Source organism: Globicephala melas, chromosome 20, assembly GCF_963455315.2.
Source record: "Globicephala melas chromosome 20, mGloMel1.2, whole genome shotgun sequence".
Classification (NCBI taxonomy): Eukaryota; Metazoa; Chordata; class Mammalia; order Artiodactyla; family Delphinidae; genus Globicephala; species Globicephala melas.
The window spans coordinates 33,333,230-33,615,861 of NC_083333.1; the positions used below are offsets into that span (position 1 = coordinate 33,333,230).

General features: G+C 49.3%; 10 protein-coding genes, 1 long non-coding RNA gene, 2 other non-coding genes and 1 pseudogene across 23 annotated transcripts in view; 8 read left to right on the forward strand and 6 right to left on the reverse strand.

Annotated features, from left to right (window-relative positions):
- Positions 1–12,289: 12,289 nt before the first annotated feature.
- TEX19 (testis expressed 19) lies at positions 12,290–12,871 on the forward strand. Its single transcript, XM_030843311.1, has one exon. It carries the CDS (start codon positions 12,290–12,292, stop codon positions 12,869–12,871), a length of 582 nt encoding a protein of 193 aa, XP_030699171.1.
- A 7,255-nt stretch (positions 12,872–20,126) lies between these two features.
- Positions 20,127–21,236, forward strand: UTS2R (urotensin 2 receptor). The gene has a single exon (XM_030843474.2). It carries the CDS (start codon positions 20,142–20,144, stop codon positions 21,234–21,236), a length of 1,095 nt encoding a protein of 364 aa, XP_030699334.2. The 5' UTR covers positions 20,127–20,141.
- Positions 21,237–30,944: 9,708 nt separating this feature from the next.
- On the reverse strand, positions 30,945–50,577 carry OGFOD3 (2-oxoglutarate and iron dependent oxygenase domain containing 3). Of its 2 annotated transcripts, XM_030843391.3 has the most exons (9): positions 50,394–50,577; positions 48,262–48,479; positions 45,401–45,476; positions 44,229–44,271; positions 42,013–42,077; positions 41,401–41,457; positions 40,309–40,462; positions 36,897–37,020; positions 30,945–33,495 (listed from the first exon to the last, which is right to left on the reverse strand). In XM_030843391.3, exons 1-9 carry the CDS (start codon positions 50,465–50,467, stop codon positions 33,359–33,361), a joined length of 948 nt encoding a protein of 315 aa, XP_030699251.1. In that variant the 5' UTR covers positions 50,468–50,577; the 3' UTR covers positions 30,945–33,358. The 2 variants fall into 2 exon arrangements, with proteins under 2 accessions (XP_030699251.1, XP_030699250.1); XM_030843390.2 differs by lacking the exon at positions 30,945–33,495 and having other exon boundaries at positions 33,505–37,020.
- On the forward strand, positions 50,362–68,524 carry HEXD (hexosaminidase D). 3 transcript variants are annotated; one of them, XR_009560495.1, is made up of 15 exons: positions 50,362–51,136; positions 51,435–51,484; positions 53,254–53,394; positions 56,147–56,256; positions 57,960–58,047; positions 62,499–62,663; positions 63,794–63,977; positions 64,816–64,887; positions 65,018–65,213; positions 65,970–66,052; positions 66,990–67,068; positions 67,144–67,245; positions 67,429–67,518; positions 67,894–68,037; positions 68,129–68,267. XR_009560495.1 is itself a non-coding variant. In XM_060291200.1 (14 exons), exons 2-14 carry the CDS (start codon positions 51,470–51,472, stop codon positions 68,313–68,315), a joined length of 1,512 nt encoding a protein of 503 aa, XP_060147183.1. In that variant the 5' UTR covers positions 50,362–51,136; positions 51,435–51,469; the 3' UTR covers positions 68,316–68,524. The 3 variants fall into 3 exon arrangements, 2 of the variants coding, with proteins under 2 accessions (XP_060147183.1, XP_060147184.1); XM_060291200.1 differs by lacking the exon at positions 67,894–68,037 and having other exon boundaries at positions 68,129–68,524; XM_060291201.1 differs by having other exon boundaries at positions 67,894–68,272.
- On the reverse strand, positions 68,473–74,738 carry CYBC1 (cytochrome b-245 chaperone 1). Of its 3 annotated transcripts, XR_009560496.1 has the most exons (8): positions 74,596–74,738; positions 73,435–73,562; positions 72,558–72,599; positions 71,883–71,956; positions 71,210–71,306; positions 70,450–70,594; positions 69,659–70,047; positions 68,473–68,942 (listed from the first exon to the last, which is right to left on the reverse strand). XR_009560496.1 is itself a non-coding variant. In XM_030843393.2 (7 exons), exons 2-7 carry the CDS (start codon positions 73,517–73,519, stop codon positions 69,927–69,929), a joined length of 564 nt encoding a protein of 187 aa, XP_030699253.1. In that variant the 5' UTR covers positions 73,520–73,562; positions 74,596–74,738; the 3' UTR covers positions 68,473–69,926. The 3 variants fall into 3 exon arrangements, 2 of the variants coding, with proteins under 2 accessions (XP_030699253.1, XP_060147185.1); XM_030843393.2 differs by having other exon boundaries at positions 68,473–70,047; XM_060291202.1 differs by lacking the exon at positions 72,558–72,599 and having other exon boundaries at positions 68,473–70,047.
- A 4,382-nt stretch (positions 74,739–79,120) lies between these two features.
- On the forward strand, positions 79,121–100,015 carry NARF (nuclear prelamin A recognition factor). The gene is made up of 11 exons (XM_070044475.1): positions 79,121–79,260; positions 80,198–80,278; positions 83,265–83,408; positions 85,895–86,027; positions 89,028–89,162; positions 93,034–93,152; positions 93,742–93,871; positions 94,890–94,953; positions 95,864–96,001; positions 96,278–96,435; positions 98,353–100,015. Exons 1-11 carry the CDS (start codon positions 79,234–79,236, stop codon positions 98,592–98,594), a joined length of 1,371 nt encoding a protein of 456 aa, XP_069900576.1. The 5' UTR covers positions 79,121–79,233; the 3' UTR covers positions 98,595–100,015.
- A 2,761-nt stretch (positions 100,016–102,776) lies between these two features.
- Positions 102,777–102,848, reverse strand: TRNAM-CAU (transfer RNA methionine (anticodon CAU)). The gene has a single exon. It is a non-coding gene; the product is annotated as a tRNA-Met (tRNA).
- Positions 102,849–105,845: 2,997 nt separating this feature from the next.
- Positions 105,846–112,530, forward strand: LOC132594125 (uncharacterized). Of its 3 annotated transcripts, none has more exons than XR_009560315.1 (3): positions 105,846–106,459; positions 106,628–108,689; positions 112,230–112,530. It is a non-coding gene; the product is annotated as an uncharacterized lncRNA (long non-coding RNA). The 3 variants fall into 3 exon arrangements; XR_009560316.1 differs by lacking the exon at positions 112,230–112,530 and adding an exon at positions 109,305–109,454; XR_009560314.1 differs by lacking the exon at positions 112,230–112,530 and having other exon boundaries at positions 105,846–106,106; positions 106,202–106,459; positions 106,628–109,454.
- Positions 112,531–122,577: 10,047 nt separating this feature from the next.
- On the forward strand, positions 122,578–192,034 carry FOXK2 (forkhead box K2). 2 transcript variants are annotated; one of them, XM_030843296.2, is made up of 9 exons: positions 122,578–122,990; positions 164,403–164,597; positions 167,272–167,419; positions 170,978–171,124; positions 176,202–176,395; positions 177,211–177,386; positions 178,520–178,816; positions 179,041–179,250; positions 190,119–192,034. In XM_030843296.2, the coding sequence occupies exons 1-9, from the start codon at positions 122,578–122,580 to the stop codon at positions 190,313–190,315; spliced, it is 1,977 nt and encodes a 658-aa protein (XP_030699156.2). In that variant the 3' UTR covers positions 190,316–192,034. The 2 variants fall into 2 exon arrangements, with proteins under 2 accessions (XP_030699156.2, XP_060146189.1); XM_060290206.2 differs by having other exon boundaries at positions 122,663–122,990; positions 190,122–192,034.
- On the reverse strand, positions 134,588–134,660 carry TRNAG-ACC (transfer RNA glycine (anticodon ACC)). Its single transcript has one exon. It is a non-coding gene; the product is annotated as a tRNA-Gly (tRNA).
- A 15,408-nt stretch (positions 192,035–207,442) lies between the features above and the next one.
- Positions 207,443–240,960, reverse strand: WDR45B (WD repeat domain 45B). 3 transcript variants are annotated; one of them, XM_070044573.1, is made up of 11 exons: positions 235,980–236,193; positions 231,646–231,720; positions 219,384–219,485; positions 215,683–215,770; positions 214,284–214,378; positions 210,771–210,961; positions 210,098–210,183; positions 208,795–208,896; positions 208,190–208,311; positions 207,676–207,817; positions 207,443–207,573 (listed from the first exon to the last, which is right to left on the reverse strand). In XM_070044573.1, exons 1-10 carry the CDS (start codon positions 236,044–236,046, stop codon positions 207,711–207,713), a joined length of 1,035 nt encoding a protein of 344 aa, XP_069900674.1. In that variant the 5' UTR covers positions 236,047–236,193; the 3' UTR covers positions 207,443–207,573; positions 207,676–207,710. The 3 variants fall into 3 exon arrangements, with proteins under 3 accessions (XP_069900674.1, XP_060147293.1, XP_060147294.1); XM_060291310.2 differs by lacking the exon at positions 235,980–236,193 and adding an exon at positions 240,212–240,960 and having other exon boundaries at positions 207,568–207,817; XM_060291311.2 differs by lacking the exon at positions 219,384–219,485 and having other exon boundaries at positions 207,568–207,817; positions 235,980–236,195.
- On the forward strand, positions 216,247–216,419 carry LOC115845405 (cytochrome c oxidase assembly protein COX14-like; annotated as a pseudogene).
- Positions 240,961–241,076: 116 nt separating the features above from the next.
- RAB40B (RAB40B, member RAS oncogene family) lies at positions 241,077–269,303 on the reverse strand. Its single transcript, XM_030843398.2, has 6 exons — positions 269,051–269,303; positions 246,423–246,483; positions 244,846–244,906; positions 243,931–244,008; positions 243,011–243,233; positions 241,077–242,118 (listed from the first exon to the last, which is right to left on the reverse strand). The coding sequence occupies exons 1-6, from the start codon at positions 269,190–269,192 to the stop codon at positions 241,847–241,849; spliced, it is 837 nt and encodes a 278-aa protein (XP_030699258.1). The 5' UTR covers positions 269,193–269,303; the 3' UTR covers positions 241,077–241,846.
- Positions 269,304–269,610: 307 nt separating this feature from the next.
- FN3KRP (fructosamine 3 kinase related protein) overlaps positions 269,611–282,632 on the forward strand; it is a 26,759-nt gene continuing 13,737 nt past the window's right edge. The window contains exon 1 of the mRNA XM_060290499.2: positions 269,611–269,827. The gene's annotated coding sequence lies outside the window, so the exon portion shown is untranslated. The remainder of the gene's footprint in view (positions 269,828–282,632) is intronic.

Here is a 282,632-nt window from a genome sequence, read left to right on the forward strand (position 1 = left end):
CTCGGCGCCTCCCCACCACCTTCACTATCACTATCACTATGTTCCTGGGGATGAAGGCCTCCCAGGGGCTCTGGCACCACAGGCATGGAGAGTGGTTTTCAAACTGCAGCTCATTAATCAGTCGTGGGTGGTGAATTGCATTTAGTGATTGCTGCTGCAGTTAAACCAGAAAGGAAAGGGAAGCGTGGAAAGCGGCAGTCGAGCACCCCACGCCACCCTTAGGGCAAGTCTCTGGGGGGTTTCATTCTGTTTTACGAGTGTTTGTGAGTGAATGAGCTGAGTGCCTGTGAGTCCACGAGTGTGCGTGTGCGCCCCGGGAGTGCACACAAGTGTGAATGTGTGCACGAAAGTGAGCGTGTGTGCGCGAGTGGGAGAGCCGCCGTGCTGGGCCCGGACGTGAATGTGTTTCGCCACAGACGTGGTCGGGGGCAGGAGGGTCTCTGTCCGGATGGGTGGACGCCTGGGAGCCCGAGATGCCACCTCTCTGCCCCTCCAAGAGCCGAGCCTGGGGACGCCCTGCAGAGACGCAGTTCCCCACCTCGACGCGAAGTCCCTGTCCCCTCCCTCGGCGTGCAACCTGCGCCCCCGGTCGCTGGCTCGCGGACCCCGGCCCGGCGCTCTGGGAGCATCTCTGTGGCAAGAGGCGGCAGGCGTGAGTGAAGGTAGGGAGCTCCGCGCCCCGCCGTCTTCATCCCAGCGCGTGCCTGAGTGCACCAAGCTGTCCGACACCGGAGCCCCGCCCCCGCCCCTCTGGGCCTCCCCTCCCGGCCCGCGAGCCCGTCACCTGAGTCCAGGGTCCTGGTGCGCCCGGCTCCTCCACGCTCGCAGCTGCAGCTCGTCTGCGCGCCGTGGGCCGGATAAAACTGAGCGATCCCGGGGCGGAGCCAGGCTGGGAGGTGGCGGGAAGGAGGATCCAGGATCCGCCTGAGGTTGGGCACCCAGGTCCTATATTCAGGAAGGAAACCCAAGTAATCGGAAGTCACTCGAGTTTCAGGAACTGCCCTGAGTTCACGGGAAAAGTTGACGATTTTCTTGGTAGTGATTTCCTACACTGCACTAGATGATCATTCTAAAGATAACAGCAGGTGGTTGTTTTCCTGGAGAGCCGATCCCTGGAGTTCTCCATCCTCAAGCTTCCTCAGAACAGATGCTTCTTTGGGGAGCTGGGTGGGTTCACTGCCCTTCGTGGATCAGGGGACCTGCCGGTCCCCTCCTGTGTGCACCACCCACACACACAGGCTCGCACCCGAGGGGCAGGGTGCTGCCTATTGAGACTCCTCAGAGCCTGATTCCAACTTGTCAGAAATGCAAGTTGGGTCCACTTGGAAGTAGGACTGGGGGTGCAGACAGGGATAAGGAACCACGATAAACAGGCGCAGTGGTAAAGAGTTAAAAGGTTAGACTGCCCTTTATTAGCCCTTAAGCAGAAGGAGCTCCTCCTCCCAGCTCCCTCCGCACTGAGGGTCATACCCAGGGTGGGTGTGGAGACACATCATGGGCAAACGAAGGTGACCTAGGGGGCGTACCTGTGTGAAATCGTTCCCAGAGGGTGGAGGCCGATAGGTGCTGACCTTGGAGAAACATTGGAAGCTAGGGGTTCATTACAGGGGTTTGTACGTTTCTCATGTACAGATGGTTTTGGTGCTTATTATGAAAATCACTAAGCTAAAAGTTTCTCTTTGAGACTCTGAAAGTGGGGAATAAGGGCAATATATGAGTGTTACATGGGTGGGGAAGGGCGGACGTGTTTGAGTCATTCTTTGTTCACTCTAGGCTCCATTTTTCAAATTGTTGGAGGGAAGTAGGTGTTGTGGACTTGAATCCAGAGTCCTTGGTCCATGGCCAGCTTTGCCCGCTTTCGGGGACTCGTCAGCAAGGCCCAGCTTTACTGCAGACCAGGAGGCAGCTGCTGACCCTTCATCCACTCGTTGTCACTCCCCACTGACCAACCTGCTTAAACTCACCAAGCTTCATCTTCCTTGTGACAGAGGGGCAGGTGTACAGATGCAACTGTAGGCAGTCTGTGTCCTGTGAACTTACACCTGGGGCAGTGGAGTCATGAGTCAGTGGCTATGAGAAATAAGGGGGCGTGTGCAGGGCTGTGTCAGGGGATGGGGGCAGGAGAAGGGGTATGTCTCTATCCAGAGTGGGACATCCCTCATCAGACCTGAGCTTCCAAAAGCCCCCCGGAAGGCAGGGGTGGGGTGGAGGCAGCGAGTCTGGAGGTGCTTGCAGTGGTTCCATGGGGGTGGGGAAGGCTCGGAGGTGTATGCAGAAGGGAGAGCCCACAGATATTGGTGGTTTGGAGGTGGGGTGAGGAAGCCTGGAAGTCCCCAGTGCCAGTTGGGTGGCACGTGGACTGCCCCCTTCCACTAGAACCCAAGGTGACCTGCTGGCAGGGTTGAGTAAGGGGCAAAGACATGTTTCTAGGCCACCAGGGGAGAGGTCCCACAGGCTGTGGACCCATGGGTGGGAAAGTCCTTGTCAGGCAGGCAGTGAGAGGTGCCGGAGTAGGTGATGCCCCACTTTCCTGAAAAGAGAGGAGGATGCAGAGCTGAGTTCTGGGGGACCCTTGAATTTTGTGGGTGGCAGAGGAGGGGCCCAGACTGGACAGGACAGAACATTCCAGCTGTCCCACAGGTGGAGCATCTCGGCCTTCAAGGATGTCAGAGGGCAAAAGGACCACCTCTTCAGCTGGACTTGGGCCTGAAGGTTGACCAACAACCTGACATCTGAGCTAGGCAGAACAGGACTAAGTCCTGGATGTGCCAAAGGAGTAACCTTTGTCTAGTGGGCAGATAAACCTCAAAGCCAGTCATCCTCACGGGAAGGTGGCACCAAGGTCAGTGTGAAATTCAGCCCCCCCACAGAGGGGCACCGAGATTGGGGTCCCCAGCCCCATCCCGAGGGCCAACGAGGCACTAGAGAAAGGCCTCACAAATAACCTGGCCTGGGGACCAAAGTGCCACATGCCATCCCCTTGCCCATCATGCCCACCTGGGCTGGAAGGAGCGTCTGATCCCTAAAGCCACCTCCCAAGTCAGTCCTTCCTTCCCCTCCCATCCAGCCCTGCCTGGTCCCTCAGCTCAACGGGGGGTGTTGGGCAGGGGCTGTTCGAGCGGCGGGGAGAAGGGTCCTACACACTGAGGGGCCTTGAGCATCAGCTGAGGGCTTAGTCTCGTCCCTACGAAATGAGATCCACCGGAGCTTTGATGAACATGGGTGTCCTGATAAAGCATTTACACTTTTGAAATGAAACTAGTTTGTTTGTATTGAAAGTAAACCAGTCATATGTCATAAGAAGATAAGCTAAAACAAACTGTGCTGTATCTCGCTGGGACTCCTGTTTACTTCCCAGAGGTAACACTTGTGTACACTTCCTCATATAACTTTCTAGAAGTTTTCTGTGTCTGTACAAACACACATGCTTGTTGTCCAAAGTGTGCATCTTTCACGTTTTTAGACAATCCTGGGACCCGTCTTTGGAGGGCACTGGGCTCCCTCGTTGTCTTCCCTTCTCTTCTCTCAGAAGTTTCACACTAGAATCTCAGCCTCTGCTTAGAGGTGGAGTTTCATTTTCCCTCAGGTCTAGGAATTTGTAGAGTTCAGTTCTGATTTCCTATCTGACTAAAAAAAAAAACATTCAGCAGCACGTTCTTCATATCCCAGAAATGCTGTGATGTTTATCTTTTTGTTGCCAATTTGTAACTTCGTTCTAACTTCAGTCCTCATTCTCTGGGCTCCCTCACTTTGACACCTTGCCATTTTGTGCCTCAGTTGAGACACACACACACACGCACACACACACTCACGCACGTCAATTGTTATAAATGCCTCGGGGTCCTTGAGACATCCTTGTATCCTCTGTGGTCCCTCCCGTCAAGGTGATCGGTGGGGTAGTACAGGTCTTTTATATACTTGCCGAATTTTATCATCTTGAGCTGATTTGTCAATGATTGGGAGAGGTGGGTTCGAATCGCTCCAGTTTCCCTTAGAGGCACATACTTCTATAGGGACATTAAATTTTGAATGCCATGATAAATCTGAAGAAATAGCAAGAATCTTGGATTTCCATTTTCATATCATTTGCACCTAAGCGTGTGAGAGTCATTTTCATCTGTTTCCCTCTTACCATTAGAATTTTATAGAATCAAAGAGTTCAGCTGCTTCCGTTCTCCTTCTGTCCTGACTGGTCTTTGTCTCACATCCAGTCACAGCCCCATCGTCCTTTCTGCCTCCAGCTGCCACCAATTAGAGGTCTGACCTCAAAGGATACCTTCCCCAACAGGCCTTTTGCCTTTTCCAGTCTCCAGGCAGCACAAGCTTCGGGGGCTTCCTGGGGGGATAACATATTGCAGATTGCGCCTCCTTACGCAGGGCTTGCCACGTGTCACACTGCAGGGACACGCCCTGTGCGTGGCCACACTCTCCACGACATCGCCCCGGACTTCCACCATCTGAAATTAAGGTGTTTCTCTGCTGAGGACATTGTTGTTAGCTCCTCCTCACTAAAATGGAGCCCGCAGAGCAAGAAATGGCACGTTTTTTTTTACCCCCTGAATTCCGCAACCCAGGACAGGCCCTCGGCAGGCATCTGTCCCATGGGTGGGCGGGTGGGCTGTCAGTCCCAGCAGCAGGAGTCCCGTGGGCTCCAGAATCCAGCTGCACTATGTCCCTGCAGCTGGACCTCCATGTAGGGGGAGACACGCCCAGCCCTCCATACCAAGTTGACCTGCCAGACTCAGATTTGGGGCTGAAAGTTCTGTGTTTTACCAGAATGAGGTAAATGATATCGCCAAACGATACTAACAGGCCACGTCTGATAGCAGGAACTTGGGCTGCAGGCTTTCCAGGGAAGGGCCGCCGTGGACACAGTGGGGCCACTGCGGGAGTTGATGCTATGATCCCAGCTAGGAAGAGGGCACGTGCGGGAGGGGAATGCTCGTGGGAGACTCAACATCCCGGGCAGACGCGGGAAATCCGTTTAATTCTTCCTTCTCTCTTCTGCTGCTACTTCTCACAGCAAATGTGCATTTCGAGTCTCTGTGGCACCAACCATCTGTAACTGGATGAATTCATTTTCTTCTCAAGGGTTGTAGGAATGCCCTTTAGAAACATGGATGGTTTGTGCAGAGATTTCATTTTGGGAACATCTGGGCAGCAGAACCCTCTTCATATCTGACACTGAAGGGAGATTTTTTTTTATCATTGTTTAAGCTTGTTCTGTCAGGTATGGGGCATGAAAAAGGCCAGAACAAGAGGGAAAGGAGGTGTGTGCTCCGAGAGCCTGGCTTTTCTCAGCCCCTTGGGAAGATGCTTGTGACAAGTTGTCCCAGAACTCGGAGCAGAGGGTGGCCTTGAGCCTCCACTTCTGACTCATGTGAGCTTCTCGTTCGGCCCCGTACAAGAAGTCAGCTTCTGAGAGCCAGGGCACTTCCCATGTGTCCTGAGAGGAAAGATGTTTCCAGAGTTCCAGAGCTGGACAGGAACAACTGAGAGCACAGGATGGCTGAACAACATCCCCCCAAATGTCCACTAATCCTGGGACCTGTGAGTACGTCACCGCACACAGCAGAGGCTTTGCAGGTATGGTTAAGTTAGGGACCTTGACATGCGGTGGGGGTGGGGATGGCGTGGACGCCAGTGGGACCAATGGCATCACCAGCATCCTTACAAGGGGAGGGGGAGGGGGGCAGAGTCAGAGAGAGAAGGCATGAGGACGGAAGAAGGGGTCACAGATAACGCTGCGCTGCTGACCTGGAGACGGAAGAAGGGGCCGTGAGCCAAGAAGTATGGCTCCTCTAGAAGCTGGGACAGGGGATGGAGGGCTTCTCCCCTGGAGCCTCTAGAAAGAACCAGCCCTGGACCCACTGAAGACATCAGACCTACAGACTCTAAGAAAAGAAATTGTGTGGCTTTAAGCCACTGAGTTGTGGCAGCCACCACAAACTCACAGGATGAACGTGCTTCTGCCTGGGTCGTTCTGGGGGGCTCTGGAGTAGGGGACATTGAGATGTCCCATGTCCAATGCGCTCCCTGAGGTCAAGGCAGCCATGTCGAGGGTGGCATCCAGAGCAGGGATGGGTGCCTCCCAGCAGAGTGTGACCAGAGCTAGGCTGGGCGGCTGGTCACTGCATGTGGGGACACGGGCAACATGTGATGATCACTTGCTGGGGGATGTTCACCCTGAATCTGGCTCTTCTCACGGCTGCTGCAGCTGCTGGAGCCTCCCCTGCCTGGAAGTAACTGTGGCAACGGCACGGCTGATGGATGTGTGTACAGCCGCTCAAGGTCTGAGTGCACGTGGAGGCTGTGGCACGGGGGAGCTACAGACACTCACAAGGGTTGACATGAAAGAACCTGAGGGTGGTTCCAGGGGCTCCGGAGTCATCCCCCCAAGGGCTCTGGGCAGCAGAAGACCCTGGGAAGGAGGTCCAGCCCTGCCATGGTCTCACGGGACAGCACTCACCCCGCCATCCTATCCATTCACCGAGCGCCAGTCCCTGGCTGGAGTCTGGAGGTGTGAGGGTCCACAGTCCATGGCAGCCTAACAGGCAGGTGCTGGAGGGCGGCTGGGGGAGGTGAGCAGTGGAGAGAGCCGTGCTCAGGACTCCAGCCAGGAGGGACTGGTCTAGACCCCACCACCACACACAAAGCACTTCCAAGGGCTTTCAGTGGCTTCCAGAGGTGTGGTCATAGCACATAGTTATTCTAGAAAATTAGGTGAATATGGAAATCTATGAAGAAAATTCAATAACTCACAATACCACCACCCAGAGGTAATCATGCTGATTTCGTGTTTCCATTCTTTATACGCTTGCAGACATGTGATACCCAACATGTGTGCACAGGGCACAGACGTGCCCAGACGCATGGCACTTACGTGTCCACACGGGCAGGAATCCACCTGCACGTATCACACCTGACATTTGCACACGTGGTCGCAGATTTTTTTCTTCTACAAAATCAAGGCAATACTATGTACACACATAGGGACTTCCCTGGCCGTCCAGTGGTTAAGACTTCGCCTTCCAATGCAGGGGGTGTGGGTTCGATCCCTGGTCGGGAAGCTAAGATCCCACATGCCCCTCGGCCAAGAAAACAAAACATAAAAACAGGAGCGATATTGTCACAAGTTCAATAAAGACCTTAAAAATGGCCCACATTTAAAAAATAATATGTATAAACTTACAACCTGCTCTTTTCTTTTCACTGGACAGATGCTGATCACTTCACAGTAGATCTTCTTTGAAGCTTGTTGTCTGTGGCTGTGTGTGTTCCATGGTGTGGCCGTGTGTGTTCCATGGTGTGGCCGTATCCTGTGCATCCCTACCGGTGGACGCTGATATCGTTTCCCAATTTCCACTCCTCATGTCGTTCCAAAATGGACCTCCAGTTTTGCAGTTTTAAACTTATTCCTGTAAATATCAGCATCTTTGCTGACCCCTCGCGGGAAGGGGCTGCAATCTTCCTGTCGTGCAGGATCATTCCCTTCCGTCTCTCTCATGATGTTCATTATTGTCTTCATCCTTGGCCACTGCCTTTGGTTTCTGAAGAGACCTGCGGGGAGAATCCACGGGTCTGAGGCTCCCCAGGCTGTCCTAAGTTCTAGATTGTTCCTTCCATGGACCCACCCGAGCATTCTGAAGGGTGCGTGGATGTTGGGAAGCCTGTGCCCATGTCTCCATGACACGGAGAACAAGTCGCTGTCCCTCCCAGCTCGGGAACCGCTCCAGAAGTCTTGCCGTCCCCCAGTGTGGGAAACCGCTCCCAGCACCTCGCTCATGTCGTCCTGGCACTGTGCCGGCCGATTGTTCGGGCCTGTCTTTGGACAATGGTGCGTCCTGCGAGGACAAGCGCTCAGCACAGGGCAAGGGCAGTTGGAGCCTGTTGAACAGATGTGTGGATGGATCAATGAAAAACCAATGACCAGAATTTTACAGATGTAAAAATAAAAACAAATAATCTAAAAAATGACATTTAAAAAACTAGTCCTCATAAAGAGAGATCTTAATCACGTCTGAATTCACTGAAGAAAAACTGATTGAAATATTGAGGATATTGTTTCTCTTGAGTAACCCTGACTCTGTCATCAGGAATGATAAGATTTTTATAACAAAACATATTTAAATTTTTATTGAATTCACACGGATTAAGAGCAAGTTTAATCATTTTCATCTAAGAAGTGATTATTCTTTGAAGAAGTTATAATATTAAAGCACTGGGTTTAATATATGAACACATGATTAACCTTTTTACAATTTTGGAAAAAAAAAAAATCAAGGACCGGATCCGCAGGAAGCGAGCCTGTCCTCGGATCCTCCGTGCTCATCTGTAGTGGCTCCGGAGGGGATCCCTAATGCCGGGAGGGGGAGGGAGTGGGAGGATGGGGGCTGCCCCCGCCAGGTGTGTAAGTGCCTTCACTCCCCTAGGTCACACACACACACACACACACACACACACACACGGCCAGGAGAGCCAAGGTGGGCAGCCCGTTCCCACCCAGGCTCAGGGTCCACGAGCCAAGACTGTCACCTTGCATGCTGGAGTCCATGACAGCTCACGGCTGAGGGCAGGCCCCTCGATGGTGAGCCCCAGTGTCGGGTGGCAGGAGAAGGTTCGACAGGCCAGGGTTCAGATGCCCACTCTTGGCCTCCTTGCTGTGGGGGCATCGCCCCCCAAGCCTCAGCACTGCTCATCTGCTGGAGGGGACAGCTGGGGTCAGGTAAGGGGTTGGGGGCACAGGCTCTGCCCCAGAGATGTCCTGGGTGGAATCAAAGCCTGACAACCCTGGGCATTGAGAAGGGAATGGGGGAATATCTCTCCAAATGATCACATTTTATGTTCTGAGTTTCCTCTCTGAATACAAATACAGAGACCTGAGTCAAAGTCAGTCCTCTGCTCTGGGTGCTCGGCCCAGAGGTGGTGATAAAGGCACGTAGAGAGGACAGACTAATGCTGGGGAGGCAATGGCTTGCCGGGCTCAGCAGACAAGTGAGAAGTCACCAGGAGGGTCACTGCTATTTGTTAGTGTCCCAGCCCTGGGAGGGGCCAGAGAGGGGGCACCTCGTGTCCCTGCAGGTCACAGAATGTCCCTCCACCTCCAAGTCCACAGCTCTTCCAAACCACCCGAGGCAGCCACCTGTCCCTCACAGTCCCTGCCCGGCAGGCAAGGGCCAGGGGCCCCAGAGCTCCAGCCTCTAGCCAGTCACAGCACAGAGCTTTCCTTCCTTAAGACCATGGGAGAGGAAGTGTGCGTCTGCACATGTACATGTGTATGTGTGTACATGTATATAAAGATATAAATATTTGATAGTGTATGTGTGTATAGAAAATAATGCGTAATATATAATATATGCAATAACGTACATATATATAAAATAATGTAATCAAGAGGGCGACATCCATCACCTTGTCACTTTTGTTGGTTAGAAGCAACTCACATTTTCCCCTCCAATCATGAGGAGGGCATGACTGCCTGGGGGTCATCTCAGGGTGTCTGCCACATGCTGTGCCATGGGATTTTTCGAACTCCTAAGACAATTTTAACATGCAGCAAAACTGGGGAACCCCTGATCCAAGGAACTTTACTGTCATCTAATTCCAGAGTCAGGTGGTCTTCTCCTGCAGACCCAGATGCTGACCAGGAGCCTAGACGCAAACTTGTTCACTTGGGAATACTCGTCAGATGTCCTTGGGGAGATGTGGCAGATGCAGTTGGATGCACTGGTTGGAAATTTGCAAGGAAGGACTGAATGATGTGATTAATTTAGCAAATTATTTAAAAAGCCATCTACAGGTGATCCCCACTATACAAGTAGAGCCTACCTATGAAATCTTTCATAAGCCGAAATGGCATAAAGCAATGAAACAATCACCTTTTTTGTAAAAGCAAAAATCCTCTTGGGATTTCTTTTGGCTAGCGAAAACAGGTATTAATGTAGGTCTTTCATAAAAAAGAAGTGGCGTAAAAAGAACTTTTGAAAAGCGAGGGATACCTGTACCTATTCTCTTGTATTACATTCTTTTTTTTTTTTTTACAAAAGCAACTTACATTTAAATTAAAAATTAAGAAGCAAAAGAAACAAAAAAATGTGAAAGAATTATATGAAGATATAAGAAACTAACATGTGGTCTTGGAGAACTGAAGATGTTCTTTACAAAGACCAAAAAAATATTTTCTCAAAAAAGAGATTGATACATTTAACCATACCTACAGACTCTAAACAGAGTGAAAAGGTGAAACACAAAAGTGTAAAATGTGGTTAAAATGTATTTTCAAAAAAGTGAAAGAGGCTTAAAGGCTCATTTAAAGAGGCTTTATTTTAAAAGTGAGAAGAGGGCTTCCCTGGTGGCGCAGTGGTTGAGAGTCCGCCTGCCAATGCAGGGGACACAGGTTCGTGACCCGGTCTGGGAAGATCCCACATGCCGCGGAGCGGCTGGGCCCGTGAGCCATGGCCGCTGAGCCTGCGCGTCCAGAGCCTGTGCTCCGCAACGGGAGAGGCCACGACACTGAGAGGCCGGCGTACTGCAAAAAAACCAAAACCAAAACAAAACAAAATAAAAGTGAGACGAGCCAAAGAGACAGAAATGTGCTTAAAAGGTAAATAATTGGCAATCGATCAGTTTCTGAAATTCATAAAGAAACTTTAACCAAGAGGTACAAAGGAGGAATCTATTATAATCACAGAAGGCTAGGACCCTTGACCAAGCAGGTCACCCAGGGCACCCAGGGATAGAACAGTGACCATAAGAGAGACGCTTGCCCACAGAATTTCAGAAACCGGCAGATTGAAAGACGGATGGAAACAGTCTTCTCAGCCCTCAGAGGTGCAAATATCACGGGCACAATCACCCTGTGGACAGTGTCGGAGAAACTGCCCTGCCCTCCGTGGGGGCTGCACAGGCTCTCCGGGGCGGGGCAGGGCGGGGTGGGGCGGGGTTGAGGGGGGAGGGGAGGAGAGGAATGACTCAGCAGTTTCATTTCCTGGTGGGCTGAGGCTCATGGGAGATATGCAAATGAGCCCAGAGCACCATGGGAAATGGCCCTTTATATACCCAGGTGGGCTGTGTCCCTTCCTTTCCCCCCAGGTGCCCACAGGAGGGAGGCGCCATGCCAGCAGAGAGCCCCTCAGACTGAGGAGCGGGTCTGGGGCCTGTGGGCTGCTGGAGTGTGGGGCTTGGCGGCTGAAGAGTTCACGTGGTCCAGCGTGGCCTCAAGCCAGACGGGCTAGCTCAGGTAGGGGTGGTTCTGTCAGGCTCCTTCAGGTTCTGTCAGATTCTGTTAGATTTGGTCAGGCTCTGACTGGTTCTCACAGATTCTCTCAGGTTCTGTGAGGATCTCTCAGGTTCTGTCAGGTTCTGACAGCTCTCTCAGGTTCCATAAGGTTCTGACACGTTCCCTCAGTTTCCATCAGTTTCTGACAGGTTCAGTGAGGTTCCGTCAAGTTCTTGCAGGTACACTCAGGTTCTGGCAGATTCTCACAGGTTCCCTCAGGTTCAGTCAGGTTCTGACAGTTTTCCTTAGGTTCTGACAGATTCTCTCAGGTTCTGACAGGTTCCCTCAGTTTCTGGCAGTTTCTCTCAGGTTCTGTCATGTTCTGACAGGTTTCTTCAGGTTCCCAGGTTCAGTCAGGTTCCAACAGCTTCTCTCAGATTCAGTCAGGTTCTGTCAGATTCAGTCAGGTTCTGTCAGATTCGGTCAGATTTGTTCAGGTTCTGACAGGTTCCCTCAGGTTCTGACAGTTTCCCTCAGGTTCAGTCAGGTTCCCTCAGGTTGTGACAGGTTGCCTCAGTTTCCTTCAGTTCCATCAGGCAAGGCGGACTGGGTTTGAGGATCCCTGAGGTGGGAGAGTAGGGAGTCGGATGGGGGAGAGGCTGTGTGGCCCACTGGCCCCAGATCAGCTAAACTGAGCAGAGGCAGAGCGAAAGGGCTGGGTCTGACCCCAAAGGTCCTTGCACCCAGCTCGTCCCTGCGTGACCTGCTCCCACCTGCCTGCTGGGGGGCCCTAACCTCACTGTTTTCCTTTGCAGTTCCCAGAGGACAGAACACTTGCATCAGCTGAAGATAATTCCAGAAGTTTGTCCCTCCCAACCTCTCCAGGTCCCTGTTGGATTAGGACCCAGTTCTTCCCCTGCCCCCAAATCCCCACACAGGAAACACCTTTGTCGTCCTCCTGATCCTCCCTGTTCTCACACCCCTCCTCCCTGCCCCCCAGCACTTCACTGTGCCCCCCACCTGTGGGCCAGACCCCCTAAGATCCCAGCAAGTCCTGTAGGCGGCGTGGCCATGTGCCCCCCGGTCAGCCTGCGGTGTGAGGCGGAGGGGCTGTCCTACCTGTACACGTCCTGGATGTATGAGCTTCAACACGGCAGCCAGCTGAGGGTCTGCTTCGCTTGCTTCAAGGCTGCCTTTCTGGACCTTGGACAGGTGCTGGAGGTGGAAGACTGGGAAGATGAAGATTGGGGCCCTGAGTTGATGGAGCACATTGAGGCAGGGTCTGAGCAGGGGTCATCCCCGGGGATGGGCCCAAGCTGGGGGCTGGCCCAAGGGCACCCTGCACAGGGTGGGTCTGTGGACTGGGGCTGGGGCACCCTGGCGTTAGGCCTCGTGGAGTCAGACGAGGAGGACCTGGACCTGGACGAGCACTTTATGCCCACCGAGCTGGAGCCTCAGGATGCCACACCCCTGGGCCTGGGGGCTGAGGATGCTGACTGGACCCAAAGCCTTCCCTGGAGATTCGGGGGACTCCCTACCTGCTCACACTGGCCAAGCCCTTCTCCATGGCAGGCGTTTTTCAGCGTGGACCTGCCCCCGGCGGGAGCCCATGGCGTTGGAGCTGGGCACCACCCGGGCCACGGGCCCTGTTGAGGCCAAGGCCTCGTTACTGGACCTGCAGGTCATCTTTATGGTGGGCTGCTATGACGCCATCTACCTCCGGAAGATGAAGCCAGGATGGGCCCTGAGGACCCCAGCGCAGTGTTGGAAACTGCTGCTGGAGCCTGATGAGGTGAGAGTGGTGGGACTCCGAGATGCACCCCAGAAGCAGGACCTGCACCGGTGGAGGCTCAGCATTCTGGAATCCTCTCCTCCAGGGCAGAGTGAAGAGCTGGTCCCTGCGGACTCAGCCCTGCTTCAAAGGGGACTCACCATCCTCTCCTATTCACCCTGGACCAAGGGGGAGGCAGAGGAGGGGGACTCGGCCTCTAGGCCACAGTCCTCCACCCAAGGATGGGATCCCAGCACCAGTGGGCCCAGAGGGCCTGGGGAGAGCCTGGCTGTTCTGGGAGCCTCAGCCCTGGGGGAGCTGCCATGTTTCCAGACCCTCAGCCCAGGGCCCCTGAACTGAGGAACTGAGGCCCAAGTGGTCACCATTGTCCTGGCTTCCCCAGGACACCAGAAGCTGGGAGGGACTGACCCCTCCACAACAGCCAGGGTTGTTATTAGCAGTTAGCAAAGGTTGGAGACTTGGGCCTGGGGAAGAAGAATGGTGAGTGGCCCAGAGACTGAGAAATGGGACCCACCGCAGCCTAAGGGGGAAAGCAACACAAATGCCAGTGTTGGGGAGGGAAGTTTTTACCTGTCAGCTGTCATGGAGTTAGGGACATGACACTGACAAGGATGTGCTGGTGTGAACAACTGCTAAAGAGTGTGGCGTGGAGAGCAGGGTGCAGTGCCATGCCCCAGCCCTGCCCTGGACTCGTGGAGAGACGTTATGGGTGAGATACTTCCAGGCACACTCAGGCGTCTGGGGTGACAGGATCACCAGACGGCCTCTGGGGCTCCACAGGACCCTGTCAGCAGCACTGGACACTCTAGTCTGTAGCAGGAGAAGACCTGGTTTCAAATGTTGGCCATTTAATGCGTTTGACAGTTTAGTTCCCGTTTGTTTGTTTTTTTAATTAAACAATGCAATAAAAGTTTTGTATCAAGCCCCTGTGCTGACTATCCTCAACTAGTCCCTGCGGATTGGCCTCAGTGTCTCGGTGGAGTCACTGTTACATGTTTAAATCCCCTGGGAGCAGGGAACGGAGTGGGGAGCAGCACAGGCCAGATGAGGGTTCTGGTCAGTTTTTCGGCTCATGGTGTTCACAGGTATTTATCACATTATAAAGAACAACACATACACACATGCCTAAAATAAGAAAGGGAATGCTTTGAACTACAATGAGAGTGTGTCACCAAATACAGATTTTAATGAATCTAAATCTGTGCCCTTGATACTAAAACAAAAACAACTCGAGGCAGAACCATGTGCAAAGATTGCTAATAACGTTCGTGACACCAGGGGTAGGGGGCAGTATGCGTCAGCCTACCCGTTCTCTGCAGACTCACTGGAGAAGGAAGCTGTGGAGGTCTTATCACCAGGGTGCTGTGGGCTAGGAAAAAGCTCTTAATTGGCAGCTTCTCTTTCTTATAAACGACCCATCTGGAGGTTTCTACAATCCTCCGTTGCGGGTCTCAGCTGGCATAGCCTCCAATGATTCAAGGATGGGCTGTATCCCTTTCAGTGAAAGATGCAGATCTAAGGGTCCACTCTGGGGGTGTGGGGGTGAGGGGGTGCTGCTGTGTTAGGTATTAACAGTAGCAATGAGATCCTTTCATCGAACTTTGGGGGCAGTCTTTTTCTCTCGTATCTTTCAGAAGTAAGTCTCCAGGTCTTAAATCATGAAGACTTCCGATGCTAATTAGATAGAGAGAAGGCATTAATGCAGCAGCCATTCGAAACACTTCATTTCAACACGATCTCATAATTCTGTGGGCATTTATCGACTTGGAATCTGTATTTCAACGTGCACCTGGCTCTTCTTCCAAATAAACTCAGCACGGTCTTGCCTTCGTTCCCTCCTCTCTCTGTCCCTCCAGGTTAAACAGTCCGTTTATTCATCACTCCAACAAACCCTTATTTTGGGCAGACTCTTTTTTTTAATGACCCATCTGCTTTGCAGTATTGTGGGATGCGGAGGTAAGGAGAAGGCAGCCCTGCAGCAGGATCCAAGCAAGAGCCCCAGCTCTTTGCCAAGAGGCTACAGCTGGTTCCTCAGCTCTTCTCCTCTGAAAATGGGGGGGGGGGGGGAACATCAACTCACAAGGTTATGGTGAAGACGAAATAAGATCCAATGTATCCTAAAAAAATTAAACATATAATTACCATACGACCCAGTGATTCTATTCCTAGCTATATACCCAAATAATTTAAAAACATACACACACATGCTCATAGCAGCATTATTCACAATAGCCAAAAGGTGGAAACAACCCAAAAGTCCATCAACTGACGAACGGGTAAACAAACTGTGATCTAGCCATACAAAGGGGTATTATTCAACCATAAAAAGGAGAGAAGTTCTGATGCTGCAAGGTGGATAAATCTTAAAAACAGTGTAAATGAAGCCTGTCACAAAAGACCATACATTGTATGATTTCATTTATATGAAATGTCCGGAATAGGCAAATCCATAGAGACTAGCAGATGAGTGGTTGACAGAGACTGAGGGAAAGGGGGAGGGGGAAATAATTGCTTAATGGATGTAGAGTCTCCTTCTGAGGTAATGAAAATGTTCTGGAACTAGTGCAATAACTTGCACAATTTTATGAATGCACTACATGCCACTGAACAGTTGATTTTATGTTGTGTGAATTTCACCTCAATTTAAAAAAATCAAATGTAAAAGTTGTAGCACATTGGCCCAGAGTAGGGATAACTGTCCGTTCTCTTTCCAGAGGACCTGTGACGAACAGCCTCCAGTGTCCTCCCAGCCCCCACCCCTTGGCAATGCCGTTCCAATAAGAATTAATTCACTCTTTCCATTAAAACAGCTGCAGTGGCTTCCCTGGTGGCACAGTGGTTAAGAATCCACCTGCCAGGGCTTCCCTGGTGGCGCAGTGGTTGAGAGTCCGCCTGCCAATGCAGGGGACACAGGTTCGTGACCCGGTCTGGGAAGATCCCACATGCCGCGGAGCGGCTGGGCCCGTGAGCCATGGCCGCTGAGCCTGCGCATCTGGAGCCTGTGCTCCACAACGGGAGAGGCCACAACAGTGAGAGGCCCGCGTACCGCAAAAAAAAAAAAAAAAAAAAAAAAAAAAGATTAAGGAAGAAATATGATCCATAAAAGGAACAGGAAATTGTGAATCAAAATAGCAGCACTAGTCACCATCACCAAAAGGGGTAAACAACCCAAGAGTCCATCACAGATGAAGGGATAAATAAATGTGGTGTGTAAACGACGGAATAGTATTCAGCCTTGAAAAGGAAGGAAGCTCTGACACTTGCTACAACATGGAGGAACCTCTTAGACATCATAGTAAGTGAAAGAAGCCAGACACTAAACAACAAAAACTGTATGATCCCACTCGCAGGAGGTGGGTTCCTAGAGTAGTCAAGTAAAAAATGGAGACAGAAGGAGAATAGTGGTTGTTAGGGCCTGGGGGGGTGGGATGCAGAGTTGTTTAATGGGGACAGTTTCTGTTTGGGTTGATAAAAGGTTTTGGAAGTAGTGACAAGTGCACATTATGAATGTCATTAATGCCACTGGGTCGCGGCCCCGCCTCGGTGTCTCAGAACCCCCCCCCCACTGTGTCCCCACCAGGTGCACGGGAGGGTCCAGGGCTTCACTGACAACCGCTCAGCGCCTGGGAAACTGAGGGGTGGAGTGCAGAGGGCGAAGGGAAGCAGAGACGCCCCGCACAAGGGCTGCAACCTGCCTGGACTCGGCTTCACCCCACGGCCGAGGAGTGACCTGCCCCCTTCCCTGCGCGCCCCCCCGCCCCCGCGCCGGCTGCCCTCCCCCCCCCCGCGCCTCCCCAGCCGCCCCAGCGCATCCCCGCCCCCCCTCCCGCGGCCCCCCCGGGTTATTAATGCCCAGGCCGGGCGCAGGGCCGCGGCGCATTCCCAGCTGGCGGCCGGGCAGGTGGCGGCGGCGACAGGGGTCTGGGCGCGGAGAGAGGCTCTCCCGGCGGGACAGGCGGGCGGGCTCCCCTCCACCACGCGCCGCTGGGAGCCCGCACGCCCCTCCGCGCTCCCGTCCGGGACGGAACCCTCGGGAAGGTTCCCGGAGACGCGTGGCGGCAAGGAGGACGTCCCGAGCGCGACCCCGGGGCTCGGCGCACAGACCTGATGGCCCAGTGACTGAGGTGGGCATGGGCGCTGAGAGGGTGCGGGGCGGGGGCCGGGACCTGGTGCGCGGGGCGCCCTCCCCGCCGGCCCGCACTGTGCCAGGTAGGATCGCAAGGCCACTGAGCCCTCCTCGCGCCTCGGGGAGGGTGTGCAGCGCTTCGGGTGGCGAGCGATGAGGTGCGCGCCGCGGTCTCGGCGAGGGCTTCGCGTCCCTCCCGGGGGCGCCCTCGGCTCGGTTCGCTGCAGCCCCTGGGGGAGGGCTCCGGAACCCTGACCCCCGGGGGGCGGCCGCCGGGGAGGGAGCCTCCGGCCAGTAGGAAGGCCCCCAGCTGCCCTCGCCAGACTCGAGGCTGGGCCGGGTCCCGCGGAGAGGGGGTCTGGGGCGGCATCTCTGCACCCAGGTTCCCTTCTGCACGGAGGGCTCAGACCACGTCGGGTGGACGCCCCGAGTTTATCTGTGTTAGTGTGAACGCTGGACCTGTAGAGGGGAAAAACCTGGAGCCAGTGTTTTCCCTGGATGTGGGGAGATGGGGCGACAGAGGGGCCTCTCCTCTCAGTTCGAGTATTTCCAGTTTTAGGTCTTTTTTTCTTATGACGGCAATTTTCACACAGCAAGGGTCATAGGCGTGCAACTCCGTTAGTTTTTACACGTGTCTACACCTGTGTAACCACCACCACTTGAGGACACAGCACAAGTCCATCCCTCAGAGTGCTCTCCAGCGCCCCCTACCAGTTGACACCCCGGCAACAGCTATCAGAGATTTTGCCTGCTCCAGAACTTCAGGTAAATGGAATCACAGTGTACTCTTTGTGTCTGTTTTTTTGTTTTGTTTTGTTTTTCTCAACGTAGCATATTTGAGTTTCATCAAGTTGTTGACTGTAGGGTAATTCCATCTTCTTCATCATCTCAGAGCATTTTTATGGAGGGGTCACAGTTTCTTTATCCACACTACTATTCATGGACAATTGGGTGGTTTCCAGCTCCTGCCTGCTGTGAACATTCTCACTCTTGCTTTTTGTGGACATTTGCACTCATTTCTCTTGGACACAAACCTAAGAGTGGAACTGCTGGATGAGAGGACATGCATGTGTCCAACTTTACTTTTTTTTTTTGATGGTGCCAGATTGTTTTCCACAGGGGCTGCACCATTCTATGGCCCCTCCAGCAGTTCGGGAGTCTGGTTCCTCCACATCCTCCCAGCACTTGGGATCTGCCTTTTTGATTCCAGCCATCCTGGTGGGGGTGCAGAGGTTTTTACCCTAATCTCCTGGATGACTAATGATGTTGAGCATCCTTTCATGTGCTTCTTGGCCATTTGGACATCCCCTTTTGAGAATTTCCTATTCAAATCTTGTCTTTTTTTTTTTTTTTCCAAATGAGTCATTAGTCTTTATTGATTTGTAGTTCTTTCATATATTTTGATTACTAGTTCTTTGTATGATATATGTCTTCTTTTTTTTTTTGCGGTACGTGGGCATCTCACTGTTGTGGCCTTTCCCATTGCGGAGCACAGGCTCCGGACAGGCAGGCTCAGTGGCCATGGCTCACGGGCCCAGCCGCTCCGCGGCATGTGGGATCTTCCCGGACCGGGGCACGAACCCGTGTCCCCTGCATCGGCAGGCGGACTCTCAACCACTGCGCCACCAGGGAAGCCCTGATATATGTCTTCTGATAATCTTTTCCTAGTCCATGGTTTACATTTTTTACTCTCTCAGTGAAGTTCTTAATTGTGATGAAATCCACTTGATGGGTCTTTTATTGCAAGTATTTCTTGCTCTTTTTTTTTTTTGAGAAATCTTTGCCTACCCAAGGTCATGCAGATATTCTCCTTTCTTCCAGAACTTGATTAATTAATTGATTTACTCTGTTACATACAGGTGCACAGTCCATCTTGAATTATTTTCACGTGTGGTGGGAGGTAGGCATTAAGGCTCATTTTCCCCACGTAGATAGAGAGAGATTACAAGGGCTTTCCCCTCTTTACCAAACATATTTTCTTATTTGAACTTTAAAGTCAGCAGGTACTACTTTTGCAATCCGGACAAAATTTTTTTTTTAAAACATACAGGAGAAATAAATTGGGAGAAAGGACGCAGGGGTCAGCACGGTCACGCTGCCCTTCACAGATGAGGAAGTGAGGAAGCCTAGGGAGGACTCCTGGTTCCATCCACTGCTGACCCCACCCCTGCAGTCTGCCTGCTGCGCTCTGGTTTTCAGAAAAGTCCAGCCAGCCCAGAGGCCTTTGGACTTGCATTGAGGCCCAGGGTGGGGGTGCTGCTGGGGCACGCACGGGAGCAGCTGGTCTAGGTGGTCCCCCTACATAGCTGGGGAAGCGAGGCAGAGTGTTAGAGTTTTGAATGAAGAGTCCCCAAGGGGGTGTTGCAGTTGGCGAACCCCATCCCTCTGCAGGCCTCCCTAGCCCAGTGGGAACTGTGTCCTCTCACGGCCTCCTGGGAGTGGGAGGGGGTGCCTGACCTGCATCTTTTTTTTTTTTAATTTTATTTATTTATTTATTTATTTTTGTCTGTGTTGGGTCTTCGTTGATGCGCGCGGGCTTTCTCTAGTTGCGGCGAGCGGGGGCTACTCTTTGTTGCGGTGCCTGGGCCTCTCATTGCAGTGGCTTCTCTCATTGTGGAGCACGGGCTCTAGGCGCGTGGGCTTCAGTAGTTGTGGCACACGGGCTCAGTAGTTGTGGCTCACGGGCTCTAGAGCACAGGCTCAGTAGTTGTGGCACACGAGCTTAGTTGCTCCGCGGCATGTGGGATCTTCCCGGACCAGGGATCGAACCCGCGTCCCCTGCACTGGCAGGCGGATTCTCAACCACTTGCGCCACCGGGGAAGCCCTGACCTGCATCTTTAATGGGCATCCTCTCCCGCAGGACGAGCTTGTCATCCACAGATGCCCCTTCTCTGCCTAAAGGAGCAGCAGGCCCCAGCCCCAAGCCCAGTGTGAGGCAGCAGAGACGGTGCTGAGTCCAGAGCCGTTGAGCAGGTTCCCTGTGCTGGCTACGACAGGCAGCACCATGCCCGAGCCGCCTGGCACCCCCAATGCCTCTCTCAACAGCTCGTGGGCCAGCCCAGCGGAGCCCAGCTCCCTGGAGGACCTGGTGGCCACGGGCACCATTGGGGTGGTGCTCTCGGCCATGGGCGTGGTTGGCGTGGTGGGCAACTTGTACACGCTGGCTGTCATGTGCCGCTTCCTGCACACCTCGGCCTCCATGTACGTCTACGTCATCAACCTGGCGCTGGCGGACTTGCTCTACCTGCTCAGCATCCCCTTCATCGTGGCCACCTACGTCACGAAGGCGTGGCACTTCGGTGACATGGGCTGCCGTGTCCTCTTCAGCCTGGACTTCCTGACCATGCACGCCAGCATCTTCACCCTGACCCTCATGAGCAGTGAGCGCTACACTGCCGTGGTGAGGCCACTGGACATGGTGCAGCGTTCCAAGGGCTACCGCAAGGTCCTGGCGCTGGGCACGTGGCTGCTGGCGCTGTTGCTGGCACTGCCCATGATGCTGGCCATCCGGCTGGTCCGCAGGGGCCACAAGAGCCTCTGCCTGCCGGCCTGGGGCCAGCGCGCCCACCGCACCTACCTGACACTGCTTTTCGGGACCAGCATCGTGGGGCCCGGCGTGGTCATCGGGCTGCTCTACGTCCGCCTGGCCCGGGCCTACTGGCAGTCGCAGCGGGCTTCCTTCACACAGACACGGCGGCTACCCAACCCCAGGGTGCTCTACCTCATCCTGGGAATCGTGCTGCTCTTCTGGGCCTGCTTCCTGCCCTTCTGGCTGTGGCAGCTCCTCACCCAGTACCGTGGGACCCCGCCGCTCACGCCCCGCTCCGCCCGCATCGTCAACTACCTGACCACCTGCCTCACCTACAGCAACAGCTGCGTAAACCCCTTCCTCTACACGCTGCTCACTAAGAACTACCGCGACTACCGCCAGCGCTCGCTCCAAGGCAGGGGCGCCCACCGGCCCGGGGGTACCCACAGCTTCCCGCAGGCCCGCACCGGCTGCCAGCGCAGCTCAGGCCACTCACTGTCCTCCAGCAGCCAGCAGGCCAGCGAGACCATCGCGCTGTCCCAGGCCGCCCCTAGGGGGCTCTGCACCTGAGCGTCCCCAGCCTCCACGTGGGCGCTGGAGTGGGGGTGGGGAGTGGCCCCCAGAGCCCAGGTCACTCCTGGACTCCCCCACTGCCTGCCTCCCTTCCTCAGTCCTCTTCCAGAAAGTTCCCTGCTCTCCCTCCCCCATCACTCACTTCAGCTCCATCAGCCCAGCCACCTTCCCGTAATGCCCCCCTGCCCCATCCATCTGTGAGGGTCTGTAGGAGGCTCAGGCCCAGGACCAGCTTCTGAAGACGGTGGTGAGTGGAGTCTTCACTGCCCCCAGCAGACGTGAGCGCCTACATGACGTGTGGCAGGGCACACGCTGGCAGGCGACAGCGTGTAGGCACACAGGCTGACTGCATGGGACCCTCCTCCTGGCTGGTGCATGGCCCTCTCCCCATCCCTCCCGGCTCCCATGTGGCTCCATCCCTCACAGCTTCAGCACCTGGAACAATAAACTCTGAGCTCTTTGAGCCTTGTCCTGCCGCAGCAGTGTGGGTGGGATGTCAACGGAGGCAGGACCCCTAGGACGTCCCCCCGCACTTGGATGAGCCTGTCCACCTGGCTGGGGAAGAGACACGTCCAGCCATTCACCCTTCCTGACACGGTGGGCGGGCGCCATCAGGCCTGAGCCGGGCCCTGGATGTGGGGCCTGACACCCTGGGGTGGGGCAGGGAGCCACCAGCCTCAAGCTGCTCAGGGAGGAGGGGGAGCTGGGGCATCACTCCAGGGCAGGAACTCGGCACCTAAACTGAAACCACGAGCCAGAATTCCTCTCCCTTCAGCAGCTCACCTGCCTCTCCCTCCCCAGACCTGGGGGGGTGGGGGTCAGGTGGGGGGTGGATCATACAACACACGTAGGGGTTTATCTCATGCCTCTTGTGTGCAGCATCCGAGCTGGGCCTCCTGTGGACGTCAAGGCCACTGGACCCCGCCTGCAGAGAGCCCGCCCACAGGGAGAGATGTTGGACCTCTCCCCACCCCTACCCAACCGTCCAGCGGCCTGCACACTCCACACTGTGGCCCCAGCTCACATCCCACAGCTGGGCCTCGGCCTTGGCTACACATCAGACTCACCACCAGCCAGGCCCTCCTGGACCCCTTTCAAGACCCTGACAGGATCCTAACATGTGGGCAGGTGGAGATCTACACCTCCCTCCCCACTGGCCCCTAAGTATGGGGTCCAAGGCCACCAGTGCAACTTGGGACCCCAAATGTTTTTGGAAGTAAACAGCCCAAAGTTTGTACCTTGACCAAGACCCTGGGTCTCTGCTTCCCAAATCCTGATTCCAGGATGTGTTGAGAAGCCCCCAAACTTAGAAAACTGAGACCCCCAGAAATGGCCCTGCGGCCCCCATTCATCTGTATGTGTGAAGGTGCTCTGTGTGCTGTTTCTCGGAGTGATGCTGAAAAAGTTCCATTTTTGGCTCCAAACTTAAGACCTGAGTACCCTGGTTAATGCTCCCAGGTGGGCTGGGCGAGCCTCCACCGCCAGGCCTGGGACAGCGGCCGGGGCTGTCCTCCCATCTTCCGCTTGGAAGTGCCCAGCCTCTGGGGAGCCTCATGATGACACCCTGAGTGTTTCAGAGTGTTTCAAAATGTTAGGCAGGCTCTCACGCCTGTGTACCCCCACACACAGCCACAAGGAGACTCCTGCTGGCCTACTGTGGCTTGGCCGAGCTCCCTGGGTCCACCACCCACAGCCTCTCCCTCTCCCCTCAGCCCGGGCCCCCGGGACCAACCAGTCAGGGACGGGTGATTTATGGAGGCCTAGTCTGGCTCAAGACCTGCAGTTGCCAGCCCATCAGGAATGGTGCCCAGCCCTTGGCAAGCTGGACAGCAGAGGGTCCTGGGGTGAGGGGCCAACCGGGGCATGTCTAGAACCGGCTCTAGCAGGTGAGGGCTCCTGTTCAAATGCTACAGCTCTCCTGGGGACAGTCTCACACCATCAGACTCACCCGCTTAAAGTGCAAGTAATGATTTTCAGTGAAAAGACAGAGTTGTGCAACCATCCTCACAATCCAGTCTCAAGACGTCTGTCAGGCAGGGAGCTCCAGAGAAACTGACCAGTGAGGACAGACATAAATAATGGAAGCTTCTATGAAGGAACTGGTTCAGCGATTAAGGGGCTGGCATGTCTGAGGTCCATCGATGGGATGGTGGGCTGGAAACTCAGGCAGGAGAAGATGCTGCAGCCTTGGGGTAGAATTCTTTCTTTCCCGGAAACCTCCAGTTTTGCTGGAAGGCCTCCCACCGCGTGGAGGAGCCTCACCCACCACATTCCGGGAACAGACGCCCGGCTGCACAGCTTGGGCAGAGCTGAATATGCCCCGTTGGATGAACACGTGTCGGTTTTGGGCATGTGAGCTGCTGCCACATTTTCTCCAAATGAACAGGGCCGCCGTGAACGCCCGTGTGCGCGTCTGTGTGGAGGCGTTGCTGCTCTGGAACCTCTGGACTGTTCCCGGAGGACTGTGCATCTGCCGCTCCTTCCAGCTGCCCTGCGTGAGGGCTCCTGTCCTCATGTCCTCCTGGCCTCTCCGTCCTGCCCACGGTGCCCTCCCTCGGGGCAGGCACTGTTTTATGACGAAAGAGCAGCTGTTCTGGGTAAACTCGGATTAAGAACGGGCAGCTCCGATGGTGACCGTCTCTCAGAGTCACGCGCCTGTGGAGCCAGGGCCATAGGCCTTGCTCAGATGGGCAGGGGCGGGGAGGGCAGTGCTGCCCGCAGGCTGTGGGGGGCAGGGTCACCCCCCTTCCCATCCTCATCACCTTGGCCTCCAACGGGAGTGAGTGCAGGCTTCCTCACCTCCAGTTCTGTCCCAGCCACCTGGGGCTTCCCCACCTGGCAACGTGTACTGAGGGAGGGGCAGCCGGCAGGGCCCCTCGAGACAAAGGGACATCCTCACGGCCATGTTCACTCTGGATCGTCTTGCTTCTATAGGTCATCGGAACCCTTTCGGCCAGCTTCCCCTGTCCCCAGAAAGGCACTGACCAGGTCACCACCACCCCCTGTGACCTGGGGAAGGCACCGACCAGGCCTCCCGTCCCCTGTCTCCAGGAAGGCGCTGACCAGGCGTGTCCACAGGTCTGGCTGCTCTCACATCCTGCTGGGAGGCTGGGGCTGCTCCGCATGCTGACTCTTTTCCAACAGTTCAAAGGCAGGGAGGAGGGCTCAGAACCCGGGGTTCACTCTGCAGATTCCCTCATGGTATCCGACGCTTAAGGCCACAGGGCTTTGCTGGAGATCTGGCAGTGTGGATGCCGTGGGGGGCAGGTCATCGGGAACAGAGCCAGGGAAGCCCCGGGTGGATGTTCACCCCTGGGCGCTGGGGCCCTTTGACCTTAACTCCCACACTCCCCAACACAGTTGGAGCCTGAGATGCTCTTGGGCCTGTGGTGAGGGGCCTGGTCCTGCAGGGCCCCCCTGGGGTGGGCACAGGTGCTGTCGGCACCAGCGTGGGCTGCTCCGCTGCCTGCATCCCGTCCCTTCCCTGCCTGCCCCAGAATCTCAGGCCCCCACAGGTGCCAGCGTGGGCGTGGGCCTCTGCCTGGGCGTCCTTCTCCCATTGTCAGGGCCCCCAGTCCCCCAACAGCCTGAACTGGACACCCTGGATGATAGCATCTGCTCATCCTGAGCAGGGGACCACCAGAGCTGTGCACAGAGCTTCTTTACACATAACCAGGGAGGGAGGGGGACACAGGCCACCACTCGAGAAAATCGTGACAGTGTCCCTGTCCACTCTGCAAGCATCAGCTCCAGACCGAGCTCCTGAAACCTGGAGGCCTCACCTGGGGCTACCGCCTTCCTGGCCTGAGGAGCCAGTCAGGGGAGTGGAGAAGGGAGGAGGAAGGAGAAAAGGGGAGGGATGGGGGGGAGAAAGGAGGGGGAGGGGTGGGAAATGACGGGAGGACCAGGAAGAGCAGCCGGCGCTCCTGCTACAGCCCTGGATGCCAGGAGCTGAGTGCGCCTTCTGTCTGAGTCCAGCCCTGGCCTCCAAGGCAGTGGTGGCCAGTAGTGGGGACGGGAGGGCTGTCGGCTGTCTGACGGATGAGCACTCGGGCTGAGGGTCACTCAGTGTGATGGACGAGGTCTCGACATTTCAATGCCATCCACCCAACACCCAGACTTGCAGGTGAAGAGGCAAAATGCCAAGGCCAGGCTCAGCCCACGGTGCTCCTTACGGCTTTCTTTTGAGGCACTGTTGCCCTCACTTCAGTTCCGACCACTGCCCCAGGGCCACCCCCACACTGCACTGGGGGAACCAATTTCTTTTCATAGACGGCTACTGGGATCCCTTTGTGAGACACTGTGCTCAGATGGAAGGTTTTTGTGAATTTGGACTTGGTTCCGGGGTGGGGGGTCTCCCTTGAAGCTGGGTTAATGGAGTGCGGGCTGGGCAGGGAGGCCTTTGCTGGGGGTGGGGCATGAAGCTCCTCTGGAAGACCTTGGGCACAGAGCCATGGGGACTGGGTGCCCAGCTGCATCGGGAGGGAGCATGTCCCCGGCCCCAACCCCATCCCCTGCACCCTCTTGCCTGAGTTTCTCCAGCCCATTCCCTTCGGTTCCTATAGCAAAAACAAGGAGTGGGGACAGGGGTCATGCAGGCTGTGGGGCCTGTGACCAGGCGGCCAGCACCCAGTGGGGAATGAATGAATGAATGGACAAACTGTCCCTCCACCAGGGACCCGCTGACCCCTCTTATTCTGTCTACCGTCTTCCTGGAGGTGGTGGAGGGGGTTGGTGGAAGGTGGGGAAGGAGCCAGAGGCGGGTGAGTTCACAGCCGAGTTCACAGCCAAGCTCACAGAAGGCGCAGGGATCCAGGAGCCTAGTGGCGGCGGATCGGATGATGGATGATGGACTTACCAGGTGCAGCGCATTCCTGCTTCGCAGGCCACTCAGTTTCCAAGAGGCTCAGGCTTGGCCGGGATTTGGCTGCTGACCTGTGGGTTTTTACAGGCCCAGGAGAGTGGCCTGGCCCAGTCCAGAGACCTGTGCCTTGAGCCCCTCCCTGCCACCTTCTGTGGGTCCCCAGGGGTGGAGGCAGGGAGAGCCCAGTTCCACAAGGAGATGCACCAGCGCACAGAGTGCGTGTCACCAGGCTGCATGCCCAGGGCTGCTGCACTTTGTGTAAATTACTCATCAACAAAGATACACACACAGTCCAAAGTTTCCTCTACTCCTAGTTTTTCCAGGAAGTCATTCTTTGGGAATTGAGTTGCACCTACAACCAGTAGACACATCACTTTTACCTGCCTAGGGAGCTCTCTGCTCTTGTAGACTGTCCTCACCAAATGGAGCTCTGGGGGGCAGTGCCTGGGGCCATGGGTGACACAGTGACAGTGGCCCTGCCTGGTAGGGTGGCCTAGTTCAGGGGTGCAGAGACCTGAACTCTTACCTGGTTCCACACCTGAACACGCCCAGCTGACTGGTCTTCCTGATCCAGGTCACCTGGAGGGCCAGCCTTCTTGCTCTGGAGAAAGCCCTCAGCTCATCGGCACCTTCACTCACACACCCAGCATGCAAGAGAAAAGAGGGGGCTCAGTCAGCAGAAGGTGGGAGCCCCCCATCCCAGGCAGGGGGTGGGGATGACCAGAATCCAGCCTGGGTCCCATACATCTGCAAACCACCAAACTGGGAATCTGAGAGCCACAGGGCCCACTTGCAAGAGCAGGGTTTTTTCCATTGGAATTCCAGACAGATGACGCTCTGAGCAGGAAGCCCGAGAGGCTGCCAATGGCCAGCAGCCAGGTGCTCCAGACTCCTGCCTTTTCCAGGCCGGCCGAGGGCCCAGCCCCACACAGGGGGTGGGGGCCAGTTCTCCTGGGACCCCGTGAGGGCCCAGAGGAGAGCCCCATTCCCTGAGCTGCCCAGAGCCGGCTCCCAGGCTGGATGGCTCTGTCCTGCCACGTTTCCCCTCCTGGAGCTGTGGAGACCAAGGCCTGCAGGCCTGAGTGGTGAGCAGGGTCAGAGCCAGGAGGCAGCTGGGGCGGTAGGCGGACTGGGGACTCCGGGCCAGTGTTCCAGCCCCTCTCTGCCCTTCTTCCATGTGCAAATTCCCTGGCCCTCAGGTGGCCCCCTTGGCGAGCTCACCACTGGGTCATCTTTTATACAAAATTCTCTTATTCCTGTTTCACAGCTGAGGAACCAGGCCACATGGGACCCGGGACCCGCAGGAGCTGGGAGCATCCACCTGCCTTTGCCCTTTGTGGCTCGAGGTATCCCGCAGCGTGATTGAAAGCCCAGAGCCTGGTCTCACCCCAAAACTATGTGTCAGTGTGAAATACCGAGGCTGCCCGGGTTCAGAGTTGGCTGCCCTGCACCAAGATTACTCCCCAGGGCCGGGGCGAGTCAGGGCTGGGACTGGGTTCTGATGGGGCGGGGGGGACCTCCATTTCTGCCCTCAGCCTCCCAGCGCCCCCACCCCTCTCCTCGTCCTGGCCCCTCCCCCCAGCCCACGGTGGCTGGGCAGAGCTAGGATGGACCCTGTGTGCCCCACAGTGCGCCAGGCTGGGCAGCAGGCAGCTGGAAGCCAGGAGCCTTCTCCACCAGAGATGTGGCCGGGAGGTGGTCCTGGTGCACGAGTGATTACAGGGAGGGGGGAGGTGTGCAGGATCAACGTGAGCCCACGTGCCCACCTGTGATGGGTGCAGGAAGGCTGCCTGAGCTAGCAGCGAGGTTGGGGTGCTAGCTGGGGTCTCGTGGGCAGGTCCTGACCTGGCTGAGGGGTCTGGATTCCCCCTCTGAGGGGTGTGTGCCTGATGCCATGCCCCAGGAGGCAAGACCCACCCACCCTGGATGTGAGGCCTCAGCGAGGGCTCCAAGGGGCCAGCGGGGCGTGGAGGGCAGGGGTCCCCAGGGAACAGCAACTCCACCCCCGCCCTGCATTGGCCTCATAGAGACACGGGCACAGGAGAGCACCCACTGCGTGGCGTCCACCTCACCCCACGAGCCCTGCTAAGCCCCTTGCAGCCCCTACAGGTAAGGGCAGGGGGAGGGGGAGATTTGGCTACATGGGGCGGGCAGGGAGAGCTTGTGGGGGGCTGGGGACTCTGGGAGGTATAAGCACGTGGCCCACTTTTTCCTGGGGAGGACGTCTTGGTCCAGGACCCACCCTGGGTGTGCAGAGAACCTGGACGGTGCCCACCCACCTCCCCCCTTCTCTCCCCTCCCTCCTCCTGTCACTGGAATTTTCCGGGAATGGGGCCTTTCCTAAGAGACCCTCCCAAGCTGTCTGTTCTTTAGCAAGGGGCATGGGAGGAGACAGGTGAATGCCCCCAGGCCTGGGAAACCCAGGGACAACTGGTGGCGACAGGGGGCTCAAGCTGGGCACCTGGCCAGGTGTGCGCTGCAGCAAGATTCCAAGCCTCCACCTCGTGTGTTCACTGGGATGGGGGGTGGTAGCCATGACCCACATGCTGCAGGGTGGGAGAGGTGCCCTGCATTGGGGCAGGCAAGGCCCAGCCCTCCCAGAGCCCCCACTGGGCTTCTCGGGAATGGGGGCTCACCTGCACCCCCAGCTCCATTGGGATCTGCTTGGCCTCAAGGGTGCTGAGATGGAAGGAACATAGAGGTGATGCCAAGAATCCTGGCTCTCTGGGCACCGATGCCGAAAAGAAATACGGAGACAGAGTTTTGGAGGAACGGGAAAGATAGCTTTTCTTATTCTTTGCCTGGCAAAGGGGGAACACAGCAGGCTAGCGCCTTGAGAACTGTGCCTCCCTTTTCCTGGGAAGGGAGAGAGTTTTATATTCCAGGGCTCATGGTCTATGGGTAGGTGATAAGTCTCAAAGCAATGAAGGTCTTGTATTTTTTTTTTTTTTCTTCTGCAAATTTTCAGCCAAAAGCTGGCGTCAGGCAGCTCAGCGACCCAGTCTGGTGTCCCTGAAGTTGTCGCTGTGACCTTCCTTTTGAGATGCAGAATCCTACAAGGAAGTGTAGGGGAGAAGGACGCCAGGTGCAGAGTATAATTCCTATGGAATCAGAAAGTAATTAGCTTTGTGAAGGACAAGTCTAGCCACAGTGTTAGTAGTAACAGCTAAAGAATAACTGAGATTGCTTAACTCTTTCAGGCCTGTTTGGCTGGTACGTGCCCAAGGCCGTTTACTCATTTCTATTTTTTTATTTTTTTTAATTTTTTGCTGCAACAAAGGTGGGGCCTCAGATCTGCAGAGGACAGAGCACAGCCATCAGTGCTGGTCCAGAGCCTCCCCTGCCACTCTGCAGGGCATGGTGTGCTGGCCAGCAGGGGAGGTTCAGGCCCCCGAGGGTGAACAGGGGTACAGAGGGGCTACTAGGGGCCGAGTTAGTAGACAGGAGCCTGCAGGGCCCATTCCTGGGGCAGAATGGGGGCGTTAAACTCAAGATCAAGATAAGAAACTGGTATTAATGTGTCAGTACATCCAAGGAGACCCCGAGATGGGTTGGATGTGGACTTAGGATGTTTCCCTCTTCCCTGGGGCCACCGGGAGCCTCAGGCCTGAAGTTCGATTGACATCTGGGTCACTGGTGTTCTCCCGTGCTTGGCCTCAATCTGCTTTGTCATTTTCTCTGTCTTACTGCTTTGTACTTTGTCAACACTTCTCAGATTGTACACACGCTGGGGGATAAACTCTTGCTGCTCCCACCTGCCCCCACCTGCCTTCCCCCGACACACCCCGGCCCCTGCCTTCCAGGCTAAGCACTGCCAGGGCCCTGAGTTTGGTGTGACTGGCTTGGTTTCTGGAATACGCTGCATCATTCAGGACTCACATTGCTGGGGTCTTGGGGCCTTGGCCCCCAGTCTCAGGGATAAGCAGAAGTGTCCCCAAACTCTTCCTCCCTGTGAAAACCTCTAGAAGGTGTGAGAGGCTCTGAGACGCTGTGACTTCAGAAGGCAAATGAGCCAGTACCCGGCGGCCGGGGCAGAGATGCCGCCAATTAGGGGGCTGGTGGCTGGGACCACTTCCCTGGACTGCATGAGAAGTACCTGCGCCCGAGGCCCCACAGCACAAGCCCAAGAGATGCCCGGGAGTCAGTGCTGCCTGGGGGCTGAGGGCTGGTGGGGACCGGGGCAGCTCGGTCCCCAGTTCTCTTGTGAAGACCATGTTGGAGGAGAGAACACGGACGCGAAGTGGCCCCAGGATTAGAAGATCAGGACTGAGAAGCAGCATGGATCCCATTCGAGGTGGCTCCAGTTGTAACTCGAAGGGGAACAAACAGGCTGGTGTTCTGCTCTGGGGCCAGCCCTGAGACAGGCTGGGCAGCTGCGGAGGTTTCTATAAACAGCAACCTCCATGCCGTCCCGCCAGCGGCACCTCTGTGGCCCCTGCGACAACCACCCGAAGCCACGGCGCCCTGCTCTGCGGCCCCTGCCCACCGGCCCCGCCCTAATCACGGGGATGCCACAGCCACATCCTTCCCGCCTGCCCACGCTCACGCCCGGTCCCGCTGTCTGTCGCTGCCGAGCACCTTCCGAGCCTCCCGGAACCCCAAGGCAAGGCGAGAGGTCAGCCACACCTGCCCACCCGGCGAGAAAGCAGAGGCCCTGCACAGCGGAGGTGCCCAGCCTCAAGGTGGACACAGGGACCCCACCCTCCCTGCACTGGCCGAGCCCAACTCCCACACAAATGGTGGGGCCACACCTGCCCTGCATGCCCTCCCTGGACGCCCTCCCTGGCACGTTGTGATCTTCTGCCATTTCCTCCTGCGTGGGGCAGGTGAGGTAACTCGCAGCTGGCTCGGACCCCGTCCCACTGGGTCAGCTCCTGACCTGATGTTTCAGCTTCCACTCTCACGGAGGCTCAGCCGTGCTCAGACCTGGCCCTGGCGGCCAGCTCACCAGGAGAGACAGAGCGGCAACCCCTCCTTTCCAGCAGTGAGACCAATGCTCGTGTTCTTTGATTCAGACTAAACCCTTTTATTAGGAAATAAATCACTCAGCAGAGGATGTGCCAGGAACGTCCTCTTCTCCCTGGAACACACCACATCTGCTCTCAGTCAGGACCGTCCCGTAGGACGGAGATGCCCATGCGGCCCCAGGTGAGCGCGTCTGGAGGTCACCGGCATGGGCTACGCATCTTCTCTTATTTTAAAAGAAGGACATTCTTTTTTTTTTTTTTTTTTTGCCACGCAGAGTGACTTGTGGGATCTTAGTTCCCCGACCAGGGATTGAACCCATGCCCTCAGCAGTGAAAGTGCAGAATCCTAACCACTGGACCGCCAGGGAATTTCTAAAAAGAAGGACATTCTTGCTTTTGCCCAAATATCTTTATTTCTTTGTCCAAGTACCTCTGTGATGATTATGAACAGGAAAAGTAGCAAAGAATGTCAATTAAAACCAATAACTTACTTATTTCCAAAGCACTTTAACCACAACTAAACCATCAGACCGCTCCCTCCTTAAATGTACTGAGTGGCCAAGTGGGCTGTGGAATACCCGAGAACGTCTGCCCATCCTCACGCCGAGGGTAAGGCGTCATTCAGATAACGTGAAGGTTACAGAACCAAGTGAGGCCTGCATGGGGCTCTCCTGTCGGAATTCGCATCCCAACCTGAGACCAGAGCAACAAACCTTTGAAAAGCCAAGACAGGAGAAGCCAGAGGACAACCTGGATGGGAGGGGGTAGCTTTTCCTGCACAGGACTGAGGCCGGCTGGTCCAGCCTAGAGACAGTGTCCCCAAAGCATCGCCAACCCTAAGGTCAGCCCTGCCCGCCACCCAGAGCGTGGGCTTCATCCTTCCCAGATCTGCCCAAAGTCCTTTAAAAACAGGAACCACGATCCAGGCCATCATGTGGGTGGTGGCCCTGCCTTTCTGGAAACTGCAACCATGACCCAAAAGGGAGCAGATCCCAAGCCACTGTCTGCACGTGGAAGCTCGGCCCCTACAGCCCTGAGACACGCATATCATCACCACGGTGCAGAAGGGACACCCGGCAAACCAAGGGGCAGACCCAGGGGTCCTGGCTTCCAGACCCTCATGGAGCCTCCTCAGGTGCCACGCAAATGGCTCATCCCAGGGTCCAGGAATGCTGCCCCTTTCTGTATGAGCCCAAGCAGCTCTGTGACTGCAGAGTGTGGGGAGCATGTGGGGCTGCAGTGGCCGGGTCCACAGGTCCATGCTGGGTGGGCGAAGGGGAAAGTGTTGAGGCTCCTGGGTCAGGGTGGCCGGGAGAGTCCTGCTCCCAGAGCCATTTCTGGGGATCCCTTTGCACTCACAGCGGGTGATCAGCTGTTCTCCCAGAAGATGCCCAAACCCCAGGCCAGTTGCTTTGTGGGGCGGCCCTGGGACCTTGCCCGACCCTGGCAGAAGCCAACTGATGGACATGCTGCCCTTATCTTGGGGCCGCGCTACCCAGGCTTCCCCCATGACCAGTTTATTTACTATTCCTGGCTCCCCTGTTACTTTTATGTAAAACGCATGGACAGCTCCAGGACGAGAAGAGGGTTGCTAAGACCTGAACCTGAGCAGACGGACCCTCAGCTTGGCAGAAGGCCCCAGGCGAGCTGCGGATGGCCACGCTGGGAACACCCTCGGACCTTGTGTCAGGGACCCTGTCTGGTGATGGGGCAGAGCCCAGCCTGGCATGAACATGGTGCCAGGGTGACTCTCAGTGGCCAGCAGTGTTGGGGGCTCTGCCCAGAGTCGCCAGAACATCAGATGTTCGCCTCCACCCAGAATCCAGCAGTATCAGCCCTCCAGCTGCTGCTCCCAGAGCCGCCTGCCCCCAGAACCTTCTCCAAGGTGCCATAATGCTGATTCTGGTTCCCCGAGTGGAGGCTGCTGGCCCCACTCAGCTTCATCCACACTTAAGTCAGTCTCCAGTGGCCGGGTAATGACACTCTGTCTGCTGACAAACGGGGATTCCACCCCGGGCACGGGATCCCTTCCTGAGAAAAGGAGGGCATGTTGGCCCTGCCAGCTCCCGGGCCCCACATCAGCATAGCAAAGCCAACGCTGATGCCTGTGAGGGGAAACTGGTTCCCTCCATTTACTCACAGTTGAAAAATGATCAAATGTTAGCAAATCAAAATTCAGGATGATTCGTAAGGCACCTTGTTCAGTGGAAATGGGCTGAGCGAGAGGGAAGGGGTGTGTGGCCAGCATGGCTGCTTCCCTGCAGGGCTGCTGGACAGGCCTCCCGGGGCTATGTGAATGTTGGGTCCGCGATGCCATGGTCAGGGTCGCAGGTGAAGGCGATGGTGATGGCGTAGCGGGTGCCCCAGTGAACCTTCTCCACCCGGTGCAGGTTCTCAGACCCTGAGGTGAAGAAGGACACCCGACCTGGGAGAGAGGAGAGCAGAGCATGACTTCAAGGCCATATGTGTGGCCGGGCCTCAGAGGACCTGTGTTTAGGCCAATGCAGCAACACGACCAACCGGGCAGGCTGGAGAAACAGCTGATGCAGGAAGGCGGGGGTTGGAGACAAACCAGCAGGAGAGCCCTCGCACAGGACGAAGGGCACCCCAAGCACCCAGCCCAGCCTCCGCGGGCTCTTTGTGGGGCAACCTGGACTTGGGGTGAGGCCCTGCTGCCACCCGCAGGGGCCTCTACAAGCCATGTGACCTCCTCGGGCCCACCTTATGATCTTCTTTCTTTTTTTTTTTTTTATGATCTTATTTCTAATCACACATGAAACAAAACCAAACCCTGCGAGGTGATGACAATGTTTTGGCAACGGATCAGGGAAGGCGTGTCGAGACAGACACCCAGCGCCTGTAGCTCCCTCCAGGGCAGCTAAAGACAGGACTCGGGAGGCGGCTTCCGAGCGTCCTGGAGCAGGGGTCCTCCACCCACCTGTGTTCAGAGAACCCCGTGTTTATGGGCTTCCATATTTAACTGGTCTCATACACCCACCATAGATTTTTTAGGACAAACGAGTTGACCGTTACAGAATCGTGTGGGAGGAGCCCCGGGATCCTGTAGGCGCCGCGTCACCGCCACACGGCCCTGCCCCAAATGTCCCATGACAACTTCATTTCTCTTCAGAAGGTCACTGCCAGGAACTCAACTGCTAAATCTTTGAGAGAGGAGAAAAGTCTACCCCAGAGTCTGCAGCTTTCTGGTTGTAAACAGAGAACCGTGCTCTGCCCGGAAACAAGGGAGCAAAAGAAATCGTGTGACACACGGAAACCTCTGCATGGGGGCCCGGGGACACCAAGAACTCAGACCCTCCTCTGCACCAGCCAGGCCGCCCCTGACCTGAAGGAAACACTCTTTCCCAGAGCAATCTGGAGTCACGCCACTTTCTGAGGCTCACGTTGCTAAAGGACGTTTTGTCCTCAGTCTTTCCACTTTTAGTCACACCTGAGACCTCAGACACGTAGCCAGGCCCGTCTGCCCATCCACGCCATCTGTGCACGCCTCTGTCGCCACCCCACTGCAGACACAGTTATCAAATGTCGCCGACTTACAGCAAGAGTGGGGGTCTCTGGGCGCCCCCCCCACACCCCAGCATTTCTGCACACTTTGCAAACAGAGGCACCAAAGAACAGAGAAGAAAAGGACTGAGGAAAAGTGAAGCTCCTCGTGGCCTGTGCGACAATAGGAAACCGTCCACCATTCATGTTGGAGCCTCGGAGAGAGGAGGGGTTCATACTGGGGCAGGAAAAGGCGATCTGAAGAAATAATGACCAACACTTTCCCTAATGTGACGAAACTGTGACTTTTAATCCAATAAGCTTAGCAGGATAAATACTCCAAGTGGGATAAATACAAACAACTCCACACTGAGGCACATCATAGTCAAACTGATGAAACCAGAGATTAGAGAACATCCTGGAGGTGGCAGAGCAAAGAGGCAGCTACTATGGGGCAGTGACAGCGGTGACAGCAACAGGGGAGCCAGAGGAAAGCGATGATGCTTTTAAAGAAAAAGGAAAAAAACCCACCAATCCAGAATTTCACATCCAGTGAAAATATCTTTTAGAAAAAAGGGTGAAATAAGGACATTTTCAGAAAAACCATCACCAGCAGACCTGCACTCCAAGAAATGCTGAGGCGGAAGGGGAATGTACCTGTTGGAAACCTGGATGCACAGGAGGGGACGGAGGGCTCTGGAAAGTAAGTGGGAAAACTGAAAACATTCAGCATATTTTCCTGTTAATTTCCATAAGAGAGAATGAACTCTTCTAGGGAAAATGATAACCTCTTTGGCACAGCCTGTCAGAGCAGCTGCATCACGCTCCCCGCCAAACGCCAGGCTGCCGGTGACGTCTGTGCAGATGGGACAGAGTTAGTGACTCTCGTCCTGTTGACCCGGAACGGCAATCTGCTGACCCAACCCAACGTCAACGTGATAGCTTGTTGAGGAAAGGCCCACAAGGGCTCACAATCTTGCCTAAGACCTTCTTTCCTTTTTAATGCACCAGTAGTTAAGCCCCACACCTATTCTGACAGCTCCCAAGTCCAGAGTGATCAACACAATGACGGGCACGACACAAACACCAGGAAGAACCCGAGGGCAGGCCGCCAGTCATCAGAACCAGGAGGAAACTGTTGGCATGAAATCACCACCCGCGCAGTGACCAGCAGGCCAGCGCTGGTAACTCACCCTACAAGGCGTAACACTCACACGGAGGCGACGGCCCACCCAACCCCAGAAACGTGAAACTTTCGGCATTCATGAACAGTGCTTTCTGGCTTTTTATTTTCTTCAGTAAACAGCTATTAGATCATCACCCACTTCTTTAAAGCAGGATTTAGCTCGGCAACTTAGTAACCAAAAATACAGGCACCTCCGTTTTTGGAACCCACCTGCATTTCTCCTCTTAGCCCACAAGCATTCCTGGACACCTCCCAGAAGCACGTGACGTGTGACCCCCAGCCTTAGCACCAGCAGCTTCTCTGGCTCTTGGTCCATTAAAGCCTTGGAGCTGCAGGGCGTTCTGAGCCCCTCCTGCCCACTGACCTGCGCCTGGGTCTGCCCCCCTCCAGCACTCACTCCCTGAGGGAAGAGAGCCAGTCCTGAGCTGTTTAACTTCCTTTCTACACCTTCTGATGTCCAAGCCACTTCTGCGTGGATTCAGCGCTACTGCAAGGAGCATTTGGACTCAGTGGCTTGCAGGACCGCCTCATGGCTGACGGGAACATTCTAAACCAACACAGGTGGACAGCCTCATTGGTTTGAGCTGCCTGCTGCCAGGCGGAAGCGGACACAGCTACACACCCAGTAAGCAGGGTGACGCAGTGGGGTCGGGTGAGCCACGGCAGCAGGTGAGTGGTGCTGCACAGTCGAGGTGCCCAGGCCGGAGCCAAATGGCCTGGCTCTGTCTCTGAGTCTCATCTGGGGCTGGGCCGGGGCCTGGGCTGCCCCTCAGGAAGCCCCTGGGGGATCCCCGCCCCTCCCCACCCCAAAACCTGGGGAGGAGAGGGGACGCTTCCTCGCTCCACACATGCTCACTGAGCAGCACTGAGTGTCCGAGCTGGGCTGGGGGCAGCGGGAGCTCTGGGACCACCAGGTCGGGTGTGGTTTACCAACATTAGGTGAGGATCACTGCCTCATCCGTCTGTCTTAAGCTTCTGAGTCACTACAGGGGATGGAGTGGGGGCTGGCTCTGGGAACTCACTCTGCAGTGACTCAGTGACCGTGGCCACGCCCACTTCCTCCTCTGACGAATGTGCTCCATGGACACACTGGACACACCGTAAACGCATCCCGGGAAACGCCCGCCCATGAGTCCTACCTGCTCTCGGCTCCACCGTCTTGTTGGCCCCCTCCTCCATGAACACAAACCGCCCACCACCGAAGTCATCCAGGTAGTCGGAGAGGTACAGCAGCGATGTGTAGTCGAAGGAGCCGTAGGTCACCTGCGGGGCAGAGCGTGAGGGCGTGTCACCGTCTGCTTGTGGGAGGACACGCTCCTCAGGGAGGGACAGACCCAGGCCTCGCTCTGCCTCCCAACTACAGAAAACCCTCTGCTGAGCACAGGCGTGCGGTCCTGCCTGGTTCCCGCACAGTCAGAGGCGCAGCCCACGCCAAGAAGCCCACACGCGTGAGCCCCAGGGCCGCCACGCCACCCACCCACCCACCAATAGGACCCTCCCGCGTCAGCACAGGGAGCAAAGGTGGTGCTTCCGCTCCTTCTCCAGATGTGGGCACCCCAAGCTTTCTTTTAAATTGTGGTAGAATACACAAACCATACAATTGACCACTTTACCCATCGTTGAGTGCACAGCTCAGGGGCACTAAGCACATTCACACTGCTGTGCACCCACCCCCGCCGACCATCGCCAGAACTCTTCAACCTCCCAAACTGAAACTCTGTTCCCATTAAACACTAACTCCCCACCACCACCACCCAGTGCCCACGCTACACTGTCTGTCCTTTCCTGTCTGGTCCTCTTTGCGTGGACATTCTTTTGGAAGATGGCATGGGCGGTGGAAAGCAGGGGATGGGGGGTGGAATCTGTGCTCTGGGCTCATAGGAGCGTGGACCCTCTGGGCCTGGATATAATGTAAACAGGAGGCACTATCATTTGTTTCCCAAGGACCCCTTGAAGTCCGGGACGGGAGGTGGCCGGATAGTTGTCCCATCTGTGGATCTTCAGGACTTACTATAGGTAAGGGGTGCCACATGAAGAGCTTGATTTCAATGTGAGATAGAGGAGTTTGCTGTCTGTAATATGTGAAGCAGGTGTTGTTTCCAAGGACATAAGAACTCATACAAATTAGCACCTACTTATTAGAGGGAATCAGTGAGATAGGCTATTTTTTTTTTCCACGCAAAGATAGTGACTTGCATGTACAAGGAATTTTAATCACATGATAACAGCTCCCAGCCTGAGGAATCATTCAATTAGTAAGACTGGGGTAAGAGATAAGGAAGAATGAAAGAGTCCGAGGACAGCAGCCCAAAGTCATCCTACCAGTGCCCTATCGCACAGCCCAAGGCTCCTGTGTTTAGGAATAGATTCTTAAATGATTTTACTGACGCCTGTAGGCACCATGGGAGCGGTACACAGAAGCCCCAGGTCAATATCCATAACACATTTGATCAAGGCTCAAAAAGTCCAAAAGCCCCGCTCCCCCTGCAACCAGCTAGACCACCATCACCGTGACAGTGGTCATCTCCTGAGAGAGGGTGGGCTGACCAGGAGGGAGAGGCAGCAAGCCTGCCAAGGTGACTGAGTCCCTGTCACCTTCTCATGAACTCAGTACCATGCCATCTGTGGGACTGGACTTTCTACACAGACCTGAGCTCCCTCCACCTCCCCCACCAAGACCCCACTTAGGGGCCCCTTATCCAGCATCAGGGCACCAAACAAACATCAAAGTGACCTAAACCTGAGAACAGCCCAGGGCAGTGCTTCTGAATCGCTTCAGCAGTGAACCTCATGTCCACTACCTGCATAAAACATAAAAGAGACCCGGGGGCGGGGGGTGTCCAGGAGCCTGACCCTCTCCTACCCACCCAGCTCAGATTCTGCAAAGGAACCACCCCAAACCCACATGAACACAGTGACCTGGGAAGGAGGCAGGTAATGGCAGGTGATGGGATGGCAGAGGCCAGCGGGGCCTGAGCTGTCCTGAGCTAGAGGCTGGAGAGCTTCAAGGGAAGGAGCAGATGCATGGGGTCCCCTTGTGCGAGTACGTCTTTTTGCTGTGTCCATGCGTGAGTGACCCCTTGGCTGTTATAGCCACCCTGGTCCTGTAGACCCTGTCCCAAGGTCTCCTGGCTCTGAGATGTCTGAGGCTACCCCACTTGTCACTGTTGACTCGTTTTCTCTGCCTGAAGAATTTCTTCCTTATCTTTCTTCCTTTGAAGCTGGATCACCAAACCAGGCTACGTTCAGTGTTGTCTTTCCTGAACCCACACTTCCCGGTACATGGAGGGCTGCTCTTCCTTCGTTGCAGGGAAATTCTCCGGACTCCGTCCCACGCATGAGGCTCCTTGCTGTGCGAACCTGTCTGTCCTCCACACACGTCGTCTTTGCCCTCAACCCCATAAAACCCTGTTTTTCCCTCTGCAATATCTACGATGATCTTATACTGAAGGTCTCAGTCCTGGTCCCCTAATGAAATAATGCACCTGGGCAATGGTTATCAATGGGTCAATGGCTGCCAGAGCCATGAAGTGAGGGTGGACAGGAGGCTTGATCGTGGATGGATCAGACCGAACCCACTGATCAACCTTAAGCCCATGGGAAGAGAACGAGCAGACACTGTACTCCCCCTTAGGGTGAAGCCCACACTTCCAACCCGAGTTCCATCGAGCCCTCCAAGCTGCACTGGCTCAGACAAGCCACTGGCCACATAAAGCTACTTCAATTTAAGTTAATTTAATTAAATACTGGGTTCCTCAATCTCACTAACCACACTTACGTGCTCCCCTCCTCCACTGAGCTCAGACAGTCGAGATGAAATAAACACATGCGTATCTGACTGAACTTCAGGCAGAAGCCCAACCTGCGAGCTTCTGCCCAAACCCTCTGCTTACTTTTCACTTCGCTTCCTGTGTTCCAGGGTCAAGCGACACAGAGATTATCTGGGTCACCTGAGCACACCCGCGGCTGGGGTGACCGCCAACAGCCCTCAGACGTTTCCGTGGCCAACCGTCCCCTGGCGCCACGCTGCGTGTGCTGGCTGAGTGGGGCGGGGCAGTGGCTGCGATGCAGGCGGGAGAGGGCTTCAGCTGTGGCTGACCAGGACCGCAGACTGATTAGGCGCCACTGTGTCTAGGGAACAGCAGGAGATCAAGAAAGGGGAATCTGCAGAATCTGGAGTGGTCGAGAAATCTTCCCAAGGAAAGGTGAAAAGTGGGAAGAAGGGGGCCTCCTGGGCAGGGTGCGGGACGCAGGCCCGAGGAGAGACCACACGACAGAAAGGCCAGGTCAATCAAGGCCGGGTCAGGTTACATCCGACGAAGCTCAGGTGGAGACAGCTCTGTGTGTGGGAACAAGTAGCAAAGGATGGTCCCCATCAGGCCCTCACTGTTCTGTAACGTGCTTTTCACAGTCTTCTGTCACCTCATCACATGAGAAACAAATCTTATCTCCTCGACCTCATCAGTGAGAGAGGAAACTTCTAAAACCCTGACCACGTGAACAGACAGCACCCAGCTTGGGCCGTGGTGGACAAGCCCCAGGTTCACTCACCTTGTCCACGTGCGCGTGCCAGTACTCGTCATGAGCCGTGCGGGCCGCCGTGCTGTTGATGCGGGAGAAGAAGGTGGGCTTCGTCAGGTGCAACAAGGACGCGCTGATGCCAAATGCCTGGGCGATTGCCAGCTGGACCTTCTGCCGCAGGTCCCTGCCGAGACGACACAGGTGTCAGCCACACAGGAAAGAATTCTCCCCGGGCCCATAGGGCCCGCACCATGTGACACTGAAACGGAGCAGGACCCTCTGGTCCTTGCCCCCAACCCCCATGTTCTCAGCCTGCCTTTTGTCTGTGGAAACACTTTAGCCAAAGAATAAGTTTAATCAGAGAAGTGAGAAAATGCAGAAACAAAGGAAAACAGTCAAATGAGACCAAATAATAATAGTTTAGTCATTAAGCAAAGTCAAGGACCTTTAGTTCCCCCTCAAGGGCTATAGATAATATTCTGAGCCATATCCTGTGAGCTGTTTTGCAGATACTGAAGCCCCCACCAGGTTGAAGGAGGATGACTACATGATGACCAAATTGAAGCCACGACATAAGCTACTCCACTTCACACAATTCCGAGAACTGGCCTCAGAGAAATGGGAACAAACCCTGGAACTAAAGATTAACTGTACTTAACCAAGATGATGCTGGTCAGACCACATTACTGGTTTCAAGCTGACTGTCAGAACTGACTATGCTGTTCTGCTCCCTCTCTCTGCCTATATAACCCTGAAACTCCCCTTTAAAAGCCCCTGTCCCCTGAACAGCAATCAGGAGTTGGTTCTCAGACAGGACTCCACCCTCTCCCCCGGTTGCTGGCCCCTGAAATAAAGCAACCTTTCCTTCCCCACCAACACTTGTCTCTCAAGAATTGGCTTTCGAGCAGCGAGCAGCTGGACCTGGGTTCGGTAACACTACAGAAAGACAAGGGCTGGCAAAGGTGAAAGGTGAACAGATGCACACACAGGTCCGCACACGTGGGACAGGGTATCACGTGCACACCCAGGAACCTGAGGGCCAGTTCTCTGCAGGACTGACCCCAGCACTCCCAGCCCTGCCGCCACCTTCCCCCTTCCTGACCTGGGCATTCCTTCCCTCACCGGTACAACTGGAAGTCCTCTTCTGAGAAGATAGTTTGTATTTTATCCCCAAAGTATCTGTGAAAAAATGAGTATTGACAAATGTGATGTTTTATTAATGTTTCCTTATTTCCTTTAAATTCAGCCTTTCCTTCAGTTAACCAGCAAGTCCCTGAAAACCAGCTGGTCCTTATTATCTTGGAGCTGCTCCTTCTACAGTGATAACTGTGTGATAAAAGGGAGGAGGGTGGGAGGGAGGGACCTGGCAGGTGGGGTGACATTTATCAAGGTTGGGGGAATGTCTTGCTTCTCCTGGCCCTCGGGGAGGATCAAAGCTTCTCAGGAGGCAGCTCTCAGGAGCCTGGCCTGCCGCTCACCTCTCCCACCTCTCCCTCCAACCCCACCCCTTGGTCCCTTCCTAACTAAGCTGTTCCCTGAAGCTAGCTGGCAAGGATCCCGCCCTTCGGAAGAGCTGCACCTTCCAGTCCTCATCTGGCCTCGGCCCGACGGCAAACGTCGCAGTTTACCCAAGACTTGAAGCCGCTCTGATCCATACACGCAAGCCTCACTCAGGTGTCTCCAGCTAAGAAACGAGCAGAGACCCCACCCCACCCCCGACCCCGGGGTTCTCACCTGTACAGGTTCACAAAGTGCTTCCCGACAGACAAGGCCCCCGAGTGCAGGTCCAGGATAGACGCCTGGAAAAGACGTTGGCAGGGCGGCGTGAGGGCTGCCTGGCAGGCGACTGAGCTCTAAAAGCCACCAACGTTAAACACGTGTTCCTGAGACCCATCTTTGCACACCCGGGTCAGGGCGACGATGCACACGGGCTGGGTGTCAAGACGTTTGGACAAAGGTGTGTGACGGCGGATATTTCTCTCCTGCCCTAAGAATGGAGACTCTCTGGTCTAAAATTCTGAAAACAGTCCACAGATACAGTTCCTCCATGGGTCTAAGAACAAGCCCTTCCCCCGGCTTTGCTGTGGTATAACCAACACACAACGACCTGCTCCTCGTTAAAGTGTTCAGTTTGGTAAGTTTTGATGCTGGCATGCACCAGTGAAACCACCATCACTACCAGGATAGGAAACACATCCATCACCTCAAATTTCCTTGCACCCTTTGCAACCCCTCCCTCCTGCCCCTCCCCAGGTGCCTTCTGCCACAGCAGCTGGTTACTTTCTAGAACCTGAGGCCCTGGAGTCACGAAGGTGCACTTCGCTCTTGGCCTGGCTCCTTTCACTCAGCATTGCCTCCCTGTGACTCCCTCACGTCGGTGCAGTACCCGCCGCCCACTGTCTCATGGCCAAGGGGCACCCATCGTTTGGGGAGGAGTCACTTGTTGGTCCATTCACCTGGAGATGGACACGTGGGCTGTTTCCAGCTTAGGGCTGTTGTAAATGAAGTGGCTGTGACACTGGGACAGCATTTCATCGTGGGAGATGCTCTCATTCTCCTGGGTAAATGCCCAGGAGTGGAATCGCTGGGTCATAACCCTTTAATGAACAGCCAGTGTTTTCCACCCCTGCCCACCCTGCCTCCGGGGGGCCTTCCCACGTCTTGAGAGGGGAGTGGGCGCCAGCACAGACCACCTCTACCCTGTCTGGGTGTCTTTTCTCATGGATGCAGCGATCAGCCCAGGGGTTCGTCTGAACACAATTTGGGCTTTAAAAACGTTAACTGCACTTAAAGGTATCAAACCTGGATGATTCATTGCAAGACAACTTCCCGAGTAAATGCTGAGCGCCGGGCAAAAGATGAGTCCACGCACGAATAGGTTTTTAATAAATATTCCCCTGAACTGAACCAAAATAAAAGGAGAAGCTTAATTTTCAGATCTCAAGAGGAAAGAGCCTGCAGAATAAAAGACTCATGAAGATAATCACCAAACTATGCAGAGGAGAGTGGATCTTCCTACGGGCCCACATGCCAGGCGAGGAGATCCCCATTTGGGACCACACGAGAACTCCGGCCAACGTAAGGTGCTCGCAGGGGTGGACTCCTAAGCCTGCCCAGGAAGCGGATGAGAGGCAGAGCTGCATTGGCCTGTCCGAGCTCCCCATGGTTGCCGTAAACAGTAGGCTTAAAACAGCAGGAATTCATCCTCTCAAGCTCTGGAGGCCAGAAGGCCGAGATCAAGGTGTCGACAGGGCCCCGCTCCTTCCAAAGGCGCCAGGGGAGGATCCTTCCTTGAATCTTTGGACTTCTGGTGGTCCCAGGGGTCCCTTGGTTTGTGCCACATCACTCCACCTCTGCCTCCATCTTCACACGGCCTCCTCTTCACTCTCAAATCTCCCTCTGCCTTCCTCTTACAAGGACTCTTGTCATTGGATTTAGGGTCCATCCTGGTAATCCAGGAAGATCTCATCTTGAGACCCGTAACTTAATGACATCTGCAAAGACCCTTTTCCCAGGTAAGGTCCCATTTACAGTTCTGGGTGGATGCATCTTTCAGGGGCCACTGTTAGACCCCCTGCAGTCTCGCCTGGTGGATGACAGTCCCCATGCAGCACCTGTGGGAGCCTCCTCCACCTTGCATGGTCCTCACTGTTTCCCACCAGCTCCTCCTGCGTGTGCTGGCTCTCCCATTCCCAGGGCCGTCACCCTCCTCAGTGGGCCCCTGCTCGTCACCTGCTCTGTTCACTCACTGCCTACGACCTCCCCCCACTGCCCCCAGCCAGGGTGCCTGACACAAAGATGTGATCCGAGGCAGCCCTCCTGTGAAGGGAGGGGGTACTTCATTCCCAGGAGCAGGGCCTGAACACCCGGTGCCCTCGCCTTCCCCTTGGAGGGAGAGCAAAGTTAAAGGGGTAAAAAGAAAACCGAAGCAGGAACGGCACACAACTCACCCCTCCGTCCGATCCTCCCAGGGACAGCCCCTTCTCAGCTATGCTGTGGGGAAGACCGTCTTAAATCAGAATTCAGTTAACAGCATCATCTATGATACATCTAGACACATATCAACCAGCACAACTAGCACAACGTTAACAGACTGCTTAATATTTATGACAAAATCACATTTGGACCAAAGGACTTGACTTTCAAGCTAAGTGAGTAAATGTTAATATTTTGTCACCATCTCCTTAACCACGTATGACATAGCTTGGGGACAAGTGGGCTTAGTTTCCATCTTTAGCTCAGAGACCTGGTGCTGAGTTGAATGGGTTCCTCTGGACTGGAAGGTCCCTCTCCTGTCATCACAGGCTGCGGGGGCAGCCTTTGTAATCACCAGCTCAGGAGGCAGTGGCCACATGGTGGCCTGTGCTGGAGCTCACAGGACCACCCACGTCACCAAAGATGCAGGGGCTTCTGGTGCCTTTGACAGATGCTTCATGGCCGCCCGGGAAACTGACTGGGGGCTGGATCCATCCCTCACACCAGGGACCCTCCCCACCCAACCAGCCTCTACAATGTTATCTAGAAACAGGAGGAACATCTCCCCTCAAGACACAGCTCGGCATGCAGACCAGACGCTGCTCCACTGGGCACATGCTTGGGTCTGAACTCCTTGTTGGAAAATCAGAGCTTCAAGATCTTGTTTTTAAAAGACAATAAGGAAGAATCCAGTGCCAACTACTTCTGAGTAAGACTTCCTGCCCTGTCATGAGTCACGGCTAGGAGGCAGAAGGGCTATCCCAACCAGTTTTGGAGAGGAGACGAAAATAGTCTAGTGACCGCCTGGGGCTGCTGGGTGAACACACTGTCTTTACACAGGCACCTGCTGGGCCCCTCAATGGCTGACGGGACAGCATCCCCCCAACCTCCCCACTGGGCCAGAACTGCTGCCTCTGGAGAGGGCCCAGGCCTCTGGAAGGTTCCGTCAGCAACCACATCACTGATGACAACAGCCTCTCCTCCTGGAAATCAGAAAAGCCCCTCTTTGCCTTGGAAGTGCAAAGGGGAATTGTTAGGGAATTCTAATGAATTTCTTTAAATCATCCTTTTAGTAGTAATTCCCTGTGCTTCACCCACAACCCCACTCTCCTGCTCGTTCAGGACAGAAACTCAGAGACACGTGTACCTGCGAATCCTTCGGGCTTCATCCCTGGTGATGATGGCATCGCTGACGCCCCGGCCACACTTCCTCGGGGAGCAGCCTGGAGAGAGTTGAGCTGGGATGAGACGCCAACCCCGCTGAACCCCGACTAAAGAGCTGCCCGCTGCTGTCAAGGACTCACCTGTGGGCGGCCCTCCCCAGGGACAACGGAATTTTGTGGGATGGGGCCTTGCCTTCCATGGGATTAGGGGGGCAGGTTTGGCAAATAAAATATAGGCCACTCGGTCAGATGTGAATTTCAGAGAAGCAACGGTGACTTTCCAGTACAAGCAGACCCCCTGCAGCGCACACATCTCACTGGAAGGGGGTGGGTCCTGGCAGCGCCACACCAGGTGGGTCACTCCTGAAGCAGCTGACACTCTGCCCACCCTTGAGAAAACAGCCCAGAGGCGGCATCCACGGTACTCTAGAACCATCACTGACCACAGATCCAGACCCGTTGGCTAGTGCCTCCTGGATGACCAAAGCTGTGCTTGCAACTGTAGTCACTGTCCTTCTGCAGGGCCTGGCAAAGCTGCCCCAAGGTGGTCACCACACACTCTACCCTGCTTCCTCCTGCCTCTGCACCCAGGACTGAGCTGCTTAGAGGGAGGAGGATGGGGGAGCTTGGATGGGGCCAGGGTCGGGGTGAAAGTGGCCAGGGTCGGGAGCACAGGGCCAGGGTGGACACGGCCAGGGTCAGGGTGGACAGGACCAGGGTTAAAGTGGCCAGGGTTGCCACTGGGTTAAGGTGGACAAGGCCAGGGTCAGGGTGGAAAGGGCCAGGGTCAGGTAGATGGGGCCAGGATGAGGCAGAGCACCAGAGATGGACAAGCTTAGCAAGCCCCTGGTATCCTGGCGCCAAGGGCAGGCTGGCTGCCTTGCACTGGGTGGGCCCTAGGATATGTCCTGGCCGATGAGACACCCTCATGGCCACCCCCTGGCCTTGGGACACTCTCAGGACACACTGGGCTGGCTGACCTTTAGCTTTCATCCTCCTTTCTCTCTTCCTGCCTGGAACATGCCTGGAGGTGGAGCGATTGTCCTGGGACCATGTGAGCCACATGCTGAGTGGCAGAGCTGGGGCGCTCGGCCTGGGGCGCTTACAGGGAGCCAGGCTGGCCTGGGGTGCCTTTTTCTGGGTCTCATCATGTGGGAAAAATAAACTTCTACGTGGGGGTCATTAGGGGAGGGGTGCCTCAGTTCCACAGAGCTAAATACAATATATTAATATAGGTGTTTTTATTAAGACACAAAAATGCTTTTTATAAAAGTTGAAGGTAAAAGCAAAAACAACGATAACCAAAAGACAGCTTGGGGAGCGACATCATATCAACAAATACATTTTAACACAAAAGAATTGTGAGAGGGGAAAAGATTGATAACAGGAACAGTTTCACCAGGAAGATGCAGGGGCAACAAAAGCACCAAGTGACATCGCCTCAAACACCTCTGGCGGCGAAGCGGCCACCAGACCCAGAGTCTCAGTGGGGACCCTGCCTCGCCGTTCCCAGTAACTGGGGACGGCGAGACAGAAGTTCAAGAAGACAATCCAGCAGCGACACAATAGGCTCAACGTGAATGAGCATCAAAAGCATAATTTGGTGAGAAAGTGAGTTGTGAGTGGCTGACAATGTCAGTGCACATACACGAGTGCACACGCTGCAAACACGCACACACACCACCCAGACACACAGGCCCAGGGCAGGCGGAGCCCCTGTCAGCTACAGGAGGAGAGAGGGGCGAGGGATGGGGAGTCCAGAGGCTTTAATGCACACTCCACCATTTTTTTTTTTTTTTTGGTAAAATATATATAACCCCAAATTTACCATTTTAACCATTTTAAAGTGTACAGTTCAGAGGCGTTAACTATGATCACGTTGTTGTACAACCATCCCCATCATTATCTCCAGAACATTCTCATCTTCCCAACTGAAAACCCATACCCGTCTCCACTAACTCCCCCTCTACCTCATTCCAACTGTTTTTAATGTTGATAAATTATTAAATGGGTAGGAAAAATACGTTCTCAAAAGCTGTGACTTTAGAGTGAAAAAGCTGACCAAGACAGAGAGAGCATGCCCACAACAGAACCTATCCACTTTCCTGACCCCCTGAAGGGAAAGGCAGCCCCCATTCCCTGGGCGCGTCTTTGCCTCCCTTCGTCTAAACCCAGCTTGTGTGCATCACAATGGCGCCCCTTGGTGGAAGGATTTAGCAATATTTTCTTGGTTCAAGTCCAAAGCATTGCTCTGAAGAGAAAAATAAACTGAATTTTGTCTTTAAAACCCAGTCACTCTGGTTAGGTTTTTAAAACTGCTGCCCTCGAGCAGAGGAGTCAGGCGCTGGGATGGGGCACACGACATGGGGGAAGGGCCTCTGGTATCTACGTTCCCTGTTGCAACATCTTCTGCAGTTACAACACCCTAAGACAGAAAATGCCTTTTCTGGGTTCCACTAGCTCATTACTATCATCCCAGTTCTGTTACATCCTTCCAGGCAAACCGCCTCTTCCATCAGATGGCACCCACAGTGTGGGGGACCTCAGTGAAACACTGGCCACGGCCTGGGCAATGAGGCCTGGGCAGTGACCAGTGGGCCTGTCCCTGCACAGGCAGGGCCTGAAACACCCACACTTCCGGGTCCATGTGTGGGCTAACCAACCGGGGGCGGGGGACGGGGGGGCAGCAGCGGGGGGTGAGGAAGGTCACCTGCCCAACGCCACCCCCACACTACTTTCAACCTGATTCCCATCAATTCATTGTAGCAAAAAAAGACGCATTTTGAACACACTGAATTCCATGTTAACATGCTGCTCTTTCCCGGATCACCTCGGCATCACGTACCTTCAAACCTTCGGTGACTGTCATAGTCCTCGGAGCAGGGAACCTCAATGAACCTGCCTGGCAGGACCTCACTTCGATGAGCTAGGACCTCAGTGACGCTGTCATCACCCCCCAGACTGCCCCAGAGCAGGAATGCAACGAACGTGGTGCAGGCCCCCAGGACGGCAACTCTCAGCCACTTCTTCCACACATCCCGAGGCGCCCGGACACTCTTGGTGCTGAGAACAGAAAACAGCTGTGGTCACCCAAATGCACCTGCATGTGCTGAAAATGCAGACCACAATGACCAGAGACCACAATGACCAGAGACCACACCCACCCTTAGTTACAGCCTTAAACTGTTCCCATGCTGGCTGCTGTCAGAGCTACTCTCAATCAATCCAGAGGCACTCGCCAGCATGGGAGGATGTGGTGGGGAACGTGCCCCTCACCCCATATGACCAGACAGGGCTCACTTGCTCCCAAGGGCAACAAGATGAACTGCCTGTTGGTGTTCCTCCCAGCCTGGCCAGGCCCATGGAGAACCTGTCTGCGAGGTCCTGGCAGAGTCTGTGGCACCGATCACGTTGCCTGCATCCAAAAATGACTGCCACAACCCCATGCATATGGTCCCAGTGCACATGCCTCTGCATGCGTGCGTGCACACACACACACAATGTGAAGTAAGTTAAGCATGAGTCAAGCCCACTTCACTAAAACCACCAGCCAGCCACAAAGAGAATACAAGTACAACAGAAATGATTCACCAGTAAGACACTTTCTGTACCACCCGGGTTAACTGTGGGATTCACACTGCCTGTGCAGAAGTTGTAGGCATGTCTGTGTGTGTGTGCACATGTGTGTCTATGTGTGTTTGGGTGGTATATAACCATGCATATGTGTGTCTGTGTACATGCACGTGTGTTTTCACGTGTGTGTAACTGAGTAGCCGTGCACTCTGTTATCTAAGAAAAATGTGAAGGGCTTGAAGCACTGGCAGAAATGAGAAAAGAGATCCAGGCATCCTTTCAGGAGGTGCACCTCATGTCTTCAAGTATATGATTAAAAGCAGATAGCCTGCCTTCTATTTTTCTATGTTTCTCCACACTGCAAATTGCTATATATATAACACACAAATTCCGATTAAATAAATCCCAAGGTGGGCACAGCTCACTCAGACTAGGTTGGGTGAATACATGATCATTTTAAACAGGGAGCATAGGTGCCCAGAACACAAAGACCCCCACCCCCACTCCTAGAACTGCTGTATAGCCTCCAGCCCACCTGGTCTCCTCTAATTAGACCAGGGTGGACACCTCACTCCGGTGGCCCCATCATTTCTCTTCCCCAATTCCGAATGGGGCAGGGAGACTGCCCGCCCATCTCAGCAGCAGGGGCTGGAACCCTAACTGAAGGTGCAAAGCTGTGGGTGACACCTTCGCCTGGAACAGCCCGGCTGCTGAGACAGAAAGGGACAGAGAGGAAGGGACAGAGACAAGAGGGGAAAAAACAGCCTCCTGGGCCAGATTCGGATGCAACACTCCCCTGGAGGTCTCCTCAAAATAAGCACCCCTGTTCAGGGTAAGCTCGCTCAAGCTGCACCCCTAGAATCTTGCCAAAACAGAAGGAGATTTGGAGCAAGGTCCATGGCCCATGGGTCAAGCACAACGACAAGGTAATTTATCCTGGAATGATTAAAATACACCCCTGGCTCTTAAAGCTTCAGGCAGAATCCCCTCGAAGGCTACGTGATGAGATCACTTTTTCATTCATCAGGCCCCCCTGGTACACATGGGTGAGAGAGGTCAGAAAAGATTCCCGACGGTCTGCCCCGTCCTGGGCCGCCCCCCACCCAGCCCCGACCCTCCTGGCGCGGGCCTCGCGGGATTCTTCAGGCCACGCTCTCCAGACAGACCACACCCCTCTAGAGCCCGATTCGCCCAAGCATACACCACGCCCCTCGAGGCCAGGCCACACCCACACTGCAGGCCCGTCCCGGGAAAGGCCCCGCCCACGCTAGGTCCAGCCTTTCCTGGCCGGGCCACGCCCCCAGCCCCGCCATACCACGCCCCCGCCCCTCCAGACCAGGCCCCTCCCCCTCGACCAGGCCCCGCCCACGCCGCCGTCCGCGCGCTCCCGGAGCTGCCCAGTACCTGCTCGGGCGCCGGCGGTCAGCTGCCCGGTTGCCTTCGGGCGCCTTGGGAGCGCCCCTCCTCTGAGGTGCCATTGTCCAGGCCGCCGCGGAGCCGGGTCGAACGCGGGATCCGCCGCGAGCCCGGGACGAGCGCCGCGAGAGTTAGCGCGAGACCAGCGCGGCCGGGGACGCGGAGCGACGCGTTCCGCCGTCGACCTCCGGTCTGGTGGCCAGGCCTGAGCAATCGGAGGCCGAGCGCCGAGCGGGACGGAACGGGGACCTGAGGGCATCCGGGGCGCACCCGCCGTTGCCTGCCCCCTCCTCCTCCCCTGCCCTCCGCGGAATCCGACGAGTCTCCAAGTCTTCGTCTGAAGTGTGTCCTCGCCCAGCCGTGCGTGCTCTCCCGGCGTCTCCAAGCCCACCTCCCGGGGGTATCCAAGTCCTCCTCCCGGGGCTCTCCAAGCCCTTTCCTCTCCCGGGGTCTCCAAGCCCTCCTCCCAGGGACTCCGCACCCTCTTCTGTGGGGTTTCCATGCCCCTCTCCCCCGGCCCATGCCACACTGGAGGGCACTGGGTCCAGTTGGTGCTCAGTACACATGTATCCGTTAGGCCCTACTGCTTTGTTTACAACATTCAATTTCCCTAGAGAACCTTACGTCCAGTGGGCAAGAAGTAAGATCTTAACCAACCCTGTGGAGATACCTGATTCTGAAAGAGTGGAATTAGCAGTGAGGTTCATTCATGAGGATTAAGTCTGAAGAAGGTGAGTAATTTACTGATACAGGGGGAAAAGAAAACCTACTTAGACTCATTGAACAAGAAAAGAGATCTGCCCAACAGTCCCGAAACTGGGGAAATCGGATGCCATTTCCTGGTAACTTACCTGGAAGCCCGAGGAACTGGGACAATTGCAGACCTGCCAGGTTGTCTGGTAACAATGACAGTTGACCCGAGTCTTTGAAATAATCACATTTTTATAGACTTCATGCAGGAGGGAATCAAAGCAAAGAATACAGACTCACAAGATGGATTACTGAATTCTTCCTCTCCTTTTCCTTTAGATTTTGCAGCAACTTACATTGGTAAACAACTCTGAATGTGTCTGATGCAGGTAAGATGTTTGTGTTCATTCCTGCCCTAGGACTACAAGAATAATTGGAGAATTTCTCTCAGAACACGAGGAGGCACACACAGGACCAATGCAGACTTCTCAGCTCAAAATTTTTTCTTTTGGGACTTCCCTGGTGGTCCAGTGGTTAAGACTCTGCACTTCCAATGCATGGGACGCAGGTTCAATCCTTGGTCGGGGAACTAAGGTCCCACATGCCGCACGGCGCAGCCAGGAAAATATTTAAAAATAAAAATTTTTTTTCTTTTAATTCTATTCCCAGGAAAATAGATTTGGGTTTTTTTTGGGGGGGTTTAAATGTAAAACAATTCAACTTTAAAACATTGCAGTTTTTCAGAATGCTTTGTCTTAAACTCATCCACTTATCAGTGGTAATTTACGTAATTGCTTTAAGAACTTTGTCATTGAGACTGTCTTGAATATAGTTTATTCTTAAAAAAATCAAACTGATTGGTTTCTGTGTGCATTATGTTATTTCCTCTGCTATATTATGGATTCCTTAAGGTCAGGGATTTATGAATCCTTGCACAGAATGAGTAGTTTGAATTACTGAGCTGAATATATGACCAATGTACAAAGATTTTCTTTCATTTTCCAATCTAATCCTTTGTGTTTTATGATAGAAGAAATAAGATTTCACTGTTTCCCAGCTGCTTCAGTATCATCCAGATACTTTCTCTAGTTTAACATAAACTAGCCAACACTGATAAACTGTGGCTTACTTGTTTTTTAAATTATCAATGGCCTGTTTTAAATCATAGATAGTTTTCTCTGACCTAGAATAAATTTTTAGAGCTTCTTCCTCTGTACAACCAAGCTGACTCGAACTCTAGAAACATAATTGTTTTTAACGTTATTCAAAGTAGAATAAAATTGAGGATAAATTTTCTACAAAAACATCATATTGTGGGGCCTGAAAAGTGTTTGAGATATTTGCCTGTTTTCACTGGCATAGTATACATAGGATAAGAGGGTCTTTAAAACAAGAAATTATTTTGCAGTCATTTGTGTTATTACAGATTGTAGCTATCTTATAAGGAAACAGTGCTGTTCTATTTTAGGGACAAATCATAACTAAATGGCAAGGGTCCCTATGTTTGAACATGGAGACAGACATCCTTTTTTTTTTGATTTGGCTGCGCTGCGTGGCATGTGGAATCTTAGTTCCCCGGCCAGGGATCAAACCCATGCCCCTTGTAGTGGAAGCATGGAGTCTTTTAATTTATTTATTTAGTTAGTTAGTTAGTTATTTTGGCTGCGTTGGGTCTTCGTTGCCGTCCACGGGCTTTCCTTCTAGTTGTGGCGAGCAGGGGCTACTCTTTGTTGCAGTGCGCGGGGTTCTCATTGTGGTGGCTTCTCTTGTTGTGGAGCACAGGCTCTAGGTGCACGGGCTTCAGTAGTTGTGGCACACAGGCTCAGTAGTTGTGGCTCGTGGGCTCTAGAGCGCAGGCTCAATAGTTGGGACGCACGGGCTTAGTTGCTCCGTGGCATGTGGAATCTTCCCGGACCAGGGCTCGAACCCGTGTCCCCTGCATTGGCAGGTGGATTCTTAACCACTGTGCCACCAGGGAAGTCTGAAGCATGGAGTCTTAACCACTGGACTGCCAGGGAAGTCCCAAGACAGACATCTTGATTCGATTTCATGTCGGTGAAATGAGTTCCCTCCCAGTTCGTGTCAGAATTGAAACAGACATTGGAAGGACCAGGCCAGTTGAGCCTCTGGAGTCTATAACCCTGAATTTCTCCACTAGGAAGAAGTGTCCAGACAAGAGGGTTTTTTGTCACATGATTTCACAAAAAATAGTACGATGTCGGGTTGCTCACCATTTAAGATGCGACTAGTTCATCTGGACCTGAAAGGAGCCCCACCGAGGGTCTGCTACCTCTCGGAGGTGAGAGCTCCCTTTCTCCTCTAGAGAATCACTTTGCCTTGGGTTTGGTTATGAAATTGTGAACAATCGATGTTCTGTAGACGTGTGCTTGGAACACAACTGTGGGTTCTGTGTTGGGGCACGGTGGTGGCAACAGCATAGATTTTGAATTTCCCCCAAATCCCCTCACAAAGCAGACAGCAACCAGGATAGCAAAAGGAAAAACAGAAAGGACAAAAGACACATACAACCTCTTCATTGTGAGCTGAATCGTGTTTCCCAAAAAGATATGTTTAAATCCTAACCCGTCGAACCTTGGAATGTGATTTGATTTAAAGACACGGTCTTTGCAGATGTCGTTGACATAAGATGAAGTCATATGGAGATAGGGTGAGCCCTAATCCAATAAGTGGTGGCTTTATAAGGAGAGGAGAATTTAAACACAGAGACATACACAGAGGGAAGATGATGTGAGGACACAGGGAAGGTACCACATGAGGACAGAGGCAGAGATTAGAATCGATGCGTCCACAAGCCCAGGAGGACCAAGGGTGCTGGAAACTCCCAGAAGCTGGAAGAGGTAGGAAGGATTCCCCTTACAGCCTCAGAGGGGGAGCATGGCCCTGCTGACACCCTAGATTTGGGACTTCTGCCTCCAGAACTGTGAGAGAATAAATTCTGACTGTTTCAAGCCACCCAGTTTGTGGTGACTTCTTATGGCAGCCACAGAAAACGTATGTACTCTAAATCAAAAGTAGGCATCAGGGTATCCCCGTGAATTCCAAAATGCAAGGGGTGGGGCCAAACCACCTGTAGCACAACACCCACGTGGGGTTAGCAGCCAGGCAGGGGGTGGTAGAGGAAAGAGAAAAGAGAATTCAGACGAAGTCAAGACCAGAGGACCCAGAAAAGAGCCCAGCTAGTAAAGGTCTGTCAGAAACTGGGCGAGTTGTCCCTGGCTCCAGGTTGAGGGTGAGTGCCCAAGGCCTCAAAGCACTCCAGAATACCTTCCAGAACCTTCTTCCAGAAGGACAGAGCCCACACTAAGGACACAGTGTTGGGGGAAAAATCCACATTGAGCTGGGCAGGAACATTGAGGGTGAAGTGGAGAGAAGTTTCAAATACTGGGGGGACGGGATCCAGAGGGAGTGGAGACCACGTGCTGTGGCAGTAGCTGCACAAAGTCTATAACCGCTAATCCTTTATGTAACAGCAGCAGAGGGAGCCCTGGCCTGGCCCAGCTCCATCCCAAACAGAAGAACCTGCTCTCAAAAACACAAGAAAACACATCTCATTTAAAAATGAGCAACAGAAAAGGAGTGTAGTTGTGCCACACAAAGACACTAAGAAAAAAGAGGACGATGATCTGAGTAACAGCGAAGGTGCACCAGGAACGTGTGACCACAAAGCAGATGACATAGTTCCGCAGTATTTCAGAAAGAGAGCAGAGATACTAGGAAAGTGATACAGTTATGGAAGAACAGTGTAAGTCAGAAATAGAAAAGTCCAGAAATGTGACAGCCAGACAGAATGAGGTTGTGAAAAGATTGCCTCCAGACTCGGGAATGAATTAGAAAGAAAAAGAAAAAAAAAAGTCAGAAACGGAGACCAAACTAGGAAAAGAACAAAAGTGAATAGATGCCATGGGAAACAGTATCGGGAAATAAATGGCAGGGAAGAAAAAGTCACGTGTAAAGAGATAAAAGCATGGTGACAAATGGATTGATGTGGAAGACAGGCAAAGAAGATCCAGCTTATGTGTAGCTGGAGCCCCCATTTCATTACCTGCTGCTGCTGACAGAGTCAGAGGTTTAGACAACAATTTCTTATTCCTCCTGTTTCCACAAGTTGGCTGGGTGGCACCCTTAGGCTGAGCTTAGCAGCCCCTTAGCCACCAACAGCACCAAGGATCCCTACCACCCCCAATAGAAGTGCCAAAGAGGCCACCCAGTGGTCAGATGGCCAAAAGGCTACAAGGGAAACCAGGAGCAAAAACGCTGACGAAACACGAGAATGCCGTAACCATTATGTTCCATTTGTGTAAGTGACTGACCTGGGTTAGTTTGACTCCTTTCCACAATCTGCCTCTTCTTGTAATTTGCAGTCAATTATTGATTACCCGTTTTACAATTATCCCAGCTAATACTTAGTCCCAAGCTGATTTCCTCTTTCCATCCAGCATGCTTCAGAACATCCCCATATTCTTGGGGAAAGAAAACTTCTGACAGCAACATCAACAAGAATGCTACAAATCACATAAAACTCACAGTGGCCCTTGTCTGGAGGTGGGTTACTATTCTGAGTTTCTGCAGGAGCCCCCTCCCTTAACACCCACCCCTGGCCGTGATGCCAGACTAGAAGAAAATCTCAGTCCTGTGTACAGTAGACACAGTCCTAAAAGTACTGGAGGATAGGGATCCATGTTCTTTGAGATAAAGGTAGAGAAAGAAGTGGGGGAGGGACCCCATGAGCACAGTGGGACAGCCTCTTTCCTCCTTCATCTCCCTCCTCTAGGCTCCTTCCAGGTGCTCCAGTAACCCTCCAGAGCTCTGTAGGCTCCCCTTACCCCAGCACCTCCCAATTCCGCCCCCTTGTATCAAATGAACACATCACTACATTAGAATTTGATTTGGCGTCACACAGAGTACGTGGGAAAAATACAAAGATCAACTACAATCCATGTCCATCAGCTGGAAGAATGAGTCCATGAGCTACACATGTGTCACTTTCTGTTCAAATAGTCATTTCTTCATCATATCCCCCTCTCCCCCAGATTTTCCCCCTGTTCCGTGCCCTGGGTGCCAACGGCCTCCTCATCGAGTATGAAGACATGTTTCCCTATGAGGGCCACCTGAGGCTGCTGAGGGCCAAGCACGCATACAGGTACCTGAGCCGCCAAGCAAGGCGATGCCTCTGCAGAGAAAATGGGGTGTGTGGGGTGGCAACCTGGAAGGGAGTGGAGGGCAGGCGAGAATTGAACGACAGCAGGACAGTCCTCTTCTGTCTTGTTAAATACATGTCTTTAATCATAAAAATAAAGCATGTTCACCAAAGAGAATTTAGAAACGTTTAAAAGAAAATAAGCATCAGCTATGATCCCCCACAAGGAAGCGCTGTGATCTGTTTCAGTCTTGTCTGGGTGTGAAGTGCGTGGAGGACACTTTGACAGGTGTCCATGCAGGGGAGGGAGGGCTGCTCTTTAAGGCGGGATCTTCACCAGGAAAGTGAGGATTAAAGGGGAGAGAATCAGAATCAGTGAAGTCGGATAGTGTGGTCATGGGTGCACCCCACTTGGCTTTAAAATTATGGGTATCCATGTAAATCGGTAATAAATAGCCCAAAAGAAAATGGGCAAAGAACATTCTGATCCCCCAAAAAGAAAGAAAAATAGCCAATAAGTATATGATAGTAATAAAATAACAGTGAAATGCCATTTTGGCTACCAAATTGGTGACGCTTTTAAAAAAATGCTAATGCTCTGTGTCCACGGGGGTGAGCAGGAGCAAGCCTCCCACTGGTGGGCTGTGAAGCAGCCCAGCCGCTCTGGAGGGCAGCTTGGCTCCATGTGGTAGAACTCCCAGCACGTACGTGTGGGCAGGAAACAGGAAAGGCATGAACCAGAGCATTAATGTGGTGAGATGGTGGAGGTATTCGTGTTTATTCCTACAATGAACACGTTTTGTTCCTTTGTTTTTGAAAGTGAAAAAGGTGCCAGGGTTCCAGTGAAGCTTGAAAAAGTATATTTAAAGACAGAACTTTATATAATCAATTCATCTATAGAACTGGTTAACTTTAGAGATGGTTCAAACACATACAGAATTTGAGATAAATTCACAAATGACAACTCATGGTGGAGCAGGCAGTGGGCCCTTCCAGGTTGGCATCCTCAGTGGCCTCAGCGACGAAATGCTGGCCTGAAGGGACACTCCCACCTGAATCTTGAAACTCTTCATTTTTCTTTCCTCTATTAAAGGGATCACCAACCTTTTGTACAAAGGGCCAGACAGTAGATATTTTAGGTTGTGCAGCCCATCTGATCTTTGTTACAACTATTAGTGGGCAAAAGCAGCCACAGGTGATAATAATGAGTGGGCATGGCTGTGTTCCAATAAAACCCTATTTGTGGACACTGAAGGATGAATTCCATACGATTTTCACATGTCACAAAATATTCTTGAGTTTTCTCAACAATTTTAAAACATAGAAACCATTCTTAGGTCACAGGCTGTACAGAAACAGGTGGTGTGTTTGTTCTCAGGCCCGTCTTTCCACCTTTGCTCTAAAATATGATTGCTTGTGTGGCCTAGTTTCTTGTAAAATGGCTTTAGCCTCTTGTCGAGTTTGGGTCAGAATAGCTGGTACTATTCTCACAAGAAGTAAACTGTTACTTGACATAACAGCATCGTTTTCCTAAACTCTAGCGTGGGAGTCTTCTCTGAAAACTTAAGAATATCTGTTGGGCTTTTCAGAGTTAGCAACCCTGCTAGTTTCCGTGGTAGACTCCCCCAGGAACCTGACAAGGGGGGTTGGGGGGAGCCTGAATGGAAGGCTATGTGAACCTCTCTGGGTGGTCTTGGTCTCTCTAGCCCCTCCGAAATCAAAGAGATCCTGCATCTGGCCACACTGAATGAGCTGGAGGTCATTCCCTTGGTGCAGACGTTTGGGCACATGGAGGTAAGTGGGAGGAAGGAAAGTTACCTGGTACCCAGGTGTGGGGTTCAGGGGTGCGCGGATGGGGCCAGACACAGGCAGGGAGCAGCTCAGCACTGTACAGAGAAGCTCTGTGAACGGCTGAGGAGCTCGGAGCTCTAGGTGGGAGCACCCTCTGTCCAAGGAGGGGAGGGGAAGAGCTGGATGGGGGGCCTGATTCCCACAGAGCCCTGCAGACTGGGTTGTTTTCCTTTTTAACGTATATTCATCAAAGTATTATTGTGCAAGGTGAAATACAACATTAAGAAAATGTGCTTTCTAGAACTTCCCTCGTGGTCCAGTGGGTAGGACTCCACACTCCCGATGCAGGGAGGCCTGGTTCGATTGTGCTGCCAATGTGGGGGGCCCAGGGTTTGATCCCTGGTCGGGGAACTAGATCCCTCATGCATGCTGCGCCTAAGAAGTCCGCATGCCACAACTAAAAACAGATCCTGCATGCCATAACTAAAGATCCTGCATGCCGCAGCTAAGGATCCCACGTGCCGCCACTAAGACCTGGCACAGCCAAAATAATAAATATTTTTTAAAAAATACTTTATTAAAAAAAAAGAAAACGTGCTTTCTGTGTTCTCCTTTTTCACTTAATGTTGAAAGTATTCTCCCAAGCTCCTATGTGATCTTCAAAAATACTTTTCACGTCTGCCTCAGATAAGGGGAAGCAAATTAAACATAATACTGATTTAATGGCTCTCAGGCTCCGTTTAGATCTATCAGCAGTCCTTCCCCCACATCTTCACTTTCACTTCCAGTGATTGCCCTTTCCTTCCTGTTCAGGGATTCTCTCCCACCATCTGCCCTCCAGCTCTCCTGGTGGACTCTCCCTGCTGTGCTCTCTGGGCTCCGGTCCTGACACACTCGTTACCCACAACCCCCTCCTCCTAAACCCTATGGCCTCCTGGTCCCCGGCTCTGGCTGTGCCCGACATCTTCTCCGTGTGCTGTCCTGTAGCTGCACTGGACTTGGCTGTCCCCATGGCACCTCTCGAGGGCCCTCTACTCACTTCACACTCCTTCTCTGGATAAAGCCATTTCCCCTCCTGCTTCCCTTTCCTGTCCTCAGTGACTCCCAGGACCCCCGTCTCTCGGGCAGACCCTGGGTTCTAGTCTACAGTTGTCTGCTTGGCGTCTCTGTTGTGAGGCCTCTTCCAGCCTCAGGGAGGGGCTGTACCATCCCCAACCCCCCACTCCAGCTGCATTTCCCGTCTACTGTCAGGTCCTACCCTTTGCTCCTCTGCCTCCTGAGTTAGCATTCCCTCCGTCCCACTGTCACCATCCTTGTCTAAGCTACTGCTGGACCGGCTGTAAAGTCCTCCAGTGGGTCTCCCAGCATCACTCCGCCCATCCCCACCCCGCGCCCTGCTCCCCACCACAGCTGGTCTGAGCGCCTCAAGTACAGCTCCATCGTACCACGCCCTCCTTCTCCTTAAGTGGCCTTGCTCTGCTCTTACGGTGGATTCGTCTCCTGGGGCTACCATAGCAAAGGACCACAAACCAGGCGGCTTAAACTACAGACATTTGTTCTCACTGTCTGGAGGACAGCGGTCCGAAGTCAAGTGTCAGCAGGGTTGGCGAAGACTCTACGTCTGGTCACTTGCATCAGAATACCCTCTTCAGCAGTGAAGCACAGTTCAAGGATTTTGCTCATTTCACTTTCTGAACTGTTGAGTTTTTAAAATTCTTTGTGTATTCTGGACAAAGTCTTTTGTTAGATACGTGATTTACAAACATTTTCTCCCAATCTGCAGTTTGTCCTTTCATTCTCTTAACAATGTATTTCAAAGAGCAAAAGTCTTTAACTTTGGTGAAGTCCAGTTTATCAGTTTTTCTCTTTGATGCATCATGCTTTTGATGTCATTTCTAAGAACTCTGCCAGTCACCAGGTGATGAAGATTTTTCCTGTTTTCCTCTGAAGTCTTACACTTGAACATTTTCCGTTTAGACTTATGATCGATTTGGGGTTAGTTTTTGTGTGAGGTGTGAGGTGGAGATTCATTTTTCTTGCATGTAGTATGGCACTCCTTGACCAATGGTGCCAACACCATTTGTCAAAAAGACTGCTTTCTTTGAAATTTGGTATTGCCTTTGCACCTTCGTCAAAAATCAATTGACCACATTTATGAGAATCTATTTCTAGACCCTATTCTGTTCCATTGATCCATGTGTTATCCCTTTGTCTATACCACATTATCTTGATTGTTATAGCTTTATTGTAAGTCTTAAAATCAGGTAGTGAGATTCCTCCAACTTTATTCTTTTTCAGAATTATTCTGGCTATTCTAGTTCCTTTGCCTCTTCATATGTATTTTAGATTCAGTTTCTCTATGTATCTACTAGAAACCTTGCTGGGATTTTGATTGGGATTGTGTTAAATCTGTAAATCAGTTTTGGCAGAAAATTACCTCTTTACTGTGTTGAGTTTTCCAAACCAGAACGTGGTATATCAGCCATTAATTGTGTTATTCCCCTAAATGTGCCTTTTAGGTTATGATGTGTCCAGGTTTGGGTTTCTTTGCCTTTATCTTCCTTGGAGTTTGATGAGCTTCTTCACTTTTGTGAAGTTTGGGGCCATTTCTTCATGTTTTTTTCTGTCCCCTTCTCTTCTTTTGGGACTCCTTTGCTCATGCGTTGGTAGCTCGATGTTGCCCTATGGTCTCTGAGGCTCTGTTCATTTTCTTGCACCTTTCCGCGGTTACTCAGCTTGAATTTCTGTTGATCTTTTGTTCCAATCACTGACTCTCTCTTCTGACATTTCAAATCTGCTGCTGGGCCCATTGAATGTATTATTTTTTTTTCCACACTGCATGGCTTGCAAGATCTTAGTTCCTTGACCGTATATTCATCAAAGTATTATTGTGCAAGGTGAAATACAACATTAAGAAAATGTGCTTTCTAGCACATTGAACCTGGGCCCTCAGCAGTGAAAGTGCAGAGTCCTAACCCTGGACAACCAGGGAATTCCCCCTGAATGGATTTTTAATTTCCCTTATTGTAAATAGTTTCCTTTAATTCTTTTTTTTTTTAATTTTTAAAAAATTAATTCATTTATTTTGGCGTGTTGGGTCTTTGTTGCTGCACGCAGGCTTTCTCTAGTTGTGGTGAGCGGGGGCTGCTCTTCATTGCGGTGTGGGGGCTTCTCATTGCGGTGCCTTCTCGTTGCAGAGCATGGGCTCTAGAGCACAGGCTCGGTAGTTGTGGTGCATGGGCTTAGTTGCTCTGTGGCATGTGGGATCTTCCCGGACCAGGGATCGAACCTGTGTCCCCTGCATTGGCAGGCGGATTCTTAACCACAGCACTACCAGGGAAGCCCCTCCTTTAATTCTTGGAACATATTCATAATAGTTTCTTTGAAATAATTGTCTGTTAAATCCAACATCTAGGCCCACTCAGCATCAGTTTCCATAGAATTGTTTTTTCTTTGAGTCTGGGTCCCACTTTCCAGTTATTTGCATGTCTCAATTTTTGGTTGAAAACTGGACATTTCAGATCATATGTTGTAGCAAGTCTGACTTTTGCCCCCATGGGTAGTTGTAAGTTGCCTGGATTTAATGTCTCCCCAGCTGTGTGTGGCCACGGATGCCTCTGTTTTTGTATTCTTGTTTTCGGTTTTTGCCCTAGGGGTCACTCTTCGGTCTTCACAGCTGATGATTCCACAGGGCTTGGGTGGTGGTTGTGCCCGAGCCCATAGGCCCCACCTTGTGGCACAGGGGTTGGGAGGCCACACTCAGGGTTCAGGCAGTTCTCAGTCTGCCGCGGCTTCTGCTTTCCACCCAGCCTGCTCGGGCCCCCAGGTGGGTGTGGCCCCAGCCAGCCGGTGCGTACGGAGAACATGTGTCACCTCTGTAGCCCTGTGGGGACCGCAGAATTCAGAACAGTTTGCCACTTTTACTGACAGGTCCCCAAAGGCCAGGTTTACCCACAGCCAGCCATTGTGGGGGGTGGGAGCACCTAGGCAGAAGCTGCAGAATCTGTTTTTACCCAGTTATGGCAACCTTTCATGAACACACATTTCCCAATTTGTTGTTCACCTTTGGTTGGTTTCTGGAGCCCCAAAAGGTCGTTTTGGACAAATCTTTCCTCTTTGTACTTGTTTTGGGGAGAGGATTTGCCAGCCTCTTCACTTGAGCAAGAAGTCCACCCGTGTGTAATTCTGTTGTGAAGGGAAGCTACCTTTTCCATTTTCTCATTCAGCCCAGTTAGAGTTGGAAGGGAGAAGGACTGTTGACCAAGCAGCCAGGTTACTCAGAGACCCGCCCACTTGGCACCCTGGCTCTGGTCTGCAGTGCAGCCCCGCCAGCCCCTTCCGGGGACTCTAATAGACATGAGGCCATCAGGACGCAGAGGCAGGAGCCGGACTTCGGGGAGCTCGGGGACAAGCTCCTCCCCAGGGTCACCAGCTTTCCTGTTGTCTCCCCACAGTTTGTGCTGAAGCACGAGGCTCTCGCTCACCTCCGGGAAGTGGCACTTTTCCCCAACACCCTGAATCCCCACAAGGCGGAGTCCCTGGCACTGGTTGGAGCCATGATTGACCAGGTGATGGCGCTGCACCCGGGCGCCCGGTGGCTCCACATCGGCTGTGACGAGGTGGGTGCCTTGCCTTGCCAGCAGGCGGCTCCCCCAGCTCTGCAGCAGCCCCTTTTCTTCACCTCACGGTCACCTTCTCCCACCTCGTGGGTTCTTCTCTTAAATAGAAAAGTAGTTCCGAGGATAAAGAAGTGCTGGCCGAGGAGATGTCCCCAGTGAGGGCCTTGGTCCCAGCTGATGGGTGATCTCGTGCCGGCAAACCTGCCAAGCCAAGCAGGGTGCAGTGGGGTGCAGGCACCCACGGGACAGCAGCAGAGCAGCCCCTGGTTACGGCACATTCATGTCCTTGGGGTCAGTGTGGCCATGAGTTTGAGCCGGTTACTTTCCTCCAATTGAAGAAGTACAGTTTTGGACTGTGGGAGAAAGGAAATTACCACGTTAGGGCCGTGGAGCACTGGCTGGAAAGGTGGTTCCCGGGGGTGCCCTCCTTGTCCTTGAGAAACACAGTCGCCAGGAAGATACCAAGCCACCGAGCACAGTGACCCAAAGGCCTCTGCTCGTCTGAGCTTAGGCATCTGAGCTGGGACGGTGGTTTGTAGACATTTTACCCCAGAGCTTGATCCTTTTATTCAAAACAAAATCTCTTTTTTGTAGTAAAATACACATAACATAAAATTTACCACTGTAACCACTGTAAAGTGAATGATCCGGTAACTTTTAAGTCATTCTCAGTGTTGTGCAGCCCTCCCCCCGGCTACTGCAGGACCTCTCATCTCCCTGCCCCCCGTCCTCCGCCCCTGCATCCATCAGTCTCCTTTCCATTTCTGCGTTGCCCCCCCAGCACCCCATAAATGGAGTCCTGCCCCGTGCGTGGGCTTTTCTCACTGGGCACCTTCTCCAGCGTGGCTGAGTGATGTTCCAGCATGTGGACGGGCCATGCTCTGTTTATCCATCTTGTGTTATTGGACATCTGGTTATTTCCACCTTCTGGCTGCTGTGGGGCTCCAGACTCAAGACTCCCTTGCCCAGCCTCAAGGGAGTCTTGAGTCGAGGTTCGGGTCTCGGTGCAGAAGGAAAGGGCACCCTTCACTGTCTCCTCCCCGTGGGCAGCTGCCCCAGGAGTCCCCCAGCGTGAACCCGCGGGTGAGGATGGGTGGTCCTGGGGAAAACCCACCTGTGTCTCATCCCAGGTCTACTACCTCGGAGAGGGTGAGGACTCAAGACAGTGGCTGCAGCAGGAGCCCAACACCAGAGCAGAGCTGTGTCTGTCCTACATGGAGGCGGTGGCCAGCCATGTGCAGGCTCGGCACCCGACCACGACGCCCCTGGTGTGGGATGACATGCTGCGGGACATCCCCGAGGACCAGCTCTCAGGTCGGCCAGGCATGGCCCTGGGGGGCCGGCCACGCTCCGCAGGGGGCTTCCTGGTGCCATGAGGGGAGGAAGCCGAGCTACTCTGAGCCCCCGACTGTCAAGGAGAGACCGTGTAGTAGATCCGTACCAAAGCTAACTCTAGACCGTCCTGTTAGGACCGTTTCTCACATGAAAATGCCATTCCCCTAAAAGGCCTCCTGGAGTCTTTCCAGCAGTACTGTTGTGAGAGATCTGACCCAGAGAGCAGCACGAGGCCCCGAGGGGCGCTGGCCATAAAAAGCTGGGGGTGCGGGGGGGCAAGGGCCCCTGGTGGCACTTGAGAGCTTCCAGTGCTTCTAGGGGCCTCAGCCCCACACACCTGCACAGCCAGCCCTGCAGGGGCCTCTACTGAGGTTCACACTGGCTGGTGGAGGGAAGCAGTGGCCCCCCAGCCCTCCGGGGCCCAGCCTGCCTGAGGCTCTGGGGTGAGACAGGGAGGTTGTGGCCCATGCTTCCGCAAGGCCCACCCAGGTGTCCTTGCTGCAGCCTCTACCACATGTGGCCACTTGGGTTTTAATTAATTATAATTAAGTCCACTTAGCGGTATGTCCCTGTTGTACCTGGGCCGGCCCCGCGTGCAGACAGTGTGTCCCCCTTGAGGGAGCTCTGGGACCGCTGGCCTGGGACTCACCCCTGGCAGCTCCAGCAGTGTCCAGTCACTTCCAAAGCCAGCTGGCCTTGTGGCTGCGGCATTTACAGCCCAAATCATAGCATAGTATTGAGTCTGTACTTAAATCCATTTTAACGCAATAAGGGAGAGTTAGAAGGACGCACCCTCACAGCCTCTCTCCACCCCCAGCATCGAGGGTGCCGCAGCTGGTGGAGCCTGTGCTCTGGGACTACGGGGCCGACCTGGACGTCCACAGCAAGGGTCAGTACCAGAGCAGAGCCCGGTGGTCCTGGGCTCCTCCCAGTTTTCCACCTGGACAAGTGTGTGTTTCGGGCTTCCCGGCCGCACCTCCTCAGGGTCTGCCACTCACACCTCTCACTTGCTCACCCAGCGCTCCTCATGGAGAAGTACCGGAAGAGCGGCTTCTCCTGGCTCTGGGCCGCCAGTGCCTTCAAGGGAGCCACGGGGGCAAGCCAGGCCCTGACCCCCATCGAGCACCACCTCAGAAACCACATGCAGTGGCTGCAGGTGGCGGGCAGTGTGCCAGCGGACACGCTGCAGGGCATCGTCCTGACTGGCTGGCAGAGGTGAGGCCATGCAGGCCCCAGGGACGTTCTCGGGGCCGGCCTTTCCCGGGAGGGTTCAAGCGGCTCCCGTCACCTAGGACACACTGCCCTCCTTGGCCCATCCAGGCTGGGCCTCAGTCCTTCCCGCCATTTGGTCAAGGGGAAGCAGCCGGCCCTCTGAGGAGGGTGTGGAAGGACCAGCTGCACAAAACAAGCCACTTGGGGTCAAGCCCCTCGCACCACACTCTGCAGAGGGGACGCTGCTTGGGGTGTTCAGGGCCCTAGGGCACTGTCCGAACCACCCGTCTCTGCCTGTTCACCCCATCCTGCGCCCCACCCGAGGTCATGTTGGGAGAAGCATGAGGTCAGACTTTGGCTTGTTTAGGATTTCATACCATTTGAAAAGTAGAGCTACAGTTAAACCCCTGGTCCCAGGCAAGTCCTGCCCTCAGGTCCCATCCTGAGGGGGAGGCCAGGTGGCCCTGACACCAAGAGCAGGAGGCCCTGAACCCACAGGAGGGAGCAGGAGGCAGGGCTGACCCACTGGACCTCAGCCCTCACTCATAAAGCTCAGTCAAAGGTTAACTTAGGGATTTCAGGGTGGCAACCACAGAGAACTAAGCCCAAGCAGGTCACTCTGGGTGGGGTTCCTGCAAAGCCATGGAACCTTCAGGAAGCAGCAACCGCTCTGCAGAAGCTTCTAGATCCCTGTCCTGTCTCGTGGTGACTCGTGTTTGAGCATCTGCTGTGCTGAGCACCCCTCTCCCGCGGACTTAGGTATGACCACTTCTCTGTGCTGTGCGAGCTGCTGCCCGTGGGAATCCCGTCCCTGGCTGTCTGTCTGCAGGTGCTTCTACATGGTATGGTCCCCTGCTTCTCCCAGGAAGCCTAGTGCCCGGGGCCCCCAACTGCCACCTCCTTGGGGCTGGACTGTGGTCTTCCAACCAGTGCGGGGGAGGGGAACGCACCCATGGCCCCGGCTCAGCCACCCACCCACCCCACTGCAGCCCGGGTCTTCGAGCCTAAACCCAAGACACAGACCAGGAAGTTAGGGGGACATGCCCTGCAGGCACAGTGAACCCACAAGGAAATTCATCATGGATAGGGTGCAGGAGAGAGCCCGCCTTTGCTGCATAAATATCCTGAATGCCCAGTGCTGGTGGGTGTGGCCCCAGAGAGGCAGCTCCCTCACCTCTGGTTCCCAAGGGAGCAGCCAGGTGTGGGCATAGATGCTTAGAGACAGAGGAGACCAGCAGGCAAGGTTGGTGACGAGGCCCTGGTTACATAAACCGCATGTTATACGGGACCAGGTGGGAATTTAAGTAGCAACGTATGTGGTGTTGGCACAGAAAAACATCGAGGTAGTTGAGGAAAGTGAGGACTGAAAAATAAACACACTTGGTATTGTGCTGAGCTACAGGGTGGTTTCCAGAAGGACAGATACTGGGACTCTGGCTTATCCTTTTTTGAAGTGTCAGTTCTGAACTCTTTGGGGAAAGGTACAGACAACAGAGCAGATGCCTGTGCTAATAGGAGCACATTGGCCTTGGCACCCCTTCCCCAGGAGGCAGGCAGCACAGAGCCTCCAGCGTGTTCTCACCTCCCCACCAGGCTGCAGTAGCCTTGGGCTAACCCATCCCTGAGGTCAGCATGTGCCCAGCTGGGCCTGGCCGGCGGTCCTTCTCAGTTGCTTTGCCCACCACCCATGCCTGAGGGCCAGGAGGTCCAGCCAGCACGGAGTCCAGGCCACCTCCTCCTCCAGAGGCCCCTCCAACCTCCGTCTGTGGTTGGTTTTAGGAGGCTTTGCCGAAAACGTTAAAGCAAGAGTGGAGAACTTTCTTGGGACTTCGAGCTTGGAAGCAACGGATTTTAGGAGGTAACACCCTCACCCCCAGCCCTGCCCGTCCCCTCATATTTGGATGCATCCTCAGCACAGTGGCTCCCTGTGCAGTGAGAGGGCCGGCTCCTTCCCTGGCAGCGACATCTTGAACCTCATCACACAAGTCAGCCTCCATCTGTGCAGCTCCGTGGATGCGCTGCTGGAGAGGGACAGGTGAGTGGGCGGGGGAGTGACCCCCCACCCGGCAGGGTGAGGGCCAGCCAATCCTGCAAGAAGACTTTCTGGGCAGAAAACACCTTTTTAAAATTTCCACCAGATTTTCAAAGGTCTTATTTTACAACCACTGAGCCTTACGAGCCACAGTGTACCTACCTGTGTGTGTGGATTTGCCCCCAGGTATGTGACCGGCTGGTTCAGCCCCTACCATCGCAGGCGGAAGTTCATCCACCCCGTCATGATCCAGCACATCCAGCCCCAGGCGCACAGGTAGCCCATGCCCCTCCCAGCTGTGCCCATCCCCGAGGCTGCCCACCCTCTGCTGCATGCTGGCAGCTTTCTGGACAAGCTTTCTAGGTATTGCAGCCGTGGATTCCTAGGTGACGCAACTGCATCAGCTGTGCCTTTAGGCTTTAGAGAAGCTGGGGCGTTCCTGCCTGAGAGGGTGAGGGTCACCAGATGCCCTGAGCAGGGTCCAGGGCTCACCATAGAACCAGACTGCCTAGGGCTGATCCTGGCCCTGCGGCTGCATGTGTCACCATGGGGACAGGGTCCCAGCCAGCCTTCCCCAGTGCTCTCCTGGCTCTGAGAGAGGCCAACACAGACTGTCCCCGCTGAGTATAAGATGCAGTCAACTGTCAACAGGTTCATGCACCAAGAAAAACCCTGCCAGCCAGTTGTGAAGTGCCTTCTAGTTTCAGAGGCCAAACTGTGACAGTCATTCACTTATTCCCAACAACCCTATGAGGCTGGTGCTAACGGCCCTGTTCTATGGATGAGTAAACTGAGGTACGGGATGTACTGACCCGTGGGGTTCTGGAGGCCATGAGGTATGCCCCAGGGCCCTCGCCAGGCAGGCTCACTGCCTCCTGGTCCTCAGTCTCCTGGCCAGGTGGAGCGTTCTCGTGGGGGAGCTGGAGGCTGCCCTGCAGCGTGTCTTCTACCCAGACGCAGTGGAGGAGTGGCTGGAGGAAAACGTGCGCCCCAGCCTGCGGCGGCTGCAGGCTCTGCTGCAGGATCTGGGTGAGGCAGCCGGCCCCAGGCCCGACTCGGGTCAGGACCCCTGAGGGGAGGGGGCCAAGCTCAGGCTGTCGGCCTCCCTGCACTCTCATCCAGCTGCACCCGGCCCCACGTGCGCCTCCTGAGCCCTGGGCAGCCGTGCCAGCAGACAGCGCCCACAGAAACAAGAGTAAACATGGAAGGAAAAGACACTCTGGGCCTATACAATGATCAGCATTAGAACTTTAATTCTTTCAAAATAAAAAGGAGAGTGGAAGCCAGAAATCTCAAAGGCTTAGTTACTGGCCCTCACGATGGTCTGGACACCCTCCTCGCCCCACCCAGCCCTGGGAGAGGGGAGCTGGCCAAACACCCTCCCTCCTCCAGCCCAGCGGTAAACACACAAGAAACCAACCATAGCTGTTTCACACCTTTTAAGAAAAGAGTATTTCAGGTTTAACCATTTAGAAACCTAACTTTGGCATGTTTAAATGACTGTGTGCCCAAATTAAGGGCTGGCTGGCGGCCACCACTGGTAAGGGAGAGGATCTCATTTCTCTGGAGTTTCCTGGAAGTTGCTGTCTCTCACCCAGGCAGCCTCAGAACCCCTGGTCCATGCAGCTGTTCCCAGGTGCACAGCCTCCTTGGTCCCTCACTCAGAGGTGCTCTGGGCACATGCTGTACCTCGGAGGAGCCTAGGTTCAGAGAAAGCAGGAGAAAACTAATAGTGCAGTTGAGGGTCAGTGTGGCTGGCACCCAGACTCCACGAGGGTGGCTGCAGCTAGCTGCTCAGGCGCTGCTGAGGGGCAGCCATGAGCCCAGCGATTCTGGCCCCAAACACACAGGCCCAGCACCAGAGTTCAAGAGAAGCTGGGAATCTGGGTTCTGAGGGATGGGTCCAGGTTTTTAAGTGCTGCACAATGCTAGAAGAGGGAACTTCTGCCTATACTGGGGGCAGGGGCGGGAGGTTATCCTCTCTGAGAGCCCGGCTGCAATCCTGGTTGGACTCGAGATGAGCCACCTGAGTGGACAGCGGTCTGGGGGCTGTGGAAGCCTCAAGAGTGGCTGCAGCACACCAACCAGGCGTGCCCCTTAGCGTCCACCCTGAGCCCCGGCAGCTCCGCAGGCAAGCACCTCACTTCTGACCACTGAGGACATCCGGCTGCGGGGAGGGATGGGCATGGGGAGCAGGGCAGGAGATGGGATTCCTGGGGATGACGTGTGGCGGCAGCATCCTCAGAGCCTCGCCCAGCCGCTGGCCCTGCTGGAGTCTCACCGCAGCCCTCAGGACCTGGTCCTGGAGAACCTCTCGACCCAAAGAACTCAGCCCTGGCCCTGATACCCTGGGACCCTGGGTGTTCTTCCTTCCCATTTCACAGGCCTTGAGCCTCACACAGCTAGCATGTCTGACCTGTCCACACCAGGCCGCTGTCCCAGTGGGCTGTCTGATTCCAGGAAGAGACAGATCTGAGGCCTGTGCCCTCTCTGGACCGCTCGGAGCCTGCAGAGAAGGTCCCACTGTGGTTTTGCTCAGAGGACAGAAGCAAGCAGCAGGAACGGCTGAGGGTCCTGCCCCGGGGCTTCCAGGGACACAGCAGGGAGCTGAGGAGGAGGACTTGTAGGCGGCCCATCAGTCCTGCTGGGGCCCCACCAGAACCAAGGCAGGGGTTCCGTGGAGGTCAGCTCTGGTCCCCAGGGCCATCGACCTCACTGTCACTGCTCTGAGACAGCTCCATGGGACTTTCAAGGCAGTGCAGCTCCAGGAAAGTAGTGATGAGCTTGGCGATGGCTTCCACGTCACTGGTCCAGATGGGCACAGGGAGGAAGGGTGTGTTATCGTGACAGGTACTGGCCACCCCGCAGCAGCCACAAGACCATACCTGTCTCACCCCAGGTATCTGCCTCCGGTAACCCACTAGGACCCAGCACCTTCAGTCCTGATCCCCACCCCCACCGGACCCTAGCCCAGTCCTCTGTGCCCACTGGGGACCCCTGACGTCCCCATCCCCTCTCTGTCCCTGTGGGGACCCCTGACCTCCCCCTAGTGGGTGGTGCCAGGCCTGCTCCCCTGGCCTCACCTCCTCCCCCACGTTCCTGAGGCCTCTCTCTATGCCCTGCCGTGCTGGGCAGTTCCTGGGGAGGACCACCTGACTGGGGGCGAGGGGCAGCCCTGGCCAATCAAGTCACCCATCCTCAGCTTACCTGCGGTGGCCCATGACAGCACTCTGCGTGAGGGGGTGGGAGAAGCCCGTGGCAAACCGAAGCACCACCACATAGCCCTTCCCGAAGTACCGGACCTTCTCCTCCTCCACGTTCACGTCCCGGATGTCACTGAGCAGGACCACCACTGTGGGCAGGGCCCTGTCAGTGGCCGTGTCCCCCACTCACCCTGCCCCTCCCACCTGGGTGCTGGCACAGTTGCTTCGGGGCCACAATGCAGAGGATCACATCACGCTTGTCATGAAGCAGAGAGCACGTGTCACTCCATGTCTGAGGCTGGGCTCATGCCGAGACCCTGACCCTAGATGTCACAGGTCAGTGGCCACAGTGCAGGGTTGTGTGGCTGCTGGTTAACGTCCAGTCTGGGTGAGAAGGAATGTCCAGCAGGCCCACTGTTGTCTTGAAAAGCCTACCCCTTCTCTCAGTCTAACACGTCAGGGGGCGGCTAAGCACAGTGCTGCCCAGCTTTCTGCTTCATTTTCCCCAACCGCGGGAAAATGCCGTCCTGGTTTCTAGTGGCCAGTCACTGAGCTGGGGGCTGCCCAGCAATTTCCTTTGGGCCAGGGCACGTCCGGGGTACACAGCGTCCACGAGGCAGAACACAACCCTGGTCACTGAGCGGCCAGCTTGGACCCAGCCCGTTTCCAGGCCTCAAGCCTGCTCCCTGCCATCACACACAGACGCTCGCCGCCCTCTGTCCATCCCAGAGTAACCCGTGTCCTGTTCACTCCCCACACCTCACCTTGATCATGGCCTGCTCTGCAGAGAGTCAGCAGCTTCCTATACAAGCTGAACGTCTTCAGCACGACCTTCCCGGTGCTCTTATTGAAGGTTGCTTCCTAGAACGCCAGCCACAAGGCAGTCACCTGGCTGCTAGCCTGTGAGCCAGCCCAATACACACAGACTTGCCGACTGCGTCCCCACCCTCACCAGAGCAGACACTCAAGGAGGCGGCCCCTCTTCCTTCCCATCCCAGTCAGAACCCCAAACCCCTGCAGCCTGATCTCTCCAGGGGCTGGGGTGTGAAAAGGAGGAGCCTCTCCGCACTCAAGAGAAGCGAGCACAGCGGACGAGGTCATCAAACAAGGGAATGGAGATCGGCAGTCAGCAATACTGGGGCCAGGCGACCCAAAGGACACGTGAAGAGGGACAAAAGAGAGGTGAGGGAAGTGGCCTTGCCCTTCTGTTCTAGGAGAACTTCTGGGAGAACAACAGCTTTAGAGGATTCCTTCACCTAGGGATGGTCACAGACAGGCAATGTCCAGAGGCCAAGTCCAGCTATCCAGAAACCACTAAGCTCAAGTTTCAGGATGGGGGGGCATTAGGCCCCTGGAGCCTTTCTTCCTGCTTTGATTCGCACTGCAGGGAAGCCCAGGAGCCCAAAAGCCTGGGCACCCTTCCTGTGCTGGCCTCACCTCCCAGTCCTCCAGGTTCTGCACGGCCACGAATAGACAGCCCGTGACATAGAAGAGCTTCCAGCCCAGACTATCTGGGGAGCAAACACAGGAGACAATCAGGCGAGGGAAGGCAGCAGAGGGGTGAAGGCCAACGTGCCCAGAGACGGTGCCCCCTCCCCAGCACAGCTGCTTCCCAAACCGAGGGCAGGAGTGGCACCTGGGGGCCTGGCTTGCTGCCCATGCCTGCAAGGACACCCAACCCTCACCATGGCCACCTAGCACTGCAGGCCCTGTCACTTGGGATAGGACGTGCTCCCCCAGTTCTGCCCTCACTCTCCCCTGGATGTCTACTCGTGATGGCAATCGCGGCACGGTGAGTAAGAGCAGAAAGGTGGGAACGCTTACAGGGAGCTGCTGAAAGAACGGATCATCCCTGCAACAGAACATGAGGCAGACACAGGAGTGCCTTTCTGAAAAATATTTTATGATATATGAAAATGCTGAAGATGTAAATGAAAAACATAAGCTGCGGGGGACACACCAGCACGTGGAAGTGGGCCGCATCCGCAAACAATTTAGAGGCAGAGGCAGTCCCCAAAGCCATGCCCTGGCAGATTACAAGTGATGGGCTTTCCTTTTTTCCCTCTTCCAATCAGCTGAGGAAGTTCCTGGGGGCCAGGTGATGCATCTCACCTTCACTGTAGTAGGCAGCAGCCAGGCCAATCGACAAGATTCCTGCGAGGAGAAAGCAGGTACCTTCCCATTGGGCCACCACCAGCCCAGAGCCCAACTCCTCCCAGGACCCACAGACCCAGGTAAGCAGCCCCTTCCCATTGCCTGGGATGGCTGAGGGCAGGGAGCAGGGGGCAAGAAGACCACCAGGCTCAGAAGTGGGGGAAACAACTGGGAAGTCTGTTGAGAAGAATGTTCTACACCAGTCACAGTATTCACTGGACACATGTCTATGTGAGGTTGCAGAGCTGACGGGGGAACCAGAAAGAGGAACCTGATGTGGGTTTTACCCACTGACAGCACATTGTGTGGAATGAAGACAAGACTGAAGGTAAAGAATCACAACTCGGCACATGAGACAAATCAGGCAGAGTCCTGGGAAAGAAGGCCCAGAGCCAGGCCGCTGAAGGCACAGCAGCTTCTCCCCACACACCTAGGTTCCAATCAGCATGGTGCAGTTGCCCAGGGAGTGCAGGGCCCTCCAATGGGTACTGACAGGGATGGAGGCCAGGGCCCCCGCCGCCTTACTCCTCACTGTCTCCATCACGTGGGCCCTGACATAAATCAGATACCTGGGGCTGGGTGTATGACAACAAGCAAAAGGGGAAGTACGGGGACCTCAGAAGAGCATGCAGAGTATTAACAAAAGGATGTTAAATGGTGAAAAAAGACAAGACAGACACACATCATCTGTAAAAGCACGCGTAGAGGATAAAAGATGGAAAGGCACAATAGTTGCCATATCTTGGGGTAGCAGAACCACGGAAAAATTTAGTGTAATTTTCATCCTTTTTTAAAGTTAGATTTTTAACTTGAGGAGAAATATGAACATCCTTACCAACCAGCAGGGACCAGGACCTGATGCCTGGAGCCCTCTTCAGATGGAGGCAGGAACTGGTGCGTGTCTCCACCTGCATATACATCCCTGGAACGTGCTGCCACAGCTTTCAACAGGAGACTGGGGGGCTGGGGAAGGGCAGACAGACAGCTGGAGCCCTCGAGCCACTGCCAACAGACAAGAACCCAGCTCCTCTCCAGAACAGGAAGCCAGGCTGCCCACTAGCAAGGCCCACACAGGCTCAGGAACCAGTCAGCCCGTGCTGACTGCAGTCTCTGTGGTCAGGCAAATCACTTAATCCCCCTGAGGCCTGTAAGGAAGTTTCTTCTCTGCTCTGTTGTAATGGTTGCACTGGAGCTTTGTCCCCTGCTCCGACTCACAAAGCATCAACAAGCACTTGATCATCACCTGCTCCCTTCCTACCTGGAAACCTCAGTCTCTTGGAAACCGTTAGCCCCCAGCAGGCTTCAAACTTCCGGCACCCTACCGGAACCTACCAGAACACCCTCATTTCCCTGTGCTGGCCTCTGAAAAAGGGAACTGAAAGTCTCATCATGGTTTGAGTCTGTACTGGCACTGACCGAAAAAGCCAGCTCTGCGGTCTCCTACAGCTGCCGAAAAGGACAGTCTGCACCCAGTGGAGGGAGTGGAGGGTCCAGAGCACTGGTTTAATGAACGAGTCAGCAAAGGGGACTGCTCTTCCACACGTGGAGAATTCTGCCCTGCACGCTGCAATACGCTCGAAATGCTGGCTCCAGGGACCCCGTTCTGGGTAGCTTTTCAGATATTCCCTGTGAAGTCAAGTCAAATTTCTGACAACAAATAGTGAATTCAGTTCACACAAACGAAGCCAGGATCCTGGGACATCACCGGCTCCTTCCCCTGACATGCCTCATCTGTCTCCACGCGCGACTCAGCCGCCCGCGGGGCGAGATCACGCCTGTCACCGGCACAAGCCACCCTGGACACGCCCCGCTGATCCCTGCGGCCACACCGGGCGCCCCGCCCGGCTCGCGCGCCGCCAGGCCTCCGGGGCATTGAGCCGGGCCGGGTTCCGAGACCGCGCTCCCAGCAGGACCCCGGCTGCGGGAGCCGCCCCCCAGCCCACCCCGCACCTCCCACCCGCGAGGGCGGCATGGCCCGTCCACCGCGGACACTAACCTGCAGGCGCGGACGCGGGGAAAGACCGGACCGCTAGAGTTCAGGACCCGCCGGCCTCCGACTTCCGGAGCTGGGGGCTAAGCCGGCTGACTTCCGGACCCGCAGGGGCTGATGGGACAGCTGACTTCCGGACTGGCGGTGGAGCGGGCGAGCGTTGACTTCTGAGGCCCCCATTCAGCCCTCGAGGTGGGAGAACGGGCGGGGCTACAACGGGAGGTCGCCTACGTAGCCCCAGAGGCGGCCGCGTGGTGTGGTGTGCGCGCCCGGGCGCTGAGCACAAAGCGTTTGGGGTCACAACCCTTAGAAAGTCCGCAGAGGAAGGTGAGGTGGGTTGTACTACGAAACATCCACTTAGGATGGTGAGAAAACGTGAAGTACGTAGTCAACCTCACAACAGATACGTACGAACATTATGGTAGATTCTGTAAAAACTTTAATAAGAAATATTAAAGTAGAACTAAGATATTTGTTCATGGACTGGAAAATTATTGTAAAAATGTAAATTCTTCCAATGTGATCTGCAGATTCAATTGCGAACCCAGTAAGAATATCAGCAGGTTAAAAAACTAAATCTGAACAATGCTGCAAGGCACAGTGGAGGAGGGTAGGGGAAAACCAGAGATCCTTGACCCCCAAAAAACTCAGTGTAGCTGGGGAAACTGAACGTTCACATGTTCGTGATGGCAGTTTTGCTGCTGCTCAGAAACTTGCCCCAGTGTCTGGGAAGGAGGATTGTAGTAGGAGAGACAGTTTTCCCCAGGAAAATCTTGAATGGCCGCTTCGGTGGCCTCCCTGCTCCACTCTCCACCAAAACACTCAGCACCTGTCCCCACAGCCCCCAGATGAGGCCCCAAGCAGGACCCTGACTTGCCTATTTTCCACCAGATGGAGAAGGACCCTACCTGGAACAGGAGAGCCTCCACAACACGGCCACTGCCTGCTTCAGTGACCTCCAAACTGGGATGGTCAAGACGATCTGTGGAGTGCTAGAAAAACATACTAGAGCTTGTATTCCTACTTATTTTATGTTTTTATATCTATTGTCATGTGTCTTATAATTTACATAAGATTAATACACAGTGCATATTACCTTATAAAGAAATATACATACATGTATATGTATAACCCTAGATGTTTTATCAATATAGGCACAATGTCAAATATTTGGAGATGACTTTTCTATTTTACCAGTCTCCATATACTCTCCGCCTGTGGTTCAGAATCACCTGGCGGGTTTGTTGAAACACAGACTGTTGGACCTGTTCCCAGCAGGATGGGGCCTGAAATGTACACGTGCTGCTGCTCTGGGAACCACACTCAGAGAAATTATGCGCTAAGCTGGAACAGAAGAAGGTTCTGCCTGAATGCAGCAGGTTTCCTCACCTGATGCCTCAGCTCACATTCCATCTTCTTGAAATGCCTTCTCTGGTAAGATCCCACACCATCTTGAAGGTCCATTTGAATTGGTTGGCACCTCCTTTAAGTCCCTCTTGCTTGGTGCAGCTGAAAGTGATCTTAATTGCTTAGGACTTAGGGAGAACTGAGTTGATACCCAGAAAATTCTACTTTGCATTACAGTTATTTGCATAATTTCACCTTTTTTTACTAGAGTACAAGCCATTTAAAAATGAAGCCTAGACTAGCTTTCTACTAATGTTAAATGAGTGAACAAATGATGTCTGATTTGGTTAAAATCCTGCTGAATATTGATAAGAGCAAAAGTCTGGAAATAAATACAAAATCCATAAATAGGGGACTGAGTAAAATCTGCATATTTTGCCAGTTATCAATGCGTTATATCTCTTCCAAATTCAGACTTCATTGCCTGTTCTATGAAAATGCATCTGAGCCCTTATTTTGTTCTGTGCTCTCTGGCATGATATTAAGCTTTGTCAATAGAGGGTGCTGGAGACACTTGGAGGAAGAGTTTCCTTTCCTGGTTCTAGTTCTGTTGTGCTGGATCCACAGGCTTCTGCAGTACACAGGGCTTCTCCAGTGTCCAGCTTTTACAATACACACTGGCCAACTGCACCCAGCATCCACCACCTTCCCCAGCAAGCCCAAAGTGGTTTTGTAGCAGAGTGCCTCCAGTGAGACTGATGTCAGGTCTGAAGTAAGAAATGTACAAGGAAATGTATTAAAAAGCAAAGAGACTGGGCTTCCTTGGTGGCACAGCGCTTAGGAATCTGCCTGCCAATGCAGGGGACACGGGTTCAATCCCTGGTCCTGGAGGATCCCACATGCTGCAGAGCAGCTAAGCCCGTGCGCTTCAACTGCAGAGCCTGCGCTCTACAGCCCGTGCTGTGCAGCAAGAGTAGCCACCGCAAGGAGAAGCCCACGCACCACAATGAAGAGTAGCCCCCACTTGCCGCAACTAGAGAAAGCCCACGCACAGCAACGAAGACCCAACGCAGCCAAAAATAAATAAGTAAAATAAATAAATTTATTTTTTAAAAATGCAAAGAGACTATTAATGTCTTGTCAGAAGAATTCAACAGAATAATAAAATAGTGGATAAGAGGTATTTCTCATTATGGAAGTCCTGCTAATAAGTGAAGAAGAAATGATAGGAGTAAAACATCACCCTGAGGAGGCTTCCCTGATGGCGCAGTGGTTAAGAATACGCCTGCCAATGCAGGGGACACGGGCTCGAGCCCTGGTCCAGGAAGATCCCATATGCTGCGGAGTTAGGCCCATGCGCCACAACTGCTGAGCCTGCGCTCTAGAGCTCATGTGAAACTACTGAAGCCCGCGCACCCTAGAGCCCGTGCTCCACAACGAGAGAAGCCCGCGCAACGCAACAAAGAGGAGCCCCTGCTCACAGCAAGTAGAGAAAGCCCGCACGCAGCAATGAAGACCCAACACAGCCAATAAATAATTTTTAAAACATCACCCTAATGAATCTAGGCAATCTCATCAATGGCTGCTAATTAACATCACAAGAAGGACAGACAATAGAACCCCCTGAAGGGATTTTACAACACTATCTATGTAGTCTTGACAAAAAATTTTTACCTGTGATCAAGGCACTAGAATGTTTTAACTACCCTTTGCTGAAAATTCAGAATAAGGGTATGCTAAAGAACTCCACATGGATGCCGTAAGCGATTGCTGAAAACCCTGCAGTCAACCTGATTTCTTTATGATATGCAAGGAGAGAGGGGGGTATGTGGATGGAACCTACAGATTTAAAAAACAAACCAAAAAAACTCCCAAAACCTTAAGACTGGGAACTCCCTGTACTATATTTGTTAACTTCTAAGTGAGCCTTATTTTTTTTTCTAGAAACAAAGATTTCTAAGAGAGACAAACACACAAACCAATTGAAATATAGACTAATAAAACATTGAACCTTATTTAGATCCTGATTGAAACTAGAAAAATGTGAGACCATTGGGGAAACCTGGACAGAAACCTGAACACTAACTACACATTTGATGAAACTAATTGTAACTTGCTTTTTTCACACATGATGATACTGTTTATGTTTTTAAAACATTAACGAAATATATACAAATAACAACCTAAAATTATTCTTTTCTTTGAGCTGATAATTGAAGATGTTTTCTGAGAGGTGCAGACATAGATTTGAGTAATACAATGGGTTAATCTGGCAGCCAGTTAGGACCTCCTGAATTTAACTGATGGCATTTGTAAAAAAAAAAAAAAAAAGTGGTACGAGCCAAAAACTATTAAAAAAAAGGTTTTAATGGGGAAAATTTTAAGATCCTGGTGACGTTCTGGGACATGGAATATACTTGAATGTTTTGCTGACCTCTGTGACCGCCCCCCCCAAGGTTAGGAGGAAGAAGGGTCCATTCCTGAGATTCCTGTGAACTGCTGGTGTTTGATAGAGACACCCTCATGCTTTTCTTCCAGGTGTATTTCTCATTTCCGATGGTACGATGACCATGCACAGACTTCATAAAATGTTCACAGTGGACAGAGTTCAGCATCTCCACTTAGCCCTGTATCCCCCACCACCACCCCCGGTTTGCTAGAGGCAGCGGAAAGACGCAGGTCCAGCACCACCGCTTCACAGGTGCCTCGCGCTCCCGACGGCGACACGTGCTTCCGACCCGCCGCGCGTGCGCACTGCCACCCCGCCGGGCCTACGTGACGCCTCTCGGGGCGAAAATGGCGGCGGGGCGGCGCCGTCTCGGCTGGCCCGGAGCGGAGCGCGCGTCTGGCGCCAAGCTGACGCGCCCGAGCACTCTAGGAACGATCTCGGGCCGTCCCTTCGGGACGGTGAGCTAGCTCGCCCAGAGCCGCCGTCAGACCCGCACGCCGCGGAAACCCGCCGGGGAACCGGCAGCGGTCTCCGCGGGGGTCCCGCCCGCTCCGCCCCGCGTGCTCCTATTGGCTCCAGGGCCTGACCCGCCCCTTTCCCGTGGTCTCATTGGCCTAGGCAGAGCCCTGAAGCGTGGAGCCGCACCGCCCTCTACGCGTTCCTGTTGGTTCAGGCTTGTGGCTCGCTCGCTCCCGGAGCTTTCATTGGTCGAGCGGAGCGGCGAAGGGTGGGGCCACGTCGGAGCGAAGACAACAAAGGGTGGCGGGCAGCGGGCGGCGGGTGGCGGTGACCGCGTCTCCTGGTGCTCCGCTCAGGCCGCGCACCCGGACCTGCCAGCCCCGCTCCAGATGAAGTGTGAGCACTGCACGCGGAAGGTGGGGTCCGCGCGCTTGGGCCGGGGCGGGGTCCGGGTCAGGGGCCGGGGCGAGCCTACGCTCGCAGAGCCTGGGGCCTCGGGGGCGTCGGGAGCCTGGCAGCTCCGAGCGCCTCTGCCTCCGCGTCGTCGCTGACAGAACCTCCGGGCGCCGGCCCGCAGCTCCCGTTCTCGGGGGTGGAGGCCGCTGAGAGTGGGCCACCCGCGCGTCCGGTTCCCGCTCCCGTCTCCCGGAGGCGGCGTGACGTCGGGGCGCATGTCTATCCTTTCAAAGTATCTTCGAAGCCAAAAACCACCAGAAAAACCGACCAACCTTTGCTACCAGTCAGGGCACTCACAGCAGACACCATCCTTGGTGTGAATTAGCGATACGGTGATCAACAGTGTTTTTAGGGGGCTTTATGCTACCTAAAAACTTTAGTGCTTACAGTAACGAAAACGACACAGAAGTGCAGGAAGGAAACACGGGCTGGGCCTTCTGCTACCTGGGTAACCACGGTAACTGTGATAGCGTTACCCACTTACTTCCAGGCTGTGATGCACAGGGGGGTTTCTGTTTGTTTTTTCAAAATTGGATTGTATCATAAATATTATTCCATCACTTGCTTTTTCTTTCAGTCAACGTTATATAGGAGATACCTTTTCATAGCATTACACACAACCTCTGTTGTATTCCAAGTATACACATGTCCAGGTAGTCTGGCATTAATTTACCTGTCATGAGAGGCCACATTGCTTCTAGTTTTCATTTGCTGCAAACAATGCAGGTATTAAGGTGTGTATGGGTGTGTTTGTATGTCCACAATTATAAGTGCTTCTATTTCTGTAGAAAAGATTTTGAGACATGTGATGAATTCATCAGCAAGTATGTATATTTTTTTAAATTCACAGAGTCAGATTAAAAGTTGTTCTTTCATATGTTCCTTTGCCTTTTCAAGGAATGTAGTAAAAAAACAAAAACCGATGACCAAGAGAATGCATCAGTCGATGTACCAAGTCCAGCCCACGAGAATGGAGAGGCAAGTAGATTTTTCAGTTTTGTATCAGCCTGTAGTAAACAGCTGCTGCTGTTTTTCTCCTCTTTGGGGGCTCACATCACCAGGTACATCATTGCTGTAAGAAAGAAAGAAGCAAGAAATGCAGGGGCTAAAAAGCCCCTGCCAGGGGCCAAACGTGCAAGTCAGTCAGTTGGAGGCACACGATCTTCAAGGTAAGAGCACGAAACAGTGTCTCTTCGCAGAATACACCAAGCCAAGACATACCATGTTAGGGACAAAGAAAAATGTTGTCCTTGGCTGTTTATTAGAAATAGAGCTGTAATGTTTAAACCTTCTTTTCTTTTTAGTGAAAAGTTCTATTCTGTAAGATGGGATTTTAGGTAGGTAATTTATAAAATAATTCAGATTTCCTGATTCTGTAAGTTTATTTTTCTAATGGTTTCTTCTCTCAGTTCTTGAGTTTTTAGGTTTTCCTTAGCCAGTAGTGACAGTTTACAATTACTAGGTGCATACCCTGAGCTGGGTGCTAGAGAAAGTGCTTTATACATGTGATCTCATTTCGTGCTCAGAATGAGCATTTCAAGTAAGCCCTACTGTTGTCCCCATTTTACAGAGAGGAGGATGCGGTACAGGGAGGTTAAGGTTATTTCTTCCCTTAAAAAGTACTGGTACCGGTTTTAGAAATGGAAAATTGGCAACATGGAAGAAGCAAGCAGCAGGTTTCCTCTTTAGTTTAGGAGTCCTAATACAACATTGAGTCAGACAGGCTTTGATCTGGTTCTGTCATGTACCAGTGCTGCTGTGTGCTCTGGTGACTGTAGGCCTTAGTGAGCAGCAGGGGATGAGACAAGCACCCAGGGCACTGAGGCAGAAGAGAGGCAGGGAGCACCTGGGGCCCTCCAGCCCCAGAGCACCTAGCCTGGGGCCTCCCACACCCACCCTCTGGCTACATCACCTTGGACAGACATCTAACCCTGGGAGCCCCAGTTTCCTTATCAGTGACATGGGGAGTTGGGTTACTTCTCTCCCAGGGCTGTGGTAGCCGGGAGATAATGTGTGTACATGGCTTAAGTGGGCGCCCTGCCAGCACAGTGGGCGGACCCCCTGATGGGAAGAGCCAGTCAGGAAAGTGGCTACTGGAGTGGGCCCTGAGGGGTGGTGAGAACTGAGGGTGGGGGATGTAGGGATGGGGTGAAAGCTCATCAGGCACAGGGAAGGTGTTAAGGGCAGGGAGATAGATTGGATGCATGTCTTAAGGCAGGTGGCTTAAGCTGACTAGAGTAGGGGAAGAATAGAAGGAAACTACTTGGGAGGCTGAGGGTGGTGAGGCCTGGGTGGGCCAGCCAGAGTGGCAGAAGCAGGAAAGGGGGTGCGGCACAGGGAGCTGAGTGCAGTTTGAGCTGCACGGACCCTGAGCTTTGCAGGATATCAGTCTGGAGCTTGGGAGGGAGAGAGCTCCCTGGAGGCCGCGATTGGAGAGGTTGAGTAGGGGCCTGATGCTGCTCTGAGAAGTGAGGCTGATTGGAGAGAAGGGCCGATGGATAGGCTTCTGCAGAGAATGCCTGTGTTTAAGAGGCAGCAGGAGAAAGAGGAAGGACCGCAACAGGTGGGAAGGAACCAGGCCTGGCCCTTGAAAGCCTGCAGAGGATGAGGATGACGGGGTGGCATGTGGCTCATAGGCCGGGAGGGAGCCCTGCTGCCCGCGGCGGCTCAGAGTGTGGTCCTGGGCACCTCTGCAGGGGCAGTGGAGACAGAAGTCTCAGTGCCGCTCAACAGTACCTATTAGGCACCAGCTGTGTGCCAAGCCATGTGCTCCAGACCCTTGGAGCAGCAGCTCTGGCCCCACCTCGGGGCTTGTTAGAAGTGCAAACCCTTGGGTCCTGTCCATACCTCCTGAATGAGCATCTGCAACATAACAAGGTCCCGGAGTGAGCGCTGCACAGTGACACCGGGGCACATGGGGAGGACGGAGGTGACAGTGTGCACTCCTGTTCAGAGCTGCTGTGGATGGGAGGACCACACCACCCCCACCGCGAGCCCTCTCTCACCAAATGTTTGAAAGAAGAACCAATGTACAACCATCAGGGGCTGTTGAAATGGCTCTGGTAGGCTTCAGAATATTCATATGTTCATCCACCAAATATTTATTGAGTGCCTTCTGTATACAGGAGATGTCAGAGAACAGAAGGGTATGAGACAAGATTGCTCCCTCAGAGCTTGCATTTCAGGGAAAAGAGGCAACACGTAGATGCCAGGGGGTGCTGTTCCGGCAGGTGTCTGCGAGGGTCCGAGGGGTGAGCCAGGCTCTCAGGGAGCATTTCCCTCAGGGAGACCCAGAGCAGGAAGGGCCAGAGTGGCTAGAGGTGAGAGCTGGGAGGAGTGACGGTGATGAGGGCCTCCATCGGAGGTGTGGCTTGTGTTCTGGTGGACCTCTGCCTAGGGAGGGAGCTGCAGGGAGCAAGTGGGCGCAGGAGCAGCCAGGAGAAGACAAAGCAGCCAAGGGTTATTGTCTTGGTGTCTAAGGGAGCAGAGTCACTGATGTGTGAGTTTGAGCGTCACAGCTCTGTGACGTGAGGGCCCTGTTGCCCACGGGTCAGCAGTGAAATACGTTAGTGCTAAGCCTCTCAGGGAGGCCAGTCTGCGGGCTTCCACAGGAGGCTTCTGTGGGGAGCCGTGGGACTGGGCGAGCTCAACGGGGAGTGCAGAGCAGGCCAAGCCAGGAGCCCCCAGTGGCAGCAGGGAGAGGCGTGGGGGCAGGAGAAGCCCAGAAGTGTAGCTCTCCTCCTGCCACATTTGACGGTGCTGGCCCGCTCCCCGCATATTGCCATCCGTGGGACCCTGGTACCATGGTGGCTGCAGCACCTGAAGCTCCAGGCCTGGCCTGGATGTCTCAGGGGTTTTGCACCAGTTTTCTGTATTATGCTTGCGCTGTTACTTTTTCTAAAAAAGCAAGCATTAAAGAGTTTTTGTTGAAGAATCAGGCCAGAGCATCATCTTTTTTTCGTAGAAAGGAGAATTCCATAAATTGGCTGATGCCAAGATATTCCTGAGTGACTGCCTGGCCTGTGACAGCTGTGTTTCTGCAGAGGAAGGAGTCCAGGTTTCCCAGCAGAACGCCAAGGACTTCTTCCGAGTTCTGAACCTTAACAAGGTATGGCATCCCAGGCGCTTTCTGGCGCCAGAGGTGGGTGGAGGTCAAGGTGAGGCATGAAGCCTCTGCTCGGGCTTGGGGAGTGCATCTTGGCCCTGGCCCTGTGTCCCTTGCTGTAGTTGACCCTCTCCATAGCCCTGTCAGAACAAAACCGCATCCACAGTCACACTCCCTCATTGATGTGGGCAGCAACTATGGCCGGCACCACCGACCAGGCTCCCCTGGCTTGGGGGAGGCCTCTGAGTGCTTGGTCATGGGATGGTGTGGTGGCTCAGCTGCTGCCGCTCTGCCTCTGGGGCATTCTCAGAGGCAGGGCTTCTGTCCTCACAGGCTCTGCGTCCTGGGGCAGGGCTGTGGTCCTTCAGTTCATCCCTGCAGACTCCCTGTACAGACGGAACTACTCAGTGTCACTTGTATTCCAGTAGTGACAGGAAGACAGGTGAAGGGGAAAGACAGGAAAGGCGGAGGCAGATGAGGCTGTAAAGCACATCTCTCTTCGCCCTCACTCTGGCCTGGGGTGTTTCTGTGCTCTCACAGCTGCTTCCCAGGAAGTGTGTGTACCGGCTCTACACACCGTGCTGGGCACTTTGGCCCACGTGAGGCCCAGGTTTTTTTCTAGGTGTACTGACTGCAGGTAACAAATTTTTTCTTTTCCAGTCTTTGTATATCTTATTTCTTCTTCTTATGGTATTGTCTAGGACCTTTAAATCAACCTGAAATAGCAGTAGTGATAAAAATAGTACTAATGTCAGGACTTCCCTGGCGGTCCAGTGGTTGAGGCTCCACTCTCCCAATGCAGGGATCGCAGGTTCGATCCCTGGTCGGGGAACTAAGATCCCACATGCCACGTGTGGCGTGGCCAATTAAAAAAATAATAATAATAAAATTAAATTAAAAAAATAGTACTAATGTCTTGTTTCAGACTTTAGTGGAAATGCTGGTAAAGTTTTACTATTAAATAGATGTTTGCAGAATCTTTTACTATTAAAGAGATGTAGATACTCATACCAATCAGCATTTTGGCTATAGAAAATGGATACCCAAGTCAGACTAGCATAAAAAGGAAATGCTTAGTTATTTCATGAAACTGAAAGCTTAGAAGTGGGAGAGGTTTTGGGTTTGGCTGAGTCAGTCAGTCAGGGCTGTCATCAGGAAAAAGCAGTTTCTATTTCCCTGCTGCCCTCGGCTCTGGGCTCAGGCTGATCCCCTCTTGGTCATAAATCGGCTCCCTCAGAGGAGGTGATATTTGAGTGAGAATGAAGTGAGGAGTGCGTCCTCGCAATTCCCTGGGCAGGGTGTCAGACAGAGGGGCAGGAAGTGCCGAGTCTGGCTCCTGAAGCTGGGGACAGACCGCCCTCTGCTCTTCCTCCTCCAGTAGCATTTGAAACTTGGCACCCCCTTGTTCCTGCTTCCAAATTTATATTAGGATGCTGCTGGTCACAAACCACAGAAACCATGCCTGGCTGGCTCGGGCATCATAGGAGTTGGTGAGGGAGCTGGAGGTCAGTGTGTGCCAGCTTGGTGCCCTGATGGATTTGTTGGGTGTGGGTTTCCCAGGCGTCACATGAAAGTGAAATCCCATCCAGAGGAGACAGGCAGCCTCAGCATTGTCTCGCCTGAGCTTCGAGGCAGGGGCATGGGGACAGGACCAGACTGTCCTGTGACCAGTCCACAGGTAGACTGTGGTGGAAGGTGACCACTGAACACCTCTGTCCAGGTTTCTGCTTTTCCTCATTTGCAGGCAGTGTCTGACCTTAACAGTCTCTGTCATGATAATCCTGCATCTTCTCTCCTCTAATCCCAGGTCAAGGGATCCCACTGCTGACTTTCTAATACCCGACATGCTTGCTCATGCTGCTCCCCTGGGTTACATCCTGCGTGTCCGTGATGAGTCAGCATTCTTCTAAACTCAAATTGTTCATATTTTTCTAGGGATTTCTTGAACTGCCAGCATCTGGTTTTGGATTCAGGGTGTGATAGCCTGGTTTCACGCTTGTTTGTTTGGTATTTATTAAAGACTTCACAGAAAATGAGGATCATCTACTACTTAAAAATTTGCTAAAATTTGCCACTAAGTGACCTGGGCTTGAGGTCTCTTGGGGGCAGACCTCAGGGCCCCATTTTCATGTATTTTCATTGTTATGGGTCATTTCAGTTACTTACAGTCCAATATTGTACATAACTTTTATTTTTCCTTTAAATTTATCCATTTTCTCCAGATGTTTGCATTTATGTATAATATCGATGTATATATTTCTGATTTAATATTGTTCTTAAAATTGATAAAATCTCTTGGAATGTCTCATTCTTTTCATTCTCGTTTTTTTCTCCTTTTTCTTTGTGCTTGCCAGTGTCTTGTATATTTTATTAGTTTTTCCATAGGGCATCTGTTACATTCTGTTTGTTCTAGACTTTTCACGAAGGTGTCTTACTTTCACTCCTTGTGTAATCACCACATGTACAATGTTCTTCTCTATTTCTCCTAGAAATGTGATACCTCAAAGCACAAGGTGCTGGCAGTGTCGGTATGTCCTCAGTCTCTGCCTTATTTTGCTGCTAAATTCAGCCTCAGTGTGACTGATGCATCCAGAAGACTCTGTGGCTTCCTCAAAAGTCTTGGTGAGGTGCCTTTTGATATTATTTATAGCAAATAAATTTGATTTAATTTGAATTTATAACTTGAGTTTTTAACTGCCCTTTTAATCTCTAGAGTTCAATTTTCAAGGGCACAGGATAGGTAAGAACTTCCATGAGAGTTTTGTGGAACATAAGAGGACCGTCTCTCTGACCCATGCATGGTAGGCTGGTGTCACTTACCCTCTTGCCATGCAGATGGGTGTTGTGTTACGGCTGGGCTGGCCCCTCTGGGAACAGCAAATGACCATCTTAGGGCACGTAGCTGGGGACACCTGGGACCCACGCTTGCCCAGCAATGTCGAGTCGCCTGGCTCATAGTGGTTACAGAGGGCGTTTATTCGATAGAGAATCACATCTACGATGATTGGCATCTGGTTTCCCAGGAAGCTCTCTGAAGATCAGAGCAGGAAGGGAATGGGCTATGTCCTTTGTGTGAAGAATGAAAGGTCAGTACGTGAGGACTCAAATGTGAATGAATACTAGAGTAATACTGCCTCAAACAGTGATAAGAGTGCTTCTGTCTTGTCTGTCATGTCAGACTAGAACTTCCCCTCCAACCCAGAGTGTCCTACAGGTGGGCTCAGAAGAGGAGAACTTGAGCCATTTGCCAAATAAGAGTTTTTACTGTTCCTCAATGGATTTTTAAAGATGTAAACGCATTGGGATTACTAATAAAATAAGATGACATGTAGACTAAATGTCCTCGCACTGGTCTGCCTGCCTCACTGCTCCGTGTTGCTTTCCACGTGGAGCTGTTTCTCGGTGCACTGCCTGCCACAATCAAAACTAAGGCTGCAGCTACCAGCGTGGACTCCTTAAGTCATCCTTTATGCTTTTAATCTTAAAAAGCCTAAGGTTAGGGCTTCCCTGGTGGTGCAGTGGTTGAGAGTCCGCCTGCCAGTGCAGGGGACGCGGGTTCGTGCCCCGGTCCGGGAAGATCCCACGTGCCGCGGAGCGGCTGGGCCCGTGAGCCATGGCCGCTGAGCCTGCGAATCCAGAGCCTGGGCTCCACAACGGGAGAGGCCACAACAGTGAGAGGCCCGCGTACCACAAAAAAAAAAAAAAAAAAGCCTAAGGTTAGCTTAGTTTTACCAGAGATCGAAGTTATTAGATGCTCTGTCTTCTCATAGTGAAAGGCCCTATTTTTGGGGGGGGATTTTTAAAAAATAAATAATTGGGCATTATGTGTTAATATTAATAAAGAAAATATATCCACAGTGAAACTGATATTTTTAAGGTAACTCTTTAAGGTGACACAATATTTATAATATTTCTTTATTATTTTTTATAAATTTATTTTTATTTTTGGCTGCATTGGGTCTTTGTTGCTGCGCGTGGTCCTTCTCTGGTTGCGGCAAGTGGGGCTACTCTTCGTTGCAGTGCACGGGCTTCTCATTGCAGTGGCTTCTCTTGTTGCAGAGCACGGGCTCTAGGCACACGGCTTCATTAGTTGTGGCACGTGGGCTCAGTAGTTGTGGCTCGTGGGCTCTAGAGCGCAGGCTCAGTAGTTGTGGCGCACGGGCTTCATTGCTTCTCGGCATGTGGGATCTTCTTGACCAGGGATCGAACCTGTGTCCCCTGCATTGGCAGGCAGATTCTTAACCACTGCTCCACCAGGGAAGTCCCCATAATATGTCTTTTTTGTTGTGGTGGTGGTGGTGGTGGTGGTGGTGGTGGTAGTACGCGGGCCTCTCACTGCCGTGGCCTCTTCCATTGCGGAGCACAGGCTCCGGACATACAGGCTCAGTGGCCATGGCTCACGGGCCCAGCCGCTCCGCGGCATGTGGGATCCTCCCGGACTGGGGCACGAACCCGCGTCCCCTGCATCGCCAGGCGGACTCTCAACCACTGCGCCACCAGGGAAGCCCCATAATATTTCTTTTTAAGAATAACTGGCTGCTTTTAAGGTTCAGACCAGCTGCAGATATTAAAATTATTTGCTTGCTTTATTTTATTGTAATTGAGAGCACATTCTTTTGTCTTAGGTTTATTTTCCAATATTAAGAACTTATTTGCAGTAACATGGATGGACTTGGAGGGTATTATGCTAAGTGAATTAAGTCAGACAGAGAAAGACAAATACTGTGTGATAGTTCTTATACGTGGAATCTAAAAAAATATAATAAGCTAGTGAATATAACAAAACAGAAGCAGGCTCACAGATAGAGAACAAACTAGTGGTTACCAGTGAGGAGAGGAAAGAGGGGGAGGGACACTATAAGGGTGGGGGATAAAGAGGTACAAATTATTAGGTATAAAATAAGCCGCAAGGATATATTGTACAACACAGGGAATATAGCAAAAAAAATTTGGTTTTTGGCCACACCACGCGGCTTGCAGGATCTTAGTTCCCTGACCAGGGTTTGAACCTGGGCCATGGCAGTGAGAGTGCTGAGTCCTAACCACTGGACCGCCAGGGAATTCCCTATAGCAAATATTTTATAATAACTATAAGTGGAGCATAACCTTTAAAATATGTGAACCACTATATCATACACCTGTAACTTATATAATTCTGTATATCAACTATACTTCAGTTTTAAAAAAAGAAAAATATTTATTAAGAAAAGAATAGCTAGTTAAAAATCAACTTAATAAAGGTATGCTCAGCCAGTTTACTCATTTTGTTTATTTTAAAGATATCAAAGAGCATTATTACAGACTGGAATTTAATTTAGCCAGTGAATTGGAAGAGAATACTGCTGGTACCTTGTAATATTCCATTAATTTACATATGGAGTACGGTAAGGTGTTTGTGTACATGTAGAGGGGAAAAGAGGAAGCAGGAGAGAGAATATATATGTTTTATTGTGATAAATGATACGTGCTGTTGTTTGAAAGAGTAAAGGGCACAGTCTCCTACTTCGGCAGCTATCGATGCTTGTGGAGTCTGCCCTTTCAGTTTGTCCCTGACACTCCAGACCCTGAGAATAGATCCCACATCCTGTGATGTGGAGCCAAATGCGCCTCTCTTCCCTGCAGGGGTGCATTATGTCTTCGATACAACAATCGCTGCAGATTTCAGCATCCTGGAGAGTCAAAAAGAATTTGTGCGTCGATTCCGCCAGCACAATGAGGAAGAGCCCACGTTACCCATGCTGACCTCTGCCTGTCCTGGTGAGCACAGGGCCTGCGGCTGGGCCTCTGGGTGCCTGAAGCACCTTTTCACATCAGTCTACGTTTGGGGGCAGGCCTAGGCAGTGGATGAGGTCGGGGGTCAGTGGGTCTTGGGGAGTAGTTTCAGCCTTGAGTAGTTTTACATCGACCAACATATTTATTAAAAGTATGACATATTTCAAATGTCCAAACAATTATAGATAATATGAACACCCATGGATCTTTTGCCAACTTAAATAGAAGTTACATAATAAAAAATATTTCTTTACATTAATACTAGATTCCATCCTGGAGCACTTTTTAAACCAGTCTTTAATTAGTTTTATTATATAGAGCTTGGTGCCTGAGGCAGAGAAATTTTATCACAGGTTTTTTAATTCTGGAAAAATAGAAAGTTTTGGAATAAGAAAATGTTTAAAGATGATGCGTAAGGGAAGGGAGGAAGTGCTGTACTGGTAAGTGACATTTAGTGAAAAAATTATTTCTAAATAAATCAGGTCTGTGAGAGCCCAGTTATGGTCTACATAATCTTAGGTTTTTGTTCACGTTTCTATTTTCAGTTTACCTCTCCTCCCCCACCATGGTTCCAAATTTTTCTAGCATTTTACATGTCGCCCATCAATCATTAGGATTACGATTTAATAAAGTTGAATGTTGACATTATGGTTGCTTAGAATTTGGAAATACTTTCCACCCAGTCGTAAAACCATGGAAAGCAAATTTGCCATCTGTCCAAGAGGCCCATGGGTTGATTCATTAACTGAGCGATGTTGTTCAGCGGCCCACGGGCCGGTGAGAGGTCATCAGCATCAGGTGGGGCTTATTTCCCGTGTGTAGGTTGTCCTCCTGGAAAGATGACCCCCCACGTGGATGCTCCCAGCTCTCCAGGCGTGTCAGGCAGTTTCTGTATCCAGAGTCTATGTATAAACTGACTCTAAATGCACACTTTGCTGGACCGTGGTGTCCACTTCTGCATTTACGTCCTTGTAGGTGTTTTTGCAGCTGCTTAGGAGTAGATATGCACAGCTGAGGTCTCCAAGGGCACTGCAGAGATGCCCCTGCCCCTGGGATCCCAGCACCGGCTCCTTGTGGGGCCCTCACTCGATGCCACACAGCCATTCACTGTGGCTCATTCCCACCCATCCAAGGAAGAGGCAGTATAAAATGACCCGAGCTCGGCCTGTGCCCCCAGGGCGGTGGTTCCAGACTTCCCATTCCACATTCCTGTCGGCAGGATCACAGGAATTCCTGTGCTGTCCTGACACCAAACCTTCAGATAGCGATGGATTCCTTATGTGGGAGGCCCTGTTGGGATGGAGCCTGGGACAGAAGCCTCCACTCCTGGCAGGAACTAGCCCTGCTGACCTGGGTAGTAAGCAGGTGGTTGATTCCTGCAGAAAGCAATGGGCCCTCTGTCCTTGGAGTGAGCGCAGCACTGGTGGAGACCTGGGCTGTCTGCTGTTGCTGCAGACCAGCCACTCCCCCTCCTCCAGCTTGGTGTTTGCTGCATTTGGTGGTCTCCCTGAGCTGCTCAGGGCTGTTTACTCGTGGGTTTGGAGCTTCTCCGAGTTTTCTTCCTAGATAATGATGCATTTTCCTTCGGGAGCTCTTCGTAGCTAAGCCAGTTAAAACTGTATCTGTTGTTCATGTTTATGCCACCCCTCAAATTCGGGGAGATGAGGTGAGATCTGGTTCGGACCGAACCCTTTTCTAGAATTTGGTGCTGACGTTTTGCTTCCCTGTGACAACTTAGGGAAATTAAAACAACACCAAGTCGGACGATTTGACCTGGTGCGCAGAATCAGGCTATAGGTGGTCCTGGACTGACTTGCCAGGCTTCTGCACGCAGGTTCCGTATGTCCCAGTCATGCTTCCTCAGACTGGAGGGCAGCACGTCCAGGCCGGGATAGGGACATCTGGGCAGGCCTCTGCTGCCCACAAGCCAATGGAGCACCACCTTGCCGACGCACCTTTGCCCAGCGGGGGTGGGTGGGAGAGGGGGTATTGAGCTGCTCAGCTCTGGACATGCTCACGGGCCTTGGGCTGTGTGATATCCTGCCAAGAGCACTCATTGAGCTGAAGTGTGGGATATAATCTCTCCAACCCAGCAGAGTGTCTGGAGAGCGGGAACCTTGTGCCAGGCACTTCTCTGAGCAGGTTCCCTTTCTGCCTTTAGAGAGGGTCACTGTGAAGAGGTGGGTAGTCTGACAGGGTGGGATTTGGGTGCCCTACCCACACCCATGCTGCCACCAAGTTGGGGGGCCAGCGGGGCTTACCAAGCCCCACGCCGGTGCTGGTGGCAAGTTCTGATCAGGGGTGCCCGTGAAAAAGTGCTAGCCTGTCTGGTGTCTGTGCCAGGTGCTGTGGACCCTGTGACCCGGTTCCTCCTCCTCATGCCTGTTTGGTCCTCTTTCCCGCCCTGGCCAGGAGGTTCTCCGGGGCCCTGGCTCCTACCGCCTGGTGTTCTGCCTGATCTTGTGTGAGGCCTTCACAGCACATAGCACATTCACCCGCAGCATGGAGCTGGGGTCTGCCTGAGAGCCGAGTCTGCAGTGTGGGCACTGGCGCTGAGACCAGGGTGCACAGGGGCCTTACAAAGCCAGACCTGTGGTGGGAGTGGCCTTGAGCCCGCAAATGCTCAACGACCTTTGATAGTTTTTCTTTTTTCTTTTTACTTATTTATTTATTGGCCGCGCCATGCAGCTTGTGGGATCCTAGTTCCCCAACTAGGGATTGAACCTGGGGCCCTGGCAGTGAAAGCGCTAAGTACTAACCACTGGACCACCAGGGAATTTCCTAGTTTTTCTTTTTTAATGTGAACCATTCTGTGTACATGTGCAGAGGCTGGGAACGAGGGGAGCCATCCTCCAGCAGCATTTCTCTTAGGGGCTTATGCTGGTGACCATGGACATTGCCTGAGTATGCTCAGGCCTGCAAGCAGGTGATGGCTGTGGTTTGAGTTTGTTCAGATGGGATTGGCTGGTGCTTGCTGTTCCTCCTTCCGGGAGTGGGCATGGGGAGGCGGCTGCCCCAGGGTTCTGGTGGGCAGCTTGTCTCCAGGCTTCCTCGCCCCCGCTCCCCCCCCGACACCCCTTTCATGGTGCTGTGGTGTGCACACCAGACACAGCTGTAGGATCAGCAGTGTCACCAGACGCTCTCCTCACCAGGTCGTGCCCAGCGGGAGAAGGGAGCAGGCTGTTGCTCCTGCAGGTTGAGCTGCTGGCTGTTTGGTCCGCTGACCTTTCTGACCTGCAGTCCGCCCCAGAATCTATGGCAGCGGTGGTGCACTCACAAGGCATTGTGGGAGTCAGCGACTCAGGGGAGATGCTAAGGGCCATGCTGGGCATGCCGTGGGCACGCTGCAGGTTGTGCTGCTTATTGTGCATTGCTTGGGGGTGTGGGTTTCTCATATTGCATTGTCCTAACAGTGGGCAATTACTGGGCTGTTAATTTCCAATAGGTGAGTGAAGCTGGGTAGGCCTGGTGGCCATTGGCTCCTGTCTGAACTGTGGCCACCCATCCTGGCTATGAGAACAACTTTGCAGCTGGCAAGGTGGAGCTGGAACCAAGCCGCCCAGGACGCCACCTCGTAGCTGCTCCTTCAAGCTTGTTCTCAATTTGGGGAGACCTGCAACCCCAGCTCTTACCTTCCTCTTGCTCTATTCTGTCTGGTCTGGGGCCGAGGGAGGCGCGCATTCCCGGCACCCTCCAGTCTTGTGGCAGACGCACCTGGGATTCCCGTGGCCGAGCCGCTGAGGAGAGGCGGCCTGGTCAGCGGGAGCTTGTCACGCACTCCTGAAAGAAGACGTGTCCTGCTCTACTCCGGGTGAGGCAGCCACGAGGAGCTGACACGGGGCCCTTTCCTCCTCAGGCTGGGTCCGATATGCTGAGCGGGTGCTAGGTCACCCTGTCACCCCCCACCTCTGCACTGCCAAGTCTCCCCAGCAGATTATGGGATCCCTGGTGAAGGACTACTTTGCCAGACGGCAGGTAAGCCGGCCTGAAGGGCAGCATGCAGGTCAGGCAACGAGCTTCCATGTGAGGACAGGTGCTGATGGGAACTCAGGGCAAGCGAGGGAGGGCAGGGGAGGTTCCACCGGGCGTGCAAGGTGGTCTCAGCCCCAGGCCCTGCTGATTGAGGGGGCATCCAGACACCTGGTCACTCAGCTTTCAGCTTCTGGCATTGCCACCAATTCCTGCTCAGCCAGGGGCACGGAGAGGGGCGGCCTGGTCTCTTGGGAAGCATCTGGAAAGTCTGCAGGGAAAACGGCTGGGCGTTCATTTACAGTCCAGCAGCGGCTTGTTGTCACGATGTTTGGTCACCATGTGCATAGTTCAGGGGAAACAGGCCAGCTTCTGGCTTCTCCCTGTGAGTGTCCAGGCAGCAGGTCTTGAGCGAGGTGGCGCCGTGGGTGGGCTTGGGGGTGCTGCGGCTCAGGAACTTGGTCTGTGGGACCCGGGTCTTGGACCCCGAGAAAGCACCAGGCCTGCTCCCTTGTGGCATGTTCTGGGTCCAGCGCATTAAGCTGCCCCCTCCCTTCTGCATGGCCCCCAACGTGGATTTGCTTTTCCTGCACAGAACCTGTCCCCAGACAAGATTTTCCATGTCATCGTGGCCCCTTGCTATGATAAGAAGCTGGAGGCCCTTCAGGAAGATGTTCTCACGGCTTCGAGGGGTTCCCGGGGCACTGACTGCGTGCTAACCTCAGGTGAGGGTGGGGCCTCGGGAAAGGCAGCAGGGGGAGGCCAGCCCCGCGGCCAGTGCGTGTCCGCGGTGAGGGCCTGACACACAATCACACTGGGGACACTGAAGCTTCCTCCTTCAGAGCAAAGCAGAAAGCACATGTGTGACCGGGGACATTGCTGGGGGACTCCTCGTGGAGGCCCTGCCCCTGGACTTGTGCAGAGAGCCCGCAGCACCTTCTCAGTGTTGGGATGGGAGTGATTCCCTGGAATCCTCAAGACCCATTCGGAATGCTGCCATCAGTTGAGAGGTAGATTAAGTCTTTGCTGAAGCCCAGCTGGGTGTACTTTAAATGGCCTTGAAAACAGGTCCCTACGGCATGGAGGCAGAGTGGCTGGCTCTCTGGCAACCTCCGAGGACAGTGGGTCCCCTGACCAGAAACTCCCCACATGGAAGCCCGTGGAAAGGTCCCCACCGCACAGGCTCCTATGGCGGTGATGGGGGTGAGTGGGGTGGGAGAGCCTCAGCCACAGCCCTCTGCTCACCTTAGATGATGGGTTTTCCTAAGAAGCACACTCGGGCATCTTTTCTTTGAATACAGTAGATTTTTACTCTTTTTCACAGATGTTCAGTCTTCTCACACACACCTGACACCACAGCAGTTGATTCAGGATACACCCTTAGTGCTAAGGGTTTCTTCAGGATCCCTTGTGCAAAGGGAGATACAAAAGTGGTCCTGATTTTCGATCGGTCTTGTTGCAGATAACTGTCATCCTATCCACATGAAAGCTTTCCACTCAGGAAACAAAAACACCGGGAGACGTTTGTAGAAGCCCCCGTTTCAGGGGCAGAAGGAGGAATTAGACTCTTCCCTGGCATTTCATCAGTGTTACTTTGCATCTGTTGCCTGTGACAGGCGTGATGACCAAGGTCATTGTAACCTAGAATGTCCTCCGGGGGAAGGAGGTGACACCGGGAGCAGCTCCTGAGGAAATGTGGGCCGTGTCCTGTCACGGCATCTTATGTCGCTTCTTTGTCTGTAGGTGAAATCACTCAGATGATGGAACAAAGTGACCTCTCGGTGAGAGACGCTGCTCTGGACACTCTGTAAGTGGCTTTGCAGGGAGACGCACCCTTGCACCTTGGGGGCCTCCTGTGTGACCTTGTGACCTCTGCCAGGCGCATGTCCCAAGGCCTCCCTCCTTTACAGTGAGGCCACATGCCACACTGAGGCATGGGTGTGGTGAGGCCCCTGGCCTCGGGGGCCACTCCCTTTGTTGCCCCACTACGTACGACCCTTGGCTCTGCATAGAGCATGCGCAGCACCATGGAGTGGACACCAGCACCCCCCACTCCTGAACTTCACATGTTCCTGACGTTACACCTGGACCTACTGGGGGATGGGGGCCACCTCCAGACACAGAGTGGCTCCCTCAGGTCCCTTTGCCCAAGAGCAGCAGACTGGGTTTCTGCCATCAGTGGTGACCCCAACCACTGACCGTGGTCCTGCTGCATCCTGTTCCCCAGAGTGTACACAGACTGCAAGAGCACACGAGGGCCACAGGGCACACACGGGCTGCGCAGCAGATCCTTCTGGCAGTGACATCAGGCCCACGTGTAGCCCTGGTGTGGAAGGCAGACTGTAAGCATAGGATGTAAGCGACTGGTGTGCCTGTGGCCAGAGCCTGTGCTTGGGCCCAGGCTGACCCAGAGGCCTCATCCTGGCCGGGCACAGATGGTGTGCCCTCTCAAGTGGCCCTCAGATGCCTAGTTCTCATGCCCCGAGTTGTGAGGTTCTAAGGGTCGTACCCTTCACACACGTGCAGCCAGAGGAAAGGAGTCATTGGGGCAGTGGTGGGTGCACCTGCACCTGCAGGCTTCATGTCAGCCAGTGAAACCCAACACAGATGAGGTTTTTGCCCAAAGTCTAAATACTTGTAAAGGTTTTCGCAACCTTGGATCATAAATCTTAGGGAGTTGGATTTAATTCTTGCTGTCACTTTTCCTGCCTGGTGAGGTTTGGAGACATGAAGGAAGAGGAGGTTAGACGCCATGACGGAGCCAGCTCCGACGGATACCTGGCGCACATCTTCAGACATGCGGCCAAGGAGCTGTTCAACGAGGACGTGGGGGAGGTCACCTACCGCACCCTGAGGTGTGTGGGGCTGGGGTGGCCTCTGTCTTCTTGTGTGGGCAGTGCTGCCTGTCAGGTGTAAATTCTATAAATAGGACCCCCACCCTGCAAAGCTAGCTGCAGGTCTGGGAGGGAGGTCCTATTTATAGAATTTATACCAGTCAAGATCGAAAGGCCTTTTATGTGTTATTCACAGACTTTTAAATTTTGCTGACACTCCAAACTTAGACTGGAAATAATCCTCAAACCACAGAGGAAGGACCCTACAGATGAAAGTCTGTGCTGTTGATTTTATAGGAACAAAGACTTCCAGGAGGTCACCCTCGAGAAGAGCGGGGAGGTTCTCTTGCGCTTTGCTGCTGCTTATGGCTTTCGAAACATCCAGAACGTGGTCCTAAAGCTGAAGAAGGGCAAGTTCCCGTACCACTTTGTGGAGGTCCTCGCCTGTGCCGGGGGTAAGACTCAGGGGCCCAGGCTGAGCTGGGCACCTCCGAGCCCTGTAGGAAACGGGCCCTATTGGCCACCCCCAGCCTCACTCAGCTCCAAGGGCTTTGTGGGAGTGTGGATGCTGCCCTGGTGGTTGTGGCATGATGGTCCCTCTCACACCCACATATTGGAAAATGCAGGCTGGGAGATGTCACCTTGGAAAACCTCTTGGGGACATGGTCCCAGAGAAGAGTTGCTTGGGTGACACCAGCTGAGAGCCGGCTCGTGTGGCAGCTGGTGTCGAGAACACTGAGACTGCCTGGTAGCTTGAATGGCCCCTACCTCCTCCAGCCAGGTTTGTCAGTGAGTGATGGGAGAGACCCGTGTGATGGATGGAGGCCGATGAGAGGGGGTAGGGGTCCCGCAAGAGGACCTGCTGGTGGAGTCGGGCAGGAGGGAAGCGTGCGGCCCCCATGGCCCATCAGGCCCCTTGGTGGTGATAGAGCCAACTCAGAGAGGGGGTCAGGGATGTCTGTACCATTCTGGGGTGGGGGGTGCCCACAAGATACACAGGTGGAAATACCTGGGGCGGGGGGGACGCGGATCCAGGTGCGAGACGGGCTCAGGGAGAGGAGGCCCCAGTGCCGGTGGCTGAGGGCAGAGAGGCGAGCGCTGGCCGTGGGGGATGGGCAGCCTTGGGGACCTCGCTCCAGGGACCAGGACACGGAGGGCAGATCCCATGGTCTGAGTGGAGGAGTGGACAGGAGATGAGGACGAGGAGGCAGCGGGGGAGCTGTGGGCTTGAGGGGTCCATGCAGGCCCTCCAGGAGAGGCACCCCATACCTGCATGCCGATCAGGGTAGAGGCTCAGCAGGACTCACTTGTGCCCTGTAGTTAGAGCATCAGCTGGGGGAGCAGGAGCTGGGATCTGAGGAGAGAGAAGCAGCCCCTGGGCAAGTGAGATGTGAGGTCCAGAGGGCAGCTGTTGGGTGCAGCCAAGGGATAAGCGGAGGGAGGTTTGGAAATTTGCTGCAGATTCTTTTATTTTTATTTTCATGTTTTTATTTATTTATTTGGCTGTGCCGGGTCTTAGTTGCGGCACGCAGGATCTTTGTTGCTGCGTGTGGATCTTTTAGTTGCGGCATGCTGGATCTTTAGTTGCAGGCACGTGGGATCTTTAGTTGCGGCATGCAAACTCTTAGTTGTGGCATGTGGGATCTAATTCCCTGACCAGGGATCAAACCCAGGCCCCCTGCATTGGGAGCACAGAGTCTTAACCACTGGACCACCAGGGAAGTCCTGCTGCAAGTTTGCTTAAATGAATTTTTATCTTACAAGTCATGACATCATCTAACATGTTTGAAAATAAGTAGCGCCAATACATAGGAGGCATGTTCCTTATTCAGGCTGAGGTGTTAGGGTGTTGGGCTCATGGGTCTCCATCCACCGTCCCCCTCCCCTGTGCAGCCCAGATGTGGATGCACACATTATGTAGACACCAGTGATTTAGCTGTTCATTAGTAATTTCTATGTTCTCCTGGTTTTGATAAATTTCAAGAGAAACTGGAAATCCAGATTTGCGTACATAGCCACTCACTTCTAAAAGGTTGGCAAGTTATTTCGGCTTTAGATAAAAACATTTCACGGGTAATGTAAATAGGAGGGACTATGAGCCTGTGACCGGGGTCTTGGGGCCCAAGGTCCAGCTCCAGGCTCTGGCCACGAGACACTGCACACTGCTGTCATTCCTCTCTTCCAGAACCATCGTCCCTTTAAGATGAAAGGTGGGGGACTTCCCTGGTGGTCCAACAGTTAAGACTCCGTGCTTCCACTGCTGGGGGCGAGGGTTCGATCCCTGGCCAGGAAACTAAGATCCCACATGCCATGTAGTGCGGCCAAAAAAAAAGGTGAAAGGAGGGAAAGAGTAAGCTCCCTTTGTTTTTCAGGGTGCCTTAACGGCAGAGGCCAAGCCCAGACCGAGGATGGGTGCGTGGACAAGGCCCTGCTGCAGAAGATGAAAGGCATCTACACTGACATCCCCGTGCGGCTCCCGGAGACCAGTTCCCATGTGCAGGAGCTGTACCAGGAGTGGCTGGATGGCACCGACTCCCCCCGAGTCCAGGAAGCCCTGCATACCGCGTACCAGGGCCCAGGGCATCCTGCTAACAGCCGAGACATCAAGTGGTGAAGGTCGAGGAGGCTGGGAGGCAGGCCTGTCTGCTGCCTGAGGATGGAGGAGCTGCCATGTATGGGTATCAGAGACACTGGAAGAAAACAGCTCAGCTTTTCTCTTACTACTTTGGTTTTTCAGAATTCTTTGCTACCCCCATTTGTCAGCAGCCCCCTCCCTCAGTTCGATGAGGTGCTATCTTCGTAATATGTATGTGATTGGAATATTTTAACGTGAGAGAAGGGTGCCCCAATTTGAGTTTCCTTTAAGACTGAAAAATTCCAAAGAACAAGAATGGAGTCAGAGTACTGTCTTCTGGGCTTAGTGAAAATCCAGAAAGTGTCCTGTGAACAGCTAAGACCCCAGAAATTCTGATACACATGCCTCAGACAGATTTGATGTGGAAATGACAGGAAGTGGGCAGGGTGCGGGGGTCTATGGCCTGCCCAGTTGGCTCTTATTTTTATCCACTTATTTTATTCTTAAAAATGTTTTTGCCAGAATGTGAATAAACTGCATCCTTTAGGAATCAGGGGGCTCATAAATATGAATCTGGATTTTCAGCTTTTCTGGAGAAAAAGTTCTGGCAACAGTGGGCCACATTCCTTACTGCTGTGGTGTCCAGAGTGCTGTGTAACAGCCGCCTCCTGGGACCAGACCCTCTAACTGTGGCCCTGCAGGCTCTGCAGCTTATGTCCCAAATTCACGCTTTCACATTCACATTCTTTAAGTGAACTCACCTTGAGGCAGAGGGAGGCCTGCGAAGGGTGATGGGTGTTACAGATGGAAGGATGGAGAGGCAGCTGCCCTGCTCAGGCTAGGCTGTGTGGTCGGCAGTCAGCCTCCTCCATCCTTCCCTGGGTGGGGTCAGGCAGGTGACGGCCCTTCTGACCCTGAACTTGGGTGAGGCAGCTTCCTGATGGTCCAGCCTCTCCTCGTTCTCCTCCCTGGTGTCCTTCCCACACATCGTGGGCCTGGCTCGTCCACAGGGCTCGGTGAAGCCTCCGTGGCTCCTGACGGGACTCCCCCACCTGGCATGTAGTGCTCATGTGAGCTCGCCTTAAAGAAAGGTGGAAGAGAGCAGTTTACCCACAAACAGAAAGGGCTAGCAAAGAATTGGAAATTATGGAATCATGGAACTCCATGTCAGGGCTCATCCTGTGAAACAAAGACTTCTGTGGATAGGCCTCCAGTTGGTTGTTCAAAGCACTTGAATTTTGTTATCATGGGTGGTGACATTCTTCTTGGAGCCCTCAGTGCTGTAAGCCTGAGCTGTTAGATTTCCTTCATCTACTCTATGTTGTATTGTACCTGTATACCTATCTGGGTTGACAACTGGATATAATGTGTGAAATTGTATATTTTTTCCTTTTAACCTATATACAATTGAGTTTCTATCCTCTACAGTAACTGATTATGGAATAAACACTTGAAGAGTGTCTGAGTGTGGAGAGTGCATGAACCAGATGCTGACTCCCCAGCCAGGGGCCTGCGTGTGCCCTCCCTCACCAGCCCCACCCAGGCTATTCCCTCGCGCTTTGGGAGCCAGCACCACCCTGGAGCAGGGGAGCGTCTTTGCCCGAAGCCCTCTGTGGGCCAGGGATGCCAGGAGTCCGGTGGGGCTGCTCTTCTTGCTTCGAAAGCCACCTCTTCCAGCTACAACAAAAACACGCCCCCCCAGGCTGGGGGACGGGGCGTTCGCACATGTGGCATCAGGTCCTACCCACAGCTGACCTTTGGTTACAGCCACATGAGAGGAAAGTGGAATGAGGATTGGTTTTACTTCGTTATAACTCAAGTGATATGAGCAGTCACAGTGAGGGGTGGCACCATGATCGGGCAGGGGGTGTCTGCTAGTGAGCAGTGCTATCCTGGCATGAGGAGGGGAACAGAATAGGTCCAGATTCGTGTCACACCCAGCAGCTGCCCTACAGGAGTGCTGTTGTCTGAGTCCTGGTGCCACTGATACCTCCAGTGGACCGTGATCATGTCCTGTAGGTGTGTGTATGTCGGTCATCCTGGTGAATAGCTGTTCTCTAGTGCCCTTGCTCTGGACCATATCCGAGCCCAGATTTCTCAATTCCATTTCCTCCAGGCCTGTCCGCTTGGTCCAGTTCCAGCCAGTGTAGATACTGGTGCTTCCTCCTCAGCTTTGCTGGAGTAAGGACTGGAGTTCATGCACCGCCCACACATCAGTTTGATGCTGGCCTAGGGTGTGAGACAAGGGCACTGCCTGTTATAGGCTCTTAAGTTCTGCCACTGACTTAAAGGGAAGCCCAAGCCTGGCTTTTTAACTGAGAAAAAGTGTCTTCTTTTCCATGTCCCTGTAAAGTGTTCCACGTTAGTTTTACATGGATGTTTCCAAAAGCTTGATGAAAGAACTCAAGCACAGCGTTCTAAGAGTGAAGGGTAGTTACACTCAGTGAGTCATGCAAGTAGTGAATTTTATGAGACATAAAGCACTAGCATTTCTAAGGCTACATTGAAGCTGCCAAAAGCCTAGATTTCTTGAAGGAAAAACTGTCTTTCTTACCGTCTCCTTGTAAAGACTTCCTTTTAAATTAAATTTATAGGGCTTCCCTGGTGGCGCGGTGGTTGAGAGTCCGCCTGCCGATGCAGGGGACACGGGTTCGTGCCCTGGTCCAGGAAGATCCCACATGCCACAGAGCAGCTGGGCCCGTGAGCCATGGCCGCTGAGCCTGCGCGTCCAGAGCCTGTGCTCCGTAACGGGAGAGGCCACAACGGTGAGAGGCCCACGTACAGCAAAAAAAAAAAAAAATTAAATTTATATAGACTTTTCTTACAAGCTTCATGAAAACTTTTAGGCACAATGTTCTTTGAGTGAAAGGTAATTATTTTCAAGCCGTACGTTTTAAAGACAAGGAGAGCAGGTACGAGAACGGAAGTCTGATTTTTAAATTGAAATCAAATTGCACATACACATACATGCACATGTGCACACATGTATATGTGTACGTGCACGTGTGTGCATATATACACGTGCATAACTATATGTGCACACATACGTGTGCACATACCCGTGCATGCACGCATACACACGAGCATGTGTGTATGCGCATACACGTGCATGTGTGCACATATACGCTGACGTGTGTACGTGTGTGCGCATACATATATACACAGGCATGTGTACGTGCACACGCACATATACATGTGTACACAGACATGCACATATACATATATACACATACACACAAAGCATATACTTGGGCACACGACCTATGAAGTATTGGTATCAATGAGAAGAGCAGGTGCACTTGTGGGCAGTGTCACTCTCAAGAGCCTTTCCTATGACAGTAGCCGCCCAGGGGCCCAATGGGCAGTACCTGAATGGACCCTTTTCTGCATTTGCATGAAGAGTAAACAGTCCACACTGAAGCTCATCAGTGGAGAAGATTAAGTAATTGTCAGTCCTGACATGGGATTCTAGAGGTTAAATGTGCATGATGGGACATCTCAGAACTAGCGTATGAGCCCCTTTGGTCTCCTTTTTAAATTTTATTTTTTATTTTAATTTTTTTGTCTGTGCTGTGCGGCTTGTGGGATCCTAGTTCCCTGACCAAGGAATCAAACCAGGGCTCTCGCCAGTGAAAGCTTGGAGTCCCAACCACTGGACCGCCAGGGAATTCCCCTAGTCTCCTTTTTTTAAAGCCAAACTGGGGGGGCAGGACGGGAGGAAAGACATTAAAAAGAACAAGGAGATCAGGAAATCCCTAACGTGGCTCCCTCTGGGGTGGGAGGGAGGGGAACATTGGTGATAAGGTGGACTGCCAGGGTCTCAGAGTTACCACCTATCCTGTGCCAGACTATGTCCCTGTGTCCCACTGCTCGGGACACAAGAGAGGGAGACAAAATGGTCCCAGGCAAAGCAGGTTCTACCGAGATTTGAACTTGAATCTCTGGATTCAAAGTCCAGAGAGCTAACCGTTACGCCTTAGAACCATATGCCACTGTGTCCCTTTGCTGGCCACCCTTGGTCTAAGTGCCCCTGGGAAGGGACAAAAAGGGTCCACAGGTCCCACTGAGATTTCAACTCAGATCCCTGGACTCAGAGTCCAGAGTGCTAACCGTTACATCATAGAACTAGCTGCCACCCCTAGACACCAGGGTCCACAGGCGGACCTTGCCCCACAGCTGGGGACCCAAAAGCCAGATATAGCAGGCAAAAGTGTAAGCTCATAGCAGAGGATGGTTTCGATCCATCGACCTCTGGGTTATGGGCCCAGCACGCTCCCGCTGCGCCACTCTGCTGTACTGTCCTTCCCTCTGAGCCTGCCTGTAACAAGTCCTACAGCCTCCCTGGGGTACAGCCCAGAAGACAAAAGAAAAGCGGGGGGGAGGGAGTCTCCTGCAAGTGCCCTTTTAAGAATAATGTGGATTTTTGCTCTCCCTCCCTCAACTTCTTACCCAGAGAAATCTCTGAATTCACGTCCTTTTCTGCTGTTTTAAAAAAGTCAAGAAACACAAGCTTCAGCCCAGAGTGTCTTTGGACAATGGTGGCAGGTTCTGTATTGCAGCGATGCTGGTTGGATTTCGGAAAAGAACAAAAGCAACGTTTCTCCCCATCATTTGAAAAAGACTCCTAATTTGTCCCAATTATCAATAAACTATCCTTTTAATTCGGCTTCTTGTCTTGACCTACTTCTTCCCCATGGCCAAGGAAGCTGTTTTTTCCATACAAAACTGCTTAAAATTACAGTGTTATGAAATCTTGCTGTTCAGCTTTATAATTTGAAGAAAAAATTAAAAATAACTTTGCATTTCAAAGAGGTAGAAACTATTCCCCCAAGAACATTCTGGAAATAAATCCTTTGGGGGAAAAAATTCGCTGAATTTCTGCTGAACCTTTTCATGTAAAAAGTGTCCATGGAACTTGCCGTTGCAGATAGTAGGGTGTCTCCTCTCTCAAGCCAACAGAATCATCAGGAAAAAGAAACAAAGAGACTGAAACTGCTGGAGTTCTATGGCCAGACTATGAACACCAGGACATTCAAAGGACATGGAACTATCTCTTTTTTTTTTTAACTTTTTATTTTATATTGGACTATAGTTGATTAACAATGTTGTGATAGTTTCAGGTGTACAGCAAAGTGATTCAGTTATACATATACATGTACCTATAATTTTTTTCAAATTCTTTTCCTATTTAGGTTGTTACATAATATTGAGCAGAGTTCCCTGTGCTATACAGTAGGTCCTTGTTGGTTATCTGTTTTAAACATAGCAGTGTGTACATGTCAGTCCCCAACTCCCTAACTATCCCTCCCCACCACCCTTCCCCCACTGGTAACCATCAGTTCATTCTCTAAGTCTGTTTCTGTTTTATAAATAAGTTCATTTGTATCATTTTTCTTAGCTTCTGCAATATTTGTCTTTATCTGTCTGACTTACTTCACTCAGTATGACAATCTCTAGGGTCCATCCATGTTGCTGCAAATGAGATTATTTCATTCTTTTTAATGGCTGAGCAATATTCCATTGTATATATGTACCACATCTTCTTTACCCACTCATCTGTTGATGGACATTTAGGTTGCTTCCATTTCTTGGCTATTGTAAACAGTGCTGCAATGAACATTGGGGTGCATGGAACTATTTCTACAAGCAGGGTTAAATGAAGCCACAGACACGGTATGCAGTCCAACACTGGCCACAGTGCTGAGCCGTCAGAATCCCAAAGCCTGGAAGCTGGAGTTCCTGGACCCAGTAAGAACAGGAGCTGTGGCCTTCTTCCCTAGCAGGCTGTGGACCTTCAGCTAGGCAGGGAAGAACTGAGGAATACCCAGGCCTTCTCCCCCCTCCCCCAACCTCTAATCTCCTTACCAGTGCCTCTCATTGGCTGCAGCCACTCAGCTCTCTTGCCCTCCAGCTTCCTGTTGGTCTTAGGGAAGAGGAAGGTAGTGGTGGATCTAGAGGGGAAGCAAAAGACACCCAGAACTGCAGAACACAACGAGAATCCAGACGTACAACCACATTGCCAAGGGCTTTGAAGGGAGAGTGAAGATGAGGGAGGAACTTTAGCAAAGGCCTGGGCAAAGCTACCAGGCAGGGACTTCTGCAACTTTAGTGACACATCCAGCACAAGGCGCACAAGGGGCAGCCCCTGGCTCAGAATATCAAAACAGACCGGCAGTTACCTTGGGGGATAAGACTCCCTGGAATGCACCCACAAGGCTGTACCGTGAGCCTGAATCGCCACCACCCGGGTCTAGGATGTTGTCTGAGTCTGATAAATCTAGCCATATAGGTACACTGTGAGGCAAAATGGTGGCCACTGGGAGAAGACAGGGGGAAGCTCTCCAGGCAGCACATCTCATCAATGCCTCAGGCAGGGCCTGAACAAAACCACATTGGAGGGTTGGGGTCAAAGAGCTTTGCCAGTGAGGTGTGGGGATGGACTTTTCTGAACGGGTCCAGAATTTGAGAAATTCATATTCCACACAAAAGCTCTTCCAAAGGTCTCAACTGTGGGAAAGGCTGAACCAGGTGGCCTAGGTAATCTGCAGGTAACTGTCAGACTCTTTCTTCAGCCATCCTAGTGATGCTTGCTTAACCGTCGGGCCGAACTGGCCGTGGGGACAGGGAAGGAGACTCTCCCACTAAGCCTGCCCTGCCTGCCTCCCACGTACAAGTTTTAGTGGCCAACCCTAAATCCCAGTATTGACTGCGGGGCAGAGCGGGCAGCCAGCCACCCGAGGGTGAGGTCACGTCGGAACAGACCCGAATTCCGGACCTGGACTTATTTGCTTTCCATTCGGGAACCCCACTGTCATCGCGCCCTTCACAACACCGCTCCCAGCAAACCACGGGGCTTTACAATGACAGGTCTCTGCTCGTGGGAAAGGATTTCTCTTTCCAGTACCTCATCACCAGAGGCAGTGCCCTGGAAAGGCGCGTCGGCGCCTATTTGTTTCCTCAGCACAGCTGAGAAGGGAAAGCGCAGGACCAAAGCGAAGGAGCGCTCCGTTCCCGCGGACAATTGTGCCTAACTGCTCGGGAGGAGGCCGCCGCGCTTTCCGCCTGAAGCCCCGTCGAACTCGGGGCCCCAGGCCCACCGCCAAGCGTGGCACCCGCTCCACTCGTCGCCGAAGGAGGCGGCCACACTGCCGCAGACTCAGCCCGGACCTCGCCAGGTCTCGGGGGAACTGGGTTCCTCCCTCTGCACGGCGTCGGCGGTCACGTGGGGGAGGTCACGTGGGAGGGCAGTCACGTGCCCTGCAGTAAATCCGCGTCGGGCGGCGGCGCTGCTGCCTACCCGTAGGGGTTGCGTACGTTTCGCATGTAGTGGCGTGGGTCGGGGACCCTGGTGGCCGCGCTGGGGACAGGGCGAACTCCGGGCCTGCCCCCTCCGTGGGGCCGCGCTGATTGATGCCCCTGCCGTGCAGACGCTGCGCGCTCCCGGTCGGGCCCCAGGTGCCCTGCTCCACGCAGGGCACAGGATGGGTGGGGTCTCCAGCTTGTGCAGTTTGGAGCTCCCTTTTTAAGAAGAATGCGGAATTAGATACGAAGGTGAATGTTGATAGGAATAAGTAACCACAACAAACTGCAAATTATACACAGCTGATTAATATCACAAACTTTAAACACTTAAAACGTTTCACTAGGACTACGTTGGTGGCGCAGTGGTTAAGAATCTACCCGCCAAGGCAGGGGACACGTGCTCGAGCCCTGCTTGGGGAAGATCCCACATGCTGCGGAGCAACTAAGCCTGTGCACCACAACTACTGAGCCTGAGCTCTAGAGCCTGTGAGTCACAACTACTGAGCCTGCGGACCACAACTACTGAAGCCTGAACACCTAGAGACCGTGCTCTACAACAAGAGAAGCCACTGCAATGAGAAGCCCGTGCACCGCAACAAAGAGTAGGCTCTGCCCACCGCAACTAGAGAAAGCCCACGCGCAGTGATGAAGACCCAACACAGCCAAAATAAAATTAATTAATTAAAAAAATTTTAAATAAAACATTTCACTAGTTAACTGCCTAACACACCTCATATATTTTTTTCTAATTTTTTTTCTTTTATTTGCAGCATGTGGGATCTAGTTCCTTGACCAGGGTTGGAACCTGAGCCCCCTGCATTGGAAGCGTGGAGTCTTAACCAATGGACCACGAGGGAAGTCTCAATTTTTTCTAAATTTTTGAATGCAGACCTTAATTACTCCTTCATATGGGAATGATTTGGTAATACTGTTTATATATGGTAAATAGATAATTCAGTCTTTTCTTTAGCAGGGTTAATCAAATTTTGCTTTTTATTATTAATAGTTTAGAACAGATTGTCCAGAGTTACGTTCTTTTGATGATGTTACATACTCTTTTAGGGTTGCCATCAGACTTGGCCAAACCTATCCTGTATGTCTGGAGGCAGGGACCCACCTCTAATCCGTGGTGGCCTCACAGTGACTTGTTAGGAGCTTTGTGTCGTGTATTTCATGTCAGACCAGGAAGAAATGGAAAACACTTTCCATGTTTGCTTTCCTCATCTTCACTAATTGGATCCCATACGTTCTGTGTGTTTCCGACCTCCTTACAGAAGGAGCCTACTCTGTTTTTATGTGATTTGTGTGTGGCCCAAGTAAACATGTTCTTGTGCTTTGTGCAGTCTTCATGATTTTTGACAGTTCTAAAGACATCCACTGATGTGAATGTCTGATGTAAGTGATGTCTGTCTTATTGAAAACTACACAAGCAAAACAAATAAAGGCAATGTTAGTCTTGGAATAGGCTAGTCAACATCCTGTAGCAGTTTTCCTGTTAAAAAGTAACTTTCAAATGTTTTAAGAAACATCTTTTTTGTCCGTTGTACCTTGATTCTTTGTAAATGGAATCATAATTTTGAACGAATGAATTTTTCATTAAACAGGGTTGGGGGAATTAGTGTTCATTCTAACAGGTTTAGTGAAGTAATCAATGAAGTAAAAAATCAGTGGGTGGGGCCACCTGGTGTGTCCTGCTGAGTGGACTGGTTGTGGTTTCCCTTTCTGTTACCATCATCTTCCTTCTGCTTTTTATTCCTTCTGTTTTTTGTTTGTTTGTTTGTTTTTTGCTTCCTGTTTAGGAGTGTTCTGACTCTCATAATACCTTTCATCTCTGTGTTGTCATTTTCATTACCCATATTTTCTTAGCTATCATGATTCTTTCCCTTCATGATTTTGACCATTACCGTTTTTAGTTTCCATTGTGTTACATTTGTTTTGATATTTTGAAGTGTCTACCAGACTTTTTCTTTTGTTTTTTTTTCCCCTCCCTTCCAGTAAACTACTTCCCTCTGTTTGAATTTTGATATGATCGGTAATTCTTTAAAAGTATACAAAGTTAATCTGAATTTAGGGCAAGTACAAGTGCAACTCAGATGCATTTTTTATTGCCCCTATGTGTACTGAGCTCCATGACTATGAAATAAAATAACTGTACACCACATACAATGATTTACAGGTGACTGTGTGAAGGAGTTCTATCATAGGAAAACACATTTCTTCAGGCCCTTTTGCTGTGTCATATGAAGGTTGAAATGAGTTCATACTGACGTTTCCAGCTCTAGTCCAGAACCACGTGGTTTCCTCCAGCCTTTCCTTGCTTCTCTGTAACTCACTCTCCAACATGAGAAATCTTCTTTGCCCACTTTTAAAAATTGTGGTACTTGATTTGTTAGAGGCAAGATCCCTGTCTTCTCATCTTTTTATTTCCTAAATGAAGCACAGTGTCTCCTACAGATGTAGCTCTGCACCGATGTTGAATTGACATGTTTAGCTTTGATGTTTACCATCAGAATTCTCTACAAAATAGTTGCCTCAGCTTCCATGCTCATGTTCTGACTGCCTGCTTCCTCTCTATTTCTCATCCCTAATCCAGGGCCAGCAGGATGAGGCAAGGTTTTCATCTTGGTCCTCTGTGCTTCACATAAGCTCAGAGAAGTTTTTTGCATGGGCCAATGGACAGTAACTGATTGGAATAATCATTCACTCATTATGTCACTTTCCCAAACTTACTCTGCATCAGACCAGTGCCAAGCCTAATCCAATTCCAGACTCAGAGTCCTGTTGGGATAACATGTACGCAATGACTGTCCCAGACTGCAAGCTGGGAACCAGGTGGGTACCAAGCGGCTTCGAGGGAGGAGCAGTTCTCACTGCATGGCAGGTGGCAGGGGCGGCTGATGGAGGTGCCATGGGAGCTGGGTCTTGCATTTGGGTGGCTGGGTGAGCATGTGAGGGGAGGGGGACCCGGGGAAGGAGGCTGGCCATGTGTGAGGGAATGTGGGCTGCTGGTCCAGGTGAGGAGTGATGAATCAAGGCTGCCTCCCCTCCCTGTCCCGATGAAGGTAGGGCCCGGCTCCCCTTTGCTCCCCGTGGGCCTGGGCATCCAGCACTGGGCCCAGCATGAAGCTGGAAATAGGAAATGTTTGATGAGTGGACAAGCTACTGAATGAAGGAATGAAAGAGTGAATGCATGAATGGGCGATGAGTAGCCCATGAGTCAAAGTTAGGCTGGAGGTTTAGAGCTCAGGAGATGGGAGGACCAGAGATGCCCAGACAAATTCTGAGAAGCCACAGCCTGGGTTGGGTGGGGCTGGGGCTGGGGGCCCTGAGTTGAGGCGATAGAAGTTCCTCTATTCAGAAATACCCTTTAGCTATTGAATTCTTGTCTGTCCTACTGTCTGTGTTTTGCATGTTTTCCATGTGGGCTTTGGGGGACACTAACCTCAGCACAGAGATCCAGAAAGGTCACCTGGAGGAGACTTGGCTGGATGGCGATGCCAAGGGCAACCGAAGATGGGTCTGCATGTGGCTGACCATGGGACACCAGTCACTACAAGGGGCACACGCCTCACACCTTCATCCCCCACTCCCAGGCCATTCCTGGTGTTCTTCTCAAACTTAGGTAAATGTGGTCTGTGGTCCAGTGGTAAAGAATCTGCCTTCCAATGCAGGGGACGTGGGTTCGATCCTTGGTCAGAGAACTAAGATCCCACATGCCGCAGGGCAACTAAGCCCACGTGCCACAACTACTGAGCTGTCGTTCCTCAACTAGAACCCGTGTGCCACAAGCTACAAAGCCCACATGCCCTGGAGCCTGTGCGCCACAACTAAACTAGAGAAAAACCTGGACACCACAACTAGAGAGAAGCCCGCACACCACAACCAAGAGCCTGCATGCCTAAACGAAGATCCTGAGTGCCACAACTAAGACCCGATGCAGCCAAAAATAAATAAATAAATAATAAATCTTTTAAAAAAATGTGGCCTACAGCACAGAGGCACACAAGACAGCTGGAGCAGGGCCCCCCTGCCCCAGGGCACATTCTGAGGGCTGCCTTTCTGGGAGCATTGCCTTAACTCAGGAGGTAAGTACAGTAAATTCCTTACGTACGAATGAGTTCCATTCCAAGAGCACGTTCGTAAGTCCAGTTTGTTCGTAAGTCCAACAGGTTAGCCTAGGCACCCAACTAACACAATTGGCTATATAGTACTGTACTGTAATAGGTTTATAATACTTTTCACACAAGTAATACATAAAAACAAAAAACAAAAAATAAAACATTTTTAATCTTACAGTAAATAGAACAGCTGGCACACAGCATCTGGCATTGAGTGAACAGGCAAGAAGAGTTACTGACTGGAGGAGGGAGAGGAGGTGGGAGATGGTAGAGCTGAAGGATCGTCAGCAATTGGAGATGGAGAGCAAGCTGCAATTTCACTCACATTGGTGGAATGCACTTCGGAATCTTTGAAAGTTTGCAACTTGAAGGTTCGTATTTAGGGGACTTACTGTACACATAGCCACATATGTAATGGCTTCTGTGACGTGTGAAGAACTATGTAGGGACACACCCAAGGACCCCCTTCCTGCCCCCAGGTGTACAGAGAGTGAGAACACGCCTCCCCCTCTTTCCAAAGCTCCAAAGGGAGGTCTTTGGAGAAGAGGTTTTGGTGGAGGAGGATTAGAAACACACTTTCAGGTCCAGTTAATATCAGCAAATTTAAGGGTATTCTCAGTATTTTCTTTTTAAAATTGGTATTATAAGATTTATCTCTGAAGCTCTCATTTTTTAAAAAAAATTTATTTTATTTGGCTGGGTTGGGTCTTAGTTGTGGCACGTGGGATCTTTGTTGCAGCGTGAAGACTTAGTTGTCCTGTAGCATGTGGGATCTTAGTTCTCTGATCAAGGATCGAACCCACGTCCCCTGCATTGGAAGGCAGATTCTTAACCACTGGATCACCAGGGAAGTCCCTGAAGCTCTCATTTTTTTAGAATGAAATTCAACTAGGAATGTGTGTATTATTCACCTATAAAACTCACTTTTTCCAAAAATTAGACAGGGTTTAAAACATTTCACCAATTTTTAACTTTTAAATGACCTAATTATGTTTTCCAACCTTAATTAAAATGTAATTTTAAATTGCAATGACAAAAGTGAGACATGCTTTTTATTGTTTCTTATTATGGAAAAGGGCAGAATCCTAAGAAGTGGGAGTAGCTCATATGAGCAGCTGGGAGAGTGTTGTTCTGGGCCTTTCCTGGTGAATAGGTGATAGATCAGCCCTGACCATGGGGCACATACCACATCCCCATTACCACACCTGGGCAGATACCCCCTTCATTTCCTTTTTTTAAAAAATATTTATTTATTTATTCATTCATTCATTCATGCATGCTGCACCAGGTCTTAGTTGCAGCATGTGGGGTCTTGTTCCCGGACCAGGGATCGAACCTGGGCCCCCTGTTGGGAGCGCGGAGTCTTACCCACTGGACCACGAGGGAATTCCTTTTAAAATATATATATATATATAACTTATTTATTTGGGCACCCCTTCATTTCTTTCTTTAATTTTAAATTTTATTTATTTATTTTAATTAATTTAATTAATTTATTTTTGCCCGCATTGGGTCTTCGTTGCTATATGCAGGCTTTCTCTAGTTGCGGTGAGTGGGGGCTACTCTTCGTTGTGGCGCACAGGCTCCTCATTGCAGTGGCTTCTCTTGTTGCAGATCCCCAGCTCTAGTCGCGTGGCCTTCAGTAGTCGCAGCTCATGGGCTCAGTAGTTGTGGCTCACAGGCTCTAGAGCACAGGCTCAGTAGTTGTGGCGCACTGGCTTAGCTGCTTCACGACATGTGGGATCTTCCCGGAGCAGGACTCGAACCCGTGTCCCCCACATTGGCAGGCGGATTCTTAACCACTGCGCAACAGGGAAGCCCTCATTTCTTTTTTTTTAAATTAATTTATTATTTATTTATTTATTTGTGGCTGCGTTGGGTCTTCGTTGCTGCACGGGCTTTCTCTAGTTGCATGGAGTAGGGGCTACTCTTCTCTAGTTGCGTAGAGCAGGGGCTACTCTTCAGTGCGGTGCGCGGTCTTCTTATTGTGGTGGCTTCTCTTGTGTGGTTGTGGAGCACGGGCTCTAGGCACGCGGCTTCAGTAGTTGTGGAGCACAGACTTAGTTGCCCCAAGGCATGTGGGATCTTCCTGGGTGTCCCCTGCATTGTCAGGCAGATTCTTAACCACTGCGTCAGCAGGGAGGTCTTGGGACCTCTTCACTTCTTTAATGTGTGGATGTCCTAGTAAATATGCAGCTGGCTGCCACTGATGTACATTACAGTGCTGTGTAGATTTCTGTTTTGAACCCTGCAGGAATCAACCTAGCACAGCTGTGCTGGTAACTTGTAAATTCCTACACCTGGAACCTCCAAGTCTGAAGACACCACACTTCCAGTTTTGCTCTATTCGAATGACCTTTTTGTGAAAACTCAAAACACTTTCTACAAAATGCTTATATGAGGAGGCACCAAAGGGCATGCCCGGGAGAGCCCGCACCAGCTCCCCGGAATCCGGGGAGGCGCCCCTGCCCCGCTGCACCCATCCCGTACATCTGTTTCTCACTTGCCTGCTGAAGACACTCGGTTGTTTCAGCTTTTGGTTATTACGAATAAAGCTGCTATGAACATTCTTGGACAAGCAATTTTGCAGGCATCTGCTTTCTTTTCTCTTGGGTAAGTACCTAGGAGTGCAGTGGTTGCATCTACACATACGTGGTAGGGGTGTGTGTGTGTGTGTGTGTGTGTGTGTGTGTGTGTGTGTGTGTGTGTGTGTGTGTGTGTGTGTGTGTGTGTGTGTGTGTGTGTGTGTGTGTGTTTGTAAGACTTTATGTAAAAAGCTGCCAGGCTTTCTTGCAGAGTGGTGGTACCAACTTTATATTCCCACCGACAGCGTACGAGAGTTCTTGTTGCTTCACATCATTGTCTGCACTTAGAAAGGTCGGTCTTACTAAATTTAGCCATTCTTCCGGTACCTTGTGGTTTTAATATGCGTTTCCCTGATGACTAGTGATGCCAAACATCTCTCCATGTGTATATTGATCATTCACATATCTTCTCTTGTGAAGTAGCTGTTCAAGCCTCCTGCCTATTTATTTTTTCATAACTCTAATTTAAACAATTCTTTTCCTTTTATGGTTTTCATGTTTGGGGTGCTGGGACCCAAAAGACAAGGATAGTTTCCTATGTTTTCTTTTTGGAAGCTTGATAGTTTCAGCTTTTACATACAGCTCTATGATCCATCTCAAATTAATTTTTCTGTATGGTGTAAGATACGGGTCAGAGTTTTCATTTGTGGTTGTTATGATTATTCAGATATCCAGTTATTCCAGCATTGTTTATTGAGTAGACTTCCTAAACCATATAATATGAGGTCTTTTGTGACTGGTGTCTTTTACTTAGCATAATGTTTTCAAAGTTTATCCATGTTGTAGCATGTATTACTGTTTAAATTTTTGGTTTCAAGTAATTCTGCATTGTATCGATACACCACATTTTTTTTTCTTTTTAACAACTTTATTGGAGTATAATTGCTCTACAGTGGTGTGTTAGTTCTGCTTTATAACAAAGTGAATCAGCTATACATATACATATATCCCCATATCTCCTCCCTGTTGCGTAGATACACCACATTAAAAAAATTTTTTTTAATTAAAAAAAAATTTTGGGGGGGCTTTCTCTAGTTGTGGTGAGCAGGGGCTACTCTTCGTTGCGGTGTGCAGGCTTCTCATTGCGATGGCTTCTCTTGTTGCAGAGCACGTGCTCTATGCACGTGGGCTTCAGTAGTTGTGGTGCTCAGGCTCAGTGGTTGTGGTTCTCGGGCTCTGGAGGGCAGGGTCAGTAGCTGTGGCACACCGGCTTAGGTGCTCCGCAGCATGTGGGATCTTCCCGGACCAGGGCTCGAACCTGTGTCACCTGCATTGGCAGGCGGATTCTTATTCACTGCACCACCAGGGAAGTCCCCATATACCACACTTTTTTGTCCATTTTTCAGTTGATGGACATTTTAGTTGTTTTGACTTTTTGGCCATTTTGAATAATTCTGTTATGAACATTCATGTACAGTTTTCTGTATGGGCATACTTTTTCATTTCTCTTAGGTATATGTCTAGAAGTAGAATTGCAGGGTCATGTGGTAGCTCTATGTTTAACCTTTTGAGGAACTGTCAGACCATTTTTCAAAGTGGCTGCATCATTGTATGTTCTTACTGTAAACGATGTATGAGAGTTCCAGAAGGGTCTTAAATGGAGCTTCTGCCTGTGTGGGGTTGAGGTACTACCCTCCTGGCACATGCATGTGTTCACTAACCTGGGAGCTCTCTGAACCCCATAGTTTAGAAACTTTTATGGAAGTTTCATCATATAGTCATGATTAATTATTAACTCAATCTCCAGCCCCTCTCCCAGAGGATGGGGGTGGGGCTAAAACTTCCGCTTCTAACCCTGGCTCGGTCTTTCTGGTGACCAGCCCCCATCCAGGAGCCCACCCAGAGTTGCCTCATTAGAACAAAAGATGCTCCTATCACCCAGGAAATTCCAAGGGATTTAGGAGCTCTGTGTCAGGAGCCAGGGGCACAGGCCAGGTGTATATTTATTATGTCACACTGCCCTTTCCCTACTGAGTAACTTCGGCACCTCTGTTGAAAATCAATTGATTCTCTATGTGGAGGTTTATTTCTGGACTTTTTATTGTGTTCCACTGATTTGTCTACTCTTACACCAGTACCACACAATTTTAATTAGTATAGTTTTATGTTGATTTGATTACTATAGCTATACTGTATTTTATTAGCTTTTTGTTAAAGGCTGAATTAGAGAAGGCATCTTATATTCACTTGGTTATTACAGCTTTATTTTAATTTGTATTAATATAGCTGTAAATCCTTCAAATTTAGTTCTTCTTTTTCAAGATCATTTTGATCCTTTGCACTTCCATATGAATATTAGAATCAGCTTGTAAATTCCTACAAGCAAGCTAGCTGGGGATTTGATTGGGATGATATTGACTCTATAGATCAATTGGGCCATATAACCAACTTAGCAAATCAGTATTCAAGAATACACTACTTTTGTTTAATGATCTATACCAATATAGTTAACTAAACCAATCAGGATGAACTCCACGTTGGCAGGTACTTTTCCACATATATCATGCCAGTGAAAAAACGGTATTTGTAATTATGATCATGGGCACCATGAGATCGTGAAATGCCTCCTGAATTGTCAAGAAAAGTCACGTCAGTAAGGTTTTGATGTCAGGTTGTTGTGACTGTATCACAACTATTTGAAACTTCACAGTCATATGATAAATTTTTTAAAATTTATTTTATTGAAGTATAGTTTACAATGTTGTGTTAATTTCTGATGTACAGTAAAGTGATTCAGTTATACATATATACATTCTTTTTCCTGTTCTTTTCCATTATGGTTTATCACAGGACATTGAATATAGTTCCCCGTGCTATACAGTAGGACCTTGTTGTTTATCCATTATATATATAATAGTTTGCATCTGCTGACCTCAAACTTCCAACCCTTCCTTCCCCACTCCTCCCTCCCCATTGGCAACAAGTCTGTTCTCTACGTCTGTGACTCTGTTTGTTTTGTAGATAAGTTCATTTGTGTCATATTTTAGATTTCGCATATAAGTGATATCATCATATGATAAATTTGGATTTCTTTATCAAGTGGGCCTCAATTCAGCTCCGTGGTTTGACAAATATATGAAATACCTACTACCTGCCAGCTCTGTGATGCTGAGGTAGGAACATAGGAACAGCCATTTTCCTGCCTCAGAGCTGAGGATGTGTGATCAAATGGAACATTTCATTCGTCTCAGAATCCTGGGTAGCAAAAAGTTTATGATACTATGACTTATTTATTCCGTGGTATTTGTGTTTTCTGTAAAGAGAACCAGAAATGTGAAATTAATCTTTTATCCAAGGTAATACCTTTTGAATTTCCAGTACTGACTACCAGCAGGGCCATGTTTTAATGAACATACATTATATTTCCTCTGAAAGCTTGGCCAAAATAAGAATATTTGTCTCCTCTCTGTAGAGTACATTTTTTTCCATGCAATTCGAAGTGCTGCTTCCATCTTGTCAAAATGGTTAGGGTACCCACAGCCAAGGACAGAGCTGAAAGCAGCACCTGGCAGCCCAGTCAGATAGTTAGAGCTGCATGATTTCCTGAGGCAGCTGTGCACTGAATGCCTGTCACTGGGAGTGGCAGCTCAAAGTTTGCAGTAATAGTGTCAGGGAGACAAGACATACACTACACACTAGTGAAAAGTAACAGTATGGAAAGTAAGTAACAATGCAAGGTAGGCAGTATGTTACTGAGTGTCACAGAACACACAAATTAGGAAGTCCGGGGCCCTGGAGAGCCTAGCAGAGTTGCTGCAGCACTGGAATACTTCCTGCAGGGAGAGGGAATTGGATAGGCGGGAGGAGTGCTGAGTGCAGGCAGCTGATGAACAAAGGTGGAATGCAGGAATCAACGGGCAGGTGGTGGTCGGGGTAGAGTTGGGCACAGGTGGAGCTGAAGGGCTGGTGGGCACGGGTCCTCCATGCCACCTGGGTGCAGTGGGAAGAAATGGGGAAAGTTGGGCAGGAGCCGGACAGGGAGGAAACACAGACTGCTGGGTCTGGCTTCCATCTGGTGTCTAACCATGAACTTCTGAAGGTTTTTTTGTTTGTTTGTTTGTTTGCGGTACGCGGGCCTCTCACTGTTGTGGCCTCTCACTGTTGTGGCCTCTCCCATTACGGAGCACAGGCTCTGGACGCACAGGCTCAGCGGCCATGGCTCATGGGCCCAGCCGCTCCGCGGCATGTGGGATCTTCCCGGACCGGGGCACGAACCCGTGTCCCCTGCATCGGCAGGCAGACTCTCAACCACTGCACCACCAGGGAAGCCCCTTCTGAAGGTTTTTTACTAGGAAAAGTTATGAAAACTGGTGTTACATTCTCAAGATCACAGGACTTCTCATCACAAGTTGTTCATATTATTTTGTTAAATGACACCAGTTGCAGTGCTGGAGTTTAATCTGAATTTTTGTTTCTTAGAGTATCAAAATTCATGATTATTATATCATCAATATGCACCCTCTTTATTGTGAGTGGCACACAGGAAGCCTTGTTTTTGCTTCTCCAATGAAGTGATAAAGAACAGATTGGTGTGCTGACATGGGCAAGTTAGTCAAACTCTCTGTGCCTCCGAGGAGTAATATGTGGGCAGTCAGAGCATCTATCAACTAGACGTGTATCATGAGGATGGCCTGAGCCTGTATCTAGAGTCCTTAGAGCAGTACCTGGCGTGCAGAGAACGCTGCACAAGAGTTTGTTAACTGAATCACAGACAATTTTGATAGCAGGTTCCGTCAGGACAGCCCCAACATAAACACTGGAGGTGTCAGGCCTTGTTTGAATCTCGTTTTATTCTAAAAAGAGGGTTTTCAAGTGGGGTAGCATCCTGGGGTAGCCCCTAGAGCTTCCTCAGAATGGAGGGTTACAGCTGGAAGAGGCTTCTGAGAGCAGCCCGTGCTGTGGCTCACCTTGCAGGTGAGGAAACTGAGAATGTGGACAAGACGGTGGGGCCCAGACCACACCACTCATCAGTTAGTGGAAAGACCCAGGTGGAAATCTGAGACTTCTCCCCAGTGCCTTCTTCCTTCTTACTCTGCTGGCACACAATGTGGCTGGACCACTGCAGAGGTTTGATGGTCAGGGTACATAATCATTTTTATGGAGTGTAACTGGCTGAGTTAGTTAATAAGTATTTAAATCTATATCCTGACTGACTTTTATGCCTGCTTGTTCCATTAATTACATAGCAACGTGTTAAAATCTCAAACTCTATTATTAGTGGGTTATTTTTCCTTTTGGTTCTGTCAGTTTTTGCTTTGAACATTAGGCAGTTATATTATTATATCTTCTCAGGATTTTGTAAACTCATTTACATTAGGTGGGTTTTTTTTTTTCCCTTCAGTCTAAAGTCTCAGACTTTTTTCTTTTTTGGCTGCATTGCTCGACTTGCCAGATCTTAGTTCCCCAACCAGGGACTGAACCTGGGGCCACAGCAGTGAAAGCACCGAGTCCTAACCACTGGGCGGCCAGGGAATTCTAAAGTCTCTGACTTCTAATTGTAGTTTTCTGTACGTTTACATTTAATGTAATGATTGACATGGTTGGGTTTAAAGCCACCACCTTGCTGTTGTGTATTTGTTCCATCTGCCCTTTATTCCTTCTCTTTTGCCTTCTACTAAATTATTCATGTACTTTAAAAATTTTGTTTCATCTCCTCTATTGTATTTTTGGCATATATATTATGTATGTTTATATATATATATATTTTTTTTGCGGTACGCGGCCTCTCACTGTTGTGGCCTCTCCCGTTGCGGAGCACAGGCTCCAGACACTTAGGCTCAGCGGCTGTGGCTCACGGGGCCCAGCCGCTCCGCGGCATGTGGGATCCTCCTGGACCGGGGCACGACCCCGTGTCCCCTGCATCAGCAGGCAGCAGGTGGCAGGCGGACTCTCAACCACTGTGCCACCAGGGAAGCCCTAATATATATTTTATATATTATTTTTGCTAACCTTTTTGGATCTGTGGGTTGGTATATTCTCACCAATTTGTAAAATCTGTACACATTCTCTCTTTAAAAATTTCTTCTGGGGGCTTCCCTGGTGGCACAGTGGTTAAGAATCCGCCTGCCAATGCAGGGAACATGGGTTCGAGCCCTGGTCCAGTAAGATCCCACATGCCATGGAGCAACTAAGCCCACGAGCCACAACTACTGAGCCTGCACGCCGAAAGCCCATGCTTTGCAACAAGAGAAGCCACTGCAGGAGGAGCCTGTGCACTGCAATGAAGAGTAGCCCCCACTTGCTGCAACTAGAGAAAGCCTGCGTGCAACAACGAAGACCCAACGCAGCCAAAAATAAATTTATAAAAAAGAATTTTCTTCTGTTCCATTTCTTTTTCCTTCCTTTTAAGAGTCCAATTTCATGTACATTAGACCTTTCTGATCTTGTCATGGGTCTCTAATACTCTTTTCTGTTATCTTTTTTCCTTATTTTCATTTTTTAAATAACTTTATTTATTTTTGGCTGCGTTGGGTCTTTGTTGCTGTGCGTGGGCTTTCTCCAGTTGTGGCGAGCAGGGGCTACTCTTCATTGCGGTGCATGTGCTTCTCATTGTGGTGGCTTCTCTTGTTGCGGAGCACGGGCTCTAGGCACGCGGGCTTCAGTAGTTGTGGCATGTAGGCTCAATAGTTGTGGCACATGGGCTTAGTTGCTCTGTGGCATGTGGGATCTTCCCAGACCAGGGCACAAACCTGTGTCCCCTGCATTGGCAGGCAGATTCTTAACCACTGTGCCACCAGGGAAGTCCCTTTCCCTGTGTTTTGATTCAGATGATTTCTAGTGATGTGACTTTGAGTTTAAACTTCCTCTCTTCAGCTGTATTCAGTTTTCTAGCGTGTGGCCTTTCTGGTGTCCCAGCTGTTTGCTTGGGCTGCACCAAGATCTCTTCTCTTTGCTTCAACATCTCCCAGTCCTGCAGGACCTCTGCAATCTCTGTTCAGCTCTCATGTAGGACCTGCAGACAGAAGAGGTTCAAAGAACAGTTAGGTTGCTTTAATAAAACTTCCCCCAGTTCTGTTTACTTATGTGTATACACTTATGAAAAAAATAGGGATAATACCGATTCTGTACCCTGCCTCATTCTAGTAATTCTCATCACTGGATATATGGACTAATTGTCAGGGAAAAAAAGCCTTAGACATTATGGAGACAAATCTCCAATATAATTCAACTCTTTAGTCTTAATCAAAACTTGAATTTTTATTTTTGATGTGGACCCTTTTTAAAGTCTTTATTGAATTTGTTACAGTATTGCTTCTGTTTTATGTTTTGGTTTTTTGGCTGCGAGGCATGTGGGATCTTAGCTCCCTGACCAGAGATCAAACCCGCACACCCTGCATTGGAAGGCGAAGTCTTAACCACTGCGCCACCAGGGAAGCCCCATGATTTTATTTTAAAAGGCAGTATTTCTAATATTTGGGAAATTGTATCTATTGCAACTATTTAAACATGGTGGAAATTTTTGCTATTATCTTAAATGTGTAAGCTTACAAATTTTCACAAAACTAATAGTTTGTTGGGTGCTTACGCAAAAAGCTTTGAGTATCATGAGTCCAACTACCCTTTTCTGTCGCCTGAATCATTGTGAGACACAAATGGGCCTCCCTGTTTTCAGTTTTGTCCCACACAGCAGAAAGGTTGATCTTTGTAAAAGTTAAATTGGATCATGTTGCTCACTGCTTGAAATGCCCAGTGGTTTCCCATCTCAGGTGCTAAGGGCCCCCATGGAGCAGCAGCCTCTGAATTGCTCCCTGGCTGTCTCTCCCCTCATGCAGGGCCCCCCACCCCGGTCCCTGACACACGGAGCATATAGTACTCCTGCCTCTGGGCCATTGCCCTTGCTCTTTGCCCAGAGGTCACTGTGGCCCTGGCTCATGTCCTTCAGGCCTCAGGTCAGAGGTATCCTCCTCCTCTGGTCCTCCTGCCCACCTCTCAGACCTCTCACTCTGCTCTATGTGCTGCTCCTTGGCTGTGCCTATATGTGTTCACACGTGCACTGTGGGTCCTCCGTAAGCACCACCAGGCAGGTGCCCCACCGGGCAGGTGCCCCATGGTCTCGCTCTCTTCCTGCACCTGTGTCCAGCATGGACACACCCCAGGATGAGAGAACAAAGGTTTGTAAGCCCTTTGGGTGGGGTGTGTCTCCTCCACATCTCCGCTTTCAGCTGCTCCATGTAAAGAGCAGTGATGCTGCTGAACCCCGAGAGCATCTCCTGGTGCTCTTCCTCTGTCTCAATGGATCGTGCATGCTGCTTCCTTTTGGCCCCTTCTTTCACACGTGCTGATGGGACGTGGCTGCCGGGTCTGCTCACTGCTCTCTGTCCAACCCTGGCCTGTGACTGGTATACAACGGGTGCTTACTGAGCACTCGGAATGGATGGAAGGGCTGGTACAAGCCCCCTCTGCTCTGGAGCCTTTTCTGACTATCCCAGTGTCGGTGACCTGTTTCCTTCTCAGAACCGTGTGGTTGTTACCATTTCCACTTGCCTGGCATTGTCCATCTTTTCATCAAGGGGCCTTGTGTCTACATAGGAGGGACATTGTTGAGACACATCAGTTCAATGGGACAGACTCACCCTCTTCATACCTATAGGCCTGGGTTCCCTGCATGCGGTGGACACTGTGTGTTGACGAAAAAATGTGAAAAGCAAGTGAACGTTTCTAGTGAGCAGCCTTACATAAGTTCAACAGCACACAACACATACTCCGAACACAGTCAGTTACTTTATCACACGGAAGCTTCCGAATGCAAGGCAGAGTGGTGGTTGTCCCCCACCAGAGCACCAGGACCTCGGGACAACACACTGGTCACTTTGACAACTGGTTTGAAAACATCAGTTATACTTGATGGGATGCTCTTTCTTTTGATCGACTGTGTTTTGTTTGAAAATGAAAGGTTCCCCACTTATTATGGGTTGGCCAAAAAGTCCGTTCGGGTTTTCCCGTATGGAAAACCTGAACGAACTCATTGGCCAAACCCAATACTTAAATTCTCGTCTCAACACCACCTAAAATCTCTCCCACATATAATAAGTATTTAACGAAACTACTTTTCTTCTGTCTAGGAGATTCTGCCAGGCCTTTGTTTCAAAGCAGTGTTAACCCCTGGGGGTTTGTACTATAACCACAAACACATCTACAGCACATGAGACAAGAAGATGTCGCATTCAGAGGGGCACGTTAATTTCCATTTCTTTAGAATGGGTTTTTACACAGAGACCAAGTGCCGGGCTCTGCCACCACCGGAGCCCGACCTGCCTGCGGCCTTCGAAGCTTCCCGCTCACTCCAGGCCCACGGCGTCGGGACGCTGACCCGCGCTCCTGCGCCCCTCCCCTCGTCCCCTCCCCACGCTCCCCTGGACCCTCCCAGCGGGCCCTCCCCACTCTCCTCCCGGAGGACCCTCCCCCTGCCTCGTGGACCCTCCTCACGGACTCTCCCCACTCTTCTCTCCCTCCTCGCCAGCCCGCAGACACTCGCGGTGGGGTCTCACAGCCATTGCAACCGTGGAAACGCGTGGATTTCGGCTGGTAACACGAGGCAGGCTCCGGCCACGCTTGAGGATGCGCGCGTGACGGCAGCGGCAAACCACGGGGCCGGTGCGGAGTGTGCGGGCCCCCGCCCCCTGCCCCCGCCGACCTTGACCCCGGCCCGGCCCCCGCCCCCGCCCCGTCCTGGTTCCCCGCTCTGCGCGGCTCCGTGCGTCGGCTCGGCGGCTCCAAGGCCGCCCTGCTCCGTACCGCGTTTTCCAGGCCGCCAGAAGCCGCGCCTGCGTCGGGCGCCGCGGCCGACGTGCGGGCGCACGGCCGGCGTGCCTCTCCATTGACCAGCCTCTGGTAGCCCCACTGCCGTGCACCGCCGCTATAGGCGGGTGCCGCCGTCAGTCACGGGCCCGGCGCCGGCCCGCGGCGCGCCGCGCGTGTCCCGCCCCTCGCCGCCGCTCGTCGCTCGCCGGCCGGCGGCCTCGCTCGGCCCTCAGCTCCGTGGCGGCGGCGGAAGGCGGCCCGGGCCCTCGCAGGCCCATGGCGGCGGCCGCGGCGCTCCCGGGCGCGGGCGGGCCTCCCGCGGGCGGCGGCGCCGGGGGCGGCGGGGGCGCGGGCGGCGGATCCCCGCCGGGCGGCTGGGCCGTGGCGCGCCTCGAGGGCCGCGAGTTCGAGTACCTGATGAAGAAGCGCTCGGTGACCATCGGGCGCAACTCGTCGCAGGGCTCGGTGGACGTGAGCATGGGCCACTCGAGCTTCATCTCGCGGCGCCACCTCGAGATCTTCACGCCCCCGGGCGGCGGCGGCCATGGCGGGGCGGCCCCGGAGCCGTCGGCGCAGCCCGGGCCCGACGCGGGCGGCGACTTCTACCTGCGCTGCCTCGGCAAGAATGGCGTGTTCGTGGACGGCGTGTTCCAAAGGCGCGGGGCGCCGCCACTGCAGCTGCCGCGCGTGTGAGTGGGGCCCGGGCCGGGGGGGGCGGGCGGACGGGGGTGCGGCCTGGCCGGCGGGACCGGAACCCAGACCACGACCTCTACCCCGACCCGGACCACCGACTCGCGATCCACGACCCCCCTACCCCCACCCACGACCAGGAGGACCCAGATTTGGGTCCTGACCACCCCCCGGGATCTGCTGCCCCCACCTACAGGACCCAGTCCCCGGCCAGCGATCCCCGCCTGGACCTATACACGAGTAGGACACAGTCAGGACCCAGACTCGGAGCCCCATTCCGACCCCAAGCCCTTGTCCATCTTCCCAACCAGGACCTAGATCCCCGACATCTGGGTTCGTTCTTTCTACGGCCAGAACCAGACTCAGATCCCATCATCCCGACCGGATCCCAGTCCATGACCCCAATGTCCCGACCTCATCCACCGTACCCACGACCGGAACACAGACTACAATTCCTGCTCGGGACCCCCATCCTCACCTATCCAAAGCTGGAGGCTCAGGCAGCTGTCCACGTGGGCTGAGGTTTTCTGGGGTACTCTGTGTGTTCTGGGAGTTCGCATATAATTTTCGTAACTAGCATGTAGGTAGTATGGAATAGAAATGTAAAACTCTGGTTGGTGGAACTGCTCAAAACAAAAATCTGTGTCTTCTTAACTGCCGTTGGGTTATCTGTTACTTTCTTTTTGTTCTACACGTTTTCAGTAGTGTATTATTTCAAGCGTGTGTTTTTTAAGCTGAAAGGACTTCTTTTTCTCATTGTGCTTTTTGTAGCCTAAAAATTGAAAGCTCTTGAAGCATGATGGATTTTTAAATCTGTGCTCTGAACCTTAAAATGTTGGAAAACTAGATACTTTCAACATACTTTTTAAAAAATCAATTATTTAGAAATTTTTATAACGTGTTATAGAGTATAATTAAGTGAGCTTCTTGAGGAACTGTCAATCCTGCTACAAAGCAGTTCAGCTTGGTTCTGTGGTTTTGTGAAGTTATCATTTAGTCTGCTTGAAAAACAAATTTGCTCTCTAGGAAATGCTAGTTATTCCTCAAGGGCTTTCTAGATTATTCCAAGTAGAACCTTTCTCCATAAACTGGAATTTTTGACTGCTTTCAGTTGTTGGAGATGGTGATAAGAGCTCTTGCTTTTCTTTATTTCTTCACTTTTGTATGTGGGTGCTGTGTTACTGTTTAGCCTGGAAAGCTGCACCAGCTAGTTCCTTAAATCTTGATGGGATGGTTATTTTTCAAACTAGAACGCTGTTTGTGTGTATTTGTACTGTAGATTGCATAAAATCGATAGTAGGGACCTGATGGCAGCTTTTTAATTTGATGGTTTGTTGTTTACAAATAACTTGGCATCACAGCAAAGGGCATTATATTTTTACTCTGAGGACTTTGAGGTTTTTAAAGAAAATTCTGTAATTACCATTCAGCCAAAACCATTTGCGTTGACATACCAAACATGGAAATAAATTGATTTTTCTGCGAGGGAGCAGAATTCAGACTTTTGAGGAGTGGAGTGAGGCTTTCAGAGGAGATGAGTAAGAAGGGCGATGGGGGGACTTCCCTGGTAGTCCAGGGGTTAAGACTCCACGCTTCCAATGCAGGGGGTGCGGGTTTCATCCTGGGGAGCTAAGATCCCACGTGCCACGTGGCAGGGACCAAAAAAAGAAAACCAACAACAACAAAAAACAAAACAAAACAAAAAAAGGTGATGGGTAGATGCGGGGTCTCTGGCCTTCATCTCCAGCTAGTGTACAGTGGACCACCAAGCCTACCACCAGCCCTGGACTTCTGGGCCTGGGAACCTCTGCCCATACTGACAGAGGGGAGTGGTTTTTTTCATGGAAGGGGTTTTGGCAGTTTTACAGTGTGAGATGAGTGGATAACTGTTAGGATTTTGCAGCACCTCCCTTTTTGTAAGGCATTGTTTCCAAGTTGGTGTAGGGTGATCATAGATACAGGTTATAGGAAAAAAACTGTGTAAAGACGATTGGTGCTAGCTAAATGCAGAGAAATTGTTTTAAAAATCTTTTATCTTTTTCTTGAAATTAATCTCAGTTTTATGTTCCAAGTTCTTTTTAACATTAAAAAAATTAAATTGTGAAAGTTTAAAAGCAAATGTAACTTAGAGTGATTACGCAGAGGTTGAAATTTTTTTTCTTTTTGGCCACGCCTAATGCATGCGGGATCTTAGTTCCCTGACCAGGGGTTGTACCCACGCCTCCTGCAGTGGAAGTGCAGAGTTTTAACCACTGGACCACCAGGGAAGTGCCCAGAGGTTAATAAGTATTCTTACTGTTTGTTTCATACTTGCTTACTGAATTGAAAAATCACTGAGGAGTTTTAAAAATATGACAGCCTATGGTTGCTCTCTTATTTGAATAAAAATGACTTTATTCCAATTTTAAAATGAACTTAAATTTTGTAGTTAGTATTAAAAGTTTATATACAGAGAACTTGGAAGAGTATATAAACACTTTAGGCTTAAAGTATGGTTCACTATTTTATTAAAATACTAAAGTATTAATTTGGGAGGAATAGAGGAAAATGAGGAGTGTGATCCTGTATGTTGGTGTCGTGAGTATTTTAAATGGTTTGGGTAAGATCTGAGTACAAGCACCTTCTCCACGGTGGTTGGTAAGTTCCATGCCTAGTGAGGACCCGTACGTGAGTGTGTATGTTGCGGGGGCGGGGGTTTGAGCTGAATATGTACAAGAGTGCCATAGTGTGTGGTTTTCCAGAAAACAAGTGATTTCCAAAAATCCTTGGTTTTTGGCCAAGTATGCAGGGCTGTGTGTACAGAGATGCAACTTTTTCCTCCCCAGGAGCGTCTGACTTGTTGGAGGTTCAGGTGTTATTGGGACTCGGGGGGGAGGTGGTCTGTGGAGTGGTCTAGGTGGGGGAGCCCTGGGCCACCTGGGCCGGGCTCCTGAAGTGGGCAGGTAGAGTGACCTTGCAGGTGTGGCTGGGCCAGCATCCTGGCACTGGAGAGATAGAATTCAGGCTGGAAAGGACTTTGGGGACAGGTTTGTGGAGCATGATGTTTGCCTGGGCCTGGTGGGGGAGCATTTTCACAGTGGTCAACGAGAGAATGAAGAATGTTCTCTTTGAGGACAGGGTCCTTGTTTGTCTAAGGACCTGGTCTGGCGCCTGAGTGAGCAGTAAAGTGTTTCAGGAAGATCTGTTGGGCAGGAATGTCTGGTTTTGCTGCTGTTGCTCTTCTTGTGGCCATGGTAGCAAACTAAGCATAATTTATAAATAAAAATAAACAACTCTTTAACAGTTGTTTATACTTTGAAATGTCAAGTGAATTTGATGTATTTTTCGATCAGTAAGATCCTAAATATCTAATAGCCAAGCATAAATAGAACAAGTTGAATTTACTATTGCCCAAAGATATTTAACATGCAGAACTGCAGTTGTGTTTATTTAGAAAGTGACCCTGTTTCTATGCTGAATTAACTGCCTATGGGTTGGTGATACAGCAAACCTCCTCTTTCTTATGTGGCATGTTTTATCTTGCAGATGAAGTTTGGTAATGTCACACTTGAAGACTTCCTCACTAAATCACAGGTAGCATCCTCTAAGGTGAGGACAGGAGAAAGCTGAGCAGACAGTGGCTTCTGGAGCTTCGCAGGTGAAGACTCCAAGAAGAGAACTGAAGGATCTCACAGTGACTCGGTCCTGCTTAGATAAAAGGGATTGGGCAGAACCAAGTTTCCCAGAGAATACCAGTACCAGGAAGAAGGAAATAAGAAGGGGAGTGCCAAGAGAGGAGAGCCTCAGGAAAAGGACAGTGACCTGCAGTGTCACCCTCCATGGGAAGCCATGGGCTTGGTGATTAGGATGTTTTGGAGGATGAGGAAGGAGATGGGGTGTGGGACTCCGGCGTGAAGAGAGAGAGGAGGGAGTGGGTGTGTAAGAAGTGTTTGTGAGGGGGTGTGTGTGGATATTCTAAGGAGGGCAGAGGCGATATTAGGGTTAGAAGGAGTAGAAACCATGTGGATCACCAGGGTGAAGTGGGTGGGGGAACCACTGAGAGATGTAGCTGAGGCCCAAAGAATGGACACAGATGAGGTGTGGAGGTTAGAGTTCCCAGTAGGAGATGATAAAATGAGGGTGTCTTCTTTTTTAAAAATTTTTATTGGAGTATAATTGATTTACAATGTTTTGTTAGTTGCAGTAAAGTGAACCTGTTACACAATTACATATATCCACTCTTTCTTAAATTCTTTTCCTAATATAGGCCATTACAGAGTATTGAGTAAGAGTTTCTTGTGCTATACAGTAGGTCCTTATTAGTTATCTGTTTTATATATAGTAGTGTGTATGTGTCAATCCCAGTCTTCCAATTTATCCCTCCCCTACCTTTACACACCCCCACCATAACCATAAGTTTATTTTCTACATCTGTAACTCTATTTAGGTTTTGTAGATAAGTTCATTTGTAGCCTTTTTTTAAATTCTACATATAAGCAATATCATATGATATTTGTCTTTCTCTGACTTCGCTCAGTATGAGAATCTCTAGGTCCATCCATGTTGCTGCAAATGGCATTATTTTGTTCTTCTTTTATGGCTGAGTAATATTCCATTGTATATATGTACCACATCTTCTTTAACCATTCCTATGTTGACGGACATTTAGGTTGCTTCCATGTCCTGGCTATTGTGAATAGTGCTGCAGTGAACACTGGGGTGCATGTATCTTTTCGAATTATGGTTTTCTCAGGATATATGCCCAGGAGTGGGATTGCTAGCTCATATGGTAGCTCTATTTTCAGTTTTTTAAGGAACCTCCATACTGTGCTCCATAGTGGCTGTACCAGTTTGCATTCCCACCAAAATGAGGGTGTCTTCTTTTATTTATTTAACGCTGCGTTGGGTCTTTGTTGCTGTGCGCGGACTTCCTCTAGTTTTGGAGAGCGGGGGCTACTCTTTGTTGTGGTGTGCGGGCTTCTCATTGTGGTGGCTTCTCTTGTGGAGCACGGGCTCTAGGCTCATGGGCTTCAGTAGTTGTGGCACATGAGCTCAGTAGTTGTGGTGCACGGGCTTAGTTGCTCCATGGCATGTGGGATCTTCCCGGACCAGGGCTTGAACCTGTGTCCCCTACGTTGCCAGGCGGATTCTTAACCACCGTGCCACCAGGGAAGTCCCGAAGTTGTCTTCTGAGAAGACCTAAGCGGAGCCACTAGTGAGGTCTGGCGTGTTTTTTTGTTTCAGGGCTGCAGGGTTGGCTGAAACACCTTCATTTTATGACCTGAGACTGACCAGCTGTAGGCAGAGCTAAGATCTGGGGTCTAGGATGGCTGGAGTCCAGGACCCAGAAGTGGGCGACACGTAATGGCAGATCCATAGCAGAGCAACGGAGGTGCTTTACACTTCGGAAAGTGCTCAGTTTACAAATTAATTGCTTTTAATGACCACTATGTATTTTTTTAAAAAGCTACAATATATATTCATTTGGCAAATTGAAATACATTTTTATTATCACTGATTTGTAGACATTGGGAACACAGTGCAGCTATTTTAGCATAATTGTTACTTGACTAAGTTAAAAATAACCCAGTAACCAGCTTACTTGCACTTTACCTGGTGTTTAGTAGTTCTTCTAGTGGTAAAGCTCAGTCTATTCATTTTAATGTTTACTTAAGGAATAGTTTAAGATGGTTAGATTTTAAATAATTTTAATTTTTAACAGAATTTGAAAACAAGCGTACATGGTGGGACCTGTCACCTGTAGTGGTCATTTGTGTGCCAGCTAACTGTATCAGGAGAAGGCAAGGATGGGCTTTGGGGCTGGACGGACTGGAGTCAAATTCCAGCCCTGCCGCTTAACCTGAGTTTTAGTTCTCTTACTTTTAACAGGGATAATAACTGACATTGTGTGGCACGGTTAGCACCATGCCTGTGCCCTTGCCCTTGTTAGACATCAGGGGCTGCTTGTATTTTATCTATCACAGTGTCCTGGTGTGGAGGGGCCTATGGAGATCTAACGTGACAGAAAATATGACATGGGGGTGAAAACGTCCTCAAGGGGCCAGCACTCTCCAACTTGCTCATAGCTCCACACACATGCACACGTGTGTGCAGTAAATTGATCAAGAGCCTCTGGGAACAGTGAGCAAAGTTTGAAATTTCTTCAGCTGGGAAAAGTTGTCTTTTCGCTGCCAGGACCTGAGGATAAAGCCAGGCCATGGGACGAGGATGGTGTCGTCCAGTACGCCAGGCTACGAGAGGTCTGTCTGGGGGTGCCCTCTCTCCCAGAGCCTCTGTTCTGGTTCTCCTCCACTCCAGTATGTCGGCTTCACCACAAACCTTCCCAGTTTCAGGAGGAAAGGAAAAGTGCCTCTGCCTTGGGGGCAAAGTCAGGAAAAGGAACTGGTTAAAAGTCATGTCCTGTTTGCCGCCTGATTTGAAGGATTCTTGTTCATTAATGCCATTGGCCAAACTCATTTTGTAAATGAAGGATGGCTTCTCTGTCCAGTCGAAGAACTTTGCAATTTACAGTATACTGTTTTTCTTTTTAAAATTGCCTTTTTATTGAAGTGTAATGAACCGCATACACTTTTTTTTTTTTGCGGTATGCGGGCCTCTCACTGCTGTGGCCTTTCCCACTGCGGAGCACAGGCTCCGGACGTGCAGGCTCAGCGGCCATGGCTCACGGGCCCAGCTGCTCCGCGGCATGTGGGATCCTCCCGGACCGGGGCACGAACCCGTGTGCCCCGCATCGGCAGGCGGACTCTCAACCACTGAGCCACCAGGGAAGCCCCCGCATACACTTTTTTAAAGAAATTATTTCTCATTTATTTATTTTGTTGCGCCAGGTGTTAGTTGTGGCAGGTGGGCTCCTTAGTTGCGGCTTGCCGGCTCCTTAGTTGTGGCAGGCGGGCTCCTTAGTTGCAGCATGCAAACTCTTAGTTGTGGCATGCATGTGGGATCTAGTTCCCTGACCAAGGGTCGAACCCGGGCCCCCTGCATTGGGAGAGCAGAGTCTTAATCCACTGCGCCACCAGGGAAGTCCCACAAACCATGTTTACTTTTTAAAATTTTTTTATTTATTTATGTATGTACGTATGTATGTATGTATGTTTGTTGGCGTTGGGTCTTCGTTGCTGTGCGCAAGCTTTCTCTAGTTGCGGCGAGCGGGGGCTACTGTTCGTTGCGGTGCGCGAGCTTCTCATTGCAGTGGCTTCTCTTGTTGCGGGGCATGGGCTCGAGGCGCGTGGGCGTCAGTAGTTGCAACATGTGGGCGCTAGAGCGCAGCCTCAGTAGTTGTGGCACACGGGCTTAGTTGCTCCGTGGCATGTGGGATCTTCCCGGACCAGGACTTGAACCCGTGTCCCCTGCATTGGCAGGTGGATTCTTAACCACTGTGCCACCAGGGAAGTTCCCCCATATACTTTTGAAACTTGGGCCATGGTCTCTTTCTTAGAGGCAGTGAGGACCTGAAGCTGGGCTCCCCTGCAGCCCTCGAATGTCAGCCGTGTGCTTTTCAGACATTCAAAGTGCTGTGGACCCCCTAGGAGGGATAGGTCATGGAGCCCATTCTTGGGACTAGCCTGTCAGCAACACTTTCCGCTGTCAAGCTGGGTGAGGCAGAACGTTCCCTCCTCATCACCTTGTGCTGGAACTTGTCTTCTTGTTTGACTTTCTCCCCTGCTGGTCCTCCAAGGTGGGGACCAGGTCCTACACGTTTTTGTACCCCCTGGTAATGGCACAGATCCATCATCACTTGGTACATATATAATATACATGTGCAGGGACTTCCCTGCAGTCCAGTGGTTTAAGACTTCACCTTCTAACGAGGGGGGTGCAGGTTCAATCCTTGATCAGGGAGCTAAGATCCCACATGCCTCAGGGCCAAAAAACCAAGACATAAAACAGAAGCAATATTGTAACATTCAATATAGACTTTAAAAATGGTCCACGTCAAAAAAAATCTTAAAAAAAAATAACATACATGTGCCTGTTGGCTGCTGATTTAGGACATTACTGTTACTTGAATATTCTCAAATGTTGATCATTTAGTGTCATGATTCTAGTCAGGTGTGGCTCCCCCATTTATGGTACCCTGTTCATCAGCAGGTCTCATCTAGATACACAGTTGCAGAAGCACAGCATAGCTTCATGCATAATTGGTGGAAATATTCCACAAGACGAGGCAGCAGCCTCAGTAACAGTAGCAAGTTTTTCCACTGTGAAAATTCAAGGATTCTTGCTTTGCTGAGGAGAAAGGTTTTTTTGTGTTTTAAATGAAGAAAAGAGGATTTCTAAAATAAGGAAGCTTTTAGCCAAAGCAATTAGCATTTTGGATAGTATTCTTATCTGTTTAACATTTTTGTGTAGCTCATGTTTTCTTTTATGTCTGGGTTTTGGAGAGTTTACAATATCTTAACGATAATACAGTAAGTCAGCTCCCACACTTCTGGTCCTAGTTTTTTTTTAAAAAATAAATTTATTTTTGGCTGCGTTGGGTCTTCGTTGCTGTGCGCAAGCTTTCTCTCGTTGCGGCGAGCGGATGCTACTCTTCGTTGCAGTGCGCGGACTTCTCGTTACAGTGGCTTCTCTTGTTGTGGAGCACCAGCTCTAGGTGTGTGGGCTCAGTAGTTATGGCACACGGGCTCAGTAGTTGTGCCTCACGGGCTCTAGAGCACAGGCTCTGTAGTTGTGGTGCATGGGCTTAGTTGTTCCGCAGCATGTGGGATCTTCCCAGACCAGGGCTCGAAGACCGTGTCCCCTGCATTGGCAGGCGGATTCTTTTTTTTTTTTTGCGATACGCGGGCCTCTCCTCACTGTTGTGGCCTCTCCCGCTGCGGAGCACAGGCTCCGGACGCGCAGGCTCAGCGGCCATGGCCCATGGGCCCAGCCGCTCCGTGGCATGTAGGATCCTCCTGGACTGGGGCACGAACCCGCGTCCCCTGCATCGGCAGGCTGACTCTCAACAACTGCGCCACCAGGGAAGCCCGGCAGGCGGATTCTTAACCACTATGCCACCAGGGAAATCCCTGGTCTTAGCTTATAATGAGGATTTTTTTTTTTTTTTTTTTATAATGAGGATTTTTTGAATTTGCTAATGAAACACAGTACACCAGGGCACGTTGAAGGCGGCACACATTGCCATGTCTTTGATTTGAAGCAGCTTGAGCACCATGACAAAGTGTTACTGCCATCATCCCCGGACGTGGCTGCAGGGAGATTAGAAAGTACCTTGTAGGAAGCTCCCTTTCCTAGCATGCCTCAGTTTCTGGAGTATATGTTTGGTGCCCTGCTGAGAATTCCATAGGGATTTTAGACATTATTTGGCTTTTGCTGCCGTTTGTCATTTGCAGAGTGCTTCTGTATCTTATCTTATCCAGTGAAAGGTATCAGAGTACAACAGTGGTTCTCATTGGGGTACCCTTCCCTTCCCCAGAATATTCGGCAATCTCTGGAGACATGTTAGGTTGGTACGATTGGGAGGGGGTGCAACTGGCCTCTAGTGGGCTGGGGCCAGGGATGCTGCCAAAAATAATGCGATACACAGCAGGATGATCCTGCCCCAAGCATCAGTGGTAGGACGGTGGAGACCCCTGGAGCACAGTGATCTTAGCAGTCAGTAACAGTGGGATGTTATTCTTAACCCCATAGATGGTGAATTTTAATAACTTACAAATGGTACCTATTTAAAACCTTTAAAGTACCAAAGCGTTTGTTTCTAATTCAGTGGCAGGTGCCTTTCTGAAACGAAGCCTGAGGTGGAGAGGCCTGGCATAGAATCTTTCTCTTTGCAGCTTTGCAAGGATGCTCACAGGAAGCAATCCTAAATCTTAACCTGGGTTGTAAGGAGATTGGCCTTAGTACTTTGGGGAGTAGCCTGATGTTCTCCCCCTTGGAATATGTGCGCTCAGGCATATCCAGTGGCTTTAGTTAGGTTGGTCAAATTACTTCACAAGCATTTACGGTTAATGAGAAGAACATTGAGTTGTCTTAGTGGAGTTGTTCCAGTTTTCTGTGGTCTTGGTTCTCCTGGAAAACGAACTGATGGTGTGAGGGAGTGTGAATTAGTGTCACTACAACCACACTGTGAAAGACTGCTGTCAGATGCCATTTTCTCATAGTATTTAGTCACCAGTAATCGGCAGTATGAAACTCATCTTTTGACTCTTGAACAGATGGGATACAGAAAACCCTAAACAAGTAGGTTGGAGACTGTTGTGTTTTTCTGGTCTTTTTCAGACTGTAATAGCATTTTGAGTGCATAAGTGATGTATTAAAAATACTATGTTTTTGCCACTTCTAAACTTTTGGAGGATGTTAGGTTTATGAGCATCAGTTTTACAGCTGTTTGAGCTGGGTGGAGGAAGATGTGGTTTAAATGTAAACTGTCCATTCTGGTTCCTCCTTGAGTCTTGTGTTCCCATTTTGCCTAGTCTCCTTCTGGACTTGCCCACATGTGTTTTAAACACTGCTCATATCCCGTACCTTGGCACTCAAGTGTTCTGTGGGCTGGGCTCATTCATCCTCAGGTTGTACACTTACCGGGACTGTGGCCTGTGACCTTGAGTAGTGCCAGGAACCTGATAAGGACTCAAGTGTCTGTTGGTGAATTTGTTTGTAGGCTGCAAGGTTTGTGTTTGATAGATATTGCACCAAAGGAAACAGTTTAGAACAGTTATAAATAAAATTAAATTCACTCTTTGATTCTACAATTCCCTGCACTTGTCTTCTTGTTTATATTGATGGTGGACCATCCTAAGTGGGCTTTTTGGTTTTGTATATATGTTTTTTAAAGTTAAAGTTGATTGATACATGGAGGGGGTCAGGGGAAGCCTGGATACATGTGGACAGAATTTCCTGTAGTTGAATAAAAATGTCCTTGATGATGTGCATTGATCATATAACGGTTGTCATGCTGCAGGGTAACTTCTGTAGACCTGTTCCAGGAGCAAGTCAGACCATGCAGTTTTCTTTTCTTCAGTGTTGCTCCATGCTAGACAAGGTGGATCTAGTCTTGCCTACATCCCTGCAAATATGTCTTCACTTCTCCCACAGAGCAGGTGCACAGATCCTGGCTCCTATGGCCTCGTGCCTTAGGCTGGAGGAGGGCCAGTCTCCTAGTGGTTCTTCTGGCTTAGGACTTTTGCAGAGGTCTGGGGAGATCCTTCTGGGATTGCCCAGTCCAGAGCGTGTCCTTGTCCTAATGAGGTGGTCCAACTTTAACCCCCACTCCTGCCCCACCTCTGAAAGTTATACTTTATTTTCCATTGATCTTTTATTTTGTTCTCTCTTAAAAGTTGTCTTTCAGAGTGTTCATTTTCTCATTGATGCAAATTTATCTGTTAGTCACAGTTTTGAAAAATATCTAGTTCTTTATAACATCTGTGGGTTCCTAGTAACCAGGCATTCAATGTTTAGGGTTTCTTTTCCTGTGTATCTCTAATGGGAAGAGCTTTACTTTTATAAATAAATTTTTAAAATATTTATTTATTTATTTCTTGGTCTCAGTTGTGGCACGCAGGATCTTTGTTGCCAGGTGCGAGATCTTTGTTGCGGTATGCAGGATCTTTTAGTTGCGGGCACACAGGATCTTTTAGTTGCGGCATGCAGGATCTAGTTCCCTGACCAGGGATGGAACCTGGGCCCCCTGCATTGGTAGAGCAGAGTCTTAACCGCTGGACCACCAGGGAAGTCCGTATAAATAATTTTTAAAGTGATTTTAGTATTTTGGGAATGACGATTATTTGACCGCTTTTATTTGTGACTGGCTTGTATACTTACGCCATTATTTGTTAAAGTAGTGCGCCAAGCCTTGGTTAGAGTTGTTGGAGGACACCTCATGCTGTTGGAACAGCATCCTGGCTTGGCTGCAGATTAACTTTGGGCATCTGACTAAGCCTCTGTGAGTCATTGCATTGTCTGTAGGTTGAGGTGGAGCTCAACTGAGAAGGCTGGTTGAGCATCCCTCACCTCCTGGTGTCCAGTATCCCTAGGTAGCTCTGGATCAGCCTAGGTCTCCTTTCTGTTCTTTGGAGGGCAGCTTTCCAGGGGCTTCACTTAAGAATCACATCCCAGAGGTTGCTTGTTATTCCCCTCTCTGTGTTATTCTCCACAAACCTCTCCACGTAGGAAGGGTTGAGGGTGGGCTGAGAATGACTAAGGCAGGCACTGTATGCTCATCAGGCTACTGAAACACTGTCATAATGTCACTTTGGCCAAGGGAAGGCAAGAGCCCCTCCCCCTGTGGCTGAGCTATTTAATCTCTTAACCTCAGGGTCCTCTTCTGTAAATATGGATATTACTGAATCGACTTCATGGGGTTGTTGTATGGATTGCCTTTGCCTGACTTAGGAGAGTTGATGAATGAATATTAATATTCTCTAAAGAAAACATCTTAAATTTCTTGTCTCAAGTATTTTGATTGGAGAGTTTAATCCATTTACATTTAAAGTAATTACTGATAAGGAAGGACTCTGCTATTTGTTTTATTTTCAACGTCTTAGAGTTTTTTGGTTCCTCATTTCCTCCCTAACTGCCTTCTTTTATGTTCAGTTGATTTTTTTGTAGTCAACTGTTTTATCTTCTCATTTCCTTTTGAGTGTATTTTTAAGATATTTTCTTTATGGTTACCATGTGGGTTACATTTAATATCCTAAATTTAAAACAGTCTATTTTGAATTGATATCAACTTCAAAAACAAAAACTCTACTCCTATACAGTTCCTCTTTCTCCCTTTTATGTTTTGTCACAAATTACATCTTCATACATATGTGCCAAATAACATAGTTTTTTTTTTTGTTGTTGCGTTTTGCATTTTCCAGGATCTTAGTTCCCTGACTGGGCATTGAACCCGGGGCCACAGCAGTGAAAGTGCCGAGTCCTAACCTGGACTGCCAGGGAACTCTCAGATTTATAATTATTTTTATGCATTTGTTTTTCTGGGGTTTTTTTTGCAGTATGCGGGCCTCTCACTGTTGTGGCCTCACCCGTTGCAGAGCACAGGCTCCGGAATTGCAGGCCCAGTGGCCATGGCTCACGGGCCCAGCCGCTCTGCAGCATGTGGGATCCTCCCGGACCAGGGCGCGAACCCGCGTCCCCTGCATTAGCAGGTGGACTTCCAACCACTGCGCCACCAGGGAAGCCCCATTTGTTTTTTGAATCCTGTAGGAAAGTGGAGTTACAAACCATAGTCACAATACTAATTTTTATGTTTTCTTATGTGTTTATCTTCACTAGAAATCTCTTTTTCTTTGTATGACTTTGAGTCATTGTTTACTGGTCTTTCATTTCAACCTGAAGGACACCCTCTAACCTTTCTTGTAGGGCAGGTCTAGTGTTAACAAACTCCCTCAACTTTTGTTTATTGAGGAATGTCTTAATTTCTTCCTTGTTTTTGAAGGACAATTTTGCTGAATATAATTCTTGGTAGGTCGACAGTTTTTTTTGTTGTTTGTTTGTTTTGTTTTTAAGTGTCATTCCACTGTCTTCTGGCCTCTGTGGTCTCTGATAAGAAATCAGCTGTTAACCTTATTGAGAGTGCTTGTATATAACATGTTACTTCTCTCTTGCTACTTTCAAGATTCTTTCTTTGTCTTTTGATGGTTTAATTATAATGTTTCAGTGTGGGACCTCTGAGTTTATCCTACTTGGACTTTGTTGAGTGTTTTGGATTTGTAGGTTCATGCCCTTTCATCAAAATTGGGACATTTTCTGCCATGATTTTTTTTCAAATATTCTTTCTATCTTTTTCCCTCTTCTTTTGGGACTCCCAAAATGTGTATGTTGGTCTGCTCGTTGATGTCCCATGAGTCCTTTGGGCTGTGTTCAGTCTTTTTTCTTTCTGCTCCTCAAACTTGATCATTTCAGTGGTCCTATCTTTTAAGTTTGCTGATTCATTCTTCTGCCTGCTCAAATATACTGTTGGACCCCTGTAGTGAATTTTTTCAGTTACTATACTTTTCAGCTCCAGGCTTTGTTGGGTTCCTTCTTATACTTTGTATTCTTTATTGATATTCCATTTTTGTCAATACGTCGTTTTCCTGATTTCCTTTAGTTCTTTGTGTTTTCCTTTAGTTCTTTGAGCAGCATACTTAACACAGTTGTTTTAAAGTCTTTATCTAGCAAGTCCTGTCTCTCACCTTCTTCAGAGATGATTTCTGTTAATTAATTTTGTTCCTTTGAGTCTTACTTTCCTGTTTCTTTGTGTGCCTTGTAATTTCTTTGTTGTTGAAAACCGGACATTTGACTGTTGTAATAGTTCTGAAAATCAGATTTTCCTCCTTCCCTAGGGGTTGCTGTTTTTCATTTGTTGAAGGCTACAGGACTCCTTTTTGCCTAGTGATTTTCTCAGACTGCTATTGCAAAGACTGTATTCATTGACAAAGTGATCCCTGAAGTCCTATTTCATGGCTTGTGTTCAGTTGGTGGGGGTTTTTGTTGTTGTTGTTTGGTTTTTCTTTTTTTTTTTGGCTGTGGCATGTGGGATTCTAGATCCCCGACCAGGGATCAAACCCATGACCCCTGGAGTGGAAGCATGGAGTCTTAACCACTGGACTGCCAGGGAAGTCCCTCAGCTGGTGTTTTGACAGAGTTTTCCTTGAGCACCAGGAGCTCTCCCATCTCCCAGTCTTTGAAAGTTGTCTCTGTGCCTGGGCCCTCCTTCAACTTTTGGTCAGGTTTGCACTGTGCTTGGGGATCAGCCGAAGGTGAAAGCCCAGGGTCTTCTCAGGTCTTACATGAGCATGCATCTTGCGCTGGGTATCTGTGTGGCTTTCTTAATTTCCCAGCATGCACTGTTACTCCCCCCACCCCATCTGTTTGTATTTAATCAGACAATATGCAAAGTATTTAGTACAATTTGGAGTCCCCCTCTACCCCCTGCACTGTTACTTTTGAATGTCCTAATTTCCCAGGAAAACTCTCCCCAGCTTTTGCCCTTAGGCAGTGTATTGTGTATTTGGACTGTAATCTTTTGCCTTCTGCTCTGGGGCAGATTTGATTTTCAGTGTTTTCAAGCTTTTTCAGCCTGAGTTCTGAAGTAGGCAAAACACAGAGGTGCCTGTGTCAGTCCTTCAGGTAGCCCTCAGACGGGTTGGAGCAGACATATGCAGTAAATTGTCCTAAGATATGCTCTGCTCCCTAGGACCAGGGAAACAGTCCCACATTGGCAACCCAGGCTGCTTCACTTTAAGACCATTTATGCTTTAAGACCAAGTCTGCTGCTGCCCTGCAGAGGGGATGGACAGGGGTAGCAAATTCTAAAACTTTCCTACCTTCCAGTACCTCTTTCTCAATTCAGCACTTAGTGGTTACAGATTTCTGACTGCTTTGCAGGGTTTTCCACAAATTGGTTCTGACCGTTTCTGCTTGTTTTTCTGTGTGTGTGTTGTGGGGGAAGAGAGCTTGGAGCTTCCTACTGAGCCATTTTGCTGATATCACCCTGATTGATTAGTTCTTGCCAGTGAAATTTTTAATTCTTTTAATTCTCATTTTTCACTGAGTATGAAATAGTCCAGTTGATTTCCTTGCATTTAGAGATACGACAATATTTGAATAAAATCAAACTTATTGTCTCATTTTTTAAAAAGTGAAATAGAGTGCGACAAAATTTCTAAATTACCTTGAGTGCAAAATGACATGAAAGTCACACTCTCATTCACTTCCAATAAGTATGTCTTGGCTATTCTTAGTAATTTGTTAGGGTCTATACTTTGAATCAGAAGTTATGAAATTTCTTCAGGAGTCTTAACACTGTGTGAAGTTGATTCATTTTCTTTAAAATCCCTTAGAAAAAAGTTAAGATCATAATAGTGATTTTGTTAAATGTTTCTTAGTACCTGCAGGATGTTTTGCATAAAGTAAGAAATAATTTTGCATTTAAGTTATTACAGATGTTTTCAAATGTTGCCATGTGTAGGCCAGTGGGAAAGGGTGAAGTTCTTACATATAGATGGTACCGAGGATGGAATGGAGGCTGTGGGGCACCAACCTGCAGCTTCTGCTCTCATTTGCTCTGTGAGTTCTGTTGAGTTGATTCCTATCCCTATTCCAGTTGAGAGTTGAGGCTTGGAGGTATTAACCCAAAGTTGCATAGGTTGGAAATGGCAGAGCTGAGATTCGAACCCACATGCAGTTTTCTTGCCAGTGTTTTAAAGCCCTAAGCTTTACTCAAGGCCAAGAAAAAGCCATTGGTTGGAAGATGGGGAACTCTACAAGTCAATCTAAAATTGGCTTTTTTTTTTTAATCCAATAAGATGTTTATTCAATTTATTTATTTTTGCTCTTTTTTTTTTTAAAAAAATTGAACTATAGTTGGTTTACAGTGCTGTTAGTTTCTGATGTATAGCAAAGTGGTTCAGATATATATATATATGTACTTTTTCAGATTCTTTTCCATTATAGGGTATCATAAGATACTGAATCTAGGGGGCTTCCCTGGTGGTGCAGTGGTTGAGAGTCTGCCTGCCAATGCAGGGGACACGGGTTCGTGCCCCGGTCCAGGAAGATCCCACATGCCGTGGAGTGGCTAGGCCCGTGAGCCATGGCTGCTGAGCCTGCGTGTCCAGAGCCTGTGCTCCGTAACGGGTGAGGCCACAACAGTGAGAGGCCCGCGTACCGCACCAAAAAAAAAAAAAAAAAAAAGATACTGAATCTAGTTCCCTGTGCCATGCAGTTGGACCTTGTTATTCATATATAGTAGTGTGTATCTGTTAATCCCAAGCTCCTAATTTATCCCTCCCCAACCCTTTTCCCCTTTGGTAACCATAAGTTTGTTCTTTTTTTTTTCATAAGTTTGTTCTTTATGTCTGTGAGTCTGTGTTTTGTGAATAAGTTCATTTGCATAATTTTTAGATTCCACATATAAGTGTTACGATATTTGTCTTTCTCTGACTTACTTCACTTAGTATGATAATATCTAGGTCCATCCATGTTGCTGTAAATGGCCAGGTTTCATTCTTTTTTATGGCTGAGTAATATTCCATCGTATACATATACCACATCTTCTTTATCCGTTCATCTGTCAGTGGTTGCTTCCATGTCTTGGCTATTGTAAATAGTGCTGCAGTGAACATTAAGCTGCATGTATCTTTTCGAATTAGAGTTTTCTCCAGATATATGCCCCGTAGGATCCAGAGTGGGATTGCCAAATAATATGATAACTCTATTTTCAGTTTTTTAAGGAACCTCCATACTCTTCTCCATAGTGGCTGCACCGATATACATTCCCACCAACAGTGTAGGAGGGTTCCCTTTTCTCCACATCCTCTCCAGCATTTATCATTTGTAGACTTTTTTTTTTTTAATGTATTTTTTGGCTGCGTTGGGTCTTCGTGGCTGTGCGTGGGCTTTCTCTAGTTGCGGCAAGCGGGGGCTACTCTTTGTTGTGGTGCGTGGGCTTCTCATTGCAGTGGCTTCTTTTTGTTGCAGAGCACAGGCTCTAGGCACGCGGGTTGCAGTAGTTGTAGCGCACAGGCTTAGATGCTCTGCGGCATGTGGGATCTTCCCGGACCAGGGCTCGAACCTGTGTCCCCTGCATTGGCAGGCGGATTCTTAACCACTGTGCCACCAGAGAAGTCCATTTGTAGACTTTTTGATGATGGCCATTCTGACTGGTGTGAGGTGATACCTCATTGTAGTTTTGATTTTCATTTCTCTAATAATAAAATAAGCTTTTTAATAGCACTGATTTCTCTAATCTGTTTTTTGCATTTAGATATGTAAATTACTCATGGCCAGGGAAATACTATATAGTCATTGAAGTGTGTTTATTCACATAGAAAGGAAGTCTCGTATTCAGCAGGAAAAGTTAAAGAACAGTGTGTGGTGTAATTCCATCGTGTATGTGTATGTGTGTGGCATACTTGATGCATATCTGCCTTTAAAACAGCATTAAGATGGTACGAATGCTTATCTTCAAATGGGCATAACATTGAGAGGCCACAACAGTGAGAGGCCTGCGAACCGCAAAAAAAAGGGCATCATGGGTTGACATTGCTGTTTTCCTTTTTTAAAAAATTACTGTAATGAGCATATGTTTCTGTTTAATATGAAACTGTTGCATCTAAAAGTTGACTAGTCTGATTTAGATTAATGTGTTCTTTAGGCATATTAGTTATTCATATTCTGCAGCAAGTGAACTGCACTCCCTGTGGCTTCTAGACCTGCCTTGTGACTGTGAAGTGGCCTGTGTATGTCATATAATAGGCTGAAGACCTGTGATGATATAGGTGAATATTTGCTTATTTTGTAATACTCTTTTGACATGGAAGAACATTTAGTCTCGCTTTGAAATGCTATGTGTGTCTTGTTCGTAGAATAGGCTGTGTCCACAGATTGTGGCATCTGTGCCCATCAGTAGATGATGTCACTGCTTTTCAGCTCTTAGGAATGAGTATTTTAAAAATAATCTCCAATTCTCAGCGATGTGAGGATTGCCCTCCTGCTCTAAAGGAGGAATAGGAAGTAACATGAAGTCAGTTATTGGCATAAATGTTACATGGCCCCCACGTGTTGAAATTTCTGTGTTCTGTTTGCATTGCCTTCATAGGGCAGTCTGATGGGGATTTTATTCTTTAGATCTAACTTTCTGATTGCTAGCAAGGAAAATCCGATTCATCAAAAATAAATTGTTTATTTGTTGGGCTTGTGTTAAAGTTTTTATCTGTGGACATAGGCAAAGAAAGCTTTCTTTTCATGTTTGAAAGGAAAGAGGGATTACTTTTCCTGATTTTGCCCCAGACCATCCTGTCTGTTGTTGGCATCTGTACTTTGGACAGTTCAAGGTCACTCTTCTCCTTCCGTGTAGTAACTGTGCCTTTTTTAGGTGTCTGGGTACCTGCCCTTTCTCTGGTTGGGGTGGGCCCAGGGGGCTTCAGATGGGGAGCAAAGCAGGGGCAGGGCCTCAGGGCACCTCCAGTTTAGAGAGGTCAGTACTTTTTTTGTTTTAAAACACTGATACTCAAGCCTCACCCCTAGAAACTCTGATTTAGTTAGCCTGGACTGGAGCTTGAGCATGGGCAGTTTTATTAATTAATCAATCAATAAATTAATTAATTTTTGGCTGCTTTGGGTCTTCATTGCTGCGCGCGGGCTTTCTCTAGTTGCGGCGAGTGGGGGCTACGCCTCATTGGTGGTGCGGGGGCCTCTCACCACTGGGGCTTCTCCCGTTGCAGAGCACGGGCTCCAGGCACACGGGCCTCAGCAGCTGTGGCTCGTGGGCTCCAGAGCACAGGCTCAGTAGTTGCGGCACAGCCACTCCACAGCATGTGGGATACTCCCGGACCAGGGATGGAACGCGTGTCCCCTGCATTGGCAGGCACATTCCCAACCACTGTGCCACCAGGGAAGTCCCCAGTACTTTAAACTATAGTAAATGTTGCCTCTCTCTGATCTCAAGTCTCTCCCTCACAATAAACAAGAATCCACGAGGAAACTCCTTGGCTTTTCGAGGGCCCAGCAGTTGAGCTTCTTCAGGCAGGGCTATGATGCGAGGGCCAAGAAGATGTGGCCCTGCCTTGGTGGGAGGGAGCATGTGGGGACAGGGAGGCTGGGGGTAGTTGGAGTAAGGCACAGTCTAGAAAGCTCCGTGTGTGGACTGATGGGCATGGGGCCTGAGGCTAGGGAGTACCCTGCCTGCCCAGGAGTTTGTCCTTCGTCAGCCAGGGAGCTCTGGTGGTCTGAGCAGGACGATCATGACTACACAGCGGTGGGGTGGGGGTGGGGGATTAGGGTTAGGTGCTGCACTTGAGAAGAGGGGGCCTGGAGATGGATGCAGAGCCAGGCCTAGGTTTTGCTGCTCGTGACTAGACAGAAGCTAGCAGCGCCTTAAAAAGATCCTTGCACAGGCCTGCGGGGCAGAAATCTTTTGGAATTCCGAATGCTTTGGGATTGTAGAAGGGTGACCCAGTGCTTAAGTATGAATCAGCTCCTGGGGTCTCCTGCAAAGGCTGGGCAGTGCTACCCCTCAGTCATATCCTGTTTCTGCAGAGAAACATGTACATTGCCGCTTTCAGATCAGGCTCTGTGGCCAAATGAATAACAAAAAAACCCAGACTTTGGTGATTTCAGAATTATGGATGAGAGATTTTGTACCCATGGAAGTGTATTTCTCTTTCATTTTATTTTTTTATTTTAATTTATTTTTTGTGGTGGGGTGGCTGCGTTGGGTCTTTGTTGCTGTGCGTGGACTTTCTCTAGTTGCGGCGAGCAGGGGCTACTCTTCGTTGCAGTGTGCGGGCTTCTCGTTGCCATGGCTTCTCTTGTTGCGGAGCACGGGCTCTAGGGAAGAGGGTTTCAGTAGTTGTGGCGCACGGGGCTTCAGTAGCCGAGTGGCTCCTCAGCATGTGGGATCTTCCCAGACCAGGGCTCGAGCCCATGTCCCCTGCATTGGCAGGTGGATTCTTAACCACTCCGCCACCAGGGAAGTCCCTCTCTCTCATTTTAAAAATATGAATTTACTATGGCTCTTGTCTTTGTAGTGTTTGATGGCCAGCATTCCAGCATTACCTCTGCATTCCAGGCAGCAGGGTGAGCACTTCCTGGAGTCCCAGGCACTTCCTGTGCATCTTCTTGCTTAGCACTGGAATTCATGGCTCTACCTGACTGCAAGAGCATGTGGGTAAGCTGGCAACTATAGGTGCTCTTGCAAGGAGGGAGGGAGCAGGGATACTGTATGGTGCAGCTCGCGGGAGTGAGGGGGGTGTGGGCATCAGGCAGACAGACGTCTAGGCTCTAGTTAATGGTTCTGGCTGCTGCCATTGACTAGTCTGAGCACATGGGAGACAGAGCAGGTGCTAAGCCCTGTCCAAGAGGATAACACAGATCTTCTGGCTTACGTATATGCCCTTTATGTTTTTCCTTCTGGCATTAATGTTCTAGTCTGGTGGTTTTTCTGGTATTGTCCTATAGTTTTTTTTGTTTTGGTTTGGTTTTTTTGTCCTATAGTTTTCACTGTCCTTTCTTTGTTCTGTGTATTTCTTGTCCTGGGTCCCCTTTGACCTGCGGAGTGCTGGAATTCAAGCTAGTTGAAGCAGAAGCTCCACTATGGAGGAGGAGGGACTGAGGTGGTCTCAGGTGCTACTCAGGGCCTGTGATGTCTCCATTCCCCACTGTCTCCTGTGTCTTTCTCGGTGGTGATGTCCTTAGGCTCTTCCTGCTTTCCCATGGACCTGAGTTCCCTCCTGGCTGAAGGGAGGGGAAGGATCTAGCCTGGTGCTCCCAGGAGGTCACCTGTTTCAAAACATGAGAAGAGGTGGAAGCATACTGGTTGGTTCTGCGTGGGCCACAGGCTGTAGTGGACAGGGTGCTGAGACCAGCACCTCAACAGGACCGGGTCCTGTCAGAGGGCAGCACATGCTGCGGGGGCGGGGAGGTCCCAGGAGTAAACCTACACCTTAGTGTTGCCCTAACCGATGGGGAGTGGCTGGATTTCGTTTTGGACCTGTTGAATTTGAGGCACTGGTAAATCCCCAGGATTTATTATTAAGGCACAGGTTTCTTTGGCCTTTCCAATTTTGACATCAGCCAAAAACATAGCATTTGGGGAGCAGATAGGATGTGCAGTGGAAGCTGAGCTTGTCTCTCAGACTTGTGGGGCCTGTGGTCAGAGTGCCCTGCCCAGGTTCGGGATTCTCAGCCCTTATGCTCCCCGGCCGCCGCCTTTGCTCCCTCCCTCTGCCTCGCACCCCTCACTGGCCTCATTACTATCATTTTGGTGATGTGTTGGCCCTACTTGGTGCTTAGAACCTGAGTAAGCCCTGCTCTGCAGGCGAAGCGGGAGCCCTAGTTGACTCAGCCCCTTACTGGGATGGGCTGTGAGGTGGTGCCAAATGTCCAACTTTGTTCGTTCCCACCTTTGGCTCTTTACCAGGGGTACGCATTACCGTCATATGGGGGTCTTTTGAAAAATGGTGCTTGGACCCTCCCTTTCCCTGCAGAGACTGGCGGAGGGGACAGTGGGAGGGATGTGTGTGTGTGTGTATACTTTGGAAAACCTCTCCAGCAGCTTCTGATAGGCACCTGAGGTTAAAAAGCACTCTCCAGGAAAAAGCATATAAAACTTAGCAGTTGCTGCAGAAGGCTCTTCGTGCGTCATGCTCTGGGCATGTGTTTGAGGGCGGACCTCCAGCACACAGCTGAGTGGGGCTGTGGGCTAGAGTTTAAAAGATCAAATTAAGTTTATTTTGAAATATTGTAAATTTTAAAATAATATAACATAATGCTTGCAATAGAACATTTGGAACCATTAAAGGGGTTAGGAAAAATTACCTGTAATCTCACCATCCGTAGATAGCCACTGTTGGCACAAAACATATGTGCATTATTCAATGAATAGGTTTAAATTTGTTTTTTAAATAGTAGAGGCTCCCTTTATAGATAGGATTTTTGTCTCCTCTTTTCACTCAGTTACTTTTTTTCATGGTGTTAACTCTTAAAACATGCTGCATGAGCTTCCTTCTGTTGGACGTGCTGTGAATTACCTTATCATCCCTTGTGGTTCAACATTTAGATTAACTGTTTTTGCTATGAACAATACTGTGATTGAATTTTGAATTAGTAGATTCTTAGAATTGCTGTTCCTGTGTCAGATGCACATTTCTGTTTTTAAATGTTCTTTCTGTTTATTAAAAGTGACATGTAGCACCATTGAGTTCATTTTGCAAAAGGAAAGATCACCCTGATTCTACCATCCTAGCAGTTCTCTTCATTCTCCCAGAATCCTCTTGTGGTCCTTTTGTTGTCTGTGACATATGAATGGTGGAAAGCTGCCCTCTGGACTGCTGCTAGGGGCTCCTCTGTGTATTGTGTTGTGGTATAAAATAAAAGAGCAAAGTGTTTTGCTCTTTTTATATGGAGTAGAAACCCCCATCCAAACTTAAGATACCTCCTCCAGCCATGCTCAGCCATGGGCAGCCCAGTGAAGGACTTGTCCCCCTACCACACTGAGGAGGGGCTTACAGACCACCCAGCCCAGGCAGTGATGATGAGTCCTTGAGAATCTTATTTTCTTTCCTTTTCTGGTTTGTTTTCTGGTGAGATAGAAAATTTTTTTAAAACTGGGAGGTGGTAGGATTTCTTTTTGAAGTTGAAAACTTGATGTGAGTGTGGGAGGGAGAAATGAAAGAGTATTGAAGCTTTTACAGCTGTAAAGCTGACTGACTTTTAGGTCAAATATTTATATTTAAATTTGGTTTATTTGAAATTACTAGTATTTTAAATTTGCATCTACAGCTAGGACAACTTATTAATTGGATGTAAATTTAAATGTTAAAATTTTTAATTTAGTTACATTGAGATGAACTACAAAGAATCAAACATTAAAATTTTTTTTGCTTATATATAGAAGTGAAGAAAAGACAACAGTAACAGTAGTTCAGTAAAATAATTAATAATTTTGGACCTAGTACCATTTACTTTATTTGTGTCATTTGTCACATTAAGAAGAGGTTTAGAGGAGAAACATCATAGGTTTCATTGAATACTCATTTTCTGAGGTTTTTTTCCCAAGTAGTTTGTCAAGAGTGATGGCGGAGGGCACACATATGGATAGGTGAGCAGTGGGTGGCTTTCCTGGCACTTGGCACCTGGGCTTGCAGAGTGGGAAGCCTTTTCATTTGTTAATACTGTGTAGGCTGGAGTGCAGCGGCCCCCTTGGAGGACTGACTTGCCACCTTCTGGGGCGGTGGGTCCACACTGGAGTGCGTTGGTCTCTGGCTCCACCAACAGGCCGTCCTCTGGGCGGAGGTGTGCATTAGGCCAGCCTCTCTCACAGAGGGAGGGAGGAGAGCATGTGTGGAAGAAATCATCAAAAAAGTACTCCTGAAGTAAGCAATTTTATGGAGTTGGGATTTCAAAAAGTAGTTACAGATTCTGAATGTCTAATGATTTAAATTTTTAATTTATTAAATCTGTATATTAAAAATTGACAACTTGCGTGACAACCAGATATGACACTCAAAACAAAACTTTTGGCAAACTTCTCATAAATGGTTTTATTATGCTTAACTTACTATTTAAACTACATTGTGTCTTAAAGCTCCTGTGGGCTCAGGAGGTGGGAAGGCTGAGACATAGAGAAGGAGCCTGGCCGGGGTCGGGGGGCGGTTAGAGCTGCATTAACTAGGGGTTGGTCAGCCAGTGTGCAGGTGGTGCTTGCTGTGTTGTGTGGGTTTGTTTTTCTCTGTTTCTTTTAAAATGGCCTGCCTTTGGCTACTGTTTTAGGTTATTTACATGAGAAGGAGATATGGAATTGGTTCAACTTCCTGAGCTGATTAGAAGGCGTAATGTTGCCTGTGTGGATACGCCTGTGTCTGACTGTGTAGCAAGGCCTTTTTGGCTTGTCTCCAGAGGGGCCACAAGTCAGAGGTCATTTCCCGTGTGGGGGGCTCAGTATTTTCTAAATCTGTTTTCCCCCTCAACTATTTGGAATTATTAACTAAAAACTGGACATGCTATCAATAATATTTTGAGATGTCTTTTTTTTTTTGGTAGGGGGGTAATATATTTTTAGAGCAGTTTTAGGTTCATAGCACGGTTGAATGGAAAGTCCAGAAATTTCCCATACACCCCCTGCCTCCACACACACAGCCTACCCTACTATCAATATCCGCCACAGAGTGGGATATTTGTACAGTCAATGAACCTGCATCCACAGGTCATAATCACGCAAAGTCCATAGTTTGCAATACGGCTCACTCTTGGTTTTCAACATTCTGTAGGTTTAGACAAGTGTATATTTACATGTATCCACCGTATTATGGTACCATACAGAGTAGTTTCACTGCCCTTAAAATCCTCTGTGCTCCACTTACTTATCCCTCCCTCTTCCAACCCCACCCCTGGCAACCACTGATCTTTTTACTGTCTCCATAGTTTTGCCTTTTTCAGGATGTCACAGAATTGGAATCACACAAATATGTAGCCTTGTCTGATTAGCTTCCTTCACTTAGTAATGTGCAGGTAAGGTTCCTCCTGTCTTTTCAAGGCTTGATAGCGCCTTTCTTTTTAGTACTTGATAATATTGGATTGTCTGGATGGACCACAGTTTATGTGCTGGATCATATGGTAAGAGTATGTTTAGTTTTATAAGAAACTGACAAATTGTCTTCCAAAATGGCTGAACCATTTTGCATTCCCACCAGCAATGAACAAGAGTTCCTATTGTTCCATACCCTTCTCAACATTTGGTGTTGCCACTGTTTTGGATTTTTACCATTCTGCATGGTTGTATCTCATTATTGTCTTAATTTGCATTTCCTTGATTAACATATTATGTGGAACATCTTTTCTTATATTCATTTGCCATGTGTATATCTTTATTGGTGAGTTGTCTGTTCGGCTCTTTTGCTCATTTTTATTTATTTTAATAAATTTATTTATTTTTATTTTTGGCTGCATTGGGTCTTCGTTGCTGCACACGGGCTTTCTCTAGTTGCGGCAAGTGGGGGATACTCTTTGTTGCAGTGCGCGGGCTTCTCATTGGGTGGCTTCTCTTGTTACAGAGCATAGGCTCTAGGTGTGCAGACTTAAGTAGTTGTGGCACTCGGGCTCAGTAGTTGTGGCTCGTGAGCTCTAGAGCGCAGGCTCGGTAGTTGAGGCACACGGGCTTAGTTGCTCTGCGGCATGTGGGATCTTCCTGGAGCAGGGCTTGAACCCGTGTCCCCTGCATTGGCAGATGGATTCTTAACCACTGCGCCACCAGGGAAGCCCTTTTGCTCATTTTTAAATCAGGTTATTTGTTTTCTAGTCCAGTTTTAAGAGTTCTTTGTGTGATTTGGATAACACCCCTTTATCAGGTATGTCTTTTGGAAATATTTTCTCCCAGTCAGGCTTGTCTTCAAATACTTTCAGTGAAATGTCTTTGAAAAATAAAGAAACAATAAAGATTTATTGAGTGCTTACTATGTTCTGACACAATTGTAAGTGCTCTTAAAATTTTTTTCTTAAGTTGTGGTAAAATACGCATAACATAAAATGTACTATCTGAACCATCTTTAGGGTGTACAGTTCGGTGACATTAAGCACATTCACACTGCTGTGCAACACCACCACCTCCAAAACACTTTTCTTCTGGTAAAACTGAAACTCTGTGCCCATTAGACACTATTCCCTCCCCTCCCCTGGCCCAGCCACCACCAGTCTACTCTCTGTCTCTATGAATTTGACTCCTCTAGGGACTTCATATAGAATCTCACAGTGTTTGTCCTTTTGTGTCTGACTTATTTCACTCAGCATAATATCTTCAAGATTCATCCATGCTGTAGCCTGTGCCAGAATTTTCTGATGAAATGTCTTTTTAAAAAAGAAAAACACATTGCAATTTGGTCATTTGTGGAGGCTAATCAAATTATTGAGGGTCAAACATGATTCACAAGTGAATCATGTTACCAGCGAGGCAGTAGGTGAGACAACCTTTTTGCACACTGATGAACACTTCTTTTAAGGGACTTTGTGAGCTACTCTGGGGTGTGGGGAGGCACCACAAGGGGGGAGTTGAAGAAATGACAGTGAGCAGAGAGGCAGACACTGCTGGTCTGCTTGGAACCCAGGGCCTTTGCCTCTTGAGGCAGGCTTCTCTTTGCTTGTTTACTTGTTTGTTTGAATAGTTCTGGGTTCTACTTTGAGAGCTGTCACTAGAAACTGGTGCGGTGAGAGGGAGTCTTGCTGTTTTTACTATTTCATGGCTTTTAAATTTTGTGCCATGCACATTTATTGCCTGTTAATGACAGCAACAAAAATACTAATTGATATTCTACTCTGGACAGTAGCTTAATGGATTTTTTTTTTTTTTTTTTGAAGTAAGCCATCTGATTTCCCCTTCAACAATCAGAATTATTTCTGGAGAAATTCTTAAGGAAATGGTACCATTTCTAACCCAGCAGGCATACACAGATCTCACCCGGAACCTAAGGAGCCAGACGTATTTCAGAATCAGAGTAGTTTGGATTTTAGAAAAGTAGTACAGTGTGTGTACTGTATATTGTTTCAAATTCCCAGCACCCTGTAATCCAACACATTAGAATTTCTGTTACAAAACACATGAATTTTCTAAGTGGGATAATTAAAGGCTAGAATTAGCTCTTTCTCAGTTCAGATCAGAATTGGCTGCAAATCATTTCAGATCAGGTTTTTTGGAGCTATTTGCTTTTTGGAATTTGTGAACAAGGGGTTGTGGGCCTGTATAAGGTAGAGGCCTTTAAGGCAAGTCATTGTGGTGGGATATGAAGAGTAAGATGCTGATAGGTGGCTGTCCTCCAGCCCAGAGTCTGCAGTCCTGCTGTTTCTCTCTGCTCAAGTATCCTCCTTTCCTCCTGTGAGCTGATGTCTATCAAGGACCAGGGCTCACACTGTCCCCAGTCTGCTCTGCTTCTCTGAATTCATAGTTATTTATCTGTCCCCTTCATTCCACTTGAACATTTCTCAGATCTTTCCCTTACCTTCCTGCTGCATAGCTCTTGACTTAGCGATTTTTCACCTGGCCTTCTGGAGTACTTTCTTAGTTGGTCTCTAGTCTTGTCACCGTCTACAATTTGTTCTTATTTTTGTCTTTAGTATAATCTACATACAGAAAAGCTCAATATAGATCCTAAGTATAAAGCTTAATGAGAACCCACGGTGTAACCTGCCCCCAGTTAAGAAACATTGCCTTGTCAGCGCACAGAAGCCCGCCATGTGTCCCTCCTAGCCACAGAACCACTATCCCGAGTTCTAAACTGTGTAGAGTGTTTGCTTTTGATTTCGTATACATGGAGTTATACAGAACGTACTTCAGAGGGTGGTGCTGGCTTTTCACTGAGTAAAATGTTTTTGAGATTAGCCCATATTTCTGTACTTGGCTGTGGATCATTCATTCTCATTGCTGTAAAGTATTGAATAATGTGAGTATAGTGCAGTTTGATATTTTGCCATAGATGGACATTTAGGTAGTTTTATTTGGGGCTATTATAATGGATAATGCTGCTATGAGTCTTACAGATTTTTTTTTTAAGTGGAAGACTTTTTTAGTTGAACACTTGATTGAGATTCTGGTAGCTGTGTTTTGACAAGCACGTGCACGTTTCTGTTAGATAAGCTCCAGTGGCTCGCAGGATGTACATATGTTCGGCTTTCATAGGTACAACCACTTTGGAAAACACTTTCTGCATTTACACTTCTTTGACACTGTGTAAGATAGAGTTCAGGTGTCTTCACAGCTTCGTCACATTGGCATTTTCTCTTTTTCATTTTAGGTTTTCTAATGGGTATGTTGTGGTATTGTACTGTGGTTCTAATTTGCATTTGTCTCATGACTAATGACGTTGATCTTTTCCTGTGCATATTGGCCATTCAGCGTAGTATTTTGAAAAGACTTTCCTGCAGATTGAGCAAATGAACACCTCTTGTGTGCAGCTGACCTAATAAGTGAGAAGTCTAAATGCATCTGCCGGTATTCAGCATCGGCAATACATCAGTGTGGAGGGTGACGCTGCATCAGAACTGCCGATTCAGAGAGCAGACCTCATGGGTTATGCTTTTGTTTTCCTACCCATAAAGTGGAAATTATCTTTTTATAAACTGCCTCAAGAATGGAGTGCCTTACTCCATTGTCGAACATATGTAGCAACTGTCCATTTAATAAGGAACTTGATGCAGTCATGTCTCTTACTGCTGTGTAATTGGTAGCCTTATCAATGGTTTAAAAAACACAATCCTAGGATGGAGGAAGTGGGTGAAGCGGGGAGGGTCAAAATTACAAACTTCCAGCTGTAAGATGAATAGGTCCTGGGGATGTAATGTACAACATGGTGCCTGTAGATAACAATACTGTATTGTAAATTTGAAAGTTGGTAAGACAGTAAATCTTAAAAGTTCTGCATACACACACACACACACACACACACACACACACACACACACACACACACACACACACACACACACACAGACTGTAACTATTGAGTTGATGGTGTTAACTAACCTTAGTGTGCTAATCAGTCTGCACTATATGCATTTATCATTACCTTACATTATCTTAAACTTATATCATGTTATATCTCAATATAACAAAAAAATTCCACAATTCTAGACATTATATTCCTTGTGTTTGGAACCTCCCAGGGAAAACAAAAGTGATGTTTTCTCTAGTACATTAGTCTCCAGAGTGTGTGTGTGTACCCCAGAAAGAGATCAAGATGATCTTTTAGAATTTTGGAAGAAGATATACTTCTGATTGTTTTTCTCGTCCTGTTTGGTTGCTATTTTTATGTTTTATAATGTGTAGTACAGTAATATAATTTATACATATGTGAATGTGTTGTTGCCACATTAATCTTTTCTTTTAAAAAACATTTTTTGAGGTATACTTTACATAGGATAAAACAAAGCTATTTTGGGGCTTCCCTGGTGGTGCAGTGGTTAAGAACCTGCCTGCCAACGCAGGGTACATGGGTTCGGGCCCTGGTCTGTGAGAATCCCACATGCCGCGGAGCAGCTAAGTGCGTGCGCCACAACTGCTGAGGCTGCGCTCTGGAGCCCGCGAGCCACAACTGCTGAAGCCCGCGTGCCTAGAGCCCGTGCTCCACAACAAGAGAAGCCACCGCAATGAGAAGCCCACGCACTGCAGCAAGGAGGGGCCCCCGCTCGCCGCAACTAGAGAAAGCCCACCCGCAGCAACGAAAACCCAATGCAACCAAAAATAAATAAAATAATTTTTTTAAAAAAAAGCTATTTTAAGGGTACCTTTCAAAGAGTTTTGACGGATGCATATATTTATGTAACCAAAACTTCAATCAAGATAATAGAACATTTCTCCCTCCCAGAATCTCTTTCCTGCCCTTTTACCCCTCTTCACTAAACTGAAAGTCCTAGGCAGTCACTGATCTGCTTTTCATCACTGTAGACTAGTTCTGTCTTTTCTAGGATTTCTTAAGAATTGAATCATGCAGTGTGTACTCTTCAGTTTGGCTTTTTTTGATTAACATGTTTTTGAGATTCATCCATGTTGCTTGTTTGGGCACTTTTTTTGGGTTCTGTTTTGGTTTTGCAACTTTATTTATTTATTTTTGGCTGCACTGGGTCCTTGCTGATGCGTGTGGGCTCTCTTTTTAGTTGCAGCGAGTGGGGGCCACTCCTCGCTGTGGTGTGCAGGCCTCTCATTAAGGTGGGTGGCCTCTCTTGCTGCAGAGCATGGGCTCTAGGCATGCGGGCTTCTGTAGTTGTGGCACATGGGCTCAGTAGTTGTGGCTCGCGGGCTCCAGAACGCAGGCCCAGCAGTTGTGGCACACGGGCCTACCTGCTCTGCTGCATGTGGGATCCTCCTGGACCAGGACTCAAACCTGTGTCCCCTGCATTGGCAGGCGGATTCTTAACCACTGTGCCACCAGGGAAGCCCCCAGTTTTTTCCTTTGTGATTGTTGAGTGGTAGTTGAGAAATATCTTCTTGCATGGACTTAACATCATTGGTTGATCCATTCACCTGTTGCTGGACACCTGGGCCATTTCCAGGTTGAATTGTTATGCATCCTGCTGCTGTGAACATTCATGAAGGAGCCTGTGTGGACAGATGCTCTCATTTCTCTTTGTCAAATGCCTAAGAGTGGAGTGGCTTTACCAAGAAGCCAACAGACTTTCCCAAAGCAGTCCCACCCTTTTATATTCCCGCCAGCAGTGTGGGAGAGTTCTAGTTGCTCTGTGACCTCATCAGCACTTGGTTTTGTCAGTTTTTTCATATTAGCCATTCTGTGGGTGTGCAGTGGTATCTTATTGTGGTTCTGACTTGCATTTCACTGATGACCAATGATGCTGAGCATATTTTCATGTGCTTGTTAGCCATTTCTGTACTACTTTAGTGAAGGTCTCTTTGACCATTTTTAATGGGTTGTGTTCTTATTGAATTTTAAGAATTCTTTGTATATCCTGAACACAAGTCATCTGTGAGCTATGTGTATTATGAATATTTCTCCGATTCTGTCCCTTGCCTTTTCATTTCTTGATAATATATTAGCCATATGTTGACTCCTGCTTAATTTTTCACTTAAAAGTGTACAATCAAAAATATTTGGAGGCTACTGCTCTTCTGCATTGGCAGAAGGAATTGCTGTGAACTGGGGAGAGGAAGGAGGGAGCCCAGGCCCTGCCCCACAGCTTTGCTTGTGAGTTCAGTCTGAGTCAGGTGTCTGTTGGAGAGCCTGCTTTGGTTTCATGTGAATGTTATTTTGGCAAGTTTGGGGTAATCTCAGGAGTAGTCCCACCTCAAAGGGGTAGTCGCTTCTCTCTGAGCACCTACTGTATGCTCAGCACGATTAACTGTTTGCTGCTACCGTCAGTGACATGGACGGAGGGCCCACCCAGCCATCTGCACCCAGAGCCGTGGGTGTGGTGGCTTGTGATCCAGGCGAGAGAGGGCTCAAGACTGCTGGAAGCACAAAGCATCACATTGACTACACTAATATCCAGTACTGCCTTCACCCTCAGCCTGGCATCAGGATTTTTAATGAGTGTGCTTCTCTGAGTCAGCCTTTCCCCCAACAGCAAATTGCCACGCAAAGTAGTAGATAAGGCAGCTCTTTCCAGTACCTTCATTAATGGAATTGCAGTGCAGTAAGTGGCCAACAGACAAAATTCTTCTCCAAGCCAAAGAAAAACCTCAGAAGCAGTTGTGAAGCTGCTGGTCACATGTGTTGCTGGAAAACCCAACACCAGCTCTCTAAATTGGGTCAGGAATGTTTCTGGAATCAAGGCTTCGTGGTCTGTGGGTACAAAAGCAGATCTGCCTATGGAAATGCACCATTTCCTACTAGTCTTAGGATACAGGGCCAGGTCCAGTGCAAAATGAAAGTGTGGATTAAGAATGCTGCAAAAATCTCCAAGGATATATTGTACAACAAAGGGAATATAGCCAATATTTTATATCTATAAATGGAACATAACCTTTAAAAATTGTGAATCGCTGTGTTGTACACTGGAAACTTATATAATATTGTACATCAACTATACCTCGTTTTTTTAAGAAGCTGCAAAAAGCTTTTCATTTCTTTTGTGGTCTCTCTCTCTCAACCTGCTGCGGTATTTTTGTTATTAATATCAAGCTTTCTTAGGTGGAGGGGTACTCGTGGGGCAAGTGCAGACTCTCCCAGGTGCCCCTGTCCAGGCCCCGTCCTGGACAGTGGGTGGTCGTGGAGGGGAAGGGGGTGGGGGAGGCAAGATGTGTGTGAACTGAGCCTCCACGCCCCAGGCTGTGGTCCTTTGACCCATTGGACCTCATTTACAAGACACAGACTCAGATAAAATGATGAAGGAGATTTCAGGGTGCTGGCTACGGAACATTCAGCCTCATCTGGGCCCTTCTGAGCACAACGCCTGTTCGACTCACTAACTAGCCACATGCCTGCAGTGGCCCTGTCCACGCAGAAAAGCTTTGTTTCACGTGCTGTGTAGTTTCTAAGTCACCTCAAAGCTAAACATGCAGTGAAAGTGCTTCACTCAAAGATAAATCTCGCAGGGCCTGAGCCCAGGTTGCAGGTGTCTTATTGTTTTTTTGTTTTTTTTTTTTGCGGTACGCAGGCCTCTCACTGTTGTGGCCTCTCCCGTTGCGGGGCACAGGTTCCGGATGCGCAGGCTCAGCGGCCATGGCTCACAGGCCCAGCCACTCCACGGCATGTGGGATCTTCCCGGACCGGGGCACGAACCTGTGTCCCCTGCATTGGCAGGCAAACTCTCAACCACTGCACCACCAGGGAAGCCCCACAGGTGTCTTATTGAATCAGACTTTTGAGGCTCTGGTTAGAAGTTCATGCTAGGGACTTACCTGGTGGCGCAGTGGTTAAGAATCCTCCTGCCAATACAGGGGACACGGGTTCGAGCCCTGGTCCAGGAAGATCCTACATGCCATGGAGCAACTAAGCCCATGCGTCGTAACTACTGAGCCTGCTTTAGAGCCCACAAGCCACAACTGCTGAAGCCTGCGTGCCAACTACTGATACCATGCGCCGCAGCTACTGAAGCCCACGCACTCTAGGACCTGAGTGCCGCAGCTGCTGCCTGTGTGCTGCAACTACTGAAGCGTGCGTGCCTGGAGCCTGTGCTCTGCAACAAGAGAAGCCACTGCAATGAGAAGCCTGTGCACCGCAACGAAGAGGAGCCCCCGCTCTCTCCGCAACTAGAGAAAGCCCACGCGCAGCAACAAAGACCCAATGCAGACAAAAATAAAAAATAAATTTAAAAAAGAAGGAATAGCTTTATTATATATAAAAAGCAAATTCGGGGCTTCCCTGGTGGCGCAGTGGTTGAGAGTCTGCCTGCTGATGCAGGGGACACGGGTTCGTGCCCCTGTCCGGGAAGATCCCACATGCCGTGGAGCGGCCGGGCCCGTGAGCCATGGCCGCTGAGCCTGTGCGTCCGGAGCCTGTGCTCCGCAACAGTGAGAGGCCCGCGTACCGCACAAAAAAAAAAAAAAAAAGAAATTCATGCTAAACCCAACAAAAACTATAGTAACGTGGCCTCTTTTAATAAACACCATTGTGTTTCATGAGTTTTATAGAATGTTTTATCATTTTTTAGGGTAAGAAGTCAAGCTGAGGTAAGGTGTTGCTTGAGGTTTACTGCAGAGGAGCAGCAGAGAAAATTGTGAACTACTTAGGGTTTCGGGCTCCTTCCAGTATGGTCTTCATTGTCCTAACCTGCCTTATAGTGGGTCAGGCTGTTGACCTGTGACTTGTGCTCTTTAATAAGTGGCTGCTGGCCTCCCAAAGACACCTCCTCTGAGGGGCAGCCCTCTCCTGAGCTGATGAGCTGCCCCTCCACATACCTTCTCCTGGGGCGAAGGGAGCACCCGCCAGGCTCTAAGTGGCCCTTTCAGACCCATGGTGGTGGCAGCTCAGCGTGACCAGTGGGTAGGACTGACTGGTGGTGTGGACATGTTGCTCTTGGAGCCACAGAAAAGGCAGCCCCAGGTGGGGGAGTGATTTATGAGTCACTGACAAATGTGATTGATTAAGGGCTACAATTCGTTAAAGGTTGTAGTAAAAGTTTTGATATTTCTGTCAAAAACTAGAGGAAACTAGTAGAAGAGAATGATCAAAGTGTATATATAGGCCCATTTAAAGTTCCTTCTTGGCTAAGTTCGCCTCAGGGTTTGGAAAGAAAAGGAATTTTTCTTCCATTTTTGTAAAAGATAAAAAAGAGGCATGGCTTGACATCATAACTGAGTTGGTACTAGAACCCATTGTTAAACTCCCACAGTAGTGTGTCCTCCTGCAGGGTAATGCTTGCTTGAGTCCTGAAGGCTGTTCTCTTCCACCAGACCTGCTGGTTGCGTTTCTTAGGCTCTTTCTCCTCTGTGATGTGGCGAATGTACCCTCTCACTGCAGAGAACACCGAGTGTGTCTGTTCAGGTTTCAGGAGGGGCTGGTTGGACATCCCCCTGGGATTATGGGTAACGGGCACCTCAGAGGTCATGTGTCCACTTAGCCACTGCACCCCCCAGCCTGTTCCTCATCCATCCTCATCTCAGTAATTGGTACCAGCGTTCTTAGCCACACGAGCCAGATGTGAAGTCAGTCGTCCTGCGGTCTTCTCCCTTCTGTGCCCACACATATTGGTGGGTCATCAGGGCCGTTTATTTCCATCTCCCATACCAGTCAGATCCCGTCTCCTCTTTCTGTCCTCACTGCCTCACGTGGTGTGAGCACTGCACACCCTGGCTCCTTGGAAGCCTCCTCACTGGTTTCCTCATTTCCCCCCTTACCTCCCGATCCAGTCTTGGATGTAACTGTCCACACAGTTCTTCAAATGCAGAAGATCCTGTTGCCTTCCTCCTTGGCAATCACTGCTGCTCATAGCAAGTCATCGATGGCCTCAGAGCACTGTCCACCCTGTGTGACATGTTATTTTTATTAACACAGTCATTGCTTTGCCAATCCCGAGATTAAATGATCGGATTGTCTTCTTCTTATTAGATTATCTTTGTCAGCTGTCACAGGTGAATGACAGAGTAACTGGCCTCTCATTTCTTCCCTTGGAGAGCAGTTCAGCTGCTCAGCTAATGTCTCTGTGGCCAGTTGCATAGCTGAAAGGACTTGAAATGATTTTCCAGACATCCCTTGGGATTGCTAACACTAGGGAGGTGGTGGTATGTGGGGAGGGTCCTCGCTATAAGCCCTTCTGCCCATTGACCGCAGGTGTGGCCACGGAACTCGCTCCTTCTGTCTTTTCTCTCTGCCTTGGAACCAGCAGTATCCTCACTGGAGCCACTGCATCAGCCTGGGCCCCAGAGTGAGGGAAAAGTGGAGCAGAGCAGCCACAAGCAGCCACTTATGGGGTGGGTGGATGGTAGAAGCTGGACCCAGACCTTTGCTGTGAGCCACAGAGATCTTGGGCCGTATGTAGAACAGCAGGGTTCAGCCTATGCTGGCTGTCAGGACACTCAGTGCTGTGCTCTAGGAACATGGTAGGGAGATACTGTTCTGTGTGAATATTGTTATATGTAGGATGGGACAAATCTTCCCAGGAGAGAAGAAATCCAGAGTACAGAGTATGGTGTCACCACAAACCACAGCTTCTTGGGTCACAATCTGGAAGCCCAGTGATGGGACGGTGTGTAGGTTTAACAGACATCAACTGTGTTGGGTGAATGTGAGGGCACAGGTGTCAGGGTCACTTGTGTGAATGTGGCCATGACCCTGTCCTGTGAACTCCAGAACTGGGGTTGTACTTCCCTGCTTAGCCCGAGGCTGACTATCAGGGACAAACAGACTCTGGAGGAGGGTCTGGAGTTGATAAGAATTGCAGTGAGGTGACATTTCATAACTGTGTCAGGGGTCCCACAAGATTGTCCTTGGAATTTGGTGGGATTCTGAAATGTATAGAAGACAGATAACGATGAGGGTGTGTCCCAGAGCAGGGCTCTCAGATTGTCTGTGGAGAAGGTCCACTCTGAACAAGTAGAAGAGTGAGTGGTTTCCAAACACTCTGTGTCTATGCTCACCTTGTCATGGCTCATGACACAGTTCCTGGCCTGGCTCAGGCCCAGCAACACCTGGAGTGGCACAGCCTAGATCATCAAGCTTTGCATGGGACATCTTGAAAGTTTCCAAATTTTTTTCTTTTTCTTTGAAATTACTCAGACCTATAGAAAAGTTGCAAAAATAGAACAGAGATTCTCATTTTCCCAGATTCCCCAAATATTAACATTTACCACACTTGCTTCATTGCTCTGTTTTTTCCCTGAAATTTTTGAGAAGCTGCATACGTGATGCATTTTTACCTCTAAAATATTTCCATGTGTATTTCCTAAAAAATTTCCTTCCATAACCACAGCCCAGGTACCAAAGCAAATTAGCGTTGATACAACACTGTGACCTAACCCACCGGCCTTAACTGGACTTAGCAGTCTTTTACTGATGCCCTTTTTCTAGAGTCAGATCACACATGCATTGAACTTTACTCTCATTTGTGACCGTTCCTTGGCCTTTCTGTGTCTTCTGTGTTGATTTTTGTTTGGTTGGTTTTTTTTAAAGAAGTAGGGTCATCTGCTGGGGGTGAGATAGGAAGTTAGCAGGTCATAGATTTAGGGAGCTGGAGAAAGTTGGGTTTTTTTTGTTTGTTTTAATATTTATTTGGCTGCGCTCGGTCTTAGCGGCATGCAGGATCTTTATTTGCAGCATGTGGGCTCTTAGTTGCGGCATGTGGGATCTAGTTCCCTGACCAGGGATTGAACCCAAGCCCCCTACATTGGGAGAGTGGAGTCTTAACCACTGGACCACCAGGAAAGTCCCATTGTTTTGTAGAATATTTGAGGACAGGCCAGTTGTTTTGTAGAATATTTGTCTGATGTTTCCTCTTGGTGAGATCTGGGTTTGTTATTTTTAGCAGGAAATCCAAAAGTGAGGCAGTGTCTTCTTGGTGCCCCACGGCAGGGACACTGTTGCTGCGTTGTGCCCTGGCCATGCGGGTGGCATCTGCAGGCCTTGTCCCATTAAACTTTCTAAAATACTGTTTAAAAACTGAGGGACTCCAGAGTTATCCTAACAATGACTGTCTGAATCGCATTCAGACGTGTTGTTTTAAGTAGGTAGAAATGGAGCCCACTTGTGGGGAGATTTTTCCAACTCAGGAAGTGTGTCTGAGTAATCTGTGCCACGACAGAGAAGGATGACAGGAGGCTGGGGGACATGATGGCTCTCCTCCCCCGGGGCCTGCCGTCACTGTGGATGCTGAGGTGGAAGGCTGCTCTGCTGCACTCACCTTTCCGAGTGGTGCTGTGGGGCCAGACCACTGTTCCTGCCTGTCTCGTCCTCTGTGGGGTAAAGGGTATGGGAGCCAACCTCTTCCTGAGGCCACCTACACCTCTGAAGTGGCCCAGTTGGACTTGGTTGTAGGGAATAGTTTGCCTAAATTGTTAATTGTTTGAACTTGCTTTGCATAGAGATATCACTAAATTTGACTTTCCGTTTGGTTGGAGGCTTATTTCAGTGTGCTTATTATTTCTGCCTAGCTGTATGATGTTAGTGTTGAAGTATTTGCAGTAAGGCCTGGCTTTGTATTGATACATAAAGAACAGGTCTTCACGGACTTCCCTGGTGGCACAGTGGTTAAGAATCCGCCTACCAATGCAGGGGACACGGGTTCGAGCCCTGGTCTGGGAAGATCCCACATGCCGCAGAGCAACTAAGCCCGTGTGCCACAGCTACTGAAACCTGTATGCCTAGAGCCCGTGCTCCACAAGAGAGGCCACCGCAAGGAGAAACCCGCGCACCGCAATGAAGAGTGATCCCTGCTCGCCACAACTAAAGAAAGCCCGGGCGCAGCAGCGAAGACCCAGTGCAGCACCACCCCCCCAAAAATAAATAAATAAATAACAGGTCTTCAGAATCCTTAGAGCTTCTTTGTGAATCTGAAAATTCAGAGCTCTAAAATTCAGAGCTCTAGACCCAAGCCGTTGGCTTGCATATCTCATTTGTAAGAGTTTCCATTCCAAGAAAAATGCCTGTCACCAAGTATAGGAGACTAAGAGAGAGGTGAAGAAAAGGATATTTGCAACTCTGAATCCATATTAAAATTGTTAATGTTTATTCAAGTAAAAGAAGCTTAGTTTTTGTCAGGGTCCTTGCCTAAGGTTGAAGCCATCAGCTGTTGTGTTGCTTCAGTTTTGACTTGTGGCTCAAGTTGCACGGCTTCTCAGAGGTGCTCAGTACCTGGTCATGTTTTGCTTAGGGGTTTGCCGTTCTGCTTTCTGCGGTCTGGTTTTTCTTATTGTTCATTTTAAAATCTTTCCCTTTTCTCTGTTATTTTGTCATATTTCTCAGAGTTCTCATAAACAGATGCATGTTTTTATACTGAGCTTTATTACAAATCTTTCAGGATCAGTTAAAGTATTTTTAAAGAGCACACGGTGTTAGGTATTGTGATGGTACGAAGCAGCGTGAGACCCGGGCAGCATGCTCTTAATTTCCCTAATCAGTATAGTATCTTAGGCTCTTAAACCCTTTCCATGACCTGAAGTGCTTCATGGGAACGAGGACCAGCATGCCCAGACGTAACAGCCTCTTGGTGGTGGTGTGGGGGAGACAGAGATCTGACACTCAGCTTGCTTTGTCTGCTGTTTTAATGTTTTGCTGCTCTTTTTACTTTTGTGAAACAATTAATTAAAATTATCCCACTGTTTTTTTTTTAACATGTTGGGTAGGGTGGGCTGGGCTACCTACCTGCATTATTAATTTATTTTCTTTCTTTTTGGTTGTGTGGCTTGTGGGACCTTAGTTCCCTGACCAGAGATCCAACCTGGGCCCCCTGCAGTAGAAGCATGGAGTCGTAACCACTGGACCGCCAGGGAAGTCCCTATCCCACTGTTTTTTATTTCTAGCTTAGAAAAGTCAAGCAGTGGCCATTCACATTCCCTAAAGGGGAACAAGGATTTCATCACTAATGGAACTCCATAGAGAACTCAAACACTGTTTTGATATATTTGGCTTCGAATGTAACCTACATAGAAAAATCGGTTATAATTATAACATGGCTGCCCAGGTAAAGAAATACACCATTGTTAACCCAAAAGTATAGGAAATGTTCTGTGAACCCCCTGGCATGTTATCAACATTTTACCGATTTCTGTATCCATCTACAGATGGCTTTTTTAATTAAAAAAAAAAACCTCTCTACTGAAGTATACTACATACACAGAAGAGTGTATGTTTCATACATGTGTAACTCGATGAATTTTCACTAATAGGAACTCACCCATGTAATCATAACTCAGATTGAAAAACAGAAAGTTACCAGACTACCTGGGTAGCTTTTAAATGTGTTTTATGGCTCATACACCTATGAGAAGTTCATGCTTAGATGCAAACAGAGATACCATTTTCACCTGTCAAGGGGGTGGGGTTAGTGGCAGTGTCCACTGATGGCCGGGACAGTCTCACATGCTGTCGGTCAGAGGCTGTCAGCAGGTGGCCTGACAGTGCCTTGCATTGCTTTAGATGCCCTCTGTGCCCTTGGAGCCTGAGGTTTATGGATGGCGCCTGTGACGTGGAGACGATTGTTGTCTTTAATTGGAAACTTTGGGAATAGGATACTAAGGAAGGAAGTCCTCCATGTGGTGGTGCTAGCCCTGAAGGCAGCGCTCAGCCTGCGCTGAGGTCTGTCTGCGAACAGACCCTGTGGGTGACACTGAGGGAACGTGTAGACTGAGGGCCAACATGCAAGGTGTGGTCCTATTTTGTGGAAAGCAGAAATAAACCCCGGAGACATGTAGGTACCCCTTGGGGGAGGGAGGAGTCCCATTCTCACATTCCCGTGTTGGAATTGTGCACAGTGCTTTGTTGCTTCCGTGGCATGTGGAGGACAGGCAGGTGGGTGTGCTGCTCCTCTGGTTCAGTCTGGGCTTCTGTGAGTTCCCAGGTGATGACGGAACGAACAACACAGTGGATGGTGAGTGTCCAACTGTAGGAAAAGCAAGTATTATTGACATCTTACAGTGGGGCTGAAGGTAGTGTGGTTTTTTCATTTTAATAAACATTTGAGTGTTTGATAAATATTTGAATTAATCCTCATGGTACTCTCAGAGATAGATGCTGTCATCTGTTCTGTGGATGAGGAAACAGACACAGAGAGGTAACTGCTCTGCGGGATCGGATGCCCTCGTGCTGGGTGACGATGCTTGTTCTAACAGCCTGGCCTTCCTGGTGAACAGTGACTATCGCCTGAGGACAGGAGCTCGGGAACTACAAATGGGAGGAAAAGGAGGAAACTTCCTTACTCCTGTAATTGTTATATATATTGTGCTAGAAATTAAGGCCAGTGGGGTCTTAATCCCTTTCTTTTCTAGGCCTGGAGTTGATTATTCAGATCTCATGCTAGCGACAAAGGGGCAGCTGCAATTGTGGGCTTCCCATTCGTTGTATTCATGTGATTTGCTTGTTTTAATTACCTTTTTAATGTATGAAACTGGGTACTTGTTCATTAATTCCAACAAGTGTGTACTGAGGGCCTTCTCTGTATATACCAGGGACTCTTCTGGTCTCCAGGTTATAGCAGTGAACTGAGCTTTGTTCTACTGGAGGTTGTATCCTATTGGGGTGACAACAAGCAAAAGTGGGGTAACAGAATCATGTGGCCGGAGTGAAATGAAGAACAAGGTGGCAGCAAGGGCAGAGTGTGGGGCGGTCAGGAAACCCTCGGATAGGCAGCTGAGGGGTGGGAGGGGACCCCTGGGTAGTGAGCAAGAGGAGGAACGGACAAGAGGCAGGGATGTGGGGTCTGACCCACAGTGGGGTGGGGGCCTCTGGGGTATTAAAGTGGAGGGAGGACAGCATGAGAGAAGGACCTCGAGAAGGAAAGGGCTGTGCCCCGAGGGCAGCAGAGACAGAGGCTGGCCTTTTTGTATCTTTGAACGCCACGTGCAGATCTTGCTGTTTTAGAAACACCCTGGCTACTGGCTGCAGACAGACTAGAGTAGGAACCTGAGAGAAGGGCTGGGCAAGAGATGTCATCAGAGGTAAGCAGGTGAGGGACATGCCTGGGGCACCTCCTTCTTGCGATGGGACCTTCCATGCACTGCGGGGTTAGCAGCATTCCTGCCTGGCCTCCACCTACTCAGTGCCAAGAGCACATCTCCAGATCCCAAGCCTGTCTCCAGACCCTTACCCAGTGTAGATTAAGTGGTATTTGAGTCTTTTTTGAGTCTCCTCTCCCGTTTTTTTTTTTTTCTTGTTGAGCTGGTCTAAATGATGTTTTTGCTTACTAGTGTTTTTAAATCATGTGATGCCTCCTTTGTGTTTCCCTCATTAATCGACTTGTAACATGTGAGGTGAACTTGAAATGGGCTTCTCTCCGACTCTTCCATGCAAGTCGAGGCTCCAGTATGTTTGGGGACACTCGGGCTCTGCGACCTGTTGTGGATGGGGCATCCTGCCCACCGATCGGCAGATGGGCGCTGACAGTTGGCTTTTCTTTTTTAGGTGCACGTTCAGGTTCCCGAGCACAAACATCAAGATCACATTCACTGCCCTGTCCAGCGAGAAGAGGGAGAAACAGGAAGCGCCCGAGTCCCCCGTGAAGCCCGTGCAGGCTCACATCTCGCCGCTGACCATCAACATTCCAGACACCATGGCCCACCTCATCAGCCCCCTCCCCTCCCCCACAGGAACCATCAGGTACACAGCAGCTTCCATGGTAGACGGGGTCACCGTGGGGTCAGGGTGTGCATGTGCCAAGGTGGACATGACCCTGTCCAAATTTCAGTCCTTGCCTCTTGCTTGGGACATTCAGAAGCCATCGTACGTCACAGTAGTGGGCAGCAGCGCACAGCAACGTCTTCTCCCTTCCCTGGGGCTGACCTACATGGAGAGGGAGATGTTGAGGGCACTTAAAATATTGTTTAGTTTCTGAGCACTGTTTGCTCTTAGTTTCCTGCATATGAAACACAGTTCACAAATGTTCCTTGTTTTCACTTGGGATTCTTTTATCTGAGTGTAAGTTTAAAGGATAGATGATTTGTCTTATTGGTCTAAAATGTGAGGTGGGTTTTCAGTTGCATTTTGAGTTTTTTGGTTTCCTACAATTTCATGCAAATTCTGATGACTTACACTTTGGATTACTGAGTTTGACCACAGTGAGGTGACAAACTTGTTTGTCCTGATGTCCTAAGAGAGACTGGGAGCCTCAGGAAGTGGAGGATGGTGCCTTCAAGGCGTGCTCTCCACTGCATAACCCGCGCTTTCAGGGGGCAGTAGCTGAGGGTCAGGTCAGGAATTGCCTGGGACCAGCAGGCGTGACCCTGTCCTAGGGTCAGATGGTCGGTCCTCCTGTGTTCTGTTGGGTCTTAGAAGAGTGAAGTATGTATTCAGGCATCTTCTTCCATGTGAGTAATGTTAGACTTAGGTGCAAAAGGAACACATTTACTTCTCTTGAGAGCCAAGCTCCTACTGTCCAGGTGTGTCCACAGGGCATGGCTGGCAGGCAGAGAAGGCCTTGCCTCATCCACTGGGACTGACCCCTACATGTAGCAGAGCAAGGAGGGCACAGAGGGAACACAGGCAGCTCTGGGTTGTAGCTTTTAGTCGGACACTTCTGTTTCTTATCTTAAAAACCAGCATGGACAGAAAGGTATCCTTCTGGAAAGGCCTGGAAGGAGTGTCGGGTAGACTCTGGCTGTACCCTTGCTTGGTGTTATGTGAGTGCAGCTGCTCCCGGGCCCCTTCTCTGCCCCCTGCCATGGCTGCTCTGCTGAGGATACTGCCTCTGTCTCTCCCACTTGGTTGAATTTGTCTGTATGTGACTAGATGGACCAGGTGCACTTACCTGTGCACCAGGTAAGTGTGGCAGTGGGTAGGCAGAAGACAGCAGCCGGTGGCCCGATTTTTATTCAGCACCGTGTGAAAAGTGCACAGAATTCACAGAGGAAGAGGAGAAAGCCCGTGTTTACCCACGTGGGACAACGGCCCACAGTGGAAGCAGCAGCCTTAGGGTCAGATCACTGACACACTGCCTGGCCATGTGGAGACAGAAGTTCTGTGGGCGCTCAGGGAACTGGAGGTGGTTGGAAACTTTAGGGATTGGGTCAGGAGCTGATGCAGTCTCTCCTCACCCCCTGCCCCATCTTCATGCTGTTTTCCTTGCTCATCCCCTCTACATATCCCACCGCCAGCACTGAGCAGCAGAGCACCCCCACTGTTGAGACAGCTCATCGTGGTGGAGCCCACCACCACCCAGCCAGTGGGGCCACTCACCACATTGGCCCTTCATTTATGTTAGCTAGTTTTAAATCATTAAGCAGGAGTTCCAAGAGTGTGGTCCTGCCATCTGTCTTGTTCCTCTCTCCCCAGTGCTTTAAGAGTTGTTCCTGGCATGCGGTAAACACTTGTTTCGTGGGTGAGTGCATATACTGACGGTGCATGTTCATGGTAGAGAGCCCAGTAGTGTTCAGGGGGTGCCAGGTAATAGTGCGTTGTTCCACCTCCTGGGCCCCTCCTTTCCAGTTCAGTTTTTTGGAGGTAACTACTGTTTCTTAGGTATTTTTTCCAGAAATTTTCTATACATTTGCAATACTTGACTTTTTTTTATCCAAAACATAAATGAGATCTAACCATACATACTGTCCTATAACTTACTGGATTTTTAAAACAGTCTTATCTTGGCATCCTTCCATTTCAGTAGCTTGTTCTCTTTTGTGAAGTATAATACTGTACAGAAAAGGGAGAGTAAGTTAAATACATAACTTGGTGAATTATCACAAGTGAATGTGGCTCTTAATCAGCAGAGATCAAGAATCAGAACATTCTCAGCATCATGGCCAAGCCCTACCTTGTGAAAAAAAAAAGTGCATGTTTGAAAACAGGTTCCTGTTTCTGATTTCTGGGTGTTCCCTGTGAGCCCGTCACAGCCTGCGTGTCTGTATCCACGGCCTCCTCCCCTCTTTGTGCGTCCTGTCTTCAGCCTCGCTGCTGTCCCCCTCTCTTCAGACTCCCCCTGACCTTTCCAGTGTAGCTGGAAGCCATGTCCTTTGTTGCAGCCTGTCCTCAGCTCCCTGGTGGGAGGGGGCGAGCAGAGCAGTGGTCTGTGTCCCTCTACCAGGCTGAGCCCTGGAGCCATCATGCATGGTTCTGTGTCCTTGGTAAGTTCCTAAGATGATACATGTGGAAGCAAATACCTGATTTCTTAGGGTGATCTTAAATTTCACAGAGTTAATGAGTCCATTTTTCCATGGAAAATGCTGAAGTTCTCTTACTTTTAAAATTTGTTTTCCTTGAAATAAGAGTCAGTTATTGAAACACAGTGTGATGTACGTTTTACCATAGACTAATAGGAGCAACCTTTTCTCGCCCACAGTGCTGCGAATTCCTGTCCATCCAGCCCCCGGGGAGCAGGGTCTTCAGGGTACAAAATGGGCCGTGTGATACCATCTGACCTCAATTTAATGGCCGACAACTCACAGCCAGAAAATGAGAAGGAAGCTTCAGGTGGAGACAGCCCAAAGGTAAATGTTTTATAGCCTCGAAACAGAACCCAGGGCCTGTTGGGGAGCCAGCTGTCCTCACTGCATTGCCTGCATGTCAAGGAACAACCCCCCAGGGCCTTTTGAGAAGTGCACGTCTGCACGCATGTTGGGTCATTGCTGAGCATGTTCTCAGTGCTGGGCACTAGAGATGCATTCTTTTGGTCATTCAGCACTGGGCCCTCCTTGGTGGCAGCTATGGGCCCAGGTGCTGAGAGCTTGAACCCTTGGTCCTCACAAGGTCACTGCCTGGTGTCCTAGGAGACCACTCTTGGGATTTAGTCCTCCTGTCCCAGATGGTGAAGGTTGCACACACACATGTCTGAATGTACATGTGAACACATATGCACACAAACACACACTTTAGAGAGGACACATCAGTCCCCCTTTTGGATGGTAATTATTATTATTATTTTTTAAAATTTTATTTATTTATTTAATTTATTTGGCTGCATCGGGTCTTGATTGTGGCATGTGGGATCTTCGTTGTGGCACGCAGGATCTTTCATTGTGGCACGCAGGCTGTTCGTTGCGGTGCGCAGGCTTCTCTCTAGTTGTGGAGCACAGGCTGCAGAGCGTGCAGGCTCAATAGTTGTGGCATGCCTGGGCTCAGTAGTTGTGGTGCTTTGGCTCAGTAGTTGCAGCACACAGGCTTAGTTGCTCTGCAGCATGTGGGATCTTAGTTCCCTGACCAGGGATCAAACCCACATGCCCTGCATTGGAAGGCGGATTCTTAACCTCTGGACCACCAGGGAAGTCCCTGGATGGTAATTATTGATGGCCCACAATAGGACCCTGCCTATTTCTATTCTTTGACCCAGTAATACCCCTTCTAGGACTTCATTTAGGGGAAATGGACAAAAATCTCAAAACAAAAGTTCATATAAAACAGAAAATTGAAAGCAACCTAAATGCCCCTAACTGAGGGAAGAATGATTAAGTAAGGGGATATTATGTGGCATAGTTACTGATATGGACGTGCTCTTGATGTAATGCTACGTGAAAAAATAAAACCAGGCATAGTATTACTTTATGTATTTATAAAATGTGGTATATTCGTGTCATAGGACACGTCATAGCCATGGGAATGGATAAGCTGTGGCCGTGCACTCTCTCCACAGCAGCCAGGAGCCTCTTGCACAGGGTGCTGGGCAGGGGCAGACACAGAGGGGCACCCTCTGTTGGATTCCATTTTTGTCCATAGTCCATTTGCCTGTTTAAAACCAGGCAAAACTAAACTGTTTCAAGATGCATTCTTAGATGGTAAAACTTAAGTCACAGTAAGGTTATGATTAGTATAAAATGTCAGGAGTAGTGGTGGCCTCTCTGGGAGGCAGCGGGGGATGAGGAAGCTACTGAGACGGGGGCTGTGTTCTCTCTTGACCTAGTGTTGGTTGTACTGTTGTTCACTTTACAAAAATTTGTTTTTACCTGATATGGATGTATTATGGGCTTTCCTGTCTGTGTTATGTTTTTCAATATAAAAAAGCTTTTTTAAAAAATTGAAATGTATAGAAGAAAGATAACAAGGAAACACAGCAGCATAGGCACAGTGAGGAAGGCTTTGTACTCTCACCTGGTGTGGACTCCAGCTCAGCCATTCCACTGTCCCTTTCCTGTAACTCAGCGTGAGCTCACTCAGGGGACAGACAGGGCAGAGCCTGGCCCAAGTGCTCAGGAAATATCAGCTATTTAAAAGTGGGTGCTGCGGACTTCCCTGGTGGCTCAGTGGTTAAGAATCAGCCTGCTAGTGCAGGGGACACGGGTTTGAGCCCTGGTCCGGGAAGATCCCACATGCCGCGGAGCAACTAAGCCCATGTGCCACAACTACTGAGCCTGCCCTCTAGAGCCCGCGAACCACAGCTGCTGAGCCCGAGTGCCAGAACTACTGAAGCCCGCGCGCCTAGAGCCCGTGCTCCACAGCAAAAGGAAGCCACCGCAATGAGAGGCCCGCGCACTGCAACGAAGAGTAACCCCCACTCGCTGCAACTAGAGAGAGCCCGTGCACAGCAGCAAAGACCCAATGGAGCCATAAATAAATAAATGAATGAATGAGTGAATGAATGGATGGATGGGGTGCTAACAGACTTCCCTGGTGATCCTGTGGCTAAGACTCCCAATTCAGGGGGCCCGGCTTCGATCCCTGGTCAGGGGACTAGATCCCACATGAACTTAAAAGAGATCCCACATGCCGCAACTAATAAAAATCCTGCGTGACGCAGCTAAAGATCCCGCACGTCACAACGAAGATCCCACGGGCCACACCCACATGCCACAATTAAGGCCTGGTGCAGCCAAATACATAAATATTTTAAAAAATAAAAAATGTAAATGAAAGTGGGGTGCTGGGATAACAGGTGGCTCAGTCTTCCAGTGCAGAGCACATGCCCACGGCCAGCTGTCAGGACTAAAGTTAGCCTTTAGTGAAGGTGAAGCCTGCATTCCGTTCTTTGGCACTTCACTCTCCTTCCTCACCCATCCTACAGTCCTCTGCTTGTCTGCCTATTTGTATTTATCTCTAAACAATATCTAAATTGTTCATTTCTAAACCTCATATAAGGAGTATCATCTTGAATGCATTCTTTTGCAGCTTACTGTTTACATAGCGTTACGTTTTGTGGTTTCTCCGTTGATATGTGTATTTCCCAGTTCACAGCAGAGGTGCACTGTCTCCCCAGTGACTTTGTGCATGTGTATGGGGTTCTGAGTTGTCACAATGGCAAAGAGCCACTGGTGGCTTTGAGTGTGCTGGGACCAGGAATGCCAACATCCTGTGGTGTGCATGGCAGCCCTGCACACCTGAACGATGCCTGCCCAAGTGCCTTGGACCCCGGTGTGGGAACCCTGCGTCTGGCTTCTGGTGCTCTCCTCTGAGTGGGGTTTTCTTACAGGAGGAGCCTCTTGATGGACACTTGTTTCTGAGTGGTCCTCACTCTGGCGCTGGAGTGTTCAGCATTCTTGCCCCATCTCCTTGTGTGTATGAGGACCCCCACAGGGGCCTGAGAGAGGGTGGCTCACTCCACCCTTTGCCACCACTGTCCTGGCCCAGCTCTTCACTCGGCTGCTAGAGCCACGTGATGGGCCTCTGGCGTGGTTTAGTGTGCATGCTGTGGACCCTGCTGAGGGGAGGCAGCTTTTCTCATTTTCTTATTCTTTCCGTTTCTGCCATTTGGACTTTTTCCTTATGTGGTTTTAATGTTCTTTTTTATGCTGCTGTACATGCATCCATTTGCTTCCTCCCAATTTTCCAAATGCTTTCCCATCATATTATATTACTTTTTTTTCTTCCCCCTGCCACGTGGCTTGTGGGATTTTAGTTCCCTGACCACAGATCAAACCTGGGCCTTCAGCAGTGAGAGTGCAGTGTCTTAACCACTGGACTGCCAGGGAGTTCCCCCATCATATTAGATTACTTTTATAGGAAGGAAAACCAAGCATTATCATAGGAATGCTCAAAAATGTCAAGAATCTTGAATTTTAGTAAATTTAGTAAAAATTTTGATAATTTCAGTACTTTTTTTTTTTTTAACTTAAACACAGGATGATTCAAAGCCACCTTATTCCTATGCACAATTAATCGTACAAGCAATTACGATGGCTCCTGATAAACAACTCACCCTAAATGGAATTTATACGCACATCACGAAAAACTATCCCTACTACAGGACTGCGGACAAGGGCTGGCAGGTAAATCCATTTCAGTTGTTATTAAATGTTTCTGTTACATGTCTTGTAGATGCTGGTTGGCAAATGAGAAGAGAATTGAGCTGCTATGTATGTAGCTGGGGCACAGGTAGAATGAGATGAGTGAGGGCCTCTTGTGCCGAGAAAGGAAGAGGCCTGCTGTTGCCACGCTCTCTCTGACCTCCTTAGCGCAGAGTGGGAGGAATAGTGGTTCTAGAAGAAATCTCAGCACTGTTTCTTACTGTTATGGTCTCCATGGATGGGAAAGGTGTGGATCGTTTGAGATGTTTCTCTTGGACCAGTGCAGTGCATGTGTCTAAAGTGAGGGAGAGTTAAAAATCCTGTCCATCCATTTACTTTGGCATTCTTCTGTCTTCCTTAGCTATACGTCTGCTGACATATGTAGCTTTTTGAAGTTTGCACAGAGATGGTTTTCAAACTGTTTTACTGAGGAACCCTTTCTTCAAAAGATACCTCCTCCAGTTGGCCAGTGTACAGAGCAGATGAACACAGCGCTGCCCTGTTTCAGTTGTCTACCTGGACTTCCAGCCTATTCCTATGCTGTCTGTGAATCCAGGCCTCCTCAGAGGACACTTTGAAATTGGTGCATAGTATTTCCATTGTTTGGCTTTTTAATTTAGTTTAATTTTTAAACCTCTACATTGTGTATGTTTTCCCTTGTTCTGCGTGTCTGTGTTATGTGTGGCCATTTACCAGGTGTTTAGCAGGACCTCACTAATTCAGACAGTATGGGAAAGGGTAAGTTTGAAGTATGGAATAGAAAAGCATCACAAAAGAGAGAAGAAACATACATTTACATATTCTGAATTTATTAAGTAACCAGGAGTGGCTACAGAATTCCTTTGAGGCTTAATGAGTAAACGATCCTTTGAAAAATGCATCTGTTGAACCATAACCATAATCAAGTGACATGGGCGGGGTAGGGGGTAAGCCACTCTGTTTAACGGAAGGTAAAACCTTTTTTCTTCTACCTGCAGATGTATAAACATGTTGTAATAAAAAAGTGTTCCAGCCAAATCCTGACTGTTTCCTCTGTAAGGGGTCTTTAGTCGTGTAAAGACTAAAGGTACAAAATGAGACCTAGCCTGTCCTCCTGGCCTGGAGCATCTGTGCCCTGCCCGCCTTCCTGTTCACAGCAAGGTGGCATTTCTCAGTTGGCCGTGAGGGAAACAGTGGCTCGGGAGAACCCTTCCGTATCCAGCTACCTGGCAGTTCTCTTAAGATGATGTACAATTAGGTCCCAGCAGTACTTACCGTATTTTAATCTGTAACAGTGAGCTTGTGCTTCAAAGAAAACGAAAAACAAAAGAAGTGGAAGCAGACGACAGTCTATATCCATGTCTATGTCACACAGCTCCCTGGGCACAGGCAGGTGAGATCTGTCACACAGTCCTGTCCAGGAGCTGTGTGTAGAATTCTGATGATTTGAAATGCCAGTGAGCTGGGTTGTAATGGGAGTGAGTGTTTCTGAAAAGCCTGGCCAGACTTTCAGTGGTGTGTTTCCCTTCTGGTCGTATTTCCCTGTGCTTTGTAGCATCCATTTACGAGAGAACTGATTCCGTGCATCACAGGGTTTTCTTGCTAAAGAAGGCTGAAGGCTGAAGGGCGACCTCCTCCTGGCCTCGGGGTCCTGGAGAGTGAGTCAGGAGGGGCCGTGATCACAGAGAGGCGAGGCCTGCAGAGGTGACCCCTGAGTACTCTGATTGCTGCTGGCTCCTGAAGTGACTTCACAGCCCACTTAGAACTGAGAGTTATAAACACTCTCTTTACTGAACTGTCATTAACGCTTGTTTTTATTGAAACATCTTCTTTTCTGTCCAGATAAAGGTTCGTAAGGGTGACTGCGCCTCTTGCCTGTGTAAGGCTGTTCCTGGGACATTTCACACCTCCTGCTCCAGCTATTTTAGTGAGAAAGGGCTCTCTTGCTCCAGCCCTCCTTTAATTCATGGATATGCACTCAAATTCCTGTCCTCAGCAGTCCTTGCTCTCCCCAGCATGCCCGCATGTGTCCTTTTCTGTCATGGGACTCTCTCAGCTGCCCATCCTCAGGGACTGCACTTACAGACTCTACACGGAAGGCTCATTCCTAGTCCCTCTCTCCTGGCTGAAAACAAAAAGCCTTCTATTTTGCAACCTTGTTTCATAAAAGACCCATATCCTTTTTCTTTTGAGAAAAAACCCACAAATAACTGTCAACCAAAACAGCCCATTTTTCAAGTGTGGATTTGCAGACTGCATCCTGCCCTCCCCAGTGGGGCAGGGGAGATGGCAGTGCCATGCTTCTCGGAGCTCAGGTCCCGGTGATTGAGCCCCTTGCTCTGCCTCAGTTCCTAAGATGACGCCTGTGGACACTTCCCACCATGCCAATTCTGAGCACTTAATGGAAATCCATGGCTCCTTTCAGACTGACTTTTGGTATTTTGCAGTCTACCCATGCCAAAAGCTTTTTGATTAATCCGGAGCAAATCTGAGTATAAAGCAAGGTGGTCTGAGTAACACTAGCTGGAAAGATGGCATCTCTTTTGGTTGCACACTTATGCCAAAATGTTTTACTTTGTTATGACTTATAATTTTACCCTGCTCAGAATTGAGGTATTTGTTGTGACTGAAAAGTTTGAGAATTCTGGAGCTCTTGGCCTCTGAAAGGACCAGAGCTGGTTTCTGAAAGTAGAGGGAGTGACTTGTGCTCACCCACACCCTGCACACTGGACTCTCCTCTGGAAGGTCCTTCCCTTAAATTTCTTTACAAGTCCTACTATGCTGAATACACACTGGCAAATGCTCAGTGCTGAGTGGGACTAACAGACACAAACTGCCCATGAGAAGTGTAGGTTATGGGCAGGAAGGCTGGAGGCGCTCAGGGAGGACAGCACAGAGCAGGCACGAGTGATCAGCTCTGCGCCTTTCCCCTTTGTCAGCTGGGTTCTGGGAAGCAGCCCCTACTGGGGAGAATTTGGGGGAAAGAGAATGTGCACAGTATTGCAGATCCTTTTCTTCGTATTTAGTTTTAAATAATAACCTGCCTTCTCTCTGAATACTTTAAAATAATTTGAGTCACTGGAATTGAATCAGGGTGGTTTAAATGTATATAGCTTGGTTTGATCAAATTACAAAGGCCTTAATTACCTTAGAAATACAATTATTTATTCTATCTGTGTATACATTAAATATCTCTTATTACCTCTTCATGTTTTCTAGAGTCTTGTTGGCTGGAGAATCACAGGTGACCAGTAATTGGGCTCATTTGTCTGTGAGATTGTTGTCAGAGCGCAGAGGAAGTTAGACTCTCTTTTGATGGTGCAGACTGGGTTCTGTTACATTTTCAGAACAGAAAATAGCAACTCCCTGACCTAAGGACTTAACTGTACAGTTTGTCCGTGGTGTGAGGGTTAGTGGAGCAGCTGTATTGCTGATCCTGGTTCTGACCTTTGTCAGTGGGTAGAAATCCTAGTGCCCAGTCCCCTGAAGTAGCACTTCCTGCCTCCAGATTCCCACTGTGCTGACCTCCCTTTCTCCTCCTAACAACATGCATGTGAACCTACTTCACCTAAGTCAGTGCAGTTCCAGCCTTCACTTGAGGCTCGGCACCTCCCTTGTCACGTGTCACCTAGCACTGTGGCTTAGTGGTCACTTCTGAGCTCCCATCTGGGTGCCGGCCTCCCACGGTGCAGTCAGGAACTCAGGACCCTCACCCACAGTTCACAGTGAGAGTGTCCTCCAGTGTCATGATCTGGGCTGGCTTTTCTCAGCGTTTTTTCTTAGAATCTGCCTTCTACTCCACACCCGAAAGGTCTGAATGCAGATGGGGAAGGATTGCCTGCTCTGGCTTGATGGGGGCACCAATAACCGGTTCGATTTTCTGGAGGGATTGGTAGGTGTTGGTTGGTTATCAGCCAAACCCTATGATAAAACGTCATAGCAAGTATCTGTGGTTATGCATATATTCTAAATCTAATATACTACATCTGCTTCTAAACAGTCTCACAAATCACAGACATAGCTTAGCCTGTCGCTTCATGTTGCCAATGAGGTGACTGACATCATGGGCACTGGTGGTTCGTCATGGCCTGTGACTGGTCTGGTTCTTGAATAGTCCCTTGGATTGGCTGTAAAGTAGTATTTGACATGTTTTGATTTCTGAGCCACCTCTGGGAATTCAGAATTTCAGGTCGTGACTAGCAGTTCTATTAGAAAGTTAGTTAGAGAACTTAGAAGTGATTTTTGGATAGCCAGAATTTTAGTTTGGGTTGAAACTTTATTAATTTTAAATTTAAGCATTAATGTAAATGCCGAAAGGATCTGAATGCAGGATTCCATCCAGCTTTTCCTGACCTTTCGTAGGTCTCAGATTTCGGTGCATCAGGGAGCTGTCCTCAAATCACATGTAAACTGTGAGCTGAGCTTTTTGTAATAGAAAGAATGGACTTAGGAATTGAGAAAAATTTTCTCAATGTGCCTCACAATATTATTTTGAGAATCAAAGTATATAGTTCTTTTACGGGCAGATGGTGTCAATAATATTTCTAAACTTTGGCTCATTTTTTCTCCTTTGCTGGTTTGCCAAATACTTTATGCTGGATTAATTCATTTTAAAGGCTGTGACAGTTTCTATAAGCTAATTTTGTGCTCAAAAAAGTATTTTAAAGGAATAGTGGATCTCAGCGCTGTCCTTCTCCAAACAGGGAGAGGTCACAGTGATAGCCCTTGATTTCCTACCTGGTAAAAAGGTGGAAGTGGACGTTTTTCCTGTTGGAAATAGCCTCTTTCTGTGTGGTGTAGATTTCTCACCCCTTCCCCATTCCCCAGTTCCCTTCCTTGCCTCCTGGTGCCCATCCTGCCATGCTGTTCACAGTGCCCTGTGTCCTTGTGTCTTTTCCTCTGTAGAAGCCACGTCGCAGCCTCTGAGTAGTCACCCCCGCAGCTCCTCCTTCACTTTGGGGAGGGCCGGTTCCTTCCAGCACAGAGCTGCAGGACCTTTGCAGGGCACTAAAACTGGGGCACATTTTTATTTCTCAGCAAAGAAATATATGAATTCTACGTATTTTTTTATGTTTCATAGAATTCAATTCGCCACAATCTCTCTCTGAATCGTTATTTCATCAAAGTACCACGTTCCCAGGAAGAACCAGGCAAAGGCTCATTCTGGAGGATAGACCCTGCCTCTGAAAGCAAATTAATAGAGCAGGCTTTTAGGAAAAGACGGCCTAGGGGCGTGCCTTGCTTTAGAACCCCTCTGGGACCGCTCTCCTCTAGGTAAGGAAAAAAGACAAACAAAAAGACCTCATTTAATGGTCAGTAAATTTACCTTTGACGTATTGGTAAATTTTCCTTTTGAAAATGAAGGAATTACCAAATGCATTATGATTAAATGTTGGGTTGGGGATTTGGAAAAAAAAAAATGTTGGATGCCACCCATGTATTTTTGTTTCTAGTGGTCTGAAACAATTCAGATTATAAAGTTTTACTTAAATTTCATTCCTATGTAACACTGTTGCTTCGTTGAATGCATATTGTCAATATGATGAGTCGGCAATATCACGATGCCACGTTGATGAATCATGTTTTTTCCTTTTTCTTGGATGTGAAAAGCTCTTTAAAGCTACATCTTAGCTGCTTAAACTCAAGATTGGTTTATACAGTGTTAATTGCCTGATTTTAAAATCCATATTTTTAGCTCCATTAGTAGATTTCTGTTTTTAAACAAAAAAAAGAAATGACTGTAATGTTCAGTCTTGAGCCCCAGCCGGCTCGCACGCTGCTGGCTCCTGCTGCCTGGCTGTGGATGGGAGCTTTAGGGAAGCAACCAGTCCCGCCCCATGCTGTGCGGCCTGTGCTGGGTGTGGAGCAGCGGCGCCCTGCATACAGTGGCTCTGTCACAGCCATGCCAGCCTCACTAAGTGTCCATCTCAGGTCACAGGCATCACACCTAAAGTAAGACTTAAGGAACTGTAGTTGGTTGGCAGAAGACAAATGACACCTTTGTTTTTGCAAAATACACCTATTAAAACAAGGCAGCTTTATGAGTGCTTTACCTGTAAAAATCCACTGTCTTCTTTTTGGTCATACAGAAGTGCCCCAGCCTCCCCCAATCATGCTGGAGTGCTGTCTGCTCACTCCAGTGGCGCCCAGACCCCTGAGAGCCTGTCGAGGGAAGGTTCACCAGCCCCTCTGGAGCCCGAGCCTGGTGCCTCACAGCCCAAACTCGCTGTCATCCAGGAGGCACGGTTTGCCCAGAGTGCACCAGGTGAGATGTGCAGAGGGCAAGTGTGGTGGGAGAGGGGTGGGTCAGATGAGCATGTGAGCCAGTCTCATCAGAGAAGAAATAGCAAGAGGCCTTGGATCCTTTGCACCTTGTGCCTGATACTTTCTGCATAGTACCTGAATGTTATTTTATAGGCTCTGAAAAATTAATTGCACTGTGTTAAAAAAAAAATCAGTCAACTTTTATGACTCTGTATGTAGGTGCCTGAAAAATTTTAGAATTAACCCGTTTCTTAGTTGCTTCATCATTCAAAAATCTATGAGAAAGATTCCCCTCGTAAAGAAATAGCATAAATTAGACAAAGTAGACATTAGCAGCAAAAAAAATGTCTATTTAATGAATAGGTGAGCATTTCTCAGTGTACTTATAAAAGTCGCCATGTAGAATAAAAATATGTGCCCTGGGGAATTAAAAAAAAAAAAGTGTGAAAATGTGTCCAAAGTAATTCTGTCATGGTTCCTAGTTGGTTGGCAAAATGTGCATTTTGGTATATTGGAATTCCTGGCCGTGCTGGCAACACCCCCTGCCAGCCCCCATTCCTGTTGCTGGAGCCTAAACGCCCAAATCAGAAAGAACAGAGACTGGCAGAGCTGCTGGCTGCCAGCTCTGTCTCCACACTTCCTGCTCCTCTGCACCTATCATAAGATGGAGACTTTGATCTTGGGGAACATGGCCCCCTCCTTCAGGCTTCATTGGGCAGCTTCTTCCCATATCCTGTGTTGAGGTTTTCTTTTTCATGATGAGAGAACTGTGGGAAGAGGTGTTGTAAGAAATCTGAACAGGCATTTCCCTGGTGGTCCAGTGGTTAAGACTCCGTGCTTCCACTGCAGGGGGCCCGGGTTCGATCCCTGGTCAGGGAGTACTGCGTACCGCATGGTGCAGCCAAAAAAAAAGAAAAGAAATGTGAACAAAGCAGAGATTGCCTTTTTAGCAGTTAGATATACATTAAATATCCCCATTAAATATGTCATTTCTTTCATCATGAATGACTTTATTATTACCAGGCGAAAGGGCCATGTCCTGTTTTCTTAAATCAGTCTGCATGTTGCTAGTGAGGGGTCGTAGTTAGTTGGTTTGGGATGTATGAGCCTCACCTCCACTCCCGTCCTTGGTAGGCTCACCTCTGTCTAGTCAGCCCGTCTTAATCGCCGTGCAGCGACCACTGCCACCGACGATCAAGCCTGTTACCTACACTGTCGCCGCCCCTGTGACCACCTCGACCTCCCAGCAGCCCGTCGTGCAGACGGTTCATGTCGTCCACCAGATCCCAGCGGTGTCTGTCACCAGCGTGGCCGGACTGGCCCCGGCAAATACGTACACCGTCGCAGGACAGGCTGTGGTCACTCAGGCGGCCGTGCTGGCCCCCCCTAAGGCAGAGCCACAAGAGAATGGAGACCACAGAGAAGTAAAAGGTGAGCGGCGGAAGCAGTCACTTCGGGCAGCTTTTCAAGCTCTTAGAAACCCGCCAGCCTCATTCATCCTGACCCCCTTGCTGCTAACATGTTATGTAATGTTGTGCTAGAGCAGGGCTGCTCGCCGCCTGGTTTGTTGTACTTCAAACTAGTGAGATTTCTGTAAGCTACCCAGTAATATTAGTTGGTGTCATTTTTTCTCTTTTCCTTTTCTTTGAATTTAGTGAAAGTAGAACCTATTCCTGCGATTAGCCATGCCACACTAGGTGCCGCTGGCCGGATCATTCAGACGTCACAGACCACCCCTGTCCAGACGGTCACCATAGTGCAGCAGGCACCTCTAGGTCAGCACCAGCTTCCAATAAAAACTGTAACACAAAACGGGACTCACGTGGTGCCAATCCCCGCCGCCATCCACGGCCAGGTGAATAATGGTAAGCAGTGTCCTCCATGGGTTACTGGGTGCTAACAACTTGAGCAAAGGTCCTCTGCTGTCCTTTTATGGAGCGTGGTGTTCAAGGTTTTCATTCTGTTACAATTTTAATTTTTTTGTCTGAAGAAATGTTTGCATTTGTAAACTATAGGAAACTGAATAGTGCTATAGGATACCAGGGAATTGGCTGTGGGAATTGGCTCCCATGTGATTCCCATTGGAGGAGCCATCTGAAGAGAGAAGCATTTCTAAATATAGTAAGTCCCCTACATATGAACAAGTTCCATTCCAAGAGCGCGTTCTTAAGTCCATTTTGCTCGTAAGTCCAACAAAGTTAGCCTAGGTACCCAACTAACACAATTGGCTGTATAGTACTGTACTGTTAATAGGTTTCTAATAACTTTTCGTACATATAATACATAAAAAACAAGCAAACACCAAAAAATAAAACATTTTTAATCTTACAGCACAGTACCTTGAAAAGTACAGTAGTACAGTACAACAGCTGGCATACGGGGGCTGGCATGGAGTGAACAGGCAAGAAATGTTACTGACTGGAGAAGGGAGAGGAGGTGGGAGATGGTAGAGCTGAAGGATCAACAGCAATAGGAGACGGAGGGCAAGCTGCAGTTTCACCCACGCCTGATGTAGATGGAATGCACATTTGCATCTTGAAAGTTTGCAACTTGAAGGTTTGTATGTAGGGGACTTGCTTATCTAGAGAGATGAAAATACTCCCACCTTTTGTAGACATCTGGGTGTGGCCTAGAAGCAACCTGGGGGCTGTCACAGCTGATCTGTCCAATGGCGGTGCCCTCCCCTGGGGCACGGGTGTGCTTGAGAGTATCTGATGGTGGAAGGGGAGAATGCTGGTCTCCTGTTCTCTTTGCTCTGAAAGCCCTCTGGAGCCCCGTGCACATAGCTCCCACGGATGTTCTGACATGGATGAGCCTAAGGGAGCCTGGCTTTTAAACCAGAGGACAGAGAACCTTCTTCCACCCAGTCCTGTGGAGCAGTGTGAAGGGTAGGAGTCCAGCTGGCTGTTAAGTCAGCTCAGGAGTTTGGGCTCCTTGGAACTGGTGTTCAGACGTCTTTGCAGTGAGGCTTCACCCAGGCATGTGGAGTGTGCTTGCTGTCCACACACGTGGGCTGTCGTGATTCAACTACAGGACTCCAAGCAGTAGAATCAGAAGCTACTGGCTCAAAGTAGCTCTCTGTGCCCAGAGAAAGTTTCTTGGAAAGAGGGTGGGGAACAGAAGGCTTAATAGTGTTGACCTCTGAATCCTTCCTTACTGAGCTATTAAGGGACAGAGACCTGGGACAGACACCTCATGTGATTCCGCTTCCCCCTTGCTCCTCCCCAAATTTAATGGACAAATAATATCTGCAACCTTTTCTAGGGAAGACTAACCACTGAGAGTTTTTTGTTTTTAAGTAATAGGTAACATGCCACTTGTGGATAAATTGAGAAGTTTGCAACCAGTTGCCCATTTAAAATGCTTTCTTCCTCAAGCCTGGTGTCTCCTAAGTAACTAAGAGTTTTTCAGGCCTCATTCTGCTTTTCTTCATGAATTACTTGGTTGTCACAGGTGGTCCAGGTGTGGCAAACCTGGTGGCCCTGTGTGTGGCTGTGAGCAGGTGGTGTCAAGAGGTGGACAGTCTATTTCTGGTCAGAGCCGTTCTTCCCTGTCTTAAGCCATGGTGTAGGCTGTTGATTCCCAGATACCATGTGCCTTAGAATCACTCAAGGGCTCCCTCCCACAGTCCCCAACTGAGCAGGTCTGGCCTGGGACCCTAGAATGTACATTTCTCACATGTTCCAGACCTTCTGAGAACTGCTGTGCAGGTCAGGGCCCTTTTATGGCCACCTGTCTAAGGAGTTTGAGAAACTGTGTATCCCTTTCACATATTTAAATTGGTGTCTAAAATTTTTCTTTATAAATTTAATAAGCAAGGAATTAAATTTTCCACTATTGAAAATACTGATGTTTTATTTTAAAATATTTTTTTTAATTTTTATTTTTGGCTGTGCTGCACAGCTTGCAGGATCTTAGTTCCCCAACCAGGATTGAACCTGAGCCCTCAGCAGTGAAAGTGCGGAGTCCTAACCACTGGACCACCAGGGAATTCCCAATACTGATGTTTTAAAATAAAACTTACGTTATTCTTTTAAACGTGCTCCTGGCTCTGAATACTGCTCTGATTTGATGCCCCTTCTCACCCACATATCAGCACACAGACAAGCAGGCTCGCCAATCCTCGTGGCTCAATCCCATGTCCCCCACAGATTTTGTGCTAGTGCCACATACTTTATGCTTAAATGTCATTTACTGAGTACATATTTTCTTTGCAATAATAAAATGGAGAAATATTAAAGATTTAATTGTCTGTGACTACAAGGATTCACTTATCAATTGTTATAACTATAGAATTGATCAAAACCAAACTTATAATTCTTTAAAAATTGTATTTGGGAATTCCCTGGTGGTCCAGTGGTTAGGACTCTGCACGCTTTCACTACCATGGACCCAGGTTCAATCCCTGGTCAGGGAACTAAGATCCTGCAAGCCGCATGGCACAGCTAGATAGGTAGATAGATAGATAGATAGGTAGGTAGTATTAAAGATGCATTTTTCAATATATCTGGGCTTTAAAGAAAACCACACAATTATTGTATTATATTGACAATCACTGCTGGGAACAGTAGGCAAAGTGCTGGGTCAGCCCTGAGAAACCTTGTTCCCACTCAGAAGAAGGAAGGGTAGAAGAAATGCTAAAACTCCTTCCAGTTTTAGTCATCTTTTAGTGGGAGTTATCTGTTAGTGGGAAATTTTATTGGTTCTCCTTGAATTTAGTCTCAACCTTTTACTTAGAAATCACTTGGTCTAGAAGAGGATTTGATGTCTAGTCAGTAGTAAGTCAGGTCCACAGTGCCAGTGTTCCACTCTTCCTTTGTTTCATGCTCCATCTTGACATTTGCATCCCCAAAAGCAGCCCAGTTGAGTGGGTGAGAGAGAGGCTGTTGAGAAAGGGGAGGAGGGAGGAGGTGGCAGATCAGCTTATAGAAAGATTCCATGGGCAAGTAGAGACTCTGATGGTGGTTTTTTTTGAAAACTGCTGTTGGGTGTGATGTGGATGCTGTATGACCCAGCTGTGACCTCCCTTACCCTTGAAAGTCACTCTCAAGAAAGGGAAGCAGTGCCTAGTACTAATGAATTTTGAAAATCAGAAGCTTTGGTATTTTAAATTTTTATTACGGAAAATTACAAACTTTCTGAAAATTAATTCACAGCCAGCCTTGTTCCATATTCCTCACCCGTCCCATCTGCTCCCACCCAGATCCAGACATGTCATTCCCTGTTTTGGCATGCGTCTCTAAAGAAGGACTCTCTTTTAGTATATAAGCACAATACCATTGTTATAGTTTTAAAAATAAACAGTAATTCTTCTAGTTAGTTTTTGGCTGCGTTGGGTCTTCGTTGCTGTGCACGGGCTTTCTCTAGTTGTGGGAGCGGGGGCTACTCTTTGTTGCAGAGCACAGGCTCTAGGCACACAGGCTGCAGTAGTTGTGGCACGCGGGCTTAGCAGTTGTGGCTCGCGGGCTCTAGAGTGCAGTTTCAGTAGTTGTGGCGCACGGGCTTAGTTGCTCCGCGACGTGGGATCTTCCCGGACCTGGGCTCGAACCCATGTCCCCTGCATTGGCAGGCGGATTCTTAACCACTGTGCCACCAGGGAAGTCGTCCCAACAATAATTCTTTTATACCCAGTGTCTCCTTAGGGTTCAAATCATCTGTATTTTTTTTTAAATTGTGGTATTCAATAAAATACACATAATATAAAGTTTACCATTTTAAAGTATGTGGTTCAGTGGCATTAAGTACATTCACAGTATTTTGAAGCCATCACCTCTAACTAGTTGAAAAGCATTTTCATCACCCCAAAAGGAAATCTCACACTCATTAAGCAGTTACTCCCCATTCCCCACTTACCTCAGTCCCTGGTAACCACTAATGTACTTTACATCTCTGTGGATTTACCTGTACTGGATATTTCCTGTGGATGGAATCGTATGAATTGTGGCTCTTCTTAGCTGGCCTCTTAGCACAATGTTTTGAGGTTCATCCATGTTGTAGCATGTGTACATCATTCCTTAGCTGAATATGTTTCCATTTTGTTTATTCATTCATCAGTTGATGGGCATTTTGGTTGTTTCCACCTTCTGGCTATTGGGAATATTGCTGCTATGACATTCATATACAGGTATCGGTTTGAGTCCTTGTTTTCATTTCTTTTGGGTGTATACCTAGGAGTGAAATTACTGGGTTGTATGGTAATTCTCTGTTAATTTATTGAGTAGCCACCAAACTTTTCCTCAGCAGCCACAACAATTTTCCATTCCATCCTCAATGATGTGCAAAGGTTCTTATTTGTCCAAATCCTCACTTGGTATTTTCTCCTTTATTTTGATCATGGCCATCTTACTCTTAATTGTGGTTTTGATTTGCATTTTCCCCATGACTAATGGTGTTGAGCATCTTTTCATGTGCTTGTTGGTTATTTGTATAGCATCTTTGAAGAAATGTCTAAATCCTTAGACTTTTTTTCTAAATTGGGTTGTTTGTTGTCGAGTTATAGGAGCTCTTTATATATTCTGGATACTAGGTCCTAATCAGATACAGGTTTCCCCTGCTATCCAAAGTAGAGGGTTCCTGTGAAACCTAACAGATGCACAAAATGAGTCAAGGTAGAGCACAGACACTCAGAGACACAGTTCAGAGCTCTGGCGGCTTGATGCTGAGATGGAGTATGGTTCCTGGGGAGGAACTTGGCGATGTCACTCACTGCTCGGGCTGCTGCTGCCTCTCCAATGGCTCGCTGCAAAACACATGGTAAACGCTATTTTTGCTTTTTGCCTTTCTCCATAAAAGTGAAAATCCTCTTCAGATTTCTTTCCATTATCAAAAATGGGTACTAACGTAGGTCTTTCATAAAAGTGAAGTGGCATAAAGGGAACTTTTGCAAAGGGGGGCGTGGGGGGATACCTGTATATGATTTGCAGATATTTTCTTCCATTCAGTGGGTTTGTCTTTTCACTTTCTTGATAGTGTCTTTAATGCACAAAAGTTTTTAATTTTGATGAAGTCAAGTTTATTTTCCCTTTTGTTTCTTATGCTTTTGGTGTCATATGTAAGAATTCATTGCCAGATCTGAGGTTATGAAGACTTACACTTAGACTCCTGTGTTTTCTTCTACTAAGAGTTTTATAGTTTAGCTCTTATGTTTAGGTCCTTGATGCATTTTGAGTTAATTTTTGTATATAATGTGAGGGCCCGGCTTCATTGTTTTGCATGTGGAGATCCAGTTGTCCCAGCACCACCTGTTGAAGAGACTGTTCTTTCCCCATTGAATGGTCTTGGCTCCACTGTTGAAACTGTTGACCTCAGATGTATGCATTTATTTCTCTCAGTTCTATTTCACTGATTTTCGTGTCTACCCTTATGCCAACACCACACTGTTTTGACTACTGTAGCTGTGTAGGAAGTTTTGAAATCCGGAGGTGTGAGTCCACCATCCTTTTTCAAGAATGTTCTGACTATTCTGGATACCTTACAATTCCATGTGAATTTTAAGATCAGCTTTTCCATTTCTGGGGGAAAAAATGGGATTTTGATAGGGATTGCATTGAAGCTGTAGATTACTTTGGGTAGTATTGCCATCTTAATGATATTAATTCTCTAATCCTTGAGCATGGAATGTCTTTCCATTTATTTAGGTCTTTGATTTCTTCAGTGTTTTATAGTTTTCAGTATATAAGTCTTGCAGTGTTTAAGTCTTGGTTAAAATTCTTCCTATTTTATTTCTTTTGAATGTTTTTCTAAATGGAATTCTTTTCATAATTTTCTTTTGAAATTGTTCATTGCTACTGTATAGAAATACAACTGATTTTTTTGCATGTTGATCTTGTACCCTGCAAGTTTGCTGAATTCAAACACTAATACTAATTGATTGTATTGCTTTTTTTTTTTTTTTTTTTGCCGGGACTCTCACGGTTGTGGCCTCTCCCGTTGCGGAGCACAGGCTCTGGACGCGCAGGCTCAGCGGCCATGGCTCACGGGCCCAGCCGCTCCGCGGCATGTGGGATCTTCCCGGACCGGTGCACGAACCCGTGTCCCCTGCATCGGCAGGCGGACTCTCAACCACTGAGCCACCGGGAAAGCCCTGATTGTGTTACTTTTTGATTAGGGGGTTTCCTTATGTTAATTTGTTAAGATTTTCTATATATAAAGATTATGTCATCTGCCAGTAGAGATAGTTTTTTACCTCCTTTCCCATTTGGATGCCTTTTATTCCCCTTTCCTGCCCAGCTGCCCTGGTAGGACTTCGAATGCAGTGTTGACTAGCAGTGGCAAAGCAGGCATCCTTGTCTTGTTCCTGATCTTGGGGGAAGCATCCAGTCTCTTACCATTGAAGCTGATTAACTGTGGGTTATCGTACATGTTACTATGTTGAGGACTTTTCCTTTTATTCCTGGTTTGCTGAGTAGTTTTATCATGAAAGGGTGTTGAATTTTGTCACATACTTTTTCTGTGTTAAGATGGTCGTGTGTTAAGATGGTCGTTACTCCTTTAGTCTGTTAAAACAGTGTATTCCATTGGTTGAGTCCAACATGCTCTGGCCACTTTTCAGCCTCTTCTGCACTGGACCACAGTTATGGTCACAAGTACTTAGTCCATTTTTGTGGAGACTCTGCTACCCTAGACCTCCATCTTGTGGGGCAGTGGTCTTGGGAGGAAAGGTGTCTTTACCCTGCAGACAGTGTCCTCATATGACCAGCGTTCCCACCTGTTGTCCTGAATAGTCTCCCCTGGGCTCACAGGTATTATTCCTTCTTATAAGAAAGTGGCCCCAGCCTCCAGCCTGTGCTGCCCTGGGGTCCAGGCCCTGCTAGGTGTTGAGGAGGTGAAAGGGTTTTGTGGGAGCCTTCTCCATCTGCCTGGTGGTGTGCTCTGTTGACTTACCCCAGCGTCCTTCGGGAACCACTTGCAGGTTGTGGTAGCAGCAGGCAGAGCGCCCGCCGGACCAGCACCGTCTTCCGCTGGCGCAAGGGGAGGAGCTGCTTGGACTTGGTGGGGCGTGGCCAGGTTAGCAGTGAGGCGGCGCCGCCTCCTCTGGGGCATCATTCTGCCTCTGCATCTGCAACACCCGCCCCGTGTGAGGCTGCTGCTCTGTGGGACTCCTGGTAGGTGGTCCCACACACTTGAGCCTGTATCCATGGATTCCGTATTTGCAGATTTCTTGCAGATCACTGAAATTTACTTATAACTCCCAGATCAGTACTCATTGTATTGATTTCACAGCCCTTTGCGGGCTTGTGCAGAGCAGCAAAGTATTCAAGTTCAGCATGCTGGTTCCCAGCCGAGCACAACTCGGCAGTGCCCCCTCCTCATTTCAGCTCCCACTGTGAACACGTGTTGTACTCACTGTTTCTTAGGGCCACGGTTTTCATGTTTTGTAATTTTTGTTGGTGGTTTTGCTGTTTGTTTTTTTAATAAAACTCTATGTATGTATGGCTGCATTGGGTCTTCGTTGCTGCACGTGGGCTTTCTCTAGTTGTGGTGAGCGAGGGCTACTCTTCATGGTGGTGCACAGGCTTCTCATTGCGGTGGCTTCTCTTGTTGCGGAGCCTGGGCTCTAAGTGCGCGGGCTTCAATAGTTGCATCGTTGTGGGCTCAGTAGTTGTGGGTTACGGGTTCTAAAGCACAGGCTCAGTAGTTGTGGCGCAGGGGCTTAGTTGCTCCGCAGCATGTGGGATCTTCCTAGACCAGGGCTCGAACCCGTGTCCCCTGCATTGGCAGGTGGATTCTTAACCACTGCGCCGCCAGGGAAGTCCCGGTTTTGCTGTTTAAAGTGGACTCCGAGCATGGTTCTGAAAAGGCCTGGAGTGTTCTAGGCACAGAAGGCTGTGATGTGCCTTATGGAGAAAGTACAGGCATGAGTTCAGTGTTAATGGATCAACAGTATAGATTAAGTCGTCTTTAATCAAAAGCCACATAAAACAAGGTATGTGTTGATCAGTTGACAAGCCCTACCCCGTGTTTCCCCGGGGCAGCAGCTCAGCACCTGCCAGCTTGGTATCTCACCTGGTATGGCTCAGCTTTGGGCACTGATTCACTCACAGCCGTGTCAGGCATCTCTTAGGAGCAGTGGTGCTGGGCTATAGCAGGAAATGTGTCCGTGCGTTATGCTTGGAGGGGAGTTGGGTCTCGCCTGAGTGGAGAGTGCATCCCAGGACACAGCCAGGAAACTGGGTAGGACAGCACGTTGGTAGGGAGACCTGCAGGGCCAGGGGCTGCTGGTGTGGGAAGCAGGCAAGCTGGGGAACCAACGAGTGTCCAAGCCTAAGATGGGTATTTCAGGGGCATTCACAGCCACAAGGAGGCTGGGGGCTTCAGGGGATCAGCCAGGAGGCCATGCCACCATCCAGGTTGGAGCTGCTGGCCTCTGCCTGTGTACGCAGACAGTGCTAATTAGATGGGTGGGGGGGCGAGAGGGGTCAGGATGGTGCCTGGCGTCCCCTTGGAATGTGACCCTGGAGTTGAGTCACCCTCCTGCTGAGGCACCATGTGACTGAGGGCAGAGTACCCCCAACAGGAACATGGTGCTCTCCCTGCTCTGTGGGCACCTGCGTGGCCTCTCGAGAGCGCCCCGGTGCAGCACATTGTCATAGCACATTGTCACAGCTGCCCTCTCACCCTTGGGAAAGGAAGCCCATCTCCCCAGGAACGTGCGTTGAGCTCCAGTTACTGCCACCACGGGCATAAGGAGGGCACGGAAAGCCTGGCATTTTGATGCCTGGTGTTCATGGCCAGTGGAGAGGTAGGGTGAGTCCAGCTGTGAGGTGGGCTCTTGGCCCTGGCTTCAGTCACAGTTGCACATGTGTGGTTCACTAGCATGGTTATGGCTGTGTTATTTCTTCAACGACTCCTCATCATTTTGGTCAGATACGGAGTCTTGGGCCGACACCGTGCTTAGGTGGCGTCCCACCTGCTCACTGTAGCCTGAGTGCCCCTTTGCACTCTTCCTGCTGAGATTTCTCCTCTGCCCACTCCTCAGTCTCCCTCACTGTCCTGGTCCTTTCCTTTTCTTTCTGTCACCTTTCTTAAGGGTCTGCAGTTCATGGTTAGCGGAAGACCCTGCTCAGCCTGGCCTAGGAACCACGCCATGCCTGCTTGGGAATCTGGGACCCAGGCTCCACCCACATCCCTGCCTCCCAGACAGCAGGCCCTGCTCTCTGCTGCCCCGCCCCAGCACACCAGCCCCTTCTTCCAGTCACATCATTTTTCAGGCTTTGACCGTTTGCACTGATCTACCGTTAACTCCATTCTGCTCTGATTCTACAACCACTAAATCCTCCTGAAATAGCATTTATTCAAGCCAGAATGAGGCAGCTCCTAGACTAGCCAAGGCTCTGGGTCTCTGCCATGGACTGCAGCAGTGAAGTGTGTGTCCTGCTGGAAGAACCCAGGCTCCGTGGCAGTGCTGCCCCAGCACCACACATGCCCTTATTCATGAAAGTGACACAGCAGTCCTTCTTGAGAGATGACACTGGAGGTGGTCAGAGGCCCCATGTTAACCAGGGTCCAGCTGCTGGTCCCTTTGTTCCCTAAAGGCATGCACGTGAAATTTCCTTACACAAACTCCTACTGGGACTTTCGATTGGAATGGTGTTGAATCTGGAGATCAAAGTGGAGACACTGGTATCCTGGCAGTGTCAGAGCTGCCCTTTCTTTGACCTCAGTCTGTGTCCCGTGGCTTCCTGTCTCTCATTTTGTAGACCCTCCCTCATCTCACTTAGCTTCAAGTTCCATTTCTTGAGAGGAAATTCTGTAATCCCCGTGCCAGCTAAAGCGGTATGTTAAACACCTAAAGTTATAAAGCTTGGCGTAAACTCCTTATACTTACAGCTCTTATGCAGCATGCAGAGCAAACTGTCATGAATTGCAGCAGCCGTAATGTCTACTTACTAACATCAGTGTGGCGGGACAGCACGCGTGTCACTGCTGGAACTCAGGCGTGCTCAGGAGACAGGGTCGCTGTTCCCAGCTCTTTGTGCACTTATCTTTCTCCATCTGGCCACCTGCTGCCATGGTCCTAAACCTCCCTTGGGGCATGAGGGCATGGGGTGGGAGGGCAGGGGTCTTCCTGGACAGGATGCTGCTTCTCCAGGTCACTGTGCATCCTCCAGCACACATCCCACCCCCCACTCACCCCCAAGCCCCTCTGAGTGGAATAGCTCCAGGCTCCTCCCAGCCCAGGCCTGCTTTCCCCCTTGGAGGAAGCAGCACTTCCAGGTGTGGGACGACCAGTTTGCCTGGTTGTGCAGAGCACAAGGCAGGTGAGATCAGAGGTGGTGGAGACCCTTGTGCCCAGTGAGAGCCCCATGAGGAGGAAGGGCCCCTCTGTAATGAAGACTGGAGAGAAGAAGGGCTTGGGTGGAGGGGTGTGGGGAAGCCGGCCCAGGGCGCGCAGAGCTCCCTCCCTACAGGCTGGGCTCAGGAGAAGGTGTGCGGCTCCGATGCAGGCTTGGCTTGCTGCACCCCGATCCCCTTCTGGGTTTGGGGACTCTGCATCGGGGAGAAGCCAGCAGCAGCCCATGGGCCAAAACAGCAAAGCTATCTGCTCTGTGCCCCACCTCTGCCTCAGTCCCTTTACCCCTCCTCTCGCTTCAGCAAGACAGCACACGATTGGAAGCAATAAACAGATGCCGGCTGTTCATAAACAAACAGACTCACTGTTCACGCGGTTAATGTGTGGTGGGGACGAGGGTCCATCCAGAAGCATGGGCGCTGACTCACTGTCTCTCCACAGCAGCAGCGAGTCCCTTGCACATGCTGGCGACACACGCCTCGGCGTCGGCCTCCCTGCCCACCAAGCGCCAGAACGGCGACCCGGCGGAGCAGCCAGAGCTAAAGCGGGTCAAGACAGAAGATGGCGAGGGCCTCGTCATCGCCCTGAGCATGGATGCGCCGCCGGCAGCCGTGCGGGAGAAGGGCGTCCAGAACTAGCGGCCAGGAGAGTGTTTCTCACTTTAACGTCAACTCTGTGGTGCCAAAAGGAGACACTGCCTCTCACCGACGCTCAGAGCGCGTTCCCTCGGTGGGTAGAGGGCCCTGCGGTTGGACTTCACCTCAGCACTGGAAACACAAACCCAGGTGGCCTTAAAACTCCTTAATTTAAAGACTGAAGTCACCCCTGAACAAAACCACACGCAGCAAAGCTGGGCTCCGGCAGTGTCTCCCCGCCCCGCGCTCAGCTTAGTTCCGAGTAGATACTCTCAGTCCTTCCGAGGGAGGACGCACCCGGTGCGAGCAGGCCTGCTGGGCCGGAGCCACCCCGCCACCAGTAGACAAGACAGTATTTTGTTGTTCACACGTGGAATTAGAATATTTTGAGGTGTACTTTCTTTCTTTACAAAATAATGGGGTCTTTGACATTTCAGATCACTCCATTTCTACTCTGGTAATTTTGGAATCACACAGGACCTTTTGTGTGGATTTCATTTGGGGAGAAGAAACAAAGTAGTTTTGTTTGTTTTTGTTGTTTGTTTTCAGCCTATGGAATGATTTACTTTTGTCTGTCCTGTTTAAGTTAAGTGGAGCTACTTGACATCTACAAATTTTCCACGTTAGAGCAGTTACCTGAATTAATCCACCTCCATTTCCGTGTGTAAGACGGACAGACACACAGACGGACACCCGCGGGCCACTTGTAACCCTGACGGAAAGAGCTGCCAGGCTCGCGGAGCTGCACTTATCCATTTCTCTTTCTTGCTACTTTTTGTTGTTTGTTTCTTTGTGTTGACTTTGTCCCTGGCATAATTTTCCACGCTAAGTAAAACAAGTCTCCTATGTATTGTGTATGTTTAAAACAAAAGAACTATTACTTCTTCATTTGGAAAAAAAGATTCAATCTTTTATCACACACCCTTTTCAAACAAACATCACAGATCTCTCCGTGGCACGTTCGCTATTTTAGGTGCCGTCACCAGCTCTCGGCATCGTCCGACCAGCCGGCCACCCGATGATGGTGCGGTTTGCCCCCCTCATGGCAGGAGCAGCTGCTGGGGTGGAGCAGAAGCTGCCTGTTGATACAAGGGTCTTGGAAGCAGGCACCCTCTGTCCCGGTAAGCATTGGAAACACCTAGGTTGCTTTCTGATTTGTAATAGGAAATTCCCCTCAACCTTTTAGAACTGAATTCAGTACTAAGGCTGACTTCTCTCCTACAAAAAATAAAAGCGAAAGGAAAGGAAACAAAGGTGAGAGAATGAGAAGTAGGAGGCCCGCACGGCCTCAGCCCATGTACCTCCAGAAGAAAGCCACTCACCTTTCCAGAGGGTTCTGGGGGTCAGAGCTGAGCAGCATGCAAACAGAAAGAGGGCTTTGGCCTTATTGTGAATTTTTAAATGTCATCGTCATTATTTATTTAAATGTAGTTATTTTGGTATTTAATTTTTTTTTTAAAGAGAGGAAAAAACCCCTGTATTTTCCTGGTGGAATGAAACAGCTCAGAATGGTATATTTAGGCAATTTTAAAACAGTTATTATTTACCTAAAGACCAAATATGATAAACCTGTTCTAAGTATTGTGTGTCAATCCACGGTATGGAGCTGTCACAATGTTGTTGCAGATAATGCATATTAAAAATTATGAAATTACTGCACACTAGCTGGATTTATAACTCAGCCATTTAAAAAATAAAAACGAAACCATCATGTGAATGAGACCACGTGTGTGACAGTAGCAAAATCTAACTTGCAGACTGCAGCACGGATGGATCAGAGCACCTCAGGGCAGCAAGCTGCATCTCCCAGCACTTTACAGATACCTTGGAATGTATATTTTTTTTCTTTTTACTCAGAAGGTTTGCAATTTGCAAAATAATTCGGATCTGCTGTGTCCTACATGTGGGATCGGGTCACTCCACTGAGTGCTCCAGACCTTAGTCATGGCCACCGCAGCCCCCTAACCTTGAGCTCTGGGGAGGTGAGTGGACAAGACCACCCTGATGGGGAGATGGCCTGGGCAACACTAAGCAAATGCCTTGTGCGTCCTCCAGGAGACGCATCTCCACAGCCGTCCAGAAAGACTCGGGTAGATTTTCCCTGCATAAGCCCAGTCCATCAGTTGATTATTTCTGAGCCTAAAATGTAGACTTTATGGGCCTGGAGGGATTTCTGCTTGGTTTATAGGTAAGAAAAAGTACCCTGTTCTCAAATTTAAAGAAGGGAGAAGGTTAGTTTTGGCTGCTGGGAGCTAGAGCATGCCTTTTTCAAAGGTGGGGCATTCTCTTTCCTTTTTCCTTCTGTCTTATTCATTTGGCTCATTCATTGGCACACAGGAATTTAAGAATATCAAGGAGACGGCAGGAAAAGGAAAACATAGATTAACAAACTACCGTGTCCTGGGCACTTAAAAATTTTTTTAAATTTAGCTTTGAATCCCCAGGAGCCCTTCAACACCCAGGAGTCACTGAGTGTGTCCTTGTGGCTCCACTTGATGCCTGGTGCTACATCAACAGTCACATTGCAATTCACTCCCGCCCGGCTGTCCACTGGTGGTTCCTAAGTGTCTCATTTCAAAAAGTCTCTGCTTTGACTTCTGCCAAACTTCTGAGCTCCCTCAGGGACTAGAAATTTCATTTCAGCAGCTTTGCCCTGAACCAGACAAAAATACAAAAGGGAAACTCACACGTGATCCAAGTGATGTGGCGCATCCCAAGGTGTCTATGCATGGTTTTTGGATTAATCTTCCTCTCACGTCAGTTGAGTCTCCACCCGGACAGCTGAGCTCCTTAAATGCATCACACCTCTCATCGTCCTCTCCTAGAACAACAGAGTAGAGGGGGCCATGGTCAGAAGGGGGTGGGGCGTGTCAGGACTTGGGATTTCTGTGCTATGTTACACAAAGAGACAAGTGACAATCTTCAAGTCCTAACCTCCACTATTCTAGAAGGTATAGTGGTGATTTGTGTGCAAAGATTTGAAATTTTAAAAGTACCAAGTTCCTGAAATTCAATAAAATATTTTTATTAATTTTAATTGAATACAGAGTATCATTGTCATTTTGATAAGCTTCAGCAGGCATGCTTTTTTGCTTTTTTTAAATGCTCTCTGAGCACACCAAAGGCCTAGAGCACTGGAGCGAGTATTCGAAGGAGCTGCTGTGAGGACAGCAGTTCAGGCTTCTTGACTCCACCAGAAGAAAAGGGGGCATTGAGTGTTTGCGTGTGAAAAGGGCATTGGGTCACAGGCAGCGATAACAGTCTTGCTGGCTTTCAATCCATCATGTTAGAGTTTTCAAACTTACTTTGAGGTTCTGGTTGTAGCTGCCATTTCTTCTGCAGACTTGCGCCTCAGCTTGAGAAAGATCATTGCAAACAGCCTGAGATACATCCTCCCATGAGATGAAAATCTTGTCTAAATAGGCACATGGTATTCCGGTCCCCACACTGTTAACACTTGGATTGTCCAGCTCCTAGAAGGTATGGATTGCTGATGTCCTGAGGGGTAGGAAGAGGAAGGGAGAATACTGAAATGACACGAAGTCCCCTTTGGGAGCTAAATGAAGCTCAAGCACAGAGTGTTCACATGGAGTTTTGTTCTTGACATTGATGCCCTAGTGTAAAAACAGTTCTATTAGCGTAAAAGAGCTGCTCTTCGTGTACTGAGACTCTCTCTCCTAACAAAAGGGAGCATTCCTAAATGTTTTTTTCAGATCTGCTGTCCATGTTGTTTTTTTTAACAAATGTATTTATTTTATTTATTTTTTGGCTGCATTGGGCCTTCATTGCTGTACACAGGCTTTCTCTAGTTGCAGCGAGCGGGGGCTACTCTTCGTTGTGGTGCGCGGGCTTTTCATTGCAGTGGCTTCTCTTGTCACAGAGCACAGGCTCTTAGGTGCAGTCCATTTTGTAGATGCTTTAAAGTGCATTAGGTCTTACCTCCCCCTTCTCACTCAGGAAAAGCTCCTCTGGTAATTCATTAGGGTCGCCTTGTTGAAGTTAAACTGAGTCAAATAGAGCTATCCTACAGGATAACCTACCTTTACCCAAGAAAAAGATGTTGAAGGCAGGAGGCCTTCAGGTATAGGAAACAATTCAGTAACTCTGATAAGAGGTCTTTCATGTAGCAAAAGCCATGTTAGTTATTGCGGAGAGGCCCACATTTAGTCTCTAAGGAAGATATAGGGGGGAATTCCCTGGTGGTCCAGTGGTTGGGACTCTGAGCTTCCACTGCAGGGGGTACAGGTTTGATCCCTGATCAGGGAACTAAGATCCCGCATGCCATGCGGCACGGCCCAAAAAAAAAGGGAAGGCATTGGGGCATGTCATGAAGCTATGTGCAGTTGCCATATGGTAAGTTCAGTCCTAAATATGGGAGGTGAAAGAACCCATAGTATGTCGTGATTTAAACTGTAGCCTGTTGGCTAGCACTCACCGTAGGTCTCTGTGGAATACTGCCTCTTGTTGTTACCCCTCCATGTTTACATCCATAGCAATACAAAATTAGATTTTAACATGGGTCTCTCAGGTGATCTCTGATGAGATGACTAAACCTGTGGGCACAAAATTTTCTGATTTTAGAAATGTCTTTCTGAGGTCTCTGCCCTGTGTCTCACCCATTGGCTGAATAAATAAAGCAACTGTCACAGTCCTCTGAAAAAGAAATAGTAGCAAGGGGGTTAAAACTGGAAGAACAACCAACGTGGTCATTATTTTCCTGAATTTTTCTCCCCTCTTGTATCTCCTGATGTAGACTCCAGGACAGCCTGAATATCAGAACTGCATGTTAGGAATGAACATCAGAATACCCAAGAGAAGCCTTCCCCTCACAAGGGAAGGGACACGTGGAGGGGAATCACAAAACTGTATACCTGTAAGCAGGAGCCCTGGAGACACTGAGGACTCAAGAGAAGAGGAATTGGGAAAGGGGACACTTCTAGTCCAAAGAAGTTGGGGGCAGGAGGGAGAAATACTTTTCTTTGGCCCCAAGGAGTGTGCAACATCGCAGGGAGGCTAAAGCCTGAGACTTAGCCAAGGGCCAGGAAAGCGGGTACCCAGGAGACAGGAAGTTAGAGAAAGGTTCTCTAGGGCTGTGTATGGCATCCTGGGCTCACCCTCAGCTGCACATGCCTGGAACTGACTGAGGAAGCAAAGCAAAGTCTTTATTAATTGAACTCCCGTGAAGAATGGCCCCAAATAGCACTGCAGAGCTTGGGAAACAACTGACCCCCAACAACTGACCCCAAACCACAACCCACAGAGGGCAGGTCGGCACATTTATTCTGAACCTAGCCAGGTTATTTGCCTGCTTTAAAAAAAAAAAAAAAAAAAAAAAAAGATTCTACATTCTCTACAGGATTTAAACAGGACTCAGAGCTTCATAAAATGAACAATGTCCAGAATACAGTTCAAAATTACAGTGTACAAAGAGCCAGGAAAATCTCTTAAGGGGAAAGAAAAGAGATGTCAACTTAAGCATGTTGGAATAATCAGAAAAGGACATTAGCTTTCTATGGCTTTAATTACTGTAACCAGACTCCATGAAGTAAGGACAAACGCTCTTGAACCGAAAGCTATAGAACTTAACAAATGAAAAATTCGGTGGATCAACAGAAAAATGCTGGGAAACAAACGAACCTTAGCCTCAGGGACCTGTGGGACAATATAAAAAGATCAAATATACCCTGGGTTAATGAATTCACAGCAAGAGGAGAAAGACATTGGTGTTTTAAAAATAATAATAATAATAACAATGCCTAAAAATGTCCCAGATATAATTGTAAAGATTCACAAAGCTCCACAAACAGGATAAATTCAAAGAAAAACCATGTCAAGACACACCACTGGCTACTGACACTGAAAACATTTTATCTTGAAAGCACCCAAAGAAAAGTTACTTACTATATACAGAGTAACAATCTGAATACAAATTTCTCATCAGAAACCATGGAGGCCCTATGACTAGAAAAATTTTAAAGGGCTTAAGGTAACTCAATCTAGAATACTATATCCATAGAAAATATCAGGAGTGCAGATTAAAAGATATTCTTAGATGAAGGAAAACTAAGAATTCTTAACCAGTAGAGCTGCTCAAAAAGAAACGCTACAGGACATTCTTCAGGCAAAAAGTAAATAACAGAAACTTTGGAACTTCAGGAATGAAGGAAGAGATCAACAGAAATGGTAAATATCTGGGCAACTGTAATAACTAGTTTTTCCTCTTAATTTCTTTAAAATATTTAACTTTCCAATGTAAAAGTTTTAACATTGTCTATCAGGGTTTTCAGTGTATGTAAACTTAACACATATTGACAAAAGTACAATATAAAGGAGGAAGGCAAAGGTTTGTAGGTCTCTACATTTCTACACTGAAGTGGTAAAACATTCTTAGGTAGACTGAAAAGCTAGCTTTGTCTGTTGTAGTCACTAGTGCAATCCCAATACCAAACGAAGGTAAAGGAAAAATCCAAAAGGTAAATTAAAATGGAATGCTAAAATTTATTTTGAAATAACACGAAGGCAGAGAACAGGAACCCAAAGGGGAGGGGACAAGCAAAAAACAATAATATGGTAGGATCTTATCAATAATTACATTAAATATAAATAGTCTAAATAGACCAATTAAGAGTGTGTCAGTTGGATCAAAAAATAAAACCCAACTTACTTTAAATAATATGGATAGGTTAAAAGTAAAAGGATAGAAAAAGTATATCCTGCGAACACTTGAAAGTTGGAGTGACTATATTAATGTCAAAGTAGACCTCAGAATAAGGAAAACTATCAGGCATAAAGACGTTACATAATGATACAGGGTCAATGCACCAAGACACACAACAGCCCTAGGGTTCCAAGCACCCAACAACAGTGCCTCAAAATAAATGAAGCAGGGACTTTGGTTTCAGGTTCCACGTGTAAGGAGCTGGGAAGCTGCCACTTACTCCTAACACATAAATAGTGCAACAGCCCAAAAATCAACAACTCGTCTTGGAGCTAAGAGAGGTGAGGGTGCAGGGCAAACCACTACCCCCAAGATAGGAGAGACAGATGGGCGAACACAGGAGTGGAGACTACCACGGGGACCGGTGCTGGGCTACAAAAACCTCCCCTGTGAGCAGTCAACTGCTGGACAACTCTGAGAGTTAATGCCCCAGGGGAACCCAGTCTTAGGGGTTCCCCACACTTTTGTACATTTTACTTCCAGAAACTCAACCAGGTTCTCACAGAAAATATTGGAAAAAACCAGGGGAGGGGAAAGGAACCATGTTTGAAATAGACCAGAGCACTTTTTTTTTTAGGTTCTTTTTTGATGTGGACCATTTTTAAAGTCTATTGAATTTGTTACAATATTGCTTCTGCTTTGTTTTTTGGTTTTTTGGCCACAAGGCATGTGGGATCCTAGCACTCTGACCAGGTATCAAACCTACACCCCCTGCATTGAAAGGTGAAGTCTTAACCACTGGACCGCCAGGGAAGTCCCTAGAGTACTGCGTTCTTAACAAAGCCTGCCTTCAGGAGAAAAGAGTTAACCAGAGCCTACCTGACCTAGAAGGGAAATTCCCAACCAGCCCACTCTAGCCACCCTGTCCCATCTAAGAGGGAAGAAAACCTGAGAAACTCTTATGTAGTTCATAGCCCAGAGGCACAGGCTCCCTGAGACCTGCCCATAGGACTGTACACCGCTGCCCTGCCCCACCCCCATCCTGCACCTTACCACGTCACTGAAGACCTGTGTACAGCAGCTCCTTTTATCCAGTACATCATATCCAGTTGTCAAGAAAAAATTACAAGTATTAACTAAAAGGAAAACAATTTGTAGAGACAGAGCAAGCATCGCAACCAGACGTGGCAGGGGTGTTCGTGTTATCAGACGGGATCTAAAACAACTAGGACTAATATGTTAAGGACTCTAATGGATAAAGTAGACAGCATGCAAGAACAAATAGGCGATGTAAGCATAGAGACGGAAATCCTTAAAGAACTATAAAGAACATTGTAACAGAAGTGTCTGTGATGGGCTTGCTAGTCGACCGGACACAACTGAGGAGAGAATCTCTGCACTTCAGGATGCATCAATAGAAACTTTCACAAGTAAAAAGCTAAGAGAAGAAAGACTGGGAAAAATAAAAATAAAAAGCAGAACATCCAAGGACTGTGGGGGCAGCTACATAAGGTATAACCTATGTGTTACAGGAGTACTAGAGAAAATGGAAGTACCAGAAAGAAAGGAGCAGAAGAAATGTTTGAAACAAGAATGAATGAGAATTTCCCCCCAGATCCAGGAAGCTCAGAGAATACCAATCAGGATAAATGCAAAAAACAACTACCTAGGCATAACATTTTCAAAAAACAAGGACAATACAAAACAATAACAGATGTGGTAGATATTAATCCAACTGTATCAGTAATCACTTTGAACATCAATGGTCTAAATATACCAATAAAACACATAGATTGTCAGAGTGGATCAAAAAGCAAGACTCAACTATACGTTGTCTACAAGAAACTTTAAATATAAAGACACTTAATATAGATTAAAAGTAAATTAATGGAAAAAAAGACATCATGCTAACACTAATCAAAAGAAAGTAGGAGGGGGCTTCCCTGGTGGTGCAGTGGTTGAGAGTCCGCCTGCCAATGCAGGAGACATGGGTTTGTGCCCCGGTCCGGGAAGATCCCACATGCCGCGGAGCGGCTGGGCCCGTGAGCCATGGCCGCTGAGCCTGCGCGCCCAGAGCCTGTGCTCCGCAACGGGAGAGGCCACAACAGTGAGAGGCCCGTGTACCGCAAAAAACAAAAACAAAAAAAACAAAAACAAAAGAAAGTAGGAGGGGCTTCCCTGGTGGCACAGTGGTTGAGAATCTGCCTGCCAATGCAGGGGACACGGGTTTGAGCCCTGGTCCAGTAAGATCCCACGTGCTGTGGAGCAACTAAGCCCGTGTGCCACAACTACTGAGCCTGCGCTCTAGAGCCCGCGAGCCACAACCACTGAGCCTGCGTGCCACAACTACTGAAGACTGCACACCTGGAGCCCGTGCTCCACGAGAAGCCACCACAATGAGAAGCCCGCACACCACAATGAAGACCCCAACACAGCCAAAAATAAAAACAAATAAATTGATAAGAAAAAAAAAGCAGGAGTAGTTTTTGTTGTTGTTTTGACGGTGCCGCGCGGCTTGAGGGGTCTTCGTTCCCTGACCAGGACTGAACCCACGCCTCAGCAGTGAAAACACAAGAGTCCTAACCACTGGGCCGCCAGGGAATTCCCAGGAGTAGTTACTTTATTTTCAGAGAGAGCAGACTTCAAACCAAGGAAAGTTATCACTGATAAAGATGGGCATTTCATCATGATAAAAGGAACAATTCTGCAAGACAACGTAACAAAATAAATGAAGCAAAAGCTGAAAGAACTAAAATAAATCCACATTACATTTTGATACTTCAACATTCCTCTCTAGGTAATTGATAAGTAGACAGAAAGTCAGCAAGGCTATATAAAAGCTCTGAGCAACACCAGTCAATGTAATTGTCATTGATAGAGCATTCTACTCAACAGAATAACGCATTCTTCTCAAATGCACATGGAACATTCACCAATATAGACCAAACCTTGGGTCATAAAAAACTTACAAGCTTTAAAGAATTAAAATCATACATAGTATGCTCTTTGACAATTAGGGAATTAAACTAGAAATCAATAATAAAGATATTTTTTGAATCCTCAAATGTTTTGAAATTAGACATCATATTTTGAAATAATCCATGATTCAAACAGGAAGTCTTAAAGGGAATTAGAAAATAATTGTAACAGAATGAACATGAAAATATTATCAAATTTGTGAAATGCAGCTAAAAGTGTTTATAGGGAATTTTATAGCACAAAGAAAACCTAAAATTCAGTCATCTGCAATTCTACCTTAAACTAGAAAAGAATGAATATAACCCATAGCAAATAATCAGCAAAAATTGAAAAAATAAATAAGGAGAAAAAAAGATCAATGAAATCAAAGCTGATTCTTTGAAAAAAAAAAATCAACAAATTAACTTCGACTGGAATGACGGAGGAAAGAGAGGATACAAATGACCACCATCAGGAATGAGAGATGGGCTCTCTGTGATAAGCTCCGTTGCTCTACCTACCACCTATTCACCCTATTATGGAGGCAGTATTCCCACCCTGTGTACATGGGGGTGGCTGGACGTGACACTATGACACTGGCCAGATGAGATGAACTGTAGTTTATCAGTCACACATACGCACACCCGAGGACACTGCAAGCCAAGTAGGATCACATGGGCGTCACTTGGGAACACAGTGAATAACCTAGGGCTACAGGAGGCAGGCTTTGTAGTATCAAGAGTTGGGGACTGAGAGACAAATACCGTATGCTAACACATATATATGGAATTTAAGAAAAAAAATTGTCATGAAGAGCCTAGGGGTAAGACAGGAATAAAGACCCAGACCTACTAGAGAATGGACTTGAGGATATGGGGAGGGGGAAGGGTAAGCTGTGACAAAGCGAGAGAGAGCATGGACATATATACACTACCAAACGTAAGGTAGATAGCTAGTGGGAAGCAGCCGCATAGCACAGGGAGATCAGCTCCGGTGCTTTGTGACCGCCTGGAGGGGTGGGCTAGGGAGGGTGGGAGGGAGGGAGAAGCAAGAGGGAAGAGACATGGGAACATATGTATATATATAACTGATTCATTTTGTTGTAAAGCAGAAACTAACACACCATTGTAAAGCAATTATACTCCAATAAAGATGTTTAAAAAAAAAAAAAAACAGTGTGGGACCCCGTTCCGGGAGGATGTGATTGTTTGAATAACCCCATGAGCTGGAAGGGAACTGAAAATGCTTACTCAGGGATAAGCAGGAACTGCACCTGTTCTGTTTGATAAGGAGAGTTGTTTGGCTGGGGGGGCTTTATCCATGGAAGTAGAGTGGGTAGCAGAACTTGTAGTTAGGCCATTCCAGGCCTTCCCAGCTGAACCAAATGTTAAGGCAGCACGTAATACTGAACCTTAATTGCAGGCTTCATTACCACATCCACATCTGTAAAAAGGATAATAAAGGAATCCTATGAAAAATTGTGCTCATAAATCTGACATCTTAGATGGAACAGACTAATTCCTCGAAATACACAAACTACCAAATTTACTAAAGAAATAGGTAGACAGAATAGACTTGTCAACAAATTGAATTTGTAACTCAAAACCTTCCAACATAGATAAGCTCCAGGAATTGTCCCCCCATCAAATCAGCTACTGAGCTTGTAAGAACTGTCTGAATTAACTATTTTGGAACTATGGAGTCTACGCAAACACTTGCAATATCCAGGGGAGTGCTCCATATAGAAAGGCTGGTAAATTGCAGTGAATTTTGGCATTTCACGTAGCAACTACCATCCCCCATCATCCAGCCTTGTGGCAGACAGCCATGGGGACAGCACCCCACGTTCCTGGTACAGCTTGCTGAAGTCAGGGTGGACAATAGGGACTTTCTCCTCCAAAATTCTGAGTTGTGTATTTTAATCTGCCTGGCGGTTTGCTGAGGGGCTGGTTCAGATCTGGCCATTATTTAACACCCACAACCTGAAGTAGCTTCCCTGGCAGCATGGGTCAGGTGATTTAAAAGGGCAGAATAGCTTCTTTTTTTTTAATCTTATTGGATCCAGGAACATAAGGAAATCTGTGACAAAACATTAGCTGAACACAAGCTAAAGTAACAGACTTCAGTGATCACGAATGACAAGAAATGTAGTCTTGGGACTTCCCTGGTGGTGCAGTGGTTAAAAATCCACCTGCCAATGCAGGGGACACGCGTTTGAGCCCTGGTCCGGGAAGATCCCACATGCCACGGAGCAGCTAAGGCCGTGGGCCACAACTACTGAGCCTGCACTCTAGAGTCCTCGCATCACAACTACTGAAGCCCGTGCACCTAGAGCCCGTGCTCCACAGCAAGAGAAGCCACCGCATGAGAAGCCCACGCACTGCAACGAAGAGTAGCCCCTGCTCGCCACAACTAGAGAAAGCCCGTGCAGCAACGATGACCCAATGCAGCCAAAAATAAATAAAAACTAATTTAAAAAAATCAATGTGATTCACCACATTAACAAAGAGACCATCAGACAAAACGACACAATCATTCCCAGTGGCATGAAGCTGCGAGCATGCGCCTCCTTAAACTTGGTGTTCTCAGCACCTCGTCTGCCTCACTCTTGTCTTGACTGTTCAGGTGGGTCCAGAGTGCTTAAAGAAAAAAACCTGCATTTTTCAGAGAAACATAACAGAATCCATAACAACACACATACCATTTGCAATGTCCAAGGTACAACCCCAAAGTACTAGACACACAGGTTAATGTGACTCATACACAGAATAAAAGAAAATCAATGGAGACTTGCTCTGAGAAAATCCAAATGTGAGAATTACAAAGATTTTAACTTATGTCCTACAAATATGCACAAGGACGTAAAGAAAGATTGTTCATGTGAATGAGCAAATGAAAAAGCTTAGTTAAGAATTAGAAACTAATTTTAGAACTGACCGATTCATCTAAAGTTTAAAGTACATGGTACAGTCTTGAAAGCAGAGTGGGCAGTAATAGGTCATTTTTAAATTATGCTAATTTTTTTTAGTTTTTAAAAATTTTTAAATTTTTTGGCTGCGTTGGGTCTTCGTTGCCACGCGTGGGCTTTCTCTAATTGTGGTAAGCGGGGGCTACTCTTTGTTGCAGTGCATGGGGTTCTCATTGCAGTGGCTTCTCTTGTGGAGCACGGGCTCTAGGTGCGTGGGCTTCAATAGTTGCAGCACGTGGGCTCAGTAATTGCAGTGCACAGGCTCTAGGGCGCACAGGTTTCAGTAACTGTGGCTCGTGGGCTCAGCAGTTGTGGCGCATGGGCTTAGTTGCTCCACAGTATGTGGGATCTTCCTGGACCAAGGATCGAACCCATGTCCTCTGCATCAGCAGGTGGATTCTTAACCACTGCACCACCAGGGAAGTCCCAATGCTGTCTTTAAAAACAGGAAAAAATACTGTAAAAACTATATGAACAGCCTCAATGATCAGAGTGGGACAATATAAGGTGTTATACATGTGTACTTGAATCCCAATAGGAAAGAGACAGTAGCAGAAGAATTATTCAAGGAAATGGCTGAAATTCACAAATTTGATGAAAGCCATAAATCTAGTTTCAAGAAGCTCAGCAAGCCCCATGCATGATAAACACAAAGAAAAGCAAATGTAGACATACCATAGTTTCCAAATTGTAATTTCATAAAATAATTTTTATCATATTGAAACAGGACACAGGAAGAACAAAAGGAAGACTCACAGCTTCTTTCCACACGAGTTGAATAGCTTTGTCATTAAAAAAAACAAATATGAATGACAGTGCACTTACGGTGTCCTCAGTGATGTTACCACGTTACTGTTGGGGAGAAAATATTTATTAAATCCTGATACATTCTGTCCCTCAGCACTTCAGAAACAATCATTTTTGAGTTTTTGGAATTCCAATAAAATTCTATTTTTAGCTATTATTCCATTTAAAGTTCATCTAGGAAAAAAATGCTTAAGGATGCTTACGATCAGCAGAGCCATGTAACCAGAACACAGTTCTTTGTGAAGTAGTACAGTAAGTCCGTGCGTAACAAATGAATCAGTTGATAAAATGGCATTGTAGTAGGGCAACTGCATCATTTTCATCCAAACCAGAAAAGAGCACTAAGGTGCATGAGATACCACAACCCAGGGCAGGAAGAGGCCCTGGGGTTGAGTCATTCCTGGCTTGGTTTGGCTTGAGCAATGCCTCACCCACCGGCGCAGGAAGATGAGGCCCTTTCCCCATTACGTGTTTGGAAATTACGCTCAGACTGAATTATGAAAATAAGACCTGTACGTCGAACCCAGTGAAAAATGTTTTGTTTTAATCACAAGCCAATACTAGAAACCATAAAGGAAAAAGGCTGATAGATCAGACTATGTAAAAATTCAAGATACATACACAGCAAAGTAAAACCCCTCAAACTGAAATAAACCCAAAGTGAAAAAAACGACAAGGGGTGATTATTTTAAAAGTTCTCATCAATAAAAAAGACAAAATACACCAACAGAAATATAGTCGAAGGCATGAGTAAGCAATTTACAAAATAATTACGGATGGCCAGCAAAGGTATTCCAAAATGTTCAACCTGGCTAGAAATCGATCTTTTTTCTCCATCAAAGATTAAAAAGCTCATGCTCAGAGCCTGGTCCCGGTGAGCAAGTGAGGTGTTGGCTGTTGAAGCTGACAGAATCATGGCAGGCAAGGTGGCAAACATACTAAATCTTATACGTGCAGATCCTCTGGCTTGGCAATTCCAGTTCTATTCAAAGAAATAGGTGGACAAGTGTGTAAACATGTATGCACAAGGATTTCCATTTCCAAAACGTTTATAGAAGCAAAAAATACAAATAGGCATCTTCGGGCAATTACAGTGTTTTGACATGTTCACGAGTTGTGAAAAGTTAAAGAATGGTCCCTATAATGCTGCTGAGAATTACAGACTTCACCCCAGAAGGCGTGGGCTTTCCGAGAGTAGTCTTCTCTGGAGATGGCAACTCAGGGCGATTTTGATTCCAACTTTACATTCTTCTCTATCTTCTTTTCTTACAATGAACATTTTGTAATTTGGTAAGTATTTTCTGATCCATTTTGAAGAGGAAAATTTCAGCACAAGTTCCAAAAGTACTGTAATTGCTCAAATGCCTCTTACAGAAAGAAAGGAAAGAGACCAGGGACAAAGTTGTGTGAACTCATCTAGAAGTTTGGTTTGGCTGCAGAAAAAGAAATGCAAACATGAGAAGCTTTGGTCTCACAAGCAGAGTAAGGAGGGGAGCGGGCCTCACCCTCCAGGCCGCAGTGAGCAGGGGCACTGCCACTGAGGACTAAAGGGACAGACAAGCCAGGGGCAGGGGGGAGGGGGTGGAGGCTGCAGGGCGCAGAGGAGCCCTCCCCGTCCACGGCCTGGACAGCAGGCAGAAGAGCCCAGTGAGCAGGGCCCTGTGAGGTGGTTCCTGGATGTTCATTCACATGGACACTTGGGGGAGAAACAAACTAGGCCTGTCCAGCCCAGCCACCAAGTGGGGCTTGTGGAAGCCCTGGACACAGGACTTTTACATCTGTGTCCCTCTGTACCCACGTTCAGGGGCCGGCAGGACTCAGCTGAGGGAGGAATTGGAGGCAGCACTGGCTTAGAGCAACTCCCTTTCTCTAAATAAGGCAACAAACAGTGGTTGTCAATTTGAAAAACCAAGTCTGCTGCTGTCCTAAACAGACCGAGGAAGGTTCACCCAACAGCCTGCTCGCCAGGTATGGCTCTTCCTGCCACGTCCCTGAGAGGGTAAAGCGAGGCCACGCGCACAGGCCTGGGGAGGGTGGACGGTGCCTGGCTGCCTCAGCCTTCCAGACCTCACCGTGCTCTCTGGAAGCCTCGTCCAGGGCATTTCCCAGGTGAGACGTGGTGCCTTTACCATCGCGAAGGGTAACCCCAAGAAGACAAACCAGAGCCCCTAGGTGGTCATCCATACCACCCAGGATGTCCTTGTTCTGTCATTTTATAAAGGAGGCAAGGTTGTGCCCGGCGTGGCAGAGCCAGGACATGCTCCCACACCGTGGACTCTTAATGTAGGTGCCGAGCATTACAGGTCGTCCTGGGTACAGCCTCTCCCTGGGCCAGTGAACTGGCTCTTCACCAGCCTGCAGCACCTCCACACACTGTGAGGAGGAACTTTTTTCCTAGTTTAATGTATATGTGGAAACACGAAAGGGATTATATTCGGGGAAAATATAAACTACTGACGATGTAAATGTGAAGGACCCCTCCTACTCCTGGGCCAAAGTTAGGGCTAGTGTTAGACGGACACTGACGGGTGGCCCGGCACCACGCTGGTGTCTCCCCCAAAGGGAGTGTCCCCCAAAGGGATTTCAGGCAGAGCTTCCCCACCAGAGACGACAGAAACCGCTAGTGAACATCACTCTCTTCCCCCCTGCTCCCCGAGCCAGGCCACCACCCACACGGGCAGCAGGGCGTCCACCTGGCCCCCACGCAGTCCTGGACAGTTTAGGCACTAAGTGCACTGGGCCGCTCCTATAGCCTGCAGTCCAACAAGGTTCTAAAACTGGGGCTTTGGTTTTGTAACATACAATTCTTTTCCCTTGATGGGTACAGAGTACAACAAAATTAGTCATTTTTATTTAAAAGAAACATTACAAGTAAGTGTGCAAAATTAAATTTCATGATTAAATACACATAAAAGTAACATGCATACTTCACATTGAAATCCACAGACAAAGTTAGCTGATTACATGACAGTAAAAGAACTGGCAAACTGAGAATTTGCTGCTGCAGATTTTAATGTTTGCAACCTGAAATCAAACATAAAATTAAGTTTTAAGGGAATTTAAGAAAATTAAATATATACCTCAAGTACTACTAATAATATAGAGCCCATAACCTATTTTAGTTACCAAACGTTAAAAAAAGTATGTGCCTCTCATTCCCAGAATGTTAGTGTGCAGCTAGTCTTAAAAATGGGGAGAAAAGATGGTGAGAAAGGGAAGTGGAATCGGCCGGCCGAGGCATCCTCTCCAGGCCCACAGAAACCAGGCACTGCTTTGTTGAGACGCCCGTTTCCCTTGGTATCCTCCAAATTAAGTGACGCTTTCTTCTATGACTAAGTTTTAAAGTCTATGCGTTACTCTGTTGCCTACGTGTAACAGGGAAACTCCCTTTGACCCAGAGTTTCACCAGGAGGCCACAGGCACTGCTCACAGGGTGGGCATGGTGCTGCCTCAATTCCAATGGCTCCAAAAAGACGAGGACGCACGACATGCAGCTCTTGAGGGAGACGCCAGACCTATGCCCTCTTTCTTCAGTTTAGATGGGAGAAGGGCTTCCTTTCTCCTTTCCTAAGGCTGCCGGTATGATTGTTCCACTTAAATCTGGTGAGAACCAACACTTACACGTGTGTTCACCTCCCCATTACAGACTCAGTAAAAATGATGAAATCTGTCGCCACAAACAAATTTCACTTTGTCCCTCCTTTTTTCCACGTACCCCCAGTTTGTCCGGAGCCCCAACTGCAGGTGGCCGATGCGGCAGAACCAATGAAGTGAGCGTCACGGCTGAATGAAAGGTAAAGCCAGCAGTTGGGCGTGAGTGTCCACGTGCCCTGAAGATTCTTCCTTTAACACTGGACTCGGGAGGTCTGGCTTTGGAAAACAGACGACAACGTATGGCTTCGCGACAAGGTCCCAGGCCATCCCCCCAGCCCATCACCACCACTCCCAGGAGCTCGAGGGGCCGCTGGGTACCCAGGGCCTGTGGCGCTCGCACTCCTGGTGGAGGGTCACAGCTTGTCGTCGGTCATCTCCAGGAACTGCGCATACACGTCCCGGACGCACTCCCCCTTGGGGTTGAACAGGAACTTGTAGTAGCTGCCGTCCGCACAGATCGCTGGGCAGAGGAGACCATGTCACTCAGGGTGGAAAGCAAGCAGCCCGCACTGAGCTCACTGCACAGGCTGAGTGCAGGCTGAGCAGCCCCGAGGGATCTGTGGGTAGTTGGGGCACTCGACCGAGAACCCCACTGTTCTGGGGGTTCTGCATCTACTCAGCTAGTGTGGCGATGGGGGAACCCTCTTTGGTCGCTGGTTCCAAGACCAAATGATCTGCCTCACTGACTGCCCGGGAGACCCCGGAGGGCAGGTGGCTGTGCGGACCCTGAGAGGGATGCACAGGACCCCCAGGAGAGAGGAAGGGCCACCAGTGGAGCTGGTGGGGCGCTGACCACACCTGGAGGCCACTCTCCTCTGGAAGGACCACTTACCAATGACAGCATTTGGCTCTGTTCCAAAGGCACAAATGCATGGAGAGCCTGAGGGAACCTGAAACTTGGAAAAACTCCACTTGGAACTGAAGTATTTTGGAAGGAAACTGGCTGATGCCAAACTGTGAGGACAGGAAGCAAAGAAAGTAAGTTACGGTCACATAACAAAGTTAGAGACACAGCTCTCTTTAATGTCGGCTTAGCCTTAATGATTTAAATTCTATTTTTGCTTTTAATTTTTATCTTTCACGTGAAAAAACTAAGTTGTTACAAATGGGTTTATTATAAATCCAGAAACCATCAGCACCAGAAGGGGCACAGGGCTCTACTGCCACCAAATTAATTTTCTGAACAGCTAACACAAGGATGATGGTTGGAGTTCAGGACCAAGTTCTACCTCATTGGAAGGTGCCTGGATCCTCATCAGATATTTTCTAAGGAGCTAGTGGAAGGGGAAGTCGGGATGCCACTGTCTTAGCATCAAGTAATCTGCACTGGTTTTCAGAGAATCAAATGAACGACCAAAGAAAAGCATCCCGGCTGTGACTCAGACTGAGTGGGGCAACACTCAGGCAATGTTCTGTCCTTCTAACTGGAAAACCTACCTTGATTGTTTATTCCTTTTTGGATCTTCAGCTGCAAAAATGTGCACCGTGCCGTGGTCACTGGACACACAGATAAGAGAAGCATCCTGATTGAAGTTAATGCTGCAGAGAAACCAGACGAAGCTCGGGTCTCATGTGGACGCAGGAGTGAGCCCTGACCTCAACCCCCCGTGGTCAGGACAGTCATTTTAAGAACCACCCCTCCTGACCAGCTGACGGGGCTCAGCACAGAACCAGATGGTCAAAGCGAGGGCACAGCCCCTCCTCAAGTGCCAGGGAGAGGGAAAGGCCTCCCTACAGACCACCCTGCCACCCCAGGGGCCCTGAGGCCACCCAAACATGCCACTTGAAGGAGAAAAACCCCCCTCCAACAACCCAGGCCCTGTAGAGGTGGGCGTCACGCAGGCTGGCTGGAAGGGCCCGAGAGCACACAGATGGGAGAGCGGGCTGCACCAGAGGCCCCAAGGACACTACATCCAGCATCCAGATACTAGCTGTGTTTTTATCACTCAGGCCCCAGTGCAGCTCCACACCTGCAAAGGCCACAGACACAAAGAACGAAGTCCCACCCAAGCAGGGGTGCAGCCCTGTCAGAGCTACAGACACTGTGGGACATGGTAACAACCACCACAGAAAGAGCAGGTCAACCTCACAGGAGGCTGAAATGACTACAGATGGGCTAACTAGGCCTCCAGTGTTTGCCTGAAGATGCTACTGAAAAATAAGTTGGAGGGGGCTTCCCTGGTGGCACAGTGGTTAAGAATCCACCTGCCAATGCAGGGAACAGGGGTTCGAGCCCTGGTCTGGGAAGATCCCACATGCTGCAGAGCAACTAAGCCAGTGCACCACAACTACTGAGCCTGTGCTCTAGAGCCCGTGAGCCACAACTACGGAGCCTGTGCCACAACTACTGAAGCCTGCGTGCCTAGAGCCTGTGCTCTGCGACAAGAGAAGCCACCGCAATGAGAAGCCCGTGCACCGCAACGAAGACCCAACACAGCCATAAATAAATAAATTTTTAAAAATAAATAAATAAATAAATTGGAGGGACAGTGAAGAGATGAAATAAAACAAGCAAATTCTAACAAATGCAGGACAATGGGTTCATGGTAATCATAATATTCTCTCTACTTTTGTGTATATTCCCATAATATGTAAACAGTTAAATTAGTAATAATAAAACAAGCTAATAAAACAGCCCCTACCAGCAGAGCAGCCCCCGCCCGCCTCGTGGGGGTAGTCCCGACTCTCCTCCGGATCACACAGGGCCCCTTCTCTAGGGTAAAATAATGTGCTTTCTTACCAATAAATATTAGCTGCTTGAGATCCTCTTCGTAGTTCCTGGATTAAATGCCCTGATGAAGTATCAAATATTCGTATAAGGGTCCCCTTTGAAAAACAGTGAAGTGTTTCATTATCAAAGATTCACAACTTTTTAGTTTTCTTCAAATGATTTATATTCACAAACCCATTAACCCATCCGACCCGTTCCCAAACTCACCCACATCATCTAAAACTCAACTTTCCCTCTGTTGTTACCGAGAACAGACTGGAGTCTCTTTAGTCCGACTGCAGCGGGCAGGGGCCGAGAGAGGGTCAGGGAGACCCAGGGCCCAGGCCCACAGGCATGGCCCTCTCGGAGCCCCGTGCACACGCTCCCCTGGCAGAGGCCCCGGGCTGTTTCACACCCTGAGAGCCATCAGTTCACTCACTGTCCAGAGAAACGGCATCTTAATTATAATGCCTACAGCCAGTTAGAAAAACACTAATTCTACTGCCAAACAGATGGGGCACAACCAAATAAAATGACTTTTGGACTCTCTATGTCAACTATGACTTGCTTCCTGAGAGAAGGTGGCTAAGAGCCTCTCAGGGGTCAGGATCTTCAGGGAATGGCTGGTTTCCCGGGAGCCTGCACCCTACGGCGGGAGACGCCACTCTGGGGGCACCTCTGTGGGGCAGGGACACCCACTTACTTTCTCAGACGCGGTCGCAATTCTTGTTCCCTGCAGGTTGAGAGCAATGCAGCTCAAGACGCCCTCATGGGCAGGAATGTCCACTGGCGGCTTCTCGGTGCTGGCCAGGTCCACAAGCTGCACGTGGCCCGTGTGCGTGCCCGGGAAGGCCAGGAGTGAGTTGTTACTATTGGGGCACAGGACACAGAGGCCTAAACAGAGACAAGGAAATGCGTCAAGGACTCAGGACCGTCTCAAAGCTTCTGCTTTTCCACAACCATACGTGCTCCCTGCCCTCCAGGTCCCATGAAAAAGTAAGAATAATTCACAGAATCTTTTCCCTGTGAAGGGCAGCAGAGGGCCAAGCAAAGCTCCCTCCCATGAGATGGCTTCACAATTGGAAACATTTGCTGAACTTATTACTGAATAAACTTTATCAAATGTCTGTCTTTTGGGGTGTCAGCCACGAGAATGCAAAATTGTAAAATCTAAAAATGAATCCTTAAAAAATAAATAAAATAAAATAAAATAAAAATGAATCCACTAACAGTAACATAAAAAAACCAAAACTTAAGAATAAATTTAACGACAGATGTAAAAGACACTATAACACATTGCAAAGGAAAACCAAAGACGTGGTGGGTGGAGAGCTGTCCTGTGACCACAGCTTGGAACCTACCTTCACCCACCTACAGAGTAAGTGCAATCACAGTTAAAATCTCTGCAGGCTTTTTTTAAGAAACAGACAACCTGTCACTAAGTTATAAGCAAAGTAAAAGATCCTAGAATAGCCCCCCAATTTCTTATAAAATAGGAACAACATTAGAGGACTTATACTACCTAATTTCAAGAATTATCTTGAAGTTCCAGGGACTTCCCTGGTGGTGCAGTAGTTAAGAATGCATCTGCCAATGCAGGGGACACGGGCTCGATCCCTGGTCCAGGAAGATCCCACATGCCGCGGAGCAACTAAGCCTGTGCACCACAACTACTGAGCCTGCACTCTAGAGCCTGTGAGCCACAACTACTGAGCCCACATGCCACAACTACTGAAGCACGCGCGCCTAGAGCCCGTGCTCCGTGACAGAAGAAGCCACCGCAGTGAGAAGCTCATGCACCGCAACGAAGAGTAGCCCCCACTTGACGCAACTAGAGAAAGCCCGTGCGCAGCAATGAAGACCCAACGCAGCCAAAACTAAATACATACATACATACATAAAAAAAGAATTATCTTGAAGTTCCAGAAATCAAGGTCATCTGATATTGGCATAAGGAGAGAAACACAGACCACTGGAGCAGAATAAAGAGTCCAGAAGAATCTTACACTTATTTGATTTAAAAAAAAAAAAAGTATCAAGGTAATTCAATGCAGAAAAAATAGTCTTTTAAACAAATGGTAAAAGGACTTCTCTAAGCAAAAAAGAAAAGGCCACAAGCAGAAACATGAAAACTGTTAAAAGAGAAAAGCTCATTGGTTAAAGTAAATATAGAGTAAAAGTAGTAATATCAACCACATACAAAGCTAGTGGGAAGGTTAAAAGACAAAGGTAGTGGGCTTCCCTGGTGGTGTGGTGGTTGGGAGTCCACCTGCCGATGCGGGGGACAAGGGTTCATGCCCCGGTCCAGGAAGAACCCACATGCCACGGAGTGGCTGGGCCCGTGAGCCATGGCCGATAAGCCTGCGCGTCTGGAGCCTGTGCTCCGCAACGGGAGAGGCCGCAACAGTGAGAGGCCCGCGTACCGCAAAAAAAAAAAAAAAAAGACAAAGGTAGTAAAATCATCTACATCCACAATAAGTAAAGGATACACAAAGCAAAAAGATATAAAACATAACGTCAAAAACAGATCGTGGGGAGAGGGGAGTAAAATGTAGGGTTGTTAAAATGCATTTGAAATTAAGAGACCAGGCCATTTAAAATAATCACATGTATATATACAGATTGCTATATATAAACCTCATAGTAACCACAAACCAAAAATCTATAATAGATACACACACACAAGAGAAAGGAATCTAAACATAACACTAAAGACAGTCATAAAATCACAAGGGAAGGGATTTTCCTGGTAGCACAGTGGTTAAGAATCCATCTGCCAATGCAGGGGACACAGGTTTGATCCCTGCTCCGGGAAGATCCCACATGCCGTGGAGCAAAACTAAGCCCATGCGCCACAACTACTGAGCTTGCATGCTACAACTACTGAAGCCTGCGTGCCTAGAGCCTGTGCTCTGCAATGAGAAGCCCACGCACCGCAATAAAGGGTAGCCCTGCTCGCCACAACTAGATAAAGCCCATGCACAGCAGTGAAGACCCAATGCAGCCAAAAAAAAAAAAAAAAAATCACAAGGGACGAGAACAAAAGAAAAAGGAACAAAAAAGACCTACAAAAACAACCCAAAACAATTCATGGCAATAAGTACGTACCTATCAATAATTACTTTAAATGTAAATAGACTAAATGCTCCAATCAAAACACAGAGAGTGGATATATACACAATGAAATACTACTCAGCCATAAAAAAGGAATGACATCTTGCCATCTGCAGCAACATGGATGACCTAGAGGGTATTTTGCTAAGTGAAATAAGTCAGACAGAGAAAGACAGATAATGTACGTTACCACTTATATATGGAATCTAAAAAATAATTACAATATGACCCAGCAATTGCACTCCAAGAGAAATGAAAAAATACATCCACAAAAAGACCTGCATGTAAACATGTACAGCAGCTTCTATTTATAACAGCCAAAAATCTGGTATGGATCAACAGCTGTGGTATATCTATATGATGGTATATTACTCAGTAATAAAAAGGAGCAAAATAATAGCACACTCACAAAAACATGGAGGAATCTAAAAAATATTAAGCTAAGAGAAAGACACCAAACACATCTGAAAAGGCAAAACCTGAAGGTCAGGCGGGGAAGGGCACAGCCTGGGGAAACTCCTGGGTGACGGGATTGTTCTGCCCTGACTGTGGTGGCAGCTACACAACTGTTTACAATGACTAAAGTTTAACAAATGATACACTTAAAATGAGTTTTATGTAAATTATACCTCAATAAAGCTAGAAGAAAAAACTCCAAAATTTTAAAAGCAAAGTTAACATGATAAAATGAGTAACAAAGTCAGCCACACATAATCCACCAGCCAGAAGAAAAAGGGAAGGAAATGTCTCAGAACTTAATAAAAACATGGATTCCAGGGCTCACCATAGAGCTCCTGAATGGCTGACAGTGAAAAATCCCAAGAGGGACTCCGATGATTCTGGTAAGAGGCAGGATCTTAGAACCACAGCGAGGAAGCGGGGCTGTGACCGCGGGAAGGTTCAGGGGAGAAGGTAGGGACCGAGGCGGGGAGCTTGCATCTCCCAGACCCTTCCCCAGAGCCCCAGATGCCTCAGGACCCACCACTAGGGTGACACCACTCCAAGACCACCTGGAGGAGAGGCACCCAGCATGGGTCTGCGTCCCGCCTGGATCAAACCCAGGAAGCCAGTTTCCACCATCCATCCTCCTCTGGATTCTTACCTTTCGGGTTATAGCAGGTTTCAAAGACGTGCAACTGATGAGGATTGTGTGTGAATGTAAACACCTTGATCATAGAGTCCAAAACAACCACAATTCTGGAAAGAAAAAAACACCATCAGAATTTCTCTCCCCCAAAGTGACACTCAAACATTTTGTGATTTTTGTTCTTATCATCTGGAAACAGAAACACCGCAAAGAGCAAATACAAGAGGGTCATTCCTGGGATTTCCCTGGTGGTGGCTAAGGCTCCACGCTCCCAATGCAGGGGGCCTGGGTTCAATCCCTGGTCAGGAAACTAGATCCCACATGATGCAACTAGGAGTTCGCATGCTGCAACTGAAGATCCCGCATGCGACCCAGCACAGCCAAATTAATTAATTAATTATTAAAAAAGAGGGTCATTCCTGAACCCAGGCACTGGGCAGCAAGGTCTGTGGAGCAGGTTGGCAGGGAGCCCCTGGGCACGAGGCTGGCACTAGGAATGAGCGCCTCTCACCCGGCTGGAGGAAAGTATAGCCCAAGGGTTGGGAGGGCATTGTCATCAAATATTCTGTCTAGAGTAAGAACCAAGTAGGACACAAAGGCAGAAATTCTATCTTAACACACTTTTAGACACGTCTTGACAATCCAGAAATGTAAGAAAGTGTAATATCCTTGATTTGGCTCCAGGATTTGCATTACTACGAGCCCCTAAATGCTGACATTCCTGGAAGAAACAAGTCTACCTATGAGTGCAGGGATGACAGACCCCTATTCACACTTGTCTGGTTCAGCATCTGTCCTCCCACAGCCAAGTATAACATGTAAATCACACCACAGCCGAGCATAACATGTAAATCACACCAAAATCCAAAGTGATGAAGCTTTGCTCTACCTCCATCAACATACTAGGAAAAACTCCTGTGCTCTCCTAAACCCCAGGAAGGCAACAGCCGAGAGAGAGAGACCTGCTACTTTCAACAGGTGAGATTCAATGACACCTTCTCTGTGAGGAGTTCCTGAATTTTCCTTTACTTTCAGATTGAAACATTTACGAGGCAGCATTTGGACAAGTGTCGGCTAAGAGGGAGGCAATGCAAGGTTCAAACTCGAGTCCTCAGTCTGTACCTGTCCGGTGGGACGGCTCCCCTGAAGGACTGAGAGCTGGGGGGGCAGGGCTGGCCGGGGGCCAGGTCCATGGAAGTGCACTTCACCCACACCCACCAACCACTCACCTGTAAGTGATCCTGGGAGGCAAATAAAACTCACTGCCTTCCTTATGTCCTTGGGTCATAAACTACAGTCTCACGTTTTTATACATCGTTTTCCTGAACACTTCTCTTCCCTCAATATAAAATGATTTCAGCCATCTTCAGAGAAAGTGACTGTTCCACCTCTAAAAATGAGACACCAAACCTACCTATCTCGCCGTAATTTGGCAGCCTTGACTTCGGTAGAAAATTCTATTTCAATCACAGTCTTCTTCTTCAGGTCATCCCAGATCATCACTGAAACAGGAAAGAATGTAAGAACATGGTAATGAACAGGCCAGGGGCTGGCTTGCTAAGGCCACTCCTGAAGGGGTCCTCACATCACAAACACCTGACTGGGAGCTGGCGGGGGGTGAGGGGACACGAGGCTCTCCCACTGGCAGGACGGTCCCGCCCCCAGGTCTCAGACCCGCCCCCCCGCCCCCCCCCACCCTCCTGTTCAGCAACCACACACCTGCGCACACCTCAGGCAGCCAGTCTCTGCCTCTCTACCCACACAGGCATGCACACAGACATTCAAGCACACTTGAACGTCCTCTCTGCCAAACCTTGCCTAGTTTTTAGGCAAACTTCTCTCCACCTCTCTTTCCTTGGTTCTACTAGACTGAGCCAAAAAGCAAGCCCAGCCACAGGTACCAAGTGCTACAGATAAACCTGGATTAAGAAAAGAAAGGGTCCGGCTGTGCTAGGAGGTCACGCAGGCTGGAGGCAACATGCCAACTGCCAAGCAACTAGCCGACACTGGCTACAAGACCTCCTCCGCCTCCATGATGCCCCTCACTGCTTACGGCGGCTACCTCTGCAGTGCCCGAGCCTATCACTATTTCCAGCGGCGCAGCTCCCAGCGCCAGGCTGCAGAGAACAGAAGACCTCGGGAGTCCTGTAGAGCTGGGGGGCTTTTTTCCTTGAGCAGAGAGACCTGAGGCATGCTGTGGAAAGACCTCACCTGCTATCATTTCTGAACCAAGAGTATCAGGGCCTTAATGGTTTTCGAACTCTGCTGGGAAAAAGTGTCCACGTTTTCTCTGGTACAGTCAGTTTGGAGAGGCTACTGAATTGTAACAGGAATGGGAGGGTGAGGCACACCTACAGACATTAAATATTTTACCACGTCAAAAAAAAAAAAGAAAAGATGGGCTTCCCTGGTGGCGCAGTGGTTGAGAGTCCACCTGCCGATGCAGGGGACACGGGTTCGTGCCCCGTTCCGGGAGGATCCCACATGCCATGGAGCGGCTGGGCCCGTGAGCCATGGCCGCTGGGCCTGCGCATCCGGAGCCTGTGCTCTGCAACAGGAGAGGCCAAAACAGTGAGAGGCCCACTTACCGCAAAAAAAAAAAGAAAGAAAGGGTTGTTTCATGGGGAAATCAGACACATAAAAACCAGGGCCAGTGTTCTTCAGCCCTGACTGTTCTCGCTCTGCTTCAAGCTCTGGAGTGTCTTCTGCTCACACTACAATCTTCCGTCAGGATGGATTAGCAGTTTATGTCCCAAGGGCTGAGACAATTTACAGACAACCCTGGAGGATGAGGAGCGTGTGTCCAGACCTCTTTTCTACTTGAAAAGCTGGGTACAAAGCGTGTGGGGTGAGGGAAATAAGCTCCCTAAACAGTCAGGTTACGGCTGACTGAGAATGGAAGGAAAGAATGTCTCCCCTAAAGGTCCCAACACCATGACCAACAATAGCCCGGTGGAATTCAGGGGTAAGTTTTGCCATAAGGGGTAAGTATCCTAAGTTTCAAATCAAGAGAGAACTGAATACCAGCCTACCAGAACTTCCAAAATTATCAAGTAACATAAGAGGTATTTACTATCGAAGAGTTTATAATTTATAACCACTCAAAACTGAAGCGGAGACTAGTGCTCTTCTTGCTCCTTCAAACACCATCTTTGATAAACTTCTCCCATCGGCTCTTCCTTAGAGGGCACCAACATGTCAGTGAGTAGACAGTTACCTTACTGAAAATAGTATCTTCCCCAAACCAGATGTTCACGACCTTCTGGGCAAAGGACACTCTACTCTTGAACACGAAAGCATCAGTGAACTTCCTCTGGCCCTGCAACCTAACACCAGAAAGCCTACAACTCAACACAAACGCAAACTGGCCCAAACCGGCCCAAACCAGACAGAAGCCAACAGATGCGCATGTCAAGGGTGTCACAAATACGGGTGAACTCCATTTTCAGAAACATCTGGAAACAGTGTGATGAAGCCCCAGAGGCAGCAGCACAAATTCTCATTCACAAAAGCAAAGTGACCAGACACGATGCCTTCGGTAGTGAGAAAAATCCATGGCCTCTGAGGGCTGTGAGCTGCCTTACTGCAGGAAACCAAAAATTTTAAATGTACTGGGCGGGATTCTGTGTGTCTGTCTCCTGATACAGTTCCTAATAGCAAAAAATATATTTCAAAATTCTGGACTTCCTCCTAAATGGAAAGGGCCTCTCTGCTTCCTGAACAGCACCCTGTCAGGACCCAGTGGGTGACCGTGACAAACCAGTCTCCTCCAGTCCTGTTTTATTCTGTTTTCACAAACCAAAGACACCAGATTCTTTACACTGTAACACCATGCATCTTAATTGATAATTATTAAAATATTAAGCAGTAATTTTGACATTGAAAAAATGTATTTTTAATCTTACAAAAGTTTAAACAGACCAAGTTCTTTTTTAAAAATTGCCCTTAGCACACTACAAAAAGCTTAAATTTTACTCAAAATGTTCAGTTAGAAAATTTCTTTCTTCTAAAAAATTTTTTCCTTCTGCAAAATTTCTGAGACTTTCACTTCTCGGAATTTTTTACTGAGAATAAGATGTTACAGGTGAAAGAGACCCCAGAGATTATCCGGTCCACTGCTCCCTTGGGGGCGGGGAGCAGTGACACCCCCCAACAGTGCCACAGGTGGGCTAGGCTCCTGACTCCTCACCAATGATCAATGAAATTCTTCATATGACAAAGACTGATCCAGCGGCAGAATCTCTGCCCATCCCCAAGGAGCCCAAGTAATTCTTCTTCCTTTTTTAAATATTTATTTATTTATTTATTTATTTTTGGCTGCATTGGGTCTTCATTGCTGCGTGCGGGCTTTCTCTAGTTGCGGCGAGCGAGGGCTACTCTTCGTTGTGGTATGCGGATTTCTCATTGCGGTGGCTTCTCTTGTTGTGGAGCACGGGCTCTAGGCATGCAGGCTTCAGTAGTTGTGGCTCACGGGCTCTAGAGTGCAGGCTCAGTAGTTGCGGTGCCCGGGCTTAGCTGCTCCGCGGCATGTGGGATCTCCCCAGACCAAGGCTCGAACCCATGTCCCCTGTATTGGCAGGCGGATTCTTAACCACTGTGCCACCAGGGAAGTCCCTCTCCTTTACTTTCAAAGAGCCACACTCTTTACAATGCCATCTCTTTGAACACAGACACACACACACACATACCAGGAACAACACTCCTCAACCCAGAGCCCAGCTGTTGTCTGTTCTCTGTGTTTCTGTGAGTCAGTGGCTCTCTGCAGGAGAAGCAGCCTCCCCACACCTGGCTTTAAAAGGAACTCACAGCACAGGACATCAACCGCAGAAGAATATCCAGAACAAAATGGGGCGAAGGCCCCCATCCAGCCAACACAACTGAAAAGTACGTGCTCTATGTCCATGGGGACAAGTGACCCTGGTCACACGTTTCTTTTCCCAGGAGCAGCAGAGAAAAGACACTCTCTTTCTGGATGTTTCTTTCCCAGGGACTAGTCCTTCATGTGTCACAGGGCCACCAGGGAAGATCCAATGTAGCCAGAGACACAAAGATACTCTAAAAAGTTCAAGAGAGGACTACACATGAGGTGCATTATTAAATGCAGGATTACTTTACCTTTGTTCGGAGGGTATTTCGGCTTTTTTCCACCACCAACTAAAGCTAAATAGTTGCAGCGAAATAACATTTCAATATGGCCAACTCCTCCTTCTAGAAATTCTGAAATGATAAAAATAAGTCAGTATGTATATTTTACAATTAAAAAAAAAGAAAAAAAGTAAAAACGTAACAGTCAGAATTTGATTTTTAATCAGCAATTTGTATGTGCCACCAGAAATGAGAATAGTGACCGGCTAGGAAAATAATTAGCTTCAGACCTCTCAGCATCCTGTCATCATGAACTATATTTTCATGTGTAAACACTAAGAGCCTAAGAAGCCAATGTAGCAAAATGTATGAAATATCTGAGGTCGTATTTTAAGGTGTAGCAAAATTTGTAAGCTCTGAGAAAGTATGCTGTGATGCAAAAGCTGGAATTCCTTTTCACCACTTTAAACACCTCTTCCACTGGAAGTCCGAAATGCTCAAAAATGTTCACAAATTATGTGAAGATGAACATGTCCAGCAGATTTTCAGCTGTGCTCCACGACAGAAGGAAGCCCAACACGCTCTCTCAGGGGAGCAACAGGAAACCCCAAGAGGAGTGTGGGGCTCAGGAAAGCACACTGCACTCTGAATGGTTCCCGTCGCAGCAGGGCCACCCCACCCCATCTCCCCACCTTCCACTCTGGTCTGTTGTGACCATGAGCTCCTGGGACAGTGAGGGGCAAGCCAGGAAACAAAACCTCTGAAAATCACAAGTTAGCCCAAAAATTGACTCCTACCTGTCCAGTCAGAGCCACCCAAGATGGACTCAAAGTCCATCAGCTTGCTCAAGGGGAAGTTTCAAATTCAAGGCCTAGCAGAAACCCTAGAAAGGACTCTGTGCTTAACATTATCCACAAGGAACACAGCTCTCCTTATAAACAATTTAATGGTCCTGTGACACACAAGCCACCTCAAGTAATTCTGGCTGTAACAGGATGTGGCCACAGCCCAAACTCAAAGGACTACAATGCTTCAGTCCTTAAACCGCTCTCGGCTCAGTGTGTGGCCTCAGACCCATGACCACGCAGGAATCCTTCACCCCACAATGCAGGACATGCCTCCATCACCACAGGCACCACCTGGTTCCCTGGATGCACTCACTAGGCACAGGGAGATTAGCTGCTGGTTAACCTTCAGCCTCGGCCTTTACACTCTTGAAGAGATTAATGGACTCCAACAGAACAAAGCTGAGCAAAACTTGTAATAACCGGCTATTAAACAAATGGTGAGCGCCAGCGGGGGAGAAGACGGTCTCTTCAGCAAACGCTGTTGGGAAAACTAACAAAGAAGAATGAAGTTGACCCTTAACTTGTATCATGTACAAAAGCTAACTCAGGGGACTTCCCTGGTGGTGCTGTGGTTAAGAATCCGCCTGCCAATGGAGAGGACGGATCCCTGGTCCGTCGACGGGTTCGATCCCTGGTCCAGGAAGATCCCACATGCTGTGGAGCAGCTAAGCCCGTGTGCCACAACTACTGAACCTGCGCTCTAGAGCACGCAAGCCACAACTACTGAAGCCCACATGCTTAGAGCCTGTGCTCTGCAATGAGAAGCCACTGCAATAAGAAGCCCACGCACTGCAATGAAGAGTAGCCCCCGCTCACCGCGCACCTAGAGAAAGCCCACACACAGCAATGAAGACCCAACAGAGCCCAAAATAAATAAATTAATTAAATTACTTAATTTTTTAAAAAAAGCTAACTCAAAATGGGTTAAAGACCTAAATGTAAGATGATCCAAAACTACAAAACTCCTGGAAGAAAACAAAGGCAAAAAGCTTCATGGCACTGGACTTGGCAATGACTTCTTGGACATGACATCAAAAGCGCAGGCAACAGGGGCTTCCCTGGTGGCGCAGTGGTTGAGAGTCCACCTGCCAATGCAGGGGACGCGGGTTCGTACCCTGGTCCGGTAGGATCCCACATGCCGCGGAGCAGCTGGGCCCATGAGCCATGGCCGCTGAGCCTGCGCGTCCGGAGCCTGTGCTCCGCAATGGGAGAGGCCACAACAGTGAGAGGCCCGCTCCCCGCCCCCCCCCAAAAAAAGCACAGACAACAAAAGCAAAAACAGACTGGGACTTCCCTGGTGGTCCAGTGGTTAACACTCCACGCTCCCAGTGCAGGGGGTCCGGGTTCAATCCCTGGTCAGGGAACTAGATCCTGCATGCCGCAACCAAGAGCCTGCATGCTGCAACTAAATAAAAAATCCCGCATGACACAACTAAAGATCCTGCATGCCGCAACTAAGACCCAGTGCAGGCAAATAAATAAATAAATATTTTTTTAAAAAAAATGCAAAAACAGACCAATGGGACTACATGAAACTTTAAAACCTTTTGTGCATTAAAGAACTTAAAGTGAAAAGGAAACCTACAAAATGGGAGAAATGTCTGCAAATCATATACCTGATAAGAGGTTAATATCAAAAATATATAAAGAGCTCCTACAACCCTAAAACAATAATAAAACGAAACAAAAAAAAGTCAGATAATTGGATTATAAAAAATGGGCAAAGGACTTGAATAGACATTTCTCCAAAGATGATATATGTGTTCAACACTCATGAAAAGATGCACAACATCACTAAATACAGAAATGCAAGTCAAAACCACAATGAGAACACGGTATATCTTTCCATCTGTTTGTGTCATCTTCAATTTCTTTCATCAGCATGTTAGTTTTTGGAGTACAAGTCACTTGCCTCCTTAGGTAGGTTTGTTCCTAGGTATTTTATTATTTTTGATGCAATGGTAAATGGAACTGTTTCCTTAATTTCTCTTTCTGATATTCTGTTGTCAGTGTGTTGTAGATGACACAAACATACGGAAAGATATACAGTGTTCTTGGACTGGAAGAATTAATATTGCTAAAATGACCATACTACCCAAGGCAATCTACAGATTCAATGCAATCCCTATAAAATTACCAATGGCATTTTTCACAGAACTAGAACAAAAAAGTTTTTTAATTTGTATGGAAACACAAAAGACCCCAAATAGCCAAACAATCCTGAGAAAGAAGAACAGAGCTGGAAGAATCACACTTCCTGACTTTGGACTATACTACAAAGCTACAGTAATCAAAACAGTGTGGTATTGGCCCAAAAACAGACACATAGATCAATGGACCAAAACAGAGAGCCCAAAAATAAACCCACAAACTATGATCAATTAATCTATGACAAAGGAGGCAAGAATATACAACGGAAAAAAGACAGTCTCTTCAATAAACAGTGCTGGGAAAACTGGACCGCTACACGTAAAAGAATGAAATTAGAACATTCTCTAACACCATATACAAAAATAAACTCAAAATTGATTAAAAACCTAAATGTAGGACTTCCCTGGTGGTCCAATGGTTAAGACTCCACACTTCCATTGCAGGGCACATGGGTTCGATCCCTGATCGGGGAACTAAGATCCCCCGTGCCACGTGGCGCTGCCAAAAAAACCCAAAACAACAACAATAAACCAAACCAAAAGAAAAAAACGCACCTAAATGTTAGACCAGATACTATAAAACTCCTAGAGGAAAACATAGGCAGAACACTTTTTGACATAAATCACTGCAATATTTTTTTGGATCCATCTCCTAGAGTAATAGAAATAAAAACAAAAACAAATGGGACCTAATTAAACTTAAAAGCTTTTGCACAGCAAAGGAAACCATAAACAAAACAAAAAGGTGACCTACAGAGTGGGAGAAAATATTTGCAAACGATGCTACCGAGAAGGGCTTAATTTCCAAAATATACAAACAGCTCATACAACTCAGTAAGAAAAAAACGCAAACAACCCAATCAAAAGATGGGCAGAAGGCCTAAACAGACATTTCTCCAAAGAAGACATACAGATGGCTAACAGGCACATGAAAAGATCTCAATATCGCTAATTATTAGAGAAATGCAGATCAAAACTACAATGAGGTATCACCTAACACCAGTCAGAATGGCCATCATCAAAAAGTCTACAAATAATAAATGCTGGAGAGGGTGTGGAGAAAAGGGAACCCTCCCACACTATGGGTGGGAATGCAAATTGGTGCAGCCACTATGGAGAACAATATGGAGGTTCCTTTAAAAACTAAAAATAGAGTTCACCATATTATCCTGCAATCCCACTCCTGGGCATATATCCAGAAAAAGCTCTAATTCAAAAAGATACAATGCACCCCAATGTTCGCAGCAGCATTATTTACAATAACCGAGACATGGAAGCAATGTAAATGTCCATTGACAGATGAAAGGATAAAGAAGATGTGATATATATATATACATAATGGAATATTACTCAGACTTAAAAAAGAATGAAATAATGCCATTTGCAGCAATATGGAGATAGTATGCAGAGATTATCATACTAAGTGAAGTCAGAAAGAGAAAGACAAATATCATATGGTATCACTTATACGTGGAATCTAAAAAAATGATACAAATGGGACCTCCCTGGTGGTCCAGTGGTTAAGAATCTGTCTTGCAATGCAGGGAACACTGGTTCGATCCCTGGTTGGGGAACTAAGATCCCACATGCCACGGGGCAACTAAGCCCACGTGCCGAAATGAAAGATCCCACGTGCTGCAACTAAGACCCAACGCAGCCAAAATAAATAAATATTGTAAAAATAAAATAATTAAAAACTGATACAAATAAACTTACTTACAAAACAGAAATAGACTCACAGACATACAGAAAACAAACTTACAGTTACCAAAGGGGATCGGAGGAGGGGGGATAAATTAGGAGTTTGGGATTAATATATACACCCTACTATATATAAAATAGGTAGGACTTCCCTGGTGACGCAGTGGTTGGGAATCCACCTGCCAATGCAGGGGACACAGGTTCGAGCTCTGGCCTGGGAAGATCCTACATGCTGTGGAGCAACTAGGCCCATGCGCCACAACTAATGAGCCCACGCTCTAGAGCCTGCAAGCAACAACTATTGAGCCTGTGTGCCACAACTACTGAAGCCTGCGTGCCTAGAGCCCGTGCTCTGCAACAAGAGAAGCCACCGCAATGAGAAGCCCATGCACTACAATGAAGAGTAGCCCCTGTTCGCCGCAACTAGAGAAAGCCTGCGTGCAGCAATGAAGACCTGACACAGCCAAAAATATATAAATAAATTTTAAAAAATAAAATAGATAAACAAGGATCTGCCACATAGCACAAGGAACTATACTCAGTTATCCTGTAATAACCTATGATGGAAAAGAATCTGAAAAAGAAGATATATGTATGGATAACTGAATCACTCTGCCATACACTAGAAACCAACACAACATTTTAAATCAATTATACTTCAGTTAAAACAACAATACAATGAGATATCCTGCCACAACCATTAAGATGGCCACTATCAAAAAAACAAAAAAAACAAAAAACAACACACAGAAAATAACAAGTGTTGACAAGGATGTAGAGAAATAGGAATCCCTGTGTACTGCTGGTGCAGCTGCTACTGGAGACTGTATGGTGGTTCCTCAAAAATTTAAAAACAGACTACCACATGATCCAGCAATCCCACTTGTTGGTATACATTCAAAAGAACTGAAATCAAGGCTGTGAAGAGATATTTTCACACCCATGTTTACAGCAGCATTATTAACAACAGCCAAGAGGTAGAAGTAACCCAAATGTCTATTAAGGGGTGAACAAAACATGGTCCATCCACATAATGGAATATTACTCAATATTACTCCTTAAAAAGGAAGGAAATTCCGGAACATGGTACAACACTGGTACAACACAGATGAACCTTGAAGATATTATGTTAAATGAAATAAGTCAGTCACAAAAGGACAAATACTGTATGAGTCTACTTATATGAAGTCCCTGGAGTAGACAAATTCATAGAGACAGAAAGTAGGATGGTGGGGGCTCAGGGAGGGGGAAGGGGAGTCAGTGTCTAATAGGGACAGAGTTTCAGTTTTGCAAGATGAACAGTTCTGGGGGTCTGTTAGGAGTGTAATTATTTCCTCAGTGCAGGTTCACTAAGTTCTAGAATCAAATTTATTTAGAGAAACCTGTGAATTATGCCAAGAGGTAACCAACATATTTTCAAAATACTATCCAACCAAGGGAGAATATTTAATACTAACACAACACTATGCGAGCACTGAGACTTCAAACTTATTAATGTTGGATTTGTTAAAGTCATGAGTTTTCTCAAGTTCTAAAAGCGAGTCACTCCCTTAGCAAGATGTAACCAAGCTAATGGGAGAATGAAGAAATGCCAGGAGGCACAACAGCTTCTGAAATGTGACACGGACAGAGAACCGATTGGGTGGGATGGGGAAAAAAACAAAAACTGAAGTACTCCACGTGAAGAAATCACCAAAAATGTGCTTCCCTGGTGGCGCAGTGGTTGAAGAGTCTGCCTGCCGACGCAGGGGACACGGGTTCGTGCCCAGGTCTGGGAGGATCCTACGTGCCGCGGAGCGGCTGGGCCCGTGAGCCATGGCCGCTGAGCCTGCGCATCCGGAGCCTGTGCTCCGCAATGGGAGAGGCCACAACAGTGAGAGGCCCACGTACCGCAAAAAAAAAAAAAAAAAAAAAAAAAAAAAAAAAGTGTTAAAAGGATATTACATTCTGTTTAAAAGTTTTTAAAAGGTTTTAACTTAAATGGTACAGGCTATGATTTTTCTCTAAGCCTCTTTCTAACAACAACAACAACAAAAACCCAGTATTATACGAAATCAGATTTTGTGTTACCTTGATGCCTATCTATGGCTGACTCTGATGCAATTAAAAAAAAATCAATGTCAAGATTACAAAGATGTTAATAGTTAAGGATTAAGACAGCAGTTTTGACCACTGTAAACTGCTATGGCCTCTGGCCTTTGGAAAGGAAGAGAAAAGCAGATTTTTCAGCATCAACTGGTGAGGGAGAGAAAGGGGAACGTGAGGCTTTCCTGGGAAGAGCAGAAGCAATCAAAGGCGAGACTCCAAACTCCAGGAGAGTCAGAGGACTTTTAGCGACCCCCACCCAGGGCCACAGCCTCCAACCCAGTGAGCACCTGCCACAGCCCCCAAGGGTGTCTGACCCCCACCTCCTGCAGCTGGAGAGGAGGGGGTCTTCCAAAAGGAAGCCCAAGGTTGCCATTAGAGCCCCCGAGTCCCAGGCCCCAAGGGCTGGTCCTGAAAGATCAACAGGCATCACTCACTGACAGAATAGCAGAGACATGTGCCCAAGGATGCTCGTTAATATCCACATCTCTAAAAGTCCCCAGGCCCAGCAGCTGGCTATGCAGCAGACTAAACTACAGAGAGAGATGGAAGACACAAGACAGGCTCTGGAAACTTCGACTGATGAAAGCTTCAGGCACAAATCAATACCTGACAGGTCCCACTCTTCCTACAGAACCTGCCTCAAAAATAATGAGAAACTGGGGGAATTCCCTGGTGGTCCAGTGGTTAGGACTCCACGCTCTCACTGCCGAGAGCTCGGGTTCGATCCCTCGTCAGGGAACTAAGATCCCACAAGCAGCTTGGCAAAAAAAAAAAAAAGAAAAGAAACTGAAATAAAATGGGGGAGAAGGACGTCTAACTGTTGGCTTAACCTCCATTCCGCTGAGAGGCTCTTATACGAAAGGGGAGAACTCAGCCTTCCTGGCACGACGGCAGCCCCCTGCCTTTTCATCTTGCCTCTGCCCTGCAACCCCTAGCTCCTTCTATTTCCGAGGAGTTTTCTTTTAATGGAAATATCTTGTTTCTCATTATACAAATTATATATTATCACTATGAAAATAAAACAACACAGAAAAGCATAAAGTAGAAACAGCTGTAAACGAGATCATGCGTGTAACTTGCATTGAACTCAAACCAATGGCACCATTTGGCACCATCACACTATTTTCCAACTCTTCCCTCTAACAGTGTGTCATGGCTGTACCTCCGTGTCAGGATGTACCACAGCATCTAGCATCTTTTTCCCAATTTTTTCCTTCAGATAAAATCCTTTAAGGCCGATACCGGAGAGGAGAAACCAAGATGGCGGAGTAGAAAGACGTGCTCTCACTCCCTCTTGAGAGAACACCAGAATCACAACTAGCTGCTGAACAGTCATCGACAGGAAGACACTGGAACTCACCAAAAAAGATATCCCACATCCGAAGACAAAGGAGAAGCCACAATGAGACGGTACGAGGGGTGCGATCACAGTAAAATCAAATCCCATAACTGGTGGGTGGGTGACTCACAGATTGGAGAACACTTATACCACAGAAGTCCACCCACTGGAGTGAAGGTTCTGAGCCCCACGTCAGGCTTCCCAACCTGGGGGTCCGGCAATGGGAGGAGGAATTCCTAGAGAATCAGACTTTGAAGCCTAGTGGGAATTGATTGCAGGACTTCAGCAGGACTGGGGGAAACAGAGACTCCGCTCTTGAAGGGCACACACAAAGTAGTGTGTGCATCGGGACCCAGGGGAAGGAGCAGTGACCCCAGGGGAGACGAACCAGACCTACCTGCTAGTGTTGGAGGGTCTCCTGCAGAGGTGGGGGGGGGCCTGTGGCTCACCGTGGGGACAAGGACACTGGCAGCAGAAGTTCTGGGAAGTACTCCTTGGCGTGAGCCCTGCCCATATTATTCATTACTGCATCCTCAGCCCCCAGTGCAGCATTCAGTGGGCTCAGGAACAAGCAGACTCACCTGCTGCTCCACCTGTCACTCGGCATCCCCTCTAGGCCTCTGTGTCCCCTCTGCTTCCCCACACATGGCTGCCAATGTCACATGTGTGAGCACTGGTCACATGGAGGAAAAGGCGGGCGGCACTAAAGACAAGGGGACTCCTCTGGACCCTGCTGCCGGCCCTGAGGACCTTGCAAGTTCATCCAGTGTAGGCTACAAAAGTTCTAGTCAGCTTTGGAATGTGGGAGGGTTGTGTTTCTAAGTGAAGAGTGGCGTTGACTTTTTAGTACTCCTTTTATTTCTATAATCACTTAGATATAATTTTACCCAAAGGCATCACTCTTGACACATCTTTGTTCAAATTATGATTTGAACCTTCCTTCCAGGATATGCTTGGATGTGTATGTGATATACATGAATCGGAGTTCTACACTCTGACCCCACAGCATCCTTGTGAGAACACCACACGGGCTGTGCTCCCAGGGCTCCCACGCCTCCCCCGAGCTGAGCCATGCTGCTCTGTGCATGGGACGCAGGACCTACACCACCTCGGAGGAGAAAGCTGCCTCCACTGGGGTCTTGGCAATGCCCAAGATGGCATCCCAGCACTGCCAGCTCCACCCGATGGTGGGTGTGCCTGTAAGAGGCATTCAGCTCACAGCCAGTCGCGCAGTCCCCTTACTCAGAGCCACGGTCACAGCAGAGACAAGGCCGAGAGCCCAGATCTGGGAATGACCCTACAATGCAGGCACACTTCCTTCCTCGTTTAGGAAAGTAAATCTCAAAGATAAAAAAGGAATAAGGTCAAGTCTTCTGCCTATTTTCTACTGTTGAGTTAATTGCCAGAGATGCAGCAGCAGACAAGGCTGCAAGTGCATGTAGGAGAAGTCCTTAAACACATCATTAGTAAGCACCATACAGCCCTGCTGGATCCCTCGCAAATTCAAAATTCACTACAAGCTAAGCTCGGGGATGGCCTGCCCCAGACACAGTGCAGCTGAGCAGGGACAGGGAACAAACACGGCACTGTGACATGACAGCAGCAAACCTTCCCGGCACTTAGGAGGTTTAGACGCTTCTAGTTTAACTTATTTTTATAAGAAATCCTAGATTTACTGTAAACATTTCATTAATTAGGAAGCAGTTTTTAATATGCCTCTAATGATTCAACTCTGAAACTAAAGTCTGTAACTCCGAAGTTAGTAGGTCAATTTAAGTAAAAAGTATCCTGAGGGCTTCCCTGGTGGCGCAGTGGTTGAGAGTCTGCCTGCAGATGCAGGGGACATGGGTTCGTGCCCCGGTCTGGGAAGATCCCACATGCCACGGAGCGGCTGGGCCCGTGAGCCATGGCCGCTGAGCCTGTGCATCCGGAGCCTGTGCTCTGCAATGCAAGAGGCCACAACAGTGAGAGGCCCGCGTACCGAATCCTGAAATTTTCAAGTTAAGCTGTTTCAAAATATTTTGTAACTATTTTTCTGTATAAAACAGAGTTGTTGGGGCATCCCTGGTGGCGCAGTGGTTAAGAATCCGCCTGCCAATGCAGGGGACACGGGGTCGAGCCCTGGTCCAGGAAGATCCCACATACCGCAGAGTAACTAAGCCTGTGCGCCACAACTACTGAGCCTGTGCTCTAAAGCCCGCGAGACACAACTACTGAACTCACGTGCCACAGCTACTGAAGCCCGTATGCCTAGAGCCCATGCTGCGCAACAAGAGAAGCCACTGCAATGAGAAGCCCGCGCACCGCAACGAAGAGTAGCCCCCGCTCGCCTCAACTAAGAGAAAGCCCGCGTGCAGCAACGAAGACCCAATGCAGCCAAAAATAAATAAATTAATTTATTTATTTTAAAAAAAAAAGAGTTGTCTTAATTTACTACCTAACCAAAACAAAACAAATAGAAGTCAGCAGCATAGAAGACTGATAGGAGACTTCCACTGTCGCCTGTAACACTCATTAATCCCAAAGACCCACTCTTTAAGGGTAACACTGCTGCCACCAATGACAAGGGCACAAGCTTACAAAGCACTTTCTGTGTGTACCGCCACTCGTCTGTGTGTCTCACGCATCCTAATTCATCCGTCTTTACAATAACCTTAGGAGGTAGGCAGTTATCATCTTCATTTTTCACACATCAAGAAACTGAGGTCAACAGGTGAGGAACTTGCCCAAGGTTACACAGCAACGTGACAAGGAGCAGAGCAGGACTGGGATCTAAACAGTGTGGGCCCAGGGACTTCCCTGGTGGCGCAGTGGTTAAGAATCCGCCTGCCAATGCACGGGACACGGGTTCTATCTCTGTTCCAGGAAGATCCCACATGCTGCGGAACAACTAAGCCCGTGCGCCACAACTACTGAGCCTGCGCTCTAGAGCCCCTGAGCCACAACTACTGAGCCCACACGCCACAACTACTGAAGCCCGCGTGCCTAGAGCCCATGCTCCTCAACAAGAGAAGCCACTGCAATGAGAAGGCCGCGCACCGCAACGAATAGTCCCCGCTCGTCGCAACTAGAGGAAGCCCATGCACAGCAACGAAGACCCAACGCAGCCAAAAATAAATAAATAATAAATTAATAAATAAATAGTGTGGGCCCAGAGTCTGAGCCCTTTACTAACCAGCTACATGGTCTTTCTCTAATAAATAAAAGTTATAGACTTCAGCTTACAAAATAAACTCCTGAATATAAAGCACCACTTACTGTTTTACATACCAGGGTTGTATGGAAGATTTTACTTGACAAAGAGGTTCCACCACCAAAAAAAAAAAAGATTCTGAAAATCCCTGATGTAGGATATTAGTTGTCAAAATGGAAAGGGGCTGATAGGAAAGCTTAAGAATGCAGTGACTTCCTCTTACAGATGAGAAACAGTTCTTGCATCAGAAAATATAACTTGCACATTGAATAAAAACCACAACCACAACTGCAGGAAGGAAAAGGATGTTTCTCATTGTTTACGATTTATCTGAGATTTGTTCATCCGTTGGCAGATAAGGACCAGGAGACACTAAAAGCTTAAGAAAAATACATAGGAGAAGAAGAAAATGGGATGATTCTACCTGTAAATTACACATTTTTCCTGTCAAATGGGAAAAGGACCACCATTATTTTATTTTACCAACAGAATTCCTAATTCCAGCTTTTGAAAACTTTTACTCCATGAAAACATAATTTAAGACACTGAAATAAGTAAACAGAAGCAACTATATTGCTACAATAGTATTTTCTAAGTGTGGGTCATTTTAAGAGTCAAAGTCCCACGTGCTGTAACTAAAGCCCTCACTTGAGCTCCCTACAGCTTCACACTTCAACAGGAAGAGTGAAATGGCCAGCACAACCGCACCTGGTTCTCTCAGCAGGGCTAGCAGGTACTGGATTCACCAGAGTACCCAGAGTCGCCAACACCGGCTGAATCACCACTGCACTAGGCCCACAGGGCCCAGCACTCATAGAAGCTCAACGGAAGAAAGAGGACAGCTGCATCCAAGCTGACAGGGCCACGAACCCTGTTCACTTCTCAAAACCAGCTCCCCTCTAATCTGCAAGATAAAATCTAGACTCTACGGGCTAGAAAAGGGCAGAAACCAAGAAATGTCAGTTACTCTTACCTTGTTTCTCTTTTTCCTTTAGTGGATCGGTGTTATAGACTCGGAATCCATTTTCCATCCCACACGCAAAGCACCCTAAAGTGTGAGACAGACAAATTAATCACCTCACTGGGGTCTCAGCTGAGGACCCCAGGCCTGGACCGTCACAATCAAGGGGTCCAGAGACAGTGACCTCTCCCAGGAACTCTTGTGGATGCTCAGACCACACAAACGTGGTCTGCAAGTGTCACTACGACTCTCCTCATGAACTGTTATCAGAAGATTTGCACATCACTCCACTGCCCCCCTCAGGGCCCTTCTGGCATCCCGTGGACCAGCCTCACTTAACTCCAGCACGAGGGGTTCACCGGCTACTGCACCAGCCACTCTGCCACTGAGCACTTCCCTCAACTCCCGCCTCTAATGTTCACCACTGGCCTCCCCGTTCCCAACACACCTCTCGAGGACTGTATCAGCCACCAAGTCCTACAGAGGCAATGGCAAACAAGAAAGTCCATGAGGACAGCCACAAAGCAGGCAACCCCAGCAGGTATGGACACGCCCAGTTGGGGAAGTGGGGGAAGGGCTGGTGTGGATGGTCTTCTAGAAGGCAGCTTGAGGTCTCCATGACCTCACTCCCACTTGGAACTAATCCTAACTCCCTAAACCTCTGTCATGGTCACCATCCCCAAGTCACACACCAGATTGTTAATGGTCCAATTAAAGGCACTGTTATGAACTGAATGAAGCACTCAAGTTTCAAGACGATCCTGTGACCTGGACTTCACTTGCCTAAGTGTGACCAAGACCACATTAATCTCCTTCAACACCACCATGCAGGCTCATATGAAGCTTGTGGCCAGAAGGAGAAACACCAAACCCTCCGCTTCTTTTTCCAAGACAAGCTGCAGAGCCTGGACCCTCACTGCGACCGCACTACTGGCCTGAATGCGAAAGCCACCCTCAGGGTCTCTTCCCTGCTTTTGAGCTGCATTCCAGTGTTGGGAAGACATTATTCTATCCTATCTGCCACCCCTGCCCCCAACATGGAAAGCATGCTTCTATTTTTTGTCCAGGTTACTTATAAAACTGCAAGGACCATGACAGCCTCCTCAGGAGTTGGAGACTGTTCTGCAGTCAGCTCTCAGGCACTTTATCTGGGCCTGGAGCCTGACACTCACGCTAAAGTACGGCGTTACTTATTATCTCTAACTTATTCTGGGTTGTAACTCCCTCTTTGTGTTATTGTAATCATGTAATCTGGACAGGGGAACCAGAGCTTGGCTTTCTGGAAAATATGAAAATACAGAAGTTGAAACTTTTCCCTTTCTTTCTCAACTATTACACCTTCCACAAGTTTTAAGCCTGCACCTATCTTATTTGTCTTTGCCAGAACACATATATTTCTGACCAGACTTGTATAAAATAAACAACCAATCCCTACAAATCCACAAGAAAAAGGCAGACGACCCAAGAGAAAAATGAGCAAAATATTTGGACATTTCACAAAAGAGAATATCCAAGTGGTCAATAAACACACAGAATCAGGGAAATGTAAATACAATCTCACATATACCACAATGAGATCTACTAAACATCCACCAAAAGGGCCAAAATAATGGAAAATACACCAAAGGTAAGTAGTGTGTAGAACTCGCATGGGAACTCTCAGAACTGCTGTTGGAGGGCAAACCAGGACAATCACTGCAGAAAACTGTTTGCACGACTACCGCTGTCAATTCTACTCCTAGGTATACAAGCCTCGCAGAAATGACAACATACGTTCACCAAAAGACAGGTATTAGAATGCGCACAGCAGCACCACTATGCTCATAATGGCCCCAAACTGGGAATCTACCCAAAGACCTACGAATGGTTCAATGGATAAATGAACTGTGATATATTCACACAAAGAAACACCACACCAATGAGAATGATCTACAATTATACTCAACAGTATGGAAAAAAAAAATCTCACAAACATGATACTGAATAAAAAAGCCAGAAACAAAATACAATACGGATAGGCAAAACTAATCTATGTCATTGGAAGTCGAATGGGGGAGTGGCTGGAAGGAGCACAGGGTGGCCAGGTGTTTGGTTTCTTAACCTGAGTGCTGTGGAAGGTGTTTTCAGTTTGGAAAATTCACCAAGCAGAATACTTAGGATACGAGCACTTTTCTGTAAGAATAGTGTGCTTCAATTAAAAGCTAGAAGAAAAGGTACTACAAATACCACGAGACTGGAAACCACTCACTAAGGAGGCTAGGCATTATCCTTTCTATTTTTTGGGTAGAGGAAATAATTAACGTATTTTACTTGGCTATCATACAAAAGTTGGCATTAATCTTCTCATTCTTGCTATCTTAACAAAACTTTTCCCCACACAGAAGTGTTCAAGCCAACAGCTGGTGACCAAGCACAGTGCAGAGAAAGCCGACTGGCAACAGGGCATCAGAATCACTGAAGGGCATTCTTCTACGCATGAGCCATGTGCAGTCCACATGCAAGTGCTCTGAGCCCACACTCCAGAACCACAGCAGAGTGAGCCAGCGAAGTCAGCCTCAGTCTCGGTCGAGGCAGGACAAGCTAGTCTACAGAGAAGGTGTGTGTACTCAAACCCTGTGTTTCCCACGGGAAGAGAAAGAAAAACGGCAGCCAGATTATAGAAATGTACATATCCACACCTCAGAATCTTGAAAACTGTAATGCAAGTTATCTTTGGGAGAAAACAAAAGTTTAAACAATTTAAAATTGTAAGCAGATGTTTCTAAAGTTGCAATGCGAGTGCTAAAAAAGCTGAGTAAAAATTAAAAATCAGTATAAAAACAAAATATAATGAACTCAACAATATGGCATAAATTTACATTATAGGAAATTAGGCTAAGGGTAAGCAGAAGCTTAAGTATAAAAGTATATTTTTTTCCAGCAACACTGTAAGCTTTACTTGTAATTTATTACAATGAAATGAAATGGTTTTACAAAAGTGAGAGTGTATTTTTCAGATAACTGAAATATATCCATCTAAAAGCCAGTGCTGTATTTTCTAAATAATATTTGATGAAACCTTTATAAAAAAACATTATAAACTTCACTGGTTTCTAAAATAATCAGCATCATCGTGAGCCTCAATTACTATACTGAAACTTAGTACAAAGATGCCTCATCTGGCACTAAGGCAGGTGTAGAAGATCTTGCCTTTAAAGGGCCTCAGTCAGTAAGCTTTTTGCTTCTGTGTTTGCTTTTCAGGGTTGCCTCTCCCCTCCCCTACTATCAGCCAGTCACCTCTTTCCATTGAAAACACATTTCTTAAGGAGTTGTAACACGGTTAACTCTTTAAAGAGTTCTCAATTATTATCAGAACCTACTGAAAAACCTACTGGCCCTCCTATGGAAATCAAAACCCCAAATGTTCTGCCACATACTGCTGGATGCCCAACATGTGGCCCCAAAAGGGCACCCCAACGTGGGGCCACACCACCTGCGGTCCCCAGCCCAGCCGCCCCCATCCCACGTTCTTCCCCACGTCCACCTCCACCCCTCCAAGAACACTTCCTGCCCTCAAGGGCTCCTCCCCGAAGGAAAACCCCTGCCTCGCCTCGGTTCCCAGACACACTTAACTCTCCCGGGGCCCCACAGTCAGGACCTTGGAGCCATAACCCCACAAGCCCGAGTGCCCACGCACTGACACAGCGGGGCCACCTCCGCCCGGCCTATTTAACTCTACACCAAACAAGCTCCACAGATACGGGTCCTGCAGTTCCCGCTTCTGGATTCTCTTCAAGCCGGCTTCCAAAGCGAACACTCGGAACCGACGCGGGTCCCCCTCCCCGGGTGAGAGTGGGGCGCAGCCCCCCAGCCCGCCGGACTCGGAAACGCGAAAAATGCCATTTCCCCAAAGCCGTGCTGGACGATCCGGTTTCCACCCAACAAAAGAATAAACTGTGAGTCCGGCGATTTTTTTCCTATGAAAATCAACAGAAAAGACGAGGAGCTTCGCGGACGAGGTCCTGAGCCTGGGTCACCTCAGCGCGACCCCGTCCCGGCCGCTGGGGACCCTAAAGCGACAGGAAAGAACCGACGCCGCCCGGAAAATCCCGTCACCGTCCGACCGGGGTGAGGGGTGGGCGTCGGGGCGGTGGGCGAGCGGCTGGGAGGTGGGGCGGCCGGGGGGGAGGGGAGGGACGCCGGGCGAAGGAGAGGGAACGCCGTGGGGAGGGGAACAGGCGCCCGGGGAGGAGGGGACGAGCGGCCTGGACGCGGTACGGACGCTGCCGCAGGGCGCCGAGGGCGGGACCCCGCTCGAAGGGGCAGCGGCGTCGGGAGGGCCGGGGCAGTCGACGGGCTTCCCTCACCGTGGTCCTGGTTGAAGCCGGCGTAGAGCAGCCCGTTGCCGTGCGGGTTGCAGGGCAGGAGGTTCATGGCGCAGCGGGGTCCACCGCGCCTCAGCGCCGCATGCCGCTCGGGGAGGCAGGCCGCCGGGGTCCCTCTGGCCAGCTCCGAGGCCGCCGCGGCCGGAAGCGAAAGGCCCACCGCCTGCGCGCGCAGCCAGAGAGCCGCGGAGCGCCGAGCACATCCACCCGGGGCCTGCCGGGCGGGGAAGGAGCTCCGAGAGCGTCACGTCTATGGGGGGCGGGGCCTGCCCGAAGAGGGCTGGTCTGGTCGGTTCGGGAGCGGGGCCTGGTCTGAGGGGAGGGGCCGCATCTGTGGAGGGCGCATCTGGGGGCGGGAACCACCTGTCCCAGGCTGGAGGAGACCCCCAGTGCCAACGAGCCCTCCAGGGGGCGGCGATTCAAAGGGACAGCCCAGGGACTTCCCTGGTGGCGCAGTGGTTGGGAAGCCGCCTGCCAATGCAGGGGACACGGGTGCCAGCCCTGGTCCGGGAAGATCCCACATGCCGCGGAGCAACTAAGCCCGTGCGCCACAACTACTGAGCCTGCGCTCTAGAGCCCGTGAGCCACAACTAGGGAAGCCCACGCGCCTAGAGTCCGTGCTTAGCAACAAGAGAAGCCACCGTAATGAAAAGCCTGCGCACGGCAATGAAGAGTAGCCCCCGCTCACTACAACTGGAGAAAGCCCAAGCGCAGCAACAAGGACCCAACGCAGCCAAAAATAAATGAGTAAATAAATAAATTAAAAAACAAAACAGTGACAGCCTTGCCCCGTGACCCTCAGGAGCACGCAGAACCCAGTCCCCCACAGTAACTCGAGTCCCCCGGAAATCATGTAGATTAAGGTAAGCATAAGAGACTTTTCTATTTTTAGTTGATAAAAAGATAAGTATCTCAGTAAAAATAACAATGCATTATGGAGTTTTTAACAGGTATGCTAGTAAAATGTACGCGAAAATAGCAAAATGAGTGGAAGTGAGGAAATGGAAGTACAGGTGACCCTTGAGCAACTCAGGGCCACTTACACGAGGATTTTTTTCGATAGTAAATGCCTCAGGGCTACACTACCCTGGTTGGTTAGATCCACAGATGCAGAACCGCAGATACCGAGGATAGGAGGGCCGACTATAAATTACACGCGGATTTTCGACTGCGTGGAGGGCGGGCGCCCTTAATCCCTGCGTTGTTCAAGGGTAGACTATATGAACGTATAGACCCTCCCACCCCCTACCCTCCATCTCCTCAGAGAGAGACGCCCCACAGGGACACAGACCCCCCACGGCCCAGAGGTACCCACAGACAGCTGCCCCCAGGACACAGAATCCCCAAGACACAGAACCCCCCCCAGGACACACAGAACCGTCTTCAGGGACACAGAGCTCCCCAAGACACCAAGCTCCCCCACACACAGAGTCCTCCAGATCACAGAGCCCTGCCTACCACCACCTCCGCCCAGGACACACAGCCCCTGGGACACAACACATCATCAAGTAAGGCTCTGGGCTTCCCAGCACCGCGGAGCCGGCCCATGGTCCTATTCCAACACAGTGGCCATGGAGGCAGGAGCGGCTGGCCCTAGGGTCCCCGCCCAGAGGGCCCTCTGGTCTCGCCTTTCATCTGCAAGAGGTAAGGTTGTTTCGTATGATACAGTGTTTAACTAGTAAAACAATCAGAGAACCTTCAAAAAGCTACCATCCATTACCCCCATTTCTAAAGTGGCCCACAAAGCAACGATAAAATTTTGCAGCAAGGAATCAGGAAACCAGCAGACAATGCTGACCAGCTTTGAGCCGCACAAGGCACTGTCCTCCAGCAGAAGTAGAAAGTTAGTCTCTGACGTGGCAGACAGGCATATTCTAGACCCGAGTGCCAAGTCCACTCCTGGGCTAGACAGCCGTCTTCCTGTCATCTCATCAGGCACAGAAAGAGCACCGGAGATTCTGGCACACACAGCCTGGCCACAGCGGGCAGGGTCGGATATGAAAGCTCCCTGGACGAGGCCCCTCAGGCTGATAGGGGCAGCATAAAGGCAAGACCCTGCATGAACACAGTCCAGAATGGGGCAGCATCCGAGCCAGCAAAGGCCAGACCGCATGCTGGTGCCTGAGCGGCTGCTGCTTTTACCAGCAACAGCTTTAACCTTGCTCAGTCTTCACACCTTCTAGATAGGAGTTACTAAGACAGCGATCCCGGAATCACCGCTGCTCCCTGAAAGCATCGAACACAGCAATGTGCTCTCCTACCACAAGTGCTAGTCTGAGTCCCTTCCAACATCCTCCTACAGAAATGTCCCCGGTTCTTGACCATAGGAGGTCTCCCTCGTTGCAGTGAGTCAACTGAGTTCCTAGTGGTCTTTGGCTGACGACAGTGAAAGCACTTCTGGGCTGCCTCACCTAGGAGGGGTAAAGGCTGGAGCAACAGCAACTACGTTGGGGCAAGGTAGACTTTGGAACTCTTCCTTGTTGCCTCTGTCTTCCTCTGCACAGTGACTCAGAGGCCTCTGTACCTGGGCTGGTTCCACTGTTATCGTGGGAAAGTAGAGTGAAAGAAGCAGTATTCCACAGTTGAGTTCTAGACTGAGGCAGGGAAGAGAAGGTAGGAATAAAAGCCAAAACTTGATTGGCAGGAGCCAGCCTTTTTTGAGAAGAAAGGTATGTGAGACTCCAGAGATCTGAAGAAGGAGAGCACAGACCCAAGTATTCCACTGAAGCCAGAACAGATGGAGCCAGACCCTGACCCCGAGTTCAGGCTGGTTGAGGAATGAGGGTCGGGGATCAAGGGTCAGAGGTGAGGAGTGGCAGGGCCAGTCTGACCCTTGCCAGGGTAGGGAACCATGTTGGGCACCCACTGCCTGTATGGAGAAGTGGCTCCCATTACCTACCATTGATCCATCTGCCCACTGCCAGGCAGAAGCATCTATATCAACAGCTGCCCTGTTCTGAGGCTTTGTCATCCTCATTCACTAGGTCACCATATTGATGACACACCCAGTGGAGGTCGGTGCCCCAAGGGAAGCGAGGCCCAAGGGTGTGTAGGGAGCGGGGAGTGAACACAGTGAACACAGGGTTCTGCCCTCCTGGCGGGTCGGGGTGCATCCCCTGCCCCCATGACAGCTCAGCCCCCTCCCCCCAGTTCCCCAATACATGCAGCTTCAGGCTTGCTTTTCAAATCCACATTTACTTTGATGACGCAATTCTCCCGCAAAGGGAAGCATCTCCATCTCCATCTCTTTGGCGAAACAAATATTATCAAGCTCATAATTGACATTTTTTCCAGATTCAATATTTGCCTGGATCATTCCTCATCAAAGTTGTAAGCTCTCAGTCTAGGAAACTATTCTGCATTGCAGTAATTTTCACAGGGCAATTGAAGACATAATTGTACATAATATATTTTGAATCTAGATGCTTGAAAAGAGAATTACAAGCAGCTGGGACACAATCTGGTCTTCTTGTTTATACTTGGGGTGGATTTTGCCAGCAGTGAGGCCATGGAAGAAAATGGCGAAGTTTGAGAGCAGTTTCTCCAAGGTTCAGTTTACATTTCAGTTTTGATTTCGGTATGCTCACCACCAAAACATGCATATTTGTACTTAATATGTTCTGTATTAGGGTTTGTTTTCATTTCACAGAAATGTCACTTTAATAGTACTTTCTACTGTGAAGCATAACTTATTTCCTTGTTGTGTGAGCCCTGGGGTGGCCATAACAAATTGCCACAAACTGGAGGGCTTGAAACAACATTAATGTGCCTCTCACAGTTCTGGAGGCCAGAGTCTGAATCCAGGTGTGGGCAGGGCTCTTGGGGGGCCCCCTCCTGCCTCTTCCAACTTCTGGTGGCCCCAGCTGTCCTTCAATTAAACAACGAAAAGGGACCAAATTTAGGCTTGTGACCAGGTGTCCATCCCCAGCCTCCCCACCTCCACCGACCTTGGAAACCTGCACCTTCTACTTCCGTGCGCCCTTCAAGGGGCAGGGGAGAGGGGCTCGCATCCAGGGTGGACCCCTCCTCGTTTCTGCTTGTGGCAGTCGGGGAAGTGACACCCCACCGCAGCCATCAGACTTCGTGGTCAGCAGGTCAGCCCTTCACTCTCCTCTCTCATCCACTGCCTAGCAGAGAGAAGGGTGTGATGGCCCGGCAGCAAGTCCTCCCAGGCCCGCAGCCCCTTGCAGAGGGACCGTCCCCTCAAGGCTTACCTGCTATGCCCTCGCCTGCTCCCCTGTGCACATCTGTCCCTGTTGTGCCCAGGGGGCAGGGTGACCAGCCATGGCCGAGCACATTCCTCCTTTCGGGGCCTCGGCTCCACCGTCTCTGAATAAAAGTGTTGCTCCCAATTCTAGGGTCCTTTAAATTTCTAAAAATCTGTAAATAACAGAAACCGAGGACATCTGTATGTTTTCAAGTTATTTTTTGTTTAATCCGTTGTTGCAACCTCCAGCTGCCACAGAGAATCTAGTGGTAGAACCAGGAAGGAGACCCTGCCCAGAGTCTTAGCTGAGTCAGCTCTGATCTTTATGCTCATGCAGGGAGGTGACAACATGTCCACTGGGGCCAGAGTACCGCCCACTATTTCCGCAGACAGGCACCCGCTGGACGGCTGGTCCTTCATTCCCCACTGTCTGTCTCTGTGTTCTTTTCAGGAAAAGGCATCCTTTCAATCAATGGCACAGGGACACAGCCTTGTTGCCAACACCAGGCACTAGCACTGATTGTGGTGCCTGAAACAGGTGATATAAAGCAAAGGGAATAAAGGGCAATAGGGCTTCCCTGGTGGCGCAGTGGTTGAGAGTCTGTCTGCTGATGCAGGGGACGCGGGTTCGTGCCCCGGTCCGGGAAGATCCCACATGCCGCAGAGCAGCTGGGCCCATGAGCTATGGTCGCTGAGCCTGTGCGTCTGGAGCCTGTGCTCTGCAACGGGAGAGGCCACAACAGTGAGAGGCCTGCGTTCCGCAAAAAAAAAAAAAAAAAAAAAAGGGCAATGGAAGTACACCACTTCTCCATTGAATGGAAGTATAACTTTCCATTCTTTCCAATGGAAAATTGGAAAGAAGCAGCCAACAATTCTACCAAGAGGGAAGTATACTTTTTATTGTTGAGAAATTTTCTTAAACAACAGTGTTCACTTCACTCTTAGCTGAAACTTCAGGCTTGGAGTGACATTTTCTTGCTGATCTGGACCTGGTGTAACTGTGCTGTGGTATGTTCGCTGTAACTAGAGATATCTTTGGCATTTTCTTCCCTTAGCTTCATAACTCATGGAACATCTTGTACAAAAAAATGTAGATTTACAGAAAAATATGCATATAAATCACTTATTAATCCCAAAACGTAGTAAATAACATAGCAAAAACTCGATCAAATCCGTTTCATACACGAGCTGGACAGATCTGTTGTGCCTAATCTCTAACTTATCTGTGGCATTTTATAAATTAGTGCTTTGACATTAAAAAGGTTTACAAAAAGGCCCTGCGTAACGTCAAAGACTCTAATTTCTCTCTCCATCCTTGCGTTTCATTCTCTAGAATTTATACTCATCACACGCATGTCACCATTCTTATAAAAAGCACTTATTTTAAGAAAAAAATTGCACTGCAATCATGATCTAAGTAGCATTCAGAATTCCATGTTACCAAGAGAAGGTCGTCCCTTTATAAACACACGTCTGAAACAAGAGCCCCCCACGCCTGTCCACGCAGACATGTCAGGTATGCAGGGTACCGGCTGCAGTTTCATTGCTCAGGGCCGCGGGGTCACCGTGACATTGGCGGGTGTCTGCATCCAGAGCGGCCTCCTGCCTCCCACCTGTGCCACTCCTCTGCCTCGCGCCCTCCTCAGGAGACTTTGCAGCTGTTTCTGGTGCAGCGTTTGGGGGGGCTCTGGGGAAGGTGGGCGGCCTTCGCTTTTCGGAGGCTGGTCCTCTTGTGGCCGGAGCTGGTGGCGAGGGAACAGGGGCGGCCATGCATCACCCTGGCATTCAGGCCGCTGGCCATTGAGAAGGACTTGAGGTGGCTCCTGAGGGCCGTGGGCAGTGGCAGCCTGTCCACCAGGTGCACGGGCGTGCAGGACACCACTGCCCGGCAGCACAGGTCCTGCAAGCTCAGTACTTGGGAAAGAAAAGAAAACCTATTTCATTTGTGTTGTCCTGGGCACGGGGCCAACGCAGGGCCAGCCACACACCTGTCCGCCCTCCTCTCTGGGACTCTGGGGCAAGATGTCCCACCCTGTGCCCACGTGCAGTGATTGGAGATGGATGGTCCTGCTTTCATCACCTTAAATCCAGTTTGTCCCCAAACTTGAGACCCCCACCATCTCTCCCTCTAGGTCTGAGAGGTGAGTGGACTGCCCAGCGATGGCCAATGAGGTCTCCTCAGGCCTAACGTGACCAACTTTTGGGGTCGGAGACCAAGGGCTTCAGGAGACATGCTTCCCCAACTGAGTAGCTGACACTAAAAACGTGTTATCAGCTTTATCAAGATGTATTGGAGAACACACCAGAAAAGCAAATGCTGTCATTTATGTTTCACCTACATCGTTCGTTCTGTGAGTCAGGGTCCCTGCTCAGATAGAGAGGGGCTCCCAGGGGCCTGCTGGGAGGAGGAACGGCATCTCACCCCTGATGCAGTCGGGACACCCCTCAACCCCTGGAGGATCAGACAGAAGAAACACGACCCAGGGCTTTGGCTCCTTTTGGAATCAAGGTCCTAACAAATAACATTCATAATAGTGCTTCTCAACTGGGGGCGATTTTGACTCCCCAGGACATTCGGCAAAGTCTGGAGACATTTGTGGTTTTCACAAATGGGGGCAGGGAGACCAGGGATGCAGCTCACCCACAGCACACACGGTGCCCCCACCAGAGGACACTCCATCCCAAATGGCACTAGTGCCAAGCGGCAGAAGCCCTGATTTAGGAGAATGGAGACAGTGGCCCGGGGAATGGGTCCTGGGAGGCTGAGCACTGGCGGGGCTGCAGGGTGGACTGGACGGACACCTACCCTTGCTTGGCCTCCAGAGCCGGTCCATCCCATGCCGCAGCAGCACAATCCTGGCCAGTTCCATAAAGGACTCAGTGACGTTGAAATTGCACAGCGGGCTGACCTCGAAGAATGTCACACCCAGGCGCTCCGCATAGGCCTGGGCCTGTTCCGTGGGGACCTGCCGCTTGAAAGCCAGGTGCAGGCGGTTCCCCACCAGGATTTTAGGGACCCCCGGGGCGTGCTAAAGGGTGACAGAAGGGCAAGGAAAGTGGGTCACGTGCAGGCTTTGTTGTTGGTACCATGGGTGTCCGGGGTGAATGGTGTCCACTCAGAACCTCAGAATGTGTCCTTTTTTGGAAAGAGGGTCTGTGCAGATGTAATTAATTAAGATGGGATCTTGGGGTGGACCCTAAATCCAGTCACTGTGTCCTTATAAGAAGTGGAGAAGACATAGGACACACGGAGGAGGCCACGTGATGGTAGAGCAGAGACAGAGTGACACGTCCACAGGCCAAGGACCAGGGCCTGTTGGCAACACCAAAAACTGCAGGAGACGGGAAGGATCCTCCCTCGAGTGTTTGGAGGGATCGCGGCCCTGCCGACACCTTGCTTTTGGACTCTGACCTCCAAAACTGAGAGAATACGTTTCTGTTGTTTTCAGCCACACAGTTTGTGGTGAGTTGTTACGGCCGCGCCAGGACACTCACTCAGTGGGTGGGACTGACCACTCCACGTCTCCACTGGCAGTTGGGCCGGTCAGGGTGCCAGCAGGCAGCAGCCTGGTCACCACCTGTCAACCTACCTGACTGCATGCAGGGCCTGATCCTGTGCTGGGACATGACGCGTCCTCCTCCCTGTGGCTGGAGCCTCGTGCCCTGGCCGCCCCAGCCCGCCTCCCCTCACAGGGCCACATGGACGGAGCCCTGGCCATGTCATACCTCATTGATCTCCTTAATCCACCGGTCGATGCCATCAAAGGACCAGCGGTTTGCGATGTCGTAGACCAGGATCACACCCTGGGGGGAGGCACAGTCACTTGTGGCAACGCAAGCCACTCAGGCACACACTCACAACCAGCTAAATAGCCATTTTACTTATGTTAACACAAAACATATTATTTTGATTTGTCTGCCAAATGTAGCAGTTATATGATCACTTCCAGTGATATTTCATAAGCTCATTGATAAACCCTCAAATGTGAATGTGAGCTGGGGGCTGGAATTCAATTCCCCACATTCATGAGCTGGTCCAGGGACACGGAATGCGGGGGTACTTCAGAGCCCACCCACCTGGACGGAGGGCTCTCACATACGTACAGACACACACGCACATGAACACGGTGCACACACAGCCCACATGCCTGCATATTTATGTACACACGTGTAGATACACGTGCCTACACACTGCTTGTGCACACGTGCATACAAATGTAACACATGCACACACACATCCCTGATGCAGAGGGCTTGGGAGCCACCAAACAGTCCTGGGCACACTTTTTAGACTCTGGCATCAATTTGTATGTGAGCTAATTGCCTTGTCCTCCAAGTATCCATTAAAGAACATTCCAAAAGTCATTATTCAAAGTCACTTTGAGGGACTTCCCTGGTGGTCCAGTGGGTAAAACTCCGTGCTCCCAATGCAGGGCCCCGGGTTCGATCCCTGGTCAGGGAACTAGATCCCACATGCATGTCTCAACTAAGAGTCCGCATGCTGCAACTAAGAAGCCTGCATGCAACATCTAAGAAGCCCACGTGCTGCAACTAAGAGCCAGAGCAGCCAAAATAAATTAATTAATTAAAAACAAAAAAGAAAAACAAAGTCAGCTTGACCTCCCGGTTCAGGGGTGTTACCTGTGCGCCCCGAGAGTAGGAGCGGAATATGGTACAAAATCTTCCCTGACCCGACGTATCCCTGGAAAAGATGTTGAAAGTCTGTAAGAAGAAATCACTGCTTCCCGACGACAAGGTTTTTGAACTCGGGAGCCAGAGCAAATGCATTTTACAATTGTCAGTTGGTGGCCATCCCACAGAAAGTCCGAGCCCCCAACAAGACATTGGGCACCTTATCCCTGGAGAGATCTGGACGTTGGGATGTCCTTTTGGGCTCATTCTCTTTTCTAATTATCTAAAAAGTCAACTAGAGAAAATAGTGATGGGTTTCAACATAATAATTCTGACATTTCAGTAAGTCTAATTTAAGTTTTTAAAAAGTTGTTTAATTTGGAGATAAAGCTGTGTAGTAAGGAATGTGAGTCTACACTGGGGGAGAAATAGGCCAAAGGATTTGATGGGGTCACTCCACTTCCAATTAACTCTAAAAGATCATGGGAATCCCCTGGCCAGTCCAGTGGTTAGGACTCCTGGCTTTCACTGCCAAGGGCGTGGTGGCTTCAGTCCCTGGTCAGGGAACTAAGATCCCACAAGCCGTGTGGCACAGCCAAAAAAATAAATAAAAATAAAAGGTCACATGAAGTCAGCCCTGTGGATGCATCCCTATGTTCATCACTACAAGGAAGTGACCTGGGGGTGCATTAACGAGGATAAAGAAGAATAGCACTTCCGGGATTGACTCTGCCCTGTGTGGGGGAATTTACTAAGATGGACCACCAGGACCAGGCAAGGGGGCTTCGTTTTAGATGCCAAGGAAAAAGGAGCAGCTGTTACAACAGCTTTCTGAGTCCCATACAAGTTTGGGTTGAGAGGGGAGCCCTCAGGAGGTCCCTGGGGAGGGAGGAAGGGAAAAGAGACTTGAGGGTCAGCAGTGGGAAGGGAAAGGGTCATTGAGGGGACATCGTGGAGAGAGGTTTCCTGGCCCAGACTTGGGGGCTGACTGCTCCTGATTAGGGGCAGATGGGGGTGGGAGAAGGGGCTCCAGGCCACTGCAGACACTTGTGGCTTGGGGAGAGATCTGGCATGGTTAGGCGGGAGAAGGGAACCATGCAAGTGACCATGCAGGTGGTCCAGGAGAGGGGATGACACAGGGGCTAGTAACAGTGGTCAGGAAAACCACATGGGTTGGGGGCAACTCAGGGATTAGTCACAGCAGGAAAACCCTAGTCCCCCACCCTCGGAACTGGAGGGGCAGGGGTGTGACCAGAGTCTCAGAGCCAGGGCTGCCTGGAGTGGGGACCAAGAAAGAGACCCAGGCCAGAGCTAGGCGACACCCTGACCTCTTGCCCTCCTACCCTCCACCCTCCGTCCTGTTGATCTTGGTCAGGACACACAGCCCCTCTGGGCACTAGAGAAGCAGAAGCACGTCCACGTGCTCTGGACAGACTCCAAGGCCCACACAGATCTCATCTTCCTCGGGGGGCACTAGGTCAGGCTGGGGCAGAAGCAGTGGATATTCCCACAGGTGGTACCAGAGCCCCTGAGGGCCTGGACAGACCCGCCCTGTGCTCAGGGGCCGGGCAGAACCCCTGACTCACCAGAGCTGCAGCTTCACCCGCCGGCCGTCCAGCAGGATGGTGGTGGTCTTGTAGTCGATGCCTGTGAAAGAGGGTCAGGGCGGCTTAAAGCAAAGCACTTCCACAGTTATGCTCAGGTAAAAGGTGCAGATAAGAGAAACTCTCTCACGCTGGGGGAGAAAGGACTACCTACCGGTGCAGATCCAGGACTCACAGAGACGGCTGGACTGGGCCCTGCTCAGACCCTCCCCTCGCCCACCGGCCTCGCCCACCGGCCTCCAACCTCCCTCCACTCCTCCCGCACCACCACTGCCTCCAGCTCAGCGCCCAGGCCCCTGCCGCTGCCCAAAGGGTGGGCAAGCAGGAGCCCCCTGAACCGTTCAGCAGCTGGCTCCACGCATGGCCTGCTGGCCCTGGGTCTGCCGAGTGGCAGCCACTCACACACCCTTGTCTCCGCTGGACTCAGGGCTAAAACACAGACATAGTTCCCCCAAGTTATCACACTAAGAATGTAAAGTAAAAACGTGTAGAATATGAAATTAGGTATGAAGTATTATCTCAACTATGCAAAGACAAAATGTGTGTACGTATGTGCACAGGGGTGATGAAATAAAATTCATGTTTTATGGCAAGACAAGAAAAACTTAAACGTAAAAAGGTTTTCTGCCCTTACGGGCCTCCTGGCTCCCCTTTAGTGTGTATTGTGCATCTGCATTGACCAGACCTCCTTAGGAGACAACATTCCTTCTTAATTTTGTAAACCGTCAGGATGACCTGCTTAGCACTTGATAACTCCTCAGGAGATAACCTTCCTTCCTAATGTTTAAGGGGTCACGATGACCCAGTTTTGTTTTGGAGGAGCAGACCCGGATTGTAGAAACTGTCAATATGTCATCTGATGTATATCCTTTTGTCTCAAAAACGTATATAATTGTACTTTGACCTCTGACAGTTTTCAGAGCTTTCTGAAAGACTGTCTCCCAGGTTATAATCCTCAGGTTGGTGCAAATAAAAATTTCCATTCCTTTCTTAGACCAACTATTGATTAATTTTTTCGTCAACATGCATGGCGTAGTTGGCAGGATATCAGAGACACCCACCAGAGGATACCTGGGGTCCACCCTAAACTGGTGCTCTACTAGCCCTTTGAGCCCCACCTGCTTCTTGGAACTCTTCAGGTGTTCCGGTGAGTTCTCCTGATATCCAGGTCTTATTATTTAAGTGATGATCCTACAAATTTTTTTTCAAGCTTTCTTGTACTTAAGACTTGGAGTCTTAAGGGGCACCAGTGCATTTCCTTGTCAGGGTCCTAGGGGGATCTAGGCAGGAGGCCCCGGGAAACATAGGTGGCTGGAGTTGCGTTAAATTTAGCTTAAATTAAAAACGAACAAAACAAAAAAACAAGTTGATATATGGTCTGAGCAAATGGTTTGCCCAGTGAAACAAGAGACAGCTTGCTCAGCCCCAAGAACAAGGAACACCTGCTCCTTCTGGCCACAAGGTGTCCTCAGGTGACTGAGAACCTAGTGGAAGTGTCTGAGGATCAATTTTTCAGATGTGTAGCAGTATTACAGCAGATCCCACTACAATAATTAAGTAAATGCTGCTCTTCCAGGGACGCAGGAGATAAAGGCTGATCACCTAGTGCTCCAAGCACCCACAGCGGTTTTAGATTGTCAGAGGGAGAAACCAAGACATGTAAAAGAGCTGAACCGACCCTAGCGTAATTCCTTGGAGAGCTAGACTCAGAAGCAGCACCCACAACCATACTGTCCTCAGAAAGTTGTTCAGATCATATCTTTTCTCTGAATTAGGCAACCAAATTGATAATGGGAAATTGTGCTTCAAAGGTCAAACAGCTCCTGAATGGACAGCCACCTATGGGGATACCAGCTGGGTTTATATAGAGCTGATGCTTGCAAGTGCTTACCTAACTGGGAATCAAAGGAAATCCTGCCCTGAAATGACAAAGCTGGGATTCTTCTTTGGCATTCCAAACTGATTTGTCCGTAAACAGTCAGAAGAAGCCAGCAGAGGGTAATTTCTTACCATGTCAGTCAGTCTCCTGGACCCCTGCCCACAGGGTCTACTGGAAACAAGAGTGATAAGAGCTTTTCTTTTTTCTAAAATTGGATTAGCAGCAGAAATTATTTGTAGGGCTATCTTCTTGGATCCTTTGAATTGGAAAGACTCCTAAATATTTGTAGGGCTAGCTTCTTGGATCCTTTGAATTGGAAGGACTCCTAAATTGGAAAGCTCTCATCTTAAACTATTGTACCTATTTTAATTGGTATGCAAAAGCCCCAAAAGGCTTCAAAATTCCAAAATAGCCTCATTGAAGGATTTGTTGTAGAAGGCTAATGAAAGATTGATCATATAAAAGGTACCTACAATAAAAGACTATAAAACTGCCATAACTACTACTCTATCCTCCTTTTTTTAATTTTTATTCATTTATTTATTTTTTGGCTGCATTGGGTCTTCGTTGCTGGGCACGGGCTTTCTCTAGTTGTGGCGAGCTGGGACTACTCTGTCGCGGTGCGTGGGCTTCTCACTGCAGTGGCTTCTCTTGTTGCGGAGCACGGGCTCTAGGCGCACAGGCTTCAGTAGTTGTGGCACACGGGCTCAGTAGTTGTGGCTTGCAGGCTCTAGAGTGCAGGCTCAGTAGTTGTGGCACACGAGGTTAGGTTGCTCCACGGCATGTGGGATCTTCCCAGACCAGGGCTCAAACCCATGTCCCCTGCATTGGCAGGCAGATTCTTAACCACTGTGCCACAGGGAAGTCCCTAAATGGTTATCTTTAGAAATGGGACCACCTGAGGTTATAGGTGAGCCTCTTGGGGTCAAAGGTTGAACTGAGGGCCATAGTTAAAGAATTTCTTGAACCCAGGGAAGATCCTCAAAAGGTTTTGTAAATGGATTACCAAGATGGGAGGCCACAGATCTGTCTAAGCCTGTGACCATAGCTGATATTCAGAGCCTGATAGAAAAAAAAAAATTTTTTTTTGGCCTTCTCCTCTAAGCTAAATGAAGGAAAGAAAAACATTCCGATAGAGGTGGATGAGTATGTCGGTACTTTGATATCATTTAGGTGGCCACCCAATTATCTGAGGAATTAAAAACAGCTGTCCTTGTTTTAGAAATCTAGTGTTTACAGGACCAAAGGTGTGGCTCCAGAAACAGCCCTAGGCCCACCAATCCTTTTACCACTCCCATAATCTCCCCTATTTATCTTAAGAGGCTGTAAGTAAAAAAAAAAAATCTGGCTTTAAGGGAAGAAAGAAAATCCCCCTAGGACAGCTTGCATTTTTCCTCCTCTGCCTTTGAGATAGAAATGTTCTACCCAGTCTTCTCCAGGAGCTCTTATGCAGGCCATCTTCTTTTTTTTTTTTTTTTAACATCTTTATTGGGGTATAATTGCTTTACAATGGTGTGTTAATTTCTGCTTTATAACAAAGTGAATCAGTCATACATAAACATATGTTCCCATATGTCTTCCCTGTTGTGTCTCCCTCCCTCCCACCCTCCCCAGGCCATCTTCTTTAATGCAAATTTCAGGAAGGTAACTTTTTTTTTTGAATATTAATTTAATTTAATTTATTTTTGGCCGCGTTGGGTCTTAGTTGCGGCACGTGGGATCTTCATTGGGGCAGGCGGGATCTGGTTGCGGTGTGCAGGCTCTTCGTTGTGGCGCGGGCTTCCCTCTCTCTAGTTGTGGAACGCGGGTTTTCTCCCTCTAGTTGTGGCACGTGGGCTTAGTTGCCCCGCATCACGTGAGATCTTAGTTCCCCGACCAGGGATTGAACCTGTTTCCCCTGCATTGGAAGGCAGATATTTTACCACTAGACCACCAGGGAAGTCCCTCAGGAAGGTAACTCTTATCCAAAGGAAAAAACAAAAGAGGGATAGGTAATTTGGAACCTGATTTGTCAAGGGCAATACAAATCTTAAATGTCTTTTCCATAAATATTAGTAAAAAGGATTTAGCCATCTAAACAGGTGACCTTGATTTGTTCCATCTGCAAGAAACCCAATTTGAATCCAACATCTTTTGTAACTTACGTGTTTTACATTATTGTACCTGATTCATGGTTGAAACCCTGGAATGGGAACTGGGGTCTCCGTTTGCGTCTGCGTGTTTGTACGTATCTGTAAATGTGTGTGTTGTAGACGTGTGGCATTGCCAAAATTAATTAATTGGCTTAAAGGATAATAAGCACTTATACAAATACTCAGAAATATAAAAGGAATGAACCCAAATGAACTTCAGGATCACATGATCTAGGGTTAATTTTTAATGAATGAAAACAAGTTTGAGTTTATTGGTTTAATTATAAAGACATCTTTTTTTTTTTTTTGGCCACACCACGCGACATGCGGGATCTTAGGTCCCCGACAAGGGACTGAACTCGCCCCACTGCAGTGGAAGTGCAAAATCTTAGCCACTGGACCACCAGGGAAGCCCCAATACAGACATACCTTTAAAGTCATCAACATTACGTATATACTATTTTGTATGTAGGTTTACCAGAAATCAAATAAGATTGTATAATTCCTGTCACAAAATTTGTCAACAAGAAAAATAACCAGATGTGATGAAACTTTCAAGCAAATTAAATGTAAACGAGATAAGAGCTTTCAGGTGAACTCTTTAGGAATAATTATGTTTTAGGACTGTCTACTTAAAAGTAGTTTCTCCAGATTTTTGGCAGTTTTGATTACACTTTATGTAACTTATAAAGTGATGGTTTCTTTCCTTTCACATCGTGTATCACCTACTCCTACTAAGATGATGATATCTAAACAAATTGAAACTATTGATCACATCTACAGTTCTCCATAAATTAATGAACATCCACGATGCACATGCTTCCTCCCCAGGTGGAAATTAACCTTCACACAGAAGAATCAGGGATGGGGTGTACGTGGGGAGCAGCTCTGGGGAGAAGGAACAGTGGAGAGAGTCCAGAATGGCTCAGCCTCAGGATCTAGCCTGAAACCAGGCCCACCCCTCAACCTGTCGGTTACATAAGGCCACAAACTCCTTTTTGCTTAAGCTTCTTTGAGTTGACTTTTTTGTTTGCACCAAAAAATGCCCTGACAGAAAACCCATGAAAGTATAGTGACTGGAGAGAGTGACAGAGGAAACCTGACACACAAATCCTGGAAAAGCTGCGGAAGATACATTTTAACATCTTCCCAAAGCAGAGCACAATGCCTCCCACACCCCAGAATTTCACTAATAGTGAACATGTATTTAAAAGAAAATCTACAGGAATTCCCTGGTGGTCCAGTGGTTAGGGCTCTGCCCTTTCACTGCTGAGGGCATGGGTTCAATCCCTGGTCAGGGAACTAAGATTTTGCCGCATAGTACGGCCAAAAAGTAAAAGAAAATCCAACTCAATGATAATGATCTAACTATTAACATTCAGGACCCAAACTGAACTCTGACTCTGGTGGTTGTTCCCACCAGGACAGCCCTGCCGGGTCACCTGCCCTCGGCACACTGCCCCTGACACCCAGGACCCTGAGGCACCCTCCCAGAGCCGCGTGTGCTTTGGAGACCCAGGGCCACTCCGTCTCCATCAGTGTTACTGTCCTTTAGAGCTGCAACCCGGCCTACTTCCCTCCATCTATGCAGCTGTGAACTCCCATGGAAGGCCCCTCCTTTGAATTGGGGACAGGGCAGAGCAGGGGAGGTTCGGGGGTGGGAGATAAAGCTTGAAAAAACATTTGATCTGTAGGGTGGAAAATGGGAACGGAGATGGGCTAGCCCCCTGGGGACCCCACAGGTCCCCCACATAGCACTGTGGAGACCCTGCAGGGAGAAGCTCTGTGATGCGTGGGATCAAATCCCAGTCCTGACGACCAGCGGCTTCCTCCCTCTCCCTGTGCCTCAGTTTCCCTGACAGCTCACGTCTGGTACCTGCCGCCAGCAGTGGCCTCAGCTCAGCACAAGCTCCATTCTTCCCCAGGCCTTTGGGTCCCAGGATAAACCCTCTGTCTCAGCTGTACCTGCCACAGAGAAGCCCCCAAATTCCACCATTCACGCCAGGTTCGAAGTCCCATTGGGAGAAGAGTCTCTTTTTTCATACACTTATTTATTGAACCGTTTTATGTTCCTCCTGTTATGTGTTTGTTCTGTTCCTATTTATTGTATTTCCTCTTCTCTGTTACTTCATGTTTTTGACAGTAGTGTTGTCAGTGTTAGGGTCAAAAGGTGTAATGCACATTCGCACATTCGCTGCACTTAGCTAATTCACCAAGAACTCTGTCCATCAAAATAAAAATACACAAAAGCTCCTAGAACAAAGCCTGTTGGAATGTTCACTGAGTGAGTCAGGACAACAGAGACAAGAAGAGAGATAATTTTAGCCTGAAAAACAGCAAATGTCAAATGCCAAGACACTCCCTACACTTTGAGGCCACGTGATGTGTAAATAATCTATTTCAGCTCATCCAGCACCTGCCGAATTCTATCTCCTAGAACAAGAGGACGCAAACATGTAAATACTGGTTAAGTATCATTGACAAACATATTCATCATGAGGACCTGACTTTTGAGAACTTGTCTTATGTTGAATTAAAGTATCAGAAAGCAGGGTGCTGGCTGCCAGGGGCGGGGAAGGGTCCAGGTTTCCATTTGGGGGGTGAGAAAAATGTTCTGAAATGAGAAAGTTACAGGGTCGTGAATGTACCAAATACCACTGAATTGTTCACTTTAACATGGTTAATTTTATACTATGTGAATTTCACCTTAAAAGAATGTATATACATATGTGCTATCCAGAGACGGACCCTGGCCTGGCTTCCCAGATCAGAAGGGCACTTTGTTGGGAGATGTTGGGGTGCCGCGCAGGACCAAGGGGGCGGGAGGGCTGCATAATGGGGCTCAGGATGGGAGAAGCAGGGAGGCCCCAGGGCTGAGGTACAGGCCCAAGCTTCACCCATGGCCAAGGCCCAGAGCCTGCCCCTGCAGGGCTGCCTCCCGTTTCTAAATGGTTCTAAAAGTGAGTCATGCATTTTTTTTCTTTTTGGCCGCGTGGCATGTGGAATCTTAGTTCCCTGACCAGGGATGGAAGCCGTGCGAAGCGCAGAGTCTTAACGACTGGACCCCCAGGGACGTCCTGCAGGTCATGTTTTAAATGGGCATTTGAAGTGTGTTCATCATATGAGAATCATACACAGAGAGCAGTTACTGAAATCAGCACCAGTCCCCCTCCTCTTCAGAATCTACCCCACCTCCTTTTTGAAAAGGAAAGTATGTTCCCTGCATGTTTCTCCTTGCTGGTTTTTCTCTGTGAAATAGCAAAGCCATGTGACCCAGGTGCTTCCAGGCTCCTCGTGGCCTGGCTGCCCCAGCTCATCCACACAGCTCCCAGCTCTTAGCTGCCTGAGCCGCTCACTCCCCACGCTGGGGGCTAAACCCTCCCACACCCTCCCTGGCAGGGACGGGACCACTGTCACACCTGCCTTGTTCCCTAACGGCCTGTGTCTGTGCTGAGCTGCTGCGTCCAGGTACCCTGTGAAATCCCACAGCAAGGACAAGCCCCACCAACCAGATACCGGCGGGACCTGGCACATCATCCCCCATGAGTGAAACTGGGGAGTAACCCAGAGCCTTCCCTAACCATCGCTCGGGTGTGGCCAGATGATAGCCCCCTCTTTCCAGAGCTCTGACACCTCAGAGGGTCCCAGTCCCTTCAAATTGCAGGGCTGCCCCTGCCAGGTCTCGAGGTCACCCTGAACCTGGACTCAAGCTGGGGTAGGAGATAGATGGGCCCCAGGCTGAACAGTGTCTCCCCTGTGGACAGAAACTCCATAAAAGCAGGATGATGGAGGAGGCTGGGCCCTGCCCAGATAAGAGATAAAAGACCACATATTCCTCATTCTTGAAGTTAAGGAGACCTCCCTGACTACACATGCACAGAAAGCCTCCTTGGAGGTCAAAAAGGGAGGGGGCGCCACCCCATAGTAAGTGATGTCAACTACCCATAGGCCTCTTCGCTAGAATCCATCTTGGCTAAGAGATGCGCGTTCACGCACACATGGGAAGACCCTGAGATAAACCAAATATAGATTCAGAACCAGGCAAAGCAAGATTGCCAAAGGAAACCTGGAAGAAAGGCCCCATAAAAGTGATTCAAACTACCACAACGGCGCAACTCTCTCTGAGCCCGCCCGTGTGTCTATCCACAGGTACCGTACTATTTTTCCTCCTAATAAACACTTTACTTGCCTCACTACTTTCCATCTCTATGTCTCTATGTGGCAATTCATTTCTACACAGCAATGGGTCAGGGCCTTGTCACTGTCCATTGGTCCCTGGTGGTCTGGTGGCTAGGATTCAGTGCTCTCACTGCCACTGCCAGACCTCAATCTCTAGCCAGGAACCGAAATGCTGCTTCAAGCCGCTGCAGGCTGAGGCCACCCGAGATCAAGGCCACCAATAGGGTTCAGCGGTCAGGCCAGAAGGGGCCTCCCCCCGCCCTACTTTGGACAGCCCAACAGTCTGGGTGACACTGCCAGGGAAAGCATTGCCATCCTCCATGAAAAAAAAGGGTGGCGGGACTTCCCTGGTGGTACAGTGGTTAAGACTCTGCGCTCCCAGTGCAGGGGGCCCAGGTTCAACCCCTGGTCAGGGAAGCAGATCCCACATGCTGTAACTAAGAGTTCGCATGCCACAACAAAGGAGCTGGTAAGCCACAACTAAGGAGCCCACAAGCCACAACTAAGACCCAGTGCAACCAAATTAAAAAAAAAAGGGAGGGTGCATCTTTGATTTTAAAGAGCAGTTTTCTGATATCAGCACCCCTTTTTCCTGCCTGTCCCACAGTGGGGGCCCTGCAGGCTCTGCCATCCACCACCTCCAGTCCGGGCAACTCTGCTCACTGGGGTGGTCAGCCCCCAGGTGAGCTGTGTCAGGGAAGCAGAGCTTTATTTTCAGTAGCACCCCTGTGCAAACACATGCAACCACGGAGATGCCACGTGTCTTCAGAAGGAGCCCAAGCCCCTGCTGATTCAATCTCCTACTTTCATCCCTGGGAGCAGCAGAGGCTGAGACCACCTGCTGTGTGTCAGGGGAAAGAAAGGACCTCACTGGAACCACACAGGGAGGCTCTCGTCACTGGTTGTGATCACAACCAGCTGAGCAACTGTCCCAAAGCTGGACGGCAAACCAGGCCACCTGTCCATGCTCTGGAAGACAGTTTCGGATGAGCTGCCCTGAGCTTGGAGAACCCATGCCACCTTCTCTATTAGCCCGAAAGATGCAGGGACCTCATTTTATCTTCAGTAACTGTGGTCTCAGGACACTAAATGTAAGAGAGGGTGAGAGGTTAGACAGACACCTATGCAAGATCTGTATGCTAAAAGCTATAAACCACTAATAAAATAAATCAAAGAAGATCTAAATAAGTGGAGAGAAATACTGTGTTCATGGATTGATAGATAGATAGATTGATAGTTAAGATGGCAGTTCTCACCAAATGGATCCACAGATTCAGTCTCAAAAACCCTAGCAGGATTTTTCGGGGCCGGGGGGGGGGGCTAGAAATTGACAAAGCTGAATTTTATTATTTATTTATTAAAAAAAAATTTTTGGCCCACCTTGCGGCTTGCGGGACCTTAGTTGCTCAACCAGGGATTGAACCTGCAACCCTCTGCAGTGAAAGCACAGATTCCTAACCACTGGACTGCCAGGGAATTTCCAAAGCTAAATTTTGCATGGAAAGTTAAAGGAATTAGAATAGTCAAAACAATTTTGAGGGCTTCCCTGGTGGCACAGTGGTTAAGAATCCGCCTGCCAGTGCAAGGGACACGGGTTCGAGCCCTGGTCCTGGAAGATCCCACATGCCGCAGAGCAACTAAGCCCGCGAGCCACAACAACTGAAGCCCACGCACCTAGAGCCCATGCTCCCCAACAAGAGAAGCCACCGCAATGAGAAGCCCGCGCACCATGACGAAGAGTAGCCCCCACTCACCGCAACTAGAGAAAGCCTGCGTGCAGCAACGAAGACCCAACGCAGCCAAAAATAAATAAATAAAATTAAAAAAAAATTTTTTTGAACAAAAGGAACAAAGTTGGAGGACTCACATTACCCAATTTCAAGACTTACTATATATTTAAAGTAGTCAAGACAGTGTGATACTGGCATAAGAATACACAACAGAAAAATGGAACAGAACCGAGATGAGAAATAAAACCACACAAATATGGCCAATTGATTTTTTTTTTTTTTTTTTTCCTGTACACGGGCCTCTCACTGCTGTGGCCTCTCCCGTTGCGGAGCACAAGCTCCGGACGCGCAGGCTCAACGGCCATGGCTCACGGGCCCAGCCGCTCCGCGGCATGTGGGATCTTCCCAGACCGGGGCACGAACCCGTGTCCCCTGCATCGGCAGGCGGACTCTCAACCACTGCGCCACCAGGGAAGCCCTGGCCAATTGATTTTTGTTGTTGTTGTTTTTTAAAGATTATTTATTTACTTATTTACTTTTGGCTGTGTCAGGTCTTAGTTGTGGCATGTGGGGTCTTTGTTGCGGCATGCAGGATCTTTAGTTGTGGCATGTGGGCTCTTTGTTGCAGCGCGAGGGCTTCTCCCTAGTTGTGGCATGTGGTTTTTCTTTTCTCTAGTTGTGGTACGCAGGCTCCAGGGCGGGTGGGCTCTGTAGTTGTGGTGCGGGTTCCAGAGAGCGTGGGCTCTGCAGTTTGTGGCACACGGCCTCTCTAGTTGAGGCACGTGAGCTCAGTAGCTGTGGTGTGTGGGCCTAGTTGCCCCGTGGCATGTGGGATCCTAGTTCCCTGACCAGGGATCGAACCTGCGTCCCCTGCATTGGAAGGCGGATTCTTTACCACTGGACCACCAGGGAAGTCCCCGGCCAAGTGATTTTTGACAAAGGTACAAATCAGTGCAATAGAGAAAGCATACACTTTTAAAAATGGTGCTGTAACATCTGGGCATCCCTACGCAAAAGTAGTGAACCTCAGTCCATACCTCATGTTATATAAGAAATTAACTCAGGGAGGACTTCCCTGGTGGCGCAGTGGTTAAGATCTGCCTGCCGATCCAGGGGACACGGGTTTGAGCCCTGGTCTGGGAAGATCCCACATGCCACAGGAGCTACTAAGCCCGTGCGCCACAGCTACTGAGCCTGCACTCTAAAGCCCATGAGCCACAACTACTGAAGCCTGTGCTCCTAGAGCCCGTGCTCCCTAACAAGAGAAGCCACCGCAATGAGAAGCCCTCACACTGCAATGAAGAGTAGCCCCCGCTCACCGCAACTAGAGAAATCCCTCGCGCAGCAATGAAAACACAACGCGGGCATAAATAAATAAATATTTTTTTAAAAAAGAAATTAACTCAGGGACTTCCCTGGTGGCCCAGTGGGTAAAACTCCATGCTCCCAATACAGGGGGCCCAGGTTCGATCCCTGGTTGGGGAACTAGATCCCTCAAGCATGCCACAACTAAGAGTTTGCATGCTGCAATTAAGAGCCCACATGCCGCAGCAAAGATCCCGCAAGCCTCAATTAAGACCCAGAGCAGCCTAAATAAATAAATAACTAAATAATAAAAAAGAAATTAACTCAAAATGGGGCACAGTCATAAACGTAAATCTAAAACTTCTATAAGAAAACACAAAAGAAAATCTTTGTAACCTTAGGCAAAGAGTTCGGCAATGATTTCTTATATACAACACCAAAAACATGGTCTATAAAAGAATAAATTGATAAATTGGACTTCTTCAAAATTAAAAACATCTGCTCTTTGAAAGATACTTAATAAAATGGAAAGAAAACCCACGAACTGGGAGAAAATATTTGCAAAACACATTTCTAGGGCTTCCCTGGTGGCACAGTGGTTGAGAGTCTGCCTGCCGATGTGGGGGACACGGGTTCGTGCCCCGGTCCGGGAGGATCCCACATGCCGCGGAGCGGCTAGGCCCGTGAGCCATGGCCGCTGAGCCTGCGCGTCCGGAGCCTGTGCTCCGCAACGGGAGAGGCCACAGCAGTGAGAGGCCCGCGTACCGCAAAACAAAAACAAAAACACATTTCTAATAAAGGACTTGGATCTAGAATATATTTAAACATCCTCAAGACTAGGTAATAAGAAAACAAGCAACTTAAAAAAATTGGGGGGGCTTCCCTGGTGGCGCCCTGGTTAAGAGTCCGCCTGCCGATGCAGGGCACACGGGTTCGTGCCCCGGTCCGGGAAGATCCCACGTGCTGGTCCGGGAAGATCCCACGTGCCGTGGAGCGGCTGGGCCCGTGAGCCATGGCCGTTGAGCCTGCGCGTCTGGAGCCTGTGTTCCGCAACGGGAGAGGCCACAACAGTGAGAGGCCTGCGTACCGCAAAAAAAAAAAAAAAAAAAAAAAAAAATTTAATGGGCAAAAGAGTTGAAAGACACTCACCAAAGAGAATACCACAAAGATGGCAAATGAGCACAGGAAAAGATGTTCAACCTCATTAGTTGTCAGGAAATTAAAATTACAATGAGAGATCACTGCACACCTATTAAAATGGCTAATATTGAGAAAAACAAAATTAAAAAATACTGACAATACCAAGTGCTGGTGAGGACACAGAACAACTGTACCCTTCATAGGCTCCGGGTGGGAATGAAAAATGGTCGGGTCAATTTGGAAACAGTTTGGCAGCTTCTTTTTTCTTTTTTTAGATATTTATTTATCTACTATTTATTTATTTAGGCTGCAATGGCTCTTAGCTGTGGCATGCAGGATCTTTAGTTGTGGGATGCGGACTTCTTTAGTTGCAGCACGCATGCGGGATCTAGTTCCTCGACCAGGTATCGAACCCAGGCCCCCTGCATTGGGAACACAGAGTCTTACCCACTGGACCACCAGGGAAGTCCCTGGTTTGGCAGTTTCTAATAAAGTTAAACATACACGTCATATGACCCAGCAATTCCACTCCTGGATATTTACCAAGTTCACACAAAACGTGTATGCAACTGTTTATATCAGCTTTACTCACAGATTGCCGAAGACTAGGAAGCACCCAGACATCCCTCCAGGGGTGGTTGGACAGCCCGCTGTGGTCTGTCCACCCGCTCAGAAGGAAGAAAAGGTGAAATTGTGCACAACACAGAGGGATCTTAGAGGCTCGTACCAAGTGCAGAAGCCAGCCCACACGCTGTGGGAGCCACTCCACGACCTTCTCAAGGGCAGACCACAGAGCCGAGGACAGATGGGTGGTCTGCAAGGCAGGGCTGCCATTCCTGCCCCAGGGCCCAGCCAATGGGGCAAGGAGCCGACAGGGGCGAGGGGTTCCAGGCCTGAGGCTGTGAGAAGAGGGGCTCCCACTGGGGCCTGGGTCCCAGCTCTTCCTCAGGAGAAGGAAACTGTCCATCTTGGGAGTGTCACTACCTGTACTGGGTTGAATAGTGTCCCCCGAAATCCATGTCCACACGGAACCTATGAATGGAAACTTTTTTGGAAATAGAGTCTTTGCAGATGTCATCAAGCTGAGGTCACACTGAGTGAGGGTGGCCCCCCATCCAGGACTGTCTTGATAAGGATTTGGAGGCAAACAGGGAGAAGCAGAGATTGAGGTGATACTGCCACAAGGGACGGCAAGGGTACCAGCAACACCTGAGCTGGAAGGCTCAAGGACAGATCTTCCCCGGGAGTCTTGGCGGGGGCGGGGGGGAGGGCAGCCCTGCTGACACCTTGATTTCGGACCTCTGACCTCCAGGATGGGGAGAGTGTGCATTTCCGTTGTTTTAGGCCATCCCCCACTGCCGCCCCAGTTTGTGATAGTTGTGAGAGCAGCCCTAGGAAACGATGCACCATCAACAGCAACATACCTCCTCCCCCCACGGCCCCCTGTGCTCCCTGTGCTCCGGACGGTGCTCCAGACAGAAGCTCAGGGCCCCCGCAGGTCTGACAACGTGGGCTTTTGCCTCTCAGACACCAGGCCAACAGGACACCATGGCCACTCAGCAGTGGTCTACCTTCTAGATTTTACTTCCAGATGGAGTTCCTCCACCTGAGAGAGAATTTAATATTCTTCACACTTATCAATTTATTTTTCCTGTTAAGATAATAACTTTTAACCTTACATATCAGGGTCAACTAGAGTTTAATATGTGTAGTTACGATTCTACCTCTGTAAACTTTTTTTGCTTTTATTTTTAATCAAACAAAATGCCAGTCACCATAAGATTCAAATTCATGAGTAAACTCAGCTGAGTCACATTTAGGGGAGGGTAATCCATTAATTATTAGCTTCAAGAGGTTGGAATACACAACTCATATAAACAGAGAAACAGCCTGAGTGTCACTTTGGCTGAGGAAACCCCAGGATCAACAGCTTTATGGCACAATCTCCCAAGAGATGGCCAGCAGCAGGTGGTTTCGGGTGGGAAAGGCCGGCATCCGGAGAAAGATTAAGAAGCCAGGCACAGAGTCCCGGGGCCGGAACTGCTGTGATCGGCTGCCGGGCACAGCACAGATGCCAGGACAGGTACCTTCGAAGACTGGGGGCCCTGACGTTTTCCATCTCTTGATTCTAGAAGCATGCCGATCTCTCTCTCTACCCGCCAAGTCTTAGAAAACAAGTCACGCTGTAAGGTCCCATTAACCAAAATCCCAGGTCTGTCGCACTCAAGTCAGAAGTCCCCACAGCAGCCTGAAGGTGACAGGCGCCTGGGTACCAGATTCTAGACTTTGCAACATGTGAAAAAGAGGTTAAGACCTGGAATGCCAAAACCACTTAAGAAAATACAAACCACAGGGCCAAATTCTCAGAAATGTAATTGATTACCATTAAGAAGTCCCCAAAAGGCAAAGCATGCTGTGGCAAAAATAAGACCACCTAAAAAGACAAGTTGTTCATATTAGCAGACTGATGAAATGCTGGAGGCATCTTAAGCCAGAGCGGCGCGGTCAGACCAGGTTCAGGAGCCCCTGGAGGCCCCGCAAACGGGTGGGTGGACAGGCAATCTTGGTCCTGGAGGGAAGGAGGGGGAAGGCAACTCAGGTCAAGTGGGGAATTTGGTTGAGGCCTCCGAGGAGGCAAGCCCACTTCTGAAGAAGGTAAACCCTGAAGTTGTCACTGAAGCTATTATCTTATATCAGGACCCCTTTCAATTGTCTTGTTTGTGGATCTGACAAAATCTACATAACGGATATTTTTAGGTCCAAACCCCTCGGGTGCTGCAGCTCTTCTGCTTTTGCTTATACACAATTCACTCTCTGTAGCCAATGAAGCTAAAGAAGCCTGGAAAGTCTGAAACAAAGGTCCAAAACAATCTCTTAATGTGAAGTAAACCCACAGCCTGCAAATGCTTGGTGACACACCAGCCACTTCCCCATGCCTTGCTGCTTCTCTTCACCCCACACAACCGGCCACATCGGACCTGAGCTCCTGGGCCAGCAAGGAGTGAGCAGGTGCTGCTTGGCAGGACCCAGGCAGGACCTCGGGGCTGTGCCTGCCCGGCCGTGCTCACCCTGCAGCCACTCAGGCGTCCTGTGCCAGTGACAGAGGACACAAGGGGTGGTGGGTGGGCCTCTGGCCCCAGTAGCTGAGTCTCTGTCTGGGAGGAACCTGGGCTGGCCGGTTCTGAGTCCCTCCCTGCCTGTCCCCTGACATCAGGTTCGCCTTGGGCTGGGGGCTGCAGGGGTTAGAGGTGAGACTAAAGGGACCGTCACCACCGCAGAAAGGAGACCCCACAGGACGCAGGGGAAGTAGGGCTGATTCAAGGGCTTTTAAAGAGAAAATCTGATATAAATGCAATTTTATCATTTTCAAATACATGGAAGTATTTATGACATAATTTAAAAAACCCAACGCATTAAATTTATTGAGTGCTCACAAGTGGTACCGAGGGAGGTGAAGGAGTTACACCAAGAAGAAGTAGGATAAAACACGACTCGACTCTCAGTTCAAACTTGAAAGTGATGACTTTATAAATCGTGTTTTGAATCTTAAAGTGGTTGCCCAGGAAACTGGCAGAGTAGCTTTAAGCTGCCTGCAGCAACTAGAAGGCAGCGGGAGAGTGCGTGAATCTCCTGGTAGAAAGACTGTCAAAGGTAAAGAGAAAGGACAAATAACCTGTCTCACGAGATGATTCTTCTATACTCTCAATAAGTGGGTGTTATTATTTTTATCTCTTGGCAAAAATGAAACTGAGAAAGAAAGATGGGATCTTCCTGCTGGGAAAAGGAAGCTGGAGAAATAGCCAAAAGAGAGTAGTCGGGGAAACAGTGAGTCTCCTGCTGGGAAAAAAACTAGGAGGCGAGAGATTGCAGCCTTTGGTGTCAGTTTGATCCACTTTCCTCTCCCATCACTAATGAAATGAACAAAATGTAGAAACTCGGCAATCAGGGAAGGAAAGGGTATGGACCTGGTGCCGGGAACACCCCAGATGGAGCCCAGGGGAGGCCCAGGATTAACAGAAGGCAGAGCCCAGCTGCTGAGGCTTTCTTTCTTTCCTTTCTTTTTTTTCTTTTTTACATCGTGAAGTACCGAGCTGATCTCCCTGTGCTGTGCTGCTGCTTCCCACTAGCTAACTACTTTACATTCAGCAGTGTATATACTCGATGCTACTCTCACTTCACCCCAGCTTCCCCCTCCCACCCCATGTCCTCAAGTCCATTCTCTATGTCTACATCTTTATTCCTGCCCTGCAACTAGGTTCACCAGTACCTTTTTTTTAGATCCATATATATATGCATTAGCATACGGTATTTGTTTTTCTCTTTCTGACTTACTTCACTCTGTATGCCAGACTCTAGGTCCATCCATGACGCCTTCTTTCCACTTCTGCCTGGAGCAGGACTTTCGAGGGGAGAGGAGGCGGGACTGGGCACCAACCCACTGGACAGAAGTGAGGCTCCGGGGCCAGCAGGGGCCCGACAGGACCAGGAGTGTGCACGTCACCCGTGGGAGGGGAGGATAGCTCCCTGGGCAATGGACCACCTGGCAAGGGGTCTGCGCAGCCCACACTCCCCCTCCTGCTCCTCCCGGAGCTCAGGTTACAGGACAGGGTCAGGAACCCAAGGGCCCCTCCCTCCATGAGTAGGCTGAGAGGAAAACAAAAGGTCCAGCTTGGAGAAGCCAGGCCTCACCAGACTCTGTCAGAGCACAGAATACGTGCAGGCGGATCTGCCTGGGTGTGAGCAAGACGCAGGGAAATGCAGCAGCGCCACCCGCAAGCACTGGGCAGACCCACCTGCAAAGGAGAAAGCATGCAGGTGGGAGGCTGTGTGGTCCCTGGGCCGCGACAAGGGTGACAGAGCAATGCTGGGAAAGGGGGTCTCCCACTGCATATCTACTTGGAAAAAAATGTGCCTTGACCCCTCCCGCCATCCCTCATCCCAGCGGGATGGCAGCCACCAACATCAGAGGTAAGACGGTGGAGCCTCAGGGGACAGCCCCACCCTGGGACAGGCAGAGACTTGTTCAACACACCCAGAGTCCCTGCCATGAACACCCATCATTTACTTGGACTGTGTTAAAATGAAGGGCTTCTGTTCTTAGGAATACTATTAATGGGGTGAAAGGCAACACAGACGATCGTAGATACTCATAATACGTATTTCTGACAAGGGATTCACAGCCAGAATACATTTTTCAAACACTCCTACTGACCAGTAAAATAAACTCAACCTAATGAAAAATGGACAAAGGTGTTCAATCTCATTAGTCATCAGAAAAATGCAAATTCAACTACACTATACTTTCCAGACCAGTAAAATACTGACCAGTAAAATAAATTCAACCTACTGACCAGTAAAATAAATTCAACCTATGAAAAATGGACAAAGGTGTTCAATCTCATTAGTCATCAGAAAAATGCAAATTCAACTGCACTATACTTTCCAGAACGGCTAGAATACAAAACAGCAAGAACCAAATGTTGATGTGGATGTGGGCAAACAGAACTCCTGATCTTTGCAGTGAGAGCGTAAACTGAAAACAATTTTGGAGTATCTTCTTAAGTTAAACATATGCATACCATAATACTCGGCCATCCCAGGTTTAGGTCTATTCTGACAGAAACGCATCTTTTGTACTCTAAAGACGCACAGTGGGAATGTTCACAGCAGGACGAATCACAACAGCCAGAAACTGGAAACCACAGAAATGCCAACCCCAGCATGATGGGTAAATAAACAGATCGCAGGGATATCATAAACCTTCCACAGCCATACACAACCCAGGAGATTCTCACACAACAGGAGCAAGAGAAGCAGTCACATTACAGCTCTCACTTTTACACAGAATGGACGAGACAAAAGTGCCCCATGTTGTCAGAAGCCAGGCCAGTGGTGACGCTGCAGGGTATCATGGCTGGGGGAGGGCTGGGGGCCCAGGGGCCTGTTGGTGTTGTGCTTCCTGGGTACTGGTTGCATGGGCGTGTTAGCTTTGTGAAAATTCACTGAGCTATGCAATTACAATAGGTACACTTACCTATATATAAATCATACTCCCATAAAAAGTTTAAAAAGGAAGGGAAAAGAGATAGAACCTAACTTAAAAGGAAATATGACCCCAGGAGCAGAAGGAAATTCATCCCAGTTACTTCATGCAATGGAACAACCTAATAAAAACATGCTGTTGGTAAAATAAGAGTTCAAAGGAGAGTTTTGTTTGTTTGTTTTTGCGGTACGCGGGCCTCTCACTGTTGTGGCCTCTCCCGTTGCGGAGCACAGGCTCCGGACGCGCAGGCTCAGCAGCCATGGCTCACGGGCCCAGCTGCTCCGCGGCATGTGGGATCCTCCCAGACCGGGGCACGAACCCGTGTCCCCTGCATCGGCAGGCGGACTCTCAACCATTGCGCCACCAGGGAAGCCCCAAAGGAGAGTTTTTAATCTAATGAATTTTTAAAGAATTCTTTAAAAATTGAAAAAAAGGAAAATTGTAAAAGTAAGGAAAAATTAGACACCAAAAGGACATCAATACTGAATTAACAAATAAGTTAGAACAGCTAGAAACAGTTTGCTAAAATAAAAATTACCAATAAATAGGAAAGCCTTGAGAGTACCACAGAAATGCAGAGAGAAAGACAAAAAGAACAAGGCACTTAGAAGACATGAATGGAGGACAGATAAAAACAGCCCAACGTAAGTATAATCAGTGTAGTAGGCAGAGTAATGGCCCACCCAAAGAGATCTGTGTCCTAATCCCCAGAATTTGTGGATATGTTAGGTTACATGGAAAAGGGGAATTAAGTTTGCTAGTCAGGGACGAATTGGGAGATTGGGATTGACATATATACACTAATATGTATAAAATAGATAAGTAGTAAGAACCTGCTGTATAAAAAAATAAATAAAATTAAATTAAAAAAAAAAGTTTGCTAGTCAGGTGACCTTAAATTACAGACATTATCCTGGATCACCCAGCGGCCCCAATGTGATCACAAGCGTTCTTAAAAGTGGAGTGGGAGGCAGAGAGTCTACATTAGAATGAGGAGATGGGAGACATCTGCTGGCTCTGAAGGTGGGGGAGGACCCACAAGCCAAGAGACACAGGCGGATTCCAGAAGCTGGAAAAGGCAGGAAAACAGACTCACCCCTAGCACGTCCAGAAAGGAATGCAGGCCTGCCGACCTTGATTTTAGCCTAGGAGACTGTGTTGACTACCTACCCCCAGAACTGGAAGAGAATAAATTTGTGTTGTTTCCAGACACTAAGTTTGTGGCAATTTGTCCAGCAGCCACAGGAAACTAATATAACTGGTGTCCCTGAAATAGAAACACCAATAAATGTAACAGAAGATGTTTTAAGGACATAAAATAAATTTCCCTCAAATTAAAAAAGAAATATGCAAATTGAAAGAGTACTCAGTGTACCAGGAGTTCAAAATGAAGCATTCAGCTCTGAGACATGGTCTGGTTAAGCTCATGAAATGAAGCAAGAAGAAGGAATCCGTCAGAAATTCATGAAGAAAATGCAAATCACCTACATGGGAAAAAAAATCAGCTGACTTCAGGCTTCCCCACATCCAATGGCAGAGGGCTGTGGAGCAATGCTTACAAAGGGTTGAGGGAAAGAAAACAGAAGCTAAGAATATTACACCCAACCAAGATATTGTTCAAAGATAAGAGTCAATGGACAGACACTGTCAGACATGAAAATGCGCAGGTAATACTCACGAGCCCTTCCTGAAAAATGATTGAAAATGAAATTAGCTAATTAGACAGCAAAATAAAAGGACTATCGGTGAGCACAGAGTTCTCTGAAATGTTGAATTAACACTGAGCAACTGTGGGCACTGTAGCTACGATACAGAATTGGATGTTAGGAACCTGGGCAACGTGAATATAACAGCACAGGCTGAAAACTCAGGCGGCGGGTGGAGGGGGATGGGTTGTGAGACTGAAATGCCCTCACCTTTCCTGCCAGAAGCATGCACATTGTTTCAAAGTGAAACGTATCTTTAAAATAATAATGATGATGATTCCAATTTCTTACAATTTTTCATAATCTCTTTTCTTAATCCAAGAAGAATCTTTCTGTAAATCAAAAACCCACATAGGGCACATCTATCATACCGGGTCTTTTCCGCAGTGTCTCAAGCCAAGCTGATAACAAAACCTTTCGTGGAAAGTGTCTTTTTAGCCTAAATCCTCCCTGTGTGTCAAGGAAAAACCTTGAGAAGAAAGCGCTAACTAGTTGTTAGCAGTCTTGGTTCAGCACATAGAATGAAAGTAATGAAGCAGAAGCACCAAGCCTCTGCTCACACCAGCCAGAAGGACCTCCTTTTATAAACATTTGTCTACATTCCTCCTATTTGCCCCTGCACTGTTCACCTACTACAGAACAGAAAACGTTCCACAGCCTGTTCCCCCAAACATACACAGCGCTTTATTTGCTGAATGTTTTGTTACTCCACCTCTGGCCCATCCATTCACTGAGCCCCAGGCCCAGAGGACACAGCCGTGAAGGAAACAAACACAGCCCCCACCTCCCACCCTGTTGAAACCCAGCGCTGCGCTGTCCAGCAGAACTCTGCCATCTCACAAGTGGCTGTCCAGCACTTAAAATGTGGCTAATGCACACTTATAGTTGTATTTCATTTTAACTACGCGTGCTTTAAATATAAAAAGCCACACATGTGGTTAATGGCATCATCTTGGACGACATGGTTCTAGAATCAGAATCTGCATTTTCATAGGACTGGGGATGAATCTTACTATGCACTGCAGTGTGAGGATGGATCCAGGTTTTCACCATCAGCTCATGCCCCCCATCTCGAACCTTTCCCAACTCAGTTTGCCACCCACTGTCTTCTCAATCCTACCCTGCCTGATCAGGACAGGAAGCACCCCCAGGCTGGCTTGAACATTAAGACTCCAGTCCCTGGGCTGCCCTTTTCGGCTCCCCAGGAACCAGACTGCAAGCCCAGGAGCAGCAGCGTCTGTGTTGGAAATGTGGCTCCCACCCCTGAGATGACAGCTCAAAGGTTTCCTTCCACAGCCACTCATTCTGCACCATCCAAGCAGCCTGTGGTGGGTAAAGACCTGTGGGACCGCAGGACACCTGGTTGTCCTCCCACCTCCTGGCCCAAGTTCCTGCCCACGCACTCTCCTCTTCGCCCCGCTTCTTTTCCTCTTAATGTCCACTCCCTCTCAAGGGCTGCTGCTCTCAAACTACAAACTTCGGGGACCCCCTGCCGGCTGCCCTCTGGGCGCTCTGGCTTCCCCTCACCCTGGGACCCACTCTCCTGCACTCTCTGTCGGTGCTTCCCTTCCTGCGCCCCAGGTCACGCTCCCTAGGGTCACTTGGGTTCCTTGCCCTCCCAGGCCTGTTTATCAGCGCAAGGAGCACCTCTACACGTCACCTTGGAGAAGCCTCAAGACTTGTTCTCTGCGCCTTCTCTCCCTCCCCTTCCAACCGACCCACGAGCAGAGCCACCACCTGGGAGCCTGCACCCGCTGCGCTCCGATCCCACGCTCCTGTCCCCTCGCGCCAGCGCCGTACCCTCCACGCGTGCTTTCCAAACTAGTCGCGCACAAGTGCGGCCTCCCTGCGGGGCAGCCCGGAGCAGCCCTGCAACCCCCTCTCCCCAAACCCGGGCTGCATGGCGGCACGCTCTCCTCCGCCTAGCCGTCAACCCCAGATCGGGAGGACCCCAGCGCCCTATCCAGCCGCTCGCTCCCGCCGTACGCGCTGCGTGTGCCTGTCCCAGCCCCACCCCCATGAGCTGCCTGGGTCCCCCACGTCCGGGGTTGGGCAGGGGGTGCAGCCTGGGCTGCCCGCGTAGTGCGGGCGGGATCCAGGCAGAGCCTGGACGGCCCTGAGCCCGGCGCTCCCTTCCCCGGGTCCGCGTCCCCTCTCTTCCCCGGTCCCCGCGCGTTCCACCGCCTCTCCTCCCCGCGCCGCCGCGACCTCGTTTTCTCTCCCAGGCCCCGCGACCCGCGTTCCCCTGGCCAGCCGAGCGCTCCCCTGGCCCGCTGAGCGCTCCCCTCCGGGACCCCGCGCCTCCCCGGCCTCCCCGGCCTCCCTTGCTCCCGTCTTCGGCTCCGCTCCCCGGGACCGCGTCCCCTCTCCTCCTCAGCCCCCGCGCGCTCCCCCCACTCCTCCACTGTCCTCCCCGGCCTCGCTCCCGGACCTGCGCCCCTCTCCTGCCAGGTCCCCGCGCGCTCCACCCCAACTCCTTCCCGGCCCGGTGCTCACCCGCGGGGTGACCGTACGGGGACTCGGCCGCACCGTCCTGCAGGCTCGCCAGGATCTCGCCCTTGCCCACGTCGCTATCGCCCACCAGCAGGAACTTGAGCAGGAAATCATAGGCGCGAACCGGGCTGCCCCCGGTGCTCATCTTGCCGCACCGGCGCCCGCGCTCATGCCCGGCCCGCGGGACAGCTCAGAGGCGGCGGCAGGGCAGACCAGCGCCGCGCTGGCCCCGCAGTCCTTGGAGGGCTGCTGGCCCCGCGGTCCCTGATGCCTGACAGCTCGCAGCCCCGCTCTGCCCAGCCATTGGCTGGCCGCAGTTGCTAGGGCGGCTGAGCGTGCTCACTGGCTGGCTGCCCGTCCATCTCGCTTTCGTCTCCGCCTCCAGGCCTTTCCCCACCCGCCCCTCCCGGGAACTTACGGCCTCTGCCGCCAATGGTAGATGGAAGGCGGGGCCGGGGCGGGGCAGAGGACGGCGATGCTACTGCCACAGCCAATGGAGGTCCGGAGGCGAGGTGGGGCGGAGCCAGGGGAGGGGCTATCAGGGGCGGGTCGGTGTTCACGCTCCCGAGTGGGCCGACTGGCTGGGTGCTGGGGCTCGCCGCCCACTCACCCGGAGACTACGTTGGTCCGGGTGGGGGCGTCGCAAGGGCCGGTTCCGGTCGCAGACGAGCGGCAGGAGACCCGGGCCAGGTCGCCTGGTGTCGAGGACCCGTGTCCCAGGCGAGCCCAGGCTCGCGGTCTCTCCCACGGGTACTCCCACGGCACCACGCAGAGTGATGGGTGAGTGTGCTTGTGTGAACGCGTGCACGTGTTCGTGTGTGTCTATGTGCGCATCCGCGTGTCTCTGTGTACGTGTGTGCATGCGTCTGCGCACCTCTTCCTGTGTACGTTTGCAAGTGCTTGTGTGTGCGTCCGTGCAAGTGTCTGCAGGTGCTGGGGTAGAGGACCAGGTGGGGACCCTCCAGCTCCCAGGCTTCTCTCCGGGTCTAGGGAGCAGTGGGCGCCAGGCAGGGGCCTGTCTTCTGCGCTGGGTGTCTGACTAGGTGCGCGATCGTTTACGCGCGGAATCCAGGCAGCTGCACGCGGCGCGCGCCGGCGTGGTGGCGCTCACTGTCCGGAGACGCCACCCTGGGGGCTTCATCGTGAGGCTCGCTGAAGAACTGGCGTCCAGCGACTGGGAGGCCCGCGGCCCTAGCCTCTCCCATGCCATCCCTCCACCCAACGTTGGAGAGAGCCCTCTGCTCGTGGGCAGGGAACTGCTTCAGGCCCCACTTGGGGGGTGGGGGCAGAGGAGAGATAAAGGAAGAAGAATTACAAAAGCAATTGTTTAAGATTTTTATCGTTGTCATTTGCACTTCTTTGGACCTAAAAACGGGTTTACTTTGGAATGCTAGTTTAGTTTACAACACCTATTGCTTATTGCTTGATTAGTTGGTTTATGTACTGGTGAAGCCACTATTAAAAAAAAAAGACTAAGATAAAAGAATGGAAAGTGGACACTGGAAAAATATGCAGGAGGTGGAATTTTGTCCCCAATCCTACCCTTGCAAAAACGAAACCAAAAAGCTCAGAGGAATTTCTTCCCATCTCCAACTCTTGACTCCATGGTCCCAATCAGCTGAGAGCCACTTAACCATTACCTAGTTAAGCAGGATACCTCCTTCTGCTGGACCTCCCAAATAAAAGTAACTACCTAAGAGGATTATATCCGCATATGGATTTCCATATTCCTGCCTTAGGATAAAATAAGGCCCACCCAACAGTGCCTGGAGTGTCTCCACCAGAGGTGTTTATTTCACAAGCCAAAAGGAGAAGGGTTCCCACCACAGGAGCTCCCAGCCTCCTGGGGGATGGTTCCATGGTGAGACACTGACCTCTGCCCCCCAAATTTCAATAAAAGTTCAGGCAGAAAGTGGAGGAATATGGCTGCCACTTGCCCATCTGCCAATTCAAGGCCAGGCTTCCAGTCCCATCTACCTCTGACCATTGGAAAATTACTCCCTGTGGCCAGGCTGAAATCTGCTCCCTGAACATCTCCCCTTGTCCTGGGGCTGCTCCAAAGGTCAGGCCAAAGTAAATGCCCACAGCCCCTGCTAGCCCAGGCACTGACTGGGAACAATTCAAGTAAAACAGAAGGGCAGACAGGATCATTTAAAGATGCTTCTCCATGGGCTTCCCTGGTGGTGCAGTGGTTAAGAATCCGCCTGCTAATGCAGGGGACGGGGTTTGAGCCCTGGTCTGGGAAGATCCCACATGCCGCAGAGCAACTAAGCCCGTGCGCCACAACTACTGAGCCTGCGCTCTAGAACCTGTGCTCCACAACAAGAGAAGCCACCGCAATGAGAAGCCCTTGCACCGCAAAGAAGAGTAGCCCCCGCTCGCCGCAACTAAAGCCCACGTGCAGCAACAAAGACGCAAAGCAGCCTCCCAAAAAAAGAGATGCTTCTCCATGGATAAGATGTAATCAGAAGGTGAAGCAGTATAGACACACTTTGGAGGACGGGGAGAGGCCATTGTGCTGTTGTTCAAGGAGGCTGGAGGGGCAGCTGGCCCTTTACTGGATCCTTGACTGTCATTTGTGCTTTTCTACAACACACCACCCTGGTCAAGGCTCCAGAAATCCTAAAGAATTCATTGAAATCAAACTCCTTACAGTTGGAGATTGGCACAACATTGTAAATCAACCATACGTCAATAAAAAATAAAACTAAATTAAAAGAACCCCACAAAACTCCTACAGTTGGTTTTTGTTAATACAGCACCAGGCCTCCAGCTGCTCTTAAGAAAAACAGTTTTTTGAGGCCATAGTCTTCCTTCTTCAAAAATCAGGAAAAGCCCCCTTCATCAAACACTTGATCTCTTTCAAGTGGAGATAGAACGAACCCTGTAACTACAAGATGTCAAAGATCCACCAGTGGTGTAGAGTGGCCAGAATGGCATCATGGCATGCCATCCCAATTTCATTAGCTGCTTCAAGCTTCTTTCTGTATTTCTAAATAACATGCATTGTTTATCCTGATGCTAAAAGCTATCCTGCTCAGCCTTGAATGTAATACTGTAGTGGAAAACTGGAGACACATGTTCACCATATACTACATGATGGGGGTTATCCCCAAAAGATGTACTGAAGTCCTGTCCCTGTTACCTGTGAATTTGACCTTATTTGGAAATAGGGTCTTTGCAGATATAATCAAGATGACGTCATTATGGTGGGCCCTAACCCCATATGACCATGAGGGAGTCCATGGACCACACTTGAACATCACTGATCTGAGCCTGCCTGTCTCCTGGCTCTAACCAGTGTAGGTGTGGCCTATCATGTGACTTTAGCAAAGGAACATGAGGGGTGTCTGCTGGGGCCTTCAAAAAAGGGGCACCAGGGAGCAAGTCCCTTCTCAACTTCTGTATGTTTTTGTCAGGGGTGTGACAGCCGCAGCTTGTGACCACGAGGGCATCATGAAGTCTCACCTGTGGCCCTCCTGCTATGGCCCTCCTCTTGTCATGTGACGAGCAGTTTCATGGCCGTAGCCACCTGCAGATGGATGTTCTGTTGCTGGAAGTTAAAATAAGCCTCAGTAATACGCGCAGTATCTAGTTGTAGCGTTTTCCTTTGGGGCAGGGCATCATTTTTCTTTTTCAGAATTCTTCCAGGGTTAGTGGGTGTCCTCTCTGCCCATCCATGCGACCCCCTCACACTCTGACTCCTTGCATCACCTCACCCCCACCCGACCATTATCTGCCCCTTACCCTCATCTGATCCTCCCCTGAACTTCACCCAACCCTGACCTGACCTTGACCTGGCCCTCACCTGACCCCCTCACACCTCCACCCCAACTGCAGTTCCACTGAGCAGGTGACGGTACCACCCACACAGCTGACCTCGTCCCTCCTTGAAGAGCTGCACTCCCTGGCCTGCCCCGCCACCGTGCTCAGGCGGCTGCCTGCAGGCTCAGCTCCGTGCTCGGCTCATCTCTGACGCTTTGCTGGGGACACCAAATAAAGCATTTCCGGAATACGTGATGCCACTTCAACCCTCTGCTTCACGCGCACTTGCGCCTTCCCAGTAGCTCAGCGCCCACGGTGACACCGCCCCCCAGGAAGCCCTCCTGACCTGCATTGGGGCTGCTCCTGGATATCCTGTTTAATTAAAACGATCCATTGCACACCCGTCATCTCCTCAAGCAGTGCCAACTATCCACAGGACGGGGAAAAGGCCAAGCTTTTTCCAGAGAACTACTCGAGAGTCACCGGTTCTCCTGGAAATGAACTTTGACTCCCTATCCACACTGCCTTGGCATAACAGAAAGGTGAGAGGTTCACTTGCAGTCTTGTTTTCCTGCCTAGCAGCTAAGTTTTCACCGTCCTATAGGGCATTAACCAGCTTGGTATCTAACTGATTGGTCCTGTTTTGGCATTCCTTCTCCCACTGACTGCATAAGGTGGGGTTTTAAATGCTTTTGTGGAATTAACTGTGGAAACCTCAGCCACAGCTGGAGTCTGGGAAGGCCTGTGGGGGAGCTCTCACGCCTGGTACGCGAGCCCATGACTCCTAACAGGAAGCACAGCTGCCTCTACTTACTATCCAGCAAGAGGAAGAAATCTCTCCGCCCAGACAGCCCAGCCAATCAGAGGCCTTCACAGACCAACCAATGGGAAACCTTCATACTTTGGACTCCCAGCTCCTCCAATGGACTCTGGTTATCACAGCCCCCTTCCCGCTCCACTCCCCTTCCCCTATAAAAGCGAGTTCCCTTCCTCGTGCTCTGGATTTGCCTCTGGTACACGGTAGCCTCCCTTTTCCGACTTGCAATTCCTCTGCCTATTCCCAAATAAACTGGCTTTTGCTGGTAAAATAACTGGCTATTATTAAAGTTGACACTTTTCAAGCCAGCTTTTGCCTTTCCAGATCCCTCATTAATGAGCTAAATGAAACCTTGTCACGTGTTCACCTCCCATTTATGTGAGAATAATGTTTCTAAGGATTTGAAAATGTGATTATACCTAGGGGAGAAGGCAGGTTCCTGACACAGAGTGAGGCCCGAAGTGCTCAGTGAGTTGGAAACAGCATCTTCCATGTCTCCCCAGCCATTGAGAGCGTGACAGTGGGACCTTTTGGAAGCCAGTTGCCCCAAGCCTGGGTCCCTGGACGCTCTCACCCTGTCCCAGAGTCCCACCCGTGGCGCTTGTCACCCTGCCCTAGACTGCATGTCAGGGTAGAGCCTTGTGTCCCCTCCATGCAGAGGGGGCCGCTCTGCATCTCACAAACACTGGGGCTGCATGAGGACTTGGACTTAAGGCAGGTGGTGGGCTCTCTCAGAAGAGGACCCACACCCCTTTGCCCAGCTCTTGCTTGCATGTGGTGTCTCAGTGAGAAGCCTCCCCAGCCAGGCCGGGCTGCTGAGGACGGGAGTGTGTGCGTTGGCTGCAGAAAGGGTGTAGTTGGTCTCATGTCCGTTAGACACCTGAAAGAAGCGGTCCCTTCATCCTGACCGCCCTGGGTCATCACAATCCTGAGATCCAGAGCAGAGGCCAGAGAGGCCGACTGGGACCCAAGGCAGTGAATGCAGGAGGGACCTGCAGCCGGCCCCCCGCCCCCCCATCTCCCCTGTTTTACTCTGAGCACAGAGTCCAAATGAACAGGAGCTGGGGATTACCATGCACCCTTGGCTGCGGTGAGAAGACCCAGCCTCCCACTGGGCACCAGGGAGCAGCAGGGAGCAACATGGGATGCACTGTAGCCCAGCTCCTCCAAGAGGCGGGCCAGCCAGGTGCTCTGCAGAAGGAAAAAAAAGTATGCTGTTTATTGAAAAAGAACATTCTCATCCTGTGCCAAACCCACCACTTCTTCCCCTCTTGACTTACAGAAAATAACCCTACTCAACCCAAAAGGCTGAAAAACATTTTTCAGAGAAAATCTATTTGTCCAGAATGCCAGAGGAAGAAAACAAACAGCTTCATTTGTGTGAAACTTTACCCTCAACCTTGTGCTTTTAAGTGAATGCTCACACACATTTGTGCTTCCTGACGTTTCAACGAGTCATCTCCAATTTTTGCATTAAAATCTCCACATGACACACAGAGGGATTTAGGAAAATATATTTAGAAATGTCAGAGCCAGAAAGATTGTTTCAAAAACTCAGCAGACCCTAAACTTTAGAAGTATTCAATAGGGGACTTCCCTCATGGTGCAGTGGTTAAGACTCCGCACTCCCAATGCAGGGGGCCAGGGTTCAATCCCTGGTCAGGGAACTAGCTCCCGCATGCCGCAACAAAGATCCCACACACAGCAACAAACATCCTGCGTGCTGCAACTAAGACCGGCACAGCCAAATAAATGAAAATAAACGTTAAAAAAAAAAAACCGAGGGGCTTCCCTGGTGGCGCAGTGGTTGAGAGTCCGCCTGCCGATGCAGGGGACACGGGATCGTGCCCCGGTCTGGGAGGATCCCGCATGCCGCGGAGCGGCTGGTTCCGTGAGCCATGGCCGCTGAGCCTGCGCGTCTGGAGCCTGTGCTCCTCAACGGGAGAGGCCACAACAGTGAGAGGCCCGCGTACCGCAAAAAAAAAAAAAACCCAAAACAAATTATCAAAAAAATTAAGCAAAACAAAACCAAAAGAAGTATTCAATAGGATACGTCTGGTTTTACAAGTAAACTTGCCTTTTTACGGTACTCAAGACTATGAAATATTTGCAAGAAAAGTTAAACATTTTTAAAGATCTTGGGAATTCCCTGGCAGTCCAGTTGTTAGGACTCCCCGCAGTCACTGCAGAGGGCACGGGATCCATCCCTGGTCCGGGAACTAAGATCCCGCAAGCCGAATGGCATGGTCAAAAAAAAAAAAAAGAAAAAAATCTTCCCTCTCTTTAAACTCCTTTGTGCAAATGCCTACTTTCTCTTCCATATCATCTCATTTTCCTTCCCAGTTGGATAAAAAGTACCAATATAGGGACTTCCCTGGTGGCACAGTGGTTAAGAATCTGCCTGCCAATGCAGGGGACATTGGTTTGAGCCCTGGTCTGGGAAGATCCCACATGCCACGGAGCAACTAAGCCCGTGCACCACAACTACTGACCCTGTGCTCTAGAGCCCGTGGGCCACAACTATTGAGCCCACGTGGCACAACTACTGAAGCCTGAGAGCCTAGAGCTCGTGCTCTGCAACAAGAGAAGCCACTGCAATGAGAAGCCCACGCACTGCAAGGAAGAGTAGCCCCTGCTTGCTGCAACTAGAGAAAGCCTGCATGCAGAAACGAAGACCCAATGCAGGCAAAAATAAAATAACTAAATAAACAAATAAATAATTTTTTTAAAAAAGTACCAATATACAGCAGTATTCACTTGGTTTGAGGAGAACTGTGATGTATATGGGCTGTTTTTATTTTATCAGCCACTCTGTGGTCAGCCCCCATTAGAGGATGATGGGGTGGGGCAGAGCTCAAGCCTACAGGGACAGGGGACTTGGGTGAGGTCAGAACACTGACAGCAGCCATGTCCTTTGGGGTTCACACCCACCTCTGTGCTGTACGTTGGCGACATCTGCAGCTACTTGCATTTCATGACTATTGAGACACTTGGGCTCAGTTCCACTGGGGACCTGGGGGGGGGTATGGAGGACATTGGGTTTGCCCACCCCAGCACTCCCCACTGCCGTCCCCAGGCAGAGGGTCCTGGATGCTGCCACCCACACGCACAGGGCAACAACTGTGTCTGCCTAGTTTATTTTAACTTTTTGTCTGCATAACCTGCAATTGTCTCTTTGTGTGCGGGTCTCATGATGTTTTCTCCAGGAAGAAGAAAGATTTTTGTCATGCCTTTTTTTCCCTGAAACCACCAGACTCTGTCCAAACGTAGGCTGTCAGGTCCCCAGAGGAGGCCCAATGGGTTGGGATGTGTGAACACTTGTCTGTAGGACTACTACAGATGCGCCCCATACACCCAGGCATTCTGATGAGGCCCAAGGCACATGGTTCCCATGAGAAACACACGGTGTTGGTAACCAGATGCTGGTCAGCAAGTGTTCCTTACCGAAGAGGGCTTCCCATTGTCCAGCAGTCTAAGAAAGCCAAGTTATCCCAAGCTGCACCCCCTCAGTTACAGCCCTCACAGACTTGTTTCCCCTCCACACTTCCAGAGCTAAGCCCCCAGCACATCCTATCAGAGGCCAGCCTGGCCCTGCATACTCACTTTGCCCTGGCAGATTTAACATGGGTTGTGGGCATGTTTCCAAGCCAGTCCAGGGCTGGTGGTGACTCCCTCAACCTCAGAAGTGACTGAGATCCACGTAAACATCTTCCAGGAAACCCAACTCCCGCCCAAGGGCAGATCCCCCAAACACCCCACGGGCACTTCCCCGGCACAAGGAGCAGGTGACAAGATAGTCGTCAGAGTGGAAAGCCGTGGTGCTCTCAGCCAGTTGTGGGTAAATGTATATGACTTGTGCAAGTGCACAAACACATAGGACCATGAGACCCCCAACAGGACCACTTGTGTGCCGAAGTGTATGTCTTCACCAGCTGGAGCTGCCATGACAAAACACCACAGGCTGGGGAGCTTAAACGACAGAAATTTATTTCTTGCCATTAAGGAACTAGAAGTCTATAATAAAGATGCCGGCTGACTTGGTTCCTGGTGAGAACCCTCTTCCTGGCTTGTAGACAGCTGCCTCTGGCTGTGTCCTCGTACAATGGACAGAGTAGCAAACTCTCAGGTGTCTGTCTTGGAAGGGCACTAATCCCATCAAGAGACCCCAAACTCATGACCTTATCTAACCCTAGTTACCTCCCAAAGACCCCAAATATCTCCAAATACCTTAACTAACCTCCAAATACCTTCACAGTGGGGGGGGGGGGCGTTAGGGCTTCAACATATGGATTTGGGGGAACACAAACATTCAGTCCACAACAGGTCCCATTGTGGTGAGGGGCCCTGGGCCCACCCAGAGCAGGAACGAGTTTCAGAGTGGGGAGCTCTGCCTACCAGACAGCCTAGACTGGGAGGTGTGTGCCTGCTGTACCTCAGCTGGCCTTTTCCAGGGCCCTCAAATGGTCTTGGGGTCTAGAGCAGGGTGTCTGAACCTAGGCACTCTTGACCCTTGGGTTCAGATTGCCTTTGTGGTGGGACTGTGCTGTGCATTCCCTGATGCTGAGCAGTGACTCCGGGAGAGAGAGGAGGAAGGTCTGCCCATGGCTCTGCATGGGGCAGAGAGGAGGCGCCACAGGTTGGGAGGTCATCAGGACTTGGAAGCGAGGATCCAGAGTGTCCAGGCCTGTGGCCGGTGGACAGTGAGGGAGTCTCAGGGTGTCTGTGATTGGCCCACTTTGAGAAGTGGGGGTGTCATTCCTGCTGACACCAAGGAAACAAGGGCTCAGGGAGACCTTCATGGCCAGAGGTCCTGCCTGTGGCTTCCATTGCTGGAGCTGGTCAGTGTGGCAGCCTAGACCTGGTTTTGTTTTGTTTTCCTTTTTAAAGTGTGCTAAAATATACATAACATGCAATTTACCATTTTATCCATTTTTAAGTGTACAGTTCAGTGGCATTAAGCACATTCACATTGTTATGCAGCCATCATCACCATCCATCTCCAGAATTTTGTCATCTTGTAAAACAGAGACTCTCGGACTTCCCTGGTGGTGCAGTGGTTAAGAATCCACCTGCCAATACAGGGGACATGGGTTCGAGCCCTGGTCCAGGAAGATCCCGCATGCTGTGGAGCAACTAAGCCCACGCGCCACAACTACTGAGCCTGCGCTCTAGAGCCCACGAACCGCAGCTACTGAAGCCCGTGCGCCTAGAAGCCCATGCTCTGCAACAAGAGAAGCCACCGCAGAGAAGCCCGCACATCACAACGAAAAGTAGCCCCTGTTTGCCACAACTAGAGAAAGCCCGCACACAGCAACAAAGACCCAACGCAGCCAAAAAGTAAATAAATTAATTTAAAAAAGAAATACAACACATACTTGTAAGATATATTAAAAAAAAAAACAAAACAGAAACTCTGTCCTCATTAAGCAACATCTTCCCATTCTGCTCCCCCCAGCCCCTGGCACCCACCAATCTACTTTCTGCCTCTATGAATTTGACTACTGTAGGGATCACATATGGAATCATACAGTATTTATCTTTTTGTGACTAAATTATTTCACCTAGGGCGTCTTCAATGTTCATCCATGTTGTAGCATGTGTCAGAATTTCCTGCCTCTTTAAGACTGAATAGTATTCCATTGTACCGATGGGCCACATATTGTTCATCCATTCCTCAGCTGATGGACATTTAGGCTTTTCCACCTTCTGGCTGTTGTAAATAATGCTGCTGTGAACATTTTTGTACAAGTTTCTGTGTGGACGTGTGTTTTCATTTCTTTTGGGTACACAGGTAGTAGTGGAATTGCTGGGTCATATAGTAAGTATCATGAGTGCTTGAGGAACTGCCAGACACTGGTATCATTTCTGAAGCACAGAGCTCATTATGAAGTTTGTGCTGCATCCGTGTGGCATTGTGCAGTGGCCTCTGGCCCAGAAGACCATTGTGGGGTGTCCCCTACTATGGAAGATGGAGGAGAGAAGGAATGTCTGCCGTTGCCGGGTGATATGCAAGGAATCTTTTTAAGCCATTTTATGCCATTGACTATGGAAAAGTATTTCTCAAGTTTCTTTCTCTGATGCGCAAATAAAAATAGACTGAGGAACTAAAAAGGGACTGACCGTATTTTCCCCAAAGCCAGGCACTTGCACACACCAGTTAACTCTTACTTCTCTCCCCTGCTGTCAAGAAGTTAATAGAAACTAACAGCTGAGCACAGATTCACACTGGGTATATATTTGATGATGACTCACCAAGAATTCACAGCCAAGGTGCCAGTTGTTCTTACGCTGTAGAAAGAAACCCTATTTTAGGTAAAGCTGTAACCTCACGGATGCCCCCAGAAAGTTCCAGAGCCACAGAGACAAAATCCATTTAATGTAGGTTTTGAGTCAGAGCTTCGCTCCGCCCACGCAAATGTTCGAAGCCCCGCCCACTGACCTGCCCCCGCCCACTCCCTGGTCATACCCCGTGCACCCACTGCTTTGCCTAGGCTTCCGCCCCGCCCCGTCCCAGAGCGGCCCCGCCCCTCCGCCCGCTGCCATACCTCCAGGCCCAGGTGTGCTTGGGCCTCCAGAGGCTTGTGTCCCTCTCTGGCCGCCTCCGGGCCAGGCTCCTGCTTCTGCACTGCCCCTCTCGGCTCCTACAAGACAATAGCCCATCGTCATCATTCTCAGGACCGTTCACATCAGGCCCACCCGGTGGAGGCATGGAGGGGACACTTGGGGCTCCCCTCTGCCCCCTCCCAGTCCTGGCTCTCTGGCCCAGAGCTGCCCACAGCTCCTACACTCAAACTTGGTGTTTGGAGGACCTGGAACCCTCCTCTGTTGTCAAGGAGAGAGGCTTTGGATAAGAAATATATTGGGGGCCAAGGTGGAAGCTCTTGAAATGTAAGCCAGGTTCTCCTTCACAATAATTCCGGAGTTACACCAACTGGAGCAATCCTGGCTCTCCCGTGGCAAGTAAGCCCGGCCTCGGAAGAAGGGGAAGCTCCCATCTGTCCACACTCCCTAGAAAAGAGCCTCCACCCTCTACCCGGGGAGGTCTGTGGCTGAGTCCCAGAGTAAGGGTCTCTGCGGGTACCTGATGGAGGCCTCTGTCTGGAGACAGGCAAGGGAACACGGGGGCTGAAGGAAGGGAGCTGGACACCAGAGTGGGGGAGTGAAGGAGGGGCTGCGTGGGTGGGAGAGCAGGGACACTCATTTCCCGGCTGGGAAGGAGTCAGTCGTGGGCACTCTCACCCACTCTGCTCTTGCAGTTAGGACTATGCTGAGAGCGGCAAAGCAGGAGGCCCTCGGAGGAGAGGGCCCCGCCGTGGGCAGAGGCCTCAAGCGCCTTGAGGTGGGTGGCAGGACCCCGAAGGACACGTGCAACCCGGAGGACAGGGAGGGCTCCTGCTAATGCAGACCTCCGAGGCCCCCCTGAAAACTGACCACCCTCTTGGGAAGTGGGTGGGGCAGAAGGGTTACTGGTGTCTGGCCCCCAGTAGTGTCTGATTAGGAGACCCACCTGGGGAGTGGTTTTGCAGACTTTGAGGTGGGAGCGTGTTGAAGATTCCTGAGGTGGAATCCTGACTCATTTTCCAGCTGTGCGACCTTGGGCGAGCAATCACTCTCCTGGGCTTTAGTTTCCCTGCTTTTTTTTTTTTTGCAGTACGTGGGATCTCATTGTTGTGGCCTTTCCCATTGCGGAGCACAGGCTCCGGATGTGCAGGCTCAGTGGCCATGGCTCACGGGCCCAGCCGCACCGCGGCATGCGGGATCTTCCGAGACCGGGGCATGAACCCGTGTCCCCTGCATCGGCAGGCGGACTCTCAACCACTGCGCCACCAGGGAAGTCCTCCCTGCTTCTTCTTCTTCTTCCTTTTTTTTTTTTTTGGCCGTGGCCCACGGCTTGCAGGATCTTAGTTCCCCCACCAGGGATTGAACCCAGGCCGTCGGCAGTGAAAGCATGTAGTCCTAACCACTGGACCATCAGGGAAGTCCCATTCCCTGCTTGTGAGACTTCCTCGAGCCTCGCACTTCACAAGTGTTTGGGGGAGGTGGCTGGTACACAGCAAATGCCCAGTAACATCATCGGCTGAGTCCCTGTGGAGTGTTGATGGAGCCTCCACTGGGCACCCTTCACACTCCCACACACTATGGTCCAACACGGTTTTAACTTTCCACGTTGCAGCAGCTCACCCAACTCATTCTGTGTCAGTAGCGCATCACGTGCGTCACAGGGAGAGGTGAGGTGCAAATATGCTGCCAGTAGTCACCCCCGCCACGCCAGCCACTTCTGCCACCCCAAACCCAGTGCCCCAGGCTCCACGGCAGTGGCTGCGCTGTGAGGAGTGAGCCTGGGGCTTGCCATAGAGAGTGGACAATTGGGTTGGGGTACACATGTGCCCATGTACACACGCACAAGGCAGGCCACAGACAGAGGAGCAGACAGGGTCTGAGAGAGGGGGGTTGGAGCCCTCCTCAGGAGGATGACCTCAGGACACAGGGAGAGAAAGCCATTTGCAGAAGAGGAAGAAGCCGGAGGAAAGGAACACCAAGAGATTGCAAGGGCAGGATGCCACAAAGCAGAATGTTTGACTCAAAGGTGAGAGTATCTGGAAATGTATGGAAGGGTTGAGTTAGCAAGGCCATGAACCCATCTTCCACCACAGAGCAATGTGGGACATTTTCTCATGGATGAACAAACACATATGAACAATTAGCCTTTTATCTAATAAGTAATATTTCTGTTTCAAATATCAACACAGATTTTTAAAATAACGTTGGCTTAAAAAGTACATGATGAAATTTAGATCTTTATATTTGATTCAGGAAAATTAGACTTGTAGAAATAAGGGCTCCAGGAGAGCATTCATAGCAGTAGGTGCATAGTCAGCAAAACATTATGTGTACAAAAAAAATGGACTGCAGTTAAACTGATGTGATGAAAATAATTTCATTCAAATGAAAATTGAAAAAATAATCTATAAACCATTTCAATGAGGTCAGAACTTAAATTGG

Bases quoted from the DNA above. Each gene is read 5' to 3' on its own strand.
- TEX19 (XM_030843311.1), top strand. From the start codon at position 12,290: ATGTGCCCCCCGGTCAGCCTGCGGTGTGAGGCGGAGGGGCTGTCCTAC.
- UTS2R (XM_030843474.2), top strand. From the start codon at position 20,142: ATGCCCGAGCCGCCTGGCACCCCCAATGCCTCTCTCAACAGCTCGTGG.
- OGFOD3 (XM_030843390.2), bottom strand. From the start codon at position 50,467: ATGGCACCTCAGAGGAGGGGCGCTCCCAAGGCGCCCGAAGGCAACCGG. The intron at 45,477-48,261 runs GTACGTGATGCC...AACTCTCTCCAG, and splicing joins CAGTCACCGAAGGTTTGAAG to GCTGCTCCCCGAGGAAGTGT. The intron at 41,458-42,012 runs GTGAGAACCCCG...ATTTTTTCACAG, and splicing joins CACTTTGTGAACCTGTACAG to ATACTTTGGGGATAAAATAC.
- HEXD (XM_060291200.1), top strand. The intron at 64,888-65,017 runs GTCAGTACCAGA...TTGCTCACCCAG, and splicing joins CCTGGACGTCCACAGCAAGG to CGCTCCTCATGGAGAAGTAC. The intron at 67,069-67,143 runs GTAACACCCTCA...CTCCCTGTGCAG, and splicing joins GAAGCAACGGATTTTAGGAG to TGAGAGGGCCGGCTCCTTCC.
- CYBC1 (XM_030843393.2), bottom strand. From the start codon at position 73,519: ATGTATATGCAGGTGGAGACACGCACCAGTTCCTGCCTCCATCTGAAG. The intron at 71,307-71,882 runs GTGAGGCCAGCA...CTGGCGTTCTAG, and splicing joins AGAACCTGGAGGACTGGGAG to GAAGCAACCTTCAATAAGAG. The intron at 70,048-70,449 runs GTAAGCTGAGGA...CATCTGGACCAG, and splicing joins GCTGTCATGGGCCACCGCAG to TGACGTGGAAGCCATCGCCA.
- NARF (XM_070044475.1), top strand. From the start codon at position 79,234: ATGAAGTGTGAGCACTGCACGCGGAAG. The intron at 86,028-89,027 runs GTGAGGTGCCTT...TCTTCCCTGCAG, and splicing joins TGGCTTCCTCAAAAGTCTTG to GGGTGCATTATGTCTTCGAT. The intron at 94,954-95,863 runs GTAAGTGGCTTT...CTGCCTGGTGAG, and splicing joins GACGCTGCTCTGGACACTCT to GTTTGGAGACATGAAGGAAG.
- FOXK2 (XM_030843296.2), top strand. From the start codon at position 122,578: ATGGCGGCGGCCGCGGCGCTCCCGGGCGCGGGCGGGCCTCCCGCGGGC. The intron at 122,991-164,402 runs GTGAGTGGGGCC...TTTCTTTTTTAG, and splicing joins CCACTGCAGCTGCCGCGCGT to GTGCACGTTCAGGTTCCCGA. The intron at 178,817-179,040 runs GTGAGCGGCGGA...CTTTGAATTTAG, and splicing joins AGACCACAGAGAAGTAAAAG to TGAAAGTAGAACCTATTCCT.
- WDR45B (XM_070044573.1), bottom strand. From the start codon at position 236,046: ATGAACCTCCTGCCCTGCAACCCGCACGGCAACGGGCTGCTCTACGCC. The intron at 210,962-214,283 runs GTAAGAATCCAG...GTCTCTGTTTAG, and splicing joins AACCTGCTATAACCCGAAAG to GCCTCTGTGTCCTGTGCCCC. The intron at 208,897-210,097 runs GTAAGAAAGCAC...GTTTCTCTGCAG, and splicing joins CAAGCAGCTAATATTTATTG to CATTAACTTCAATCAGGATG.
- RAB40B (XM_030843398.2), bottom strand. From the start codon at position 269,192: ATGAGCACCGGGGGCAGCCCGGTTCGCGCCTATGATTTCCTGCTCAAG. The intron at 246,484-269,050 runs GTGAGCACCGGG...CCTCTTTCACAG, and splicing joins CCCGTACGGTCACCCCGCGG to GCATCGACTACAAGACCACC. The intron at 244,907-246,422 runs GTGAGTCAGGGG...CATCTTTTCCAG, and splicing joins CGGGTGAAGCTGCAGCTCTG to GGATACGTCGGGTCAGGGAA.